Source organism: Chlamydotis macqueenii, chromosome 4 (genome assembly GCF_036417535.1).
Source record: "Chlamydotis macqueenii isolate bChlMac1 chromosome 4, bChlMac1.mat, whole genome shotgun sequence".
Classification (NCBI taxonomy): domain Eukaryota; kingdom Metazoa; phylum Chordata; class Aves; order Otidiformes; family Otididae; genus Chlamydotis; species Chlamydotis macqueenii.
In genome coordinates, this window is record NC_141559.1 from 75,619,707 (window position 1) to 75,908,064 (window position 288,358).

Here is a 288,358-nt window from a genome sequence, read left to right on the forward strand (position 1 = left end):
TCACATCATTTTGACTTCCAGTGGCACAGAGAGGACTGACTGAAGCAGCACCACTGGCAGATGTACCTGGCACAGCTGTACCTGGGAGGAGGCAAGAAGCAGCTCAGGAGGTGGCTGGTGACAAACTCTTCCACCCATGCAGCCCTGCAGAGCATGCTGGGGACTGAAGGAGGGCAGCGCTGATGAATCCATCAAGCATCTTGCACTAGCACAGAGCAGCTTGAATGCAGTTCCCCAAATAAAACAGGGGCAATACCCCACTACCTGGAAAGCCTATAGCTACAGTCGGACTTTTACCAGCAGAGCTGCCCAAGTCCTGACTCTAACTGGGCTTTTAAACTGTTATACTAGCCAGACTCTCTCACAGTAGCCAATAACAGATACTTACGGAAGGTATAAGAATAAGCCTCTAGCAATGTTCTTCTAGCCTGCCAAGGGACTGGAGGATATCCTGAGTCTGGCTAGTGTTTCTACATATGATAAGCCCTCCATAATTCTTCTCACATTAATTTGCCCCATTGCTTCCTGAATCCACGTAAACTTTTGGCATCCACAGCATCCCATGGCAATGAGTTCCACAGCTCAGCTCTTCAGTGAGTGAACAAAATGCTATTCCTGTCTGCTCTGAAGTTAACATCTCCTGCTTTCATTTCCTGCCTCTAAGTTTTGCAGTGGAAGAGACAGTTATTAAATATTCACCATCTTTGTCCCACTTATGACTTTGCTGCTCTCCATCACTCCCTGCCTCAGTGTCTCCTTTCCAGACTGAAGAGCTGCTCTGGTAAGCTGGCCTATCTAGCCAGACTTAATCTCTCTTCATGCTCACAATATTTTGAGTAGGATGCCCATGGACATTTCCCCAATGAAGGGATGTCTAAGGGTCTGTTTTCACAAAAGTTTTAAACAAATCTAAATATGTGCTGTTGCCAATAGGAGCAATCCCACCTTGCTTTCTGTCTTTAGTTATGTGTTCCCACACCTTCGCTTGCTCACAGCAGGCATGACTACACAGTTGCTTGGTCAGATGGATCGCTATTTTTTTTTTCTCCACATCAGATCCTGAATGCCCAAGTTCTGAGGCCAGAACAAGAAACAGGGCAAGGACAGGAGGCCAGGTTATGCGGAGGATAAGGACAGAGGCAGCACAGGCTTACATCAGCTTAAAGCAATCATGAAACCAAACCTTAAGTCACATCATAGCAAAGCACGGCAGAGGGCTATTAATTCCTTGCTGACAGCTGGGAACAGACTATCATTCATAGGGAGACTTAACAGGTTTCTGGATTAACATAATGAGAATTATCAAGAGTCTGCTATAATTCTTTAAATGGGTCCTGTCAGCACGAAGACTGTATGTGTCTTTGTGTGTTTGGGGAGAAGTGGGGGAGGAGAGCTTAAAATATGTTCCTTGGCTTCTTCTTGGTGAAAAACTGGATCTGAAAGCACTGTGGAAGTCTGATTTACTTTCCCTCACAAGCACATGCCATTTATTCTTTGTATTTCATGCACCTTGGCTAATGAAAACAGACTGACCAGCTTCTGTTCTTCAGATTCCACATTGCAGCTTTCACAGTGGGTGATATGGGCTACAAATGCAATGAATTTGGGAAATTACTTAACTTTTTTTAGTGGATTGCACTGAACTTTAAAGAAAATAATCTGCAAACATTAGTAACACCATTTCATACTTGAACAGTTTTTTTGCATATTCAAAGTTCTGTGTATAAAGTGTATAAAGTATAAGAACATGATTAATTGCTACTAATTAGATTATTCACAAAAAGGTGGGCCTGGCTTTCTGGCTGGCAGAAAGTATGCCAAGTGGAGAGCAGATGATGGTACCCCAAGCCAGATATCGAGGCCACACGCAGGGCAGGATCTGTCTGCAACGCTAAGAACTCTGACTCACTCTCATGCTTCTCTCCTGTGACTCCTGCACCTCCCACACTTGCACAAGAACTTTGCTGCCCCTCTCTGATGCTGTGGGAGGGATGCAGTTCCCCCACCAAGTGGGAGAGAAAGGCTGTAGTGCTCTCTGGTCCGTGAGGGATTTTTCCTGCTAAAGGCATGTTCCCAGTCCCATGTTGCACACCTGGGAACAGAGAAAAGCATTGAGCATCACACTGGTCTGCCCTGCAGAAGGACACTTAGTATGGTCCATGTACATCATATATCCCTGTCAAGAACATGTACTAGAGCCCACTTTTTTTTGCCAGGTCATCCAGGATCACACAGCCACCATTTTATCTGAGCTGAAAGTATGGACTTGAGCATCAGGGAAGGTGTGCACACATACTGCAGTAGCGCTGCCCACCAAAAGGGGTCAGTGCCCAGGAGGATCAACGCCTTGATGAGAAATACTCAGTAAAGCTGAAAGCGAGCACGAAAATATCCAGGAATGTCTGTACTAGATCACATCAAAGGTCTGCCCAGCCCAGTGTTCTGTCTCCCATGAGCCACATCTCTTGTAGTACATTAAATGTGTCTAGGAGCATTCCCAAGGTTTGAGAGCAGCTGGCATGGGATAGCTCATCTCTAGAACAGTAAACTCTGTCTTCCAGATAGCAAACGGCTGCCTGTCATGGACAAAAGTGTGCCAGGGACCATCCTAGCAGGTTACCAGTACAGTCATGTCCCCATGCCAGGGAATATCCGTGGGCACTGCTTACAGATGTGACCTTCACAGCCAACAATGGATGCCCATGAAAGAGCAGAAGAACAGGACAAGTATGGAGAGATGTGTCCCCAAAGACCCTCCCAGGCCTCAGGAATATGCTGAGGCAGCTCCTGAGCCAGAAGAACTGCTGCTGTATTTAACAGCCTTTTCTAAGATTTTTTCCCTTGAATTTACCCAATCACTTCTGCAATACCATGCAAACTTTTAGCACACACAGTGTCCTAAGGGAGGAGTTCCACAGGTTAACTATCAGGAAGAGCCATGATGGGCAAAGGAAAGTACCTGGAGCACTTAGCAGCTATGCAGCACTCTCAACAACTCTCTGATTAGGAGCATCCCAAGTTCCTTGTTGCTTTAAAACCCTGCCTCTGCAGCAGCACAAAACCATTTACAATTCATGATCAGCTGAGAGTCTTCCTCCTGGCCTGGCCTCAGACATAAATACTGTTATGCGTTCGTAGCAATGCTACCAGCTTCCATTACTCAGGAGAGAGAAGCATGTCTCTGTAGAAACACTGCCCACAGAAACACACTGACCTGCCCTTCGTTCCTCACTCTCACAGGCAAGAGTAAGACAAGACAAGGAATCTTCCTCAAGGGCTCTTCAGGGGACTCAGTAGCCTGGCCATAGGATATCAGAACCGTGAGATAACTCCCTGAGACTGGGGTCAGAGACCCTGGCCAAGAGTTTTGTTCTGCAGACAAAATGGGATTTTCCATTACACAAGCAGAACAAGAAATCACCATACAGTTTTTCCCAAAAATGTGTTGACTTGCCTCTGCAAACACAGACAAATAAAGGGCACATATAATTTATTTTTCAGGCATGATTTTCTCCTTGAGGACACAAAATGGGCTACTAGCCACAAAACTTAGTGAATTTAATGAATGCATGCCTAGAAAACAGACACAAAATAGAGATGAGGTCTGTTTCAAATCAGACCAAACCTAGCACTAACAAAAAAATAAGAGAATGGAACAAGAGGGGAGTTCAGCATTTAAGTCCTGTAGAGACAAATACACATAGGTGTATTTGAAAAACATAATGGAATTAGAGGAGGATAAAATACAGCAATTAAATCAGGTCTTGGTAGTCATGTAAAAAAATAGCTGTGATTCAAAGTAAGCATGACTAAGGAGTAGACATTGGTTTGTATGCAATTACTTTCCTTTTTTTTTTCTCTCAGAGGATATTTTAAGTTTCTAATGAGTGGCTACTTCCCACTTGCTGTCACCAAAACACCCTGAGAACATTGAGTCCATCCCCTCACATCTTTGAACTATTGCTTCATTTTGGAGCTGAGGAAGTTTAACTGGAGACTTGCTCAAAATGACAGAGGAAGCTAACAGAGAGCTGCGATCCAAATTCAAGAGCTCCCAGCTCCACAGTGTGCTCAAGCCAGTTTGACATATTTATTTATTTTTTAGGTTCGCAGAATAGCAGCAGGATTTCAGAAATCTACATATGCCTTACAAATACACTGTCTGGGTCAACTTTTCCCATGTCAATGTATAGTAGTTACATGAAAGTTGAACTTGAGCTATTGTTCCAACCTAATACTAAAATAAGCAAAATCTAATGCCCCAGCAGAAATAAACACAAATTTCCTTCTGACAGTATCCAGACCAGCAAGGACTTCACATGTATTGTGGCAAATCTGGAAATGAAACTCTCGAGAAGCTGATCTAAAAGACCGACATCCAAAGAGCTTTGGAACAAGCTCCAATTAAAATTATAGTATTCAGTTAGTACTTTTTTCCTAAATAACTACTAATCCTTTGCTTGCTTGCTTTTTTTATGAGCATCGTTTTCATGTGCTTTGCTGACACATTACAAATTCATCGTTAGCCCCTCGCTAATTGGGCAATGCAGTGTTCCCCCGGAGCTTAAGATCCGTGTGGCTGCTGTGGGTTAAGTGGAGGAAAGCAAGCAGGACGCGGGGCAGCGGGAGGGCATAAGTGGGCACGGCAGGTACGTACTTTCTGCAGGAATGACACTCCCAGAGTCCTGGCTGGCCCCCACAAGCCTCACGCTTAGCAGGCCAACCACCGAGATGAAGGGGATCGCCACACGCATCACGCTCCAGACAGACGGCAACGCCATTACTCTCATTAATAATTCAAGCTTCCTTCCCTGCCTGAAACGAGGAGAAATAGTGAAAATCAGCAGTTTGGTCCCAGCACGCTCCCCACAAAGGAGTGGACGAGACGTGATAAGCACAGACCCACATGTACACGCAAACCCACATGCACACATCACTGCAGCGACACGCCACGGGCTTGCAATGCACCCCAAGGACCAGTTTGCCGAGTACCTGATCTTTCTCTTCGCCTGTGAGCCAGACTCTTGGAGCAGCTGTAGCGAGCAGGCGAGGCTCCAGCAGCCACTCTGAGCATGCGTCCCCCCCTGCATCCCCCCTTCCCTGATTAGGGTCATTGCCATGGAGATTTGCTATAGCAACACTGAAAAATTGGAGCTGCCAAGTAGAGAAGAAGATTTAAAGGGACCACGATGTGGTGGATGGTTGCTGCTGTACTCCTCCTCTGCCTCCATTCCTCAAAGGCCATGTCCTCTCCTTCGTAAACACTGGCTGCTGCCACTGGCATGAGAGAGGCAATTTTTGTGTTTGTTACTTTTATTCCCAAAGGGATTGTGCTGAAATACACAAGTCTCATCCCTTGCCTTAGCTGTAACTCACTTAAAGTGATATTTGTAATGGGAGATTTCAAATTAGATGAAAACTCAGAAGTTTGCTTGGAAAAAATAAAGAACCAGGGCCTGCTGATGGCATCCTGGGCTCTGGGGAAGGCTCTCTTACAGGCTTCAACTGCACTGAAAATGAAGCCTTGTGGGCAACAGCAACGTTGGCACATGAACCAACCAGGAATATGCATCCTGCACAGCATCACACCAGGTAACCTTGATAACAGCCCAGCCAAAACCTACACACCGCAAAATTTTAAGAACGCTCGCTTCAAACTCAACTCTTGATCTGGGATTTTGCTAATAGGCTATGTCCTGACAAAGCTCAAGCATGAGCTCTCCTGGATTGGGCATCTCCCTACATACCTGGCTGAAATCTCGCATTCAGAAAGTGGAGATGATACCTTTTGGAAAAGAGAGAGAAATGCTCTCAGTACCTGCTTGCTCTCGAGTGTGGTTAAAGACTCATCTCGCAACATATCTGTTCAACGCATGGCTTTGTCCTTCTCTATGGGGGAGGACATTCTACCTCCTGTCACTGGGGAACAGGCTCCAGCCTTCCTGGTCTGTACAGAATAACTAACCTGCCAGGCTGTGGTGGTATCAGCCTTCCCGGGCTGAGACACAATTTATCCCTTTCTTCAGCCCTAGCACCAGCAATGTACTCTGCTTCTATTTTACTTGTCCCTGTGGCTTCCTCAGAGTCGCCTCTCACATCCCATGTTTCAATGCTTATGCTTTTGGACCAAGTTAGTTTAAAAGTCATCTCAAAGTACTCCAGGCTCTTTAGCATTTTTTGGCAAAGTGGAATTGCCTTGTGCATGCAAGGGGGGCCGCCCAGAGTTGTGGACACAGTTCCTACAAGAATGACACATTGAGCAAACTTTTAGCCCAGAGTGCAACTGAACTCAACTTCCCTTGCATGAAAGGTCCAAATGAAGGTCTCAGTCAATGGGGTCTTCATAAGGTGAGTCAGGGCGCACATGTGCATAAAATGGCTTCATTGACTTTATGAGAAGCTGAGACTCCTAATCTGAGCTCTGAAGTTGGATACCTGAAGTGAGGTTGTGTGAAATGGCCCAGTTTAACATTATCTCTTCGCAGGCCTCAGATGGCTGTTAAAGGAGCAGCTCTGTAAGAGCCAGGATACAGTGGAACAACATTGTACAGTTTGACTATACACTGTTCTAGGGCTCGTCACATAGTCTAGCCCTAATCTGCAGTTTTAAATAACACCAAATGGAAAATCTGGCACAACATCTAAACCTTACACTTCCACTCACCCTGGCATATGTGTTTCTTGTGCATACCCTCATTATGGTCCCACGGCCATATCGTACTTTTCATACATGAGCTTCAGGAAGAGGACACAAAGGAATTGCCTACAGATGCAATAACTTTTGATAAGGTGGAAAGTACTGTTTGTTCTAATATTTTTACAGGGTATCAATATAGTCTTTTCTAAAATAGTAACTATTTTGTAAACTCTGTTTCATAATTGCTTGGTCTTTTCAGTAGGTATGTAGAACCAGCAGCATCATCCACAATGAGGTAAGGAAAGGAATTTGGCATCTTAAGGAGGAAGAGCAACAATAGAATTAAGCTGAGCTGTTATCCATCTCAAACAACTGCAGAAAGTATAAGAGGGGATCAGAGCTTGGGAAAATGTGGTATAAAGATAAACAAAAAGTCCTGAGATTTGTTATTCCCAGGATGCCAAGACCCCAAGGATGCATACATAAGGTTTGGTGATATCTTGTTATTAGAGTCATGGAATCATAGAATAGTTTGAGTTGGAATGGACCCTTAAAGGTCACCTAGTCCAACCCCCTGCAAGGAGCAGGGACATCTCCAACCAGATCAGGTTGCTCAGAACCTCATCCAACCTGGCCTTGAATGTTTCCAGGGATGGGGCATCCACCACCTCTCAGGGCAACCTGTTCCAGTGTTCCACCACCCTCATGGTAAAAAAATTCTTCCTTATACCTAGCCTAAATGTACACCCTTTTAGTTTAAAATCATTACCCCTCACCCTATAACAACAGGCCCTGCTAAAGGGTTTTTCCCCATCTTTCTTATAGGCCCCCTTTAGGTACTGGAAGGCTGCTAGAAGGTCTCCCTGGAGCCTTCTGGTCTCCAGGCTGAACAACGCCAACTCTCTTAGCCTGTCCTCATAGGAGAGGTGTCACAGCAAAGTCTTGCATAGTTGTATATGCATCCAATAAACTTCTCTGTGAGAGGATGGACTGTCTTTGTCCTGGTTTCTGACTGCTCAGCCACCCACCATCCAGACTTAGCACTGTGATTGCACCACAGAAGGAGTCCTTGCTGAACTGGACTACTGCCGTCCAGACATTACACCATTGAATCTGCTCCCACTTGTGACAGTGAGGAAGATTTGCAGTAGGGCCCTCTCTGTCCACCATCTAATGAGGTGGAAGGTGTTATTTCTGTGTTACAGCACACTACTAAGCTCAAAATAATGTCCTTTTAAAAAATTGTTTGGTGCCAAAGTAAAACAATCAGACATTGCACTTGCAGAGTCAGGCCAGTTTTTGTGTCAAATGCCATAGTCCTTAAGAAGCACGAAAAAAGTTCCCAGCTCCTCTTGCTAATGGAACTGTGTGGTCCAAGGTACAGTTCTCCGTTCACAGGGAACAGGAGCCCATCTGCTTGGAAAACTTCCAGAAATCTGTGTTGTCCTATCACCTCCAGCAAAGCTGGAGAAGAGAGAAGCACAAAAGCACTTGCATGACTTGCTTTGCTATTACATTCAGTATTGCCTACCACTATTACTAAGGGATACCAGTACTAAATTTACTTTGAAGGATGAGAAAATTCCAAGAGATTCATAGGAGTCCATTTGCTCTCTGAAGAATGTCATCACAAATCCTAGAAAGCTTTCTGAAATATTTATACTTCATTTTCTTTGCTAACAAAAGAAAAGTTTCCTCCAAAATAATCAGAAACATCCAGACATTTATCAGGAAGATGATTAGTGAGGATAGACATCTGGTAGCTCCCTCAGAAAATCTCTTATTGATGCTTAAGTGTTACAGGTATTTAATGTTATGTTTTTACAGTGGAGTAAGAAAATCTATATACCTAGTTAAAATCACTAATATTAAAGGCCTGAACTAAATATATGTGCATAAAAGGAAGGTGCAGGCAGAGGTTCTAATTTTAGAACTCCATTATTATAGTCATGGGTACACATGGCAAAGACGGGGGTGGTTAATCCCAGTCTAATACGAAGTGCTAAATCATTGTCTGCTAACATGGCCATAAGCCCTTTGTTGAACTCAGACAGAAGAAGAAAGCACAGAGACAGAAGAATCTGTGTCTGGTTACTCTTACTTGAATAATGGAGTGGCAAGAGAATACAGGCACAACCCCAGAAAGGCCAAGAAGCAAAACCAGATGGAAATAGTGAGAAACATGAAGAATAGCAAGGAAGCATTATTTAAACACATGGGGAGTAAGGAAGACAAAAACCAAGCAAAGAGTTCATTCTCTGTTCAGGAGAAGGGGAAAGTTAGTCAAGTTGATGCCTAGAAAATGACACAGGGCTTAGCATCTCTTTTATCTATCGACCAAAATAAGGTGAACTAGTGAGCAGGAGGCTAACACAACTAATACCAGTGAAGAGGTTTTAGGTAAGAACACTTAGCAGAAATTTGTGTTGGTTACATATGCCTGTAAGTTTGTGCCAGGTCACTTTTCTGGGTTTCTATATACTCAGGGCTGTCACTAGACCTACTTCAGGACATTTAAAGAAGAAACCAAAGCAATCACCATCAGCAATTCTTGCAGAGAGCTCAGGGAAGATGTGAGTTATACCAGCCATGGAAAAGGACAAATGCAGTGACTATCTTTAAAAGGGGGAACAGAAACTGGAAAATGACACACAAACCAGTTTCCCATCGATCCCTGAGAATGTTTTAGAAGCCATAATCCCACTGACTGTAAGCGTTCGGAAAACAAGAAGCAGAGTTGCAAATAAGAGGTATTTCTCAAGAATCAAGTCAAACCAGTTTAGTTTCCTTCTGTTACATGGTAACAGGCCTTGCAGGTAGGGAAAAGCCAATTTAATCCACTTCAGGAAGATTTCCGATGCTATGTCACACAGCATTGCCAGAAGCAAACTGAGGAAACGGCTCCGAGGACAGCAAAACTGGCTGGGTCACTGCTGAGAGTTAGCAATGGGTCACTGTCACCATAGGAAAATACATCACACGGGGTCTGCAGAGACTCACTTAGGTCAAGGGGTTTTCGGCATTTCATTAGTCAGCTGGATAACGAATAAGCAAAGTGGTTATTTAAGATGTAACATCAGCCTGAGAGCCTTCAAGCAATGCTGGGGGAGAGGACTGGAATTCCAAATCATACAAGCAAGCTGAAAAAAAAAGGTCTAAAACCAGAATAAAATTTGATAAGGATGAGAACAAGGTGCTACACTTCATCTGGAATAATCGACAGCTCGTATTTAGAATGGGGAACAGCAGGTCAAGTGGCACTTCTACACCAGAGTTAGGGAGTCACAAGCTGAAATCAGCCTACAATGTTCAGTCATTGCCAAAAAAAATGCAATTATATTGGAATATAAAAAAAGAAAATGCAAGAGCTTAGACTGCCTTCAGCAGAAGTTCTGAGCTGTAGTAGTGCACTTTGTTTGGTCACTACAATACTAGGAACTGACAGAGACACCGGCAGCAGAAATAACCAGAGATTTAAATTGCATCAAGGAGGAACAACCAAAGCCCTTGGAAAACTTTTTCATGACAGGGAGGGCACTGGGATGGACTGCCTGTGAAAGACAGGGAGATATTTAAGCCTACAGGTATAAATTGGACGTTATTGGGAATGGCACTGGGATAGTTGGCCCTGCATAAAGACAAGGGATGGACTGGGTGATTTCTTATGGATATACCTTTCCCTTCCTGTTTTTCGTGATTCTATGATTATGAGAATAATTTTGCTTCCCAGGCAGCCACTTCCCAGCATTCTGTGTTGTAATTCCAGCATAAACACAGACACTCCTGGGAGAAATGTATTGCTCTTGTGCAGCATCTGAAATTCAGACTAACTATTTCTCCTTCCGCAGTTATGAGGGCAAAGGCAATGTTTTTCTGCTCTAAACAAGTAAGGTGGCTAGAGAACATTCCCATTTTGGGATGTGTCACTGATAGGGGGACTCAGAGACATTTGGATGCAGGGCAGCTGCCACGACCCACAGCTTCTTAATCCTTTAAATAATTATTTCACCATCTTGCAGATGAATTGAGAGGTGAGAGGCTGGTGCACTGTAGATGTTTCAAGCTGTAAACAGAATAAATCATATTGTCTTTTTTTTCTGACAGTCATGTCAGGCCCTAAGAAGGACTGAAAATTATAGCACCCTATACTTATCTTGTCCTTCATGCCATGAGATAATGACTCACCTTTGCTTGATGGCTCAGTATCTTCTTTAAACACTAAGTCAGAGGTTTGGTGAGGAAAAAAGTCTCCCTTGTGAAATTATAAATTTGTTCTTCGCATCATCGCTTGACAAGTTCCCCATCTTAGAGCTTCCTGGAAAACTCTTCAAGAATCCAATCAGAAACTGAACTTGGTCAGATTAGGAGGATTCGAGACACTGCAGCTGCTCCAACAAAGTCCATGCGATACTGCAAATAGGGATGCGCCTGCAAGCAGGGAGTATGAGAGAAACTCAGCACCAAGATATCCTCTGATGCAGGAACTAGTCATCTCCAAGAAGCCTCTTTCACAAGTGTAAGATGTGGGAAGGCATTCAGGCTTGATCAGTTCTCCAAAGATCAACTAAAGCCAAGCGTGACAAGCATCTTTAAACACCTTCTGAAGTACAGACTGCTTTCTGCTACACAGGAGCGGCTGCTGTCAAGCTATTGTGAAATGAAGGTCAGTTCAGGATTTTGGTTCCAAGAACAAATAAGAACCACTGGAAAAATACCAGTTTTCCTAGTTTATAGTTGAGGTTTGCATTGGAGTGCTGGAAATCTGGCAACTGGTCACTGTGCTGGACATGGGGCAAATTTACAGTATAGGCAAGGGTTCTGTACTGTCTGTGCACACCTGGTCTGAGTGCCAGGGACAGTGAGGCTGAGCTATTTGCCCTGCTACTGCCAGTCTTATTCCTGTCTAGGAATTCCTGTCTATTCCTTCCTCTAGGAAGATGTAATTTTTTACTTGCTAGAGATAGTATGTAAAAATCCCTTCTGAATTCATGTGTTCTGAGAGCAGTTAATGTTCAGGAAGACCCTGTTGATTTTTTTTTTAAGTGCTGGGGTTTGGGCACATTATTCTGTGGCTACCCAAACCAGAGTTACCAAAGTAACCTTTTGGCACAGGCAGTTCTCTTCGCACAGCCTGTATGTGCATACAAAAAGGGGAGGGGGAGAGATCTCATTTTATTTTAGAAATGGTATTGACTTCTAGGACACGGTTCAACCTTCCATGGGTAAAATACAATTTGATTTTACATTGTATATAAAACAAACTGTACTTTAAATGTGCAATATATCAGCTGTCAAAAAGCATTTAAATGTCGTTCAGTTCCCACTTCAATGCAAGACTGAATTGTGCATTAGTTCTATTCAGTGCTGTCGGCTGAAAACAGATAGTTTTCACAAGCTGGATGCTTTATTACAGCATAGATCTGGTCCAGGACGAGTACAAGAGCTGCTCAGGCAAGAAACCATGTGTATCAAATTTACTGCATGGATGAAGTTCTGCCCTTTAAATGGGGAACAGAAATAACCCACAATGCCCAGAGCTTTGAAAGTCAACCTATAGCACCAAAGATGGCCTCCAATGAAAGCCTTGACTATAAGCATTCACAAATGCTGGTAACTTTGATTTTGGCCCCAAGTTTGTGTCTCTCCTAACCACTACATTAAACTGAAAAGTTTCAGAGTGAAATCATGCTTATCTTTTGGGGCTGTGGTTGAGAACTGAACAGATATAATCTCATTAAACCTGATATCACTGGGAACTTTAAAGTCTGTTGGGATTTATGCAAAGGAAAATGCTAAGTCCAAGCTCAGTGCAGAAGCCACATAAAATGACAGATTTTGTCAATATAGTTTGCCTAAATTAATACCGGTTTGCTCAAAATTTAGTCCAGATTTGACATTAAAATGTACATTATCTTAGCAGATCTTTCCATTAATTTGGACTAGACACGATTCTGTTATACAGAAAAGCTCCTAATACATATAAAAAAAAAAGGAAAATAGAATCAATGCTTAGAAAACATCTAACAATTATATGTAGCTCAGGGCTGAGGTTGCCATTCTGTTTGCCTGAGCATCAACATTAAGTGTTAAGTGCAGCTATTAATCCACACACACAGAATATTCGGATCCTCCCACCTCAAAATAAGAACTTGAACACTGGCCTCCCTTGAAACCTGCATCCTGCTTACCCTACAAAATGGCCTATCTTGCATCACCAGTCAGCAGTCTTTCCAGTTGATCTGGAGTCTCAAAGAGCAGTGAGGCTATATAAAGAATAATGAGAGAGTTGCCAGTCCTGTTCCACTTTCAGACTCTATTGACAAAGAGAACAAACTACAGTTTTGTCACTTAAATGACCAGAAAAGTGCAGTATCACTTCCTTTGATTTAAACAGCAAAAGGTTTTCAAGGCTAATGAAGACAAGCTGATATGTTAGCAGGTTTTGAGCAAGTGCATGGTTCAAAGCAGAAATCAAATGATGACAGCCTTGACTATCAGGAAATAAAAGTATAGGCAGACCAGTGCAAGAAATAGAATATATGCAGATTTTTGCCTTTCCTTTTTCATAGTATGCAAGTCTGGAACTCTTTTTCTTATATTTTAAACCACTTTTTAAAATTCAAGAGCTTAGAGGCCTTGAAAATATCTTTGCCACTCTCCCCCTCTACAAATTTACAGTCAGAACAGCAAGCTGGAGTTAGAAGGTTAAGGAATCTCTACATGGAGATTAAACTGCAAACTGAGGCATAAAAAAACCCCAAATAATAGGCTTGAAACTAGAGCAACAGGCCAGCATATTTTACATTGTGATTTTTATTTAGTAAGTTCACAACATCTGAAGGTGCGATGGCCACCTTCCAGTGCTATGGACATGACACCTTCTCTGCTCCAGACAACCTTCAGTGCAGTCACACAGCAAGAGACAACTACATAATGTACAGGGAATAAAACAGGACAAGGTGATGGTGAGAAGGATGCATGCGTGTGCTGATGGCCCTATTAAATACATAGGAGACAATAGTTTGGATTTAACCTTTGGATTTTGAGGAGAAAAAAATGCACTTCTGGTAGGAGGCACAGCAGCAGTTTTAAGTATGATGGGAAGAGAAAGCCTGTTTGTACCAACTTTTTCCATTTTTCCTGTTAAAAATGTCAGGCTTTCAGAGAGCAGAGAAAACACTGTGTGTGTAGATGAAGAGGGACAAGAGGCAAAGACATAGGACCATAAGTCTGGAAGAGATGTCCCAGCTCAGCAGCATGACCACAGCAAAATACAATCACTTGCAGACATTTTTCCCATGCACAAGTGTTTGCTGCTCATGAGTGCATTGCTGCAAGATTTCTTTACGGAACAGGAGAGATGATCTGCATATCCAACGGTCAGCACAAAGGGCAACTAGGACAGTGGCTTGAGAGAAAAGCTGAGACAGAAGCAGAGGAAAAGCCATTGGGCAAGGAGTGAAAGCTAGACAGGACTGGGCTTGTAGATTATGTAAAAGACCCTAATACCTGAGTAGTTATATAGCTCCTTTCTGGGAGCAGGAAAATGTTTTGCAGTACCATTTCTTTCCCTTCAAAAAGGAGCCTTTACTTAACGGTGCCCTGTCCTCGGGCAATGGGGACCCAGAACTTTGTAAAAATGTTTGTTTCTAAGGGATAAAAAGGAGTGGCTCTGTGTAGCACAGGGAAGTTTGCTTCATGAGTTTGGGAAGAGGCTCATTTCTACACATTAGAACAACTGTACCAGGTCACACCAAAGATCCTTCTGAGGCTGGTGTCTCATCCTTGGCACTGAGCAATAAGAAATGTGTAGGGAAAAATATAAAACCGGGTCAACCACAATGCCTTCCTACAACACTGCTAACCTGCAACAACTTGTGGTTCAGGGACCTCCTGAATCAAAATTGGTGTCTTTATATTTAACAGTTCGCAATAGGATTTCCAGACATGAGTCTGGACAGCTGAATTTTAACATCAGCAACATCCTGCAATGGGGACTTCCACAACTGAAACATGCAGTAAGTCAAGAGCATCATCCTCCTGACCCTGCCTTCAGCTGCTTGCATTCAGTGTGCCTCATTTATTGTTTGGAAAAGGACAGCAACAGTTATTCTCTGGTCCCTCATGGTTTTACAAACATCTATCCTCTTTTTCTTCAGTCATCTCTTGTCTAGACTGAAGACTCCTCGTCCGTACATTACTTCAGATTATCCTAGCTGCTTTTGTCAGCAGTCTGTCTGGTTCTGCTGTATTCTTTCACTTTATAAAAAACGTCTTGACTCTTGTCACTGTCATATTAAACCTGAGTTTACATATTCAAATCCTTCAAAAGTTTCTGTTCACCTGCCCAGAACAGATATTCTAGTTGCTGGGTGCAATTCCCAGACCTCCCTGCCAATCCTTTTTTAGAACTGGTGGCAGAGCTGTCTCCTGCTTTCCTGCTATTTCAGTGGTCTTGGACAAGAGGTAATACAGAACAGTCACTCAACTAAAGGAAAATAGGTAAGGTGGGCTTTAAAGGAGCCCCCAGCAATATCCCCTAGGAAATTCCTGGCTCTAATCGATCTTCTGCAGACTGAAAGGAATCTTTATTTTTTTCAAATTCTGAGGAAGAGAATGAGAAAGGTTTTGCCCTTTCCCCATCTATCCACCTCTTGGCTGCTTTATTTTGGGACAACAGCTATCATGTCCTGTGTTTCACTACCCCAGTTCTGGCAACGTGAATGAGAAGGCAGAGGTGTAGCAAAATGGCTGAAGGAAAATATTTCCACACGGCCAGATTTTCTTTTGTTCAAGCTGCTGTCCGTGCAGACACTAAGGGAAAAATTCTTCAAGATCTACAGGTGTTTCCAGTTGTGCCAGAACATCTTATTACTCAACACCTGGGAAAAACAGCGACTGACCACAGCTGGGTTCCTGTCCACACCTACAACAAGCTGGTGAGCTTACAGCATCCTGGTGGACAGTCCACGGATTAACACAGCTTTGGGAGCACCTGAACTGTTTTGGGACTTCTTCCAAGTTCTGCAATGGGAGTGTTGGCTTCCCAGTTAAAAAGAGGCCCTTCCAAACAATGTCTACCCTGGGCAGGGAATGACATACCAGTGTTGCTCCATGTTCACTCACTTCATGGTAAACAAGTGCCACTCGTTGCTCTCAGTTGGATCTAAACGGACTGCTGACCTGAGGAGTACCAGCTCCACCTCCCACACTTGCAGTGACTACACACAGACTACGTACAGAGTCATCAGGATGGGGGACAGGGGTTCACCGAGAAATCCCTGGGCCCAGAGAGAGGGCAATGCCAGACTGGAAGGGGGAATAGAGGTTGCACTGGAGAGCCAAGGCAGGTCCAGAGCAAAGCGGAGGAACAAAGACATGCTAGACTAAGATAAGGATGACACAAGTGCAGCAAAAGCCAAGAAGCTAGTCTGCTACAGCCAAGATCAGCGGAAGTCCTCCAAAGGAGGCTTTGCTCCAAGAAGTCCACAAAATGCTCTGCCATCCATGAGTAAGGACTGCTGCCCCTTCCCACTCTCTGGGAGTGGAGCTGCAAACGGGCTTCCAAACACTTTTATTTTGCCCAGCAGCCAGATATGAGCAGTGCCAGTGCTCCATGCTGTGTGAATGGGCTTAGTGAAAAGCATACAGTACAGGTGTTCCTTAAGAGAATTTGGAGAAATAACATCAGAATCCCCTCTCCAGTTCACACTGAACTTCTGTGCTGGTCTATGTCCTGGTCCCACGCAGAAGGGGATTCCGCACTTCTCAGTGTATAGGAATCTGTTTTCCCAGCCCTGGACAGGCTTGGCAAGCCACTGAGGCTGTCTGTCACGTTCCCCTACTCTCCAGCTGTTTGTTACCATACGTACAGCTGCACTGGCACAGCAGGAGTTGTGTTTCCTCTCTCATCCACTTCCAGAAAAATTCCACCAGTTTAGTTAGAGAAGTAAGGCTGCAGGCAGGCACATCCTTCCAAATTCAGCTGAAGAGATTTTGGCCTTCATATGCCCACAGCCCATCCACTCCCCAAGCCAGGTTAGCACCCCACAGCCCCACTGTTGGAGTGGTTTGAGACAGCTCGAAACCATGTCAGACAGACTCAGAGCATCTACTCAACCTGCTCAGCCTAATTCAGACTTGTGAGTGGACACAGCATCTCAGAATAAAGTGGTAGAGTTGAGGATAAAAATCTCAGCTTTCAGGTACACAGATTTTTCTTGATGCCTGAAACAAAAAGAGCAACTCTAAAAGGCAACAACAAGGAAAGACCAAAACGTTCAGAGTTCAGTCCATCACAGAATGGACCAAATATATGTGACCACTAACCACTGTGTTTCACCTGAAGTGAAATAAGGAGCACTCTCACAGAGAAACTTCTTGGCACTACATGGAGCTTTCCTTCAATGTGACACTGAGCAATTGCTGCTCGTGGCATTTGGTACAGCTGGAACTGGCAGGGCTGCCTAGTCATACCCTTATTCTCTTTTTTCTGTTCTACCCGTTTGACTTGCCAAGATAAAGCTATTTAGAGATAAGTGGCTTAAGAATGGAGTGTCCAGAGAAGCAGGGGAAGAAACTAAAGGTTTTAATTAAAGAAGGCATACGATACCAGAAAACTCAGCATTAAGACAGAAACTGCTTTGGTCCAAGTACAGCACACATATGCCTCCTCATGACACATACCTCATCACAGCTGCCAGAACTGCAACATGCCTGAATGTGGTCACAGAGCAGACAACAATCAGAAAGGACTTCCATCATCTTTAATACACAGGCAAAGCCTACAGAGACCACAGTTCCCTGTCTCAAAATAACTGGGTAGCTTGCCAGAGAGATATGTTCATATTAGAGACAAAAAAAACAGCTGCAAGTGTCTCTAGAGATAGATACTGCTGGCCGTATTTATCTTGTGGGTTACACTTGGCCAACTCTGATTTAAAAATAAAAGTAGGCAAATTTTTTCCTCATTCTAATGCCAAGTAAGAGATTTAGTGAATTGAGCCCTTACTGGCAAGCCAGTGGATGTGAAAAGAGGGTACTCTTAAAAAAAAAACAGAACAGACAAACACATAAGACATAGCCCCCCAGTTTCCTCAGTACATTGGGGCATACATGCTTGCAACACGAACTCCATAGAGCTGTATTTTATACAGCTGCATTTTAAAAACCGCTGAACAGGTGATACTCCTTAGCTGGCCTCGAGGATTCAGTTCAGCAGATTTGCAGTTACACAGTCACACAGATTTCTCTTTTCCACCTGAAGAAGCAGAGTTTCTGTCTGTAAGAGGGGGGAACAAAAGCAACATCAAAAAACAAGTGTCAGTGCTGCAAAAATAATTAGATCCCGAAGAAAATTCCATTTTAGTTTTGTTCTAATACTTAGAATCGGTTGTATGAGATGAGACTTGAGGTAAAAATCAGAGTTATTGCTTACTGCTCTGCAAAATAATTTAGCTTTTGTATGATTAATTGGCATACCAAGATGGCAATACTTCAATAATTCAGTCCGGTACACATTCATGTTTTTCACATTAGTACATTCCGTATGTGCCTGGGTGCTGTTATTTTTGTTTAGTTATTTGTCTTTCTTACAAACTTATTTCAACTGCACAAACTGGAGAATAAGCTCTCAAGTTCATGAGAGGCTTAAAAAAAACCCCAAAACCTGTCAGAAATTTTCCTTATACTTAAAAACAGACTCAAAAAATTAAATCTAGAGTATTACAGCCTGTTGAGAAGTTGAAAGTTATGCAGAAAAAGTAAGGCACAATTTAATCACAGAATCAGAGAATCATATAATATTTCAAGTTGGAAAGGACCCATAAGGATCATCAAGTCCAACTCCTTGCTCCTTGCAGGACCACCCAAAACTAAACCGTATGACTAACAGCATCGTCCAGACGCTCCTTGAACTCTGACAGGCTTGACCATGACCATTTCCCTGGGGAGCCTGTTCCAGTCACTGATCACCCTCTCAGTGAAGAAATTTACTTCTGTTTTAACTTCTGCTTCACTGTTGTTATTGGTAATGTGCTGTTGGAGCCTAAAATAGACAACAGGTGCTGAGCTGGCATAAAGCCATCACAGTTCAAATATGTGATGAGATTGCCGGCTTCTTCAAGGTAAGAGGTCCCAAACTGGTGAAAGTAGACGTCCCCCAGTTGAATTGGGGTTCATCAATATCAGGAGATCATTGCTGCCCAGAGGGATGTTCTGGTGCGACATGGATGCATTGGGAACTTTCCAGAGCTGCAGCTGGGTATCATCAGGTCTGCATCCTCTCAGCCTACGTGAGCAAGAAGGAGCTGAGAACCAGGGAAGCGACAGCATGCTGCATAAGGGTAATTTGGGAATCCTTCCTCTCTAGCATACACATATTTTGGTTTTCCTGGCTGTTTGGAGCACTTGTGGCTTCAGTAGATGCATGATAGACCACAGAGCTTCTTGAAGTCAACATCATATCTTCATGTCAGTTTGTCTATCATGAGCTGGAGCTGTATCTGAGAATCAGTCTGATCCAAGAGAGAACTACTGCCTTATTGTCATGGGACACACTACCTGTGGGAAGTCCACTCACCAAACTAATCTCCGCTGATGTAACCAGCTACACAAAAAAAAAAAAAAAGGCATTATGAAGACTACTAGCTCTAAAGCCAGTGAAATCCATCCTTAATCTGCCTGTCTTGTGAGTTTTGTATGGGATGGAACTGCCAGGTGATTAAAGGCTGTGTTTGAAAACCTGTGTTATCCATTGACCCACATCAGCTAAAGGCACTCCGAGCAGAGCTGGGCTGAAGCACCCCTCTTACCACCTGCCTTCTCAGTACATGAAAAATTATCTACTGGTCAGTTTTTTTTCCCAGATGGTAAATCACAAGACACAGCCCTGTGGTTCTATATTATATCAAGTATCGCTTTGATTGTTTCACCTATCCTGCAAAACTGGAAAGATCTGATCAGACTTTGCTCATCACCTAAAAGACACTCAGTCATCACCGTCTAACCATCTCCTTGACATCATTTGCAATGGGTTCAATAAAGGAGGTTGACAGCATGAAGTTAAGCCCCAAGGCTGCTTATAATCTTTAATAACATTTCCAAGCCTTTGTTTTTCCTTTCATGGGTACATCTAACTTAATGTGCTTTGAACGTTCTAAATAACCACTGACAGTTTAGAAAGGAATAAAGAGCAAAATGAACGGCACTAAATACAGCTTTGCTGACTGTTCTGTGAGCATCACAAAACCATCTGCACAGAGATTTGTTATTATCCCTTGGTGGGTTAAAGCAAGCTTTAAAAAAAAAGAAAAAAAAAGCAAGGCAGGGTCCACATACTGAACCCACAAAAAAGCTGATACGTTCCAGCTAAAAGTGCAGTTCCTGAGCTCTTAAAATTTGTAATGCAATGTCTGCTAGTTAACTCTGAAAAATGCATTGGAATGTTGAAAACAAGCGTCTATAGTGCAGACTTACAGTGAACTGCATAGCCCCTGTTTTACAGGATTTGTTTTTTACGGCCTGGTCCCTGCTGGCCTCTGTCTTGAGCAGCTTTTAGATGCAGCAGGGAGCTGGCTGGGAGCTGGCTGAACGGTTTTGGTGGCAGAAGCTCCCTTCCAGCAGTACAAGAACCCTCTCCTAGCTCATGATCAGAGCTTCACCTGCCACACACCGCTCTTTGGCTACCTGAGCTGTGAATCACAGCTATCCCCAGAAAAGACTACACAGAGTTGGCTACTGCTGTCAAAACAACTAATCCAACCTGCAGCCTGCTCCAAGGGGCCAGCAGTGACGAAAGGATGGAAAACAGTATCCAGGGGACAAACATGGTATGTGCACAGGTAGCAGCCAGCCTCTCAGAAGTGGTCTGTGACCCTTCTCTTACCGCATGAGTAAAATGCAGCCAGCCTGTCAATCAGTAAGTGATCCTCACATCAGTGTAGGTTACAAGCACGTCTAGTCTTGTAAAAGGCAGGGGATACAGCCTATGGCCCCCGTAAAATGTTACGTGACCTATGCTAGAGTCAGTTTGCTTTGTGAGACACTGTGCAGATCGACACAGGGCCAAATTAAGTGTGAAAACTCTGAGCTGGGCAATAAAACTATATGGTTTCCTCTGTACAGAATCACAGGGTGAGATTTGCAGGAGGAATTAAATGGGAATTTCCTCTCTAAGCTTTTGGGAATCCTTCCTCCTCCACATCATTAGGATCTGCTTAGTCATCATCTAAAAATCCTGCCTGCAATCTAAAGAGAGTTTTTCAATGAAATTAGTGTCTCCAGTGGGAATATTAACAGAGGGAATTGTATTTTCGGAGACAGAAACATTCGCCCCACTAAAGAGCAAAACAGACTAAAATAGTCAAATGTAAAATATATGTGTGGTGGAAAGCAATCGTCTTAAAACTCCCAGTTTGCATCAAATTGAGCCATAGCTGAGTAATAAAACTACGAATTGAAACAGTGTAGAAGACTGTTCCACAAAGTCAACTATTCAATATTTCCACGCCTTTTGAAGATGCAAGCAGAATTCCCAGCTTAATGACTGGAATAGACATCTCCTAGTCCAGAGGCACTGGAAAATCTCAATATGGATTCAATTATTTAATTTTTGAAGTGATAAGAAAGCATATATTGTGAGAATATATCACGGAGCCACATTTTCAGGCTTGCTGTCAAATCTAGAGCTGTACAAGTCAGTATTAAGGCATTCCTCTCAAATGAACCTTTTTTGTATCCTCATTTCCTCTCCTTGGCTGTCTTTTATTTTTATTTTTAAAAAAATATTAAAGTACAGTTGCTACCTTTGGGGCTTTCATTGCTACCTTCCTGCTTTAGATATCCATACTTCATAAAGCTTCTCCCTTGGTCTGCAAGCTGTAGGTTCCATAAAGGTCACTGCCATAGCCAGACAACCAGAGAAGATTTCAGTAGTAGAGATAATTTTGAATCAAGATTTAGAAATTCTGGGGAAAAGTTCAAAAGTTTGTAAAAGAAGGAAAAGGTGTGCTAGAACCACTTTACAGCACAAGCTGAACATCTTGTTTGGGCTATACACAGTGCTCAGCAGATGTATTCATGAACCAGATTTCTTCAGGAAGGAGCCCAAAATATATTTGACCTGTAATTATTGAACAGATTTTGTTTAACTGTAAATGGGCTACATACCAATCCGGTTCTGCTGGAATGTTTGTTTGGGGTTTTTTTTGTAGTATGTCACAATTCAAGGTATCTTCATTCCTGCACCTGCCTGTTCACCTAAACATGATGGACCCCGCTCAGAGTTACCTCAAACCGTTCTTCAAAGATGCCATACTTTGAACTGTGAATGACCTTGACCTCAGATTAGAATAGCAAAAAAGTTTGAGTGCTGTCTGTTGAAAAATCTGTGCAAGAGTGTAGATATAACACTTCAGCTAAAGGGTACAGAGGAGGTGGAGAAAAAGCCACCCTCGTGAGACACCGCTATCTGACAGCAGCTGGGATACAGCTAGGCACAGATTGCAGGTTGTGGTAGCAAGAGACAGATTCCACTTCCCTCACAGAAGGAAGATACCAACCTTGGCAAATTTTCCACACTGACTGCAAGCCAAACGAGTTCCGTTCCCTATGCTGTTCTACTTTGTGGCACTTTTTGCCATTACGGAACCAGAGCAATGTAAAAAGTATCTATGAGACCATGTTTCCTCCCTTAGCCTCTCCCCAGGGGTAAAAGCATGTGCAGAGGAATATTTTATTTTAGTAGGCTTTTTGTTTGGGCTGGCTCTCTCCTTTTGGGTAATAAATACAAATGATGCTCTCACCTTACTCCCCCTAACATAAAAACAAAGCTGTGCGCTCAGCTTTTGGAATGAGAATAGCAGCACTAATGGCTCTAGCTTGGGCAAGAGAAAGATACAGAGATGAAGACTGTCAGTTCACTCTTTCCTAAGCTTCCTAGAATCCCTAATACACCAAGTCAGAAGAATTCCACAGATTATTGCCTAGAGAGGTAAAATTTAATTACCCAGCATCACCTTAGAAGATAGGACAGTTGACTCTCTTGTGCAAAATCCATCCACCTTATCTACTTGTATCCACAGTATTTTCTCAAATATTAAAAAAAAAAAAAACAAATTAAGAAATTTAATGTTTCCTTACCCGCGTGTCTAGATTATATGCTGTCTTCTTTAAATCCTGCAGAGCTCTCTGCATGAATTCGAACGCATGGCAATCAACACAGGGACGGCCTAGGAGAGCATTTAGTAGAGAATTGTGACTATAGGGCATGAAGTATTAAGTAGAAGGAATAAACAGTGATTTTAAGCATAAGGAAGAGCTACAGAAAAAAAGTCCACAACATGACTACTGAGGTTTGTACTCTTGAACAATCCAGATTAATGTAATTGGTCCACCAAGTGTCTAAATGACAGAAGAATGACTTCAATAAATTTGCATTAAAATTTTTCTTCCTTCTTTATTGCTGTTCCCCTCATCCTCCTTTATGTCTTCTCCTCCTTTCCACTATTTCTCTTCTCTTGTCACAGTTCATAGTGTGGAAACATTAAACCCATAACTTGAGTCTTTCATTTTGCTCCACCAACCCTAGGCACATTTTCAATCTCATCTTCAAATTTTTCAGAAATTACCTCTGAAATCATGAACCTGTTCCCTGAAAAATCTTGTCTCCTAATCTCATAAACTTGAGCTGTAAATAGAAAGCTGATGGAATAAAATTGAATGCATTATCACAAAGATCACTTGGACTTTAACTTTGAATATGATACAGCTTTGTCCAAAGCTAGTGAGGCAAGCAGCAGATAAACACAATGCCCTGTCACTAGCGGGCATCGCTGATAAGCAGAACTGCTGCATGCTGGACTAATTGCAGTGTTTAAGATAGTATTGCCGTATCTAGATATCCAAACTGAAGGTCACAAGGCTTGCTTTGCCTTGATCATCATGTAATACAAAGCTGTGCCCTAACAGACAGCAGTGCTGAGACAGAACAAATATAGACATGATGAAACGGCTTCGAATCATCAGGCTCTACATATGCTCTTATTTGCTTCTCAGTGCCTGTGCCTCTCTGACAACTTCACAGGAAACATTGCGCAAGTGAGGAATTCTGAGCACAGGTTTAGTTTGCTCTTTGAAATCTGGTAAGGAAGAAAAGATGAAGCCTAGAGTCATGTTGGAAAATCCTGCAGTGTCTGTCAGCCTATTTTGCAAACGCTTGATATTTGACTGATTACTACATGCCTCTGATAAGCTGGAGTATGAGCTTCCAGCTCATGATCTGTGTGCTAACCAGCAGACAGGAATCCTGCTTGCTGGAGAAAAGGAGTCTGCCAAATTCTTAACCTGTCTAGGAAAAAAAAAGGTAAAAAAATAAACATGGAACAGTATTAAAGACCTCCTCTTTCATTGTTGTACCATCACCCAACCTTTGTGTTATTATATATGCACCAGACATAAGGAAAGTACAGTATTTTCCACATCAACAACTTGATGCAAGGACCTGCCATTATGTTTATGATGTAAATTAAACTCAACACAGATTGGCAAAGGAGAATTAGGTGGTTGAAGTCTGTTGGACTAAGTGTTGACAAAGTGTGTTTTCTTGGCATCTTTATTGTGATTTTTTTTAAATAAAAACTACTGACTTTAATATAGTAGACATTACCAATAATGAAAGATGTAACGAACAGTCATGTCAGCTGAAAAAAAAGCACGTCTCAAGAATGTCTCTGAGAAGCAAACAGGGTGATTCCTGGCATAGAAAGGGCTAACACAATGAGAGGGCTGTACAAAAGAAAAGTGTACAAAAGGCTGTACAGAACAGTGGCACATTTCAGGTACAAGCAAGACAGCAATAGGCAGGAGATAAGGATAAGAGAGTGGAGAGCTTTGGATGCAGAGAAAAACAGCAGTGGTATGCTATCAAGTTGTGATTTTAAAACAACATAAGCAAGACATGTCCAAAATAGTTTGAATTATTTGGACAAACTTCAGTGATATGAAGTCCTGCAACATTAAAACTACAGTACAAGCTGTATGAGAGGACTGTAGGGCAGTACGTACTTTCAGCTGGTATGGCTGTTCCTGCTTCTTGATCAGATCTAGCAGGCTCCGTGAGAAGCAATGCAACCACAAAAACTAAAGGAACTGTAAGGATCACTCTTCTCAGAAGGCAGGGTGCCAGCATCTTGGGAATTGGTGCTTCTCTGTTTATCAAGAGACACAAACAAGTCAGTGAGGAACACGACAGTTACAAGGGTTTTGTTACAAAGAACTTAATGATCCTGACAGCTAAAGCATTGGCAGTCTTCCTTTGAAAGAAAAAAAAAAAAAAAGGTATCAGAAGACCTAGAGCATGGACAGAAGTTCTCTGTATTTTTCCAGCAGTGCACATAAAACCCAACTGGGAGAGAATGTCCCTAGACATGAAGGAGAAGATCAGAACTCCCTAGACAGTTTTTTTGTTTCATTTGCAAGCCAGTATGCCAGCAACTTTGCCTGCTCTGTGACTCCAATCTTTTTTCGAACTACACAGACCTAGACCAGCACATGAATCTAGACAGCTCATTCAACTGTTAGAGGGATTATAGAGCTGGCTGAAACAGACCTGAACCAGGAAATGAAGTTTTTACCCACTCACAAGTATAATAACTAAAGCTAACTGTTACTAACTATGCATAACACAGATCATAAGCTCCTTTATGAGAGCAGCTGAAGGAAGACTTTTGTGAAACCACCACAAATTCATAGGTAGAATTTTTAATGGTAAAGGCATCAAAACTCTTTGGCCTTCTGCTTCCCCTCCTAATCTGGGCTTCAGACCTTTATTTGCAGCCATCCATTTGTTCCTGAACATCACAGCCAGGCCACACCATGTCCTGAAGACAGGTACAGTCTGGTCCAGCAACACCTCCCCTTCACACAGAGGTAAAATTTTTGATAAGCACACTGGTTTCAAGTGAAGTATTTTCTTGATTCAATGGGTAAACTGTTCAGATCAAGAGGGAACACAGGAAACTTGGGCTAGCTCAAGCTGCAACTGTCTATTACAGATTTCAATCTAAGCCTCTTAAGGCTAGCAAACTGCTGGGGTTCAGACAAGTTTGCCTTCCATTCCTGTATGTTCAAATGGAAGAAAGAAAGAATCAAATAAGGCTACGTTGTAGCAACCCAATAAAAGCCACATGAAAATTCTTTTTATCTGAACCCAGGAAAGGAGGACAACATTCTGTCTCTTCCTGATCCTGAAGTCAGTGCATACAAAGCAAAAGATGTTGCATAAGAACATCAGATCTGCATGTGCTGAATGCAAGAGTATAGCTCTCCCCAAACCAGCTTGTATTTCACATTCGGAAGGGCAACAGAGAGAGGCAGGAAAGAAAAGGTTTTCCCCCATCTTGTCACAAACACAGAACGGAACAAGCTTGCTCTTTGATACATGCAATCCACTGTTTCAGACACAGTTCATCTGAAACTGCAAATTCTGCATGAACACTTGCAGCACGTGCAAACCAGCAATTCATCCAGGAAAGGAGCAGCATTATACACATCCCCTTCCTGTGCACCACAACCCAAACGAAAGGGTAGGGGATGCTTCAGAAGCAAGACACGCACACGTACACATAGACTCACAGATCTATTTGGGCCCACACCAAAAAGCAGATCTGGCAACGTAATTCCCACAACCTCAGAACTGGGCTTCCTATCCCTCCCACTATTTATTTAAGTGATCTGATGTGTTCCTTTTTCTTATTTCTGCAATCCTTAAAATAAAGGGATTAAAATCATAACAAATGGCTAGGGCTTTCTGTTTTAATTAATGATGATCTGCAATCAAAGTAAGTACAATCAAAGATACCAGGCTTTGCAACAGGATGCAGCGGAGTGTCTCCCAGTAACAGTAAATTAGGACGATACCAGCCTCCTCTGAAAGTACCTAATGCAGAAGCCTCCTGGTCAGTGTAGCAGGGGCTGTTCTCATGGCTGATTACGAGTGCTAGAAAGGTTCAACTAAACAAAGCAGATATGCTGTTAAACTTTTTCAGGGTACCTTACTCATCACCATTCCCAGCATCAGCTCAGCTTCGTATGTGAGCCCCGCAGCAAAACAATTGCTCCCCGAGTGCAGCAATCACCTTAGGCCACATCTAACTACTGCCCCTTAGTTATTCTGTGGGAATTTGCTATCCGCAAGGGATAATCACTACAGGCTTCAAGGGTGGTCTCCATCTGCAGGGCAACTGGGAACGGAGGCAGATCCGTGCACGGACTTCTGTGAAAGAGAAAAGTCACCCCCTCCAACAAAGGAAAAAAAAAAATATCAGTACCTGATCTCTCTCTCGTCTTTGTGATGGTCTCTTTGAAATGGCCGCTGCAAACTGCTAACAGAACAAGTGCAGCATTTCTGAGCATGTGCATTGCCTCTTTTTAACCTTCTCTGAAAGAGGTTATTACTATGGGGAGATTTCTGCCATGGCAACAATACAGAGCACTGCAGCACACAGCACAGATTTAAAGAGGAACAGGCTGTGTCTCCCAGGTCTGGGGAAGGATGCTTCTGCTTTGACCAGCTCCCGCAGGGACTTACCTGCTCTGGGTAAGGTTTTTAAAGCCGGGCCGGGATTCATCTCCCTTCAAGTCTGCTGAATGGTTTTCCCGAAGTGTGCTCAGCTGGATGTGGTGCCTGATTCAAGCAACTTGCTTCCCTAGTGCCTGAAAATAACCATGAGAAACTACACCTGCTTTGTGGCAAAGCAGGAATAACCACGGGATCGCACTCAGAAACCACAGGACGTGTCGCAGGTGAGACTTTGGTGAAGGCCAGGGATTGTTCAGTGCACCACCTGCCATCTGAATGGCTCAGGGGTCATAACCACTCCTGCCTGCTTTCCTGGGCGTTTCCGTGATCTCGGCCTCAGGGCTGCCAGGAACAGCTGCAGGACCTCAGGCACTTAAACTCTGAGTGGGAACTTGAGTCTGAACTCAGAGTAAACTTCACCCCCCTTTTCCAGCCTGCACCTCTGTTCCCCTTCCAACGCCGCACAAGCTGTAATCCAGAGCAACACTGACGGCACTGGCGCAGAACGCAATACAACAATGGAGCACAGATCATAAAAGCGCTTTTGTCAAAGCAAAGCGAAGCTCAGGGGTCACATCTCCCCCCAAAACACATTTCCCATCACAACGTAGACACTAGCCGTTCTTGTTCCAGAGAGAATAAACACAGCTGAGGGCAGGTGCAGCACTGAGAAGCATGCACAGAACTTCAAAGGGACCATGCTCTGTGTTTGCTTTTTGCCAGTTCAATGGGGACTCAATCATAAATGCTGTCACAGTGAAAGCTGGAGGGACTCAGTGTCCAGCAAGGCCAGGCACACAACGTTTTTTTTTATATAAGCAGAAACTCCTTCTCAGAATTATGACTAAATTGCTGGCTAGCATTTTTATTTTCAATGTGCTCTATAACCTGTGTCTCCCGTGCAGCCCTAGAGGAATGGTTTGCTCCCATTAATTCAACTTCTTAAGTAAGATGCTAAAATTTCAGGTTGTTCAGCATGTAACTATGATGCTATATGAAGTTACAGCATCCACAAGCAGAGTCAAGACAGGATTACGTATACTACTGCCATCCTTATACATCACAAAAACAGAAAGAAGGGGAAAATAACTTTTAGAGACTGTTCTTTTGAGCAAACAAAAAATAGCATTTCTGGCAGAGATAACGATATAGGATTTGGTCTGATAAAGTAACTGCCTGTACACAAATGTCAAATGTAGAACATTATTCATGATCGTTCTCAGCTTCTAATCTCACACCTGGGCCTCTCTTTCTGATAAATAACATAGATATTTACACAAACACATATCATATATATGCCTTTTCTTAACCTGTGGTCTTGTTCATTCCCAGTAAATCTTACCCTGTTTTCCCAAATCCTGTCCTCTCTCTGTCACAACAGTAACATCAAGCAGCCAGCACTGGTAGCTTGGGTGTTATAATTGATTTATTCTTCTAGACCCAGGTAATGGGCTTCTGACTCCATTAAATGCAATTTTTTACATCTGTTTCTGCCATTCTCAGGTGACAAATTCCTTGCTCTAAGCACCTCATGCCAGCTATTGTGACATCCCTTCTTTAGCCTTGTCCTAAATCTACTTGTCCTGCAACGAACCACTTCCTTTTTAGCATTTTAACCACATATCCTTTTTATCCACTTCTCCCACCCTTTACTGTGTTAAGCACCAGCTCTTCTCTTCACTGAAGCTAACATTTTCTCAACTGGAAAATATCAGTTCACCAAGGACGAGACTTTCCACAGAGGGGTTAGAGACACCATTTTAGGATATTTTTATTTTAAAACTATTTTGAAAAAAAAATATTTTGACAATTTTCAAATTGATAATTTCTGTCTTTCTGCTTCAGAAATATTTCCTTTTTAAACCCAAGCTTAACAAAGTAAAAATATACTGCATGCTCAGTCCATGGCATTGCAGAGCAGAAGCAGCTCTTATCTTAAGGGTATTGGGGTGCACCTCCACCAGACCATTACAATCCCAACAAAATCTTTCCTACTCTTATTTCCCTTATGCACAAAGTGTGGGTGGTACAGATGCTAGCCCTAGGGCACCCCGAAACTGGAAGTACAGACCAGAACTGGGCCTACACAGCATCTGCACAGCAGCCCATAGTAGCGATTTCACTGGTGTGCCCAAAGTTGCAGTGGTGGCCACACAGCGCCTCGGGCTGAGTATGAAAAGTGACATTTAAGTGAAAGCTGGAATGTCCTGACTCCCCAGCTGCCCAGTGCAATCATTCATGAGGAAAGCAGAGAGAATTTATAGTTTATTTTCATGATAAAGTCAAACACAACAGATTTTTTTTTAGATACCCACCAGCTAAAAAAAAAAAGCATCAAAACACTGTTTCTGGGATTTCCATTGTTCATCTTGATAGCACATGTTTTGATACTATAAATATTTCTATGAGATCGGGAGAAAAGCTCAAGCCTTTATCTCTAAGCATCTTCACTGCTTGGTCTCTCCTTGTCTCTTAAATCTAATACTCTGTCACAGTAGAAAACTTTCTTCCCTCACTAAAGATAACAGATTCTGTCACTTCTCCTGCAGACACTTTTATGCTTTCTCACAGCCTGCCCTGTAAATCATGGTAAAAATCTCCCCACAGGTACCATCTCGTCTTCCATCAAATCCTCATCTAAGCTTTACCTCTGCCATGAATCCTACAAAGCGCTGCTGCCTGGCAGAACCCAGGGAGGAAGCTGGCTGTGACTTGCTGATGGTATGCAAATGTGCTCGTTATACCAATACCTCACTGCCTCACACCTCTTGGTGGGTCCCCCTGACTTGTCATCCCGCCACAATCCCAGGATGCAGCAGCTGGAGGGCAAGGGCTGCGTCTGCACTTGTTGGCGCAGCACCACAAGGCTGGAGCGTTGATTGAGGCCTTCAGGCAGATGTGGTGAATAATAATGTCAAACCACCTAAAGCTGATCGCATTGTCCCACGCTCTGATATATGAACTATTCATAGAGCAAGCCTCTTATTCTTTTCCTTCCAATTTAAAGCTCTTGGGAAGTGTCAGAGTGACCAGATTAAGAAACGAAGCCTTCCTTTGTTCCCTAAACAGGTCTTGCATATCTTGGTAGCAGCAAATAACTGAAATTGTTCCTTCTTCCTTTTTCCCCACCAGTAATTTTAGGAATTTCCTTGTCAGTAACTCCAATTCCTGCAGTTTCTGCCTGTCAGAGTATGGCTTATCTAAAATCATTCTAGACCCCAAAAGTCTTTAGTTTCAGTGCAACACTGAGGCTGGGCTCGCGTCCAAGTCTGAAGTTTCCATGCAGCACTCAGGGAGACCTGTGCTGTCAGAACCACTTACTACTTTTTGGATGAGAGGCTAAACTGAGGTCAAATCTTTCAGCATCTCTCTGGGAGTTGGAAAGCATTTAAAAATCCCATTGCAATATGCAGGAAGGGTTAGCGTTAGCTGAGCTATCCTTGGCTTGCACTGTCCCTACCCACCCTCCTGCTCACACATCTTTGGGGAAATAAGCCCTGTTCCAAGCTGAGCTTGAGCTATTTCTAGGTACATAATAGTTGCAACTTTAACTAGTTTGCCAAGTCCACCGGAATGTCTTGAGTACTTGCAGCAACTATACAAATATGCACGCAGATGAATGGGCTTTGAACCGGAGGGGAACAAGCCGCTTTATTTCCCACTCTAGAACCAGAGTCCAGGGGCCTCTTCTAACATGGGTGGCCTAGAAAGGTAAAGAGAAGATCTCTTAGCTGAGAAGCTGTGCACCATTAGCCAGTTTCCTTGCAAAGGCTGCCTTGAAAAATAGCAACTGGGGAAACTATAGGAAATGAGACTGCTAAAATTGGAAGCTTATCAATGACCCTTTTTTCCCCAAAAAATGTTTATTGTCCGAAGTCTGCACAAGGACTCTTGTCCTGGTTCTGGCCAGGACAGAGTTAATATTTACCTGAGCTGGGTGGAGAACTGAAGCTGGTAGCCCCTATGGCTGGGATAGTTAACTAATTAGCTAACAGCTGGGGTTAATTTACCCAAATTAGCCAAAGGGCTATTCCATCCCATCTGACATCATGCTCAGTATATAAGTGAGGAGGGTGCCAAAGGGAGGCCCCCTGCTACTTGGAAGAGACTGGATGTGGAGATCTGTTGTGAGCTATTGTACTGTATTTGTGTTCCATCACTGTCTTGCTTTCTTCTGTCATTACTGTTAAATTTACTTTTTGTTCAATCTCAACCCATGTGTTTGGGGTTTTTTTTCTGGTTTTCTTTTGTTTGTCAAATCTCCTCCTATTCTCTTGGAGAGTGGGGGGAGTGAGAGAGAGACTGCGTAGTCTGGTCCCTGTTGGGGCTGAACTACGACAACTCTCAAGCTTCAGAATCCAGAAGATCCACAGTCAGGGGGCTCCAGATCCATTCCCTGCTCTAGGAACCACCTGCTTTGCAGTCAGTTACCTGAGACTGATCCAGGCTTACTTTTATGACAGCAATACCCGAATCTTACTAATAATCAATAATTGTGACATCAATATCTCTATGGTTTAATGGCCTGAAGATGGATGTACCTTCAGACACCTATGTTGGAGAACAGCATCTTTCACCTGAGTTCATGTCTACAAGATATTTGCAAGCTGACAGATGTGGCTTCTCCTTTTTACTTTTTTTTTTCTTCTTTCTACAATGATAGTGCTACAAATTGCAAGCTGGTTAGTGCAGTACTACCCTGATGTTGCACTAACTGGGACTTCACAGTTTCCAGCTAGGAGGTTACTTGTGTCTGCCTTCAAATGCTCTGTGAATTAATTCCCCATTTGTGATTCAGTGATGTTTTTAGACACTAATCTGTGACAAATGAGCAATTAATGTTCCTTAAGTATCATTATAGTGGTCACAATCTTGGCTGAGATGCTAGAAAGCAGACCAGAACCACCCCTGCTAAAAGCATGGCTAGGGACAGCACAAGCAACTGAGTCAAGAATCAGTGATCAGAGCCGGGACAGATTCCTATCTTCAGGAGGTCTAGAACTTGATCAAGGCAGGGATCAAGTTCTACCACAGACTCATTAACAGATTACACTCCCCAAGTCCTCAAGTTCACCGAGTTATCATTCTAGAAGGGAGACACAGTGACCACCCAGGCAGAATGGGTTTTTTATTCCTTGGAGAACTTTTTCTAACTGTTGGCAAAAAAAAAAATGTGGGTCTACAACCCTCAAAACAACAGATAGGGTTGATCTTCTGAAAGCATGAAGAATCCTGTGTTAGCCTTCTCATTTACTAAGTTACAGTTAGTACTAGCAAGTAATGTAAATTTATGTTAGCCCTCCCAGTGCTGCCCAAATGCACAGTAGGGCACGTCCCACACTGGAGGTGATTGCCCTTCTGTGCTCTGACATTAAGTCTCTAAGCAATGTATACTTTCATTTCTAGCACCCTGGGAAATATCTTTTCTTTCTTCCGCTCTCGTCCCCCTGGTTATGTTATCGGCTTTCACTGCACACTGCTGTAAATCACACAAATGTATGCAGAAAGACAGCATCTAGGCTCTGGCTAGTACAAGACCCTCATCCAGTTTTAGGCAGACATGCACAGCAGCTCTACTTTAAGACTGCTCATTTGCTGTCCACTTCCAACACCTAATTAACTAATAGCAACTACCAACTAGAATACGCAAGGCATCCCCCAGCAAGATCAAACTCATCCTATGAAACAACAGCAGTTCTGCTGCTCTGAGACTATGCAGAATGCACTTTAAGAGAGCTGAGAACAAATCAATCTTGTTGAGGGCATTTGTCTGCGCAAGCAGCTTCAGAAGAAATACGGTGAATCCAGAGTCTGATCAGAATTAGAAAATGCTGCAAAATCTTAATCTCAATAAAAGTCTTTCAATAACCAGCAACCTCCCAGGAGGCTGAAATGCTGAAATGTTGCACAGAAATGCTTCTTTTTCTCCTGAACTTTTTCTAATCTTCACACTCTCTGAAAAAGCAATAAAAATCACTACCACAGGCAAAAAAAAAAGTGTGTCTAAGGGCATGAGGATGTAGAAGGGAAACAAATATGCATGACAATAGGTGTATTAAAAAACTCTATAATACATGGATACATATTATTTTAAGGTCATGCTGGATGGGGTTTTGAGCAACTCGATCTAGAGAGAGATGTCCCTGCCCACAGCAGAGGGGTTGGACTAGGTGGCCTTTAAATGGCCCTTCCAACCCAAACCATCCTATGATTCTATGATTAACAGATGGCAGAAAATCTTAGAAAACTGAAAAGCCAGGCAAAGGAATATTTTCCTTTTAGGGACAAAAAGTAATGGGCTGTCCATCCATACAAACAAAACTCTTTGTACCCCACTCTCTCTCCATGGAAGGGCAAAGATTCATCTATAACTCATTTACTGATATGAGAAGAGATAATGACAAATATAATTTTGTCAAGTAGGCTGAAGGACATATGAGGACCAGCCCTACATAAGGTCAGATTGAAGGGAAATTTATTTTTGAGGAGAAGAGAGAAAGCACAGTCATGCAGGATGCAGACAAAAGCGGGGAACTGAAGTTAACATAGCTGCAAAGAAAAAGTGGTATGAGATAAGAAAGTAGGTTGGGTAAGGGAGAGGAAAAGAAGGGCTAGTTTAGCTGGAAAAGTGGAGGAAAGATTTTCTTAAACATCTCAAGTCCTCAGATGAGATTGGTGTAATTGTGATGGTCAAGAATGGTTTATATTTGGGGGTGAACAACAAATATTTTTTTCCTAAACCCTCTCAAAAATGTCAACAGGGATATACAGCACTCTGAGGAAAAACAGATATCCTAACTTTGAAGGTCTAAAACTGATCCATGAACTACAAAGTGTTGCTCAAGGGATGTAGGCATTAGGGTGACACATCATTTGGAATGGGATGCCATCATGCAACTCTTAGAATGACTCTCTAGATATGTCCCATTACCATGACTTCTATGGATTACTGTTTTTAGAAATTTAAACCTCAGCAAATCAAGAAAAACAGAATTTTCACTGTTATGCTGGAACCCAGAACTGTCAGAAAGCCATAAGCATATCTGTCTGATAGGTGAATATGCCTGCCAGATCAGCTGAACACTTCTTCCAAAACTCAGCACTGCCTGAGTGGGAATTGGACAGGTGCTTATACAATTTTAATAGCTTGAAACAGTGCTTATGTTTAAAAGTAAGAGCAAGTTATTTACAGTGCAGCCAAATTTTCAAGGTGAGGAGGAAGAGAAATCATAGAAGATATTTTACTGGGTGCTTAGAGATTTGCAAGGGACAGTTTGGCAGCTGAGAGAAAAGGAAAAGAGGTGTCTGTCAGCTAAGCTCTTCCCTTTCTTACTTTGCCTCTGCTCTTTTCAGATATTCCTCTTGTCTCTTATACAACTTCTGCTGTAATTATTAATTCTCTCTATCTCTGTCTCCTAGTTCTTTGTCCCCCATTTGACATCCTTTTTTTTCTCAGCCCCTGATACCCTCCTGCAATCTGATGCTCAGCTGCAGTGTGTAAACGCTGACCCCTGGTTTGGGCCCTCAGCTGCCTGACTGCAGTTTAGCAACCCTCCAAAAAAAGAGTTGCTTGTGCACCTCTCCACTGCCTTATCCCTCTGCCAAAATGCTACTGTTCTCTAGAAAAATGGCTGGAGCAAGAACATTGGCTTCTCATCCCCTTGGAGTTGATAGTCTGGCATAGTATGACAGAACAGATCATAGAGCGCTTTGTAAAGGGCAACATGGAGTGGCACTGAATTACTACACGCTTGTCCCATCTGCCAGAATTAGCATCAGCTCAGCTGGCTTTCTGCTCCTAACACAGCTAGCTCCAAGCAGTGCAACCCGTAAACAAAGATGCAGATGAATATAAAACAAAGACAGACTCCTGTTTTTAAAAGTCATGTAACCACCCTGAGAATTTGAAACATGAGTGGAAGTCTCTCAAAATATTGTGGAGATAGTCAGTGGCACAGGTTCCCTGAGATCAGTCAATAGATCAATGTAGGTTCAGGGACTGTGCTGAATCAGTGTGTATCAGATATTTGGGAACAGTAAGACATAAACATACACTTTTTAAAAAAGGAATGTTATAGGCAGGGCAGGGCTGGGAGAAAAATCTGCCCAATCTATTTCCCAAGCTGGCTCCAAGTTGAACCCTCAGCCATGAGCAGGAGGCCATAGGAGTGCTGAAAAGGCCCTCACAAGAGGTTCCCCATCTTTTCCACACTAAGGCCCATCTTGCCCTTTCTAGAACTTTCTAGTTATTTTTAGGGATATGGGAAAGACAAGGCAGTAACCACCTGGTTATTTTTCTTCATTGCATCTGGATGAGGACTCTGCAACAGGGAGGACTGTCCTCTCCCCAGGAATGTGGGCAGCCCACAGTGCCATCCTCCATTATTTTGAGTGCTATGTTTGAATCTGTGATAATGCACAAACTACTTCTCATCTCCACATCTCAAAAAAAGGAAAGAAAAGAACAAGGCAGAGCTCTCATTTGCATAAATATTTTTCCCTTGCCAAGGAATCTTCTCTGGGCAAGCATCCTGCATTTTTATCCAGAGAGCAGCAGCACCTCCTCAGAAAGCCGGTATCTTTAACTTAGTTTCCCACTACATTCTGGAAATTGCATCAAGAGGGAGAAAGAAGACATTATGTGAGGATTAAAAGATCCAGTTTTTCAAAGCATGAATTCCTGCAACGTCTATGCTAACGGTGCACTTGTGATATGCTAATTTTACTAACATGAGCAGCCACCTCTCAGGAGTTACTGCCTGATCTAATCTGACCCTGAATCACTATGGGGCAATGGGTTCACATCTAGGACATGTGGTTGTCATATGGGGATTTATGTCAACTTTACAGTAAAGGTTTTCAGGTAACATTAGTTGAAGTATCCTTTTCACAAAGAGGTGTCAGGGCTCTCTACAGCGTTTGAAAAGGCGTGCACTACACATGGCAGATAAAGGTAGCTACAGCATAGTGGGTTGTTAAAGCCGAATTACAATTTTTATTGTGATCCTCACTTGACCACTCCAATTGCTAACTTTTTCATACACTGTCCTGGAATAGAAGTTAATTTAGGGAAAGCACTTTAAACAGAATTGATACACTGGTGTGAGAATAAAACAAGCCTGCCATTCCTCATAGATTTCAGTGGGGTTTTTGAGCCTGAAACACTCCTACTTGGCTCAGCTGGTTTTATATTTAAACTTCAATAGTTTAAAAGACTTTTTTAAGACTTCTTTAAAACAAAGAACATCTGTTTGGCAATTTTAAAGCTAGAAGTATTTTACATTTTTCCCTTGATGTGCACAATTTGATTCACTGCCCCGTTGTATTGATGTTACTGGAGGGACCCTGTGCATGATTTAGAAGACCAGCAATGCAGGACACACAAGATGGCAAGTGAGCAGACAGCATGCTGTTGGGCTGGTGCAGGGCCAGGAGCCACAGCTTCTTTAGAGAAGCATTTGTGAGAGGCAGTAGGTGTCAGCTCCTGGTTCAAACTGAGTTCTGAGCCCAGCAAGAGCTGCTGCCTTCTAGAGAGACAAAGTACCTCCCATTAGCCACCCAGCTGCAGGACCTTGTTTCCTTGAGAGGCAGGGTCACCTGGTTCCAGCCAGGTTTCTGCACTTCCAGACCAGCAGTGTAGCCCTCTTTATCCTGAACCTCAGGAGTGCTGCTCCTCATTATCATCACTTTGATCTGCAAAGCTGCTTTTCTGCTCCAGGCTTGCTGGGGAAAAAAAAAAAGCATACTCATATGTTGAAATTTTAAAAGCCTGAAAGAGAGGAAAATATTTGCTGTTCTACTATCAATTATTTTATTAGCTGGACTGTTTCTACTTAGTCAACTACTTTATTTATTGGAGAAAGTGTCAGATGTATTTTTTTTTAAAGACTGTAATTAAGCACAGTCAGGAGTCATTAGATTATTCAAAAAGCCTGCTGCTTCCAATTAACTAATAGCAACTACCAAAACAAGGGTTTTTTTTTTCATGTACTAGGCATAGCTCTAAGTCTAAAACTATCTTGGAGGGCAAAGGCATGTGCTATACGTAGAGATCCCGTCTTCATGCTATACAATGCTGTACTTGGCAATTAGTCTCTTACAAGCTGCAGTCAAAAATTGCCTCTTTCCAAATACTGAAATTAACAGAGGATTAAATGGTCACCTTTTGGATAAAAATGGGCTTTGAAGATTGATTACGCCATGAGTCACCTTTTATCTTGAGATCAGCCATTTAAATCTGATGGTTGCATTGTTTCCAATTTTTTTCACAAAGAAACTGAAAAAAATTGAAAAGGTTGTGCTTTGCCCCAAGCATAAACACAGGCTGGGCAGAGAGCAGCCCTGAGGAGAAGGACTTGGGGGTGATGGTGGATGAGAAGCTCAACATGAGCCGGTAACGTGTGCTGGCAGCCCAGAAAGCCAACTGCATCCTGGGCTGCATCAAAAGGAGCATGGCCAGCAGGTTGAGGGAGGTGATTGCTGCAGTACTGCATCCAGCTCTGGAGCCCCCAACATAACAAGGATGTGGACTTGTTGGAGTGAGCCCAGAGGAGGCCATGAAGATGATCAGAGGGCTGGAGCACCTCTCCTACGAGGACAGGCTGAGAGAGTTGGGGCTGTTCAGCCTGGAGAAGAGAAGGCTCCGGGGAGACGTTATAACAGCCCTCCAGTACCTAAAGGGGGCCTACAGGAAAGAGAGGGAGGGACTTTTGACAAGGGCATGTAGTGATAGGACAAAGGATAATGGCTTTAAACTCAAAGAAGGTAGATTTAGATTAGATATAAGAAAGAAATTCTTCCCTGTGAGGGTGGTGAGACACTGGAGCAGGTTGCCCAGAGCAGCTGTGACTGCCCCATCCCTGGAAACATTCAATGCCCCAGGCTGGATGGGGCTTTAAGCAACATGGTCTGGTGGAAGGTGTCCCTGCCCATGGCAGGGGGGGTGGAACTAGATGATCTTTAAGGTCCCCTCCAACACAAACCATTTTATGATTCTATGATTTTTTGCTAGCACTTTTATCTAAGTGGGAAAGAGTCTGGATATTGTGGTGTGAGATGTTTCTGAATCAGCAAATTCTGGCTTTTCTATCTTTTAACCAGTGTTAAATTGCAAATGTCATTGAAGAAAAAGAGGAGGGTATAAAGGTAGCACAAATGGTAACTCTCAGAATAAAGAAAATACAGTCTTAAGACGGCATCTTCATTTGAGACAGACAAATGTTAAAAAATACCTTTGTTGCACCAGCAAAAAAAAAGCCATAAGAAAACGTTTGGGCGCTGTTCATGTCACACCATACTATGTTGGCATTTCCATTTGACATGCAGACTTGTCAGTTTTGAGCATAACTGTGAACTGCAGATGCTTTTAAAATAAGAGACGGAGGAAAATAGATTTCCATTGAAAACAGAACCTGTGCTGAATCTCTATTCCAGGTCTAAAAAGATCTGAGATTTACTAGTCATACAGATAATTTTCCAGCTGCACTAATACTGAGGGAGGGGGAGAACATACTGAGGTGCTCTCTGTCCTTTATCTTTCAAGCTGGTTTCGAAATCTCTGAATAGAAATATTTCCTCTGTTTCTAGAGACCAGCTGTTCAACATGAGGTGGGAAACAGAGGGAGTAACAGACAAGCAGCTTTGAAATCTGCTCATATTGGCATGGCTGAATTGTATTAACTCATCCCTTGGCTGACAGCATGTAAAATATAAGACAATTCACAGGGGATTTTCCTACCTTTGTGCATTTGTAAGTATATAGAAGAAAATTACAGTCCCTTTTTGCTGTCCCTCCAATGCTAGACATTAAACCACATGTGACTGGAGAGGCGCATCCTTCATCCTGCGTAATAGACTTCCAGTGGCTGAGGGTCACCATTTGTGTTATCATCTCCTTCAGGAGCCAACACTGACATTGCAGAAAGGTGACTGAACTGAGGACAGACTAAATAGGGAGGCAAGTTACAGGCACTGACAGGCCAGGAGCAGCCACTCACACAACAGGGAGCAATAGAAATGCTGCACAGCGAACCACCCACCTGGTGCTGTGCTGCTGAGGTGCATCTTGATACAGCCACCACATCAAAATCCTCCAGCCTCCCTCAGAGGCATCGCTACTTATCACAGATCCAAACTAAAGCCCGGAAAACCTCCTCCATATGTATTTTTCCATGGCCTCATTGCTATGTGTATTTTAGTACTTTGTATTCATGTGCTGGGCTAACATGACATATAATTTTCATATAAGCATTGTTGTTCCTCTTCTACGCTTACGAGGCAGAATGTGATGCTTGGGGAGCTTTTTTTAGTTAAGTGTATGATGCTTCCGTGTGAAAGGCAGCAGGCCAAAAACTTGCTCTTCTGTTTGGAGGGATGAGTAATAATTTAAGATGATCCTTAATGTCTAGAAGAGTTGTCTTCGGTCTGTGAGCCGCTTGCCAAAAATGCATCTACACTGGTAGTTATGACTGAGACGAAGGATCACACATGCTCTCAGTCACCTAAGCAACCTTCATTGCATCTGCATCTTGCTTGTAGCACCAGCTTCCACATCATTCTCCTTAATCCTCCATCCAGCCCTTGTCTTTCTCCATCAAGTCTGATCTCTAGTTACGGACAACAAAGACAGGAGGCATAGTGCCATGTGGGACTGCTGCTTGCCACTACCCATACTTGCAAGCTGCAGCAGCCAGATGAACTAAGTATACCATATAATTTCAGAAAAGCTTCTGGACTCAGACTGGATGGCTGCTGAGGCTTGTACTTGGGGCATTTCTTTATAGGCATCTACCGAGTTGGGGCTTGAAAGTGACCCTGAAGTCAGACATATTCTTTTCCTCTCTGTGCATGTATTCTCCAGCTGGCAAATGGAGCTACTTGAAGTTCTCTAAAGCAGAGAGGCTTTATTTACCCTTGTGGTTAAAAGCTTCATAGTGCCTCAGGAACAGTACTGCTCACTCCAGCCAACATCCCAGAGCAGTGTCATTTACAGATCCCAGGCCAGGCCAGAGCAGCTGGGAAATCATGACTGAGACCCTGAGTTTGAGTGTGGGAAGCCAGTGTAGAGAGCAGGACTCAGCTGGATATGCACGTGGGTGTTTGGAGTCATTAAGGACACACACTGCAGTGTTCTGGAGCAGTTGTGCTTCCTGAGGACTTGTGGCATCATGCCAAGTATACAGTACCCCTGCAGATCTGAGAGCAGGTTATGTTTCAGAATGCTTTCCTCCGCCTCCAGATCTCTTTACCAGCCAAAATGGGAAATGGGTGTCTCTGGGATTCTTTCCAGAAGCCTCTGAACTGATGCACTCATGCAGCAAAACTCAACTGGTACATTCATGTCCTTTTCACCTTGGTATTTGCACTGCATAGAGTATTTGCCCTACCTTTGCCACTCCTTTGGATGCCCACTGGCCTTTTGTCTACTTACCAAAGCAAGACGTACCTAAGTAGGAACACAACTGAGTTAAAGTCTGATAGATCAATAGTATCAGCCAGAAAGCATTGGCTCGAGCTTCTTAACAATCATTACTGTTAATAAAAGTGTTAAGCCTTATATGTAGGTGTCCCTTCTAAAGTTACACCACTGAGCTGAAATTTAACCCTTCTTCACGTTTCCAAAAGTCAATCAGGCTGTCATTGAAACAACGGAATAAAATCATCAGTCCTTGTCTATTCCTGTTTCTATTTAAAGGTGATAAACAGTTGACTTCACATAAGATCTCATCAGCGTTTCTTAGTCAGCATGATTGTTCTGGACTTCCTGGCATTCCGACAAACTGAGCAAGTGAGGTTATTTATGAGCTTAGAGCTAGGACAGATGGAAGGCAAAAGCAGACAATATGCTGCCACCTTTTGGTTACAGAAATGAAAACAGGTATTATCTGGAAAGATCTATCCAGTGGAAATTAAGACATCTACGCTTGTTTTCTGTAATAAACCAACCTGAAACTCCATATAGTGTGAGACGCATCCCTTCATGTTCTAAACTGTTGCTATGAGCTTAGTTCATATTTCACATTTGTTCAGTCTTGTTTGGGCTAATTAGTAATTACCAAACAATAATTAATAATTTCTCTCATTTAAAACATACAAGGTTGAGTTCACTCACCTAAAACTAATGGGGTTTTTTTGCACAACTAAAGTTATTTGAGGAATATAGCTGCAGAAACAGAAGGTACAAGATCGCATTAATTAGTAGCTTTGTAAGCACAAATTACTGCATGTCATAACTCCTGTTTGGCTGTTTATACAGACACAGACAGGTACGGCAGCCTGGCACTTTCATCACTAGGTTTGTTATCAGCACGTTACCCCTTTTAACCCCAACTGTTCCAGTGAGATTTTCTGTGCTGGCTGACCGCTGAGGACCTGAAGGGTATTTTGTTTGCTTATTTATTAAAATGTTGGTTCAGCTGTCTATGAGAATAAAGATGGAAGAATGTCCATCTTAATAAAAGAAATGCAAGATTCCTCTGTCAAAAAGTTTGTGCACCTTCTAGCTTAATGCAGAGCCTTGAAATTCAACAGAGGAGCTATCTGTATCAGGGATGTGCTTCTTACTGCTCCTATGAGTCACTGCACAAATTTGGGCAAAGCGATAAGCCTTTGAGAATCTCAGTTCAAACATGTTATGTAAAGACTTACGGGAACTTGTGAGCTTAAGTCCATGAATGTTCTGTTACTCTCAGCTCCCATGTGCCAGAGGATCTTTACATCTGTGCATACAGATTCACTGAGCGTGCCCCACCCTGGGGCACAAAAAGCCATCAAACACTCGATCTTCTGTTGCTCAGTGCTGGCACTCAGTTTCTTCTCCTGGCACATGGGTAATGTAAATGTCTGCCTGTACTGCAAAAGGGACAGGAATTCTCCAAGCACCATCGAAGCAGTGTTGGTAGGTCTGCACTGCCCTGTGCCAGGGACGCATTGGTCCTTGAGACCTGAAGCCCTTGATAGTCTGCAAGATCTTGCTCTGGGAATACCTGACAGCATGCTCTAAGGGTCCCTTGAATGGAACACCAAGACAATATATCCAAAGGGTGTCTGGCCGTGAGATCACCTTACAGGACGTTGCTCATGCAACCCACACAAACTGCACTTTGCGCATCTCCCACCTGGAGCAGCCCCAATCACTCAACCATGAGCAAAGCCGTGCAGCAGACCTGAACTAGGCCCTTATGCTACATCATACCGTTGTTACACTTCACACATGAGTGCTTATGCAAAACGTCCCTGTCTCAGGAAAGACTTGCAGACCTTTAATATACTAATGGTGCACACTGTCTGCTGTACCACACTCCAAAAGCTAGGAGTTAAGAGAGCACCCTTGTACCTTGAAGAGTTCTAGGCTCTCCTGCCATTTGGAAGAGTATCCAGAGGACCACAGACATGAGAAAGCCACTAGGAATTATCTTGTTTATGCACTGATCACTCATTGACAGTCCAAGCAGAGGCACTCAACAGTTTAACAGACGCTGTCCTATAAAGATCAAGAAGCTGAAGGAGACGTACAAGGCGGCTGTTGGTAGAAATTTTGAGGCACAACAACCCCCAGCTATGTGTTATCATTTCTGCAGGGGGTTTAGCTTTATCATCCATCAAGAAAAGGAAGAGAGGTGCTGATTTTATCTCGTTATTTTTAAGGAGGGAAGTGGTGCATTGATTTACAGTGCAGCGCTGGGCTTGACCTCTCAGGGTTGAGGGCATCCTGTTATCTTTCACACCATTAGCAATCTGAGTCAGTGGGGGGAAAGAGCAAAACACATCCTTCCAGAGGTAAAGGAGGCCTCCTGTTCCTACCAGTAAATCCCCCTAAACCTCTTGGCAACCAGGATTCCTTCTCCCCCTTTACTCTACACGCTCAGCACCAGCACAGACACATGGTTGCCCAAAGCAGTCACTGAAGCCACATCAGGTTAGAGAGGCAGGGAAATACCCAGACCACCAGGTCTGCTAGAAAGACTCGCATGGATAGGTTTTGGGTTTTTTTTTCTTTTTCCTTTTTCTCCCTCTGCAACTTTTCTGTCATTTTCAGGGAAGCATATCCAGCCTCTTGGTATAGAGCTGTATGTAGCTACTCAGGGTGCAGAGCAGACTGTGGTATGGAGATGAGTCAGGATTCTGCAATGAATCAGATCTTGTCCAGAGGATCCTCGCTGTTTTGTTGCAGAAAGGGAACATAATGATTGCAGGAAGAAAAAAAGTGGTTGCTGGCTAAGGCATTTGTATGCTGCTCAGAAGGACTAGATTCTATTTTTGTCTTTCACACAGACTATAAATTAGTCACTTAAAACCCCATTTTTCATGGGTGGCCATGAAATGGGTGCAGGGTTTTGCTGAAAGCCTAAATTCTGATTTTGTGCTTTTATGGCTAAAAATGTAGTTGTGATGTAATGTAATTAGCTGTAATGCTATATTTTCTTTACTTCATGAAGATGTTATCAAAATACATTGAATTCTGTTTGTGAAACTCTCAGCTCCTACATTGTTGTATACCACTGAAAATTCTATAACAAAATTACTCTGTCTTCAGGGCAGGATTTGAACAGTAAGTAGTAAGGCATAGAGTCAGTTCCACATCAAGAATCAAAGAGAGAACAAAATATTGAATAGCTGCTCATTATATGACTACCATCCTTTCCATGCACTGAATGGGCTCGTGTCATTAATGACTACCCTGCAATCAAACACAAGGGGAGGCAAATCAAAGTTCTGCAAAGAACATGAATTCTGGCATTTTCTAACTTCAAATGCTTGACTTTGCAGCCTTAAAAGCTTTAATATGATTTTTGTGTGGAATTTAAAGATACATTATGTAAAACAAAGTATTAAGAACCATAAAAGTAATACCTGTAGATTAGAAGTGCATTAAGACTGACATTTCTGAGACTTTAATCCTGATTATTGTGGATTAGTTTAAACCTACACATTTATCAGAGCAAGCTTTATCATAATATTAGATTGTAAAAGGGCCCACAGAGTTTTGAACGGGTTGAACTAAGTTACTGTCGAACAGTAATAAGGCAATGCAACTCTATGCATAAACAGACTTGAGATAATAATATGAGACATTTAAAGAGATAGGGAAAGTGTAAATTAATATAGAGTATTTTGCTATTTTAGCTCAGTATTCCCTTTGGAACACTACAGTGATGAAATTATGCCTGTAGCTAACATATTTGAGCATCTGTGTCCCATGCTTTAGCGCATGAAGTTGACACACTTGGTCCTGGGTCTGTAGCACTGCAGCAGGATGGTCTTACAGCTCCTTCTCTGTATTCATCAGGATATGGGCTGTTTGAGCTGTTAGTAACAGATCCTGCCTCTTAAATTCAAGCTGTAGGAGGTAAAACACAATCCCAACGCATCAGCCAAGAGGACAGGATCACACTTGTAAATCAGCTATTAGAACACTAAGGATTTTCATGTTTATGGTTTTACACAGACGACCTCTCTCTATACCCATTTTAATCTGTCCTTGTACCTCACATAGCTGCCAGAAATATGTTTTCCAAACCCCTTTAACTGAATTTACTCAAAGGTGCAACCATCTTGTCATAGAATCACAGAATGGTTTGGGTCAGAAGGGACCTTTAAAGGTCATCTAGTCCAACCCCCCCTTGCAGTGAGCAGGGACATCTCCAACCAGATCAGATAATCTCTGCACGTGTGACTGAACTGCCCTCCTCTGAGCTTCCTCCCAGCACTCCTGCAAGCTCTTCTGAAAAGCTGGTTCTGGAATCAATTTTGTAAAGGTTTGTATGTGAATCATTAGGACCTTTAGCATTTCATCTGTGAACATTTTAACAGTGAAAAAGCAAATAGTAAATGACAGTAAAACAACAACAAAAAACCTTAAATCCACCATTGTTTTCATGTTCATCACCACATCAAGCTTGGCTGGGATCAGCTTTCCCTTTGCGTGCTCATTCCCTGTTCTGCATTTTCCTGCCATGTTGTCAAATATGCAAAGAACTGGTTTATCCCTGCCCCACCAGCATCAGCATTTTACCACGTTATTCCCCCAGTTACTGTGGAAAGGTCTGTGTAGCCTGCGGGTTAGGACTGTGATATTTCTATTTCAGTTTCAAGGCTTGCATTTTAAGTGCTAGGATTAAACTGAGATTTTCACAAGGTATCTGGCAGCTTTGCATTCTGCAGTTTGCAAAGGTGGGTACCTAGTTCAATGGTGGAGTTACTTCCTTGTTCTGTATGGCTTGATATGTAATTAAGATACAATTGCACTACCGGGCTTTCTGCATGTCAGTGTACAATCTATTCCATCTAGTCACAGTAAATTACATGCTCCTCATTATCCTATGAACAGCATCATACCAGTGAGTCAATTATACCTGACTGTCAGATTGCTCTGTGTTTAGTTTTCCCATTATGCCTGATCTTCTTGCCATTAAACTCAATGATGGTCTCCTATTGATTTGAAGAAATGTTAAGAAATAATATGAAAATTGCTATAATTAACTTTTTTCAAAACATTTATAGAAATAAAAAATAATTTTTGTAATTACTGGGGTTTTAAAATTTCCTCCTTGTTCTTCTATTCCCTCTTTTGCTCTTCTCACTCCCTTCCTCCATCAGTTTGAAAACCTAAGTCTCTAATGTTGCCTTTGAAAAGGGCTTTGAGAGCTATAGATCAAAAACTCTTCTATGCAAGTGTCAATACAATCAATTTCAAAACATCTTCCTTCAAGCTAATTTACATCACTTAACAGTAAAAAAGGGATTAACAGATTAAGCTGGATTTAAACATCCCCCTCATTAATACAACTGAAACTTGGAAAGAGTACAACATTATTTTTAACTCACGCTTTCTCCTCCTTGGTTTAGCCCAGTTAAATTGCAGAAGAGGAAAAATGTAAATGAGATGCTAAAGAATGAGTTAAAGACTTGCCTCATCTAGTTCTCTTACCTGGCCTTAAGCATGTAATTCCATCTATCCCAGTCCTTAGCTGCCTCTTTGTTAAACAGGGTAACGCGTACGAATCTCATAAAACTGTGAGAATCCTTTTTGTCAGGGACTGAGTTAGTAAAATCCAATGGTAATTAGAACCATACCAACAGATACAAACAGTACAGGTAAATCAAATTTATGCCCTCGGAAGCTCCCTGTAAATGTCTCCATCAGGCCATCACCTCAGTTACTAGAGTACAACAAAAATCTTGCTAAAGTTGTAATCATGATTTTTTTTAAAGCAAGAAAATTCTCAGCAGGTCAGAGTGAAACAAATAATACTAATCCAAAATCCATGAAAATTTAAAATTGTTTAAAAAAGTAATTTACTGGGTCTATAATGGACATGAATTATCAGTTTGTACTGAGAGTAGCAATGTCTCAATGATTCATAAACAATCACATACTAAATGCTGTAAGTTTGCCTGCAAAAACTGCACCCTTGTAAGTTATTTGAACAGTTCTGGAGGAAATCCAGACATGCTGAGAAAATCTGTGCTGAAAATGAAAGTTTGCAAGGAGAGGTAATAAGTTTTAGTAGATTAAATCAGACGAAATATAAGAACTGTAAGCTTGAAAGCTTGTTTATTTTTCCAATTATATATGATAAAAGGTAATGATGTCTTCCTACAAGCCTAACCTTTCTTACAGGCTACAAAAGTATTACTTTAAAAGTAAAGCATTCACAAAAAACACTTTATTATGGTTGATAATTACTAACAAACAAATGGGCATATGAAATCACACACTAAAACATGTTAATTCAGAACCCTTCTTTTGCCAATAAAGCCCAAGATAACTCATAACTGAAAAACATTAGAAGATTCATAATCATTTTCACTGTTGTCTACATAGATCTAAAGCTGTGTAAAGCTAGTAATTTTCCCCTGTTTATTTGGGTTTTTCTCATAGCAATGAAAAGAACAAAAATAAAAACTTTAAAGAGTCATTGTGAAAACATAAAACTGGGTGGAGAAAATTCACTGGCATGAAAACACCTGAAAAGCTTTCAGTTCATTTCATCTTTAAGTTCCTATAGTTCAAGTTTACAGTTTCCCTTATACTATGAGAAATGTTTTGATTTCAGCCAGACTCTTCAGTTATGTACATCTTGTCATGCTCTTTGGAGGTCTCTCTATTTTTCCCACTATAATCTGTGTTTTTCAAAAAGACTCCTGTTCTCAAAGCAGTATCTGAACTTCATTGCCGGGCACTAACTGACATTCACTGTTTACTTAGACAGCTGGAAAACATCTATCTATCTGAAATGTATTGTGGGTGAATTTGTGTAATTTTATGATTAATGCTTTGCATCAACTAATATTTTTTTGTGTGTGTGAATTCTCTGGATTTATATACACTACTATTAGAACTTCTTTGGAAAAAGTATTACTGAAACAATGCCCATTAGCCCAGGCATGTCTTACTGAAACACTATCCTGAAGCCATCGTTCTGCAACTGCTAAGTGGTTCCACTGATTAAAAAAAAACAAAAAACAACTATGATTTTGCTGGTTAGCAGAAGTATCCTTTCTATCACACTTACTGATTGCCTGTACAGCCTGAACAGCTCATGTTCCAGCTTCTGACACAGTCCCGTACCAGCAGATCTGTCTGTACAGCCAAGCCTGGAGTGTCAGTGTGGTCTGGTACTCAGCTCCTGATTTCATTGTCCTTGGAAAAGGAGTACATGCCGTGCCACTGGAATTCTGCCCAACAAACTGCACAAATACAGAAGTAAATATCAACAAATGAAGGAAACAACTGGAACATAACCAAATACTGCCATAAGGAATCTCTCATTTAATTTCAAGACTAATCAATACATCAGCAGTAATTCTGGAAAGCTCACCAGGTCAGCAGCTACTATTAAATGCAGGAATTTTTTTTTCATGGGAGTTATCAATTTCTAAATTCAAGTACTTCTATCTTGTGTTGCTACTGATCAGGATCAAGAGCAAGCAGAGATGGACTCTGAAATCCAGGTTCTCCGTTGACTCATAAACATGGAAAGCATTTCAGGCCCAGGTACCTGCATCTCCTAAATCACACCTAGAACATCCAGCTGTACCACACATGGAGTCTCTCCAACAGTGGAATAAAGTACGTACAATACAATATGACTTCTATACCATAATTCCTGCCTGGATATTTTAGTGTGTCCTTCCTCTGCCTTCTGGGCTTTTAAATCTTCTCCAAGTGCTCACTGTGGATCTATGCAAAAAAAATTTACAAATTTTCTATTCTCTTCTACTTTTATATATACTGTGACACAAAAATGGTCTTTTTTGACAAAGCATGGGCTGGGCCACATGTCTGTCAGATGGTTTGAAAATTGGCTGGACAGTCAGGCTCAGCTGGTAAAAACAAATGGTTGACATGTGAAGCTAGTGAAGAACAGAATGTTCAGCATCTTGATCAGAGGTCCAGATGTTGACACAGAATGCACCATGAGCAAACTTATGGACACCAAATTAAGGAGTGTCTGACATGAGGACTGGCAGAACTTAATCCAGAGTGATGTTGATAAATTTGAGGATTAGCCACCTCAGGCTTAATAGAGAATAACCCCAAGCATCAGGACAGGCAAGACACTGGCTAGGCATCAGCCCGGGAAAAGGACGGGGGGATCACGGTGATGTCAGGCTGAACACGAGCCCATTCAAGCCAACAGTGCACTCCCACTGCAAATAAAGCAAACTGCACCCTGGACTCCATCGGGAGAGGTGTGGCAGGGAAGGTATCATCCCAGTCACTAAAACAGAGAAATCGGGAACAAAAGTTTTCACAGAGGCTGACAAATTTTACTTTAACTAAATGTTTACCCAGTATGCATAGAAAGAAAAAGAGCACCTTTTTATAATAATGGGCATAATCTAGACAGGAAATGAGAAGATAGCAATCCTCACCAGAGCAGCGAGTTTCTGGAATAGTTTTCTGCCTTCGCTAGCAGGCTAAACAATCAAGCTAGTTGCAAAATGGAGTTTAATGGCTTATAAAACGACCCACGTAATAATGTTACACGTGGTGATGTAGGAGGTCTCATCCAATCCTGCATTCCTGAACTCTGCATGCATAAAGAGTGATAAAAAATGAAGGGAGATAAAGAATAGTTTCTGAAACAAAATAAGGAGGGAGAGAAAAGGAGAGAGAAACATATGGATGTTTGCAAACAAAGTTCCCAAAGGTATGATGAGGGAAGCAATCTTACTTGAAAACCTGGTGACTTTCTTGTCAGAGATCATAACGTTGTCTCAATGTGGGCTGATGCCACTGCCTTTAATACCCCTCATTTCGCAGTGCAATTTCATTGTGATGGCTGCTAGAAGCATTACTGCTTCTAGAAAACCAGCAATATCATGTTTTATACAGCATATGGCATGCGATGTCAAGTAACAGATGATCCTGAATGATTCTCTGCAATCCCTTATCTACAAAGCAAGGCCTTTCTACCGTTTGGTTGTATCATCATAAGCAGAGAAGATTTGAGGCATCACACGTGCACAAATATGGCTTTGAAAGAACAAGTTTATTTATGTGCAGCACTTTGCGTTTCAGGTCCTAGAGGCTTTTCAAAACCCCTAATGGTGTTTAATTTTGCACATTGTTATGTCTGATTAATGATATTTGTACTGTTTACTGTAATTGTGTTCATGCTTATTAAAAAGTAATTGAGAAGGTAATTGAGCTCTGCATTCATAGTTTTATGTTTTAAGTAACTATTTAAATGCTTCTTTTTGTTACAATAATACATTTAAAAACTTACTAAAATCAAGAGTGAAAGAAAGGCATCTTAAGAGATGGCAAAGGCAAGTGCTGCTATGGCAGCAGAAGCAGCAGCAGTGGCTGTAGGCAGAGATGTCCAGAAGAAGCTAAATACTCTTCAGCCAAGCTCACCAGCCTTGAGAACAAACACCCTTTTGATGACCTCTGAGGTCAAACATGGGAAGCAAATAAGACTCTAGCAAAATGTGAAAGCCCCATTAATCATCCCACATGCTGTGCTTGCTAGGAGGGCAGCACCTTCTCCAAAGCAGTGCACAACTAATGGAGTCAGGGCAACCGCAAGGATGATGCCCTACTGCCACACTGATGAGCTGCTGATGAGTGACCCATGGAGATGGGGGAAAGTAGAAGGGGACTGTACAAACAGATGGCTGTTTCCTCAAGGATGGGAACTGTCACATAGGTATGCCGCTCTGTAGAGACTTAAAGGAAATTGTTTCATCACTGCTGATAACCTTCAACCTTCAGACCCCATTAACCAATACTAGATGTCAGAGCCCAAGAGTGGCACTGTATCAAATGAAACCACTCCAGAGCAAGACAGAAAGGAAATGACTGTTTAGAGTTCTACCTCTCACTCTTCATGGGCCTTTATCATCTTCGGTCTCAGGTCACAACACAATTTTGAAGTTTATTTGGGGGAAAAAAATAATCACAGAATCATATGGCTGAAGTCATAAGCGGGTATGATGGCAACATCAGCATAATCCTGGACACAGGTAGCCAGACAGAGCAATCCCATTGCAATAATTACTGCCCATCATACCATGCCAATTCACAAGAGAAGATGTATCCAGGACACTTTTCATAGCTTTTATCTTTATTTCTGACAGAATTGTTACATCGGTTTCAAGAGACTCTGCCTGCCAGGGAAGGTAGCTGGCTGTGTCACAGGTGACACAAGAGGCTACCACAAGCATGTTTCCCATCTGACTTGAGCAAGACAAACAACCTGGTTCTGTTTGAGTAAATTCTCAGACAGTGTTTCCTTTCAGATCCCATTGTTACAGCAAAGTTTTAAGATGGGTCAAATAAACTCCCACACAAAATGATACACCCATACAAAATGAAAATGCATAAACTCATAATAAGCAGCATTTTATGAACTGAATCAGTGTAAAAATATATTGACAGGTATTAAAACTGGCAGTAAATATAATTTTATAAAATCAACTACTGCTTAACAATAATTTAGTTGCATATGTAAAGGTAGTGAAATGGATTTTCCTTAAAATTATATGTGCCTTAGACACACTGACAAACCTCTGTTGCCAGTTAACACAGAGGATATTAGCCTGTTACTACTACCAGTTACTCCATGAGTGCCCCTGACAGCTGTAAAGGTTTAACCATGCAGACAACTTATGTGTCAACTTGATACCACTGGATAAAATTTGTGCTCTTATGCTTTGAAAACCTCGGAAACTGCACTTCAAAAACATACTGAAACCTTGAATGTACTAAAAAGTTGAAGTGTTTATAACTCCAGTTACAAACATGAAAGTAAAAATAAAACTGAAAAAAAAGCTGGTATTCAATCTTAATGGGAATGTTGGGGAGGCAGTAGGGTGTATTATATGACAATAGACAATCTCCTGCTTTGTCTGCCTTCTTGGGCTGGCCCCTGTTGTCGTGGCATGAATCACAGCCTAAAGCTTTGTTGGCTCAGAAGCCGCCATACTTGCCATTGCAGGATGAGATGCCACTGGGAACTCAGTGCCACTGGTAATGCTAATGTTGTGTTTATTGCACATGCCTCAGTGCTTCCCAAAATGCAGTAAAAGCAGCTTCTTGTTCACTGAGAGCTCAGCTCCAACACCAGTCTGAAATCCCTGCCTATCGGTGTACCACTCCTTGGCTTGGGTGCCCAGCTGAGATGCAGTGCTGCTTCCCGCCAAACCAGGAAAACTCCAGGCTCTACCCCTGCAATGTCCTTCCAGATATATGCAATTATTGTGAGTCTGATAGGTAACACAGCACCCTGCCCTCAGTAGCGCAGCACTAATTCACCCTGGCAAATATATGTTTTCAACAGGTAATGAGACAAACTGCAGGGTGGGAAATTCCTGGAGCACTGGTTCGGGTGTGAGATGAAGTTGTATCTCTCTTAAAACAATTATGAAGTGGATTCAAAGAGAGGAATCCTTGCCTATGTCTGGTTTTTATTTGAATACTGTCACAACTGGGCAAGTGACTCTAGGGTGTCTCCCTCCAGTTTATCTTGCAGCATGCTCCAACTCGGCTCAACGATTTGATATTCAACATCACCAGCTTTGAAAAAGGGACTCACAGCTTAGAGGAGCAGAGGAGCAAACATCTGCAGACAGTTAACTGGGTAATGCAACGTCACGTGGGATATAAAGCACGTCCAGAGAAATCAAGTATACCCTTTCTAGCTCCAGGAATCCCTGAGGAATGAGCACATTTATATTTGCCATATTACTCTGAAAATCACTACTCAAGCTGAACAAAATTTAGGGGAAAAAAAAAAAAGCTTTATTATACTAAAACAGAAGGTTAAGGTATTCGTAACTAGACAGGACAAAAGCAGGCTCTTACCAGCTAGCTGGCACTTTGTCTTAATCTCCACAGCATCTGCATGCCCATTCAGTTAACAGCTGATAGGGACAAATTTGCAGGTGATAGGAGTGGAGCCAAATGGACTACGCAAAACCTTATATTCCAGATACATATCACACAATAGGCTTCCTTTTCAAGTCACACTTCAGATAAGAACATACAAGTTACTACAGCAGCTCAGACTAGACTGCCATGCAGCTCAGTGCTTTAACACTTGACAGCATCCAAAAATAGATGCCTCAAGGAAAGCACAGGAACAAAGGAAGTATGTAATAACACTGCCTTAGCTTCCATCGGCGTACAGTTTGGCATTGCCTGAGAAAGCCAGTACCTAATCCCACACAAAGTTTACTGGAACAAAGTTACCCCTTCCGAAAACGTTCAGTCCGTGTGAACTGGTCGAGCAAGGCTGTACAACTGCACACCTTGCACTAGGGAGTTGTAGAGCATTTATCAGGTCTGATGCTTAAAAACTACTTGTGCCATCTCAGGTTAACTCTCTGTGCTAGCTACTGCTTGAAGACAACCAGCTGCACAAACCATTGTGTGTTCTCTGATTTACTCCCTTCAACCCGTCTTTAAAAGGAGTTGGTTACTTTTCTCACAGAATCACAGAATGGCTTGGGTTGGAAGGACCTTAAAGATCATCTAGTCCAACCTTCCTGCCACGGGCAGGGATATTTTCCACTAGACCAGGTTGCTCAAAGCCGCATCCAACCTGACCTTGAACACTTCCAGATATGGGGCATCCACAACTTCTCTGGGCAATCTGTTCCAGTGCCTCACCACTCTCACAGTAAAGAATTTCTTCCTTGTATCTAATGTAAGTCTACTCACTTTCACTTTAAAGCCATTATGCCTTGTCCTATCACTACATTCCCTTGTCAAAAGCCCCTCTCCAGTTTTTGTGTAGGCCCCCTTGCATTTGAAGGTGAGAACATCACTAGCTTTCCTTGTTTAACTAGATTTTTTTTTGTAATTACGCTATCATCTCATGGATTATACATTTTCAAAAGCAGCTGACAGCAGAAAGCAGAGTTAAGGGTCAGATACTAAGCTATGTCTCACCAACAGGTTTGGTGAATTTTGTCACAATTGTGCCACTTTGCACTTTATTATTTTCAGAACAGTTTCTCACAGCAGAGTCCATACCCTTAAGTAAAATCAGACCTAAATCTATGACAGGCTATGTAAAGATACAAGAACACATGCTCTGTATTCCAGGTAACCTGCAATCCAAAGCTCACTCCCCTGCCATGAAACAAACTGTTCCAATGACCTCGATGTGATTTTGCGTTACAGTTAAGTATCTACCCAAGTCTTACCAATCATAGAATCATAGAATGGTTTGGGTTGGAAGAGACCTTCAAAGGTCATCTAGTCCAGTCCCCTGCAAGGAGGAGGGATATGCCCGACCAGATCAGGTTGCTCAGAGCCTCATCCAGCCTGGCCTTGAATGTTTCCAGGGATGGGGCATCAACCACCCCTCTGGGTAACCTATTCCAGTGTTCTACCACCCTCACTGTAAAAAATTTTTCCCTAATATCCAATCTAAACCTACCTCCCTCTATTTTAAAACCATTACCCCTCGTCCTACCACAACAGGCCCTACTGACTGCCTGTAATGAATGGAGAGTAAAGATCATTACTGATAGTGACATGTTAATTACATTCTAAACTATTACCATTAATTTACAGCTGTTTTTTAAACATTTTGCTTTAATTAATTTCTTATTCTGTTTTCAATTTAATAATTTATCCCAGTCTCTTATTTACAATTTTTTTTTCTCTACTAACTAACAGATAAATAGCTACTCAACAGAAAAATAGCTACTCATTCTCGCACAGCTATGTACTGAACTAACATACTGAGACAGAGGTCACCTGAAATTCCGGACAGAACAATTTATGTGCTAGACAAACTGTCTCAACTTTGATTTTGCTGTTCTAAAATGTTAGCTGACTGTACAGAAAAGTTTTTTCTTAAATCACATATTGTTTTGAGTATACATTGATAGGACCAACAAAATGCATGTGTGTGCATTTGCATTTTAAACTATTAGCTGTGGAAAAAAAATTCCAATGTATTAATATATAATATATTCACATAGAAACTCTTTGCTCTAAAACACTTCCACACTGATAAAAGTCAGTGTTTCATACCACCCAAGAGCTGCAGATGCTCAGCATTTTGGATATTAGTAAAACTTGGTGTCGTGGTTTTGTTAGTGGGGGGGGGGGGCCTAAGGTGGTAGCTTCTGTAGGAAACTGCTAGAAGTCGCTCCCCTTTGTTCAGTGGACTCGGCCAGGCCTAGGGCAGACCTGCTGCTGGCCAAGGCCGAGCCGATTGGTAGCAGAATGTCCCGTGATAACGCCTCTGCGATAACGTATTTAAGAATGGGAAAACAGAAAAAAAAAAAAGAGAAGAGAAGATGTGAAGAAGCTGAGCGGGGGCAGAGGCGCAGAGGGGGAGGCGCAGGCCTCATGGGCCTTGCAGGCCTCACCCTCTGGCCTCTCGCCAGGCAGCCGACTGGGCGCGACTCAGTCCAGCCCAGCTGCAAGAAGTGGAGAGGAGATGAGAAGTGAATAAGATGTAAAAAAAGATCCTGAGAGACATCTACCACAACATAGCCTGTTGTGAGGAATGGCTGCAGACACCAAGGTCAATGAAGAAGGAGGGGGAGGAGTAATGCGGCTCCTGGCCAAGATTCCTCTGCAACTCGTGGTGACGACCATGGTGGAGCAGGTTGTCCCCCTGCAGCCCATGGAGGTCCACGGAGGAGCAGAGATCCACTTGGAGCCCGTGAAGGACCCCGTACCGGGGGAGGTGGATGCCTGAAGGCAGCTGTGGCCCGTGGAGGGCCCGCTGGGACAGCTGTTCTGAAGGGACTGCACCCCGTGGAAGAGATGACCCACACCAGAGCAGTTCCACGAAGGACTGTGGCGTAGGGATGGGACCCCACAACGGAGCAGGGGAGGAATGCGAGGAGTTCTTCCCCCAACCATGAAGCAGTGGCGTGAAACAACATGTGATGAACTGACCACAACCCCCATTCCCTCTTCCCCCCTGTGCCGCTCAGGAGGGGAAGGTAGTAGAGATAATGTTAAGTTCGGGAAGAGGGAGGGGTGGGGGGAGGTTATCTTGTTCTCTGTTTCATTATCCTGCTGTTTGTAGTAATAAATGAATAGTTTTCCCCAAGTCGAGTCTGTTTTGCCCGGGACGGTAACTTTAAGGATTTCTCCCTGTCCTTATCTCAAACCTCGAGCTGTTTTTCTTATATTTTCTCTCCCTGTTCTCTCGGAGGGTGGGGGGAGTGAGAGAGAGACTGCGTAGTCTGGTCCGATCGGGGCTGAACTACAACACTTGGGAATAAGAATAAAGTCTAACACTCCACACCACCAAACTGAGGAAATATAACGCACCTCAGCAACAACTGCTCTGCTCTCCTAGAGAAATCAGGTTGTAAACAACCTCTTTTAAAGGAAATATGTTGTAAAGAAAACACTGTCTTTTAAATAACTTAAGAGAGAAGGTGAATTTGCTATGCACTCCTAAAACTCCCATGTTTTAATTTCAATTAGTAAGACATTAAAATGAACCATTTATGTCACACTTGAAAAACGCTGAGTCTTTTGGGATTTAGGCAATTGATTAATTTTTCATATTTAAATAACAATGAGCTGAATCACAAGGGAATATAAATTTATGCACACCAACCCCCAATTTCTGAGTGCCTACTGCTAAGTGTTGCAGACACTGAGGTAACCTCCTACACATCGGAAGCACCCAGCACAAAAATCTCTGGGGAAAACGATGAAAAAGACGCTCAACTCTTGTCAAATTGTAGCACCTCCGGGGGTTGGGTTCACCATCTAGCACCGCGCCGGCAAGCTGGCCTAACTGGTGCGGGCAAGGAGAAAGCCAAGGGCTGACAGGACCCGAGGAAAACACGGCGGTGGGTGCGCTTTAAGGTGTTATTAGCTCTAATAAGCTCGCCATGGTGCTGGGTGGGGATAAACGATCCGTCTTTGCAGCGCGGGCCGAGTAGATTGAGAGGAAAAGCTGTGCTGGCAGGGGCCTGCTCTGCCTGCGCGGGCGCGGGTTACTCGCCCCCGCAGGGAGATGGGGGCTGCAAGGAAACGAGACGTGGCGCTCAGCCAAACGCTGGGTGGGGACTGCCGGCCCCTGGGGAGGAAAGGCGGACTGGCAGCGGGGCCCTCAGCCCTTCTCCCGCCTCCAGCGGCAGCCGCTGGGCGCGCCGAGCCAGTGAGGCAGCTCCCGGGCAGGAAGGGGAACGCGGGAGCCGCCGGCTGGGGGAGGCCAGCGGCCTCGGAGGGGAGGGGCAGGCTCCGGCCTGCCTCCGAGCTGTGTTGCCCGGCCTCGCGGTGGCTCGGCACCCCGCTACCGGTTCTCGGCCCTTTTTTGCCCAGAAGAGCCCCGGAGAAGTTATGGCGGACTGTGAGGGACAACGAGTCGGGGCTAATAGAGAAGCTTCTCCGGGTGAGGCGGCGCCATCTTGCAGTACGGAAGAAAAGCCGTGGCAGGCGCCATTTTGCTCCTGAACGAGAGATGGGAAGAGCCTCGCTATTTTTTGCGGCCTGGGCGCCGCCATTTTAGGTTACGGCAGAATCTCCGCCTTCCCTAGCGCAACCTCATAGGGCGCCGCCATTTTGGCTTACGAAGAAGACGGCGACCCGCAGGGGTCCTCACCCCCTCCCTTCCTCCCGTTAGGTGTCTTCATAAAATGCCCGTGGAGAATCCGCTCTTTTTTCGCCCCGCTCCCAAGATGGCGTCGATGCGGGAGAGCGACACTGGCCTGTGGCTGCACAACAAACTGGGCTCCACAGACGAGCTGTGGGCGCCGCCGAGCATTGCCTCGCTGCTCACGGCTTCGGTGATCGACAACATCCGCCTCTGTTTCCACGGCCTCTCGTCGGCCGTCAAGCTCAAGCTACTCCTGGGGATGCTACACCTGCCCCGCCGGGCAGTGGATGAGGTGAGCGCTGGGCAGGAGCTTGCGCGGGAAGCTTAACCGAATCAGGGTGCGTGTGTGCGGGGGAGCCGTCGGTCGGAGATGGCGGCAGGGGAAAAAAGTGGGGGCAGCGCCCGCACCACCTCCCCCGCCCGCCCTTTTCTTTTCACAAGGAGCCTGTGGGGTGGGGAGAGCTCGGGGCGCGGCACGGGGCCGCTTGGCGCTGCCCCCCTCCTGCGGCAGCGCTGGGCGGGGGGAAGCCGAGCAGCGGCCGCTTCTCAAGGGCGGGAGCCCGCCCGCGCTCGGCGCGGGGTGTGCAGTGAGGCTGGACCTCACAGACATCCCCGCATCTCCCTTGCGTCCGTTCTTGGACGGGAAGGGGGGAGGAGGACGGGCTGGCAGAGCTGTTTAGTCCTCTGAGCTGGGCCTTAGTCCTTCGGTGCGAGGAAGAGGGCTCAAATTCCCCGTGATAAGGGACTGGAGTGGAAGCGTTGCTGCTGCTCCTCCTGCTCGTTGGGGAATGTCAAGTTGGCACTAATCTTTTGAAAGCAGTTTTGGCCTGAAACCCACCTTATGTCTCCACACGGACTTGTAGGGCTATGTTTTGGATGCCTTTGGGAAAGAGGGCTTTTCTGAGGTAGGGGTTGTTCTAGAACTGCGACAGAGAGGCAGGATTGTTAGGAACAGTCGTATGTGTTAGGCTTCCTTCACTCTCCTTCCTTAATACTGGCAGCTGTGTAGGTGTCCCAGGTCGAATATCTCAGCTTTAGGAAGGACAGCAGCAAGTGCTGAAACTTTGGGAATGGAAGATCTGGGGTTTGCACTGAGCAGTACTTTTCCCCACCTTCTTGCAGTCAGGTCTTGCTTGAGGAAAATTACCATGCTTTGTTTTTTGTTTGTTTCTCTTTGCCTTTCTGGGAACAGCTGGTGCTTTCCTCTGCTGTCCTAACCTAGCTAATAAGCTGGCTGGCTCAAGCCTGAGCTGGCTCTGCAAGCTTATTCACTTGACCCTGGACTGTACGTCAGCTGCAGCTGGCTTATTCTTGCCAGTAGGCAGCTACTGATGTTTGGGGCAATAGTTGGAGAATGATTGGGAAACATTTAAGTTTTTTCATCCAGGTTTGAGGAATTCTTCTCTTACTTCCTCCATGTGTGGTATTGGTTCCTGGTAACAATCATGGAGGTGATGCGTAGTTAATCCTCACCTTCTTGTGTGGAGTAGGCTCAGCTGTGCTTGCACCAGTCTCTTTCTTGGCTAGGGCACAGTTGCTGCTTAGGCTTAGTATACGTATATTCTAGGCAGGGTGTGGGAAGATGGTGTGTAGCTTGGTTTATTATATGCTCAGCTTTTCTGTACTTCTAAGCTGAAAATATACAACCATCACACTTAAGGAATAGTTGTGTGTGTGTTGGTGTCTGTCTTGCCACATGCATCTGTATGATTGTTCACTGTGTTACATGTAATTGGTGTCACTTAAAAAAAAAATCTTGTTCAGCATGTTTACTCGAATTTTTAAAACATGATATTCATGTTTAGTCCCTGTCCAGTGCACAGGCTGTCTTTCTTGTGTGTGACAAATGCAGTTGTGTTTTGGACAAATAAAATAACCAAGGCCAGAAAGGGGGATGGGGAGCTATGCACAAGCTTGTATGAACTCTGAGTATGCAAAATTCTTCTGAAGTAGTGTGAAAATCCAAATATGCTGAAAGAAATGAATACTGCAATTTTTAGAAAAAGGCTAACAAACTAGTGATGCTTTTAGATTTAAGAGAAAAGAGCTTAAAAAAGCTTAGGGACCTCCATAAATAACCCTCATGCCAAGTCTTTGAGGAAGCATCATTCAAGCAAAATGAAACAGTTTGTTGAAATAGTGCAAGAATGTTCACTGGATGGGATAAAATAATTTTTTAAACCGATTCTGAGGAAGATGGTAGGCGTTAACTTTACTTGATCTCTGCTTTTGTTAGCCATGGATATAAAGTGTATATAAAGAGCAGCAAGTCAGTTGCTGTGCCTTTTAGTGTATTGTTTTAAAAGTGATCAGTTGTGTTCCAAGTACAAAGCTCTTATTACTGCTGTAACAAAAGATATTGTGGGAGTTTTTACTTCTTTGGCAGAGTTTGTGAATTCAACCATAAACTTAGTCTTTCATTGTAAACAGAGCATCTTGATTTAGAATATTTTCAGTCCTTAGCGAAGTACCTGTAACATCTTGATTATTTCAGGGACATGTGATTCATTTTGTTTCTGAAGGGCTTAAATGGTTAAAAATAAAAAATTCAGGCAGAAACCATTAACATTGTTAGTAGGTCTGCTATTATAATTATAGACTTCCTTCTATAAATGATAAAAATAGCTGGTGTAACCAAACTGCTGACATAAAGGGATGTTATCTTATCAGATAGCAGTAATTTGTGTTGAGTTTGCTAAAATAGGTTGTATTTGTGAACATTTGTTGCGTAACTTACTGTCAAGATTTTGGATATTTTAACTGGCATTGGGTGTCTTACATGGGATACCCAGAATATATGTCTGTGTGTACTGTGCTGGGTGCTTCTCTACAGTATTCTGTGCTCAGTGTAGGACGCCTGTAGCTGCCTGGAAGTAAAATTCATCATTTGGAAATCACTCCCATATCTGAAAACGATTAAACTTAACTGTGAGAGTACTTCATTAGTCTCTTTGGAAAGTCATATATGTGTTTTCCATGCCATGTGCCAGTCTTTATTGATCCTGTGTAAGAACCACTGAGCTGGCATTTGGAAACATAGCAGTATTGGAAAATACACTGCATCAGCTTTGTAAAGCTTTGGGAGTCTTGATAGTGGATGCAGGATATGTTCATTGGTTTGCTACGTAGCATGTTAAATGATATTCCCCTCTCTAGGTAACAGAGACACTTCTTTATTTTCTCTTAAAAGTATTTTTTTTTCCCTTGTTTTCTGTATAACAGCATTTTCACTTAGGCATAGGATGACATGGAAACCATTTGGGAGCAGATATGTTGAGTAAAAAGTTATGTGGGAATCGAGAAAACTATGGTATTTGGTTTAGAAGGGATTTAATTGGCTGCTGGTCCTTTCTAAATCTCTGTGAAAGCTTCAGTCTAGACAAGTGAATCTTCAGTGAGCTCTCTTGGAAAGCTCGGTCCTTTGCTTAAGTGTGGTTTTTTTCCTCAAATTTAATATCTTTCAATTTTCATAATGTTTTAATTCAACATTCCAAATGTATAGATATAAGTGACTTAATCCTCATAATACTCCTGTGGGATAGGTAATAAATGTAGTTTTCTTTTTTATCATGCTGTGAACCTCTTTACTGCTTGTTTGTTCCCACTGACTAATAAGAATAATTGGCTCCTATTTTCGTTTTAGGTTAAGTGTGTTTTGTTGGCAGTTATCAAAAATCTTTCCTGCTGTAATTATCTGGGCAGAACTTGTGAACTCTTGGATCTCCCTGCCCCCTTCAGCTTTTCATCTGCTATTTTTTTTTTCTAGATAATCGTGCTTATTTGAAATGATGCCTAAAGCTGTGTAGTGCTGACCAGGGTGTCAGTTGTGAATTTGGCAGAACAGTTACTTCTGTTTATTTTGTATATTATATTCTTGTTAACCTGATTCACAATGGCAAATGCAAGTTTTCTTTTTGTGCCAACGTTTATTTTATTTGTTCAGGGTTAGACTGTGGTGTTACAACCAGGTCTGGAATGAGGACTGTGTGTTTCTGTGGTGTTACAGCCAGATCTGGAATGAGGACTGTGTGTTTCTGTGTTCTCTGATTTATCTTGAGAGGAAGATGCTGCCTTATCCTAGCAGGGGCTTGCCGTCTTATTACAGTAGCTGCAAGGGAGCAAAAGTCAGTCCTGTTTCTTCTTCCTTACTTATGTGAATCAGGAGTTGTCTATTCATGCAACTGGGAATTGTGGAGTGCTTGTGCAAAGGAATAAGAGGGCACATGACGCTTGTCTTTCCCTCTGTGCTCAGAACAGGGAGGCTGCTATGCATCTTTCTGGCCTGCGTTTAGTGTTCTTAATTTTTCTGTGATGTAATGTGGTATATTTTCATCTAATATTGCTCTTGGCCACTTCTACTCTTTTTCATTATTAAAATACAAAACATATACAGTAGTGATACTTGATCCATCCTAGTTTTGTATCACATAAATATTAATACTTTTCAATCCAGTGCTTTTAGCTTAATGAAAATGCTCTGTGATAATACAGATACCTGTTAAATATCACCACCTCTGTGGCCCTTGAAAGGTTAAAGCTTGATTGGGTGTATTGGCCAACTGTTGATGCATTTTTCTGAAGGTAGTCATATGTATTAATTTAGGCATAATATAAAGCAAATTAATGGTAATTCTTTGCAAGAAGTCATCTTGGAGCTATCACTTTGTGTGTTTCTAGTAGCATTTTCTTTTTTTTTTTTTTACTCTTTCCCATGGTACTGTTTGTGTATTCTTTGTGTACAGCCATTATTAATCTCCCTTTGTCTCTGTTCCCAGACTTTTTCCATCCTGCTTGATCCTTTCTTGTTAGGTGTTTCCCAGCAGGCTGGGAAAAATACTTAAGATCCTTGAGTTTTAGATGAGAGAAGTGCCAGAACACGTTGCATCAGATCTTGACATTCATGCTTAACAAGATGCTGGTTAGAGCTGATGGGACTCCTACTGACCCAGTGTTGCAATCTTAGACAATTAAGAGCTTGTGATTATAGTTATGCTTGGTAAAGTAACAGAAAAACTGTATGTAGGATTCTCTGTTATTTTGAGTTGCATTTTATGCATTCTGAAACCACAGATTAAACTTTTTTCAGCTGCCAGTTCAACAGCGAACTGGGAACATATATTTAAATTGCCATTTGAAGACAAACCTGAGTCAAAACTCAAATCCAGGCTTGTTAAATGCAAACCCATATTCCTGCAAACCAGGCAAGGTCTCTGGTTAGCACACAGTAAATGTTAGTGTGCTTTGTTTCCTTGTGAGTGACAGCAACTGTTCTTTCACCATGTTATTTCTGCCATGAGGCCTTGTGATAATGTTATTTGCCCAGTGCTAGGCAAACAAGTTGTTTCTGGGCTCCTTTCTTAAAAGAACCAAAGTCATGTGAAGCGATGGATAGTGGCATACGTAGGTTGCCTGGACTTTAGCTGCCCTAAGAGCAGTGTGGATATAACATGCCCAGACAACAGCTCCATAGGAGCATAGATACTATAGACATGTAGCTCTGAATTTTTCGTACAAATAGGAGTTTTGTGGAGCAGATACAAAGAGTAAGTTTGGAGGATATGGAAGGCATCTTTCCTCCAACTGTTTCCTGAGTTTCCTTCAGTGGAGGAAATTACATTCTGTACACTGCATCAGTGGTGTCCAGATAAAAGCCTGTAAGAGAACTATAAATAAACCATAGATTCTTCAGCTCTCATGGTATTTTTTTAGATTTTCAGGTGTTTTGCATAGGTTTAGTACTGAAGTTCCTGTAGGATAAATAGGAGAATAAAGCACTTTGTTTTGATAATATTCACACTCCTCCTCATCTACTGTAGCAGAAGTGACTTCTGATGAGCAATTTAGGATTAGAGTAGAGAGATTAAGTCTGTGTGGATCTAGGTGAGGTGGGGTTTTTTATGTTTATTGAGAAAGAAATGAGCAATGGAGTACAAAAAAAGACTAGAACCTTAGAAATTTATTCTCTCCATTGGGTAAGTGTTGGTTAAATTTGACACCACCTTAAGCAATGCGTGATAATGGTTATGAGGTCATTTTAATCCAAAGCAAGTGGATAGTGCTCCTGAAGATGGTAACTGACTGTTGTAGCGTCTGCTTTCTGCTCTGCTCTTTTCATGTTTGTAGTGTTTGTGTGACTGTAGCCAGCCACACCAAGGGGCTGACCAAGCTTAAAGCTGTAGAGAGGTGCTAGTTTTTGGGCAGATGAGCTGATCTGGTTCATTTCACAAGCACGTTGCTATGAGCACTAAAATGTGCAAGGGGTAAAGGACAAACCAGCCCTATACTGCACTTGTAAACCTTTCTGAAGTGAGAAGGCAATAACACTTTGTGGGTGAAAGGAATTGAGAGGTGTCAATGTTTGCCTCTGAGCTTTAAAAGTGCTTAGGGGGAAAAATGAAGAGCAGAATTTTAACTTACTTCTTACAATTGCATGAGTACAGTAAGCTTATTTTATTGAACTTTTCATATAAGACTGATTCTAAATAAAGGGAAAGACATACAACATAAAGGTGAAGATGAATCTGTGTTCAGAAAGATGTAGACTGAGACTAAGCTATATGTGCCACAGTAGGTTGTGAAAAATCAAAATTCAAGTATTTCCTTATACTTGCTTGTACATTTTTCAATATTAATACCATACAGATAGAGTATGTCTGAATACTTTACGTAATTTTACTGGTATGTTTTGTGACTTGATAAACACACAGTAGAATCACAGAACGGTTTGGGTTGGAAGGGACCTTTAAAGCCCATCCAGTCCAACCCCCTGCAAGGAGCAGGGACATCTCCAGCCAGATCAGGTTGCTCGGAGCCCCGTCCAACCTGGCCTTGTACCTAGCCAGTACATCTCAGACTTCTGGTTCTGTGAAGCTAATGCTTTAATGCTTACATGAAAGTTTACTTAAAAAAAAAAAAGCCACTATTCTTTATTTGTGGGTATTTAAGCTTACCTGTGAATGAAGTAAAACAACTAATGTAAGAGATTCACTGTGTAAACCCTTAAATGTAGTCACCTTGATTTTTATTTCACTTCATAGTGCCAACAGACGTGTTAATCAGTAATTAAAAAAAAACCTGTGACAATGAATTTTTAATTGATCTTACACATTATTTCCCTTTTTTCAAGATTGATGCTTAAAGAAAAATAACTTTTCAGACTACAAAAAATTAGATGGAAAAATCTTGTTATTTGTTGCATATTAGAGGGCTTGGTCTACTGCTGTAATACATAGATTTTTTGTCAAACAATAAAGTTTTGATTAGCTTGAAATAGATTATTTTATCTTAAACTTAAGTAAAATTTTGAGGACTTAGTTTATGTTTATGTTCATATGGTGCAGGTATGGTCTATCTGCTTAATTATTCTATAGCTCAAAGGGACACATCTTCATTTAGATGCCTGTTCTAAATAACTTGTATTCCAGTTGCATATTCTTATCACTGAGTATAAGGTGTGGGTACACTAAGTATAAGTGTAGAACATAAGAAGACAGCAATGTAAGAATCTGGCCTGTTGCTTTTAGTAAAAATGTTCTGTGGGAAACAAAGCTTCAAGCTGCCAAAAGCTCAAAATAAACTTGGGTTAGCTTGACTAAAAGCATTATTAAAAAAAAAAATTATCTTGATTCATTCTTTACTTAGTTCTAGAGTTAATGTATAACTGTGTTGAAGCAGTCTCCCTCTTCCCTAGTAGTAAAACATTGTGCATGTTTGTACTGGTGTCTTTTTAAAATAAAAAAAAAAATCCAACTATAACTTGTTTAAAACTGTTTCCAATTGGTTGATTTTCTTTTTCTTTTTTTGTTAGATGAAAGGGGCACTGACTGAAATTATCCAGCTCGCTACCTTGGATTCAGACCCCTGGGTCTTAATGGTAGCTGATATTTTAAAATCCTTTCCAGATACTGGCTCCCTTAACCTTGATCTTGAAGAACAGAATCCCAATGTTCAAGATATTTTAGGAGAGCTTAGAGAAAAAGGTAAGCCTTTTCTGTCAGTGAAAATTGCGGAAATATGATACCTTTTTTTTTCAGAAATAACCTGTTATTTCACAGGCAGTCTTGCTATCTTAACAGTATTACTGTCAGGACAAGCAGTATGTCTTGTGTCTTAACTGCCACAGTTCATGACCTGGCATGTTTCTTAACTGGGAATTGTGATATTTGAGGAATGATAACTTCTTAAATTACCTTTTCACACATACTCAGAACTTGCATGTTAGGTATTACCCTGAGCATTTGTGAAGGGCAACATGCAAGTTAATGTGGGTTCGTTAGTATCGTAGACAGGCTATATGTGCATTGATAGGTAGTAACTGAACTGCAGCTTAGTAAATTGAGCTTTTTTATACATTGCTCTGTCTCCTGTGTTGTAGTAGCAAACACAACAGTAAGGCTCTGTTTCTGCAGTGCTTGTGTGGACAGCCTCGGGTGTGTGGAAGCACTGCCATTGTATTGGGCGGTGGTGCATCTCTGCTGAAAGTCCTTTAGCCAGCAAATGATGGGTGCTGTGGGGGAGACTGATCACAAGAAGAGTTACACTACTGATGTCTTGACTAGCTGCAGATTGCCTAGCAGCTGAAAATACTGGCTTAGGCACTTGCACAGTTGCTGCTTCAAGCAATGTAGTAAATGGTAATGCAAAGCTGCTCTTACTTCGGTGGTTTTGATTTAGCACGTTGCCTAGAAAAAGCCTTCCAGCATTGACAGACAAACATGCTCTTGGAGTTATGACTGCAGCAGACCCATAACGAAATGATTTGGAGGTGGAAGCATTTTGTTTTCTTACTATAAACAAATGATCATTTGTCTGTTCACACTTTTGCTTTGGACTTTTATTTAGTAGTTTCCTTTTTATGTGTAATTTTTAAGGAATCTGAGAATTCAGTCATTTTTTATCTTTTTATTCTCTGACAGTAGTAGCATATTGAAGATTCCTGTAATTTGACTTAAGTATGATTAACATGGAAGCTCTTATTAAGCTAATGTGAAAACCAGCCATCCTAATAACTGGTTATATACTGTGTAATAGTTAGAACTAAGTTTCTCCTGCTGTTTAAACAAATAATTTGAATTTTAAAAACACCTGTGTGGTCTGGTTGTAAAATGTTTTGTAATTAGCTATCAAAAAGGTGCTAATACCTATGTGTACTGTGTTAACTCTTTATGCAGTAAGTGAATGTGAAACTTCAGCTATGTTGCCGTTGGAATGCCAATACTTAAACAAAAATGCCTTGACAACACTAGCTGGGCCACTTACTCCCCCAGTGAAACACTTTCAGCTGAAAAGGAAACCTAAAAGTGCCACTCTCAGAGCTGAACTCTTGCAGAAGTGTAAGTAGTATTACAGCTAGTTGATAAGATTGAATAACAAATTAAATGGTAAACCAAAAGTTTATAGTCAGTCTTACTCCCCAGTATGAGGGTATATATTAACACTTTCTGTTATAAGAGCTTTGTTGGCTGAATTTCTTTCTTTGGTAGAATGGTATGTGGAAGAGCAGGTGCAAGTCATTCCAGCCATGATTATGTTAAAGTGCTGGTCTTGATTTAAATGTTGTTCAGATTTTAAGGCATAGAAAAAGCTGTAGCTCTTAAAGCACAGATATATTGTCTCATAGGTATATTCAAGAGTTGTTAAGACTTGTGAGGGACAGCTTTTGTTAAAGCTCGTGAAACAAACCTGAAATGAGAACCTAGTTTTATTTTGCCTTATGTTTTTACAACAGGAAGCAAGAGCTGCTAATTAATGCTTTCTTTTGCTCAGTACAGCTGTATAGGGTGTGAAAGCCAAGAGGGTTTTCACTAATGAAAGGCAGCATGTGTATGTAGATGTATTGGTAACTGCTTGAGTTAAGCAATCTTAAAATAGTTTTTGATACCTGTTTTTCTGTTGCAGCAGTTTCTTTCTTGCATGTGACTTGAGTAGTTGGTCTGGTTAAAATTAAGATTTGTAACTTTTTATGATGTTATATAGAACTTTCTTTAATTGTTTCAGTCTCTACAGAGTAAATTGTCCACTCTGATAATTTCTTTTAGCTTAGACCATATTGTCAGTTGCATAGCCATATTGATTTTGTGGGGTTTTTTTCCAAGTACTTTGTTTATCTCACATAAATGACCTGGGTTTTAATTAAAATATAATTATTTCTTTGTTGCTATTCCCATTTTTTTATGTATTAGTTAATAACTTTATATAAGAACCAATGTATTGTATTTTTTCAGCACAGATTCTGTAATAACTAAAGCCTGTTTTCTTTTCAGCAACAGAAACTGCACAACAGCTCAAGAAGACTGCAGGAGTGCCTTTCCATGCCAAAGGCAGAGGACTAGTCAAAAAGATAGATACAACAAGTATGGCTCACTTTCATCACTTCCCAGAAAAAACATCTGATAAAACAGCCTTGATGAAGAAAAAAATTACCATCTAGTTTTTTTACAAAAACTTAATTCTTTTTGAAGCAAAGGATTTATCCCTTTCTGCCTCCCTCTCTCCTGATATTTAAGTATTTCTGACATGTCTTGTCAGAAAGAACAAGAATGTGGGGTTTTTCTTAAATGGCAAGTATATTTGCCATGCTTCGAAAATGTACACAGCTAGATCATGCCTGTAGACTTTGAGAATATAATTTGCATCACTCCAGGAATAACTCCTGACTAAGACATGTTGCTCCAAAAGGGAGCAGAGTGGATCACAGTAATCTGCGGTGCTCTTTGAAATGCTGTGAAGTAGACTGAAATTATCTTGTATAGTTCTGCAGAGAGAAAGAAGAGGGGACAGTATGGTCTCTGCAGCCAAGGCTGTGCAGTGGCTTCTGTTTAATGGATGTGACAAAGATGTATAATCATTTTTCAGCTTTTCATTAATAGATTTCAACTGTTTGAAGTTCCTGAACTGCTTGAGTTTTTCAAATAAGTGTTTTTTACTAGGAGCCAAAGGAGGGTTCAAAATTAGCTACATAACTTTAAATCACTGCACAGGTTTAACTCTTCTGACCACCAATATGACCCTGAGGTGTAAAACTGGAGTGGTTTCTTGATGTAGTGGCTGGAAGCTCTGAAGTGCTTTGTGTTCATGTTATTTAAGATATGGTTTTGAGCACCAGAGTTTGGCCACATGGAAAAAGTGTAGCTGTAATTTGAACTAAAAATTGTCCCAGTGTAGAATTGGCCATTAGGTCTTTTTGGCATTATTTTTAACTGTTGAACTAATAAAGCTAGTTTTTAGGCTTGGCCTTTAGAGCCAAGTGGTCCCTAGAAATAGGAGTTATGTGACCCACTGGGGTTTACTCTGCTGAAACTTACATTGGTCAGAGATGATTGTCTTATGGTGAAAGAATCTTTGATTACAGTTTTGCCAAGTAACTAGATCGTAAAATTCAAAGAGCAACTTTGGCAGTAACTGAATTCAGAACATTCATGCCCAATACCTTTTTATGTGTTCAAAGTTTATTTGTTATAAGTAAGGAAAGCATCCATGTATGTAGGAAAAGTGTATTTTGATAGCAGTGCACCTGTTTGATTACTTCATGTAGAATGGAGTTGCAAGCATTAGCCTAGAGATTGGCTCTTACTCCTTGTTTAAAGGGTAAAACCTAATCTGCCCTTTGAGGGACATGTGTATTACAGACAGTTCCACATTATTAACATTTGAAGTTACAGGGGAAGGCGGTGTGTGTGTGTTAAGGGGAAAAGCCAAAGAATTCCTTATTACTGTTTTTCGTAACTAATTAAGCGTATATTACAATTGTTGGCTTTTTTGATCTTCCCTAAGCACCACTCAAAGGAATACCAAAACAAGCTCCATTCAGGAGTACTTCAGCACCTAGTGTATTTAGTCCTTCTGGAAACAGAACTCCTATTCCTCCTTCAAGGACACCTTTGCGCAAAGAAAGAGGAGTAAAGGTAGGTGCACTCTTTCTTAGTCTCTTGCATTCCTGATCAGTTCTCCTTGATCTAAAGTGGATTTCTGATGCTGTTTTGAATCAAGTATCAATATATTAAAGAAAAAATTAAGGACAATATTTAGTGATGAACTACATAAATTTAACAGTGGTTATTAAGTGCTGTATGCTCTTTCTTCTTAGCTTCTAGATATCTCTGAGCTGGATATGGTAGGTGCTGGCCGTGAAGCAAAGAGAAGAAGAAAGACATTAGGTTGGTATAGCATGCTACTTACAGAGGCTATTAATATACCTGCAAATAGGGTCTAGAGTTGTAGTACCATTTTGTTCTTCACTTGTTAAAACTTGTCTTCATCTAAACTTTAAAAAAGAAGGGGGAAAAAAAGACAAACAAATGCTTCAAGGGCGAATGTTCACTTTTTTAGTGCTCCTAGTCATATTGCAATGTGCCTAAGTAATAACTTGGCTCAGTTGCATGAAATGATTGAACTAGTTAGTTGTGCTTTGGGTAGCACATAGATGTGTGAGTGGCCTGAATACTGGAATTGTTCTGAGATATTTTGGTTTGCTTATTTCTACTGGCTATGTGGCCAAGTAAATTAATTCAAAGTAGTGTTGAAGAAATGTATAGTGCTTTCCAAAATTGGAAAGCTGAGAGATCTTAACAAGTGAATAATTTCTGTTATACTGCTCTTAACTCCAGTGACAGCGCAGTGCTGCTCTTAACCGTATCAAGACACAGTAGGCAGCATATTTGCCCCAAAACAACTTTTTTTGTATTTGTCACCCAAAAAAAATGAGTGCCATCTCAGAACAAAATCATAATTGCAATTAATTTTTTTGCTTGGATTTTAATGCTTTCTAATATCACAAAATTCACCAGTTCTGCCTAATTACTCAATTGCTACATCTTGATGGATATACATTGTGGTTCAGCTCATACTGGAGTTGTAAAATTGCGTACAAAGATTACTGTATCTACCAACCTTTCTGCATCTACCTCTTGAAGCCAGTCTTATCAGACTTTGAGAAATACATGTTTGTCTTTGTTTTAAAAAAGTACTTCTGATTCAGTATTTCAAAAAAATTTATTGAACTGACTTCTAATTTTTATGCAATAGATACAGAAGTTGTGGAAAAGCAAGCCAAAGAAGAAACAGTAGTGGAAAATGCTACTCCAGATTATGCTGCTGGACTTGTGTCTACACAGGTAAAACCAAACAAAAACCTGACAAAAAAAAAAAGAAGAAACTGTGATGCATGTTATTCTAAAACACTTAAACACAGCAATGATATTTTACTAACTTGTAAAAGTTAGTAAAATATCATTGCAGTTAGTATTTTGAGATAATTATGTAAAGACTTTTCCAGTATATTTTCACCAAACTAGATTAAAAAATTCAAAGCAGGATGAAGGTAACACTTTTGTTTTCTTGTTGCTATTTTAAGTTTCTGATGAAGAATGGCATTTCTGTAACTGAGGGTTGTAGTCTCCTGTCAAAGATGACGGGGATAGTAGGGCTTTCTGGCCCTGGAGAGGTAGAATCATTTTCAGGAGTTCCTGCAGGTTTCACTCTGTGCTTGTGCTCCTTTGACTCTAGTGGAATAGTGTCCACAGAATGCAGAACAGAAGTGAGGAGCCTTGTTGTCATTGGCCTGTGCCCAGGAGGGGTAGAGGAACGTAAGCAACCAAGTAAAAAAGAAGTCTTTACAACTCATCTATCTTCCGACTTCAGAAAAGAACCTACATGCTAATGCCCTTCTGTGGTTATTTTATCAATTTTTAGCTTATGATCTTTGAGAATTGATGTTTAATCAGGGCACCTTTTTCTGAGGTCTCCAAACCTGTCTGTAGCTAGGCATAGCCAGTGCATTACTACTGAAAGGGAAGGAGAAATATAGTGGAATTGGTCTCCATCCAAATTACCCATGGCTTACAAATTTTTTTTCTTCTTAAAACTCGTAAAGTTCAGTGGTGACCACTCCTCCTCTTAACAGTGTGTTTTGGGGTTTTTGGTTGTTTTTTTTTTTAATACAAAAGTTGCTTAGGATCTGCTGAGAAAGCTAATTTGTTGCTAGAGGTAGATTCAGGGGTTGAGGGGAGGAGTTATGTGCAGGGTTTTTTCTGATCCTTTCACATACCGTGCATTGGAAAAACTGTGGTGCAGCTTTGTTTTCTTAGCCATGATGTAGCTTTTACGACAATGTTAGAACCTCTCCTCACTTCTGAGTTAGAAATTGTTCTAGTCCCGCAAGCCTTGGCCTGAAATTAATTTGGACAACTTGTTTCTTTAGATACTAATAGATAATTTGAGGCTACTGCACCCAGTGTTTGCAAGCGTCTTGGGATGATATAAATCCATCTTAAATCTTAAGTGTCTTCTCTTGTTCCAAACTTAAAGTGGTCATGATTACCTTTGCCTCTTTAAGTCTGTGTATTGACATGCAACACTTGCCTTTGGAGAGCACTCTGTTTAAAAGACCTATGGTTTTGTTGATGAGCCAGGGATTTTTTCTCCTCTGGAGCCTAATGGTAAGCACACACAACACTGGTCCCATGGTTGTAAGGGTAGCAACCTATGGCACATGTGCCAAAACCAGCATACAGGCAGATACTGGTAAGCCTGTGTCAGGAGTGAAAGTCATTGCTTGTCTTTCTGCAGAATGCTTAAAGTATCTTTTTTGGCAAGTTCCACACTTTACAGAATATTCATCTTACTTTTATCTAGTATAACTTGTCTGCTAGACTTATTCCCCTCCATTAACCCTTTATGTTTGTAAGGCTGGGTTGGACTACAGTGAAGCTCTTCATAGAGATACCATGCTATTCCATTTATTCTGTGTGTGCAGTATCATGTGTAATTAAGTACAAAATGTGTCATTTTCTTTGGCTTGATCCTAGACTACAACCTTCATGTTTGTGTTAACGGCCTCTTTCAGTGGAAACAGGATTTTACCTGTGCTTTTACTGCTATTCTGCTTGCTTATGTCCCAGAGGCCTTTGCATTCTCCCGTGTGATATTTTAGTAGGTCTTTTGCCCGTGCATGAACACAGGTTTCTACTTGCTAATAGCAAAGAGCATGCTTGCTCAGGCAGAAGATCACTTATTTCTAAAGTGTAATTCTTCAGAGTACCATCTGCACAAATTTTATCATCTGGTCTCCACTCTACTGAGGAATTGGGGCAAAGGAACAACAGCCTGACTCTCTTTGCCGAAGTACGTTCTTTGTGATAGGTTGTTTTGGGTTTTTTTTTCTGGCTCAGATTGTGCCTTCAGAAGCAACTTAGATCTGAATTAAAGGAAATAACAGCTGCTTTTTCTCTGCTAGAGTGATTCTAATGTCTGAAGTTTGTGTAGGGAGTTAGGGTTGAAAGGGCAAGCTTGCCCTAACAGAGGAGTCCATAATTAAGTTCCCAAAAGGAATATCATAGCAGAAGTAGTGCTGAAATTGTATTTAAAAATGCAGAAACAGCACATGAATATATGCAGTGTGACTATTAACACTTTTTCTGTTTCACAGAAACTTGGCTCATTGAACAATGAGCCTGCACTACCTTCTACAAGTTATTTACCTGCTACCCCCAGTGTGGTACCATCTTCTTCGTATATCCCAAGCTCTGAAACACAGCCAGGTAAAAGATGCTTTTTTCCTTTTGGGACCCAATACCTCCAACTCTATACAGTGTTACTGTCTAGCTCTTTTATTTACAAGCCTACTATCCCTCAACTCTAGTGAAATTTCACCTTAGCAGTCTAAAAATCCATTGCAGGAACCCAGCCTTTGGGTTTTGGGTAACCAGACATGTCATTTAACCTAAATAAAGAAGAGGCTTGTTGTTTTTAAGTCTTAAAATGACTGCTAATTAAGTCGAGCAAACAAAGCAATTTACTGTTTGTTTGGGTTTGTTTTTTTTTTTCTTACTCTGTAATATAAAATGCAGTGATTTTTTTTTTTTTTTAATCCCTAAAAAGACACCAGTAATATACATAAGTCTGGAGTATACACATATGCGTGCGCTTAGAAAATAGTTGCTTTCAAGAGTCAGATGTTTCTAGAGGCAAATACATACTAGCTTTCACACAGGCTGGGATCAAGCCATCCATTTTTCTTGTATGTTTTTGTAATAGTCTCATAGATGATAGCTGAGACCCTGCGTATTTTGAAAAGTGCTACATTATTTTAGATTCTAGAAAACTACCTATAGTAAAAAACAGTGTTCTTACAAATCCTTTATTTCTACACCTTTTATTTTAATACACTTGGTTTTACTTTTTCTGCTGCACGCAAAGTTTTAAAGGAATATATCAGTTCGCATTAACAGGTGTGCATGACTGGGATTTATTGAAACCTAGCAGTTAACAAAACCAATGTTTTGGTTTAATGCATTATTTTTACTCTTGCTTGTTGCAATTTGGTACTGTAATGTTTGTCTTTGTGTGAGCTGTGTCATGTTGGTCACTATAAAAAAAAAAAGCGTATGCAAAGCCTGATCACTTGGCTCTGAAACGGTTCAGAATCTCTTTGAAGGTCCATGCAAATCTTTATCTGTCAGAAAATTGGCATCTCCAGAAAGAATGCAGCTAAGAGTACATCAGTGTTGTCACAGCTAGTATTATTTTACACAGCCTTGGCATTGTATTCAACAGCAGCAAAAGCCTAGTTTAAAATTCTCTATTGTCTTTGTTCTGTTTTTTCTAACTCATTTTTTCCTATTGGAGTAAGGAGTATCTAGCTTTTCTTATGTTCAAGGATTATAAAACTGTTTCCTTGACATAAGATGCATGCAGAAGATCCACAGATTTGGTCTCATATAATCTGTATTTTGTGTATTTTTGTAATCTGTGTATTTTTTACTGAGACTTAATTACCGTTTCCTTTGGAAGCTGTTGCTGCGTTATGTAAAAACAGATGAAATATTTTTATGGTTTTGGCTTCTGCGTAACAGTACAGCAATAATCCTGGTAGGGTCAGAGTACAGTTGTTATAGCCATATAAGCTGAAACATAAATAAAGCAATTTCAATTTAATAAATCTGATATGTATTAAATATAAAATTTGATGCTAAATAGTGTAATCCATATTGGACAGCTATTCACTCAGTTCTCTAATTATTGCTCAAGATAATTGAGTGGAAAGAGCATTAGCTCTTGAATTTTTCATATAGATATAAGATGGCATATTGAATCATGGTGCTAAAATGGAATAATCAAATTTTTTAGTTTTATTTAAAAGCCATTGGTGATGTTAATCTCTGTGGATTATAAGGTTTTTAATTATCCTAATTGGTTTTTGCAGCTGGCTCTGCACGAGAGGCCTTGCAGACTAACAGACAGACTGAAGAGCCTGCGGCTCCAAATGCTACTACAACTCTTCCTGCACAATTCAAACAGAGAACACCAATGTACAATAGTAACTCTAACCCACCTGCAGCTACACCTACCTCACCCCTGACACCTACGACACCTCCTGCCATTTCCCCTGCAGCACAGGCACCACAAGTGGCCCCCCAAACTCAGCAACAGCCACCACCGAAAAAAAGCCTCTCTCTCACAGTGAGTAAAACTAGGTTCTTTTTTCACTGTGGTGCTTTTGATGTAGATTAGAAAATACAATTTTTTTATCATTGATCTCACTTAGTATGCTGGCAGTTCCTGGCCTTTGGATCATGGAGTAGCTGAGACTGCCTTTTTTTATAACCAAAGATGAAAATGTTTTGTGGCTTTGTTAGCATTGCTGTCTTGATGTTAGTCACAACATTTTTAGTTGTGCAGTGTTAATGTCACAGTAAGGTGTCTTTATTTACTGCTATTTGTTATGGAAAATAATGTTGTATTGTACTCATAAGGAATTTTGGGAGAAGGGGATATTTCCAGCAGAGCTGTTGCTCAGCCAGTTGCATATAATGTAGGCTGCTAAAAAGGATCCTGTCAGTGCTGTGGTAGGATAAAAGATATCAGTAGATTATTCTAAGGTGAAAGTCTTTATTTCTTGATCCTCCCACCCCCCCTATCTCTTAAAGCCTGAGAGTAGGGAGGAAACTAAATTCGAAAGCCACTATGTATGTCCTGAAGCTTTGTGTTGCTGGTATGTTGGTATGTATTATGTACATGCTTGAAGTTAAGCAGATAACTAATTAAAGATGCAACTGATTGGAAGACTTTCCTAAGCACATCTGTAAGCTTGGCTTGCAAGATCTGAACTTTAAGAAGCTGAGTGACTTTCTCTTTTGAGTACCTATATTCTATTTAAGAAAAAAAATTCCTCTGAAATTGTTGCAAACCTGCATTTGTTGAACTGTGGAGAAAGCATTGAGTGTTTTATCCTTTTTTCCTAAAGTCATAAAGAACACAAAATTGATAATATAAACATTAAATCTCTTAGCACGTGTTTCTGTAATTGTTCAAACATGCAGGTTTTTTCTCCAGTTTCAGTTGTCACTACCGTGTTAGGTGTAAGCATTAAAGAGGGAAAGCCTTGAGGTTAATGCTTTTTTGTTTACTTTTTGAAGGTCTACAAACTTCCACCTTACTCTTCTATGCTTGTCTGTGGGTATTAATATGGTATCTGTTGGCAGTGTTTTCTCCACTGGAATTCATATTTGCTGTATCTGTTGCAGAGGGAGCAAATGTATGCTGCACAGGAAATGTTCAAGACTGCAAACAAAGTCACAAGGCCAGAAAAGGCTCTTATACTTGGATTCATGGCAGGATCCAGAGGCATGTATTGAGACTAACTCTGCTTGCTTTTGAATTACCCAAATATGAAATACAGCCTAGCATTTCTAAATGTGGATATATGAGTACAAGACTGTTGCTTTAGCTTTGCTCTGTATGTACAGGACTCCACTTTATTCTGGACTGTATGTAGTTTTATGGATTACAGTTTTAAATATTTTAGTTCTAACTACCTGGTAATGGGTCTTCAGAATCTATTTCCAATGAGTCAAACAGTCTGTCAGAGCAGCTGCTAAACACAATGTATATAACTGAACACATGTAATATCATGGCTTAGGAGTTGAGGAGAAACGAGGCAGCCAGTCAGACCAGTGAACAGACTGGTTAGGTCCTCGTAGTCTGTCTAAAAGACCAGTGAATCTGAGTTCTTTTGTAGCAAGACGAGGTGCAAGTTGGGTAGTATAGAGCCTCTTTGCTAATTCCTTAGCATTAGAAATGTCACTGTTGTCACAGAGGCTTTAGGTAACCACAGGTGCTGTGAATCACAGGGAGGTAAGCTGTTTCATTGCTAGATCTGTCATATATTGGCCTTGATAGGCCAGGACTGTTTTACCCAGAAGATTATCAGATGTAAGACGAGAAGGGACTTAAGAGTCCTTAAATGAACTCTATCATCTGCACTAGCTCTGGTTTCTAATTTGGTATTTGAGGGCTCTTATCATTGAAGTGCTGGAGCTTTTATATGTGGCTCATGCATTTGGATTAATGCGATACATTACGATACATGCGATACTCTACCACTGGGGTAGAGTTACTGTGATGATCCCTGAGCTTTGAGAAAGTTTTGTGTATCTTGCATTAATGATGGTGCTCTTGGTACTAGATGCTACTTCAAAATGCAGTTGGAGGGTGTACTTTGCTATCTACATGGACAGTTTTTTGTAATGCAAGGTAAAATATTATTTTGGAAGTGTGCACATGTGCTTATGTATGTTCACATATGCGTACATGGGTAAGTATATACAATATTAATTTCTTCAATAATAACGTCAGCAGATTCTGAAGATTGGGTAAATAACTGCCAACTGTGATATTCTTGAGCTTGTTGAGTGGTAATTCCAGTACATTGAAATGTAACATTTAATACTTCTACTGGCATGGAACTGAGTCTTGGATGAATGATTTCAGTTAAGCTGTTTGGGCTTCCACAACAGCTGAAAACAGGCTTTTAACTACAATATGTATCTCAAATAAAGTAACTCTGGTAGTTCAAGCTTACCAACTCCTGTTTAAATAAAAGCTTCTCTTATAACTCTTCAGGCAGACAGAAATGTCAGTGGTATGCTTTACTCCCCCTTTTGTTGTTGTTCCAGTTCCTTTAGCCTTGAGGTTCATCTTTTGGGGGCTGGTTTTATCTTAAAATTTTATCTGTGATGTAAGGAGAGATCTTTGTGTGGCTATGTGTATCAGGGACATTACTTGCTCTGTTTAGGGTTTGTTTGGGTTTTGGGTTTTTTAGCATAAGACTATTCGTCAAGTGCTTTTTACCTTTTCTAATACAATATAGAAATATATAATTTGTTCCTATTCTTGTTTTCACAGAGAATCCTTGCCAAGAGCAAGGTGACATCATCCAAATTAAACTTAGTGAGCATACAGAAGACTTACCAAAGGCAGATGGCACTGGCAGCACCACTATGTTGGTTGATACGGTCTTTGAAATGAACTATGCTACTGGTGAATGGACCAGATTCAAGAAGTACAAACCTATAACTAATGTTTCCTAAGAGAAGCAGCAACAGCAGACTGGACCAAATCAAGCTTAGAGTCAACCAGCTCATAGAGTATGTCAACTGTACAAAATGGCATTCATGTGTACATTTACTGTTACCCTCCAGAGTAAAAGTTGTGGCCCTTCAACCTAACTGGGCTCAGTGAACACAGAAGATGGTGTCAAACTTACTTTTTTTTTTTTGTCTTCTAATCTTGGGGGAGGGAAAGGTGATCTTAGGGAGGAAAGTAGTTGGTGTGTTTTTTGTTTTCCTACCGTTCAAGATATTGAAAAGGAGATCACAACTGAAAGGTTACATATGGGAGCAATTTACTTCTGAGTACCGGAAAAGATGACTACTGCGCAGTCATTCGCGGTTTACCATTAAACGAGGGCACAGATCTTTATTGTAAAAATATTTTCTTTAGCTACGTGAATTCTATTGTAAGAATGGACATTTAAAGCACCACCAATTGATTATTTTGTAATTCAGCTGCAGTATAACTAAATATTGCAGGTGGTAGGTGTCCAGTGTCTAACGGTACCCACTGTATGTTTAGCTTATTTATGCTTGGGTCATAGGATGAGATTGAGCAGCTTTGTTAACTCGCTATATTGTCAATGTCTATGCCCAGCATGAGTTAATCTGTATTTGGCATTATTTGAGATCAAGAGAAAATGAGTATCGTAACTTTCTGAAGGAAAAAACATCAAAATTAAGAAAAAAACAAAGTAATGGTGGCTTGTTCTTGCCTGGAAGTGATAGCTTTTTGCCATGTAAGTCTTCAGGTGGAAGTTGGTGTATGGCTTTTGCATAGCAAACCCGTTGAACAGCATAACTTGGGAGGAAGTGAAACCACTACACCTCAAGACCAGTTGTAGCTTAATTTCAAAATGGCCCTAGAAATGGTTGAGTGACACATACCTTAATATAGAAGGCTGGGAACACTTGTTGTCTTGAGGCAGTGTTAATTTGTGTTGGTTGAGCAGTCGTAATGTGTTTGATTGCTAAGCCTTGATCCAAAAAGCTTTGAATGACTGTAGCTGTGGCTCTTACCAGTGTAGTTATATCATATAAGCGCTAACGTGGCCACAATTATACTGGCATACAAATGTGCCTTATACTTGTCCCCTTCTAGTAGAAGCACATTTTTATCTTTATAACTGTGTTCACACCACTGGTATCATCTGGCTTTTATAGTACAAATAAAAAGCTTGCGTTTATTGAGATGGCTTATGTCTGTAGTTCAGGATTCATCTTTTGGAGAATTGGCTTCATCATCTGAAGGAGACTTGAATTGAACATCTGGTTTCTGCCAGTACTTGTATGTGGAGCTGTGCTTGGTTGGGTTCAGCGCTTAGAAGGAAGAAATACAACGATGAGAAGCACAATGGTTGTGTGGTGCTGAGGGAGGTACCTTGGGCTGACTAGAGGTTCATGTTAAACTGGAACTCTTAGGACAAAATGAGGCTTTTTTCTTTTTTCTTTTTTTTTCTCTGAAAACAAAGCAGACCAAATCCCATAAGTACACTTATATACTAACAAAGACATTTAGATGATTGATTAGAGTTTTTGTATTAGGGAATTTTTATTGTGTTTTATTTTTAGCTTTTCAAACAAATTATGCAACAGGACAGGACAAGTATAAATAATAAGAAAATCTATATTCTTCAGTGTCTTAAGATGTGACCAAAAGTATAGATTGATTAATTGTATTTAAGCAAATACACAGAAAGTTCTGGCACCTGTAGAGAGCAAGTTATTTGATGGTACCTGGCTACCATTACGGAGTGTTGTGCATGTATTAGCGTGAAAGTTACTTGCATATAACTGTCACACTGGGGGCTTTCCTCCACATAATTACCCCATTTCAGAAGCAGTGTAGACTGTGATTCTGATTACAATTTTTCTTTAAACAGCTAGAAGCCAGCCTGACAAGTGAGGATGAGTAGTGGATTTTAGTTTTTAGGAGTTCAATAGAATGTGTTTTCATGGTTCTAATTTATTTGATTAGTGTGTTACACAGTAAGGGCTAGCAATAGAGTATGAAAGTATTCATCTTTTAAAAGAAAGGCTTAAAGAAAAGTGTCATTCCTTTTCTTGTCTGCATTCAGATTTTTAAAGTTTTCTTGTGATTACCAGTTTTGTGTAAACATGTATGATACTTCTGTCTTAACTGTTCCTGCTTGCTAGAGAAGCTGCAAGTACCAAATACAATTTTTAAGGAAGAATTTTTAGAAAATTGGCTGACTTGAGGGGCGTGTACTGTCACTGTAAATTGTTGATGCAAGACTCTTTGCAGTTCAGTAGAGATCAGGAGCTGCTGTGTGATGGCTCTTTTGACTTGAAATTAATGGAGTTTCCTCACTGAACTTTTAGTCCGCAGAAGTCTGCATTTCAGACCTGTGCTGTCAGCATGGAGGCAGCTGTTCCTCTCCTCTTCAAGAAGCCCTTCTAGAATGCAGTGGAGTCATCTGAGTGCAGTAGTGTGTAGGAAGCTTAACCATGCTGCTACTTATTTGTATTTGCTGCATAACAAAGTTGGTCTCCAGGCCTGTTTGTCTAAAGTCAGTCATGCAATAAATGGAAATTTTAAATAGAAGTGTATATATTTTTAATTCCGTTAAGTCATTAGGATGAGACAATTTAACAATGCAAAAATAATTTATTTTTTAAAATTATGTTATGACCCTCAACACCAGAGCATTACTTCAACTTGATCTGTGAATCTAGAAAGTTTTTTTAAATGCCTAAAGAAAGGGAAGCTTTTTGCAACACTGTTAAAATGATGGAGTAAGAAGTAAAACTTCTTGGAGCTCTACTGGTCAGAGAATTGAATCATTGAACCAGTGGCCTGAAAGTAGGGATAATGCCAGACAATTCAGAAGGGGCAACATCAACATTTAAATTCCAGTATAATGGAATTGTTGCATACAGAACAAAATCTGGCCCTGGAACTTAATATTTTTTTTTGTCTTGAATATTCTCAGTCACTTGGATCTTAGCTGGATTCTATTCAGTGAAGCTCAGTGTGTGCTGTAAGATTAACCAAAAACCCTTGTTGACTCTAGAATGACTTGCAGATGTACTGACGAATTGACCAGAGTAGTAGTTCAGAATTTTCTTAAAGCTTCTTTTGTGTCCTTTCCTCTTTCCCTTTATCCAAGCATGAAGGTTTAGGAATAGCAAGCCCAAGCTTCTGAAGTGCATTACTGCACCTCAGCAAGGCAGGATGTCCATACTTCTCTTGCCCTTGCTTGTAAAGAAGCACCTGTCTGTGCGAGCCTGGGCATGACATGAATTACCTTGTTTGGTTTTAGAGTATGGAATACTGGAGAAAGAAGCTGTGGAAGTGGCTTGGGTGTTTTCCCTGTCCTGTCCAAACCCTTTATTCTTAGGGGAGAAAGAACACATGCATGCATACCCGGGCTTCTTTAACAACTTACCCTACAGCGAAGTGTGCTGGGTTTCTTTAGGCTCCATATTCTTTCATGAGTGCCATGAGGACCAGAAAGAGCGAAATGAGTGTAATGAAGAAGGTGTGTCCAGAGAGAATGCTGAGCAAGAGTTCTGATCATAGATGCCATCTTGCTTTTTGACAGAACATTTTTTCCCTACTCTAGTGCTCTGTAGTTGTCTCCGTACAAAACAGTTTAGACTTAGTATGGTTAACACGCTAATGCTGGGCCAGTATTCTGTGGGTTAACTTGATTTTTCACTGATAGCTTTGCCATTTAATTTTTGAGTTAAATACCAGAGGATCCTGGATGCAATGGGGAGGAGCCTTTGGTATTCGCTTGATGCCTCCATGTGAAACTGGTCACTTCTCTCACTAAGTTGTGTCAAAGTGCAGACCACTTGTCTATATGGAAGAAGCTTGAAACATTATAGAGTTTAAAGAGTGAATCACATTTTCATTGTAAGATCTGACTGGAAAAAAAAAAGACTAAAAAATGTTAAGCCAGAGCCCTCTGGGAATCTGGTGCCTTTAACAAGAACTGTCATTTTGTAAGATGTTACATCTATAGCATAGCCCATATGTTTTCTATTGGGTTTTTTTGTACAGTTGTAAATTCAAAATATTCTGTCTTTGGGTACGTATTTTCAGTGTAATACAGTATGTATAATAAAAATTTAGATTTTCTAAAGAAATTGGCTGATCCTTTTTTAATAATCAAGTTCCGTATTGTACTAACAGCTGAATTGTTGATGAGTACCTCCAGCCTGAGGCCGAACAGCCAAATGGCATGGTACTGTGTATCCATTTTAGACTTATGTCACGTTCCTTCTGTAGATGCATGTCAAAGTTGACATACACTGATTTTGCTGGTTAGGATATTTGTGAGTGGGAAGTTTACCAAAATCCCTGCTCTTGCTTTTTGGGTGGATTCACTGAAAGCTGGTTAACCTTGGGTGATGTCTCCGCAGTGTGTGGGTGTCCGTATGCCAAAGCACTTGAGCCACAGCCTAGACCTGATGGTATGAGGAGGGTATGCCATGCAGGGGCTCTGTGGATGGCCCACATGGTATGTATGACAGTATGGAATACACCCTGTTGGTATTTTTTTAATGTCACCTTTGGCTGAATTACAGCAACGGCTTCTCTGAATTTGAGTGCTGCGGAAGGTGGATGGCTTCAGGTTTTTTTTTTTTTTTTTTTTTTGTTTGGGTTGTGGGGTTTTGTTTGTTTTTTTTTTGTTTTTTTTTCCAGAAACTGTATTCATGCTTAGAGATAATATTTCTGTGGTCTAATTTATCCTGTGATAAAAATGAAAGCTTATCTTAAAATGTAAAGTTATATGGATGTGTGTGGCTGGCTTCATTGCAATTTTCTTATGCACAGGCGTGGGACATGGCTCTGTTACTCTTGCCTGTGCTGGTGCGGTGCCAGACATAGGTTTTGCTTTTCTGTTTCAGATCGACCTTATCGAATAACCGGGAAGGGAGTTCTGTTTCAGGACAACTGCTCTGGTAGAATGCTTGGGACAAAGCTTTGAGAATATGTTGAGATGCACATTTTATTTCGTAGGGTACCAGCTCTGTCAAAGAGATTTCCTGGTGCCCAAAAGAGTGGCTCACTGATTCATTTTATAAGAATAGGTACATGCCAGTTTGCCTGTTTTCTGAGAATGGCCTGTGCAGAATCACACCCATCTATTTTTAGCCATATTTGTGTCACTAGACACTTTGGACAGGCTTAGCTGGTACAAGCATATAGGTTTTTTTTAGTGTTTAGGGTGCTGCTCTAGTTCTAACTCTTATGACTGATGATTGACCAAACATTGACCTCTCTAAGACAAACTGCATCAGATGCTGTCCTGTATTCCTAATGCCTTTAGACAGAGCCTAAAACATCTCATATTTCACTCTCCTCCCTGCCCCACGCATGCAGGTGTGCATGTACAGGCTCTCTTGTGAGTAGGAAAGGAAAAATAAGGCAAGAAGCAAAAAAGTGATTGTTCTGAAGTAGATGAGGTGATGTTATTTTCAGAACCTGCTGTGTCTCAAGGCACTTGCATGGTACCAGACCTTCTCCTGAGGAACTTGGGGCAATTCTTCACCTGGCTCTCAGAACACAGTTCCCGCGTAGTATTTAGTATTAAAATATACTTGCTTCTTCCTGCTAGGAATTCCATGAACAACACAAAACAATCCACTTCTCTAAGAGTTGTTGATTCAAACCCTCAGTAGCATGGAAGTTTAGTTCTAGTGTCTGATCCATCATTTGGTGTCATTAAGTCCGTAGTCTCTCTTCTTTTTCCTCTTCATCTTTCAATAAAAAAATATTTTTTTAATTGGCTGTCTTTTCATATAGGAGAGCTGGGGAGACAAGCTCTCACGACTGATCTTGCTTGTGCTAAAATTTGTGGTCATACTCTGCATTGATCTGGAGCTGTTGGCTAGATGGTACCCAAGCCCTACCAAAATGGAAGGTCCACTCTGTTTCCTCCCTCCCTCCCCCGAATGCTACAGGTGCTGACAGCAGAAGCCTGCACTGGATTTTAAATGTCTTTCTCTTTTGGGTAGAACACAGCTCTATTGGAAAACATTTGTCTGTTGGGAAAACATTTTGGTCTCTTCTGTGAAGACCTTGGTGATGTCCATTAAAAGCTGTCCCACTGAGTTACAAACAGATTCTGTTTTGTCTTCTGTGATAACAGTGCCTGTGCAATCCAGTCCCTTAAGTGTTTTGGTTTACTCTTACAGAATGCCAGCTACCCTTTCAGCATTCCTAAAGTTTGAGGCCGGGGAGCTAATAATTGGAGTTACGGACATGCTAGGTCCATCATACCTGCGCTGTCCGGGTAAGAAGCATTGCCAAGAGCACGCCTGGGTTTTTGGTTTAGGTTTTTTTTGGATGTCTCAAAGCTGCCTACAGAATGGATGTGTATATACGAGCAACGCCTTGAAGGAAAACGCAGAGCACCTTACCTTGAGATTCTTTGAGCTATGTGTTGACAAATGCATCTCCCTTTCTACAGAGTCCTTTGTTCTGGATCATGGTTTGAATCCAAGAGCTGGAGCACTACAGGAAGGCCCCGTCCTTTTATACATGCTGGTTTGTCCATGAAGAAGGCAGGTTGTGGGTGTTCGCTGGGAGTTGCTGCTAGAAAACCCATCATCTTCAGCTTGGATGTTCAGGGGTTTAAATCCCCACAGGACCTACAGCAATGTGGCGATATGTTAGAGTCTCCGGTTGCTGATGAATGACCTTCCTGACTGGGTAATGCTCTTAGTGTCTCAGCTGTGTCTGGTCCTAGAGAGTTACATTTTGGATAACCACACTTACTCTGTTTTATTTCATTAAATCGGGCTTTTCTGTGTATTCTGCTCTAAGGCAGCCGGCCAATTTATCCTTTTTCTTTTTTGCCTAGAGCACTAGTTGGGTTCGACCTGCATGCTTAACACTGACTACACCCAAGACACACTGGTCTGTTATGGTCTTCCTCACATTTTAAGACCCTCTTTTTAACTGATAGGCGCTAATTAAGAATTAAATGTTCAGTACTGCTTGGGATGAAACTTCTGCACTCGGTTCACATATTATCATGCCTTTGGTTGGATAAACCATCAGATCTCTGCTGCAGTGCCACACCTTTCCTTTGTTTCTCTCTACTTCATTACTATTTCTTCTAAATCCAAGCCCAGAAAAACACATTTTAAAAAGAGCTTTGAGTTATTAGTTTCAAAGTGACCGTAATAAGTCTTTCTATTACTGAAATTCCTTCAACTCTCATTTATAGGTTTTGTTATTCCATCTACAGAACACTGATGATGGAGGCTTCTGCGGGTGCAGTTTGAGAAGAGCAACGCTGCTTTTTTGCTTAAGAGGGTTTTAGTCTTTGAAGTGCAGCGATGTGTCCTCGCTTCCCAAAGCTGTGGTGCCATCATGTGGCCATTTGGTCAGGTACAGGTTGCGGGGTCTAGAGCACAAAAATGTGTGCATTCCTTCAGGAGCGCTGATGGCTTTGGCTGGCTTTTCTCCTTCTCACCTGTATGGAAGTGTCTTGGCCTTCGTCTTGGGCACAGAGCTGGTTTCAGTATTGTTCGTGAGCAGCACACTATGGCAGAACTTCTCTCCTTACCTGAAATGAAGGAAACTCCTGCTGGCCTCCTTCCTGCTCACTGAGTTCAAGACCTACCTAGAACTGTTGAGGAATCTGGTCACAGTTCTGTAGCAAAGGTCCTCCTCGCTGGGAGGCCCATCCACTGCATGTGCTCATGAGGGTTTTGCAGGAAAGCTACTGAAGAACCCTCAGAGGATAAGCTGAGTTTACATTGCTGACTTGCAGACTGTTGACTGGTGGCTGACCTGTGTTCCTAAGTTCTGAGTTCCTGCACTTTTTTTATGAGTCAATTTGTACACTAGGGACTTGGAAGGACCTTGCTTCTGAAAAGGGGGTTCTGGATTCCCAGTTGCTTCCCAGCCAGCCCATGGTGTAGTGCATCCCATAGGTCTCAAGAACGCTTCAGTACTTTTTCATCTGTGAAGGAGGACCAGTCAGAAGCCAGCTTGCAGTTTCTCTGAATATCTTACTCCTTCTCACACAGTAGAGGCAGCTGAGCTGAGCGCAGCCCTCCCAGGTGCTAGCTTAGCAATGGGGTACAAATCAGGAATGTGCTGCCAAATGACTGTAGTCCTGTCGAGTAGCTGGATGCAGTACACCAAGGACCCCCAGCGTAGTGAGAAAAAGAGTTTTGCAGTAGCTTCCTTAGCTTGGAGCTGGAACAATTGTCTGCTAAGCCCAGTACCCCAGCAGTGACAGCGGAATGGTGGATAGTTACGGGAATAGCCAAAGGATACAGGAATTAGGCGATCTTTCTGCTCTCATCTACTGGTCGTTAATAGGGGTTTTTACGTTAGAGGTTCACCCAGTGACTGATACCATTTTCAGGCTGATGTCCATCCACTCAGCTCATGCATTCCTCTCCTTTTCAACATCCTTGCTGTAGGTGGGACCTCACCTGGAGATTTTCACCCCCACAGCACTTACTGTCACATCCCAGTTAACAAAAGCTGGGGTGGTGGCAGCTTATGCTTGATAATGCCAAGAGGGCTGGTGTTTGAGAAGCTCTTCCTGCTCAGTGTTTCTTATTTAATAAGTAGCTCTCCTTGTAAACAGGCAGGGGCCTTGGATATCTAACACCCAGGTGACCTGTAGCCAGCTGATGCACGGTCCTGGGCTGGCCCTCAGGTTTGTGATGCCTAGGTAGCTCAGAAACCCAAGCCTTCCCTCAGCAGATGAAATCGCTGAGGGCACTTCCTTTACCTGCCCAGCTTGCATGAGGTGTGGTTCCAGGCAGCCTTGAACAGTGGCTGTGCTCCCTGCGGCAGGCATCGGGTGAGAGTGGATACAAACCGCCGGCGTGTTTGAGCGGGATGCCGTGTTCTTGGGAGAAATGTTGCTGCTGCTCTCTCTGCCCTATAAGGAGCCAGCCAAGTTTGGAGAGCCCCCAGGGCGGAGGGCAGTGTCTAGTTTATTTGGGGACACAAGGTTCACCACCCGTGGAAGAGCAACCAAACTGACAAGACGAGGGCCCTGTGCCAGTCGAGGACATTGCTTTTGATCAGCCATGACACTTTTTTATTCGCTGTGAAACAGCTAGCAAAAGCGTTTAATCTCAACAGAGACGCGCCGGGGAGGTCAGGAGTTTATAAATTAACCTATTTGTATTTCTCTGCCCTGAAGTGGCATCAGACTTTGCCTGTCAGAAGAGTATTTCCAACTTGCCCAGTTGCTAAAACAATTGAGAGGAAAGAAACCTGCCTCACCTCCCAGCTGGGCTCTGGTAGCTCACTTGAGAAGGGGACTTTGAGGGCACAGAAAGGGGTTCAAGATGCAATTTCCCTTTCTCTTCCACGTGTCGGGCTGAGACTCGCAAGTGAACGCGTTGTCACCGTGGTGAGTGTCCATGTCTACTTCTTAAGTGCTTTACCTGTGTGTGTGTGCACGTGTGCTGCAGCTGCTCAGGAAATGGGTAACTTGCTCCCGGGGCTTGGGGGTGTAGGGAAGGCTCCCCACAAACAAGGGATGCAGTTCATGGTACAGAGCGGACTGATCTGCCGTTAGCTCCTCCAGTGGAATAAACCTCACTGGATAGCTGCTGGCTGTCCTACCAGCCCACAGGGCAGCTTCATCCTGCAATGACGCAGAAGATGCGCACCGCCATGGATCCTCAGCCCGCCGGCTGGGCTGCCGAATGGATGGCCCCACACAGGTCTGGGTGGACCAGGTCACTGTGTTATTTGCACAGACTGAGACAGAAAGAGGTCAAACATCCTAGGCGGAGGCTTGTAACACCTATGAAGCCAAGGTGAGAAACGTCACATAGAGAGCTTGCTGTTCTGCAGGGAAGGGGCAGGCTTCCGCCGCTGCCTTGCCCTGAGCAGTTGGGCAGCGTCGCTTCAAGGGGCTGCGGGGGCTGAGCGCTGGGCCCGGGGCTGTGTCCTTGAGCCTGTCCTTTGCTTGCTAGCAGTGAGCAATTCAGGTGAGGGCTGTATTTGACAGCGGGAAGCCAGCTGGCCACTGACTGACCTGTACCCACCCAAACTGATGATACCAGAGTCAAAGAGGTGACCCTGTGTCTCTGCAGCTCCCTGTGAGGCATGTTAGCTCTGCCAGGGCATCAACAGTCTCCTGCTGATGGAGACAGGGGGACAAGTGAGTGTACACACAGCTCTGCTCTGTACCCACAGAGAAGGTCCCTGGGCAGGGACTGGTGGGTGCTTGTCTCCTGTTGCAGAGGCTGTGCCTCCCTGCAGCTCACGCAGGAAGTGCTGCTGGGCGGTGCAGACAAGGGATTGTGTGAGAAAACTTCCCCTTGCACAACTTCCCGGCCTACGGTGGCTTTGCAATGTGGGCAAGCAACCCCACAAAGTGGGGGAGAAACCACACGTACAGCACAGTGCTGCCAGGGCACTATGTGTGACGCCAACCTGACCCTACCTAGACCAGCGTGAGGAAAGCTTGGGGGTTAGAGTTACAGCATGCTAACTGTTGGCTCACCATGTCGAGCCCTGTGGAGGATTTTGGGGTGCAAAAGTCATGGGCAGCACATGACAGTGCCTGATCTGATCATGGAGCATGTGGCTGGGGAGGCTCTGCACATTGAGTGTTTGCAATCCTATGTGAGTAGCCAGCTGTTACTTGAATTTGGGGGAAGATGTGACATGAGATGCGATATCCAGCCGTATGCAAAAGGAAATTCTCTGTCACAGTGGAGGCTCAGCAGTGCTGATTACTGACCGATGGGGGCAGAGGGAAATGGCAGGGGAATCTTTCAGATTGAGGCTGCAAGGTGAAGAAACCATGGGGACATCTGTGCCCTTGGGTAGCATGGGCACAGGCAGGGGGACCTAGCCTCAGGGCACGAACAGCAAGCAGGGTAGCCACTGGATAACGTGGAAAATGCTAAACTTAACGCCCTCACCTCAAAATCATCATCAGGCTTGTTTGATCCTGATCACAACTTGATGCATCAAGTTTGACACCTTGGGGGCAACAAGGCTGGGATTAAATGCTGACTGGGAAAGCTCTACGCTTACCAGAGGGTGAATTTTGGCTGGTCTAAGTTAAAATGGGAGCTGCTTTGAACTATGGGGTTGTTTTTATTCTTGTTTTTCTTCTTGCAGTAAATCCTGGGTGTCTAAAAAATGAAATCCTTTCACTTGAGGAGGTCACGGGGGACTGGCCAGCAGCCAGGCATAGGGCTCTGCCCGTTCCTCTCTACGAGCCCGTCGCTTCCTCCGGGACGCTTCTCTTGCACGTATTTCTGCACGCTGCGAGGAGAGGCTCGGATTTGTGCTGCTCGATATTTAGTTTGCGCTCTGCTTTGAGGCCAGTAACATCTTAAGGCCTGCTGCAGTCTCTGAATATAAAAACTCCCTTTGTTGGGGGGCGGTTGACTTGACTGAGCCGCATGATCAGAGTCAGGTGACAACATTGGGCACAAAACTGGAGGAGAACAAACACTTGGGTGCGGGAGATTAGCTGCTGATCTTGCCTTTTGACAAGCTGTGTTACTGCTCAGGGAAAAATGAGCACCTGGCCCTCTCCTCTGCTTTGGAGTTTAACCACAGCGTGTTTAACAGGTAAGTCCTCCTAAAGCGGCGTTTCTCTTCGCTGGCTGGGCGTGGAGGTGGGTAAAGCTGTGATGGGCTTGTGGAAGCGCTGGGCTTCACTGACGCGGGGTGCTGCAGAAGAGCAGGGCAAGAGGCAGGGAAGGAAATAAGTGTTGAAAGACAGGCGGTGTTGGCAGTGGACTGAATATGGTAAATATAAAAACTTGCTTTTACAAAAAAAAAAAAAAAGGAAAAATAGATCCAAGCTCATCTTAGCTGCATGCATTCATGTACGCCTGAGCACATAACAAGGTACAGGCCGTAGTCTGGCACTCTCATGAAATTAAATAATTTGGGGAAACTCTCCATTTTGGGAGCCAATTATTCACCAAAGATGAAGAGAATCTTCACCTAGATCTGTAACGTTGACTTGGTTCTGGTTTGTTTGCCTTGAAGGATTAGTTTTTCAGAACGACAGACTGTGCAGTTGTGCAAGACGGAGAGAAGAAAAAAAAAAAATCAAGGGGTGTCCACCCTATTTCTGCATTTTGTGAGTTCCCAGACAGTGTCTGTGTGCCTCGCAAGTCGGCAGGGCTGCCTGCCTCGTCGGTCAGGACGGACGAGCTCTGCAGTTCCTGAACTCCTCCTGTTCTGTAACCTGTGACATCCTCAAGGCTCTCGGAGTGCGACGTCGTGCCAGGGCATCACACAAAATGACCCATCCTTGAAGTGTCCCCAGAGATACTCTTGTTGATTCACAGTGCCCCTAAAAAAAAAAAAGCCTCTAGAAAGCACAAGTCACTGCTCCCTGGTGTAGAGAGTGTAAGTGTAGGAAAGAAAATGGTTTGATTAAGATAAGGTAGTTTGAGTATTGTTTTTTCTCACCTGTGATACTATAATTGGTAAAACAAAACATTGTCCATTTTTACTACTTGGTCAAAACTATTTTTTTTCAGCTTCACTTTTTTCTTTCTCCGGAATTTGTTAAATGAATTTATAAAATACTGGCTACTGAAGTTTTGTGAGCAACTCTTTAATGGCTCTTTTAGTAACATGTTACAGAAACGTATTTTCAATTAAAAAAAAAAAAAATCCATCTTAACAATACCAGCATTTAACTAGAACCAACCATAGAAAGCCTATGAAGATGCAAGATTCAATTGAAAAAAATCTTAAAAAAACCCAAAACCAACCGAACAACACAATCCAGCCAGCTGTGTGCAGCCCAGGCTGTTTAAACCCACTGCGGTGTCTCTGGCTGGCAGAGCTGAGCAAATGCTGGGGACAGGCTGCTCTGGGAGATCAGACTTTGATCCCAGTGGTCCTTCCGAGAGCTTTTCCCAGGAGAACCCGATGGTGCCCTTGACTTACTGCTAGAGTTTACTTTGAGATTGATTTGACAAAACCCAGGACCAACTGGACTCGTTGCCAGACTGGAGGAAAGAGAAGTAGATTGACTTCAGCCCTTGGGGCAGATGAATCAGACGAGGGGAATCGTGCGTCTCAGTCCCCGAGGGAGGCACGGCCAAGGTGGCCACAGGTGTCCTCTGTGGGTACTGCAGAGCTGCTCTCCCTGCCGAGGATCAATGCTGGCGTCTCCAGGTCACTTGGATTTGTGTCTGGGGCAAACAAATATGCCACAAGACGATCACTGTTAAATTCAGTGTCCCTGTTTTGGGAGCTACAGCAAGAAAATGTGGGCAGTGGCCAAGACGGCTGGGTGCTCATCGCCTGCTTTACGCAATGGTTACAGAAAGACGGGCGTTCGCCCGCTGTGGAGTACAAAGCAGGCAGTACGCAACAGGAGGGATGCTCCTGACGGGTGGTCTCCATGTGATCACAACTTTGTAAGGAGTCTTTTATTCAGTGTCCTGATCTTGCTGTAGAACTTTAACTAGAGTTATTTGCCAGCTCAGTCTGCATGTTGTTCATACCATGGCGGTGCTAAGCACTGGTACCTATCGTGCCCAGCATCGCGTGGTGTGGCCTAAACTGAGAGAGAAATCAAAGGCTGGGGGAGAACCAGGCTTAGGACCAAGCCTGCAGGGACCCGTGGGTCTGCTGCCACCTGGAACTTGTGCTGTCTCCTCTCAAAGGTGTGCCCTCCGAGGCTCCAGCTTCTCGTCCTGCTCCTGTCCTTCCTTGTCCACATCTCGCTGTCAGGTGTCAGCTGTGTTTTTTGGGCTCCCTGAAGCCTGTAAATAAATTTATCAAAGTAGCCCTTTTCTTTTCTGTATGCAGTTGGACGTGTTCAGCAGCTGCAGTTATTTTACAGTAAATCCCTGCCCTGGGTTGCCGACCCAAGCTGATGTGACGTTTGCTGTGGCAGGAGCTGGCTATTTTGTCTTTGCTTTGCCTTTATTAGTACCACACACTGCTAAATTAAAAGCGACGCTGCTTTTCATGTTTAGTTTTATGGGTCTGTCCTCCGTTTGGAGACTGGAAGGCATCCCCTGTGGTTGTGTGCTGAGATGGCTTTCACCGGCAGATAGCATTTCAGTCTGCTACGGATCGCAGCAAACCACCCTGAGCTGCAGGAATGCCCCTTTTCTCTGAAGATTACAGCTGTCCCCGCTCTGACAGGGGGACGGCAGAATCAAAGCAAGTCTTGGCCTGCGGGTTCCCTTCTGGTTACTGGATGTATCTCCAGAACAGCTTTAAAAAAAAAAAAAAAATCCTAAACCCATGACTTTTCTTTGCTGATCCCTTTAACAGAGATGGGATGAAACAGCCAGCTACTTGACAAGCATATTAAATCAGATTCTCGTGGGATCCCAGGGTAAGCTGTCTTGAGCTGCCGATAATAAAATCAAGTGTTTCAGGAAATTCTCACAACCTTTTATGTAGGAGAGTCAGACCTGCTGGACATCGGCATCTACTGAGTTCTGGCCTCATGGACCCTGTAATTTATTTCCTTGCTAAAAGTCTCTCGTGTGCCAGGGATGCTCAGATGCTGCCAACGCTGTTTGCCTCCATGCTTCTGTACTGCTCTGTAGTAGACCATAGCAGAAGGGAGTTTCTGGACTTTGAGCAAGGATGCACGGGTTAAGCAGTTGGTAAAGACCTAATGGGGAGCCTCATTAAAGGGAGAACAATAATTTGGCCACTAATTATGTTTTTTTCTTCTCTTAGGTATTGCTTTAGGCCAGGCAACCACCAACCAGGTCCCCATTGCATCAACCCCAGTGCCTCCCAGTGCAACTGCCGCCCAGGTCCCTAATGCATCAACCCCAGTGCCTCCCAGTGCAACCACCACCCAGGTCCCCAATGCATCAACCCCAGCGCCTCCCAGTGCAACCACCACCCAGGTCCCCAATGCATCAACCCCAGCGCCTCCCAATGCAACCACTACCGCAGCCTCTGCGCCCCCAACTGCTTCTGCAACGCTCTCGGCTGGAGCAGCATCAACCACTGCAAACCTTGTCGCGTCCACAGCAGCACCGTCTGCTGATCCAAGCACAAAAAATCCTGATCAGACTCTGCCTGCCACCATGGATGTGACCCTCCTCACCGCTGGCAGCACGGCCACTTCTCAAGTGTCTGTAGGACCAACAGCTGAATCCACCAGTGCCCTGGTGTCCCCTCCAGGCGTGACCATGTCTCCTGGGGTCCCATCAGCAGCTCCATTCCTCACCACCACCAAGCCCTCCAACTGCAGTGGAGTAAACGTGACGGCCTGTGCCCTCTGCTCCCCAGGGACATTTCCCAATGAAGGTAAGAGCTCGTGCTCGCCCCAGCTCTCGTGTTAGGTGGGTGGAAAAGTGACTTTTCAAGGGAAGTGAAACTGGAACATGTTCTCGTGTCGGAGGCTTCGACAGGCAGCAGGAGTGGGAGTTAATCTGTTGCACCTTTCTGAAGTTAAAAATTTGGCCTTTGCTGGCCGCGTGCCGTTCCTTGGTCTTCCCGAATCTTCCCTAGCAGGATGAAGAAGCTGTAGGGTTGTGGCTGCAAAGTGTAACTCAACTGCAACCTGACTTATTGGCAGGAGGATGTTTTGAGGTACAGTGCCAAATATGAGGACAGCTTCCAACTGTTGGTCTTGAATGTTTGGAAGAGAATCTCTGCTAAGAAATGGCCTTTTCACTTGGGCTTAAGAAACCACGCAGTAAACCTCTGTTGAGATCAGGAATGTATAATATTACCTTTTTCAGAGGTTATTTATATTGTAACATGGTTGTATTGTTGGTTTTTTAAACACCACCATCTCCCCCAAAAAAATCCCAAACTAAAAAAGAGATCCCTAAAGTACAAGCCATGCACTTCTTGCTTACTTCTCCCACTGCAGGACACGTTTAAAGAAAGGAATTAGCAGCTCACATGCTTTAGGGTAAATCTGCAGAGGACAGGAGGCAATTCCCACCACGCTTGTGTGCAGGATCTTCATCCATGGGATCTTCTCCTCTTGCCCGAGCCTGGTTTCTGCGGCACCAAGGACTGGTTCGTGCAGGCAGTGGGATGGCAGATCTGACGTGTGCGGCTGCAGCAGATCGCACATCATAACTCTGTGCAGCTCGGATTTGTTCTGTGGAGCCCAGAGGTTGTGTCTGGTGGGTCTGCCCTGGTACCTGTTGCTGCTTAAGGTGGATCCTCCACTCTGGGGTTTTGCTCTTCAGTTCTGCTTCCTACAAGCCTAAATTATCAGAAAACCAAAAGAGTATGGGGTTTTTTTTTTTGTTGTTATTTGTGTGTGATGGGGAAACAAGGAAAATCCTCAAATTAAAAGAGGAAAAAGCAGCCATCTTAAATTACCAGAAATTCATGTTGGTAGACTTGAGACTCTATATGATGTTACGGCTGTTCTTCAGCTTGCTACCAATGCACAGCAGCGTTATTAGCATTAATATTACAGTTTTCTCTCCCCTAGGACTGTCTTGCTGGAGGGGCTGCATCCCAACACTTCTCCATTCATGGCAGTGACTTGTCCTGACAAGCAAAGCGGTTTAAGCCAACTCTCCCAGTCCTGATCCTGACCTTTTTGTTCCAATTTAGGCACGTTGGACTGCTCGTGCTGTGTGGGGGGCTCGTGCACGGACCCCGGTGCCTGCACCTCCTGCCCACTGGGCCACTACCAGCCCAAAAGTGGGCAACCGTCGTGTCTGCCTTGTCCTCGGGGGCGTTACGCCAAGTAAGTGACTGAGCCCCGGGGCATGGGGTGGTGAATATTCTCCCTCAAAACACTTCCCAGATGGCAAAATCCTCTCCCTTGGGCTAAGGGAAAAGTGCTGCCGGGGTGGTTTCTCAGTGGGAAGCATGGGTTTTTGCTTCCCCAAGAGAAAGTGGAGCTCAGGGCTCGCTGCCCCAGCACCCACCCATGGTGCGAAATACCCGGGGGCAGCAGCGACAGACTGTGTGCTCCCCAGCTTCTTACGGGGCTCTGCAGCAAACTGGGTCAGGGAGCTCAGTTTGCTGTAAAGCTGAAATAGCGATGTGCCTGTTAAACTGACCCTACGGACAACGCAGACCCTGGAGAAAGCCCCTGGCTGCCTTTGGGCTGCGCTTTAAATGAGGTCCCACGGGGCAGGTGGAGTTGTGAAGGGGAGCTGCTCCTCAGAGCTGCTAAACTCTTCTCACCGCGACGCTCTGGTGCGGGGGAGCCTGTGCCGAGGGCTTCCCAGCAGCCGGCTCCAGCTCTCCGCAGGCTGCCCTTTTCTTTTTCCATGGCCTTTTTTTTATACATTAGAAGACAATATTTTTTTTTTTTTCCGTAATGTAGGGGCGCTTGGGAGTGAAGTGTGGGTTAACCTCCTCCGCTTTCCTTTGGGATACCTCTGGCCAACCGGCTTCATCTCTGCTCTTAGCCCGATTACTTTCTCAATCTCTATTTTGTCGCCTCCAAAGGATCTCATTACATTTAAGACGCTGGTAACTACAGCAACATCCTTAGGTGATACAGTGTGGAAAAGCTAACGACATCCCAGCCAGAAGCCCAGCCCTGCAATTTCACCAGGCTGCCTCGGCCCGGGAACGCTGTGCAAGCGTCCTGCGGCTGCAGGGACACGCGCTTGTGCTCCTCTCGCCATTTCCCATTGGGTTTTCCCTTGCTGAATCCGATGTCTTCTGCAAGCAACTGGTGGGATTTGTCCCTCCGGTGGCTGCAAGGACAGGAAGGGTGATGAGAGCTCTGTGTCCCCCGCAGAGCATCTCCATTCAGACCAGCCCTGGGGAGAGGGAACAAAGCTCGGCCATGGGGAAGGGCAACCTGACCATGCGGTTTGTTTGCAGCAGCCCCTGAGTGTGAAGCCCCCAGCTCCCTCCTTTGTGCTCCCCCGTGCTGTTTGTGCCGTGAGGACCTGCCTCACCTTATTTTCCCCCTCCAGTCGCTTTACAAAACCCATCGGGATCAGTCCCAAGGGCACCGCACAAGCGCTGCTGTCGGGATGTCGGTGAGGGCAACGCAGCGCTGGGGACCAGAAAGGAAGGGGGGGCAGCAAACAGCGGCTGGGTTTAGCCGTGCCGGAGGAGCGGGTACCAGAAGAAGGGGGGATTCGGGGAAGCGGAGGGGAGGATGTGGATGCAGCGTGTGCATGCCCATCTCCATGGCAGCTGCCCGGGGCTCAGGGCTCTGATGGGATTGTTTAACATTTTTGTGGTATTTGGAGAATCCAGGCTCCCTTGAGCTTTGAGCGGGTCTGGCTGGTGAAGGCCCTGTATTGGTTTGTTTTAAGCAAAGCATTTGCTACATTTCCAATTGATTTTTGTTTTTTTCCACGAATCTTGCTCAGCCCTGGGGTTTCCGAAGGAATTAAAAGCGTGTCCTTGTTTTCCTCCAAAGCATCCCTGAGTATGGTAACAAATTCTTATGCCCATATGCTTCTTGTTGGGGATTTGGCTCTGTTGGTGATGAATGCGGTAGCTTTCTTCTTTCTCTGCCTTTCCCTCTTTTCCTCCCCCTCCTCCCGGAGGTCTAACATATTACATCCCGTTTCCCACATTCCCTGTTATTTAAGGTCAAGACTCTCACACATCACTGCCTCTGGTTTAGCTCCTTTTTTTTTTTTGACTCCTAAGTGACCATCCTTTCAACAATGGAGCTGTTCCTTTTAAAACTGCTGATGGATGCTGAATGTTGAACACCTTTCCAATTCAATTCAATTTCCAAGTGTGGATTTAAAAGCCTGACTTTAAACCAAAGTTTTTAAACCTGGCTGCAACACATTTTTCAAAACTTAGATTTTGGACACAGAAACTCGTCCCTTTTCATATAGCACACAGGCTCAGGATGTCTTTAGTATCATTTAGGTTGGAAAAGACCTTTAAGATCGAGTTCAACCATAAACCTAACTGCCACATCCACCAGAGTTCTGTAATAGTACAGAAATTCTGTAATAATATGGAAAACTTTATTTTTTCACTGGACCTTTGATGTTCAGGCAAGTTCAAGTTGTTGTTTTTCTGCCTGAACTCCTTCACTGTAATTACCCTATTTCTAGGCTTGTTAGTGAAACAGAGTTCTGCTCCGCTCTCTCCTCTTAAAGCCCATAGAGGCTCGGGAAACCCAAAACAGCTCTCACCTCTGCTCCCTTCTCTCCCAGCTTCACAAGGAGCACTGCCTGCCTTCCCTGCCCGCCTGGCCATTACGCTAACGAGTCCGGGGCCGCAGCCTGCACAGCGTGTGAGAAAGGTAGGCTTTCATTTCTGTTCAACCCAGATCCTTTTTCATCAGGACATGTGATGCTTTTTCTCCACAGCCAGATGCAATTACCAGGTAACTTAAAAGCTCCAAAGAATAAACAGGTTATTTTGTTCAGGCTAAAAATAGAATAGCACGCCTCTTCCCATTCTGTTATTGACATTTTTATTAAAATGGAAAGAACAGATCTCAGAGTCATGCTTCTGTTTGCGACATCCTAATGGTAACACTTCCATGAAAGCCTTGTCCAGAAATTCAGGAAAGGAGGCTTACGAAACTCAGTTACAGCAGAAGGGGGAGGAGGGTGTCAGGAAAACAAAATATTCCCCGATTTTTAATGGCAAAAATTAGTCTAAACCATCTCTGTTTTCAGTTGGGCAGTTGTCTGTAGTCTGAATATTAAGTGTAATCCTCTCCTTATTCCCCAGACACTAAAAACTGGCTTTTCAGCACGGTGCTGTGCACCTGGCTGATGTGATGGAGCCCGGTACAATGTGTTCGCAGACAGCGTAACAACATGCTCAAAACAGACTAGCATTTACTTACGCAAAAACCTAATTAGCACATGCAATGCGGCAGCCATTCTGTACACAAATTACGTGCTCCTCATACAGGCGCAACTGTTCTTTTGAACATCCACCCAGCAAACAGCTTGCCTGGTACCTACATCTCGGCTATCACTTGCTAATTTTGGAAGGGAAAAAAGTCTGATCCAGGTGACAGTGCCGCGGTATGTCACTGCCTTTGCTTGGCAATTTAACAGGGTGTTGGGCCACAGAGGAGTCCGTGGGAGTGCACCCTAAATCACGCAGTTATCAATTTTAAAAGTTCCTTTTTACTTGCAGGGAGGGGGAGGTTGCTTTGTTTTCACCCTGCTCTGCTGCAGCCTCTGCTGTTTGTCGCACATCTGGGCTGGTTCGAAGGGCGTAAGGCAGATCTTGTCCACATCGCTTCCAGCTGCTCTCTGAACGCCCCAATTCTGACCCAGGTTGGCCCATGGCAGTGACCAGGGTAGAGCTTCATCAAGCACCCGCCCAAAAACACCTGAACACCCACATGTTGCTCTCCTGCCTTTAGAGGTTCCCATTGACATGGCAGGGACTCACAAGCTGGGTCCTACCTGGCTGTGTGATGGGCATTTTGGGGCATTTCGCTCCTGGTTGTGCTTCGGGGAAGTGCCTGTATGTGTCCTCCTGCCCTTCGTGGTCCTGGTGGTGCAGGGAGGGAGAGCAGATTGCTGCACAGAGCAGGGCCATCCTGGTTGCTGAGTCTTGCATCCTTTGAGGGGAAGGAGGTGCACCCCAGGATGGAGTGTAGGAGACTTCCAGGGACAGGGGAAGCCCTGGAGGGGCTGAGGTGACCAGAGGGGGTTTCCCCTGGCCAGAGACCTGCTCCAGCTGAATAACGCAGGAGTCGGCCCTGGGATCACCATTGTTCCAGTTCAGCCTGTGCTGGGAAGGCTGATAGGTCTCTGTCTCCCTGGCGTGGTTTCAGATGTGAGTGATACCAGGGAAATCTGCCTGAGCCCCCCCATGCAGCCCTCAGCATGGCAGAGGTTGGAGGAAACTTTTTTTGCTCTTTCAGGGCTTTTGACAAACAAAACCGCAGACATCCTGAATTAGCCTGTGAAACGCCACCCGAAGCGTGTTGTGGGGAACTGATTTGGTTGCCTGTAAGATGGAGATGAGCAAATATCCAGCGATGAGGGGCAGGGATGGTGGAGGAAAGATCCTGAAGCCTTACTCTTCTCTTTTGCAGGCTATTTTAGCTCCCAGCAAAATGCAGCTTTTTGTTTGCCTTGCCTGCCTGGATCATTTTGCAAGTAAGAAGTCCATGCATGACCTTGGCCATCGAGGGGATTGGGGCAGGGGAGTGTATTTCTGGTAGCCACCGCTGGGCTAAAAGACCCAATGTAGTGACCAAAGGCAAGTCACCTGCCATTTCAGCTGTAGGAGCACTGGTGCTGAGCCCTGGGCATCTTGAGAGGGGTGGTACGATGGAGGGGAGGATCCTGGCATGAGATGGTAGAGCATCAGCTTGCAGCCCACCTCTGCCATCCCCTCTTGCCGATGTCATTGTGTTGCGTGAGCGTTGCACACCACTGATAAACAGGTACTGGCACAGGGACTGGGCTGAGCATCGCTCTGAGTTTTGCAGATTTAAGTGGAGCTGATGGTTTGTTTATCCTGAGTTGGATGGACAGGAGGCAGCAGCTAAACTACCCTGGCTGTGCTGTCACCTTCAGGATGGGAGAGGTACTGGTGGGGCACCTCGCGATGGGCTCCACACCCTGCTGTGTAGGGATGCCTGCACAGAGGTTGCAGGGTTTATATCCCGCAGGTGAAGGGCATGTGAATACTTACCTTCCCTCTGGCCTCGCTTGTCCATGTGACGCAGCAGATCTCTGCTGAAGTTTGATTAAATTGCCACAAGACCAGATCCAGGGCTTACTGGCTGTGTCTCCAGTCTCCCTTCAGTACCCTTGACCAGTTCCAGCCAAGTTTGCTAAGGAATAGTGACTTCTAGGGTAGCGAGTTCCTACAAGTTTCGTGCAAATAAGAAACCAAAGAGAGGACAGAAGTGCTGTCATGTGCCCAGCCCTAATTAGACACGGGAGAAACCACACTGGGGAGAGACACTGAATGCCCACAAAATGGTAAAAGCTTAGTTCCTGGTAGACCCTGGAGGCTTCAGTCTGGCTTTGGTGGGCTGGGCTGATCTGGGAAGCGCTTGTCCTACGGCGTTGTCTGTCTCCTCTCCCATCCCAGCACCACCAGCTGCACGGGGTGTCTGCCTTGTCCCGGTGGGCAGGAGGCTCTTCGGGAGGCATCGGAGGAGTGCACGCCCTGCCTGCCAGGTACCTTCTGCGGCAGAGGGTGGGAGGCTGCCATAGCCCGGCTGGGAACGCACAGCTCCAGCACCAGAAGGAACAATTTCTTCCCAAGACTTCTGACCCAGCAGATCCTGGGGATGGGGGGTTGCCAGAAGCTGGGAAGCAGCAGTGGCAAAGGGGACAGGCAATGAGGGGTAGTGAGGAAATTACTCTGCTCATTCCATCGCTGAATTAAATCACATCAAACCGCACGGGTGGGTTGGGGGGGGTGGGGAGGGCAGAGCGCTCCAGCAGCCCCCACAACCACCGATAGCGAGCCTCCTCTCCGGAGACAGCACCAAGGACTTTGTGTAGCCAAGTAGTGTTTTAAACATTCACAAAACCATTCACCGCTTTGAGACCCGGGACTTCTGTGACCCGTCATTTCCACAAAGCTTAGGAAACTGAGCCGTGCTTTAAACTGAGCTCAGCAAGTTTCAAAGAGCTGGAAAAGGCGTTTGAATCCAGAATTAGAGAGGATGAAACACTGCTGACCTCCAACTCCAACCTTCCCTCTGCTTTAAAGCCAGAGCTCACTACTAAACCCATCTCCCACGTACTCCTACTCAAACTTACTCCGTTTGCCAGACCTAACCCCAGATATCCTTTAGCCCCTCTCTCCCTGTTCTCTTTCCAGCAAGGTCTAAAGTCCAGGCTCAGCTTTTGTTATGCACATGAGGTATTTAATGGTTTTTCTCCTCATGGCACTGGAAGCTGAATCATCCATATGCAATTGCAAAGGCCCTGGGGTCTCCTCTCAGATCTTAATTTTGTGCTTATTTGCTATTTTAGGTATGTTCAAAGGTCCCAGCGACAACAAATGCAAGCTCTGCAGGACAGGAGAGTACCAATTACAGTGGGGCAAGGAGAGCTGCGACCTGTGCCCGGAAAATCACTACTGCCCTGTGAGTCTCCAGCAGCTGGTTTGACAGCCTGGATGAACAAACGTAGCTGTCCCATGACAAGCTAAATACGCTTCCGTTTTTATTTGAGCCTCTCTCCTCTTCTTGAACATAGAGCCCTGCTAGAGGGAGATGGTTAAAGTTATGACAGCGGGAGACAGAGCTGCCCGCTCTCACTAGGCCGTCGGGGAAGTCGGAGGATGGTGTCTCCATTAACGAGGGGGTTTGTTGTGTGGAGGTGTTGCACCTCCACACCTTCCGCTCTTCACCCTACTCTGAGTAACACCATGGGGGCAGAGGGGCTGAATTTAACGATGGTAGGTTCATTTCTTGGTTATTCTTCTGTTTTTTTCAATGCTGAAGTGTCACCTCCCTCCACACTAGTTGCGTTCTGCAGTTTTTCCCTGTTTGCTGGTGCTGATTTGCCTTTTCTCTTGGGCAGAGCCCAGATGTGAACCCCGTCAAGTGCCCTCCCGACGCTTTCTGCCCTGCGGGCAGCGCTGAGCCGGCGTACTGCATGGAGGTCTTTCTCTACAAGGCAGGGGACTCCTGCCAGCTGACTCCCCTGACTGTTATTCTCCTGGCCATCATCTCAGCAGGTGAGTGCCGGCCTTCTCTGTCCTTTGGTGAGACTAGAAACCCATCTGCTGCTGGGTGCCTTCGTTATGCCAACAGTGTTCTCTGGGTGGTGTATTTTATGTTTCTGGAAACCTGGATTTCTACTAAAGGGCTTTCTGGCTGCTTTCAATGCAGACGATCATTGTGTCCCCATTTGTAAGTAGGGACGTCGCTCTGAAGGAAGGCTAGTATAATGCTGAATGTCTGTTGTTTGTCCCTGGGAAGCAGGTGTGTGTGTATGGACCCCCAAAACAGGAATTTCGTGGCTGCCCCAAAAGTAAGAAAAAGGACAATTTCCTTTTGGTAGGGGACTTGAAGTTTCCTAAAAGCATTCCCCCTTGTAGCTCTTGCCAGAGCATCCAGCAGGATGGGGTGCTGTCAGCTTGTGCGGTGTTAGTTGTATCGATGCTGTAGGGCATCTTGTTCGGAGCAGAATGAAAGACAACCAGCACCTACCGGCTATGTGGAGCATCCCTCAGCCCAGGTGCCACCTGCTGTAATTAGCTCACCAGGGCTAATGGATGAGCTCTTCCACCTGGAAGCTACACCATGAGTACTCATTGCAAAACAATGAATACGCATTTGTAGTCTTAGCAAAGGGAAAAATGAGACTTCTGTAGTTTTTTTTTTTTTAATCAAAGTTTGGGTGAGGTTTAATCAGAGATAACAGTTATGATGCAAATGAGCAGCTCTTACTGCTATGGATCGCAAAAAGGGCAGAAGAGCGAGCTGGGAAGAGGGATTAATCTCCTGTGCGCAGGCAGCTGAACAGAAACCTCACGGTGAGTGCTGCTTACGCTACCAGCTCTCTTGACACAAGATTTTAATCTCTTAAGTCATAGAGATGACCAAGTCATCAGGGGATAAGGAATTATAGTCTCATATCCATGAGTTTCTGTGTTGTAAGCACAGCGCTTACGTGCCTCCTGAAGACCCACTCTCCAGTCCAGCTTGCTGCTGTTAAAAGGCAGAGGGGAGATAAAATAGATGTGTTCTTCCCGACAATGCACAAGAGAGCACAAAGTTGCTTCTCCAACAACAAAGCAGGGCTGGTTGTTCTCATCAAAGTCCTCTCTTGGCACCAGAGGAGAGGACTCCATAGACACACAGGAGGAGGAAGGGACAGCGGGGGCTCGAGGGGTTATCGCTGTAGCAGCACTGGTTGACTGCTCATCTCCAGAGGGCTGAAATGTCCTGGTGGGAGTGGGCAAGAGTTGTTCTCACAAGCTGTGGCTTGGAGCCATGTGAAAGCTTCTCCACTGGCCCATATGCCCTTGTGCCAGGCTATAGTCCAAAAATCTGCCAAAACAGATGCCATCTGAAGCGAGTGTTAATTAGAAAAAGTAGATTAAAATGAAGCCTACGAAAAGCCTGTCCACATAGGTACAACAGCCCATTAGGCAGCATTTCTGATAAACAAGTCTGAGGGTCACAGAACAACGTTCCTCAGTGAAGTCCTGCCTGTCACAGAGCTTGCTCAGAAGAGGGGGAAAAGCAGCAGCCCACACAGGAACCTGCGAGTGTTTCACGGATGGTCTAACAGATCAACTGTTCACCATGAGACTGTCTGCTCACGCAACCTAAATTTGGGCGTATTTGTCTGGCCATATTGCATCACAGCGACAGATTTGTGCTCTTCTGTTAAGATCAATTTTCCCTGATTATGCTTCTGCTAGAAACAAACAAACAGAATGCCACCGTGCTTGATATTTGCCAATTATTTCCATGTCTATGCCCAACCTAAAAGTAATCTTTCTTGACAGTCCTGATCTCAGTCTAGACTCAAAGTTAATGTAGGTCAGTTACTTCCTGTGCTTCAGTGTAAGCACTGCGCAGAGCAAACTCATTTCCCAAGGAAAACTTTCAGTGGGGTGACCTGCAATGGGTAAGATCCTAAGTGGAAAATTGTAGTTCCCCAGAGCAGGGAGTAAATGGGAGTAGGAAAACAAGTTACTGAATTATTTCAGTAAAACCTGCTGTTATTCTCCACAGCTCCCAGAGTAAAGCTGACATGCTGAAGTGGAGTATTTATAATTACAGTTAGCCAAACCTTTTTTCTTTTGTGCAGAGTATGTAGGAGAAAAAAAAAAGCCTTATTTTACCAGAAGAGAATACTTAAGTTGGGAAGCCCTAGAGGAAACATCACATGACATTTTACCTTCCCATCTGAAAATAACTACTCTTCCTTACCTTCCAGGTGGAATCTTTGCTGTCTTCCTAATAATTTTGAGAAGGCAAGGATATAGCAAGAAATCATCGAAGTCTCTATTGCTACCCAGAGGCTCAGGACGACACATGAGTTACGGGGGCACTGAGCACACAGAACCAGTCTACGCTGGCTGGTAGGGCAGGGCACGCTAGCAGGGAGCACTCGCTTCTCTTTTGCCTGCGGCAGTCCAGATGTGTGTGTATGGGCAAGACATTTAACCATGAGCACCCTGCTTCTGTATGGCTAAAAATAAGTGCTGAGAAATAAAACTCAACTGAGTCGTGGCTAATTGTGCTAACCAACCCAGCTGCCTGCTGTATTAAAGTGGACTGATAGAAAAAGTCTCCCCCCTTCAATTCCTGGCTTCATTCACAAGCAAATACTTTTCTCCTTTCCTCAGGGGGAAAGAAAAAAAACAAACCCAAAATCAAACAACAGATAGACAAACCAGCAAAAAATTATGTGTCTCTCTCTCTCTCAAATTCAAGAGTCAGCTCAACAAACAGAGTGAGGATTGACCGCTCCGGTTACTGAGGTTCCTGTGATCCATCACTTCCACCTGAGCTAGAACTAACATGAATGTGCTTCCTTTTAAGAATATGCTGCCTTTTTTTTTTTTTTCCCCATTGTCAATATGCTACTGTTACTTTAGCAAGGGTAAGTCAAGGAAATGGATGCCAAAGCTTTTCACTTCCTCTAACTGTGGGAAAACACATGCAGCTAAAATAACGGTGGATTCTTGGACAAATACGTGCCTTTTGTTTCCTGCTGTACAGTGGTGCTTCATATCAGAGCTACAAAAGCAACTCAAAACTTCCAGCAAACCTCCCAGGCATTGTTTCTTCCTCCACCAAGCTCACAGGTGATGCATGAAACTGGCAATCCTTTGGAGCCAAATGGAGCAGCATGCTGCAGCCACAGAAGATACCTCGCACGTTTTTGCACGCTGAGGAACTGTGCCTGTGCTATATTCACTGCTTAAATGCCCATGCGACACTTGATTCATCTCCCACCCATGAGAGCAGCAGCGTGATTTGTACCTGTTTGCCCCGTGGAGGGGGCAAAGCTTTCTCCAGTTTAACCATCTGGTTCAACTGATGCAATTTTTATTTTACAGGGATGATTTCAAGTAGTTTAGGTGTTTGTGTGGCTGGTTGCCTCTTCTCTTTTTAAACATGTTGTTTGCTATATTTTCTCTGTCTTTTCTCACGTGTACCTGCACCGTATCCTCATGGCCATTTGAGGTCTTGCCAGCATACCAGTCACTCAGAAATGCCCATTGACTGTCATGGAGCCAGCTTCAACTGCTCCATGAAATCAGTACCTGGGGTCTCTTAACCTTCTGGCGAAATTCATACACAGCACTGTGCTTCACCAGCTCTGAGTGCTAGTAAAAATACTATCTACTGTTAAAAGATCTACGCTTAAAAATGAATGTGCACTGAGGTGGAAGCAGGTGTTATTTCTCAGATTAGTCTTTCACTGGGCTAGCGCAGCAGTGGAGTCAACTGAAGTCACCCAGCTGGTGGGCAGTTAAGTGGTTTCTGCCCTCAGCTGCTCCTTCTTGTCTCTGTGTTTAAAAAAGAAAAAAATTTAAAAAATTTCATTTCTCTGATCTCTCTCAACTATGTCAGATGAATAAATGGATGGGAAGAGAGGTACATTGTCCTTTGTGGTCAGACAGGTTGCCCAGAGAAGCTGTGGGTGCCCCATCCCTGGAGATGTTCAAGGCCAGGTTGGATGAGGCTTTGAGCAACCTGGTCTGGCGGAAGGTGTCCCTGCCCCCAGGAGGTGGGGGTGGAACCAGGTGATTTTTAAGGTCCCTTCTAATCCAAACCATTCTGAATCCATAATCTGGATCAGTAGCAACATGGATTGTACCTCTAACTATATCCCAGACTCCACTGCACGGCATGGGCAGAGCTCCCTGCATCGCCCCCAACACTCTTGGCTCACTGTTGATTTAGTAGGCAGGCATTAACGTTTCTCAACTAGCAAAAAAATGTGGCTTTTCACAGGAGCAGCGAAGGGCCACAATCCTGATGCACAGCACCAGAGGATCTCAGAAGAGCAATCCATTATTATCAAAGCAATTTTCTGAAACGCTCTTAAAAAAGCAAAGGTAGCTGCTTCCACCCATGAAGTCAAACCAGACACAAAGGAAAACCCGGCTGGAAAAGCAAAATGCAGTCAAATTCAGACCTGACCAAGCAGGACCAGCACTAGTGACAGCTGAACGCTCCCAAGGGAACAGAACTGGTAGGACTGCATGACTCCAGCTCAACGTCATTAAAGCCTGTAAAAGTATGAGCAACAGAAAACAGCACTGTAACAGAAAAACCTGTGCTGCAAAAGATATCAACATTTTTGTGATAAGCAACGCTGGGAAAAGAAGCCAAAGCGCAATCGTTATCACCTCCATATAAGCTTACAACGTTATTTCCATGGAGTCTCTTAGGACACCTTGGCCTGGAAGTTTTCACTATGAAAGAACAGCCAGTGCTCTCCCTGCCAAACCACGCTTGCTTAGTATGCATTGTTTCACTTTTTTCTTTAAAAACAAACAAACAAACAAACAAAAGGTGCAAACCCAACTATATAGAGCTGTTTCACAAAAAAAAGAGTTAGCAACTTCTTAAATAACTAGGAATAAATTTTAATATTTAATAAGACACTGAAGTTTCTCAAGCAGACATGGAATAATGTGACTCAACAATGTGGAAAAATCCCAATAATATGTCTTTCAAGATATTTTGCTTTTCCAAGCAATTAAAATTAAAAAAAAAGCCCTAAAAACTGACCATGAAGACACAGCTATTGAACATAACAGACATTTAATTTGATTATTTTTCCTAGGTTGCATGAAAATACATCTAGTGTATTCAACTGAAAATTATTTCCATACTTGCTCATGTGATAAAAGAACAACAGATTCTGAATTTGGCCATCATGTGCCAGCTTTAAAGAGTTTGCTGGAAAAGGAAAGACATCTTTCTACCTCAATGGGCAAGACACTAAGTACGTAATCTAATACCACATAATATGCCACGCTTGCTTGCATGTTATTTAGATGAATTTGGAACAGAAAATCTTTTAAGCTGCTGAATGCTAAAAAGTATTGAGTTGCATCATGAGAAAGCTTAATTTTTCAAGATTGTTTTCCCTTTCCCATTGTATTTCAACAGCGGAAGAAGGAAACCAGTGAAACAACTTTTATTTTGTCTTCTTTTTTTAACAAAACTTCGGCCTATTTTCCCAGTGCTGCAGAGTGAGGTACAGAAGCCTTCATTAAAAGACATTTAAAAAACACCTTTCCTGATTCAGAAAACTAAAATTCTACCAGATCACCACCTGAGTGACTTAGCTGAGCGCATGGGGTTACACGGTCAGTAAGTATTAAGGGAGAACATGATCCACATTTATTTTAACAATCAATCTCCACAGCATGTGACCAGCAGAAGGAATGAATTCCTAGCAACTCAAAAGCAAACTCCCGGATTGCAGTCTCAGTGATGCAAGCCCTCATTGGCCCAAAGGTGAGTAGTAAAGGGCAGAGAAGAGGTAGAAGGAATCAGAAAGTCAAACAGCCACTTGCTACGATCTGTATGTGTAAATTTAATGTCATGAAAAGAGCGCTGAGAAGGATTGCGTTGAAGGCCAAAGTCTTTATTTACCCACAGACAGATACAGAATGGGTGGCTGTCCTGCATCCTGCCATACTAAATGTACTTGTGAGCCCACCGCAGAGGCAGGCAGGGAGTTGTAGGCTCCGCGACCGAACTTAAACCAGACGGCGTTACTGCAGCAGAGCCAGGCAGTAACTATCTGAGACGGCGGCTTCTGGAAACGGGTATCTGCCTCTTAGGACCTGGGGCATAACTGTTCCAGAGTGCCAGAGCTGTTACACCTATATATGAAGAGGAAAAAGCAACGAAACAACTAAAAAATTAACAAATTATAAAAGCAATGGAATGTAAAGGTAAAATTTTATAATAACTTATTTAAAGGTATTCTTACAAAGCCTTCTTACATGGTATAGTATTCAAAGATGGTCCCAATGACATCAAATTCCTTCATTTTGTTTAAAAGTGATGAGGAAAATCTTTCTGCTTTACTACCTGATTTCACTTTCCTCCCCTCAAAGACCAATATTACAGAAACATACATAATACCATTTTTTGGTTTTGATTTTAGGCACAGGCCCATGCTTCAGTCCTGGTATAACAAATACCTATAGCAGAGGGAAAGTTTCCCTCAAAATCAATTGAGAAATATTGATTTTTAGCTCAAGTGCAAGGCTTGGCATACCACTTTAAAAAATGCAAACATGTAACACTTCCCCCTATTTTGAACTGTGCTATTTTTTCAAAATTATTTGAAAAAATTAACCTTCCACAGTGTTTCTAAAAATTGATTAAAAGAACAGAGCAGTTAGGTCACAAAATAGAAACCAAAGAGTTCAGGATAGGACAGTGCTACATTTAAAACCTCTTTCAATTAATATCTTCTAATAAAATCACAGTTTTCATATGTTGGGAACAAATGGGCATTTTGAGAATTCCAAAACCTAAATCTGCAATCAAATCCTGAAGAAATACTTTGGAAAAAAACCATACACTTTCATGATATAGCAAGGCTTCATTTTCAAAAGGGCTACACAGAGTTTCTGCACTATTTAAGGCAAACTAAGCTAGAACATACACAAATTACTAAATGGACATGGAGGTGCACACGTTGTGTTTACATAGGCTAGGTAACAATGGCACAAGGCAAAACTTACTTGTAACACTGCCTACTCACACACCAATGACATGCACTGGGAAGAAAACAGGTAAAGACATTTTTCTTTACCGTTTTTTCCTAGTTCTAATCTTATTTTCATCAATACTAAATCTTGTATATTTATCTCACCGCAAACGTGAGAACCTAACGGGAGTCAAGGATTCAAACCAGCTTTGCTGACACAACGCAGTGGTGATAAAGATCGTCAAGAGCAGAGCTCCTGAAAAAGTATAAAGAATAATTTCAAACAGTCTGTCAAGTCAAGTAGCCAGTTTTACACAAACTTTATCACAAGGAACAGTCAGGCTAAATTTCACATTAAAATTGTTCCTTATGTGCTTCTTCAAAAATCTATTTCAATTTTAATTAGTTGTTTTGAATTTAGTTGTTGCACTTCAGTCAAGTTTCACCTTCTTTCATTCGTGGGTTTTTTTTTTTTTTTTGTTTCTTGTTGGGCATTTTTTTGCTTTATCACAAAGTTGTAATGCTTGGACTCCAAGCATTCCAAAGAAATGTTTGCCTCTGCGTTTTAATTGACATTAAAGAAAAAAAAAAAATCAAGTAATTTTTTTTCAAATAATAGGTTTTGTAAGATTTATTTTTATTAAGACACAAAAAATCCTAGAGTATTGGGCCTAGTTTGCAATACAATATCCCTTTAAATCCAGACCTGTACAGCTCTGCAACATCAAGTCACTTCTATTTCACTGGAATGAAATACAGGAAAAAACAGTATAGAAAAAAATCTCTTAAAATGTCAGATTTCCCCTCTCTGGTACAGGGTGTGCCTTTCCCACCACGCATTGTATTTCTTGGTGGAAGGATATTTAAAAACACGTTCGTTTAAGACTCGTTGGAGAGCTATTTTGTAATGGGTGTGGTTACAGCGAGAGACGCACCTGGATGGTGAGTGGCATTCAAGCACTTGCTCAAAAACACACAAGGCAAGCAAATCTCATTGGGACCACAGACCAAGCCATTTCTTACTTAAAAGGACTTGCGAGCTAATAACTTCTTTCAAGGATATACTATTTTTAACATCTGTTGGTTGACAAATACTAATCTCAAAAACCTATATTTACGCCTACCTGGTTTGATTTTAACCTACCTCCAACGCTGAAAGTATTCTGGAGGGAACCTTTTACATTCGTAACAATTCAAGTGTAACTGTAATGCTGAGTAACAAGTTTGGTTTGTCCTGAAATTGTCTGAACTATGCAGTTCGTTATCAGTGCAGAAGCAGCAGAAGACTGCTGTGGTTGGCTCAGTGGATTTATAAAAACAAAAACAAAACAAAAAAATCCCCCCCTCCCCTGTAACCTTTACAGAATATATGTAAAATTGTGTCCTTCCCTGGTCATATTCACAACTTATCTACAAGATAGTGTTGGCAGTAGAAACTGCAGTCCATGACTATTTGCATTCAGCTCTCATCCATCTGTTCCTTTGCTTTCTCCTGGGCTTCAACTTGTTCAGTTTTTTGCGGGGTTTCTCAGTCTTCTGAGTTTCAACAGAATCCACCCCGAGAACATGTTCAGAGCAGCATAACTGTCCATTCAACATAGAATTTAGTACTGTCCCGTCTTGATGTTCCTTGCAGAAAGAATTTGGGCAGAAGTGGCAGAAAGAAACAGAAGGTTTGCCACAAACATCACAGTGGTGCCAAGGACACTCCCACTTTCCTGTGATCAAAACCAAAGAGCCCATTAGCAGGGAGAAAAACCTGTCATCACCTTTTCAAGTTTCATGTTTTAGCAGCTGAACAACGCACGATTTCCCTGACAAAGCAAGACGAGATGGCAACTACTGTGGCTACTCTCAAAAAATCAAAATGCTACATCCTACCACTAAAGCTCAACTGATAGCAGTAAGCAGCAGACGTGACATCCTTTCATTTAAATACAGCAGTGACCTCCAGCTAGAAGAAATTATTCAGGCTTTACTCAATAGCATTTTACAGAACTTGCAGGCTGGTAGAGTATCCAAACATCCAGTCAACTGCTGTGTACCGTTAAAACACTCACGTGTTTTTTACAAGTTTTGCTCAGGGACAGTTGATGGGCTTTACCTACAGATGCTCTTTTGCCCCAGCATGTCCTGCAGTCATTGTTTTACTTGCTTCTTGGATAACAGGTTTTGCCTGCTTCACTTCTTCATATCCCACCTGCCACGGCCGCCTGTGGAACCAGGTAACTCCTGTGCTATCTGGAACAGCAACCGGATGTCTGCTGCCCTTAACGTTTTCCTACTTGCCTTATTCCACATGCTGCTACTATTCTTTTGGCTTGAACTCAACTGGCTTCATGCATTTCTTAGATAAAATTAACTTTCCTGTGACAGGGCCACAGTGCTCCTACCAAGTGATGTACTTAATTACTCCCACTTGTAAAACAAAAGGCTCATTTTGCCAGAGGCAGGAGGAAGGCCATGATTTTGTCTCCATACTCAAGAAAAGCTCCTACACGATGCACGAAGTTCTTACCATATGAAAATAATGTTTTCCAGAAGACACTCTTGACAAGGTTTCAGTGCAATAAATGAGGTACCTACACAAATTCTTTATTCACACAAGTTTAAGAGGCAAGCCAACTCACCAAAAGGACGTTTCACCAAGCCAAGGCAGGAGAGATGATACGCTTTAGTACAAGATTTCCTGTCGCACAATACCAGCTGGCCACCGTCACCACAACGGAAACAATCGTCTTCAGATTCTTTCTTCCCTTCATTTTTCGTTCTGCGTCTCCGAGTTCTCTTTTTGGTCTTTTTGCCTTTGTCTTCTGAGGCATTAGTGGAAGAATTCTAAAAAAGTAAAATGCAAATCTGTAAATGCCAGTTTTGCAAAAGAAAAATATTACACAACCTAGCCAAAAGTTTGGCATGCCTGGCAGACAGTGTACATAGGCAAAAATTTGACTTGTTGTAGACCTGCCCTCACCATACCTATCTGTGTTAAAAACAAACAAACAAACAAAAAAACCACACTGATCCTTGTGAAAAGTCTTCCTGAAATCAGATCTTATCCCTACAGTCCCTTCTTACTGGAAAGCTCTTCTACTTTCGTATCACTGAAAAAAAGTCTTCCAATTACCAGTCTAATCTACTTGCGACTAATTTACCCCCATTTTGTTCTTGCACCACCAATCACTTCACTTCAATATCCATTTTCTTCTTCCAGTTGTGTATACTCATGCTGGAGTTACTAAAACCAGTCTCTGCCTCTCTTGAAGAACAGACAGCAGGAACTGTAGCTGTGCCCATAATGCTAGAAAGAATATACCAAACCTTATCCTTATTTCAGTCTGACATTCTACTGCTTGCACTTCAACTCTTCTTCACCAAATCATATAAAATTCACTCTGGGCGTTTTTTCAACATCCCTACCACCATTCCCTCCCCCTCACCCCAGTAATCATTACTTACTGTCTTTACAATTGGTGCATTCTATCTACCAATGCAGACAGCCCTATAAAACTGAACGGTAACATTTTATTTCTTCATGGCTGTCTGCACAAATTGATCACAAGCTTATGTGAAACCACGCTTACACCTCTCCCTTAACAAAAACCAGCTATGTGAATTCTGGAGATTTTAAGTCCACCCTCTGAAGTGCCTGCCACTGAGTGAAGGACATGAAGGTGCAGCCTTTCTACAGCCACAGCTGAGATTTTTTTTCTCTTGGGAACGTACTTGCGCCTTCCCTCGCACTCTTATGCCAGCCCTTTAGGAAGTGCCATCAGCTTCTGCTGGATTACAGGTTTTAAATTATCTGACATGAATCACACAGGCCAACTGGTATAACTTTTTCCTCATTCAAAACTCACATTTTTTTATTCTTCAGTTCAACTGAAAAATTTTTAAAAATCTTAACAAAATAATCATATTTTAAGGTTTAGATGGGGGTAATAAAAACTGCAATGTCAGAATAATCTCACTGACTATAGTTAGGCTTGGTCTTAATCAGCTCCTAGCTCCTACAGCCCTTTGCCTCCCCACACTTCAAATGGGACTGGGAAGGTTATTCCTTCTGCAACACCTTTTTTTAATATGCTTTTTATTCCAGAAGCTAGTGCCAGTAGCTAGCAACACTTCTTATTCAGGACTCAAAGTAATTAATTTATCATAGGAGAAAGTGGGAGAAAAAAATTTAGGATGTTGCCAAAAGCTGTATCACCTGCTGTACTATTACAGTGTAAAAATGTATTCTTTAGCACCAAGGTTATGTCTGGCAAAAGAATGTTTCCATCGTTCCAGCAAGGGAAACAGTAAGCTTTTTCCTCAGAGGAGAGCTAGCATCTGTTCAAGCTGTGTTAGCCCTTATCATAACACAAAACCGGTCCACCAACGCATACCCCAAAAGGAAAAACAAAGCTGGTAGACAAGACATGGTCAAAATCTCTTGATATATTACTTGCCTTTGGTCTGTCCCCAAGAAATCCACTGCAGTTTGGGGCACCACATTTGCAGACTGTTTTTTCATTGCCCAGACAATCAAGGTTGTAATTAAAAGTCAGCTCTGTCCCTGAGTGAGATAAGACGTAGCCTTTCATTATGAAGGACAAGGTAACAAAGTCAATCAACATTATTACAAACAAGTACAGATTTCATTATCTGTCTTCTGGTTTTGTACTTGCTTGCTGGTCTACTGTCATAGCTTTAGATATATATAGATATACGTGTGTGCGTGTGCACACAAACCAGAACATATATATTATTATTATCAACACTTGAAGAAAAGATGTTGTTTGAGATCTCTACAGAAATATTTGCACTGATTCAGTTAAACCGTGACTGTCCCACTCATAACTGCGCAAAAGGTTTTACTTAGGGAACAAAACCAAAACCAACATGAGCTGATATACCTGCAGGAATGTCGCACACAGCAAACAGGCCGACGCGAGTGTCTCCATTTACTGTCCATTTTAGAGTTTCACAATTTGGTTGGCAGCTGTGATTCATAAACCGAGAATAGTTTCCTTTGGGGCCAGCATCGATAATACGGTCCTGGAGATCAAACCAGCAACAGAATGAATGTTTTTTTCTCCCCTCCTCACAAAAAAAAAAAAAAAAAAAAAAAAATTTCCGTAAATTATTTCAGTAGTTCCATTCAAACCAGACACGGTGCTGCTACCCAGAAGCACACAAGCAAACTGATGGCACGTGTTGTATTGAAAACTGTAGTGTCTCATGTGGCCTCGAATGGGACACTCCCAAAGCAATACTCGTGCTCTAGCTCACGTTTTCCCAGAACCCATCGCAGCCACGTGGCAGGATAAGTGTTCTTGTGAGCACTGTGGTGGTCATGTTAGAGAACCCCCTCCCTCCAGAAAGCCTCAAAACTCAAACTCGGTCCATTTACCTTTTACTTTGCATTCACAAAGCTGTGACGCATTTACAAATACTGCGCTTTATGGTATTTACCAAGTCACTGCATGATTACTTGCAGAGATTGCCAGTTTCTCACCAGCTTTCTTTCCCCAAATCAGCCTAGTTTAAACAAAAACAAGTTCTTGGTAAACTAAAAAAAATCCCATCCTTACACACAATTGCCTTTTAATTTCTATCTCCACCAAACATACCAGACATTAACAAAACAAAAGTCTTGAATTAGCCACAACTGTGTTTCTTTGCAGAGCTGCTTAAGAAAGCTTTGTTTATTTATGATATATTATTATAGCTTCCTTCTAACTCATTTTTATAATGCCCATGTATGATTTCATGACTATGTGCACATACATCCAGCCACTCTAATGCCATGAGCATTTTTGTTAGAGCCACAATGATCATTTATTAACTACGGCAGGAGCCAAATACATGTTCAGTTCAGATATTTAATGCACTGGCGTTGTATGTCAGTTTAGTAGAGGGGTGAGAAATTTAAGTGTTCAGAGAAACATGGTTTCATCATTCTTGTAAGGTGGTAACTCCTGTGCAGGAACTTCTCAGTTACAGGAGTAGCAAAAATAGTAGCTGTGGAAATACAGAGCAGGACCATCTCAGGCAAAAGAAAGGTGACAAGGCCTGAAAAAATATGCAGGACTGAGAGCCAGCTCCTGTTTTTCTCCTAAGTAGCTGCCTGGGAAGCAGTATCATATATATAATCAATACTCCCTACTGTCCAGGTTCTCCACTTTCTTCCCCTTCTCATGAACAAAATACTCAGAGGAGTGCAGAGAACCACAGATGCCAGATTCATTAGCTGCCTTAATTAATCTGCCAGATTAATTTGCTGCAGAATCAATTTGTGGAGTGCTGGCTGGCAGCTAACGCAAATAGCGATTTCAGAAAAGTTTCTACAAAAGCACAAGCCTAGTTTTCCTATAAATGAAGAAAGGGTCAGATAGTTGCAAAAAAGATTAAATGCTCAATATAGGAAATTGCCTCACAACTACACTCCACACTACTCTTAAGTGAGATTTTTTTTTTTATTGCTGTTGAAATTTTAGTAAAAGGATTGCCAGCAGTAATTCTTTCAACTGTATCATTACTATTTCCTGAAGCTTCATACTTTCTTTTAATACTAGGCAGATAAATACTTTTGCTGTACTTGATTGCAAGCCACAAAGCACAAAAATTTGTAGACCTTGATATATAACTTTATTATCTTACACAGTTAGAAGTAATGAGATGCATTATGTACACAGAATGGAGCAAGCACAGAAGAGACAACATTGTGAATATGTGAAACTGTGGGATAGCAAAGGTAGGAGAGTGCCCTACCAAGCTGATCAACAGAAGGAAAAGAGATCAAAGTAATAGTATAATTAAATGTAAAATACTCTACCTTATCAATAGTAAGCATATAGAAGTGGGTAATGTCATTTTCATGTGCATACTTGATTCTTGCCATACATTCCTCTTCATCAATCAGCTCACCGACATACTCATTTACAAACTCTCCCTGAAAGACACCAGCATCACTAGTAAAGCATATACCAAACCCACAAACAGCATCACAAGTCACCAATTCTCTGCCAGGCAAGAACGATTCCTACCTTTTTAATGTCCCTCTTGGCGACCAGACCCCACCCTTTCCCATCGGTTTTGATGATCTTTGTCTCGGGGTACTGACGTTTCGTAAAGCACTGGTTTTGGCACCGTTCTCCCGCAGGACAAACTTGTGGATGGCATTCGTACATCAGCATCCGATTCAGGCACTCGGAATCAGAGCCACAAGGGTTTTCATCTGTGGGTTTGCAGTTGCACTTGGGAATCTCAGAAATGTCAGCAGTATATATCTGCACTTTACCACAAGGCTTATTCACCTGAATAATACATTAAAATAGTTCAAACATCACTTAAAAACACTTGAATTTGTTGTAAGAGTTATTACCATGGTTACTAATTTGGTTTTGCAACACTAGATGTTCAATGGAAGCAAAGTTTCATCATCTCATGACTCTAGAAGCACAATTACCAGCACATCATTACAACCTCTCCTCCCCATGTCACCATTCAGCTCTTCCTCTCCACGGTGGCTCAGACCTTTGAGTATCCTGTGTAGCTTCCTCACACTTTACCTTAATATGCTTGTATGGTGGAGGTTTACGTTCACTTTCTTGGGTTTCTTTGGCTTCTCGCTGTAGCTTTATTTCTCGAAATCGAGCTTCAGCTTCTTGCAAAGCTAAAAAAGATTGTTGTATTAACAGAAACGCTAGAAAGAGGATTACTCCCCCCAAGCTGACTTGCTCATTGCCATGTTTGTTAAACAAAGAATCATCTTCTACTTCCTAGTCCCATCCAATTTTCTTGCAAACAAAGATTTCTGGAGTGTTAATGCTCTTAACAGATGTATCAATTCTGCTCTCTCTTTCCTAGTTACACTCATGATTTCCCTTCCAGAAAGCAAAATCAGTCAGAAATAATTCCAATTTGATGTTAGTCTTCTACAAGCCATGAAAACAATACTTTCATTCAAAGTTAGTAATGGTGACTTCTGCCCAAAACACCAAACCAATTTTTTAAATTGAATATTGTAAAACAAATGTACAAAACCAGTCCCAAGGCTATGTCTGAAGAAAGTCAAGCATGCATATCACAAGACTATTTTTGTTTACTTCTAGCCATGTACCATTTTTGAAGACTTTTCCAATTCCTTTGATTCCCTGATATCTACTCCCTCTGTCTCCCTCCATATAAGGGAACACTCGCGCTTGGTGCGTCCAATAGTAATCCTTAGAACCAAAGAAAAACACAGGAAATTCTCCGATTTCGTGCTTCATTTTCTGGATATTTGGGGGAACATTTTTCGGATGGCAAACTTCTGCAGGCCACCATCTAGCACAGAAGTACAAATAAAAAAATACAGCATTTTAGTCAAGCTCTTTCTGAAAGACGCAGTGTAACAAAATCACCCCAAGCAGCTGTAACTGATTATTATTTCCAAGAGCCAAGTGGATTTAAATTCCTTTCCTCCCCCCAATCACTTGGCAATGCGAGAGGACAGGACTAGAAAAGGAAAGTCTGACGCTCAAATCTGTGGGACTTTTATGCCTGCAAGATAAGCATATACTTAAAGCTCCTCACATCTGGTTAGCAAAAACATCATCTTTAACACGGTCTGCAATCACCGTAATTGTCCAAGATCAAGAGACAGCTGATAATAGCTATTAATGCTTTCTGGGATAAACCCCACCCACCTCCATCTCACTCAAATCTCAACACTGACAACCCGAGTGATTTATCTCCCAGCCTGCAAGGCAGTAATTTAGCCAATTACAACTTATACCAGCTTAATTATTTGAAGAGATCTCTGAAACAAAAGGGGGTGAAGGCTCATACACTGAAGCAGATGTCAGAAGACTACAAGGAGCCCAGTATGGGTAACGCCTTGGCTGAGAGCGGCAGTGAAGCTACAAGTCTTCAAAATTGACGCTTGCAAGGGGATGGGGTCCCTAATTCACAGAGGAATGAGAAATCTGCATGCAGCAAGGCTGGCCTACAGAAGCAACCAATTGTATGATCCTTAATTAAACATGCCAGTACTGTAAAACAAAATATATCCGCTCATCAGACCTGTAATTTCCCAGTTTAACCCAAATAATATCCTGGAAATGGAGCTTCTTCCCCGCCCTGCAGTCATTGCAGTACCAGCTCCCATCTGGCATCTCAATGTTTAGGCAGTCTGGGTGAAACGCCGCAGGACACGACTCACAGCACAACAAGCTTCCTCCTTCAGAGAAGAGGACAACAACAACAACAAAAAAAAAAGTTGAAAATCATCAAGGTACAAAAAAAAGCTTTGCATTCCAGCCAGGTTCAAAGCAATGCAATACACAAATACACACGTGGTAGGTTCAGTTCGAAAATAAATGGTTAAAACACGCTGGCCTGCAAAAATGCTTATCATTTAGTTGTGTTCAGAAACCAAAAGGTCCTTACTAATTTGAATGCCTGGCAGGCTTGGGTCAGTAATACATACAGAATAACAAGGAAGCTGCTGACAAAAAAGCCAGAATAATGCACCACAAATTACAATTACTTTGTTTTACTTTAATGACTACAATATAGTTAACATAATTTAAATATATAAATATTTCACTGTATGCAAAATTTTAACAATAGATTTCTATCTTTTTTTTTTTCCCCTGGAGGGAGAGGGAATGAGGTTGTTAGTTTGTTCCGCGAATTATCAAGTGGAAAGTTAGCTGCAACCTAACAAGCTGCTATGCTGCATGTTAATTTGTTAACAAATCAGGTAAACTTTCACTGCCACAGTTTAATCAGCACTATGCATTTTGTGGTTCTCAAGAAGAAATACATCTATTATACAAAATAAAACAAAACACCCTTAATTAGTGGCACTCCCAGCAACAACTAATACTGATTCAATTTGCTGTTTGCTGCTAAACTGAAAGCAACTCTTAAAATATTTATGTTTTAATATCATGTATTAGCAATAAAGAAACACAAAAAGCTTCAGCACATTGAACACAGGGGGAAGAATAGAGAAATACTTCTCATTACACGTCTCTGGCAAATAATTAAATCAGGCTTCTGGTTGCTGGATGAAGTCCAAGTAAAAACATTCTTTCAACAAATCGTATCTGCAAAAAACGATCCTCAAAAACCTGCAGCAGCACAAGACAACCTGAAGAGAACCTAACAGAGCCTAACTTAATATGCCACATTTCTCATAATTTTCTATACACAGAGTTGTAAAATTAAATTTAAATAAAAGAACAAAACGTTTCGATGCTGCATTATGGAAGAGTTTTACATCCGTTTACCTTTTGAACACACAAAGCACCAGCTCACATTGACATGCGCGTGATGACTTTTCCCTTTCATGGCAGTGAAATGATTCGTACAAACAATGCTGTTGGAAGCGATGACTGCACATCCCGCAGCAATGCAAACGTCTCCAGCATGGTATGCGACAGGACAGCGAACACAACGCATCATCTTTCCTAGCAAAGCAGAATACTGCCATATTATTTTGGAACAAAACTTTTATTATTAGAGCTAAAAAAACAGAGTACTGCCTGAGGCAGCCTATATACACAAAAATAAATAGATCAATTATGTTTTCAAAGTCTGCGTATTTGCATTTAGCAACAACACTGAGTTAAAAAAATCTTTAAAGAACCCTACACTGAGTTTAAAACAGTAAAATATATAAATGTGAAGGCTTTAACTATACACACCAGGGTAGATAAGCTTGCCTCGGTCATGCAATTTTGTCTACAGATGTTGCCCAAAGCTAAAAATGTGCAAAGAATCAAATGTCTCCACACTTGGCAAGCCTCGCTGCAGTATTTGGGCATTCACTGCCCTGCCCTCACGCTGCTCAGCCTGTCTCTCATCATCATACGTGCACTCTAGATTTCATTCTCCCTTAAGAAGAAAACATGGTTAACTATAGATAATTGAAAGCTAGTTAAAAAAAAAAACAAAAAAAAAACAACACAAATAAGGTAAATACTAACGTTGACTAAAAATGATTCAATTATTACTTTTAAAAATATTCTGAATCAATCAATAGTCCACGCATGCCTTAAAAATTGCAGCTAGCAGCTTTTAATTGGACAGATTCCTTACCTTAACATACCATAAACAGATTTATTCATCAGTCATAAAAACGTAAAATGAAACTACCTTTTGAAATTCGTGGATGTGAGGGGTTACTAACATGACAACTTAGGCAGCTGTGGAGAGGACATCGAAACCCCCTGTTCTCAAACACAGTAAGATGAAATTTTTTCACACAAGCTTCATGGTAGAATTTTCCACAGTGGGATACGACACAGCGTTTCACATCTGCCTTTCTCTCTTTACACACAAAGCAGGTATGCACACCTAGTGGCAAAAGTAATACAAATAATGTAACTCATTTTTCATCCAAACATGTGAATTTAAAATGTGTCTGTTGTGAGCTTTTGTTATGCATGGGGGAGTTGTTTTTTTGGCTGTTTTTTTTAAAACAAACTCATATAAAATTCTATTATTTGATGCAGCAATCTATTTACTTTAATGCTTTAGTGCTAAATACTAATTACTCAGATACAGTTAAAATAAAGTTACGATGCAAACCCATTGCAGTTAAAGTGTACACAGCAACACCCAAAGCCTTCCCGATCTGCTTCTCCGTTCTTATTTATAAGCTTCAGTACGCCAGGACAAACTGAATTTTTTGGTTTCTTTTTTTAAAGCAATGAACTAGGATGATGGGTTGTCTGTGAGCCTGCGAAATTAGAAGTAGGTCCACAAACCAAAGACAAGCATCCTCAGATCTCCTTCCTGGACTGCTTGGAACAGCTTTATTTTGAAGCAGCCTTGTTCCAACAAGGTTTACCACGCGTACTGAACCAAGCTTATGAGCAAGAACGCAAGTCTTTTACACAAAGTTTTAAGTTTAAGAACTTCCAAGCAGTTATTAAGGGATTAAAAGCAAATTAAATTATTAGCAATAAGGTAGGCTTTTAATAGGAAAAGCAAAAGGTTGATACAGACACACAAAGGACTGAAAAAGGACTGAAAACGTTTCACTTGCTGCTTTTTTTTCTAGGATTTCTTAAGTCTGTTGTGACAGACTTTAAATCTAATCTGTAATTGTAATCAGAGAGCAAATACTCTGCAATTATTAAGCCAATGGAATTTAGATGAATCAGCCAAGTTGCAAGAGAGTTCTCACTGAACAGTGAGCTTTCTAAAACACAGCACCCATAACGGTACTGTATGAACTCCCACCCTGTCAGGCGCCAAAGGATAAATATGGTTTCACCAGCCAGCCACACTCTGTCCAGGAAGGTTTCCTAGAACAACATATGGGAAAACTACAACTTTTTTTTTTTAATTAATAGAAAGGGACAAACTTGCCTGATGTACATTCACTACAAATGAATTTTCCTGCTGGTCTTCCAGAGAGGCCAAGACAGCTTACATGAAAAGCTCGATAGCAAAGTCCTTCACACAGGAGGAGATCACCTGTTTTTTCACACAGCTTTTACAACACAAAGGCATTGAATGTTAAAGAAAAGTTCATATGTGGAAAAAACTGTTTTCTTTATTCCTTTTCGTATACTGATCCTCAAACTCCCTTTTCCCGTTGTTGGAATAAAATTTAACAAGTGAAAGATAATTTTACAAGCATCATCACATGCCCTGGCTTCCAGTTGAAACAACAGAGCCATTCAACTGCTGGAAATATCACTCACAGAACCACGGTTCACGAGTAAATACAAACTGACCAAAAAAAAAGGAAGAGCAAAAAAGCTTCGAGAAATTTTCCCTGAGCACACTGATGCATCCAAGTAGGGTTAAAAAACATCCTTATTTTCCTTTTCCTTGGCAAAAGGAAATTAATCTAGGTGGCACAATGATACTTCTATGTCTGAGTGGTTAGCAATGACACATGCAGAACTAAAAATGAACAGAACAATAATGCTGGCAGAATTTAAGGGATTAGCCAACATTTAAAAATAGATATAACCTCATCATCACTATGTACAAGAAATGGAAACGGAACTGCTTGCTCAGTCTCGTGAAAACAAATTTGATCTGTTTGTATTTTGTTTATCATTTCATAATCTAAGACCTCTGCCAGAATAGTGTGAGAAAGCTTTTTGCTTTCAATTAGCACGCCACACACACGCTGCTACCAATGCATCACTGCAATTGCTGCTGCGCGCAGAAGCACAAAACGCGGTAGGTTTTACTTCCTCCTCTTTATTAACAGACAAGCCAGCAGCTCTCCTCAATCCTTTAACTGGTTACCTTGCAACACTCATGCACTTATTCTGAGGTACAAATTACGCTTATCTTAGAGATCTGGAAACTCAAGCAGAAAGGCTAAGTCACTTATTGGAGGTTAAGGAAAAAAAAAAAAAAAAAACCAAACAACTAGGCATGAAGGGTTCCATTTGTTGGCACGACACCCTCATCACTAACAGACATCTCAGACACGTAATAAATCTGTTTCTGTCCTAATATTCTCATTTTCATATTTAAAAAGACCTCTTCTAGGAAACTTCAGAAAACACGGCTCACTGCCCCAGCTACCATCTCTCACCTGACACACATATTCTTTTTTTGTTCCTGTTCCTCGCTCAGATTTTTTGGATGATATAGACACTTCAGTCTGAGTTTCATCAGCACTTTCATAGGGAGACTCTGACCGCTCATCTCCTTGGCCATCGGAGATCTGAAGATTAAACATACATGTTAGAGAAAGCAGTCATGTACCGTCAATTCTGTACAGAATATCAACTGAAGGAAGCAAACAGACCGCGATTCAGACTAGCAGATTTAGGCACACTCTTTCGGTTTTGTTTCTCCCACCTTTAAAAAAAGCTTGATTAAAACCAGAGTATGGATTTGTGGAAGTCTCACCAAAAGGACTAGATAACAATCATCCTCACAAACTCAACAGCAGCCAAAACAAACCGCCAAAACTCTGCGATATGGCATTTTATTTATACTCAGTTCTGTAATACAGTTAGCTAGAAGTGCCTAGCCAGTAACACAGGGATAGCTTCAAATCCCTTGATTAAAGTTTGAATACGTATTTTATGGGAGAGTAACAGTTCATCTTAGAAAGAAACTTGCTAAACTTCAAGCTGCAGATGAAAGTCTCTGACCCAAATATTCTCCAAGAAAGTGGGAACAGTATATAGAAGGGAGGAAGAAAGAAGTGGCTCTCTGAATGCGTTTAAGGAACATCATAGCTAACAATGAATTCAAAATACTACAAAATATAGCCCTGTTATGGATAAATCTCATATAACAGAGATAGATGTATTAAAGATTGAGGATTTAAAAAATATTCATAATTTACTAAAAAAAAAAAATCCAACCCAAGGAACATATTTAAAAGAAACTATAGGGCAGTTTTCAGTTCAATAGAATTTAGGGGGGAGGGAATGGACAACTGAGTCATTTGTCTTATCTCACGTTACACCAGAACATGCAGAATTTCACACTGTTGCTCCTAGATGGTACTCAATGAGTTGTGCTTCATTAAGTACGTTCTCCAGGAGAGCATCATAATTTGGAATTGCAAAAGAAAAAAAAAAAAAAAAACAAACAAAACAAAAACCAACAAGCCAACAAACCCAAACCAACCCAAAAACCTGTCCCTTCACTTCGAGTTTGTTCTAATGGATGGTCACACAGACCATCAAAAATACTGCCTCATGTCCCTTTTGAGTTGTCTAACTGCAACTCACAGTGGATGATGCTTTCTCCAGGTATTTATTAAAAGTCCTTTGGAAGCAGACATTTTCCTCCTGAGGAAGCATGCTGCAATTAAGCCCATTTCAACCCATTGTTGGCAAGCCAGAATGCCCTCTAATTTTCTTCCTAAGGAACTTTCTCCAGCGAAAAGAGAATTTTGGTGGGTTTTCTCTAAACCTTATCTGTACTTTAGAAAGGTTGTTGAAAAGTCAGGCATGAGAAACAGAGGCAATGGCCCATTACAAGTCTCCTACGCACAATAACAAACCAAATCAACATCTACTTTTCTTCACCACCTCTGTTCTGCTGTGTAAGGATCTCCCTGAGTCTTTTTAATGCAGCACTGAAACTCACTGTGAATTGCCGTAGTACCTCAGAGATCAGTTTGCCAACAGCTGTTTGTCAGGATACAGACATCCTTTATATGAAGAATCTGCTTTCTGTTTTTAGACATACGATCTCATATTTATCTATAGTAAAACACATTTTATTAGAAATTGCCCAGCTTACTTAGTAATGGAGACAACTATATGCAATCTCCCTATCAGCCCATCTCCATGTAATGTGCAAATTTATTGGAAGTGATTTATTTTGAAATCAGAGAGAAAAATGTAAAGCCAAACCCGGCCTAGCATTAGTCTTCATAAAATCGTTTTAGAACCACTGGTTTCGAGTGATTACTTCTCACTGTTGCTGCCAACTAACTCGCATTCCTCCATTTAACATTTGCTTTCCTTGACCGTATCTGAAAATATTTTGTAAATTGGATCAGACTGACGGTTGTTGGTTGGTTGGGTTTTTTCCCAGATTACTTGCAAAGGTTTAAATGCATTTCCTCTGTGAAAACGCAGGCTATCAGCGTGATCCGTATCTACACTTCACTGATCAGTACTTCAACTGGAGTGATGTGGAGATTCTGCTCAACCCTTTAAGAAGTGGTTAAAAGAAACTGCATGTAAAATCATTGCTTTGGTCAGGCATCAGGAGATCTCTGTCCCCCAGAAGGAGCCGTGAGACAGAAAACTGCAAATGCAAACTGAGTGCGTGGCCAGGAGCAGCCACTTCTTGCTGGGAAGGGGCAGATAAAGAAAGGTAGCGTGGGAGTTCGGCCACAAAAACATTTTCCCTTATGGTTTAAGTAAACATACACACATGCTTATTGCTGTTTAAACTATTCCCACAGAAACATTAATTAGTATAAGCAGTGCGCTACTCTAACATTTTTAGTACCTCATTATGTTCCTGTTTCAACTAGCCAGAATTAGTCATGTTTAGAAAAGAAAGAAAGAAAAAATAAGCTGGAAGGTCTTAGATCTGTATTTCTTTTCTACCCAAAAAAAACCCAAAAAACAACCAAACAAGCGGTCTTATGTTAACTTGACACTATGGTGGTCCCCCATCTTTTCCCCACACCACCAAGGACACCTAAAACCCTGAGAAAAACCATTTGTGCCGCATTAAGAGTTAAGATAATCTTTCCAGCAGCAAAAGCTTGAGAAAAACACTCCTTCCTCTAGCTCACTACTTCTGAAGTCAGAGCAGAGAAACAGAACACATCCACTGACAAATGAGTTTGGTAACAAGAGAATAATGTTTGCTTCAAAGCAATGGTTTCCTAGCTTTTCTTTGGTTTATTTACCTGCAAAATGTTCAAACAAAGGATGCAGACCCCTATATGGAAAGGTAACCCTATCAGCAGATGACAGTTTTTCAGAAACCTCCTAGATGTAGGTCACAAAATCCCAGCTATTTGCGAACCGTAGCTTGACAGCCATTTTCTTACACAACTGAGATTTTGCTGCCTCAGGATTAATGCACCAGCCCTTTGTTTAAATTAAATGGTTACTGAGCCAAAAAGGAGCAGGGCTGGCAAGAATCAAACTCTACATCACAAATCCAGCCACAAACCCCAAATTCTCTCAGCCAGTTCAAGATAAAACTTGGCAATTTACACCCGCCTAGAGATTAACACCGGATTTCAAGCACGAATACCACCGCACACGGCACGAACAAAATACCTGTAGTGCATCAACCGTACGGCTACCAGACAGAGTATCTTTCAAGATCTCCCCTTTACAGCTGTCAGGAGCCTCACACACTCCACAAATCACATGCTCTATTAACCACCAGTTCTGCACTACGCAGACGAGCCTGGATACCTGCTCATGGCTGTTGCAGTTTCTAAGAATCAGTATGTTTGTAAGAAGCTCGGCGACGTAATTCTACCGCCTGACGCAGGCTGCTGCTGCAGAACGCATCTCTTGATGCCTGTGACCATGACCAAAGGTTGAGCCACCACATCCAACAGCCACGCGACGTTTAACTCGTGCACAGCTTGCATCCGCTCCACCATCATCTGAGAGCTTTCATACCAGCTAATTTTAGGGAACGAATAAACGGGGAGGCTAGCAGATTCCCCGTTATAACAGACAGAATCAGTTCTTCAGGATAATTCAGCGTTTGACCCTAATCTCATCTTATTTTTATCTTGCAGCAGGCAGGCCAGTCTCTACCAGCCATCTCCCTTTGCAGATAACCCCTGCTCTATACAACCATCTTTTGGGAAAGCTCCCTCTGTGAAGAGAGCCAGAATTCAACAACTCCGCTCCTGAAGTTATCCCAGAAAAGCTAATGGAAATATCAGGGAAGTAAAACGAGCATCTGTCCCTTCAGGCCTGTGCAGAAGCGCCTGAGATAACCTTCATCTAATGTTTCCCAGAGAGGACTTACGAGCTTATAACAGGTAAAGCACGGGATGGCTGGGTAAACTGTGTGTGTACCCCAAGCAGGCTGCTGTGGCACTATCAGGTTCTGATTCACCAAAGGGATAGTTCAGTTTTGCAATAAAAAGAACTTTAGGTTTAAGAGTCACTAACTGAAGAGGATTTTACAAGACAATTGCTGGAAATCAGTTCCCGCTGACGTGAAACACAGTCATCTCTAAAATTAAACGCAGCGCTTTTGTGGTTTGTTAACACAGCTTTCCATCACGGAAGATGTAGTAGTCCACATGCAAGTGCTCAAATCACAGCATTCCATAAAAAGCAGTGGTTTTCTGCGTGTTTTTTTTTTTTCCTTTTTAATTGTTAAGTTACAGACGTAAATCTCTCCCTGGTGATCATGCCACAGCTTGTCTTGTCCTTACTTTTGTAATATAATCTCCTTAGGAAAGTAAATGGCATGTAATTAACTCTCCTAATATTCAGGCCAAGGTTCAAAGTAATCAACATTTAGATTAGTGGCAAAGCCTGTTAATTAGCAATTTGTAGCAACTGCCGGTTTGCTATTTTATTCTGGTTTACATGTTGAGTAATTTCTTATTCCTCACAAAGGCAAAGTACTATTTTTAAGAGTACAAATTTAGGGGAAAAAAAGACAAAGCTGTTCACTTCAGGTTTATAGGAAGTGACAAGTTCTTGCAATGAAATCCTACCTGAACTCTGTAATCACCCCCACTTTTCATCAGTAATAACGATGCTGCAACATGGAAGATACCCTTCCTCTGCTGAAGTTAGTATCATTGCAAGCACCATCAAACTTTGCATTTTGCACATCAGGTAGGCTTTCCTTCCCATTTCCTTCAATTATCAAATGTCAACATGATTTTGTGAGGACTTGCTGGTAGACGCTTTCACACCGCACCACGTGAACCCTGAGCAACCAGGTGGCATTTCAGAAATCAAACCCAGCTCTTCCTACCGGAAACTGCACATCTGCGTACACAAGTGAGAGAAAGGGAAAAAAACTGGCCTAAAAACCAAATCACGAGGAGCTTGGCTCTTCATTTGGGCTGGACCGGAGCTCACTTCAGGGATTAATGAGGTTCAGAATACAGTTGCTCACCGTCAGGCTCCCAGGGCAATCGTTCCTTTCCCATGTGTATCAGCTATTATTCACTACTCAGGCACGTAAGACTCAAAGGGAACATGTAAGGACACATTACAGCAGTTTTCCAAGTTCTCTACAGCTCTGTTACTGGAAAAATACTTGTTACTGAGTCAATCTGGGACAAAATTTCGGCATCTCTAAATTCTTTGAGTTTAGTATTATATTTCTACTGGTGAAAAGATAGAAATTGTGGCAATGTGTCATTAGTTTAAGAATTGAGTCTACTCATCTCAAGGTATTTGGATCATACAGCTTATACTACTACAACTTCTCTTTGGCAGTAGTTACTCAGACCCACAACGGTACAGGAATCAGCACATCAAGAGCTTGTATCCCTGAAGTATTTTTAATTTTCTCCTAAACTATATGCTAAAATTGCCTGTTCACAATAAATAAGCTTTCATTGGATTCTTTCCGACAAACATCAACCTATTTTTAGAAAGATTATATAAGAATGCTTATAAAAGCAATCTTTCACATCAGTTCTTAACTGAATGAACATGCTTGGCATACTGCAATATTTGATGTATAAAGCCAGATTACACCAGCAACCGCCACTCAATACTGGGCAATTGTTTAATTGCTAAATATAAGGATGAGATTTTTTTTTTTTTTTTTTTTACTGCTTCCTGAACTACTACTTCTCATTTTGTGCAAAAGAGATATACAATGTGCATACACATGCAAGGACTGTGGAATAATGGCATTTCCTTCTCACAATTATGTTGTAAATAAGAATTTGTTTTTGATGGAGGCTGCTGGACAAGCTAAGAAAAGAGGATAAAATGTGTGCAACTCTACACTTAAAATAAGACTTAAGACACTAGGGTATTAAAAGGAATTAAACTGAGTCAGCTATGCACGTTTTGTGAGCTTATATTCTTGTATTTTGATTGAAGCTCTCTAAAAAGATTTGGGGGTAGGGGGGAGGGGAAAGAAGATGATTTGACAGCAGCATTGTGTACAAAATCACTTCTCAAATGTTTTCTCTATTGCAAGACTTTCCTCAGCCGCAACACTGAGTTTCAGTTAACTGCATAGCTCACTGCACTGTCAATCAAAGCTTTCAAAGCACTAACATAGGGGAAACATTTCTCACACCATTCAGTACATCTAAACACTGAGTTCAAGTCTACAATAAATTGTAAGCATTTTTGCAACCAGGTACCTGATTCCAGTCTCAGCCACACACCTCAGCAGAAATGCGAGCCAATTCTTCATTCCCTCTGGCTTTTTTATAGAAAGAAAAAAAAGAAAAAAAAAAAGTTGGATGCAAGCTGGTATGTACACTCAGCTTGCATATTTCCTGAATCACGTGGGTGAACTTTGCAAATGGTATCCTTAGTTCCACATCTGGACAGTTGAAATTTCACTTGTTTAAAAAAAAGAGGCACATACTCTGAGTTGGCATCCAATCATACTGACACAGTACACGAAAGGATAGCCTGAAATTTAGAAATTCAGATGATGCTGTGTTTCAAAGAAGCAGGTGAGAATGAATTGAAATACTTATGTGCTGCATCTACTCACTCACTTGAAGAAAAAAAAAATTTTTTCTCACATTTAAAATTTTCTATTTCCTTTTAGATCGCTCCAAAATCAAACAGTAAATACCAGTGCCAGCAAAACCACTACACTGTAATTCCAAGGAAAAAGAGGTTCAGAAATTCTAGGTGTGAAAATAAATGGCTGTACTCATCCAATCTGCAGCCCAAGAATTTTAAAAGTTACCATAGTAAGAATCATAGAATAGTTTGGGTTGGAAAGGACCTCTAAAAGGTCAAAGAACATAAAACGCAAGTGGTTCTGCTTGTCAAAACTGGCCCTCAATCAGCTATTGACCTGGTTATTAAACATGCTTTTTGTTTTAGGCTTAGGTCTTCATTTTTAAAAGATGATCTATCAAAGCATATTTGCTGGCTCAATGTTACCCAAAGGGCAAGGAGGGGGTGGTGTCTGTTTTCCTTCCCTGTAAGCACCTCCTGGCTGAAGATGTCCTAAAGGACTAAAGCATCAGCATTCGTTAAGGCAAAAACTCATGCCCCACAGAGCAGAAGCAAGTTTGAAATACTATTTTCTCTGTGTTAGCAACTGCTAGCAACTGCAAAATGAACAACATTCACACTTCTGTGCTTATCAGATTCACTAGGACTTCTCCGCTCCTAAATCCAATTCAGACAAAGCTTTCCCTGCCCAGTGTTTGAAGGTTCAAAATGAATTTGGAAATTTTGAATGAAAAGGTTGCTAACATTTACACATTTATGGTGCCCACACTGGAATGGGCTCCAACAGGTACTACTCCACCAGTTGCACACCTTTTCAGGTTTTTCTAGCTACCGAAGTGCAATTTTGATAAAAAAAAAAATTCTTCCTCAGAAAACTCACTTTATTAACTCATTCTGTCTTATAAAAACACTTTATATATTACTCATACATGCTTGCTTAACAGCGCTTCTTAAGCATGAAGAATACAAGCTTTGGTCTTAGTCATATTCAAGACAACGTTGCTCTTCCGCCACGTTGTGCTAAAGCAGTTGTAAAAGCAACTAAAGGGCAAATTTTTCCAAAGCCAAAAAAATTACCCCTCCCGCTTCGCCCAGTTTTACTCATGTATCTCTTGTTTTATAATCCGTTATGTATACTTATTTTATAGCTAAGGGGATATAAAATTAAAACAAAACACAATGTAAAAATATTTCCTTCTGCTTTTTCGTTTGGTAGGCAAGTCACCTCCAGAGCAGGATCAGCAGGATCCACAACAGAAAGGGCCCACAAAGAGTGACCTACCACTCCTCCAGAGTTGTCTTAAGACCCTCAGCTGGTTTAAGTGGCATCCTCTCTCAGGTCCTCTGCTCTCTTTAACAGGTACATTGCATCTTTTAAGAAGCATTTTGGAAGCATGTTTCCATGACTTCTGAATGCTGTTGGCTACTAAGCTCCACTTTGCTTAAAACTAAGGAGACTGCTACAAGCTCAGAGCTCCTGATGTGACTTTAGAGTCAGTGACTGCTATACCAGTCACTCAGGAGGAAGTGCTCTGGTCTGGCTAGGAGCTTTCTCTAGAAAGCTTGGAGTATGCTTGTTCCAATAAGCAAACTCTTTAGTCTTTCCACAGAGAAACACCAACTGCATTTTTTTTTCTTATTAACAAGATCTCAATGGCTAGAGGGTTGGGTTTTTTTTTAATCTAAGTGCAACTTATATAAGAGTAAGTCAATAAACAACATACAATAACAAATCAGACTGTATTCAAAAGACAATCTATCGTGCACCCACACGGAGACAGAAAAACTGACAGAGCCAATTGAGTTACAGTTAACATTTCCTTTATTTCAGTATAAGAATTCCTGAACTGAATGAAGAATGGTATTTTGGCCCATACTGCTAGACTAGATAAATTCTTTAAGTATGCGGTGCCACAAGTGTACACAGTACTATAATAGCAAAAAAAGACGGCCTGGGACAAGTTTCATTTTTATTATTAGCAGAAGTTAGACGATTCAGATAAGGATATTATGCATTTCTGAATTTGCCTGGAAAGTTAATTAAAACTCTGAGAACATTTTAAAACATTATAAAATTGCCTACAGATACTCATGATATTTTGGTAGGGGATGTGGAATAAAAACCTACATCATGTAAACATTCAGTAAACAGATTCTCTGCACTCTGAAGCCTAATTAATACACAAGATGAGAATAAGTACATAAGAAAATTAATTTTCTACACAGAACGTGCTGCCAAAGAACAAGAGTCAAGCCTAGAACTTTTATCCATGTTAAAGGAGAAGCATCGTAACAAAACTGTATGATCTGGTAGTCTATGCAGGTCAATTCAACTGTTAGAGGCTTTAGCAGAGTCTTAGTAAGAAACAAGTCCAATTACTCGCAGTGTTCACAGAAATGTACCCCTGACTGCTTAGTGGTGCTTTGAAAGAAGGGGGGGGAATCTATATGCATATAGAAAACAAACACAGGAAACAACTGTCTGTTAAGTCAGAGGATTTAAAGTGACATTGTATATTAAATTATCCTTAAGTATTCTTCTGAAGAGAAAATTATCTTGGAAGGAAGGCAGAATGAAACACTAGAAGCACACTGATTTTCTTTAACAACTTGCAAGTTTAGCTTCAAGTATTTTTTCTTTAGGGCAGTAGTTTGTTTTAAATAACGTTAATTCCTTTACTCCTTCCTGTTCCTAGGATCTCAAAGACAGTTATTTTTACATTCAGAAAGCATGCCTAGAATATTTTTAGTTGTATACTGTAGTACAACTAGACTCCAGGATCAATAAATGGAGCTGATGTACTTTTCTAGTTGCGAGTTGTACACACCTCATGACTACCTTCTCAATTAAATATCTTACCTTTAAGAACTGTATGTGTGTTTTCTCCATTGTGTATACATGGTAACACCCATTTAAAAATGCAGATAAAACCAATCTGCCTCAAATCAGTAATGAGAAAAAAAAACTATTTACTATGCAGAAAAAGAGCAAAACTTAAGGCTTGCATTATTATAACTTGTACTATTAGGCCTTGGAAACGCAAGAAGTTGTAGCTATAACCAGCAACTGAGCTTGTTTTGACACTGGATGTTACAGAAAGAAGAAAGAATTCCCTCTAGGGAAGATATAAGGAACTTAGAATAAAAGCAACATCTTCAAGATCTTTCACAGGCTTCTTTAAACTGCCATCTGCTGGTCAGCTCCTGCTTCATGAGGATATGATGAATAAGAGACTAGCTAAGAATTTAGAGTATTACATGTTCTTTATTTTGTCCTCTCTTAGAAAAAAAAAATTGCAATGTCTTTGACAAAGTTCAGAAGTAGTATCTAGATCCTGCAGGGTACTATTACACTTAGCTGCTGTCAACAAATCTGTCCAATTTAATGAAGCTAGCCAATAACCACAAAAATCGATTGAAAAGGTCAAGTAGTTATGTTTCATGCAAACACACAAAGTGTGTCAATAATCTGGCAGTACTGGTAATGTAAAGCCTTTTTTATTTCTTAAAAAAATACTAGTTACACTCTACTGGCATCTACTACATTATCAGGGGGTGGAGGGCCAAGGTAAAAAAAAGTAATGAGAATACACCACTGTATATCTTCTCACAAACATCATGAGCTTTTGGATGGTTACACCAAGTCTTACATAGGCAGTAAAAAAACACTCCAAGCTTTTGCAGACTCCGAAATGTTGAGTATCTTTCTCACATCTGGCCCTACTAGTTGATCATTAAGAATTAGATTTTAAACAAAATCGTATTTCACATGAAGTACTGGAGGAAATGATCACTAATGTCAAGTGCCTAGAAGTAAAATTAAGTATTTTGTTTCAAGATTAAATGGTGGTATGAAATTTATTCATTCATGTGTAAACACCTTACTGCTTCTATCCATCCTTAAAACAACTTTAGTGCCCAATTTTTTGAAGGGAGCGAAAGCCTACCTTTTAATCTGACGTCAGGTCTATAAACATTTGTTTATTCTTAAGGTAGAAGTCTAAACCCCCACCTCAGTCTCTCCCCTGTAAATTACACACCGAAAAGTAAATTATGAATTGGAAATTTGGCTTCAACTAATTTCATATTGTTTCAAGTAAACCCCATTAAAAAATACCCTCAATAACAACAAAAAGCATCCAAAATATATTCAAAAAAATTTCAAATAAGATGCGTCTTTCAAACAAAAAAAAACCTGAACACGCCCTTCCTATTGAACACACCTTTCCTAGAATTTAGATGCAATGGACTGACATTACAGAGGTGTGCATCTAGCAACAGTCCTTAACAAATAACAGTCATATCCAGGGTCCATTCTGGAACCAGCTGTCCAGAAATAGTGTGGGGAGGAAAGAAAGGAAGAAAAAAAAGAAAAAAAAAGCTCAGAATCCACTTAGTATTGCTTGTGGAGGTGTATGTGCTTATGGAATACGCAGATTTTTTTCTATCTGTGTTAAGAGAGCATCTAAGTCAACATTTAGAAGTATTATAGTGAACACAGAAATATAAAAGTTAATCAGTACATGTATTTAATGTCGAGAATAATTACATCCTATTCAATCAGCTGCGCAAGGCTTTCATCACTGCATGATTGTGTCTGTTTTTTAAACTCTTTCCCTTAACACTCTGGAGAAGGTTTCTCTCTGGATGAACGCTCTCAGGACACACACAAACTTAGCCATTCAGACAAGTGCTAAATAACAATACAAAAGGGAACAAAGTTTTTAAAGCCACTCACACAATCCAAAATTTGTATCTTTCCTTGTTCAGTAGAATAGATCAGTATTAAGTTCAGAAACACATGCCTGTAATTTTTGTTTTATTTAAAGGCAAAATATATCCAATATCACAGGAAACATACTAGGTTCAATCCTTAGTTGGTACAAGTTCAGGTCAGCGTAGCTTTAAACCATCTAAGGATCTAGCCCACTAATCTACTCTCCCCTGCACCCAGCCCCGCAAAATCTCTGTTATTTGACAGAGTGTATTTTCTATTACCTTGATTGGAATGGTTCTGGTATTTTAAAATGTTTTTAAAACCTTGAAAACAAACAATAAATTCCTTCTAGTTTGTGTATCTGTGTTCTGTGAGCAGTGTATGATGCTAATTTTTCTCACATCTTTTGCTGTTTAGCAGTAGCTGAGTAAATTAAGGGCTAAGTTTTAAAATTTCCACCTCAGCCTATAGAACCATATCTTTTTTTACGTGTGAACCATTAAGTCAAAACCCAAAATCCTACAAAAACAAACCCTTTGTCGAGAAAGATTTCTGGAGATTTTATTATATAAGCACAATATCTAGAAATAGAAGAATCTTTCTCCTGAGATGACAATACTTAGAGATGCATATTTAGAGTCAAAAAGACAGTGTGTTCCTGAACTGGTCTGGCTGAATAGATGGTCCCAAACACAGCCAGCCATTACAGAGCCAGTCTCTCCATTAAAGCCAAACCAGCAGAAGCTGGTAAGTCGATAGATGGGACTCTCTCAGTTGGGAGAATAAAAGGAGAACAAGTATTACATTACTTGACTGCTGCTATGGACGTTGTTTGCTGTGGGACTTCCTTTTCTTATTTTATTGGGGTATAGGAGGGAGAATCTGTTGGGTTTTTTTTTGTTAAAATATTTGTCCAGTTACAGTAAGATATACAGCCATTAACATGCAATCTTTTTTCCCCGCCCAAAGGTAAACCATCTACTGAACATTGTCTAGATATTTTAACCACATTCATTATAGTGTCTCAGCACCTCATGCGTTTGTTAGGGGAGATGAACGCCTCTAGGATAGCAGGAAGCCCTACTCCCTTGTTAGCAAGCAAGTATTTTCTCTACAGCTTTTGTAATACAAACTGCTCAAAGCTGTTTGTCTATGGATATTTTACTAAACCGTACCAACCACATTTCTGAATCCACCTGCAAAACAGCATGCATACTTCACCCTCATGCTGCCACTCTTTGGCCGACTGGTTTTAACAGATGATTTGGGGAATGGTTTAATGGATTATATGAATACACTTGTAGAACATACATCTCATGTATTGCATTGTCAATTGAGAAGAATTACAGTTCCAAATATGTAGAGCTAAGACTATGATTACTAAGTATCAAAAAGATACATCCTTCACTGCCTGTTTAACTCCACTGGGGGTGAAGCTATTTGCATCAGAGAAATAGCGTTGAAACAGCCTTGAAAACTAATTTGAGCTTAAAGGGACTCTGCTCAGAAAAATGTCCAGTTCTAGATCAAATGGAGGATTAGGAAATTTGCTTCAATATAAAAGCTATGGCAACATGACAATATTGAGTTACATAATGTAACTAATGTAGTACGGACACTTACATAAAGTCTGTAGAAGAAAATACAGAACACACTGGCATTTTACTTTGCCTCTAATAGAAGGTTACAATTCTAAAACTTTGTTGGTAAATACATTAAAAACCACAATAATATCTTGACGTCCCCAAATCAGACGTTCGTATTACAATAAATGAATTTGCAATGCACACATTAACAGGTTTCACAGAGGCCAAAACTGTAACTTGTCTAGAGCACCAATGTTAGAGAATTCGCCTTTGATTTTTGTTTTTAAACAAGATTCACACCTGAAAATTTGTGTAATTAAATGGCTGTGTGCAAACACCACTTTTTTTTTACCTCATTCTCAGTTAAGGAAGCTGAAGGAGATGAACTCTTGCTAAAAGCAAGAGTTGAAGATTCTGCTGCTGAAGCCCGATTTCGCTTCTTCAGAGGTTTACATGCATCAGACAGATTTTTCGTTGCTGTAAAATAATTTTGGTTTACAAAGTGAAGTTTGGAACTTTAAAACGTTATCTCCCTGAAGCCATTTAAAATACTCCTTCAGATAAAGGAAGGAATGATTTAGGTAGGTATGATTTAGGTAGGTCTTCTGGGCACCTATGTAGGGCTGAGAGAACAGGAAGTAAGTTTCTGAAATAATGTGTTTTGGCTTGATTTTAAAAATAAAGAGCTTTCTATTGATCAAATATGTACTACAAATGGCTAAGAAATGTTTTCTCATTTTTTTTCAGCTCATTTGTATTAAAATCAAAATATCTTGTGACTTACAACCTCTTTAAAGCAGAGGTAACAGTTATCTCCTCAGACAAACATTAATCAGAAGGTCTACACGATCTCATCACAATCTGAGTACCACTAACAGTTTGTTAAGACAAAGGTTATACACAGGAGCCAGGTACCAGACATTATCTATGGCACGTCACCACTTCTACATCGTGCAGAACTTGCTGAAGCTTACTTGTCTTTGGCAAATCATTGTAATACCTAAATAGACAGCCTCTTACAGAAGTTACCTTAAACTTGAGCACCATTAATAACTCTGACTTCTAGATTGTGGCCCAAGGTTATTTAGAATTCCCTCTCGTACTCCACACTGCCTCCCATCAAGCATCATTTAAAAGGACTAAAATCACATATTAACTGATCACATTGATGGTCACTGCGCTGGTTTTATCGTGCTAATGCACAATGACGAATTGGAGCAGTAGGATTTGCGTTACTGCTCGCCAAGATCACAGGGCAAAAGCTTTAATTTGGTGCCATCAAATGGTGAACTTGTGAACTGCTGCTCTAAATCAGCAATACACAATTTCAGTCAAGTATAATGTTGCAAAATGGTGGTAGTGAAGGAAGAGGGTATGCTCCCCCCCCATCTGTGGCACAGTGGCTGTAACTGGTTATTGCGTCAGCAAAATTTAGCCGGCTGCCTCAGAAAAACCTGTTTATTTTAAAATTATTTAATTTTAAAAAGTTACATTAAAACTTATTCTGACCACATTACCTGACTGGTTCTTTTGTGAAGAGGAGGTTTCTGTGACCTTAGAAGAGTTTGTTTTTGCTGTTTTGTCATTGCTTGTCTCCCTCTGTCACAAAAAAAAATATGAAAAAATAAAAAAACTCCTAATTTATGAGTGGTTGGATAAAACTGGCAATTACTTCTGGATTTATGTTATTAAAAAGAAAGTGTCTTTACAAATATTTGAATGGTAATGTAGTTAAGGTAGCCCCATTTAAGTGATTCTTTTTCAAAACTCATTTACAGCACAGGGTACAAACTTGTAAACAAATGAGAAAAATTAAAGAACACAGTATTCCAGCATCCCACTTATCCATCCCAAACTCCGCAAATCAAAAAGGGGAGCTCTAAACGAACAAGAAACAAGTAAATTATCCTTACTATTCTTTGTCTAAAGTGGTCAAATTAAAACCTTTGGTTATTAAAGGTAAAATGCAGAACTAATATAGAAATTTGAGAACAAACCCTGTGCAGCCTCCCAGAGAGGCTCGCTTTCAACTCCACAACTTATAGCAGTGCCATTTTTAAAATTACTATGGTTAAGATTGTTTCAGCATTTCCAAACTAAAAACACTATTTTCAAGGGAGCATAAACAACATATACATTTGCTCCAGACTGAGAATTTATGATAAAAAGTATAGGCCATAAACCAGGGAAGTTTTTGTCAAAGCTTTGTCAAAATCAGACACGGTTCCTTACATATGCCACTATTTTTTTAACTTTTTGTATATTACAAATTCATTCAAGTAAAAAATCACTAAAACTGTAGCCAAGAATGCTTAACCCTGATAAATGCTCACCCAATCAATAAGAATAATTCTACCGAATAAAAAGTTTTACATACTTTTTCATATTCTTCATCTGACATGCAGGTTTGCAAGACATGTCCAGATGAACACCTCAAAGGCCTGAGAACTGATTTCCTTTGTAAAAATAAATATGAATGGATACTGGACTACAGATGTGCCACACTGGGTTTTTTACTGACTTCTAAGTAGTCTAAGACACCCTACCACTAGTGCAACCAGAAGCTCCCAGTATCAGTTTTGCAGGTTTACTGTTACACTTCTGTGTAAAAATGAAATAAAATGTATAGTATAGTTCACTCTTCAGTTTAAAGCATGCTTTACAGAACTGCCATTTTGTTAACATGCATTTTATATACATCATGAACAAAATAGTTTTTCAAAAAATCCATATGGGTACTTTTGACTTAGTTACTTTGTTCAAAAACATTCAGATTTCAAAAATAAGAATTAGGACAAAAAGGAGAGAATAATGCACAACTCTCATGTCATAAGTAAAACGTCATGAAAAAAAAAAGTCATTAAAGCTCCTCCTATCCAAAACGATTGTAACAAAAGCCTGCAGGTCAACTGGGAATAATAGAAGGAAGGTGTATGGTTAGTGTTTACTTTTTTTAAGCATTACATGGACACTTCCACTGTCATTCACTAGATGTTTTGCTATGCAGAAGCACATATGGCTAGAAGTACCCTGGGCTGGTGAAGGCAGGAAAAGGACTAAGAGATAATTCACAAAAGAAACCGCAAATCAACCATTCTACAATATCTGACCCTTCTGTGGCCAGAACCACAAACACTGCTCTATGCATTTAGTTTCCAGATTGCCTAATATTTACACACACAAGACTCCTTGCAACTATTTCTGATAAATGGATCAGATAGAGGACAAGACTTTTTAAATGCACATTACTAAGTCCGTGTTAATCTTATGGGAATCATTCATTTATTTATTTTCCTGTTAATATTCACATCTGCATCACAGCATCAAAGAAACCAGAACCTCCTCTACAGGAACTATACTGCGACCACCTTTCATCCTACCTGTGATAATGCAGGCTAACTGTAGTGTATGAATGCTGGTGGGACAGTCAAGAAGTAGCTTTAGGGACAGTCAAAACAAGGACTACATAGCAGGAATTAATTACAATTAGTAAACTTAACGATTCCATTGATCTAGTCTATTATAGTGAATTCAAATCAATTAGACAAGTTTTAAAAGGGTCCAAAAACTTCTCGTACAATATGAGATGAATATTCAATGACTAATCCATTAGAACAAGAGATGCAAACCAGGTTTGGCCCTTCTTTCTGCAAAAGAAACAACACTTCTCTAAGAATTATCTTTATCCCTTCCTAGTAAGCTCATTAAGCCTATCATAAATTCTATTTATTTTTTTAATGTTGAACTCTTAACAAGTTGCCTGAATATCCACAATATCAACACAGGTATTAAAATAACCAGTCTACCAAACAAACTGACATCTACAAATGTGACCTCCACAATTCATTTAAAAAACAAACCCACAATATTTCCTTATATGAGGTTGTTTCATTTAATTGCTGTAGCGCTGAAGTCTTGAGGTGAGGTCTGTGATACTCACATCACAGCATAATACTGTAATAACATATCTGAAAACACTTGTGAGCTAAGCTTTCCACACAAGTAAAACTCATAAAGTTCACTGGTCTATAAAAATAAACCTATGCTTAAGTTTCTACAAGATTTGGGCTGTATCCATATACACAGTTTTAGTGACCTACGTAAGGAAACTTCTCATTCTCACAAGCAAGCTAAACTGAAAAGGAGCCTGTGATCTGTGCGACAAATATACTGTAATATTTACTGCAGTTTCCTAACTTAAGAAATGGGTCAGCATGCCACTGTAAAATGTCCTATAGTCTTCCAGTTCTTCAAAAATAGTTTTTCTGCTTTGCTTTACTTACTTCCCTGTCTCCCTCCATTTTTGTCTAAATTAAGTATTGACTAAAGATTTTTTTTTTTTCCCCTCACATTCTTGTATACTTCTCTGACCTCCAATTTAGGAGGAAAGAAAAAGAACTACAAAGCATGACAACACAGAAGAGTCATGCCTCTGCACACTCCTTCAGGAAACAGATTCTTGCAGCATACATTTTCAATACAGTTTAAGTAGCAAGTGCAACTCGTCATACCTCCACCCTCAAAACCAAAGAAAAAAAATCCCCACAGCCATAAGCTCACATGTATCTCTGAATATGTACAACAGTTTTGTTTGATCTACAGACATTACTTTTTAAATCCTGAAAACGGAAATGCTGACAAACTTAACTACAGCAATGTGATTGGTGCTGCTATAAATCAACCCAAACAAACCAACGACATAATTACCTTCCGATTATTCTGTTTATCCATCCTGAGTCTTTTCCTAGGTGCTTCCTGAACTTCAAAATCTTCTGTAGGTTCCTTTGTCCTCTTTTTTTGGTTTCTTTTATTTCCATGTAAGTTACCTTGGGATGGGGGATGGGGGAAACTTACATGAAAAATAATCTAAAACCCACTTTCAAATTATTTTGAACTGATCTAGTTATTTAAGTTACTTTTCTTTCAGTCATTATTTCTAAAACATGGTTAAACATTAACACAGTTAATGACCTTTTAATACTTAAGGTCTGGTTTCTGGTGCTGAAGACTAACTCTAGAACACATTCAAATCAACTGCTTCATCCTCGAGTTATTTTAGAAAGATGAGTCTACCTGTGTAAGCACTAGTTTAAGATCTGAATATTACTGCCCAACATTTGTTTCATATCATCAGACCGCACATGATTGATCTATACAGCTTTTAACTCTCCTGCCACTTTGTAACACTCTCTTATCATTGAAGTGAATTTTTAAGTCTCCTTTAAGTTCTCCAAGTGATACAAATCAAGATACTGGTGACATCTATTAAGGGGCCTCTGGAAAAGGCAAGATATCACCAACCGTACAGATTAATTCTCGCTTTCTGGTATGGCAGTTCCAGACTCTAACAACCTTACTTATATTTTACAGGAGACTTTAAGATCCCCTTCCTCTGTGAACCAAAATCCTAAGAACAGAATCACGTTGGTCATTTTAAACCAACAGACTTATTCATGTATTTAGATGATTGTTCACTGCGGAGCTCAAGCAGCTGCTAAAGGACAAAAGGTCAGGGACTAACCTACATACTCCTTCCACACGTTCAGCTACTGTTTGTACTCGCTCTACCTCAAAAAGACAGATGGAGGTTTAGGAAGTGGTCTGTTTCATCAGGATGAAATGACAACATTATACACTCTCCAGTACTCCCTAGTTTATGAAGCTACAGAGTATGATTAGTACGAAGATTGCAAGCTCCAGGGGCACTAACACGTTAACTGAAAATCGCCCTACAGCTACAAGCATTCTATTCCAGTGGGAACAAATAGCTGTAAATATTAAAAATATAGCAACTTGAAAATATGAATACTTTTCAAATTAATGTTCTTATCTAAACAATCTAGGACATATTCTATTATTAGACTCTGAATCCACAAAGCAGACTGAAATGGCTCCAGGAGAACCTGCTACTTACAAAAAGCCAGCAAAAGAAATCCCACAATATTCTTCCAAGTTTAAGAGAAGAGGATTTGGGTAGGGCAACAATTGAGCTGACATGTTTTCATCTGTAGATAACTATAAATGTACACAATATATGTACTAGAAACACCTGGTACAGGTACAATTTCAATTACATTTCTTGCAATATGACACTGAGGAAGGTGAACAAAATTCAGCACTACAGTGTTTAGATATTTAATTTGGGATCCATTAAAATTCTAACGTCAAGGAAGACAACATCTGAGATAAAGTAAAGAGATTATGATACGTGGGTGATTACATAAAAAAATACACTCAATAGCTACTTATAATGATGAACTATTTGCACACAACACAAATTTCAATTACTTCTGGATCTTGATCTCCTTTTAGGTGAGTCTTGAAACACTTTACGTTTGGCCTCTCCAATATTCTTCAATGATGAACCTTGAGAGATACAGAATGTGTTTTTTTTTTAAACTGATATCCAAATATTTGACACTTAAAATTTAAAGTTAAAAACTTTTCAATTTTTCACAAAATGATGTTATTTCACACACACACACAGATAGTTAACAAAACTGACTGCCATTTTTATACAAGTTTTTCCAAGTCTCACAAACTTTCAAACACTCCCTCTCATTCTTGTCATTGCCCAAAGCAGCACCTGTTGGCTTCTCACACTTTCATAATAAGTCTTCTTACAGTGCTGTAAAGCTATTTAAATTTGAGAAGTGGTAGCTAGTTAAATTTTATGAAGTTCATGCAAACGCCAAACTATCTTCCTCCTCCTTTCTCAAGCAAGTGACCCCAAAATCCCTCAAATATTTTGCAAAATAATTGAGACTGTTTATCAAAACCAAACACTAGACAACAGCAACAAAAAAAAATAAAAGGAGAAAAAAAAAGTATTTGGAATCTTGTACAATGTCCTAAAACCTTTGAGTAGCACAATAAAATGCCAAATGGATGAAAGTTTCAGAATAAAGTTTGGAATACTTCTTCCTGAGTTGATGATGATATGAGGTAACATACTTTAGGTATATATGAAGAAATGTGTAGCACTGATTAAACTTCTTAAACCATTTCCTAACTATTTTATAAAAAAAACAACCCAAATTTTACTAGTAGTAACATTTCATCTTCCCTTCCCACCATCCACTCGTAACAGGCAGTGGATGCAATGGCAGCTGCTTATGGGCAGAAGAAGAATGAGAAATCAGCAATCTCTAAACAGTAGAAGGTTTACATATAACAACTTTTCAGAACAATGAGCAAGAAATGTAGACTTCATGGGTTGCGTTTATTGTAACCATTGGCATTCCTTTGCTATTGGCACAAACACCAAGAATTAAAACTGGAAAACAGTGAAAGCTGTTTTCCCTACAGGTCTCAAACATGTGCTTAGTTTAACACCACTATGTATAGCAAATTTAGTTAGAGTACACTAGCACAGTTTTACGTTTACCAGAGTCTTCTTCAGATTTGGGAGAGGTCACTATGGCAAACTTTGTGTTATAGCGAGCTTTCTGTTTTTCACTAAGCATGTTCCACTGCGATTCGAGCAATTCTTCAATCTCCTCACTTGAAGCATCCGGATGTTCAGCAACCACCTATACATGCAGAAATAGGGTTGTATTAAAAAAAAGGTGACCATTGAAAAGGATGGCATACATACTTCTATTGCTTTGTAAAACTGGATACAAACAAGTTGCCTAATCTAGTTCCATCTACAGCAGAAATGTTAAGACCTTCTGTATCTAGGTTTTCTTTGAATAATCTCTGTCACTCTAATAAAAAAACCTATTAGCATATTCAGAAGTATTACAAATCATTTTGGAAATATCTATTTGCCTTTTCACATTAAAAAAAAATGGAGTAAGTGTAAATCTTGTCTTGTGGTAATTAAAAAAAAAAAAAAAGTATTATTTCTTGATGAAGCTTAAATCTATACCACAAAAGACAGACAAGCAGTATGCATTTTCTGCTTACAAAGACATCCATCAACTCACAGGAGAATTCATTAAACATAGAACTCATTACACCTATCATAGCAGAGAGATTTACACAAGTTAGCATCTGATGCAACATTTTCCTGTATTAATTCATCATTTTATACTATGTGTACATGAATATTAGGAACTTAAAAAGCTGTGCATCTTTTTTTAGTAATACGAGCATGACACATCATAGCCATCAAATGGAATTTAAGAGTTTCCAGAAGTTTATTCAACACATACAGAAAATTTGGTATTAAAACAAAGAAAAAACCCTCCCAAACTCCTTCAGTATTGCCATACTTCTACTAAAGGGAAACCAAATTTGATTAATCATACAAGTCAGAAAGCTCTAAGATTGTACCATCTACAGAAATGAAACAGTGGTTTTAAAAACAACCCCGCTCACCTCATTACCCAGCATTCTCCAAAATCCTATTACTGGAGAGTTGCAACCAATACCCCAAAATCATAGAGCAAAACCAAAACTAGGCCAACAAAGCCAAGTGTTCAAACAGTAATGCCATTCAACAGAACAGAAATACAATTTTTCCTGTGGTAATTGGAAATGATTAAACCTAATTTCTTAGAACTCAGTGTCTTTAAAATTGCATTTCCCATTGTCAAGCAAGATTCAACTGTGACTGAAGCTTCTCCAGGGATTAGAATACTTGTGGCACCCTCCTTCCATTGGGATTATTCAGCTTCTAGTAGGGAAATTCATGCTGTAATTCCTTCCCCCAGTAGAGTACTAAGAGTTCTCTTGCTTCTATCTGGCATAACCCATCTGCATTGAGCTTGGAGAATACAATTACCTTTGGAGGCCTCTACTCAAAGTTTGATTAAAATCCAACAATGCCAAAAAAGTTACTGAGAGGGGAGAACGTAGACAGACCCACAAGACATCCCTCTCACAAATCTTACTTCTTTAGGAAAAGAAACTAGCATCAGTTTTGACCATTGCTATTAAGTGTATAGTTCATTGTGCTCAACCAGGGCATAGAGTTATTTAATTCTCTAAGAAATAACTAGGTTTGTTTGCACAAATGAGATATAGTTTAGCATCACCTCCAGTCCCACAAAAATACAAACGAAAACAACTTTCAACTGACTAGGAGCACTGTGAAACACTCATGGTTATTAACAGTTAAGGGATTCTTGCAAAGAAGGCCTCCAAGGCAAATGCCCAGCAATCTTCTCCAAATTCTTCATACTGGAATACTCAGCCCAAGTGTAAATACTGGAAATGATGTATCAGGTAGTTTGACGGACATGAAAATCATGCACTTCTCCCAGGTACTTATCCTATGTCTACCTATGCTATAGAACACAAGATCTTTTCTTGGATTTGGGAATTAATATCACTATAGGTGTGGGAAATACGGTAACAGGACCAGGCACATTCTAGCTCATCCAAGCATACTTCTATCTCAAGACAGATATTCTCTTCTAATTATCACTATAGTTATATTTCACAGAGGAAGTGCTGAAGAATGCCAATAGTACAAAATATATCTTTACTTCTTTGGTAACAACACAAAACACTTAATGCGTCACTATGTGAAAATGCTCCAAGCTTTCAACACCTCCGTTAGGGAAGCATGCCAATTAAATCATTAAAAACATTTTCCAACAGTTCATCTGGTCTTCCAGCAGCTGTCATTAATTTCTAAAAATTTCAATTATTCCTCACCCTCCTATTCCCAAAAGAAGTAACACAAAAAGTAGAAATTAATAAAACCAAACCGATATATGAATCCTACTACTGCACAAAGCCAGACTCCAAGCAGGAACGGCTCTACTTTTAAGAGAACTTGTGATTATTAGAGGCCCCAAAAGAGAAGTCTTCACTCATTCCTTTTCATTCACTTCCATCTCTTCCCAAATCTGGAGGTCAGGGAGCCTCTTCTGGATTCATAGTTTTCCTTTCTTCTAAGTTTCTACATGCAAATACTAAAGTAGCCATGCACTAAACTCTGAGATGCCACCAATACAAGTAGCTCAAAAACTGGTATGTTCTTTAGCCAACGTCATCACTGCTTCTAAAGCATAAGAACATCTACAACAGCAACAAAACAAACTCTTGGATGGAAAGCGAGCCATGCAAGTTGAACCAGATAAGCCTAATGGAAGGGGAAACTGAATACTAGTTTGGGTAAAATCTCCACTTTCCACCGAAGGCAGAAAACTGCAGTTTTAAAAGCAACATGACAGGCTGGAAGTGTTAACTAAACTCGGGTAATCTAGGTTCTTTGCAAGAAGCATGAATATCTGAAATGGTATTTTCCCCACTTTGCTAAGTTAACTTTGAACCAAGAGAAAGGAATATTAGCTTAAATTGCAATGATACAAAAAGATCCTAAGTTGAACAACAACTAACTGACTTCCACACAACAGAATCTGGTTTTCAATTTTTCTTTATAAAGTTCATCTCTATTAATGTTTTCTAACACAAATATCCTACAATAAAGTCAACCATTCAGTAGCTAGAGCATGACAAAGTCACTACTAACTTTCTGGTCCTTCTGTGGTTATTATGGAATAGTACAACTACATGAAAATACGAGAACTCATGCTTTTTTCAGCGGAATTGTACTGCAAATGGACAGCAGAGGGTTGCAAGGAAGAAAAATGATGGTCGTAATTTTAAAGTAATAAACTAAAACAGCAGAACTGCTTTTATACTTCTAACAATCTTCCTCAGAAATGTTCATATTACAGTATTTATTTATTCTACCTTGTCTTGGAATGTAATCCTCTTAAGAGGACCTAGTTTCTGTCTCAGTAGATTGCACACTGACAGTGACTTTCGCAAGCTTTGGTAACTAGCTGCTTTTGAAGCTCAGCAAAACTTTCTAGGTAGGTAAATGGAATTTTTCAAGAGTTCAAAGACAAGGGGACACACCAAAGGAACTGTGCCACATCTTCAGCAAGAATGTACAACCTACCTACAACTAGATTGCCACAAACAGCATAACCTTCGATATATTTGCCTGAGCGCGTGTATGTATATCTACCACACTTTACATGCATTAAGTGTATATATATAATATAAATAACTATTAGATTATGTAGGAAGATACTAACACAACTTACACTCAAAGTACAATGGCATTATCACTACCTTGTTTATATTGCTTGTCTCCACTCCTTTCTTTTTCTGTTCCTGTCTAGACTAAGATTTGATGCAGGCATACCTTGTCAAGCCCAGAGCATTATGGATTCTTCAGTAACAACTGGTTTTTGTCAACTAAAGTAAAGAAGTTTCTTTAAGTACAGAAATAAGAAGGGCAATCAACAATAATAACAGCTAAAAGAGACTAACCTCATCTCTGTGCTTCTGACAAAAGACCAAAAACTGAGATACTGCATCGCCCTTTCTGCTTCGCGGAGTAGATGTTGGCGTTTTCTTTCTATTGAGAGGGGAGCCTATCCCTCTTTTGGATTCTGCCTGTTCGGATGACTTTTGAGGAGTAATATTCTTAGTCTCCGACTGACTGCTTTCTTGCATGTCATCAGTGGTAGACAATTTTGATGTCCTTCTCCTCCTCTTGTTAGGAATCCCAGACTCCTTCATCAATTTCAGATTTTGAGTGGTTTCTTCGTTTGAGTAAGACGACTCATCTATTTCCTCTAAGGGTTCCACAGCAATGCCGACTTCTTTTGCCACTCGAGGATTAAGATGAGGTCTGTCCCTAACATAGATGAAGGTGTACTTGGCCTTCCGTTCTTCCACTGTCATGCCTACTGCTTCACTTGCTTGCTTTACACCCATCTCCCACTGTGGCCGCAGCTTCCCTGGAACAGGCTTTAACATCTGCAAGGTAAGACGACCGTGTGAGAAATCTGCCCACTTTTTATTTCAAAATGTCAACATTAACACAAAACAATTCCAAAAGACTAAGTGTTATGAATAATTTTAATTTGGACATTCAAATGGAATTGTATTTGACAGTACTGGTACCATGCCTGAATCAGTAACAAAGCAGAAGAGCATTGATTTTTAGTAAGTAACATACATTGTAAATCCTCTCCCATTCTTTCCATCTACAAGTAAAGTACAAGACCATGAGCCTGTGTAAAACAAGCTGTCTTAAAAACTTTCTAGAATATCTATTTATATCTGTACATACCTGTAATGGTAAAATAAAAAGCTGCAAATCTTATTTGACTTTTAGCCTCTTACCTTTATTTTGTCTGCTTTAGTGAGGGCTTGTTTTGCACTTTCCTGGCATAATTGTTCAAACTGGTCTTTTTCTTTGAAGGGCACAAGGCTCTTCTCAAATATCCAGGCTCGCTCTGGGGCATCTCCAAAAAACTGAACATGATACTGACGAAAACTCTTTTTCTGTCCTGAAAATTAAAACCAAATGTATTTAAGATACAATGTAGGTTGTTCTCTGCACTTTCAGACTTGAAATCTTCTGTAAGCTGCTATAGTTACCATGACAAAGGCACAGTACAACTAGCTAACTTTTCAAAAACCTACTTAACTATCTTAAAAGTCTCTCAGCTATAACAGATGAAGTTTGACACAAAATCCCAATGGTTTAATTCCAAATAAGAATATGCTTTGCTGAATTAACTTAAGGTTATAATGATCTGTCAGCACTTTCCACGTACAGTAACTTACATGTAGAGGCCTGGATGTTTCTGAAAATGCTACATTTGCAAAAGTTTCCAAGGCTTGGATAACCTGTGCACTCAGCCTCATTTCTGACTCACCTAAACTTTATCTTTTAATATTCTTGAATAGAAACACATACTTCAGCTAGTTTTAACACTTGCAATCACAACTTCATCTTAACCAAGCTTTTAAGGAATCAAAGCAAGAAATCAAAAGGATTTGGGTGGTGGAAGGGAGAGAAGGGAGAGCGGGAAGATAAAAGAACAATTCTGAAATCTAGACAAGAGTCATTCTTCTGAGGCTGTAAAGAGGAGTATTGGCTCACTGTAGTAAGATACAGTCACACAAAATTTACCTTCTAAAGATCTCAGCTATTTTACAGCAAAGGGTGAAGACAACACCTTCAAAATTCACCCAAAAGAGTTCACAGTTAACAACAAACTTCTAAAAGGCAGAGGTAAGAGAATCAGACTTAAGCCATCCTCTAGCGTCTCCTCCATTAAAACTCGCAGATTTGTTTTCTAAGTGTTCATATCAGGGTCTCATTTAAAAACAGAAAAGGTTTTAACTGTGATGACCTACACTTTGCGTTTGTAAATTCAGTCCTGCTAGAAAAGGACGAGTTCCTGCCCCCAACGGTTATCTATGATTCTTCAAGGTGTCACCACATTAGTATGTCTAACATGTGGTCTCAAGCCTAGCCAGCTGGAGTGATGAAATAAAGTATTAGCATCCAAAAAAAAATGCAGATTGTTTATAAATACTGTTGATCGTAATCCTAAAACTGATAAATACAGAGACCTAGTTGAGTATTTCTACAACTTCCACGTAAAAGAACTCTTCTGTTTGGAACAGGAGACTTTTGACGCTGCCTCAACAGTAAACAGTAGGTGGAAGGTAATACAAGACTGCAAATACGTACCGATGGGAACACGTACATCAGGGTGTATTTATCAGTTAAACTTCCTGACGGAAAAGGCATGCCCCAAGCCAACTCCAGAGCAAATCTCAGAAATGACCCTCACCCATATTACTTCAAAGAGATGGATGGAAGTTAACATCTCTAAGTACATGGGCCCTCCTTTCTGTTAGCACTCCACAGGTGGTATTCAAACATGTAACACGGGTTTTTCCTAGATCTATTTCTGTAGTTCCTTATAAAAAGCTACCATAAAGATTCTTGGTAATGAAGCATAAACCTTGCTCATTTCAAGGAGCAGAGTAATTAAGTTAGGAACAAAAAACCAGCTTTATTTCTCTCAAAATCCATCTCATAATAAACCTAATAATCCAAAGACTAAAATCACAAGGATTCCTGATCAAAACTCTGAAAGACTAGTATAAGGAAAATTTGTCTGAGAAGTCTATAATAAACATTGCAGCAATTGTACGAATGCTTGAAAGGGTTCTCAAGAAGCCCTTTAGTTTGCTACCAGCATGGAGTCTAGCTATAATCCCAGAGATCCTCAGTCAATTAATTCTCAAAAACCTCCTATGAATGAGATCACATCATTTCTCCAGGCAATCCAACCCCAATGCTTCACTGTATTTATCCCTTACAAGTTCTCTTAATATGTAGTCTAAATATTCATTGCTGCTAAGCTCTCTTCTCTCCTGAACAAGTTTATCCCTTTTCTTCTTTGCATGTCACTTATTTAGGGCCAGCTACCGGGTTCTCCTTCAGCTCCTCCTTGTCAGATTAAACAGCCCCAGTTCCTTCAGTCTGCCCATGCATGCAGACTCCTAGATTTCTTCGCACGCTGTCCTCACAACCTTCTCCGTTTGGTCCACGTTTCTTAAAATGAGACAGCCCAAATGAGATAAAATGAACAAAGTACTCCTGCCATCCTACCAGTGGAAAAGCAAAGGATCTACTTCATGCCTTTTATAAGCAGCACTATCAATTTATATCAGTGTGACTTTGGTCCTTCAGTGGGTTAATTATGACTCTCAGGTTTCTTTCTGTTCAAATGTGGCTTTCACTCATCTCCCAGCTTGATCATCTACCACTGTAAAAACACAACACATACTCCTACTGAAAAGCATTTATTTTTTTTCAGACCACATCTCCAAAGCGTCAAGATTATTCTGATTTAATTCCCAATCCTGCATGTTTACAGTGGAAATCTGTAATTCCAGCGCAAATTTTAGATGTATACTCCAGTCTATTTTCCAGATTCTCAATGTAACCCCCTGAACATCACACAAAAACAAAACCACAAGAACACTGCCTCCTCAGACTTGGAAATAAATAATTTAAAGTTACTGAAATCTCTATATAAGTAAATACCCTACTAATAAGTAAATACCCTACTAATAAGTAAATACCCTACTCTGTTCATAACAATAAAAGCCAATACTTTTGCTTGATCTAATAAAAAAACAGGAAAGTATTTAGAACCATAAAAATCAAAAGAAAGTTACACGCTCCTACTTTCAGGTTTGCTATTCCTATTAACTTATTGCTTTTCTACTTAATTCGCAAGTTTTCTGGATTCCATTTTCACGTTTCCCAAACTTTCAAGACAGTTTGGCATAAACATAGTGAAAAATACTTTGCAGTGCTCAGCTGGAGCTAAAACTTGTGAGGGATGCGGTGCGCAGCAAGATGATGACAGTAGCAAAAGGAAGGCTAAGGAACGCTCACTGGGGCAGGAGACTGTGTGAGAAAGAACACGAAAAAGGCAGCAGTACTCTACGCCTTCTCTGTCTCAGGGTTTTGTTTGTCTGGTTTTTAAACTGTAACATCTACCCCAAGCCTCCAGGTTTGTTAGTCTAGTGATAAAGGCTGCATGACTGAGGCACTACTCACAGCATATTAAGAAAAATTCAGGGAACACTTAAACAAATTGAACATCTATGAGATGGGATGTCTCAGAAGGAGCTGAAGGTGTTGGCCAATGTGATTGCAAGGGTGATCTCAATAATTTTTGAAAGCTCACAGCCATATCAGGGGAGATACTCAATGACTGGAAAAAGGCAAATATTGCAAACATTGCACCCATCTTCAAGAAAAACAAGAACAATTTGGGGAACTAACAAGATAGGCTGACTAGCTTACTGTCAATGCCTAGAAGATTATGGGGCAAATTCTCCTAAAAGACATGTACAAGCACACGGAAGACAAGAAGGTGTCCAGGAATAGCCAGCACAGACTCACCAAGGGTAAACTGTGCCTAATCAATCCCATTCACACAGTGCTAACACAAAAGGCAATGGACACAGGTTGAAACAGGAAATTTCAGCTAAAGGGAAATGTCTTCTTGCCATATTGGCTGCCAGTCACTGGAACAAGTTGCCAAGAAAGGCTGTAAAGTCTCCATCCTTGAAGACACTAAATATTTGACTGCATAAGGCTCTGAGCAACCTGCTCTAACCTGGAGACCATACGACTTGCAGAAGTCCTTTCCAACCTATATTACTTTATCATTCTACAACCAGGACAGATAAGCCTCAAAAGTTTCAAGTATCAGGAAAGAGAACAAAGCTGCAAATGAGATTTAGAAATCGTACAGATCCCTACTTAAAGATTTTATTAACACTTGGTAGTCTCTGCATTTAAAATCAGCTAATGTTGTCTGTAGATAACAGCATTGATTCTATGAATCCCAGAAAATGTAGCTGCCTGAATTATGGCTTGCTTTTCTGTAATCATCAGGAGTATTTAATTCCCATTATCTTTCAATAATATTTTTAGCCCATATCACTTCTCCAAGCATCCCCACAAAAACAACGGAAAGTACCATCAGATAATTTTTTTAGTAAGACTCCACACAGTTTTGTAGATCACAATTTGGATATCTTTCAGGGAACGTTCAGAGTCAAAAAGACAGTGGGGGAAAACAAGCTTCATCTGCTAATGCTCAAGAATAGTGTTTACATGATTTTAACATTCCTCTTCACAACAAGGAGCTGATTCAGTTACTGATACAACTGAATAGAAAAATGAAGACCTGAATTTTCCCCAAATAATGGTTATTTATACCTGAAGAAATCTGGACGTTTGCAGCACCACTGACATACCTTTTAGTTTAGTGTAGGAATGGAGAACAGGATCAGCAGAAACCATACATGGCCACCATGGAAAACCAGACACTTTTGACCACACTAAATCTCCTATATTATACTTCAACAGATGGACTTTTTCTTCTTTGGTGGTACTTTGAGTTGAATCTCTCTTAGCGGGAGCCTTAAAAGATAACAAAAAAGAAGAAAAAAAACCATCACCACATTTCTCCAGATATGCACTAGGATTACTAAATAGCACAAAAAAAATAAACAACAAATTATGGTTGGTATTCTGTTAAAACATTCTCAATATATGTAAAAACACAAAGTGGTAATTGGAAGGAGGGAAATAAGAAACAGTTCACCAGAATAAGGAGCTATCATGTTTGCTAACAAACAATAATTATATTTCGTATGTAATAAAAACTTTGTCATAATTTCTGTTCTCTCTCAGCAAAAAGATTCTAAGTTCCATTTCTGGTTTTGGTTTTTGTTAGCAATACTGGCAAGTAAACTGTGGTTTGCCTTTATCTTTTCAAGTAACTGCTGACAGACCATCAGGAAGGCTTACTTCAATTTCAAACACATTAACTGAGCACTGGATGTCAATGTGGAAGAGCCAACGTACCCCTTTGAATATTTAATTGAATATTATTAATCAAGTTGAGCACTATACACACAAGTGTGTTCTTAGATTCTAAAACAATAAAAATAAAAAAATCCCAAACTAAACTGGATGGAAATACTGTCTTTAGAAGCTACATAAATAACCAGCTAAAAAACCCTCAAACTCTGCCTCTTTCAGCCATCTTTTTACACACTGAGAATTTCTGACATGAACCCTTCCCCACACCCTTTTTCCAGTTTTTTCTTCCGTTCCAGTTGTAGCAGTAAAAGTTTGCGAGTGCTCAGCTGGTGCTCTAAAGCTCTTTTAGCTATTGGAAAACAATTACAGAACTATTTCCACTTCAAGGCATAGATTTAACTACTACAAAGGAGTTTTGTGTTCCCCTACCATAGATATTTATTCACCCATTAAAACAATTTTATGAGGTTAGTTACTTTTTGGCTTCATCTGTCCTATCTGATACAAATAATGAACGCCTTTATCTATGTAAGCACTAACTCTGGAAGTAAGAAAGCAGAGAACCTGTTTTGTTACAGGTATCAGTAAAAAAAAAAACAAACAACCCCTCACGTATTTTTAATTTGCTTTTTTGCTTTTCTAGTAATAAATTTATGTGCAACATAAATTATTGCTACATATTATTTATCTTGTGTCGTGCCGGCTCACCATACAGAAAGCGGATCAGAGTTTCAGGCTTTCAATGCATTTAATGTTAATGCTGGAGCAAATTCTGTTTTAATTAAATAAAAGTGGCAAGAGGAAAGAAAGAACACTGTTAAGAAATTGCAAATCTAGAACGTGGAAACAAGTATTTGGAGCGTTATGTGGAACCAGAATAGAACAGATTACCTTGTACAGATTTTTAAATTCAGAGAATACTACCATAACTAAGTCCACACTATTTTCCAAACACAAAACAACAAAAATCTTTGACACCCTGCAATAGCATAGAGATTTTTTTCCAACTCAAACATAGAGTTAGATTCAATTAGAAAACCTAAAGCTTAATGTACTGAGAAACTGCTTTTAAAGCTATGCCTGGTAAACACATATGATGCTATGTCATCTGATTGTTAGGGACAGTTACTCATCCAGTGATTCAGCTTTTCTGATGAATTCAGACTTGGTTCACGTGCCTCCAGCTACAGCCATGTTCCCATGTCTCAAGCAAGGTTTTTGGCTCTCTAAGGATTCTGTAAGACTGTCAAAAAACTCCTCCCGCTGAGCTTGCCTCAAGTCCAGCACTCTCAATAGACCTAAAAGATTCCAAGCAGATGTGAAAAATCAAATGCTCCTTCTAGCAGTTAAACATGACATGAAAAGTTATGCTTAAAAGCTAAAAATTAAGAAATACATATGCCCAGAAAAACATTAATCCTAGCACACACAAACTGACTTCAGCATTTAAACTAAGTAGGTGGCATGAAAATACTTTTTCATGAGTTAACTTTTCAGAAATTTAAAAGTTACTCAGGATTCTGAATCTCATTTTTAAATTATAAATATTTTTCAGAAAGCGTAACTAAGCTGCAAAGATTTACAACTACATTCTGAGAGGAAGCTGGCTGGAATAATGAAAAGGCTCTAGCACTGCTTCTTATTGCAGCACTAATCTAAAAGAGGTGGCAGTACTGGAGTGAATATTGCATTTCAATACATCTAAAAGCACTTCACAAATTTAAAAAATATCCAGAATTCTTTTACTATACTGGATCATGATAAAAAACTTGAGAATGACAGGCTCTGATAAAACCTGCAAGGTTTATCTATACAATGCTTACTGTATTTATGTTTTCTTTTATTGATAAGATGTCAGTACCTTCAAAGAATGGCAAAATTTGCCACCCAGTCCCCTGATGGCACCTGTGTTCTCATATAATGAGAGCTGGAGCCTCTTTATGAGACACTCGTACTCTGCAATTTTTAAGAATAGGAAATCACCATTCAAGTAACAAAGCATAGAAAAAAGTATTTTGGCTTGTAGGTTTTTTTTTCCTACAGAAGAAAACAGAAATTGTTTTTTAGACAAATTTTGATTCCTTACAATATGCAGTAAGACAGAACAGAGCATCTGACTGGGCACCTGTGGAAGATGGAGAGGCAGGACTGGAAGTGCACTTTTGGTGGTTCAGATACTTCAGCAAACAAATTAAGAAGGGAGACTCCTGGTTTAGAGCACAACTGTAAAGCAAGGTCACACAAAATCACACTATTTTAAAATACCTTCCCCTCAATTTTGGGTCTTTGTGTCTTTTTTGGTGTCTTTATTTCTTGAAAATGTTCTCATTTCTAATTAGATCTCCTACCCATAAACACCAACAAAGTCAAGTCTTTTGGGCTTTCTGTGCTGCAGAGGAACACAGAAGAACCTTTGCTTGCTGTCATTGTGAAGTAAGTCTGGACAGCTCTGTGTATGCCCCATCCTGTTACCTTTTACTTCAGTTTTGGCACACATAAACATTTAGTCACAGAATTTCCCCTCCTTCTCCTTCCTTAATGACAGGCAAGCTCTGCAGCCTTTGAGATAACTAACACCTTAGCCTCAAATTTTAAATCAGTTATGCTAAACATAAGAAGGAAACAGCTTGCAATCATATTTCTTTTCTACCTTGGGAAGGAATTCGAGGGTTTTTTTTCCCTTTTAAACACTAGACTGCAGAGAAGTTACACAAGTGTGCAATGAAAGCCTGGGTGAGCGTATGATGACTCTCACACAAACTAGTCCTAACATTGAATACACAGGCCATTTGACAGGCTCTGCACTACTCAGTATGGCAGATATGGAAATTCCTGACTTTCTGGATCTGTATCCTAATGAAAGACTTGCTCTGAAAGGCAGCTAGACAAATTTTAAGTTTATTTTGTCCAGGGAGGCATGGAGTCTGGAATGGATTTCCCTTACTGCAAACAAGTTTCCTGTGAGAAAATATGCCTTGATGAGTATCAGCAACCTTAAAAATTCACCTGGGCCAGCAGCTGCAATAAGCTGAGAAGGATCAAAACCCAAAAGATTTAACATGCCTTTCCTCTTCCCTTAACATTTCACAGATTTGTTTGTAATTTCTCTCAGCACCTTCATAAGTGATGAGTGATAGGCAGCTTGACAATAATTTATGACACTGCCGTCAGCATTCTACCAGCCCAAAGTGGCTTGGCCATCGAAAACACTGGTATTTAATTAACTCTGCCTACATCTGATCAAAAGAATCCAATAGTTTCCATTTAGTTCTGGTCTGACTCATTAATATGACAAGAAAAGAACATATGATGAATGATGGGCAATTTCAAAGTTTAAAACAATCTTAAAATGACCAAAGAAAAATGCACTTAAGGGCAGCACCTTTACTGTACTGAGAGCTTTACATTTGTTTGTAGACTCTGTTATGAAACACCATGACGAGTGTTTAGTCAACAAGGGACAAAGGTAATTTTAAAAAACAAAATAAACACCTAGAAGTCTTCCTAGGTAGCGTCAGACTGACATAACTTTTTCCCTTTTAAAATAATCAGTGGTAGAGATACTAATATTATCATTATCTACTTTGCGTATATATGCACGTGTGCATTCGTGTGCAAGAAATTATAACTCCTCAAAATTACTGCAAATTACCCGAGCCATCAAAATGCTAGTACTTCACTATACAAACCTGGAAAGCTATAGAAATCATTACAAAAAACTTCATCTCACTGTAAATTATCAAAACGGCATTAAACAAAGAACAATGTTGAGAATTGGTGAAGAATACATCACCAGAACTTAATACTGGACAAGAAAAAAAGAGAACAATGAAGACGAGTGAAGACAGTAAATGCTCTCCTCTGCGTAACGTAACAGGGAATTGCATATTAAACAACTTGCAGATAGCCAGTATCTCCCTTTCTGTTTTAATTTTCAATTCAGCTCCAATCTGTATCAAAGAACTTCCACTGGACCGCACTGTAATAGAAGGCCATGATACAAACACAGACTGCTTGCACTCCAGAATAAAACCAAAACCCTTAGCGTTACAAAAGAACTAAAACAAAATAATGAAGGTCCCTAAGCAGAATATAGGTGATTAAAATATACTTTGAATCAAAGTTAGAACACACAAACTTCAGACAGTCAAATGTGTTTCTTTTCCATAGTAAAGATAACATTGCTTGCTGACGAAGATCACGTATTTTTCTGGTCCTGCTATCGACTTCTGCTGTGTTTCATTCACTAATATTCCTATTTTCTATCATGGACTTGTGTAATAAAAATAAAACAAAAATGTTTTGTCTTCTCTTGCCTCTCTATCAGGAAAGATAGTGAACTAAGGAAGCGGCTGTAGAACAAACTATTCCTTTCAGAGGTTCCGGATAGGTGGTAGCTTGTCTGGAGAAAAAGGGAGCAAAAGAACAGAAAAGACTGTTTTTGTAATGCTGTTCTGTCACTTCTTCCAGGCAGAAGACTAAAGAGTAAACCAGATCCTCGCAAGAAGATTAAGAGAAAATGCTGAATTATTACTACAAAATGGAGAAGGATGAGGAAACATGAAGAAAAAAGCAATGAGTTGGCAAAGTTTTGTGTTTCATCTTCAGTAGAACAGAAAGGGACACTTCAGTAGAGCGTCCAAAGACTGCAGCCCTCAAAGGCCATTGCATCAACCTCTGCACAATTAGATCTGTGAAATCCTCATAAAACATGCATTGTATTTTGCAGTGAGGTGAAGACTGAGGGAGAACAGGACATGAAAAAGACAGATCAAAACAAAAAGTGAACAAACTATACTGGGGGTTGGTTTGTTAGTTTTTCAGATTTCTAATTGTTTTATACCAAGCCAGAGATTTAACCAAAACCTTCCAAATTCTGTTTTGAGAGCAATTACATTAAATGTGTTTCTTCAAGTTATCTTTTCTTCTCTTCTATTACTAACTACTTACTTCTTTTCTTCTATTACTAAAAGGGGGTCTAGTTTGGCAGTGTGAAGAACTACATCTGCAGAAGACACGAAGTTTGCATCTTCCTGTCACAACCAGGATTTATTTATTTTTCTTCACTGTGCTTAGATGGTAAAGCTATAAAACAAGAGGACAAAAAAGGATGAAGAAAATCAGTACTCTACTTGCAGACTCCCTGAAAACTTTTCTGTGCTGGCTGAGGATCTTCAAATGTAAATATAAGTTTTGTGACAATAAGTTTGTTTCCTCCATTTCTTTCCACAAATTCATCTACAGCAGTTTGTGGACAGCATGTTGGATATCACCACGCAGGACCCTCCCCTCCAAGAAGGAAAGTAAGCAGAAGACAATAAAAGTTCATTTAAGTTCAGACAGGGATTCATAATGAAGATTATGGATTTAAATCAAGGTAACAGCTCGAACTTGTATTTCAAATCAACCACGAGACTCCTGGTTACATTTCAGTACTATTTTTCTGGCTTTGGTTCCCTCATTAGCAAGTTTCCAGCAGATGAGAATTTTTTTTAAGATGCTTTTACATTTAAAAACAAATCTGTCTATCCAAATCAGCAATCTTCCTTTACACAAACACTCTATGAGCAAGTATTTTAGATATAAACTTAACATGGTATTTTAGCAACTAGGATACAACCCTTTTATCAGAATAAAGAGTTGAAGAGAAACAGATTCAACCATTCACATATAGATTCAGTAAGATGCAAGTTCTGGAACACTTCCCAACCCTCAATCTTTCTTAAAAATGTGGAGAGCAGTTTCTTTTGCTGCTTTACTGAATTTCTGCATTTACATTTAGATGACCTCTTAAATTGTAAGTTATTGGCTTATTATTGAAAGGTTCCATGTTTCAGAAATTTAAATTAGATAAGGCTTGATCAGAATGAACAAAGCCTTCTTTTATACTGAGTATTAGAAAAAGATTTCTGCCTACATCCAACTTCCCTAACCTTCATCGACCCTCAAAAGATTAAACTTTTAATGTGTTATCTGGGTATATAAGACAGTGTCGATATGAGATGCAACAGAAGTCTGAAAAAGTGTAACTGCATAGCCTTGAGGAAGTTTGGCACAGGAAGCAGTTATTTCTGAATAATTTCCATATGAATTTCACATAGAATAGCAGAATGAAAGCTAAATCATCTCAGAGTACCTACAGATTTTCAGAATGCCATATCCATATGTATTTTGTTATCCGCATGTACAATGGTTTGACATACTTTCAAGATCAGAATCTCTACCAGGGCCTTACCCTTAGCACTCTCCTACACACTTACAGAGCTCAGTAAAAGAAGAGTTTTCCCAAAACACTTTCTTAATAGATATCCTCGTCTTGGTAGCTCACAGAACACCCAGGGTAGCACAGGTCAATGTTCTGGATCCTAGTATTCTTGGTAGAAAACAGAAAAACCCAAGCCCAGATAATACTGTCAACAGGCAACTAGATTTACAGAACACACTTCTCTGGTGAAGGCAGATACTTCTCTCTATACTTTTTTCCAACAAGAACACTTCTGAAAGAAGCTGTCTAGGCTTAAATAGAACAAATGCTGATTTGGCATAAAGGGGCTCTGTTAGTTGAACTAATAATTTTACATAGTCCAAGTACTACTCTGCCTTTGAGATTAGATCTTTAAAACGATTCCCCACACCTAAAAGCAGGCACAAGAGGTTTCCATCCAGGTTGTGTTGTTACGTATACCTAGCAGGTCGTCCTCTTCTAGAGATTAAATGCAAGAAACAGTATCAGTGGTTAATCAGCCAAGGGGCAAGTGGGGGGACAGAACAGAAAATCTATACCAGATAGACACTGCCTTGATTTGGCAGTGCTGAAGTACATTTCTGAAACATTCCTTATTTTCAGCAATAAGGATGTACAGAAACCTGGGAAACCCCAACTCAAAATGCCCCAACCCCATATGAATATTAAAATAGGCAGTTGTTGCAGTAAAACATCATGAAGCACATGATCAAAGTGCTATAAATTCCACAAGAACTAAGATCCTACATTATTTTACTTCATCACAAGCATCCTCAACATACATTTGAATTTACATTTATTTAGCAAAACAATAAAGAAACAGAGCCAAGCTTTTCTAGCATTAGTTGCTGCTATTCATAGCCACAGATTCACTTCCCTTCTCCACACCAGTGCAGCAGGGCTTGTTTAACAATGGTCTGTGCAAGATCCAGTTTTCCCTCTTGACTGGGCTTCCAAAATAAGGCATTTTTATAAACTGTCCTCCTGGGAATGATTAATTCCTTACTATTGACAACCTACAGTTTTAGCTGCTGCCCATGTTATGATGCACAAGAGCACAACTCCTGTACATACTTCACATATTCGCAAGACGCAGAAATACAAATGTCAGCCTAGTTGGACCTCTTTATTTATAACAGGAGGATAATGAAACATGGCAATAGACAAATGTAAAATCAATGCCTGTGGACAAAGACCTCTTGGAGATCCTCAAGTTCATGCACCCTCCATAAAAGTCACTCCACAACAAGGAAACTTGTAAAGGAGGCTGGTATCACTGTTCCAAGACAGATCAAAATATTTTGCTTTCACTACTTTGCCTAAGGGTTACTACAAAGCATCTTTCTTTCTTGACAAAAGGGGGCTTTAAGGGCCAGAAATGACATCTGGTACAGATCACTAAAGTTTCCCAAAAATCTGCCCGTAAATTCATCCAACTAACATAGCCCTGAACTGAAGATCTAACACTTAGCTAAACAGCAAAGTCAGACATGCATTAGTTAGGTTAAGTGGAACACTGAGCAGAGCAACAGAAAGGTTCCACCATATCTTGTACAGAAAAGCAGTGAAAACAAGCAAATTCCTTGCCACATCAACTGCTAATAGTCAATAAAACGTGAAGAGGAGATGCTGAGATGACAGTATTAATTTAAATTATGACAGTATCCGTGCAATGACTAAGAATAAGACTGATCAACTTAAAAAAAAAAAAAAAACCAAAAAAGGTGTCATTAACCTCTCAACTGTGTCGTGGCACACAACCTGCTGCTGAGACGTAAAGGGAAGTTAGTTCTTCCAGAAGATGGGCTGCCCACCACTTTATTTGATCTGTCACGTCCACCATAGTGTCACAAAGATCAAAATAAAATTTTAAGAAGTCCAGGAATGCACAAACGAAAGATGAATATGAAACAATGCAACAGTTGCTGACATTCTTCGAATATGAGTTAGGTTACATCTGGTCAGCTCTTTTCCACAGAAAACTGACTCAGTGTTCAGACGCAGTCAAGAATCAATCAAATGCTAAGTACTATTTACAAAGAAAAATAATGAAATTGAGAACAATACAGAAAATCATTAACATGTCACTTTATGCATCCACAAGACATCTGTATCTTGAATGTCCTGTACTGTTCTGGTCCCTCCTTCTCAAAAAAAAAAAAAAAAAAAAAAGAGACAGCAGAATCCAAAGGGCATCACAGTTCAGAAAAAGGATGATAACAAGAAGTAACATTCTGGAATGGCTCCTCTATGTGGAATAATGCACTAGGACTCTTCAAGGTACAATTAAAAATTGAGCAGATTTGTGAGAAACCTATAAAACTATCAGTAATAAAGAAGTTTGTTCATGATCTCTACTTCTAGTATTATGAGAGAATCAAGTTAAACAAGTAGGTGGCAAATTGAAAAGGAAAAAGAGCTGCTCTTTTTACTTAATGTCATTACAAAGGCTTCACACTGGCTCAAAAAGAAACTGAGGTAGTCTTCCATGAATTTAGCTATGTACAGCTATTAAATACAAAGTCACCAGCTCTAGAAATCTCTGAGTCACAAACTGCTGGAGGCTGAACGTATTCAAAGAGAGCACCACTCCACGATTTGCCATGTCTATATTCTCCATTATGCATCCTACACTGAACCTCACCCACAAGCTGAGGTGCCGAATTAAACAGTTCCTTGATCCACCTCGGTAGAGCTATTCTTATATAGCATTTTTGTCATCACTTCAAGATACTATTTCGTATTTGATTTGGATTCTTTCACCAGTGTGTTTATGAAGAGAGAAAAAATCCTGTATTTACATATTACATACTGAGACGACAGTTTTACGCAGAAAGTGTACTTAATTCAGCCACTTTTACATACAAGAACAGGAAGTCTGGTATGAAGAGTCTTGAACAAATACTTAAGCTTTCTGTAATTAATTTTGTAGCCACTCTGAGAATACTCATAGCTTTTAATCTCCTCCCAAACCAGTATACTCTTGATGCTGTATGCTTTTTGGTCCTTCTTAACCTACAAGTAGTTCTCTAAGATACTTTTCCAATGAGGCGTTAAGAACAAACAATTTAAAGTTCCAAAGTAACAATTACTGCTGCACATTGTGAGCTGCTTAGCACAAACAGTTTTCAAGGCGTAGCTAAACATAATCCTTTACCAACGGCTAATGCAAAACAGTAGCTCAGGAACCCTTCCAAAAAGGGTAAGAAGTTATTTCTCATGTTCCTGAAGGGATCACTCATAAGAGATTTTTAGGGTCACTCCTACTCCTTTGGGATTCTGACTACATCAGCCAGACAGCCTGTGTTGTCACTCACCTGAAGACAGGATTTGATACTTCAAGAACAGCCTATTAAAAAAGAAAAAAGTAATTGAGTTAATTTTACCCTACAGCTACAGATCCTGACTCCCATGGTAGCTTAGCTGCACACTTTATGACAAGTTCAATAATTGTACTTGACCAGGAATCCCTAATAACTCATAATGAAGAAAAAAATCAAGCAAGTCCTCCTTCTGAAAAAGGCACATTTAGTTTACTCGATTTTTTTCTTTTTACTTTTCTTGAAATTAAAACAATACACCTCAGGACCTGGCTGTTAACAGGATAATCAAACACTTGATGAGCACACCTCTCCAATCTTACAGAGGGAACTTTTTGGTTTCTGCTCATCTGTACTGACTAAATGCAAGCATCAGAGCAACATCACCACCTTTGGTGGTCTCCATCTTCCTGTATTTAGTTAGCACTGAAGCATAAAAGCAGCACATAATCCTCAGACTGCTTCTCCTCCACCCTTACTGGGTTTCTAAATCTTTGCCATTCACTGGGAAAGGCACTAGAAAATCAGGCAGATATTGGATACAATGGAGTAGGCCAGAACAGTTTTCCTCTGTGAAGATGAAATGACAACATAAGTACGTGGCAAGGACTAGAATTTCCGCGGTAACTTGTAATTGCCCCCCACGTAGCTGCTGTAAAGTCATTACAGACGGTACCAAATAGAAAGAGTAACAAATTGCCAAGTTTCTGGCATAGTACTAAAAAGAGGGCTACAAGAAAATTGGATAGGAAGCTATGTGGAAGGTACAGCTTTTGGATCACGTACACCCTGCACAGCTGGAATCCCTAAACTAGCAAGTATAGCAGTGTGTGGACTTCCAGGTTTGCATGGGACACAGCGTCGCCGCTTTTCTGAGCTACTGCACCCGTGCTAGGAAGTCATGCCAGGAATCCGTGCCAAAAAGGCAAACTGCCACTTGTAGGCCCAAACCGGCTTACGCAGAACAAGCTCAAATGTGCCACAATCACATACCAAGCTGTTCTTGGGGTCAGAGAGCACAGACGTACCTTGGGATCACCACCATGGGAGTCAGAGATGTATGTACTCTCTCTCTTTCCCTTACGGAAACTCTGGATTGCTCTAGGGATCAGATTTGGAGTTACTCCGTATTAGCATATGAAGTAAACCTCTGCCATTCTCCTCCAAACAGGATTGTTTCACTTAAAGCACTGAGTGAGAAAAATCTAGGAAAGCCCTCATTCCTAAATGCTAGCATTGCAAGAACTGAAAAGAACAGTGAGTCAGAAAGCAGCCACCACAAAATCTAGTACTGAAGCATACTGTCACTCTCACAAGCAGCACTATCAAGCGGGCAGCTATTGGAGTCCATGGGTTTGGCGTTGATTCAAACACCTAACATGTGATACCACCAGTAACACGGCACATTTGGAGGTGATGTCAGACCACTATCAGTTTAGTGCTTTGGCATAAAAGTTGCTAAACCAGGCCTTATCAGAGAAGGTGTAGATTTTAAAGTAAACTCCTCAGGTGGAGGGATACTGAGTGTGGGGGGAAGAAGGGTGAAAGGCAGGAGGGGAGAGAGGAAAGAGGCATGGCTTGTCCCACTTCCTCTCCTTTACCTTGGGAAAGTGAAAGCAGTACAGCTGCTTCTCGGAGGCCTGGAAAAGGTGGTGGTACCAACAGAAATCTAACTCACGTCAGAGCTGAGCAGATCACATTTATTCCCAATTGAAAACTAGCTTGCAGAGAGTTTTAAATAGCCGTCCTTTATGTTAACAAAAAAATGCCCAAACAAGAAAACCCTACAACAGAGCACTGGAACATTTGTTAAATGATACGTCTCTCACCTCAGCAAGATAGTAATCTGCTATGTCCATCAAATAGAGATATAATTACATTACACAAAAGGCAGTATTTGAACCACAGTGATTTTTGCTAAATCAAGAGTAAGAGCTTGAACAAGAAATTGAAAGAGAAAACCAGCCCAGAAATAAAACCAGACAAACAGGTTCTACATTAACTTGTAACCTGCAACAAACTGGTATCTAAGTGCAAAATTAATCAGCTTTTACTCCAAGGACATTTCTCTAACTTCCACTTTGCAGCCACAATCAGCTACATAAAACCACAGTATGATGCACTAACATTAAGGCTTTGGATAGTGGTGATGAAGTAACAGCTAGAGCAGGGGCCTGAAGCCAAAGAACACCGATATGAAGATATTACAGTTAAGATCACAGAGAACACATGTATGTAACTAGTGTATATGTGGACAAACATTTGAAAAATCTCCTTCAGCATGTTCCCTTGTATTATGTTTTTCTTCCTTTATTTTAAACCTGCACTGCTACAAACCCTCCCTGTGAGAGAAAGAAAAGCCCCAGACTTTTTACAATCACGGAGTTATATCATATAACAACATCTTGTGACCTTAAAATGCTCTTCGTTTTTCCCTTTGTGCTTTAAAGTGCACTATGTCAGGAAAAAAAAAAAAAGCCAGAAGCACAATCCTCTGTTTCAAGTGCTCTGAAAAGAACAGGGTTATAATATTGTGAAGTCTGAGCTGAGGCAGGTGGTTGTCCTGAGTTGGTAGTTTGGTACCTTGTTGGTTTGGCACAAGAACAAATAAACCTATCACTCTCCAGCCATCAAGTCTAGAGCACACTGGGAAACGATGTTGACATGCTTTTTTCCTGACCATTTCTGGCCAAAAGACAACTCGGAGAAACCAGACCAACCTTTCTTTTAATCTTAAATTAACCACTCACCAGGAAAAATGAAAGGCCATCCTTTATCAACAACTGAGGTGCTGATGTGAAAGGCCTTAGAATAAACTGTGTAGATGGCCATTAAATATTGCCTCCTCTTCCAAAAAAAAAGCTAGAGTTGTTGATGCTAATAAATACATTACCTTTTAGTCCAATTTATCCTCATCAATAATGAGCAGGACAAAGAGTTACTCCAACGACTGACTATGCCCACACTTTTTACCTCTGAGTAGTGATTTGTAAAAACCAGAACCAATTACTGTCAAAATATTCTCCTTAACAAAATTAAAGAAAACAAACTCTCTAATAAAATTCCTGAAAACATCAGTATTGATCATTCTAGTATGAATAATATATTCAAATAATCAAAATACAAATATTTCTGATAGTTAGAAGAATCTTTACACAGTTCTGTAAACTAATTCATTAAGTAGTTTTAATGAAAATAAAGGTAAATAAAATCAGTAATCCAGCAACTCTATGTGTGGTTTTTCTCTACATGTGTGACCTTGGGAGAAAGTAAGAATACACGTTAACCAGTAAACCTGCAGTTGACAGAAAACTGTAACATACATTTCGCATTTAAGTTGTGTAAAACCAGGACCTGTTCACTAGCTAAAGCGTTTACCATTGTTATACAACACTATTCTGAATTACTCTTGAGAAACTTAATATACACACAAGTATCCCTGCTATGTAGGTTTCCTCTTCTGAGATAAAATGATTGCTAACCACATTCTTTTACATGGAGTCTACCAACAAAAACAGCATTCTTATTTACAACTTGGTAAAGCAAATTTTAAGAAGGGAAATTTCCATTTCTGCCTACATTTAAAAGAAACAAAAATCAGATGAGCTTGACCACAAAACTTAATGACATTTAAATACAAGTATCTAGACCTTTTTAACGAACAAAATTCTCTAGGTTACAGAAGGAAATACCAGTTATTTTTAATCTGAAAATAAGGGTAGAGATGACATTCCAGCTGCCAAAATCTGAAGGTAAAGAGCCCAGAACCAGAAATACAGAAATAGTTTTTTGTTTTTCTTGGGTTTTTTTTTTTTTTCCCCTCCTTATTAGGAAGCCAGAATACCTCATGCTCTAAAAGGTAAAGGCCATCTGTAAATTTAGAGGCCTCTCCACCAGCTCCCTTGCCCAGGCGCACATATCCTTGGCTTGGCTGCAAGTCTGCATTTAAGCTTCTTGTTCACACGTCCCATACTACCACATGCCCTGATTTGCTCTGGAGACTTATTTTACTTATGTGGAAACAGAATTTATAGGGTACTCCTAGTCTAGGCAAGAAACATGGACCAGAACTAGAGGGCATCCGTCCTTCACCGAGATACAGTATCATAGAAAGTGACCTGTTTGTGGGAAGCACCTACCGAAATACCTGAAATGAAGATTAGCGTATGAACAAATGAAATGTCAGTATGATTAACAAACTTAACAAAAGAAAGAAGGTAAAAAAAGGAACTACCTTCTTTTCAGGGGGGCTTGAAGTCTTTGATACTAATGCTGCTTCAACAAGACCCTGCTCAAGGAAGGAGTCATATTTTATGCTTCTTTTTCTGTTTCTCCTCTGCTTGTTTGGTGGCTTCTGTTCATTTTCCTCTGACTGAGACACATCTGCTCCATTGTCTCCACAAATGGAAGATTCAAAAAGAGGCTTTCCATTCATGTAGGTTTTAGTGATTTTCAGCTTAATTTCTGGAGAGCCATTCTTGATAGGAGTAGTGTTGGGTGGTGTTCCAACTCCCTTTATTTCTTGGGGTTCAAAGCGGAGCTTGGCATCTTGGGCCCCAGATTCGCCATTAAACACACGAGAAGTTAGATCTTTCAATTTTTCAGCTGGAATAAATGGAAGAGCCTCATGGCCATTATACTTTTGCATTACACCTTCTTGTAGAGTGGCAGAAAGTTGTGCTTTGCCCAAGTAGACAGAACACTCGCGATTTACTTCACAATTCTGAGTTTTTCCATTGGTATTTCCAAGGATCTCTGGTACCTGCTTCATTTTGATGTAGTTAATTTTTCGAGTTAACAGTTGAGAACTTCTTTTGATGCTAAAGTCCATTCAGCCCAGATGTTTCCAGTCTTACACTGCTATATTAAGACAAAAAGACAGAGAATATTTTTAGTAATACAGAAATGTTGAAAGCTACCAAGTAATCAGATAGATATGTCCCCACTAATATAACACTCAATGTACTTCATTCAAGTTTTACTAAAAAAAGTGTTGCTTACAGTCTTCATGACCAAAATACTTCAGTATCTGTTAATATGCATTACGAACAAGTCAAAGAAAAATGGATTGATGAATCATCAATTTTATTAAAACAAAAGCAGAAGGTAAAAATCACAGCTTTTATTTTAACAATCTGTTAAGAATCTACACCATGAGTCTTACCCACACTAATTACTCAAAGGTATTGCACGGTTTAAAACAAGTAAGAGTTAGATCTACGATAATCATCATTAATAACAACGTAAAATAGATGAGTTTATTTCTAAGAGGTCGTGCCAGCATAAAAACCCCACAGGCTGTGTTACTGTAGCACCTACACCATGGACAGCAGCAACACAAGCTTCTCCTCACTCTACAAACAGGCTCTCAATCTTCCATCACAGCATGCCTCCTGAGGAAACAACACAGCTCAGTCTTCAGACGTATCCCAAAGTTTTCTGACTACAAGAATGAATAAAAAGTGAGCAGTTTGTATAATGAACACCAGCCCACTGGGAAACAGCTGAACCTTCAGGCCAGTGGCCACACTGTGCAAAATTTAAATGGTCAAAGCAACTGCTGGCATTTCAGCTTTTTAATAACAACAATAACATCATCTAGCACCAATTTTTCAAACAGAAATTTGAAAATATCCAGCAAGCTCAAACTGCACTATTTTTTTTCCCTAGACAGGTTTTCCAAGGGTTCTAAAAGCTAATCCTGCCCATTTCACCTTTACACTATCATAGCAAAGAAATGAACCTGGCAGAATGACTCCTTTGTGCTCCTAGACCAGGCAAGATGATGGTCCAGTGCATATATGATATAGAGAAATACACCATCAGAAATATTCCGAAAGCTCAGCACAATAATCATCATATCCATGCTCAAGGTAACCAATTTCATATATGACTAAGTCCAAGAACTGTCATATTGAATAAAGAATTCATCAAATCTAGTCTCACATGCTTCCAAAAAAGTGCAGTAAAACCCATGATGAATAACTATCGAAATGCCAGTTGCTACGGAAGAAGTCTCTTCTGAATCTCACCACTTTGTTTATTATTGTACCAGATTCTCCTTCGCGAATGCTCCCATGTCTCTAACATGCTGCCCTAAGGTACCTAGAAGTAAAAGTGTATCTCTCCGTACAAGCTGAACAGACTCATTTGAAGGATGAAAACCATTCTCCAGGGACAAAGAGCAGCCTGAAAAGCTGGCATTAAACAAGCTAAGAAGTATACCTGAATTCCAAGTGAATCTGCGACAGGAAAGGTTCTAATCTCTCTTTTGCCAGATGAAGTCTGAGTTATCAATAAAATCTCTGATAAAATTAGTGGAAACTAGCCAACTGTACTAACCCTCTTGAAGAACAATCAGAGGCAAAAAGAAACTCAAAACTCCACCAGAACAGGACAAAGAACTCACTAAACTGGAAGAGAACTCACGTACTTTCACAAGATGTCCTCTGAAGACACGGACATGAGACATACTCTCAACCCAATTAATAATATGACAATGTTTCAAGCTGTGATTCAGCAGATTTAACTGAAACCATATTTATTTTAAGAAAGAACTGATGACAAATTCTATAAATCTCTAGGCAAAAGGCAAACTCATCACAGAACACGTGACGCTTATGTTTACGGAGATGACAGCAAAATGCCTTTAAAAAAACCCCAGCACACTGAACTGTTGCAAAATTTGTACTTCCTTCTCACAGATTCTTCACAGAATAAACCAGACTGCAAAACAGAGATTTGATTTGAGTGTCTAAATTCCCTCAATCTAAAAAAAAAAAAAAACCTACAAGTGAGCAGCTTTTCTGTGACTGCAGACGCCCTCCAGTGGTTGCCTGAACCACCCAGAGCAGCAAACCCCACCACTCCCCACTTCCCCGCCTGACAAGACTGCTGCTCATCACAGCTTCTCACAAGAGGACCAGCACCAAAAATGCCTTATGTTACTTCCTCCTGTCCATCAACTACACAGTTAAGTAAAAAAAAAAAAAAAAAAAAAAAAAAAAAGGCTCCATTAGCTACTTACTAGGGTCTGGATTTCTGGATCGAGACATCTGCATTTCGTAACTCTATTTTCATTCATAATTCTACTAGTATTTCTTTGTTCTGCTTAATAATTCTTACTCTCATCACATATTTCTTTAAGCTAGAAAGCCATTAAGCTTGAGGCAGACTAAAATTGAGGCAGACCAGGACAACTCAAAAAAAGCAAGAGATAATCACATTAGACTATGTTACTGATGTACTCAGTCTCAAGACACTGGATGCACTAAAAAGCGATAGCTTAAGAGTTTCAAAACATGATCATCATCATCATAAAATCACAGAATAATTTAGGCTGGAAGGGACTTGCTCAGATCATCTATTTCAACACCCTGCTTAAATCAGGTCCAACGCACATCAAGCTGCTCAGGGCCCCGTCTGGACAATGACCAGCAAATAACTAAATGAAAAGACATGGCTTAAAGAAATCTTTCTAGCTAATAAACCCAAGGGTTGTAATTTCATATTATAAAAATCAAAGACCAACAAGACCATGTGGTGAAAGACTCTGAACTTTTAGGGGTTACCTAGATTTGCCTAATTTGTCTGAAGATACACAGCACACAGATTTTAGAACTTCAGTGAGTGAAAGTTCAGTGAATGATTCTCACTAATTCAGGTCACTACAAACAGATAAAAGCACTGAAAAAGGCCTCTTAAATTGCTGGAGCCTACAACAATTGTTGGAGAGACAACAAATCCAGGATTATAACTGGTAAAAGGAAGCCAATGTATCCAGGCCAATATTAAATGGGAAGATGAAGACAAAGACAGTAATTTGAGACAGTAAGACTATCAGAACTGGTAGATACAGATTACAGAATACGGAAAATAGAACATGTTTGTACAAAGATTTAATGGAGCCAAATGAGAAGAGGCTTAAAGTAAGAGGCAGAATAATGGGCAAAGAGAACAGATCTGAGTACCTATAAGCAAATATAGTTCCACTGGGGAGATGAGTCTTGCTAGAGTTAGTCACCATCTCTGGGACAACCAGTGGAGGGAAATTGTCAACATGCATCTCAGTCCCCCTTGTAAAAAAATAAGCTACGCGGTGGGGTTTGATTAAATGGAAGAAGCTAGTAAACCTACACACAGGAATTATAAAGGGTTTCAAGAAAGAAAGGCAAAATTGAAGCTAGTTAAATTCTGCACAACCTTTACTATCTAAAATCCATGGCTCTTTGTGAGAGGAGGACAATAACGCAGAAAAGAAGAAAAGGAGCAAGGAAAGAAAATTATCAGCAACAGATAACCAAGCAGTACTGTGAGCTTAGAATTAATGCAAGGAGATCTAGAAGACAGGACATGAAAGAATGAAGTGAGACAGATCATAGATGAGATCTGGCTGATTAGAGTTATAAGAGTAAGGTCCTGAAGCAGCTGAGCATACAATTAGATTTGGTAGTTAAATTAAGTGCACTCACACCGGACTACGGTATCACACAGAAGCAAAAGCAATCCCTTATCTTTTTCTAGATTACTCTGTATCTACAGAAGAGGAAACTGAGGGGAGGGCAGGGAAAGGAAGTGGACAAAAGCACCACGCACTAGGAGCAGCTAATGAGCTTAAGCTAGTATTGTCCCACATTCACTGTCTGGTGACCCAACAAGCACCATTTTCACTAACAAAGAGGAAAAAACATGATAGCCAAGGAGTCTGCTGAATAAACATGGTATTTTGGCTTGTGAACAAATAGCTTTCAGTAAGCAAAAGATTCAACTTATCAGAGAAAGGTTTCTAGATATTTTAATTGGACAATGACAATTGGACAATCCTTGTAATGGCTTTGTACGTATTTTCATACTAAAAACCCAGGTTCTACATAAGGTGAACTATTTTACAGACATTTTAAATAATGTTATTAATTACTTGAAAGTCCATCATCTGACAGAAGTCATGAGCCAAATACAGTTAGACTGCATCTCAGATTCCTCCTTCACTGTCCAGGCCACTATCATTTATGTGATATGTATTATTCATTTCTTCCACATCTGCTGCAATTTCAGAGATGCTTTTCTTGTGTGTCAGAAATAATGGAGTAGTCCATTCCTTCCAATTCTGCCAAAGGGAGTGAACAGAGGAAGTAATCAACAACAAGCGTCACTATTAAATACCACTTCTGTTTTGTCTAAGGGTTTTCTTAAAGCCATTTCTCAGGTGAATTACTCAGGGGAGGAAGAGGGGGAAGATGACACACCTAAATAAAAATTCACAGTTACAGAACTTTATCCATAAAAGCTGTTTTTATTACCTACAAATCAGGCTTTCAGCTGGCACTGAAAACGCTAATAGATGGCTGCTGCCTTTTCTGTAAAGACAGCTTTCTGTTAAGTCTTCTCCATTCTCTCCTCAATTTTAAGACCAAAGGTTATTCCTATTTTCAGATCAGAATGAGATTAGTAAAGTTACAACATATTCTTGCTAATACATTTGAAAACTTGAGTATGCTTATTCATATTACCTTGTATAAAAAACCTAAAATATCAATCGGAGTACAGACATATTCACTATCATGCAGAACAGTGACTATTCTTCACTGTATTAAAATAATGAAAGATTACTACAGGATCAAAACGGAACTTACTTTCAGAAGACAACGTGTAACTGAAAATTGCACTGTGGGTTTGCTAAAGATGTTAAACCCCACCTCTATCCAGCAGATTCAAAAGCATTACCTCTCATGAAGAAAACCATACTGTAGTAGCTGATAGAGAACTGAAAATCATACCAAAACTTTCTAACAATTTACCACTAGGTCTTAGAAAGATTTAGGAAATAATAATAAATAATAATTAAAAAAAAAATATATATATAAAATAATTTTAGTCCAAAGGAGCCAATTTTAAGTTTGGAAGCATCTGAAGTAAAGATTTCACTACTCTTGCAGTAGAAATACAGTGATTTCAGTTAACCAGTCAACATGAAAATTTCCTTACACTTGTAGCACATGTTTATATAGAGACATAATATACATTTGCACAAAGAGATCAAGTGTATTTTTCAAACTGTGTCAAAAAGGTTAGTGCACTTACAGTTGCACTTACATTCACTTGTCACCAAATATTTTGAAAAAAATAATAGTATTGATCTTTTCTAATTTCAGTTTCCTTTTTTTATTTTCCCTAATGGATACAATTTCAGAATTTAATTGTTACAGTCTTTTTTTTCATCAACCAAAACAAGTATTTATTGCCTTCTCATGAAGGCAATAGGCAACACTAGTTTGTGCAGTTAACGACTGTAGAATGGCAAGCAAAGAATTTCTTCACTTTAAATGCTACTTGCTACTGCAGAAAGCAAGCTTACAAAACTGATGGACCTGACTCTTTGTTCCTCCTCACGAAAAGCGTTTTCAACCAACCCTTGCTGCTGAGAATAAGGGTAGAAGATTCTGTGACAGGACTCCTCCCCATTAATTAATTTTCTTCAAAATCACAAGAAATATTCTTTTTCCACTGCTGCAGAAATTGAACTTTGTCAGTTTCACTCCTGCTGCTGAAGGTGGGAGGAGAAGGAAGGAGATAGAGTTGAATAAAATAAAATTCTTCTAAAATGCTGTATTTCTGTCTGAAGAGAGAATACAGATACTACCGTGATGAGATCACAAATTAAATAGAAAAGAATTGCTTCTCCTCTGCAGATAAGCAGAGAAGAACACTGGTGCCTAAAATGCTAGGAACTACTACAGTATTTAACAAACACTGAAAGGTAGCCCTCAACAGTTGCTTTAACAAATGGCTAAAAGTAAAAATAAGTTACATTTTCAAATGCAAACTTGAGACTTTTCTGTCTCCTGGAGAGTTCCAAATGGTTCAGCGGAAGGGAATGGTCCCTCTCTAGCAAAACAGGACTCGATAATTCCCATACAGCCAGAATACTCATTCAGTCTAGGTCTTTACTCACCAATGAAAGTCTGTGTCTCTCAGGTGGGCCAGAGTTCTGCATCTGGGTTCTACTTCGTATGAGACTAAGGAATCAAATGCAATCTCAAACAGCTCCACACTTAGGCGTAGAGTTCCTTCCTCATTTACACTTCTTTCCCAGTCAGTCCAAGCCTACTTTAATTTCCCACGCCTTCTTTAATCCCACTGCTTTTTCTTTTCAGCATGCTACCTCTGCTCCTTGCACCATACCTTCAGGACCGAGATCCTCTGCTTCTATATAATACTCACTGCAGTAGATAAATGCGCTATAATCTGTTTCCTCTTCACTGTGGCCAATGATTCTGCCCTTATTCACACATGTAGTCATGACAGCATAGCAAATGCCTGCAGCTTCACTGTTAGTATCACAAAAATCATGCAAATTCTGAGAAGGGAAGATGAAATCTGGGATGACACCACAAAACAAGTTATCAACATAAGTAACGAATACAATTGTCATATTAACAAAATGTTATCCGCTACACCTCTACAGAAATAAACAACGTTGCCCAGATCAGACTAGACAGCAACTAATTTTGATGCAGAGGATACAATCTTTTTGCCTAGACCCTTAAAACTCTGCTGTCTTTATCTATCACAGCATTAAAACCTGTTCACCCAAATGAGGGGACTTAGATGCCAGAAGCACACTTGGTACACTGGAACAATTCTAAAAAGCAGTGTTGTGACACTGGTGATATACGAGGCCTTGTCAATAGTACGAAAGCCTAGCTATATGTGAACATAGGAGAGTATCATAATCTTTATGATAGAGCAGTATTTGACTATGTCTTCTGTAGTTTATAAAAACAGCAACACATTACACCTCTCTAAGGTGGAGAGGTAACATCTAAAAATACATTATTTCCTTCATCTAGTACATTCAGCTTCACATCCCATAACACGACGTAAAGAACTGGAAGATAAAGTTCAGAGGTAGTTCATACTGACTCAACAGCACCATGGAATTTTACTTCAGACATACACCTTTCACAAAGAACTGTATATATCCACATCTGATCAATGTAACTACGCCTATAATGTAATCTTGGCAATACCGTGCTAATTCTGGTCTATTTTACACATAGACTGTAACTATACACATGCAATTATGTTAATTATTCTATCAATGTATTACCTCAAGGCAAAAAACATACAACTGGCAGATGTATGCCAGGAACACTCAAACAAGGCCTGAGCTCACAAGAGACTAGGAACACTAGATCCTCTCCAAACAAATCCAAATACTTGCTAATAAGTGGCCTTTCTGGTTTGGACATTATTTGAAGTATCTGCCTGTTGTGGGCTGTGCTTTTAACATGCTCTTGTCAAAATGCATTACTACCATTCAGTGTTCTAAATTACCCTGCTATTCCTTTCACTACATCTACATCATTAATCTCTCCAGAAGAGAGATCATAATGACTGTTAAACATAAAAGGTCTGGAATTTGAGGTAAGTTTTACATTTCTGCAGATACAGCGTAGCTTACCTGTTTAACTTGCAGACAGAGATAAAACACTTTACTGTTCAACAAACCAAGTTCTTCTTGTCCACTTCCCAAAACTTTTGTGTTGAGAGGTTTGCAATGGTTTGTCATTTTTGCTGTCCTTTCTCTCAGCATAGTGTTAGTTCTGTGGATTACTTCACTGTCTTATCAAATTTAGTTATTAAGACAAATTCTGTTGTACCTACTTCTTATGGGAAAATCTAAAAAGTTTTGACTCTAGAAATAAGTCACGTTAAGTAAATTGTAGTTGCTATCCTTACTTGCACAGCTTCTGAAGACTCAACTATCAAGTCCAGCATTCACCTGATGAATAGACATCATATATGCACTTTCTACTGCACATTCTAAGCCCACTACTTGTTTTTTGCACTACTGATGAATTTCAGTTGTGTTCCACATTTAATCACAGCATTTGTTTCTGGTTTGTTCAAGAGTGCTACTAAAAACCAGCTTCTGACGGTCTATATTTGCATTCACAGAAAAATTGCAACATTAATTTCATTCTGAAGTATCTCATTGAAAGCTCCCGGCAACTGCGTCATATAGTGACATGATCCATATTCATTTCTTTCATCCTACACTGCTCTCCAAGGTTCATATTTTGGCTTAAATCCCTCTGGCTTTGTTATCGGACTAGAATCTGGGCATTCTTTACTACAGAGATAACTCCCGAATTTAGATGTTTCTGAGTGCCATTGTAGTCAGGTTCTTTGCTCCAATGGCATCCCACCGAGGCTGGCAAGTTCCACAACTGATACATCCGATATATGATCTTGGGAACCTCATCTCCACAGACCAATCCATGCCACAGCAGGAACATTCACATTTCAACTTATTATAATGAATAAATGAAATGCGTCTCAAACATTATGATAGGAGGCTGTATTACTGCATGTCCTTGCTTCTTTTATCAGCAGCTTTTCAAAATATTTCAAAAGCTGTTTAGATCACATTTCTAACAAAATCTTCCCTAATCTCAGCCTTCTTTCTTGAAAATATTTAATCTTCTGCTCCTTCGTGTATCTCTTATTTAGTAAGGCAGAACTCAGAGAACAGGAGAACATTCACGCTCTATTATGTTTTTGACCATGGCAGAGGAAAACGTGGCATTCTGATATTAGCCCTCAAGGCCAAATATGTTTAAAGATTATTATTATTATTTTAAAATACAAATGTTCTAATTTGTTATGTGTGTTTTAGCACAGACAGATGTCATTATTTTAGTATTTTGATATGAGGCACAGGCCAGAAGAGGTTTCGCAAAGACAGTTAAATGGCCATCTCTGTCAGCCAACAGAACAAGACCACCCTGTGCCACTCCAAAGAGCCACAGAGAAAACTGACAGTATCCTTCAAAGCCTTCACAGACAGCAGAAGAAAAATGTCAAAGCTTCCATGAAAAACTGTTTCAATAGCACACATGCTATAGTTTTCCAGTCATTTGACATATATGTATCCTTAACCCAAATATGGATGAATATAAAATAGCTTCAATTTGTGCTGGAGAACTGAATACCAAAGTTCAAAACAAGATCAAACTGCTATCTTGTCCCATTTTTATCTTAGTGCAACTTATAAGGATGGGGCCCAAACTAGAAACTGAGCCATCACCCGTTGAGTAGCCCTTGCAATTTAACACATGCTTTAAGTCACTAATATATTTTAATAGTTTCAAATTACGTCAAATATCAGAACCTACATCAATGGTGCCCCAGGGCAAAGTAATTTTGCCGAACGTAAGAATACTAACAATACTCTGAAATACGTATGGACTAGCACTTCACTTTTCCATACTTAGGCAATTTAATTTGATTGCCATAAAATGTTCAAAAAGATTTTCAAACATCTACTTTCCACATGTAGCTCATGACAGTGTTGTACTATCAGAACAATTTCCATGTAATGTTGTTACTTCTTAATATTAACAAGGTTAGTAGAAACCTTGCTTTTGGTTCAACCACGATTAACAGCTATTTCTTTATTGTATACAAAATGCATTTTAAAAAAATTCAGTTTGTGTTATAATCTATTATATACTTTGGACAGAGGCAGCTTTTCAGATGTACCAGAGAGTCAATAGATTATCTGGGACTAAAGTTTACAGTTCTTGCGAGCAAAGTAACTATGATTAACCTATCACCATCATGCACAAGGTATTAGTATATATGATCTGTTCTCCAGGAATTTTGTGTATTTTTGTAGCTTGCTATTCACCAGAAGGGCAGCCGAATAGAGAATGGTTTAAGTTTCCCTTCTAACAGATTGCAAAAACTTCCCTTCCTAGTGGTGCTAGAAAATACAAAATAACTATGCTGGACACCATCAACTTGATAAAAACACTGAAAACAGCACTTTATATATTACTCTTGTAATTTCTGTCAGTGTAAACTGAAAGGAAAAAAGTAAATACAGTTATATTACACAGCTGTCTTATTATCTTCAATGACTGCAGGTCATAGAGAAGCTAATTTGAAGGTGCAGTCAAGGGTAAATTTAGATAGTTTCTCTCTTTTCCTTCAAGAATGTTCTCAGAACCAAAGCCTTCCAAGTAATTTTATAAAATAGCTGACCCACTCAACTGGCTACATGAACTTACAAGCTGCAGGGTGACTACTGGCATACCAACGAGGTTCACCTCGCCTACCTCCTCTCTCCCAAGTCCTCCACAATTATGCACCAAAGGAAATTCGGTCTCTCATACCGAGCTGACACGGGAAATTATTTTCACTCTCCACTTTACCACCTGACCACTTATCCTGGTGCCATATTCCATCTCCACCTTCTCATTTACACCACCAAGATTCTAGCATATCCTTGATGAAGATATTTCTCGAAGCAACCTCCTAATGGAAAAGTGATGCTTCCTTGAAACATGGATTTACTTATCCACTTAGATTCACTTCAGTATCTCCATTCTCCCCTTATCCAAAGGCTAGATTTGAGAATTATACCAGATCTACCACATTTAATCGACCATAAGGCCATTTCATTTGTCTTTGCAAAAAAGTTACGAAAGAGCTCAAACAGCCACAAACATAGTATTAAATTATGCAGTCATCATCATCTAGTGCACTACTATTAGCCGCACCCAGCATTTCTTTGTTGTTGGTTGATTACCGAATGTTAGGGTACCTGTTGTTTTCAGCAATACCGCTTAGTGGATGCTTCCCATTGTGCAGCACAGTGCTCTCGAGGAGAGGTGAAAATTTAAAACTAGGTGCTTTACCTTGTTCTACACAGAAAATACAGTGATTTTCATGCACTCAACCATCTTCTATGCTTAAAACCTAAGAGATATCTTGTAGTTACATAAGCAGGAATGATCAGAGGTGATTCAAAATGCTGCAAGAATTGTGCTTGTATCTTCTCCTCATCATAAACTACATGCTTGATCCAGTAATCTGACCAGAGCAGGCGAACCTTTATATACACATGGAATCCCAATGCAGTCAATAGGCTTTGATCGACCACAAGGAAAGACAGGCATTTATCAGTCCGTAGAAATAAGGCCTCGCTTGGGAAACATATTGACACCGGTGGAACAAAAAGCAGGCTCAGTGCAAAAGTGTGAGGTGAATGGACCACAAACAATAGGACACTGAAAACCAATCCCTTCTTTCCATTCCTTTGCTATTTTGTTAGCACAATGTTTTGGACACAAACTCATATACGTATATGTGTATGAGTATATATATATATATGTATCACATACGAATCAATTTCACCGCCCAAATACTAGAAAGCAACGCCCTCAACAATCATTTTTGCTTCCAGTCCAAAGCAAAGTGAGGTTGTTTTTCTTGTAATATACAGTCTACTGCATGCAGGCAGTCATTTAAATGCAATAATAGCCTCATCTGCAAAACAACCACTGGCTTCAGAAAAAGGATGTAGCCCTAGAGATATTAAAATACTTTTTTTTTTATTCTTACTAGACATTTGTCGAATTCATATCAAACTAAAAGGAAATACATTTTATATTTAATTTCCATTTTCTAAACTACTTTAAATCTACACTTTTAAAGTATAATGACCTAGTTTCTTGTGACATTTTCAAATACTATTTGAAAAATTAGTATGTTTTACTGCACTTTCAGTATCTTAATTTTTCAGAGTACGTATGAGGATGGATACTCCTCTAACCGTAACAAGAACTAGCCATATAATCTCCAGGAATATCCAGAGCTTTTTACATTCAAATACTGAAAAAAAATTGTCATATTTTCTGACGGCTGCATACTAGATTAAAATCTAACCATGCTTTAATATAGGGGATATAGATGCTTACGGAAACAAGCGAAAATCGCATATACTGTAAGTATTAAACCCTGAGTAGTCCTGCAAAATAGTGGTTTTATTCAATGATTACATCCAACAGTTAAATAATCCCACACTGTGAAATTGAGGAGTTTATTAAGGTTGGTATGCTGCATTTTCTGAGCAAAATTCCCACAGCAAAATAAGCAAATAACAGCTTCAGCGATAAATTTACAGAGATTCTACTAACATATGAACATTTTGGTGAAGAATCAGTTTTTTTCTTGTAGCTGAAGCCACACATTCCATGTTTAAGGAATTTTAGTAAGCATATATACGTCCACATAAACCACCAGCAAGGACTCTCTGTGAAATCTATTACAAACTTCATTGCCAGCCTACAGTGTTTACAGTTACCTTCCTTAGATGTCTGAAAAAGCTAAACGCCAAACATATCTTCCTTCTTTTTTTTTTTTTTTTAAAGTAGACCTTATTTAGCTTACTCAGCGTGGGCAGCACTAGCTCCTAAATTTAAGAATCATTATAAACCAATCTTAATGCAAATACCAATACGGAAACTATTCATGCACACAAAATACACAGGCAATGACTGATACCAGCCTCCTGCCTGTTTAATGCCTGTTAGCAAAAGGCCCGTTTTCTCTGAAATCTGTTTAAATACAGTGTTTACTGTCTCTGTACTTCTACTAGTGTTTACTCCTCCTTTCAGCCGACATATTTAAAAAAAAACAAAACCAAAAAGCAAGTATAAATATGTTCAAGAAGTGTGGCAAATTCCCTTCTCCACCCCCAGAGCGGTAAAGCCACAGCGGATGAGCTGTAACTGTGGCCTTGGGAATACAAGTTCCCCAGGCTCTTTTTACCACACAAATATCAATTCAAGTTACAAGAGCCCTATCCTCTTATACTTAATGAAGATTGAGCCAACGAGCCCACACGCCTTCGCAGGAATGTTTTCTTTCCGTTTTCCTAACAAGGCTCTCCTCCCATACAGGTCCAGGATGGACTGCAGAAGGGTGTAAGTAGAAGAATCATCACACCAGTGTTTAGTGGAGGAATAAATCAAACATGGCTTCCCCCTCCATACATTTCCAGAGTTACATTCACTCCTGCTGCCGTGCAATCCCAGTCCTACCCGGAGAGAACGGGCAGGAGCAGCCTCCACCTCCCCACACCCTCACCGCCACGGGGGGGGACACATTTGCAGCCACCCCACCCCTTAAGGAGGCGGTTTAAACCCTGGGGGAGGCTTTTTTTTTCCTTCCCATCGGTCGTGCCGCCCCCCCCCCCCCCAACCTCCGGTTTTCTTTCTGATTTGCACTGATTGATTCCCCCCCTCCGGTGGAGGGAGGTGGGACGAGTGGGCACCTCTCCCTTGCCCCTTTATGCTGCCCCCGACCTCCCGCAGCGCCGAAGAGGAGGAGGGCAGGGAGGGGGGAAAGGATGAAGCTGCAACAGCCGGGACTCCGGCTCGGCATCGCTCCTTTCCGCTCCTCCGCCACCCAAGAGTCAGGCCCAGCCAGCAGCGAAATCCTGCGGCAGCCTCCGGTGGGGGGGGCGGCGAGGGGGGCCATGGCCCCACAACGAGGGCCAGGTAGCGGGGCGGAGGGGGGGTTGGGGGGGAGAGGAGGAGGGGGCAGCGAACAAAAAAACCCTGCTTCGGGGGAGGGGGAAACGGGAGCTGCGGGCTGCCCGGGCACGGGCGGGCGATGGAGACGGCGGGGCGCCGGCGGTAAGTTTGAGGGGAACGGAGCCTCCAGGGGAAGGGTCGGAGCGGGGGGAGCGGATGCCCCGCGACGGGACCCCCGGCCCCCACGCCGCCACCACGGCGCTTTGCCGGGTAAGGCCCGCGGTCCCAGCCCGGGAGGGGGGGCTCCTGGCGAGGCGCGGGGCCGGTCGGCAGCATCCCCGCGGGCGAGGGAGCCTCGCCGCCGCCGCTCCCGCCTCCCGCCCGGGGCCTGCGGGAACGTGCCCCGGGTGCCTCCTCCCTTCCCCGGGGAAGGCGCGGGGGGAGAGCCAGCCGCGCTCCCGACCTACTGACCTGTGCCCTAGCGCATCCTTCTCCCCCGAGAGCCGGACGGAGGCAGCGGCGGTAGCTCGGTGCCGGGGAGCGGCAGCGGCGGCGGGAGCTGAGGCGACACGGCAACGACGGTGGCGGCTCCGGCGATCCTGCGCGGCGGCCCCGCCCCCTCCTCCGGCCAGAACCAGCGCGAAAAATCCGGGCCGCTGATTGGTCGGCTCCGCTGCGCTGCCCCTGGAGCGGCTGTTTCAAATCCCCCCGCACGGAGCCGCCCGCACGCGCGGCCCGGCGGCGGCCGGGAGCAGCGCCAGCCGCGGCGCCGGCCAGCGCGCGGGGACGGCGGGAGCGGGGCCGCCCGCTCGCCCTGACGGGGCCTCCGCCGGCGGCGGCGGGGAGGAAGAGGAGGGCGGGCCGGGTGCCAGGGGAGGGGAGGCCGCGGGGCGAGGTGGGGCCGAAGGCGGGAGCTGCCTGGGGCCCGGCCCGCTCGGGTGGGAGCCCTGGTCGGCCGCGGCGGCGTCCCCAGGTGGACGAAAGCGCGTCGAGGGCCCGCCGGCCCCGCGGAGGTCGGTGGCAAACACTTTTTTTTAAATTTTTTTTTTTTTTTTTGCGTGTATTATTATCTATCTCCCCCTCGGGCACAGGACCACTCGCCGTGGGCTGCACCGCTTGGTGAATGTGCCCTTCTCACCCGCTGGCCTCGGCAACCCTACACGTGCGCTCTCCGAAAATCCTGATTTAAGCCAAATGTTTTGACTCTCCATACAACTGCACACAATTTTGAGGTTGTCGGATAGTTGTAAGAACCCAAGTGCGCCTGGCTGCCAATTACCAGGCTGTCTCTTCTGGAAGTATGGCCTGGTTTATATTTCTTTTAAAGCTTGCATCAAAATAAGTACATGTGCTTGCTATTTGCCAACTGAAAGCACAGCTATTTTTTAGGCCAAATCGTTAAATATCTGTCATGTTACGACAGGAACAAATATTCTCATGAACCGTTGCAGTACATAACGTAAAGCAGGTAATGGTCAACTCTTTCAAGCTTTCGATCGCTTGGTAAAGGATTTGTGGAGCACTGAGAACCTGTGTTTTCCGTGCGAGGCCGAGAATACAGTTCTCTGGTGCTATGGATACTGTAATATTAACCTGGTAGCTAAGGGCCCAGCGCAACTCCTGAGAAAGGTAAACAGACGATAATGGAGAAGGGAAACACACCAGCATCATACTTTCTGGATAATGGTGAAATTATGCCATCTGTTACAGAAAGGCTTAGTTGTTTGTTTTTGTTTTTTTTTTTTTAATATAATCCTTAATTTACTTTTATATGTTAAAGTTTGTAGACATTTTTACATGTGTGTTTGGTGGGTGTACCCTTCTTAGCGCGATAGTTAACAGTTGAACAGTGCAAACTTAGTGTTAATTACTTAGTAATCGCCTGATCAAAACTTTAATCTCAAGGTGGCTGAAGTGTCTGTAGAGATAAAGGTACCTTAACTTGTTTTACAGCCTTTCTGTTTAAAAAAAAAAAAAAAAAACAAAAAAGAAACCCCAAACAAAACACTATCTTTAAGGTGTTAGACAAACAAGATTTAGCTTCCAAATGTCTGTATTTAAAGTGCCATCACATTTAAAAATAGCTAACTTAAATTAAAAGTCATGACAATTTTAACTTCCAGCTTCCGTTCTACAGTTGTTATAGGCACTTACAGAAAAAAAAATGTTTTCTGATTAAAAATAGAGGGACCATTGTCAATACAAATAAATAGAAGTACAAATATGTGAATCCTGTACTTTTGCTATATAAGGGCCTATACTGGTGTGCTTTTCTTCCAGAGTTGAACAATAATGCTAACATATTAAAAATACAAAGCATGACATGTTTGCAGGGGTGCTTCCAGTTTCTCCCCTGAAAAAAAACTTGTGTAAGAGACCAGGTTAGTTATCAATAATTGCCGTGCTACAAATGCGTTATCTGCTTTCTCTTGGGAATATTTCTATACTCAGACTCAATGATATAAATTCATCTCTATGTATGATTTATAAAAGAGAGACAGATTTTATTCTGTACTTATTACTAATGCATAAGATCCTCCAGATAATGCAGTTCTCATGTTTGCCTTCTGTGTCAGTTGTTTAAGATTTAAGTGGAAGGATTTTGCTATCGTGGTCAAGGTGACGACAAATCTTCCTCAGGCCTTTCAGCTCCTGTAGATCACTGGCCTTGTCTATGCTACTAAGATTTGCAGCCAGCTTAATTACCTCCTGATAGACCCGCCATGCAAATTTCCAGGAAAGCTTATGCTGGGAGTTAACACCTTTAACTGGAATAGCACCAGTTTATGCTGTACATAAACACTGGTGCAAGCTTCTCCAACGCCATGACCCTTTCAAAGAGAAACTGCTCATGCTGTTTTTTTTTTTTTTTAAATTAAAAACCAATTGTCTGTTTTCTTGAGCTTATATTGTGATAATAAAAATATCAGTTTTTCCACTGCTGTACACAAAGAGGCTGATTCTTTCAAAGTGTATACAGTTATATTACACTCTGAAAACTGAGTTCAAAAAAGTTTTATTTTCCAACGGAGTAAATGCACATGCAGTGCAGAATGAGCTTGTTCTGACAAATAACAGGCACACTGCATTATACTTGAGTGATGGCTTCAAAATAGTTGAAGTAAATGTCCTCTAATCTGTTTACAGTAGTTACAAATTTCCAGACCGAACCTCTTGGAGGTTTCATTCTCTTTCATTGCTTTCTGTTGTGATTTTGAATTAGCCAATATTTTTTAACAGTTTGATAATTCTCAGATAGCCAAATAAGTCATTGAAACCAAAAGATATACAACTAGAGCAGATAATAGTATTCATTTATTAATGACTCCTGTTTCATGTGGTATCTAAAATTTTATTGCTCCTTACTTTCAACTTTTATGCATACATTGTGTTAAGAAATAGTATCAAGATCAATATCCCTCTATTCAACTCAACAAAGGAATTTAAATAAATGTAGTGGTTGCATATTGTTCTAGAAACATTTAAACATTTTAGAGATTATCAATTAGTTACTAGCCCGAAAGATAATTTACAATTTAAACACTTTTTAAAGATCATTTATTTGGCAATAATGGTAGTCAGTGCCCCTGACCTTCGGCATATGTTAGGATATGCTGAAATTCTGAAGATGAAGGAAGATTTGTATTTCTTTTGTTTGTTTGTTTGTTTGTTTGTTGCCATCACAGGGACAGACAGTGCCAGAAAGGAGAAGGCCTACGTTGAAGTTGCTGTAGTTTCACTGCGTTAGGCAGAACTCAGAAACAAATTCTATGTGCATGGCACTACTCCATGCAACAGTGCAGAACTCCCTCCCCTGAGAGTTTGGTCAGCCCTGCTAACAAGGGGATGGGGCACATTTTGGGGTACTTCTTGCTATTAGAAGTAACGGAGATCAGCAGGCCCTGTTCCAAAGCGTTGCCTTCTCCTGGCAAAGGCCAATCGGTGCAGTTAGCAAGCATGTTTAATCTCACTGTAGATCTTTGTGGTAGGAACTTCATGTTTACAATTCTCTCCTGTACAGATGCTAAGGATTGACCGCTTTTGGAATTCCTTTCTTGTATCTCCTTTTATTTTTGTTTCAGAACTTTATATAATCATCTGTTTAGTAAATATTTTCCGGAATGCAGATCATCTTGGTGGCAAGGTAAACAAAACTACAAGTAGAGTTAGATTGAAGTTACGTGAGTGCAGTCGATGAGTTCGTCAGATATTCCCAAGTTAGTACAGCACCACAGCATATCCACAGCGTTTATTGTACTAGAGATGTTTAATGAGATAAGGACTGTACTGGGCCATATAGAATCTACAAATGTAGGCTCTTCTTGTTTCACAGACTATTCTACCTACTGGGGCTAAACACTGAAGACATTGTAGTTCTACTTCAAAATGTGAATACACAGGAAAAGTTAATGTTGCCTGTTGTCCTGCTGTGTTGTAGCAGTGATAACTTCCCAGTGTTGTCCCTCATATCACCATTTCTGCTCTCTCTTTCATGCTGTCAGCTGGCAACCCATCACCTGAGTGCTGACTTTGGCCAGCAGTCCATGTTTTCTCTTCGGATTAACAGTGAGTAATCGTTATTTCCAACCTGCCTGAATCCTGTCTGAACCTATCCTTAGCTATGTTAGGTATAGCTAGACAGAGCCACTGATCCTTCAGCGTGTCAGCCCGTATGTCATCACGACTGTTAAGAAAAATCTTTATCGGCATATACGCATTTATGTCTTTGGCAATGCGACGCCAAAAAATATGGAGACAGCAAGCTGCTGATGTAGAATTAATAAAGAATGGAGTAAAAAACTTAAATCAGCATTTCAAAATATTTTATATTAAATATAGCATAGTCATACTAAAATTATAGTACTGAATGTGTTCTTGAGAACCGACACATACATTTGCTAATTAATGTGAATGAAAGTTCATTGAAAATGGTTATTTAAAAAATACAGCATTGTGTGTTAGAATTGTTTGTCTTTTAAATTAATTTGAAAAGGAGAAGGTATAGGCTTTTCAGACTTTTCATATGTTTTGTGTAATCTCATATAAAAATGGAGTAACAGTATTTTATAATTGAAAGTTGATTCTTTGGGAAAAATAAAGTAATCTGCTTAGAGAATTTAAAGCAGAATTAGCCTCTGTCCAAACGAGAGACATCTTAAGTGCAACTATAGCTTATAGCTTAAAAACTGTTCAGAGTAAGAAATTAGAACCTTGATGAAAATATACAGTTAAATGTGAGTCTTCATACTATGAGTTATGCACCAGTCTGTTTAGCAGATATATTTTCAATTAGGAAAAGAATTGAGTAAATGTCACTTTTCTTGCAAATACCTAGTTCAGTTTGCATTGTCTGTGCTGAGTAGAAGGAAAGGAAGTGTCATTGAGGGAGGAAAGTTGAAGACATGAGGGAGTGGGATACATCTTCAGGGGAAGGCAGAGGCCAGGAGAAAGGAAAACTGAGGAGCATGTCCCTGCTGTTTTCCAGTGTTGGGATGATAAAAAACAGCTGTATACCCGTTCTAAGCAGCTAACATGCTCCAGCCTAGTATAAGTAACTTCAGTGCAGTAATAAATTTATCTATAGAAGTTGTATGTCTCTAATTATCTTCAGTATCAGTATGACTTAATTTAAACATTGCTGACATTCAGAATAAAATAAATCTGATCTATGTAGAAACACACAGCTTGAGGATTCAAAACACATTAACTCTTTTATGTATTGATAGCGTAGTACGTTACTGTGTTTATAAACACAAATTTAATCTCATTTAGAAGTATAAATATAGAAATACATTCATAATCAGAATTAATGTTTAGCACTACAGAGCAAAACTACAGCTTTTTTGCAATGTTTGGTATGCATTTCTAGATCTTAGCTTGGTAAGGTGAAAGCTTAACTCCATAACTCTTAACTTTTGAGGAGCTGTAATATAGGTTTGAATGTTAATTCTACTGCATTTCAAATTACTGACTTATGCTTAATCCTCATGTAATTATTGTTCAGTGATAAACACAACATGGTAACTTATATAGCAAAGTAAGTCTTAAAGTTTTGTGGCTTTTTCTTCCATTTTGGCAGAGGAGTGACTATTGATATTTCCACTCTATGCCAGTGCCAAAGAATAAAGTTTGTGAAGGGTTGAATAGGCCAGATAGATAATGCTACTTCTGTTTTCAGCAGACTCTAATGCAGTGTTTTATTTTGCACATATATTAATCTTTGCCTCTGTACAGAATGGTGAGGGTAACTATGCCGGTCCTAAAGGTTAATTTCATTCTTTTTTAAGGCATGCCATTATTCTGTTAACAGTAATTGCTCTTTTTTGAATGATTAATTTGATCATATGAACTGTTTCTAATTATGTTGGTGGCTGGTAATTTCCTGTACTGAGAAATTGTAGCTGTGATCGTATCCCATTTACTCAGAATATGTGCCTTGAGAAAAATGCTCATTGACAGACATTTTCAGAAATATCCACTAATTTTGAGAACTGTTTGTAGACTTTATGTAAGATGCCTAGCACTTGTTTTACATTGGTGTTGAGTACCTGCAAATGTACTTGACAAATGAGGGCTGAAACAACGGATTTGAGGGACAGGATGAGCAGGTTTCCAAATGCAGGTCTAACTGCTAAATTATCACCTGTGCTGTTTTTGCTGCTAAAACTGAAAGGAGTAGGATGTGTTTCTTGCACATTTTACCATGTTCTTACACTCTTCTTGAGCTTGAGATGCTCATTCCTCTAAGCTACATTTGTTCGCCTCAGTTATTGTTAATGAGCCAGAGCTTACACTTTGCAAATCAGTGCAGGCATTTTATGAGACACCCTTGCTTGGTGAACAAGCCCTAGCAGGGAATGAAAGGTGGCTGCTGAGCTGCCTGCAAGAGTTACACTGCGGTTCACTGTCAGCAGCTCAACCCTAAATGCAAGAGTGATCCCACTGTGGCAGTTCTGGCTCCAGTGCTGAATCTGCATCCAGTTTACATACAGCAGAAAAACATTGGACTATCTCAGTTGCATTTGCAGCAGCTGAACTAAACTGTCATTCAAATGAAGAATGTACTCAGCAGAGAAGAGGTGTTGGGCTTGGCTCGCGTGTAGGAGACAGCCCACATGAAGATACACACACTCTACAGTGTCTCACACTGAAGCTGGGCATGGTTGTAGTACCACTGAGCTAATAATAGCATCATTCCCATGGACACAAGCCATCATGTGTTGGACACTCCTCCTTTTGCAATTGCTACAGCAACAGGGCATGCAGTGTTTGCTGAAGGACTGAGGTGACGTGCATCTTCTGGATTTGAGCTGGGTTTTTTTTGGCAGGAATAAACTGTTGCACTGGTCCGGAGGAAGAGATAGGCACTTAAATGGAACTCAGAATTTGGGAGTCTAAGCTGTGATTCAAAGCTCCAACTTCTGTCTCACCCCAGAAGTCCTCTGTAGGGGCTAGAAGAGGCACTTTTGCTTTTGACTAAAAGTAATGGTCCCAGCACGCAGCTCACCTAAAATGCCAGGATTGTGAAACTGAGCATTCTCTCTGGTAATCTAACATAGAGGCCTTCAAAGTGTGACTAAGTGCTTTGCCACAGTATGCCATCTTAAATGCACATTTTACATGTGTTCCTTGTTTGATGTACACTTGTAAAACTGTTACATTTGAGTTATATTTGGAGTCAGTTTGGCAAATATACCTACTTAAGTATGTGAGTTGTCTCTTTGCAGCCCCAGTCCTATATGTTTTAATACAGCTGTAATCCCCAGTGCCCGCAGGGAGTCTGGTCTAGCCCACTCCTGACCTGCAGGAAGGAATAGCTGCATGCCTTTTTATGAGCTCCCTGATTTGCCTGTAACCTGTCCCCAAGGATTTTTACAGGCAGGCAGCAGACAGCCTGTAGGCCTGGTATTGACATGTCCCTCACGATACGTTAAAGAACTTTGTCAGACTTTCACTAATTAGTTAAAGTTGCACCTGTGATCCCCGCCTCCATACACACACGCTGTCTCTCCAGCCACGGACCGCCCTTCCCGACTGCTGTTGCCACCTCTGAGGCTGGGACGTACGATCTGTTTGTGAATCATCTCGGGCACTGCTGCAGTTCTCAGCCTGGCGTGCAAAGGTAAACTAACTCCATGAATGGATCGCAAGTTCCTGCTTCAGAGTCTTGGGCTGGGGAGCTTCTGCTGCCCAGCTACAATCCACTGCTGCATGGCTGGCTGCCTTCATCTGCCAGATGCCATCCTAAAAGTGTAATAAATTAGGAGGCATGCTCTCAGAATTTGCCAGTTTGCTGACTGTACGACCAGCAAATAGAAATCTGAAGGACACTTTGGAGATGCTTTCTACCATGCAATATAAACATAGCAACTGGGCCTCTTGAAAGGTCTATGGATATGCCCACACTGGGAGAGTTGCTGGGCCAAGCTGATTCAGGGAAGAGTATAAAGAAGTCATTGATTCAGTAGGAAACATTTACCCATGAGTAGTGTTTGAACAGCTCAGATCTCAGAACAGAATTCCAGTTTGATAGCAGTCAATATTAATTTTAAAATATTCTGTAGCTTGTGAGAATTAATTTCGAATTAATTAATTAGAAAATTCTAATTAATTAATCTTAGCTTAAATAATCAGTTATCCTGTTCTTCCATTTCCCTTTCATGGCACTGTAGGCAAATTAATTGTATGTTAAAGTCTTAAATAATTTTAAAGATTGATTTATGACCCACCTATACTTGCCTTTTAAAAACTATCAAAGGCAGAGAGAGTCGTCTCACATGTTTGTATGGCACCAGTAGGGAAGCCCTTGGCATGTAGGTGTCCTGTAAGAAATATTGAAATATAAATGTTAAATAATGGTGTCTTCTGAAGGTAAGAACCATGGTTTTTGCAAGCTCTTTGCACACTCATGAGTGTGGGCCAGGTAGACAAGCACTCTGGAATTTGAAAGATGAACCCCTTTTGAGCTATAAGCATCCCGTCTCACTATGATTCCTAGGGAGAAAACCTTCTCTTGTCCAAGCTTTTTGGATTTATGTAGGCCCCGTCGAGTTCACTGGTGGGTTTATTTGGCAGGTGGGCCTTATTAACCTGCCAGCAAGGGACTATTTGACCTGCTTAGGTCTGTACAGCTTGTAAATAAAGATTCTGTCAGGGAAGAGAGATTCTCTTGTGCTTCAGACTATTTATATCTCTTATAACTGTGGCTGTTAAAGCTTATAAAGAAACAGAAGGTCTGGGATGTGAGACAGAAGACCCTGAGGGAGTCTTACGTGTTGTACTTGGATTGCTGTGTTAATATCCTAAAATAAACACAGCATGTCAGAAAGTGGGGAATACTTTTATTGTAATGATTATTAACTCAGACCTAAATTATTGGTTATTGAATGGAGTATGGCTGAGCTTGGCTGCAGAGGACAATAAAATAACCTCTTAATTTACCACTAGCAGCTCTTTGCAATCAATGAGAGCCAGACATTTAATCAGCTTCATTTCCCTCCTTTTTCCTTTATCTTTTTTGTGCATTGTTCTCAAGTTTAATGATTACTAGTATTAATATTTTTACAGCTCAGGTTAATAATGAATGCAAATTTAAAATAAATTGTAATTATAATCAAACTGTGACTGATAGACTCTCCATCAATGGAATTACTTTAATCAGGCAGAAATATTATATTAAAAACCATGTTGTATTTCAGATTAAAAAATAAAATCCCTTCAAACAGTCTTTCCATCTGTCCAGTGCAGGTCTGATGACAGGGTCCTCTCTGACTCCGTAACATGTAATTTTTAGTAAATGTATCTGAATCAGAGAAAATACTCTATAATATTTTATTTATATTACTCACAATGTAAGAAAATGTTTTTCTCAGACTCAGAAGCCATCAGTTTGGATGAGCTGAACAAGAGCAATAATTTTTGAAAAAGGTTTCTTTCTGCTTCAGCTGACCTACTCAGACACCCAAGTGCTGCTGCAGATCAAATGACACTGGGTTCAGCATCTGCCAGAGTTGAGATTTTGGCTCTATATTCCTTGTTCATTCATTTGAAAATCAATTTTGCAGTATTTCTGCCTTTTGTCCTGAAAGGGCTTAATAAATGTTCTTTGACCTTAGCTAGCCAAGTTAGACTGATCTGCTACTGATGTATTGTAGTGATATTTTAAAATATTAACAGTGACTATTTTATAGAGAATCTGTTGAATTTACAGTTACAAACATACTGGCTGCAAAAGGACTTCACCTAAGAGTTGCTGCTGTGGCCCAGGAGACCTTGATGCTGGGGAAGGGGAAGTAGAGTATTACCACTGATGTGCACAGAGTGCAGAAAGGCTTCCAAATTCTACCAGGCACCAAAACTTTACCAGTGGAAGCCACTCAGATGCCAAGACAAGCAGTGCCCTTTCTTGTTTTGTTCCACCTCTTTTCCAAACGGACATCTCTTTTATGAGCTGGATCCCCTGGCTCCTAGCCCTGCTATGATGTGGGACTGGCAAAGTGCTGTGCACCTGTCCCAGAGGGATTAGCCACCGGTGACAGCCCATACCCAGAATTTCCTCCGCAGATGCTAGTACCCTTCAACAAGTGAGTCAGAACCATTTGACTTAGAGCTTTTTATAGTTGTTGTTGAGAGCAATGATAATCATGCTAATAAAGTCTAGTTCTTAATCCCTCATACTTAATGCTTTGCCATTGGTCAAAGAAGAAGATACCATGCTGCTCTTCACTCCCATCCCTATCTGCTTTACCAGTGTAGCAAAACACTGTTAAGCTTTTACGATCATCTGTCATTACGTTGGAAAGCAGGTGTTGTCTGGTGGATAAGATGCCAGGCTGAGTCCAGAATTGACTCTGCTAATGAATTCACCATTGGGAAATCTAAAATTATATTTCTTCCTCTGCTGTTTTGATTTTTCCTACTGATAAATACATTCATTTGAGAAGTCAATAAATAGCTCATGCTGAAAATCAAGCATGCCAGGTTTGGTTTACAAAACTGGGCTTTACATTAAGTTTTCTGGTCCAAAGAATCAAATATTGTCTGTATTGTATTCGTATATGCTGATATGCACCATATACAATTATGGTGCTAATTGATTATAAAAATAATATGTACTGTTTTTTTTTTTCTCTCTTGTCTACTGCTTACAGGCCTTTATGTCATTCTAGTAGAAAACAGGGGTTTTTTTTGTTATAAATAACTTATTTTATTACTCTTGAAAACTATGTCCATATAGCTGAGGGAATAAATGTCCTACATTTGATTCCACCCAACTTTGTTTTGTTTTGTTTTTTCTTTTCTTTTTCCTTTCTACGAACACATAAAAAGAATCAGGCACTTCCTGCTATGCCCTAAGCACAAATTTAGTTCCTGGTATATCCACTGCTAACGTGTTCAGGAAGGAAGAAATAATGTCTCTGAGGCTGTAGTGCTTTCACAGTGACTACAGTAACTGTAGCTCAGTCCGTAAGTGAAGAATACTGGACGAATTGTGTAATGTTTGATCTTTGGGAGTAATAAAGAACAGGCCCATTCATAGGTGAGAATAATATACTTGGACTAGCATTGTGCCATACAGTGAAGCAGACAAATGTTCCTGCAGAGGGGAGACCACCATCTGCTAGAATTAAACAAAGTATTCAGACTAGCCACAAAATGCACTGAATAATAATTTTTTTTTTTTCCTAAAATAAACCCCTCCATTTTCCAGCTAGGATAAAGTAAGATTGATTAGGTACCACTTATAGAAGGTGGATTTTGTGAGAGAGGAGGATGTTAAGTGCTCTAGAGAAGCAGGATTTGCAAGAGAAGGGTGATAAGATAAAGATTCGCCCAAAACAGGACTGGGAAGTGGCTAAGTAGGGACTGTAAGCTGAATGTGTGGGAGGGAAGGAGGCAAGCATTCATTTCACCCAACACTAAGAACAGAAAAAAATGCGGCTGAGGGACAGATTTCTGCTTCTTAGTCTGCTTAAAATTAATTGACCTGTTGTTTTCAATTCTGGAAGATATTAAAACTGTATTAATTGGGCTTTTAATGTGTATTTTTCAGCCAGTTTGTTGTGACTAGTTTGTATCTGTCCTTTTGTCTAATTGCCTCTCAAAAAAAAACCAACCAAGTAGTAACAACCAACCTGATTCACCTTTCAGTTCAATAAGATTCTACTTGATTTTCATCCAGCTACTTTGCTTTACAGAGATCAGCTATTATTTTTAAGCAGCACACTGTAGGGCTCCTGTAGCTTTCACCTGCTAGCAGGACAGGTCCAGCATACCTTCACACCACAGATAAGCTTTCCCCGGGCCTCCGTGACCAGCGGGGTGTTAGGGCAGAACAGCACAGAATAGGTTGTACTGCTGGTGCGGGAGGGAGACGGAGCCGCTTGGTGAAGCAGCCTTTTGTGTAGCGTATCAGGAATCAAGCTCTGGCCCTGTTTGGCATAAATTAGCTGTTTTAATAAACATTTCCTGCAACTTCTAGTATACAGATTGGTTCATGCTTTAACGTACTAACATGCTCTTATATTTGCTGAAAAAAATGTATGTAATCAAGAGAGATTTCTGAGTGATGGAGTGGATTTGTGAAAACATCCGCATAATGTTCTTCCACTTGCTTTCGGCCCCGTTCTTGGATTTGCTGGCTGAGACAATGTTTGGAGTAAAGTCACGTGATCAATCTGCATTTTCTTGCAGTCTTCCTGAGCTGTTGCACCACTTTTTCATGCTAGGTATTCTGTTGATCTCTAGATCTAAGCTCTTTCTTTTAAGGGTAATAAATCAAAATTATACAGAGTTTAGGATTTCAGTCAGAGAGATTATGTCAGAATTAGAACATTCCTGAGTGAAGGTCGTATAAATCAATCCTTCAGTTATTCCATTTTCAGTTTCATTGTAATGAACAGTACCCTGCTTGCAGTGAGGAAGCTTATGGTGCCAGAATACTGATAAGATGATATTGCATTCAGAGTACATTTTCTGCTATTGGATGAAATCTGCAATGCGATATATAACATACATGCGAGGGTCTGCATTGAAAAGCCTTGAAATTGTCAAATTATAACATTTTAGGGGTAGGTTGGTTTGCAAAATCATTGAATCATCTTTATTGCAGAAAGAATTTTAATGAACAAAGTAGTAACAAAGGTCTTGTAGTAGAAATGTAAAAGCAAAACATAACACTCTTTCAAAGCTCTCATATTAAACAAGTTAATAGTGTATTGCTGTGCATTCTCCACACTGGGGTGTAATTTTTACCTGGGTAGTAATGCCTAACAATTAACATCACTTTTCATGCTTACAGTACTTGACAAGTGATGTTGCTTATAGTAACATAATGTAGCTAAGTAGCCATTTTAATTGCTTATGAAATTGTAACACGGAGAAGTAACGAACTTGGGATTGGGATCAGACTGATGGGATTTGGTGTATGCTGCTGATTATTCAGGTTGTTGTCTAAATTCCTTGATCATTCACAGATACAACCTATAAATACTTCCTAATGTATATACTGAAACCTGTGCTCCCAGGACAGTATAAAGCAAATATTACTCTTTGAACACACTCCTACGCACTTCACCTTGGGGAAATAGCTAAAGCATGTGTACCTGTATTTATTTATTTACTATACACAGCCAATGACATGCCAATATACTAGGGCCTGTATATTCCAGCCTGTTTGCTTGCTTACCTCCCCTTCACTGACTTGGCTTCTTCCACCGGCTTCTCCCTGGGTTAGACATATTTGGTTACCACTCAACCCTGATTTGCATGTGGCTTACTCCAGTTTCTGTGCACCCCTGTCCTGTGCAGAGGCACAGCTGGAGGCCACAAGGAGGAGGAGCTCTCCAGGGTTCTGCTCGACCTGAGGTGCAAGAATTTGGGGAGAAATACCTCAAATCTGCCCTTCGATACAGCCAGCTTCAATCAGCTTGCGGAAATGAGGATATGCCCAAGGGCTGTAGAGGGCAGGTAAGGCATCAAACTGGTAAAGGCTCTCCATTACAAGGTTAAATGGAAACAGGAACTCTGGCAACTCCCCATCTACCAGCCTGCATCATTATCTTCTGAGCAGTGCCCTGAGTGTGGAGCTTGCAATCCTCCATGTCATGTTTCTAGAAGGACAGTAGACCAATGGAAGTGGGAACAATGGTTGCACTGAAGGAGACAGTTGAGGAGGAGGCAGCAGAATTTCAGGAGCAACAGTGGAGTTGTGAGCTCACCAGAAGCGGGCCTGCTGGATTCATTTTCTGAGGGTCCACTCAAGAGTGATCTCATGGTGCTGGGAATTGCAGGGTAGTCCTGAAGCAAGGTGGAGCATAGTTTTTAAACAACATTTTTAACAGGAATTTTTATGGAAGTGACTTACCCATTATCTTTCTTGGTTGTACTGGAAATCTAACAGCATCACCTTTTTATCAGCAGCTTCAGCTGGGACGTTTGAAAGAGTCAGCCTCTCCATGCTACCAGGTAGATTGACCTTGACTTGGGCTATGCAGTCGGGGAAAACATTTGCAGAGTTTTTACACTGCAGTGAGCCTGCTGTTCTGGAGTGTAAGAACTGAGGGATGACAAGCTTAAGACAAAGCACAAGGACCGCAAAGGCTGGTGATGATAACCATGTGAGAAACAGAGGAATCGGAAGGAATGGGGGAGAGATAAAGGGGCACAATAAGAAGTGCACCGGGATATTATGCAGCTCTTCAGGAAACAATCACAGATGTTAAGCAGCTCATTACGGAGGAACAAATCTCTCCTAACCATAATACCAGACCTGGCCAACTACAGCCTGAATGCGAGCGTGGGTACCTAAGCGTGGGTTGTGTGTGCCTCTGCAGTGCAGAGGCTTGAAGACAGGTTTGCCAAAAGCACACATGCACGTGAGCTGGGACACAGCAATATACAAGTAACCTTGGTGACAGAGGCAAGACTGAAACACACAGATTCACAGCTCCCAGCTCTGTGCTCAGACCGCTAGACTACCTTCTGTGTTTCTTTATCAGCAGTGATGAAATACAACAGTCACTGCTGCAGGCAGAGTAGGCTAATGACAGCAACACTCTAAGCTTGCCCTATTTCTCATACTCTTTCGCTAAGCACTCATTTCTGACTATGACCAGAGGTCGGATAAAGGGACTCACAGGCCTTTGGTTTAGCCCAGTGTAGTTGTTCCAGTTTCCGTAATGCCAAATGAAGCCCTCATCCAACCTAAATAAAGAACAGGATGTGGCACTGTAAGTTTCTTTATTTACAGTGTCTTAATAAATTCTAGATCAAATGTACTCAATTTGGAAGCAAAAGAGCATTTTCTTACTGTCAGCTCTACAAGCTGGTCTTGAAAGCTGATAGTCACTGGATTCTTTTTTTTCCTGTACATCAATGCAGGAAAAGCTCTGGAGACAAAATCCGTACATTTCTTCTGCAGTACCTTCTCCCTGCCTTCACATCCTGTTTCAGTGCCGTCTGCAATTCTTACCTTCAGCAAGTTTATGAAATGTCTCAGCTGAATAAAAATATGTTGTTACTGATATTGGAGAAGAACTGGAATTCATTTCATCTTTATTACAGTGAAATGAAGTTAGTTATGTTGACATCTCAGTTATAAAGGGAGCAAAAGCTACAATATTCTTTTACCCATGTAAGTAAAATTACTCTGTTGATAATCCTGATATGCTATATAGCAAAATTATTTTTGTATGATGCTGTTTCACAAAATAATGTAAATATATGGATTGCATAGGTGTTAGTAGGAGCAGAACTTGCTCAGAACAAGTAATCCATGATCTTACTTTGTTTCTGTTTAATTCCAGTTTATCTTAATTTCATTCATTCCCCTTGTGATACTTAAGTTTGCCATAATAAAGATTCTGTTGGGATTCTAATTCGTGACTTTTGAGGAACACCATTACACAGTGAATTGAGAAAAAGGTCAATGCCTTGAGGAATCTGGAAAATACTTTGACTGGAGCAAAATGTCTTTCCTGTTGGTTTATTTAGATAATTCAAAGTTTTAAAGAGAAAGATAGCAGATGATGATTAATACAAAGCCTACTATCACTTGAGAAATGTATATTATCAAAGCCTGACCTAAAAATTTCTTTCGACCAGATCTGTCATTTTTCATTTGGACAATATTGGATTGTTCGTCTTGTTTTTTGAAATGTACTTAACCAGACAAAAAAAAAAACAACAGAGCAGTCAGAGAAAGGAAACACCTTTGAGATTCATCCCTAATATATTTCCATTAATCTCAATGGAGTAACAGCAATAGTATCTAGCCTACATGCTCTACAGAGGAGAGAAATGCAGTTCTATAGACAAAAGGCATGATCTGGTTAAATCAATTTCTATAGCATCTTGTCTCGACGTATTTGAGAGCACTATCTTTCTCAATTAATGTCAGCTCTGCTCTGGGAATACTCTTTGGTAGTTAACTGTTGCTGTTAGAGAGCTAACTTTAGATATAACACAGGTGGCTTATGTATTTTGCTGTTAATACTTTTGGTAATGGAACAGCAAACACAAAGCGGACAAAGTACTAAGCAGAATGCAGATTTTCTACCCAAATAAATCAACTTTAAGGATAAGAAAACCCAACTGTGAATTTCTTTTGATTGACTCCAGATAGAAAAAAAATAAATTACAAACCTCAGGAACCCATTTAAGGTAGGTCCTAGGGTTTTCTTTTTTCCAGATTTCTAAGTCTCCAGTGCACTCGGGGTTGCACACGTGCCTCTCTGCAAACACCACCAATCTCTAGAATATTTCATTTAAAATTCATTCTTGGGCAGCTTCTTTACTTTCATTTCCACTTACATCAAAGTCAAATAGAAAACCCTCAAACAGCCCAGCTCCTCCCATAGCACAATGGAAGAAAAGCAGACGTGATGTTTAGAGGGTATCAAGAAAACACACATGGTATTTGAGAGAAAGATCATGGAGCAAAGAAGAAAGCAAACTGAAGAAATAAGATAGTGGAAAGTATGTGCAAGGCAAATTTTTAATACCCATCTCCTGGTGGCTTTCATGGGTAATTACCCACTAGAGGGAGATAGACTGTAACTTGTTGCCAGGGGGATTAGGGCAGAAATTGGAGTTCATAAAGTCAAAGATGAGACACTGTGGTAAGAAAGCCAGACTAGATGTGAGTTCCCTACCCTGGTAGAGTTCCGTGCTGCGAAGTTCTGTGTAAGTTACCAACTGGACTGAAATCCTTTCCCTTTTTTTCATTACACTTTCCTCCAAAAAATCCCCATCGCTATTAGCCTGTTTGTTCTTTCCTTGGTGACAGCAACACCTGGAGTTGTAAGGATGGCAGAAACAGTGTTGTGCTCATGTAGGACTAACTGACCTGCCATAGCTCCCCAGCATGGGGCAAGCCATGAATGCCTCAAGTCAAGTGGCTTGAGACCCACCAATAGTGACTCTTCAGCCCACCTCGGACACCTCCTTGGTTCCGATTTAGGACTCTCATCCTATCGTTTTCATTAGCTGCCCGTGGGGAATCATTTATGGTCCCTTATTCTCACCTCTATTTGCAGAATGGAGAAGGCTTTTAAAATTAAAAGCAGGCTCAGACATATCCTTTCCTCACAGGAAAACAAGACGGGAAGTAGTAGTGGATGCTTAGAGTTGGAAATAGTATAGGACAGGGAGCTCTTACCCACTTGTGTCATTCCTGCTTCTGAAAATCAGTAGTTTAGGGACTTCCTGACTTCTGAACCAGACATTGCATCTAGATGAGCATATGACAGAGAATTCCTTAAACCTAGCTCCCTTGAATTTGTCTATTTTCTTTTTGAACCTATTTATTTATAATTTTGGGTTTTAGAACATCCCGTGGCAATGAATTCATATGAAAATGTATTTCCTTCTGTTCTTTTTTAAACTCTGCTCTCTGATAAACTGATTGAATTAATATGGTATTATGTGCAGTGATAATAACCATTTTCTATTCACTTTCCTACCACTTCCATTATTTTCAAGACCTCTATGTATCCCCTTCCTGTGTAGTACAGATGCAAGCCCCAGTCTGGCTCCTGTTTATACTAGGATTTTTGAATGATATGAGGGCTTTTCAGAGTCAAGCTATTAGCAGTGACAACAGTCTCCTCTTAACTCTAGCCTTGCCTCTCTCCATAAGAACTGTTGGGTAAATAAGAACATAATGCAAACTTGGAAAAGATGCATAATTATTTCCACACAGGAAGTCTGCAGTTGATAGTTCGGTGTCACAGACAGAAATGACTAGTCTAACGTGCTGTGAACTAAGTCAGAGCCAAGGCAGTCATCTAATGCCTGTGAACCCTCAGGGTCAACTATACTCTCTGCTACCATGCTTAATGCCAGAAAAGTTCGCTAACAAACACCAGCCATCAAAAACACTTCTTCCTCCCAAACTCTGTGTGACTAGTTTTGAAAGTGGCCTGTGGTTATATCCTGCTCACCTTCAAATTCTCTCAAAAAAATAGTACAGAAATAGTGCAGGGGTTCTGGGCACTACTGGTTCAACAACCGTGGTTTAAGGATTACTGAAAACACGGCATAGCTCTGTTTGTCAGTACCCTGATATGATTCTTAACACAAACCAGGTTAAGGTTAAATGTAAAATAGTGTATTTGCAAAAATCCAAATATAAGCAACACATTTGCATTGCTTATCCAAAGCAATACACAGAAATGAAAAGAAATAGGGTGTACAAGGCATTTGCAGACCTGGAAGAGCAGCTGGCTGCGCTCTGTAAGAAAACTAGGCACAGGTGCTGGGATTGAGCCCAGGGCCCTGATTCCCAGCTGGCACGCTGAAAGAGGCTTCCTGCTCCGGGAGAGTTAGATGTCTGTTCCTTGGGAGGAGAGGCCTCGGAAGGGGGAGGAGGTTGTTCCCTTGGCACGACAGGAAAGCACTGCTGGCGGAGCCAAAGGCGAATGGAGTCTTTTTGCTGGTATCTGTTGGGTATATTTCCTCTTTCAGCTGTTTGATTAATGATTAAAAAAGAAAATGATCAATCTATGTTGTGTTGGAATGAGTGTGGGGCTTGTCATCCTGACTGATGAGCAGTCTGGGTGGTTTACTTTTACCTGTTCCTCAGATGAATCCCAACGAGTTCCTCTTGCTCTATCCAGCTGATGAACCGCTAGATATTTCCAACCCCCAACTAAGGCTGCAGTTTATACACAACTGTGTACAAAGCAACTCCTGAAGTTGCTTTCAGAGGAGAGTGCCTGGGTTGGAGGACTTTACTTCCCCTGGATATTGATCAAATCCAACAGTAAAGCCAAATTTGTATTTTCTTATACAGGCGTATAACTTGCCAGACACACTTTATACAAGCACATAACCAGGATTAAAGCATGTAATGCGTTACTGAGAAAATAACTAAGGCTTTAAGGTAACAGGACGTCTGGGGGTGAATGCCTCCTAAGTCTGTCTCTAGGGGATACTATAATAGCAATAAAGTGAACAGAGGCCTAAGACAGGGAGGAGAGAGGTTGCTGATTAAATGGGAAAGCCCAGACAAAGCGTCTTCTGTTTCTGATGCCTGAAATTCAGCCGCATAAGAAAAAGGCAGGATACTGGCAAAGTACCACTGGGATGTACTTGTGCTGATGCCTCTTTGTTATTTTTCTATAGCTTCCCATCACATTTACCAGGTATTTCCCCTCAAGGTTCTCTTATACCTACAAATCAGTCCAAACCAAGTGTTGTCAACAGAGCAGCTGCAGCACTTACCTTGGAGGTTGCCATTCTTTCTGTGCCACAAGAACAAAGATAAAAATGTTATTTTTTAGCCCTTTCCAACACTTTTATGATATTATCTGGCAGGCACCAGGATTTGATTTTACAAATACATAACTGCGCTTGTTCCTTTACCGCTCTGTGTCTGTGAACGTTACTGATAGCAAAGGGACATGGCATACATATGCATGTGTAGGATTGGGGCCCAACAGCTTAGGTCCTGCTGAGGTCAAGGCACAGACATCCAGACAAACACTGATTTAGAAAATTTACAGTATAGCGGACGGTTGTAGAAAGGGAAAGCACACTGACCATTCCAAAGGAACCAACTCCTTTTTTAAATCTCTTAATCTGCTTTTCATTATCTCTGTGGGGAGGCCTCTTGAGAAAAGCAGCTCTTTGACTGGAATAAAGGAGGGGCTGTGGGCTTGCATGCTGGAATGGGGAGGTCATTGTACGGCAGCACGGAAGATGGGAGCGTTAGTCAGGTCAAGGAGAACAGGATAAAAAAGTGTGAGATCTGTGTTACAGGGTTGGTCTGGATTATGTAAGGTAGAAATTTTAAATCTGAAAGGTAAAACGAGAGAGCAATTCAAAGGCTGGAAAGATGCATTCTGGTAGGGTCACTCAGGCTGATTGTTAGGGAAAAAATATGGGGCAGGACTGATAAGATCATCAGCAAAAACAGCAAGAAAGAGGTAACAACAACTGAGGCCCCAGTGGGATAAATTCTGCACAGAAATTTTAAGCATCAGGCTTCAGCAAATCAACCTACCCATCTTCAATATCTCTCTTATTTGTTATTTTAACAGATATGCTTAGTTCTGCTTCCCTCCTTAGAGGTAGACAAAGCCCAAATATGCCTGGGGGACAACGGGACTACATAGCATTTTGCCTGCTACCAAGTCATACAGCTATGTGCACGTGCTGGCTGTAATCCTCTCCCCTCTAAACCAGTGCTTATCACAAGCAGCCTCAGCCTTGGCAAATTACTAAAGAAAGTTATGTTATTGCCACTAAACTGGCCCTTGGAAGTAGCCTATCTTTCTCCTTTTTAGAATACAAAGGTAAAAATTCTACAGAAATGGTGTGCTGACCTTTTGCTATTTCTTTAATGGACGCAAACTGAAAGGTATCTCTGGTTTGCAGGGACATCTTATTTTTCCAGCACTCCTATAATACTGGCTAGCTTCACCAGGAATTTGGAGATATATAAGGAGTGCAGGATCAGGTCTACAAAATCCGGGATGGGGTGGGGGGAGGGCTTCCCTGTTCCCATGCGCTTCTTGTCCTCTGGATAGGTTTATGAAAGCAAAGGTGGCAGATTTAGGGCTTTTATTGACAGTAACACAACATTTGGTGTTTTCGTAAAGACCTAACTCTAAGAGGCAGACGATGGCATAAGATTGTCGGCTTTCTGTTTCTAATTGCAGACAGGAATGTGCAAACCTTACAGACTCGAAAAAAACCTGGAGGCAAATATGAACTCTAAATATGTATTTTTAAAGCCCGTCACTGATAAAATCAGTTTGACTCATCTGGAGGCATAACAGGTCATCTTAAATACAGGATTGGTAATTTTGCAGCAAAATCTCAGACCTTGTCATATCAGCTGGATCTAACAGGTGCATTTTTAACACTAGAGACTCCTTTTGTCCTTTTTTTTTTTCTCCCCTTCAGATTTCTCAAGGTCTAAATAAATTTAGTCATTACAGCTATGTTTTTCCCCTTTTGCTATGTTTATAGCCTGAACACTGCCTGCCCTCCCTCCTCTGCTTGATCCTGCTTTGGCCAGAACCTTCTAGCTTTTTCCCCACATCCTCCTCCACTCCTGTAGACAGCAGCGCCCCAAAACACTGCTTTGCGCGATGATTATGCAGCTTTTTTGCTTGTTTGTTTCACGTAAGCTCCATCTGCTGGTTCAAACTAGAATCTGTGTGATTTTCACTATGAACTGCAAATGCTATCTTTTTCTTCAGTTTGAAAAGATTTTCAAAATTATCTGTTTGTGCTCTGCCAGCTTTGTTCTCCTTGTCCGCGTGCATGTCAAATTTAATTAATGACAACTTAATACGTTATTTTGTATTGCTAATTTGGGGCAAGCCTCTGCAGTCTTTTAAAATACCACTTTTTGACTAGAATTTGAGCAGGTAATTATCCTTGGATCCGGAATGACTGTTTACAGCACGTTATTACTGTCAAGGAAATCGCCGAGTAGCTTTTTACCGCATTGTTTGAAAAGGCAGGCAAGGCAGATTGTTTCTGTGCAGTTGCTAATGTGTAGCCTCTGCCGCTTGGCTTTGGCACATTACAGACAGGAGTGAACTTGTGACCTGGACGTACACACAGAGCACGTCTGTAATCCAGCGACCACTTGAACTTTTACCTTTGGGCTCTAACATTTACAGAGCAGCAGGCTTCAGTATCCTGGGAGTCTCTCCTAAAAATATGTAATGATGAATGGGAGTATTTTTAAAATAATTACTAATAATCTGTTGGTTTTCTCCCTCGAGTGGAAACTTAATGCAACTTGCTACACAGTAATGTCTTCTTTTTTTCCCTTTCTTCAGATTTACGCTGAACAGTGGTGAATAAAGATGAGGTTAATCCCATATTGTTAAATCTATTCAAAGAGACAACCAGGGTATTGCCATGGAAACAGATTCTACAGACTAAAAGCGTAATCCTGCTTTTAAATACTGTACCACTACGTAGCTTATAGAATCACACTGTGTACACAAACATGATGTTGCAGCAGAGAAATGGCAAACCTGTCTCATCAAATGCTAATTATGCTTCCACCTTCTCCCTCATATAGCCCAGAGCATCAGGCATTGCACCTCCACCCACTGAATCTTATGTCCCCAGTCCCTTGCTGCCTTTGTGGCCAGCTGGGTTTGTCACCTGGGTGTAACGGGGAATCGAGGCCGTGCCTGTGTACTGAACACACTGGTTCTCGCAGGAGTGTCACAGGTTTGGCATTGCTGCACAGCCACTGTCACAAACTATAAAACAACTGACCATGTGTCTGAAGTTGAGGCTGGGAGTCCTGTTATCCATCCTCCAAAAAAATCAACAGGATCTAGGGAAGTGCTTCCTGGGACATGTCCTCAGGGGAGGGGTGGCAGCTGTGGTGAGCATGGAGGGTTCTCCCTCCAACTGTGCAGGTATTTTTGGCAAGCCACAAAGGAATCCTGTTGCCCATATGCATCTGCCTACCATCCACCAGAGCTCGTTAGATGGTGAAGAGGGATGGAGCAAGGGACAACAGCAGAAAAGAATTTCATATAAATGATTACTATGGGAAGTCTGTTGCGCTGTGAAGTAGAGATTTTCTGGAAGAGAATACTGCATCTATAGCTAGTTATGTTACAGTTTTGCTCCCTGTTCATATTGATATTTGCCCCACAATTTCTAGACAGATCTCTAAACTTCCTCAATGAGAATTATAGGTTCATCTGCTCCTTTTTCATGTCTATACAAGTAATACATAAACATAGGCATATTCTGTGCTTGTATAGGTCTTAACGCACGTACCTTTTTTAGATAAGTAAAGCATTCTTGCTTTTTTCCTATCACCGGGCTGTGCTCATGTATCAATAAAATACATGTTTTGCTATTCCCACAGCCTATAACAGGCATCACAATTTCCTGTTATTTGGAGTTTGTTTTGTAATTGTTTAGACAACTCTCACCTTGCTTTTGCTTCTATTTAAGATTCAGGGAGAAAAAGTGATGTTTAATACAATTAAATGTATTTAATTAAATTAAATTATTAAATTTATTTTAATCTTCCTCAGATCATTATTAAATCCATCTAGAAGAAAGGGGTTGTATTTTTTTCCTTTTAGTCTCTCACTCTATTCCTGCTAGAAAGCACGTAATTTTCAACAAGATGGCTGACACCTTTTCCAAAGAACATGGTTGCTTTAAGAACCAGGTCTAAAATGGCCATAGCAGCTTAAGTGTTTTAAAAATAAAACCCTAGTAACTATGTGTGTTGTGTTTTATTCTGGGGATGAGTGTTTTCTTTGTGAACACACAGGCTGCTGGTCTGGATGGAGTGAAAGGTGTTTTTCTTTAAAACAAAAACTGACTTGCGTGGAAGGCCCATGTATCACCTACAGTCACTAGGCCTTTTCATGTGGGAGCAATTTGTACAAATACTTGAAAATTATTAATACTTAATCTTTTCTTAAGCGTTATTTCACAATGCTTGGTAAATGCACGAAATCAAATACTATTTTGAAACTGTATCTGTTTAGGAAATTTTCACAGAGCATGTTATCATTCCTTTTTATATATGGTAGAAAACCATGTAACTTCCATGTATAAACAAATCAGGAACAAAAGACTGTACAAAAACATAACGGATTCAAGCTCTGAAAAGGCTCATGCGTGTACATTGTCTGCTACTCTGAATACTAATGAATTTAATGAAACTATTGAAAGTCTGGTTACTTGTCTGCATAAATGTACGGAGACCTCTGTAATCATCTGTTTGCTGTCTGAAATCTCTTGTCAATAGTTTAATGACTTCAGAGCATATTATTCTTCTTGTATAGGCTTCATATAATGTTTCTACATAATTAAGCAGCTTTGTTAGAGGAACTGCCATTAGTTGCCCCATTTCATTTGGTTTTGTTATCAGCCAACCAGAAAGAAAAAAAGAATAACAAGAGAAGGCTACAAACCCAGTCTATTGAGAAAAATGTGTAGATTGAGAAGATTTTTTTTTAATTGGGTTTTTTTTTTTTTAAGATTGCCATATTAACATAAAGCACTATTGTTAAGTTGCACATTTTAAACAATTTTAACCATTTAAGTGTACTGCATATTTAAATATTTATAAAGCAAACAGAGCTGACTAAAAATCTTGCAATACATTTGGGAGCATAACACTTTAAAAGCAGCTCTAATAAAAAGTACATAATAATACAAAATACACTTTAATAGTCACTAAATTTAAACAGCACTAGTGTTTCTGTAGGCAGCACAGTCAAAAGACGTGAGAAAAGTGTGTCTTGATTTTTTTTTAAGATTTTATATCAATTGAATATTCCATCTTCACATATTCTTTTGAATTAAAACTATAAGTAGTTTAAATTCAAGCTACACTTTTCATACTTTGCAGAAACCCTTAGCATTTTCTTTAAATACCTAAAAGAACTTTAAAATATTACATATTAATTTCCTGCATTTGCCAAGTCTCAAGCATGAAAGGATGACTGCAGACACATTTGCTTTTTCCTGCTATATGAGACACTGTTTCAGTCATGTTTTGGGTCAAACCTAAGATTCCGCTACCATTTATGTATGAAGTTAAATAGCACCTGTTTTCTTTGGGGCTTACGTGGTTGTATAGGTGAAGAAATGCCTGACATTATAAATAACCTGTGAAATCTGGAGGTCTGAAAGCACCCTATCCTTGTCACTGTTCAGCCCTGTCCTTGAGGCAGCCATCTTGTTGACAGGGGGTGGCAGCCATCTTGTTGAAAAACAGTTCCAGCAGCTTTTCCCCTCAGTTTTTAGAATAAGGAAGGTATTAACACCCAAACCTCACATACATAGTTTTAAATATTTCACTATTCTCTGGTGAAATTATAATTTCTGTGGTTTGATTCTGGTTACCCCCTGCATCTGTCTATACAATTAAAAATGAAGCAAAATTAATGGTACTATTTAATACCGTATTAACTGAATACAGAAATAATTGATAAAAGATCCTACTGCTGGTCAGTAGACTGATATTTGAAGAATAATGTGCTACCTGCAGCCAAACTATTAACCAGCAGTAGCGAAACACATCTGTCAATTGACTGATTTATGTACTATTTTACTTCAGAAATATCTTAGCTCCACAAGAAAGGTATTTTTTTTCTGTCATGTCCTGAGATGCACAAGCAATGGATGTGCATGCAGTGAAACACCTGCTGCTAAGCAGTACTTAATGCCAGCATCAATGCAGATTTTGGCCCCAAACGTGAGGGAATGTCGTTGCACAGACGGGCTGGTGTACCAGCTTAGGGCTACGGCTATGTGCTCGTTGGCGACGCCGACTCAAGCCGCTCAGGGCGGCCTCATGCGGTCCCTCAGCGCACACGGCCTGCGGAGGATCAGCGGGCTGCCAGCCGCGGCCCCCCCGGGTAAACAACCTCCGCGCTGCCACACGGCCTTCGACACCCCCCGCCACTGCTAGGTCCCTGCGAACCCGCCCTCTACTCCCCTCCACCGGCTGTCGGGGCGATGTGCCGGAGGGAGGACTACATCTCCCAGCATGCACCGCGTCTCACCGCCCCGCTTCCTTCTTGCCGGGCTCCTCGGCTAACATCATACCGCCCACCCCTAAGGACTACAGATCCCGGCGTGCCTCGCGCTCCGCGCCCGCGGGCGGCTTACCGTGCGCCCCCGAAGGACTACCTTTCCCGGCGTGCTCAGCTCCGCGGGGCGGTGCTATGCAAACGCAGGCCGGCGGTTCGCGACTTGGCGCTCCTGGGCGTGTGAGGGGGAATCGCAGCGCGGGGCCCGGGCGGCGGGGCATGAGCAGGCCGGTAGCCCGCCGCTAGCCCGCCGCCGCCACCGCCCAGCCGCGCGCGAGCGCCAAGATGGCGTCCATGCTGCTACAGACCTGCGGTCGGCGGGCCTGCCGTCTGCCCCGAGCGCTGCGCTGCCAGCCCCAGCTGGGTGAGGCTTCCCCGCGGGCCGTCAGGCGGCTCTGGTCGGCGGGAAGGGAAGCGCAGCCGCCCCGCGGCTCGGCCTGGTCCGGCCCGGCCCGGTCCGGCCCGGCCCTGGGGTGCGGTGCGGTGCGGCCGCGCTGCCGCCCGGCCCGGGAGGCCTGTGCTGCCGGCGGCGCTGAAGGCCCTGGTGGGGGAGGGGGAAGGGAGAGAGGGCGGAGGCGGCGACGGCGACGTCTTGGGGGCTCCCGGTGTGGGCGGAGAGGTCGTTGCGGGAGGGAAGGGCGGCGGCGGGGCCCTGGCTGAGCTCCTTGTTGTCCCGTTCTCTGGCCGGCGTCAGAGAGCTGGGCACGGCGCTTCCCCCCTGCCGCCCTCGGCCGCCTCCCGCTGCCGGCGCGGAGCTGCTGTGCGGGACCCTCGCTCCCCGGCTGCTGTGGCCAGGGGTGGGCAGCTTGTCTCTTCGCCTTTGCGTCCCTAGCAGGGTGGTTTGAGGGGATGCTTTCCCCTAATGGCAGTTAGGACACATGCATCTCTTAAATGCCAGCTGGCTGAGGAAGGAAAACCCGTATATTTTTTATTAAGGTACAGGAGTACGTTACTACGTTTCGGTCCTGCCTGCCGTGTTCTCAGTATAGCTCGGCTGCAAAGTCACTTTCACACTAGTTACATGCTTTCCAATACCCTTTAAGAAAGTACATGAGGTTATTTTCTTAGTCTGTATTAGGAAGGAAATGTGAATTTGGCTTTTTCCAAGTGGCTTTGGAAGCCCGGGGAAATAAATAGGAAACACAGTACATGATACTGTTTCCATTAATAATCAAGATAATTTGGCAGTTTAAATATCTTTGGGTGGTGAAGTTTAATGACATGAAACAGCTGATAACTTTTGACGTACATGAGGCCTGTGGCTGCTTTTTACGTCTGTGAGCTGGAATGGCAGGGGTTTAGTGAGGAATGAGTGAAAGCTTAACAGCAGTGGTTTGTCACTGACATTGAGCCCTGACTTGTCACTGGAGTGCTCTCACTGAGAACAGGGTATCTGCACAGAGTCTGGTAAACCTGACCATATGGATACTTGTTCGTTTTGATAAACAAGCTATCTTCTTGGCTACCAGTAATCACTCAAGCGTGGTAGCTTGAGTGCCAGTTGAACATCTAGTTGATGTTCTTTAGCTGCTGTTGTAAAGACATTTATTTAGGTTGAGCTTGTACAGTGACCTGAACAAAAACCCGGAGTATCTTAGCCATCCAGTTTTTTTGAAACAGGGGAAAAAACACATCCATGTACCTTCAGATTCAATGGGAGCTTTGCTTCTTCTTCTGGCATAACATAAGAAGAAATGCTGATGATAGCTACAGGGTTTTTGTTTCTGTGTTACAGATCATTTCCCATGTGAAAATTCTCATTTGCTGAAATACCGTGGTAGAAGCAAAACATCTGTGTGCTGTGATGCACTATGCTTATGATACAATCAATGTTTTTATTTGGAGTGTTAATCTGTTATTAACACATTATGGTATGGTGTGATTTTTTGTATAGTGTTTTGCTTTACTTAGCTCATCTTCTTTGCTTTACGTGTAAGTAGTCTAAGATTAAGTTAAAGCTAAGTGCTTCTAAGAATCCTAAATGTTCTTCACGTGAAGATCAGGCTGTTAAGTACTGCAAGCTTATACTTCTGCAGGGGCTTACTTCATGTTGGCCTTTTCTGTTTAAAAACTCTGAACATAGTAACAGTACATGGCTATTCTACATTTAAAACTTTGGTTTTGATGTTTCATTACATTTAAAAATAAAGTTTGTCATTATTTCTTTTCCGAGAGGAATATGTTAACATACAGCTTTTCTGGTGCTATCACCTTTGTTACTTCCAAACCAGGTAATTCTAGTGCAGGTTCCTTAAATGCTCAACACTTTAAGTGAAGTGTGGAGTATGGTAAGCTGCGTTGACCTTATCCAGACACTTTTGTATGTCTGTATTATCTTAGAAGCAAGGAGTATGGACTTTGCTCCCTTCTGAAGAGAGTATGTATTTTATTTCAGGGCTAGCTTGTAGTTAGGTACATGGTTAGAACAGAACGCTGCTAAACATAAAGGGCTCTTGTGGTCAGAACTGGCAAAGTTGTAATTAGCAGTTATTTTACAGGGGTTTTTTTTGTGAAATGATATTTCTGTGTGCCCATTCACACTCTGAGTGGCTGTATGATGAGAAGTGTTTGAGTCAGCACATTTTCTTATGGTAACCTTGGAATTTTGTTCTTTGGCCCCTTTCTTAGCATTAATGAGTCTGGTTGGAAAAAAAAAAGATAAGCGAAGTGAAAGTGTCATGCTGTTACGGAGTTTTATCTAAGAAACTCTAAGCCAGTTTTGATCTCCAGATCATCCCTCTGTTCTAGGGGCACCTGTCAATAGCAGGTAATGTCCTCTGCTTGTAGGACTCGTTTTTGGCACACAGGATTTGTATACTTCCTGGCACTCAGGTGAGAGAAACAGATTACCATGCTGTGACTTATCCCTCAAGACTTTGAATACTCTTCTGCTTTGCTCAGCTGTTCCTTAAAGTCAGGGACATCCTTCTGAGATGGCTAGCCTCTTGGGTCAAGAAATTCAGCTACTGATCTTTCTGTAAATATTGGACAGTATCACCAGAATGCCAATCATCACAGGTTCTCAGGACTTGATTTTTGAGCCAGAGACAGTTTTTCCCCTGGCTGTACTTGCCGTGGCAGTTAGTACCTTCTTAGAGTTTTGTATAACTTGAGATGGGTAAATCCTTTTCTGTTGACTTAACAATGCCATGACTTTTGCTGTAATCACATCAAAGTCCCCTTAGCATGGGACATCCCTTGATTATTGAGATTTTTCTTTGATAAAAGTTAACTTATCTCTACCCCACCAACCTTCCATACCTTCTGATTTCCCCACCTGATTTTGGCGGTATCTCTTTTCCTACGATAATTAAGATATTGTGTTGGGAAAGGCTTTTGGTGATCAGCATTGAGTTTTTTCTCAATTAGAACTGTCTACTTCAGTTTCTGTCATAGGCTGTACCTTTGCTTTGATAGTGGAAAAGTTGACCACTAACCTCTAAAATGACCTTTCTATCCTGCTGTCTCTTAGGATCGACCAGAATTAGTATATTCCAGATGGGAGACAGAAACCACAGTGTGTGTACTCCATCCAGCCTTCCTTTTTTGTTTTGGTTACAGTGAATTCTGAAAATATTGTCGAAGAAGAGTCAAGACATTTGGAGTCTTGCTTATGTCATCTTCCTTTGTTCTGTCCAGGAGTCATTTTCCACTTGGTATTGGCTAGCTATTGAGTTATTGCAGCTAGGTATCGATGTTATTGTAGACTGAATACAGCCACTAGGTGCCACTTTCTGTAGCTGATAGTGCTTCCATGGTATTGGATTGTCGGAAGGCTTTCGAGCATGGTCCTTTACTGAAGCATGTGAACTGATCTAGATAATTTATCATTTGATTTTCTCGTCAATTTATTACCAGAGTGGATGCCACTTGTCTCTACCTGGATAGAGGATGCCCGTACATAGGTGTAAGTCCTCCTTGTGGACTCATTAGCTATTATTAGGACTGGTTTTGGGTTAGCATTTCAAATAAAATTCATTTTGAGGAACGTGGTGTTTGCTAGAAAGCTAACCTTTCCTGTTTTTGCTCTTCAAGACAGTTCATATCCTCTGCAGAGACATCAAGGGGTAGAGCTATTTTTACCAGGTCCTAATCAAAATGGACAGCAACATATTGAAACGGTGTTGTGGTTCCACCCCTTTAGTGAAGTGTATTTAGGTTCCTACTTGTGTTTTATTTGTCGTCCTGCTTAAAACAAAACAAAAAAAACCCCCAACATTTTCATCCTAGACATTTGGCCAGTGATCCATTTGAATTACCTAATATGTCATTGTCATAGAGCCATTCAAAAAATACATTTGCTTTCAGTGAAGTTTTTCTGCAATGTAGTTGCTTGTCTGAGGGACTTGGAAACCTGTCTTCAGGCAATTGAACAAGTGCAGGCAGTACGTCCCACATCCACAGGGTTCAGCTGCATGTTTGGACAGTTTGCTTGAACGCTTGTGGAGATGTCAGCCGCGTTACGGAATTACTTCCTGTCTGTTTTGTCTCTTCTCTCCTATAAATTTGGATTGCAAATCGAGATAAATAAAGAGAACGAGGCATGTGCTTTGACTTGTGTTGGAATAGGATGAAGTATTTGGGCTTCAGAACTTCATGTGGTTATTGTCAAAGTAAAGAACTGTTGAGTATTGGCTGTTTGTGATGCACAGTCATCCAAAATGTGCATGTGCCTACAAACAGTACACCATAAGTCCAGTTGCCGTTAAACAGTGTCGGTTTTGTACTTTCAGGAGTAGCTGTTCTTAAGTAAAGGTCCATCTTTTAAATCACATATTTGTGTACAATTCACTATATGGGTAAATGTCTTCCTGAATTTCATAAGTAATGCTAATTACTGGTGTTTTTCTAGGTAACTTGGGAGATCGGGCATGTCTTAGCTGTACATCCCTGAGGCTGGCAAACAAAATGTGAGTAAATATGCACTTTTTTTTCCAAACTCAAACCCCATCAGCTAGTATACTATCATAAAATAAAGGTTTAAATCTTCTAGACAAAGTATGAAAATACTAGCTTCAGCTTGTGTTACTAACAGATTAAAGCAAGTCTGAGTATTATTCTCTTCACTTGCTTGGTTGTGTGTGGGAGAAGGGAAGTCACGTCTTCCTTTTTTCACCCACTGCCTTACTTCTTGTTTCACTTACGATGTGAAAGCAGTAGAATATTAATCTTGTCCTTGAGTGATTCCAGGTGACATCATGGGCTATCATGGGCTTCTTACGTGCTTTGTCTGTGGAGTTCCATAGAGTAAACATTCAGTCACAGCTAGTTTGAAAAACATAGTTGACCAATTAGGAATGTAGATCATTTGAGTTACATCCTTGTTAAACCAAAGTAGTTTACTGTATGTCACAACCTTGGGTGAGGCTCTCCTAGGGGACGATGTCCTCTTCTGAAAATTAATCCAGCCACTGTGTGCTCTTATGAAATTTAAGGAGTTGGGTGTTGGCAGAATCCATTCTCTGTTCCTGACTTAGCTCACAAAGCATGCTCGTGGATATGAATTTCCAAACGCCTTTTCTTGGAATGTTAAAATATGTATTCTGTAGCAGTCTTAACTGCTCAGGAAACAGTGGCTCTTGTTCAATTTCTTAAGTTTCCATTTTAACATCAGGATGTGTCTCTAGACATAACCCTCTGATACAAATCAAAGTAATGCCTTTCTTTTATAGTCATGTTAGTTCTATATCACTTACTGTATAATTAGTTATGAGGGTTTTTTAATACATTTTTAGTAGATTATTATATGGGGCCTCTCTCTTGGAAAATTGGAAACATACAGTTTTAACTCTATTATATGAGCAGCAGAATACTGGGAGAAATTATTATTGTTCTTTTGAGAATTTTGTTGGTTTTTGTTTTTGTTTTTACCAAAAGCTGCTGTTACTGTAATGTTACTGCTTAAAATAAAGCAAACTAGTGCCCACACCCCACATGACCCAGACCCAAAAGCAAGGGACTCTAATGATACAAGTACTGAGGCCAGCTTGGCATAGAAGTTCTGTGGCTGACATCCTTCTAGTGAAAGTGTGTTCAGAGAGGCACACTTTTTACCCTGTGGACTCAGAACTAGTTCTGCTGGCAAAGGTCCCTTTGCGTACAGAAGAATGTAGATCTATGTAGGTGGAACTTGATCTGTAGGCCTGGAGCTCTGCTTTTGGGAAATGACTTAGGATGGGTTGATTTATGCAAGTGTTTTAATCTGTTTTTGAATATGTGCTTTATTTTCTTAAAGGAACTGTAATTCTCATTAGTTAGTAGTGTGTAGTTTCCTAGCTAATCAAGAAAATGTTTTGTGTAGCTGTGTGTATTGATTGACCATTGAATGGTCAGATGTTTAAAATTTTGGTTTAAGCTAGAAAATAATAATGTCTTTAAAAAAGTAATAATTTAATTTTTTTTTGTACAAAGCTCTATTTGAATAACATTAAATAGATAAAACCGTTAAAATAATTTAAAATTCATTGGATACATGTGATAATTAAGTTTAAAAAGTACTTCTGGCTGAAAATTGAGTGAGTGAGGCTAATACTTACAAGTATTATTATTATTTTTTTTCCTTAAAGTGTTACTTAGAGCTGTAGAGCCACTTGTGCCTGTTTTCTGTTCGTTGACTGAAGACAAATACACATTCTGGTTTTGTTTTGGTAGTACAAGGTTTCGGTGAAGAAACACCCCAGTCATTTCTGTCCTGTAGACAACTTCATGCTGGCACTTCAGTTTGAGGGACACCTAGTAGAACTCATTTATATAAAATATTTTATCTGCTATTTTAAGTTTGTCATATCCTTTTATAAAAGTGTGTATTATCCTACTCACATATAATGAGTAGTTCTTCTGTGTGTATAGTGAGTCTTTGGGGTGTTTGAGCAATGTTCTCCTTCTAACTTCAGTTTACATTTAACTAAAGAAAAGAGCTCTGAATAAGGTAGAAGAGTGTTGGTTCTGTGTGCCCCAGCTCAATACCATGATGGAGTTGTGCAAAAGTTTTTGCTGAAAAAGAAAAACTAGGTGCATGTGAGATAGTAAAATTTCTCTGATACTAATTCCCTTCCTGTAACTCAGCACCTATCCCAAGTCTACAACTTCTATTTTTTTTTTTCTTGAGTGTTTTGTTCATACAGAAGATGGGCTTTATGTTGCTCATGGATTTACAGATTTATTTTCAAATGTAGCTTTTGAAATAGAAAGCACTTCTGGTTGCTACTTTTTATTTAATTGGCATAAAATTAGCTATCTTTTCAAAGTTATTGAATGGAAAATTCCCTGCAGGTTACTTTTGTCATGAAGTAAATCCAGGCATTCTTTTCGGGTATAGACGTTGATTTTGAGAGTCACTGGTTTGTTGTTTGTTTTTTTTTTTTAAAATATGCAGTAGATATTTCTCAAATTATGCATTTCATAAATACATAAATGTATATAACTATACAAATAAATTATATGAAAAATATATAAATACCTCATGCTTTGTTGCTAATTCTCAAATACTTTTTTCTTCTGAAGGACTGTACACTTTAAGTATTGCACTAGTGTCCCTCCTGTTTACGCATACTCCAGAAAAGATCGCTACTGTTGTTGGACTAAAGGATCAGAACAAATACACTTTGCTCTTATGAGCTCTTCTAGCTCATGGACACCACTAGCAACCATGGGTATTTTAGGTCCTCAGTATCTTCCAGTTAGATGGTGGCATTCTTCACGTCCCCTTCAAGATGACTCCATAGTTGAAAAGTCACTGAAGTCCTTAAAGGACAAAAATAAGAAGCTGGAAGAAGGAGGTCCTGTATATAGTCCAACAGAAGTGGAAGTTGTGAAAAAATCTATTGGACAGAGAATTGTGGATGAACTGAAGCACTATTACCATGGTTTTCGATTACTGTGGATTGACACAAAAATAGCTGCAAGGATGCTCTGGCGAATACTTCATGGAAACACTTTGTCTCGTCGAGAACGGAGACAGGTACTGAGTAAATACCAATTTTGTTTTAGTATCCTTAGCAATTGCCTCATTTTATTTGAACTGAGTTGATTCTTTCTGTCATCTTCTGTTCCTAGAAAAATTGCTAGGTGCATTCCATCCTTCTCTCTAGGTGGACACTAAAAATTTTAAGTTTGACTCCAAACCATTTTAAGTATTTTTTCCCATTATTATTCTATGAACTTGTCATTAAAATAATAAAGTATTCTTTTTAGAAATGTGGCTTTTTGGTTGTAAATTACACATGATCATGCATATTTCCTTGCTTTCTAGTAAACTTTTTGAAATTGAAGATAAATTTGGTATTTTCTAGCTGGAAAAAAGTTACGAAAGAATGCATTAGTATTTAGCTTCACCAGTTCATTAGCAATATATCAAACCTACTGATTTAATTGTTCTCTTTTTAGTGGTGTTTTAATATAAGATGTTTAAGTAGTTCATATAGATAAGATAATCAAATCTGTCTTCCTGCCTTGAAAAAAAAAAAAAAAGCCTGAAAAAATTTTCTGGAATATTGGATAGTGAAAAGTGTATGTACTCTGGCAGCAGGAATGAGTAGTGCTACTTCCAGTCACAGTCTGGTTCTCTGCGGTTTGTACACTGTACACACAGTGTTTTAGGTTCACGTCTATGTCTTAAAAAAATTTGTTAAATGATCAAAAATACAAATATTTGCTTGTATTAATGATTTCCTGCTACAATTAGGTACACAGCAGAACGTTTTCATGTGTAAAAACATCACATCTTAATGCCGTATGCAGAAAAGGTTTTTTCCAATATTTACAAGGTTAGACCAATAACAAAAATTGTTACATGCACATGCGGCACTTTTCATCTGTGATTATATCTGGTCGCTTTCGACAGCAGCACTGGTTGATGGTATATGCTCTCAACATCTTTGTGCCACTTATTTTTGTCCTCTTCTTTATGCTGGTACAAGAGTATGTTTGGCAGCTGATCCAGCTGAAACGTTGCTCAGCAATAAATATAACAGTCTGTGCCTGACGTAAGAGAGGGGATTATGTAGTGCCAAGAAAGGGTAGTTGAGGATAAGGGGGCATGAGGACTGCAGCACTTCTGGAAGTAGCAGTTCTGGCTCATGCTGGCTTATTGAGAGCTTTAGGAAACTTGGAAAACTAAGTGAGACAAATTAATTCATGTTTTAAAACAGTCAGAAATCCTCCAGAGGGTAAAACTGGAACTGTTGGTTTTCCTGCCTGTTTCATGTTCACTGAGCCATACTTCTGAGAAATTATATAAACAACAGTAAAATCTGGATATCGTGGAAATATTTCTGCTGACAGATCACAACTGTATTATAGAAGGCATGAATCTTTAGAAGTAATATGTTATCTTTGGACACACATGCATTATTCCATCAATAGATGGGTTTATTCATTTGGTTGCCCTTTAGTTTCATCATCTAGTGATGATGGAGCTGTCTTTCTCATTTACGTAGTGGTCTGGCATTTGGCCTTCCTGATTTTATTTTCTTGGTGCAGATGTGTGATTTCAGTATAAATTCCCTTATTTTAGGTAAAACAGAAATTTAATGTGCAGGTATAAATTAGTGTTTACATCGATGTAGCCTGTCTCTTATCTAAGGAAATGTATGTGTGTGTCTGTATGCCTGCAATCCAGTGTAGAAGAGGTAGAGAAAATAGCTTTAAAAACTACAGGAATGTTTTGGGTTTTTTTTTGTTTTTTGGTTTTTTTTTTTTCAATCCAGGTTTTGTTTTCTTTATGTGGAGGTATGGGACTTCCTGTCTCTTGAACGGAGTCATAGTAGACTTAGAACCCAGGGTCAGTGAAAAGCAAACCAGCCTACAGCTAAACAAAACCCTTTACTTGCGTTTTTTTTTTTTTTAACCTTATTTTAAGTATATTTCAAAACACTTATTTTTTTGCCAGTTCAGCCTGGAATTGTAGTACAGTGACTGATTTAAAGAAGTCTTAAAACTTTGATGCCAATTTGGCTACAACTTTGCAAAAGTTGCTCCTGAACTTCACAAAATAAAGATATTTGAAGTATGCACTGCTTTGAACATATTAAACTGCATATGAACTGACGGTCCTAGAGAAATCTTATCTTCACGCAGACTGACAAATGAGTTATTTCTGCCTGCCCTTTCCTTCCTCTCTGGAGGCAATAGTGGAAAGATATCCAAGTAATCTAACCACATTAACAAGCAATTGCAGCATGGCTAATGCAAGAGAGCTATTGCTTATGTAAACCGAAAGTCGGTTCCAAAATTCTGCTTGTACAATTGCTGGTAGGGTTTGGATTCAAGAGGATCACATGTCTACGCTTAAGAGAGAAGGCAGGAAGAAGTAAAACATGAAAAATATGATATTGGCTATTAGAAACTAATTGCTCTAGTGCTGCTTTCTACAGCACGATGGCTCAGGACGTGGAAATGAGATGGCAACTCAACTATGGAGTTTGTGGCAAGTGTATCAGCTTTACAAACTCTTCAGCCCTGCAGAGGAGGGAAGAGTGGAATCCAGGAACTGTAGCAGCAGATACAGAGTAGTCACAAGTTTTTCATGCTGCGCTGCCAAATAACGTGTGTAATCATGCACCATTGTATTAGGTTCCTGTGTAAAGTTGTTTTCCTTGAGGTAGCGGACGGTGCAGTTTAATGATTTATGTAAGCTGACTCAGGACAGCGCTGCTGCGAAAAGGGCCAGTCCTGCTTGGTGCTCAAATCAAGTTTTCCAACACCTTCCCCCCCCCCAACCCTTTTGGTTTGTACTGATCCTTTTCTGCTTGTCTGTGTATGTATTTATGGGTTAGACGTAGCTGGATCAGAGGTGTACCTGCACACTGTGACTGCTAGTGGGCGTTCATGACTTGTTATGCATTGTCTCAGGTTAGCGTTAGGACAGCTTAATCCAGTTGTAAAACTGCTTCCTTGGATATGGATTTTGCTTTGTACAAGTACTTGTGTGCTCTGTCTAAAAATAGATAGTGGGTAGAAATAAGAACTCGGTATTGCACTCTCTAGAAATTTTTTACCTTTTTTTAGGGAAAATGTTCTTGTTTTTCTGACTTAAAATTTTCTTCCAAACTTTCTTATATTTTTTTGAACTTTCTGGTAGTCATTTATCTTTTATTGATGTTTTCATTCATTACAACTTTGAGTCTGTAAACAATGGACCAAAGCATCCCTTCTGGGAAGCTGTTTTCTGTTTTCTGGTTTTGGTTTTTGTTGGGTTTTTTTTTTGTTTTGTTTTGGTTTTTTTTAATAAAAATGTTGAACTTTGGATCTGTGGAATTTGTGCATTCCTCAAACTGTATTCAAGGTTTTGGCTGGTTTTATGCTGAGAAAATTATGGTTAAAGTTTTACTGGTTCTATATTTTAGCAAAGCAGTCCTAGCAACACGCGATGTATACCGGTCATTGCTGTTTGTTCCCTGGATTGGCATGAGCTGTGGGGAGGGGGAGGCATGCGTTTACTTGTGTAATAGCATTCATGTTTCCAGTTTTTGCCAATCGTAGCTGCGTTTAGCAAATCATGATGCTGAACAACAGTGCTGTGGCAGTAGTGTACTGTAGCGTATGTCTGACCTTCAGTCTCTGATTTGGGAACTGACATTGTTCCCAGTAGCTGGTTATTTGCTTTGTAAAATGAGGTAGAGTCAAGCAAGACCTGCACTCTCCAACATAAACCAAGTTATTAAGCTTCGAACGATTACGGAAAGACTTGATTATAGACTGTGCAGCCTAATATATACATTTGTGAATGTACAGAAATCAGAAGGATGATATTTATTTTATGCAGTTCAAGATTTGGTAACTAATGCATGGGCCTGCTTCAGAGGATTACTGCTCTAGAAAAGCAGTGATTTTAAAAAAAAAAAAAAAAAAAAAAAAGAATCTGCCAAGCTGGGTTCATTACCCTGGATTTAAATGTACATTACAATTGTTATAAGGCAGAGGGGGAGGGATCTTTCATTTTATTCTTGATTACTTAGTCCATAGTAGCTCATGCATGTAAGAAGTAGTGGAGCACAAATAAAGATGAATAAAAGAAGTTAAGCAGCTTTAACGACAACAAATGACCACCTCCTGTTTTCAGGTGCTTTTAAGAGGTTTAAATGAGATACTTGTTCAATAATCCTATTGAGACACAGTGAGACTTCTGAAATACTTTCTATAGTGTTGAAAACTGGTGAAACTTCTGGCACTCTGTAGTATATAGCAACTTGAAGAAAAAGATACTAACAACTGACTGTCACATCTTTTTTTATGTATTATTGTAATTTTCTTTGTAGCAAATATATGTATGTGAGCTTAAGTGATAATGTGGATGATCATATCAAGTATTTTAAAAATAAATATTGAACATTTTGTTTATCAATACTTTTTTTTTTTTTTTCTCTTCCAGTTTCTTCGAATATGTGCTGATCTCTTCCGCTTGGTCCCTTTCCTAGTTTTTCTTGTTGTCCCATTTATGGAATTTTTGCTTCCAGTAGCTCTTAAGTTGTTCCCTAATATGCTTCCCTCTACATTTGAGACAAAGTCTAAAAAGGTAAGCAGGTCTGAATTTATAATCCAGTAGTATGTTTTGAAAAAATCAGAACTTTTCTCAGTAAAGAAATAAATGAGAAAAATTCTATAATTTTTTTTTTTTTTGTATTAGGGGAATGCTTTTGTCATCTTTATGTTGTTTTGATGACCTTGCTGTTAACATAAAACAAATGAACTGGTGCCATCCTGGTTTACCTTTTTATATGTGCAGGCGTTCAGCTATTAGGACTGTAAGCTTCTCTTGTCTTTTTTTGCTGTCCTCATTTCTATTATCTTTAACTCTCAGAATGCAGAAATGAAAGCTATGAAACTATATTTCTAGTTTGCAATAAAATAGGCAGACTTTAACACTTGTAGTCCTTATTCTTGTTTTTTGTATGTATACGTAATATTTAAAATAGTTTCATATGCATTGTTTTGTTTAAACTGTATTTCTTTTAGTTAAGTTTTCTTGTCATTGTTTAGAGCTTTGTAAAAACACCACAAAAAGCCCTGCAAGTTCTCACTTTAAGAGCACAAAAGACTTACATGAGGTTCATACCTAGTGAGCTCCCAGTCAGCCACAGATAGAATCAATCATGATTGTCTACTTGGATCTAAATAACCATTGATTTCTAATGCTGTGATAAATACCTCTTTGTTTGAATGAGATGTAGTTTAGGATTTCTGTGCTGGATACAAGAGTTGGGAATTACCCAAATGAAAGTCGGTTAGGTTCTGGTTTTTTGTTACTAATACAGAGGGTGCATATTAGTTTTAACAGGTGAAGCCATTCATGCTGCATTTCACTGTGTTGGCATTACATCTCATGCTTCGTGGAGCTTTGAGCTGATCAACCTGTTTTTCAGTGTGATTTGGGGATCTTTGGTAAGAGTGAATGTCCTCCTGTGATGTCTGTGTTACAGCAGAAGTTCAGAAGTACTCCAGATAAATTGTCTGAGGGCAGAAGACATGGTATTTAGGGCACATATTTCTGGAAAGAACTTTTAAAACCGAATAATTTTTAACAGGAGGAAAGATTGAAGAAAGAATTGAGAGTAAAGCTTGAACTGGCTAAATTCCTTCAAGACACAATTGAGGAGATGGCCTTAAAAAATAAAGCAGCCAAAGGAAATGTCACAAAAGATTTTTCAACGTTCTTTCAAAAGGTAAAAATTTAAAAAAATATATTTTCTCTTCCTACCAAAAAAATAGCTTAATGTTTTGTTTAGTCTGTGGTAATCATCAGATACCTTTATTCCGTTCGATTCGAAGGAGCAGGATGTAGTAGGTTTTTTAGGATGCATTTCTCTTCTGCAAGTAGTACTTCCACATGCTGAAGTTTTAGTGTTCTTAGCTTTAGTATTCTAACTGGTACTTTCACTCTCTGTTTAATTCTAGAAGCAGTAGATTTCTGCTCATTTGCATCTTATTTTCTTATTTTGCTAGTACATTAATGATTCACTCAGTGATTATTCATGTAATTTTTGACCTCTTTCTTTGAACATTGAGTGTAAAAAGTAGATAAAGGAGTTATTTCCTAAATAACCAATTAGAACTTAGTGAGCTAAAGTAAATTTTTTTTCAAATGACATTCTTAAAAAAAGCAGTTTTTAAATGCACAGTTGCTATACTACTGAAATCCTTTTGGATACTGACTAGAATATGGTACAATCTGGGGTTTTGCTAGAGTGTGAGTGCTGTGTTTGGTACAAAATTATTCTATCCACAGGCAGTTGCTGACACAGATACTAAATGTCAGATATCTGCCTCCTACATTGATGGCCTTTAGGTTTGACAGTGTTTCCTTCACCAAGCCAGGGTAAGGTATTCCCTAGAGAGTTGAAAAGTACCTTCTTAAAGCTTCTCAGGATAGGATTTGTCTCAGTCCGCTCACACTTCTGATTTCTCTTAATTGTGGGGCTGTTGAATAAGGGATAGAGCCAACAACCATCACCAGATGCTTTGTTGGAAGTAAGAGTTTAGTTCCCTCCTTTGGGGCGAGTATGTATTTGCAAAAGGCACATAAGCCTTGGAATTTCAGACCTGAACTTAGTAAGTCCTAAGTCAGCTAGCTTCAGCTTTTCCTGCTTGTCAGTGCTGAGAATAAAATTTTACAGGATGGGGTAATAAGATCATGTTTGATAGTGTTTTCATGTTGATAGGTTACCTCAGATGATGATACTGGCAAGTTTTGCCAGTTGGTATCTGCTTGCGAAGTCCATGTACTTTGAAGCTTTTATGCAATCATCTGTTTCTATTCTTTTTTCATCTGCAGAAAATTTTAAGTGGTTAGTTATAGCAGTTAGTAGCTGAAGCTCTGACGCTTCAGACTCTGGGAGCATGCCACTACTTCATGTTTGGAACATTCAGTTTTCTTCTGAAAGAACTACTACTGAGAATTTATATTTGGCGGTTAATTTCTGTGGAAATAAATGACGTGTCACTCTACATTTGCTGGAGGAAGTCCCAAGTTCCTCTGACTAAAAAGACACTTCAAGGTCTGCATTTCTTGTGTGTGGGTGTGCTTTTTACAGCTATATATTCTCATTTGTGTCATGGAGACAAACTTTATTGATCTCATTTTATTGTGCTAGATAATTAATGTCAGAGCAAGAAGCAGTTTAAATGTTTCCCACCTTTTCACTATTTTTTTTTATAGCTGCTTCTGCAGTGAAGTATTTGTGCTGCAAGAACCACTGATTACAGGCTTAAATTCTAGAATTCTGCAGCAAACACGTTATCTGTGTTGCTTTGTAGCTAGTGATGTACTAGAAAGTTTCATTATGTACTCTCAAGAAACGTATGCTTGGCTCTTCCAAAATTCAGCTTTTTAAAAATACAGAAAGTATTTTCTTCCTTGTTTAAGTTCCATTTTTGGATCCTGTAGTGAAGGAGCTGGTGAAGTAGACCAATGAGGCCTTTGACCTTTCTTTCTCAAAGTTGGTTTCTCTGCTACGCCAGTATCCTCGACGTTACTAGACTTGAGGCCATCTTGTCTTCAAAATTTTTATCTTGTCCTGTACACAGTAGCGGTTCACAAATTTGAGTTGGCAAGTAAACCAGGTAGGCATAATGGATCAGGCTATATAGGTAGTGTTAGGTTTCCAGATTGTACTAGATGTCACTTAGCTTATGTTTTCTTTACAGGGCTTAAACAAGGGTAGAGGGATTGGGAAAAGTGTTTTTTGGATATCTGCATACTTACTGTTTAGACTGAAGGTGTTAAGTGACTGGGAGTACTTAATTGTTAAGTTCTGTCAATTTTGGATTCAGTAATATCAGTAATAAGCACTTGATTGTATACTTAAAATAGAAAAATCAACATTTATACAGGTGATAATGTTTTACTATGACCTGATGAGACTAGGGAATGATTTTTTTTATTATTTTTTTTTTTCCTATTTCTTTCAACTGTTATTTCTGCTTCCAGTATTTGGATTTAATTACTGTCAAGTGCCATTTGGCAACACATAACTTAAAAGCCTTAAAAGCTTAACTTCGCATTTCTATAGGCAGTTATAGAACCTTCCATCCAGAAGGATGCAGAGTCCTTTCCCAAATAGTGGTTTATAGTTTGGAATAACTTCAATTACAAGGGCATTTGCATTGAGGTGCCGCAGAACAGCTAGGAACTGGAAGCAAAGCAGTATTGAAACAAGTGTGGTTGTGGAGATAATGTAGGTAGGTAAGTGTCCAAGTCTGTGTTTCATAGGGACAGCAACACTGCAAAATTTTTGCCATTGGACAAAATCTTCACAAGGTGATGCTTTTAATGTGCTTTTATGTTTAGTAAGTATGGTACCGGAAAGAATACTTGCTAGCGTGACTTCTGTAGCAACTGTTTGTTTGCTCAGATATGTTTATTGTTTTTGACCTGTCTGATGGCAGTGCTAACTCAGATAGAGCTACTGATTAGTATACAGATGCATCTAACTTTTATTTTTGTTAGTTTTATCTTAAATATATTATGCAGTGTTGTTGGAAACTATCAACACCATAAATTCTTTTGCCTTTCATAGTAAATAATTAAAAAAAATTTCATATCTGCCTTGTATCCCATTTCCTATTGTCAAAATTGATGCAAAGTACTTGGAAAATGAGGAGAATATTTTTATTGTTCAAAATAATGCCCAACAGTAACATTACTTTGAAAATATTTCTGTGTGATTTTGTTTGTTTACAGATCAGGGAAACTGGTGAAAGACCCAGTAATGAGGAGATCTTAAGGTTCTCTAAACTGTTTGAAGATGAGTTGACTCTGGACAATCTAACTAGGCCTCAGTTGGTGGCACTCTGTAAACTGTTGGAACTTCAGTCAATTGGGACAAATAACTTTCTCCGCTTCCAGCTGACTATGAGGTTGAGAACCATAAAAGCAGATGACAAAGTAAGTGATTCTGAATAGGCACTGGTTAATAATTTTGACATGCAAGAGTAATGAGTGTGTGTATGTGTATTTAGTCTTTATAGGCATTTTCCTTTTTTGTCTTAATTGTCTTATTTTTGAGCTAACGTAGATCAAAAAAGCTTGAAGAGCTTAAAATCAGAAGTGTCTTTATTTATAAAGAAAAAGCTGACCTTTTTTTAATCTACCATTAATTGCACTGAAAGTAATTATGTTACAAAGAAGAGCATTCTATGGAATTATAGTTTGTAAGGGAGCTGACAGAACTGTTAACTTAGAGATTGACATTACCATTATGGAGCTGTTAACGCCACAGTAGAGTGTTCCCCGTTTAAAAAGTGGAGGCTGTTTTGTGTTATCACAGCAGCCTCTAGTGGCCATTGTACAAATACGGACTTCTGGGTGTGCATTGGTGGTGGTTCTTCGGTTTTGAGGTGTTACATGTTGAAGTTTATTTTACGCTTTGTGCAGCTCATTGCTGAAGAAGGAGTTGATAGCCTGACTGTTAAAGAACTGCAGGCAGCTTGTCGTGCCCGAGGTATGAGAGCTCTTGGTGTGACGGAGGAGCGTCTTAAGGAACAGCTCAAACAGGTATGTTTTTGCACGCTGAATACACAGACCTAACTTCAATTGCTAGCTCTGCTTTTTCTTTATGATTCTGATAAGTCATTTTGCTTTTGTTCTCATTAAACAGTCTTTCTCCTTAATAAGCTTTTGTAATGTACTGTGTGAGTAGGTACTAGCAGTGGGTTTCTGGCTTTTGACTGGGCCATGATGTTGTGATGGTGGAAACAGATACTTAAACTTAAACATATCCAAAATATGTTTGCAATTTTGGCAGTTTGTTAATTATTTGTGTTACTCTGTAAGGAACTTTTCTCCAAGTAGATCAGTTCCTTGTCTTTTGATGTTGTCTGGTTTAGAGGAAGATGCATGTGAAACAAAACACTTTTTGAAATATTAATTAATTTTTTATTGGAATACTTCTTCAAAAAAAATACTACTTTATATATTTCAATGCAATTGCTGTAATTCTTAGCTGCTTATAGCTTGTAGTTTCTGTGTACAATATTGACTGATAAGTAATGGCTTGATCTGTAAGAAAGAAAAAAAAAATCCAGAAGTTAAAGATTTGTTTTATATATTGCATTTATAGTGGTTAGATCTGCACCTGAACCAGGAAATCCCTACTTCGCTGCTTATTTTATCCAGAGCCATGTATCTTCCAGATACCCTTTCTCCTGCTGATCAGCTCAAAACAACGCTTCAGACACTACCAGAGAGTGTTGTAAGTGTCGATGTATATAGTGTGTAACTAACTGTCAGTGTCATCACTGAAGATCTCTTTAGAGAAGGAAGTGTCTTTCTTGGTTTGTTTCTTTTCCTTGAAAAGCTAAACCATGGATTGGTTTATTTGAGTGACCTTCAAACACAGAAGCTGGCTTATATCTGGAGGCGTCTGAGAATAAAGCAAATAAGACATTATTTACTTGCGTGACGGCAGACAGTAAGAAGATTTAGAATACAGTTTTTTCCTTCTATAAAAACCAGTCTATGCTCCGGGCAGTATAAAGACATTAATATATGGAAATGTTGATGATGTTTTGTAGAGAGAGAAATGATCTGAATAGGTTATTGGTAGTCTTGAGAGAAAGAGAAGGAAGAACATGTACAATTTCAGGGTGGAAAGTTCTTGTTTTCAAAGAAAGAGGATCGTCTTTTTCTGAGAAATGCAAAAATAGGGTAACATTTGGGGGTTTTGACTGTATTCATTAGCATACCTGTACTACCTATCTCAATAAGGATATATAAATGTCTTACGTTATATAGACATATACACACATATAGAATTTAATAGACTTCTTACATTATTTTTAGGCCAAAGAGGCTCAAGTCAAAGTGGCAGAAGTTGAAGGTGAAAAAGTAGATAACAAAGCACGTCTGGAAGCAACGCTTCAGGAAGAGGAAGCCATCAGGAAAGAAAATGAAGAAAAAGAGTTGGAAAGAATGTCTGAAGCTGCAGAGAAAGCCAAAGAAACCCTTCAAGTTGCAGCCATGGTAAGTTCTGCTCTCAACTATTGAAAAATTAGTGTCAGTGATGTGAAAACTAGCATGTTATGAGTTACTGCCTTTGCTCTGGGTGTTGCCTGCAAGAAACTGGACTTTGGATCCACGTATGAAAGGTGGGGGAAAATATTAACACGGACTGTGCAACACAGAAGGGTGCACTGTGAAACAGAAAAGATTGTCTCAGTCTTACATATCTTTGATTTCTCTTTCTTCTTAATTAGAGTAGTAAGAAAAGCCTTTTATTCCTCTAGCAAAGGTGGTGATTTTGTTTGGTTTTTTGATCCCCACGCCATACTTTAAATATCATTGTTCTTATCCTTAACTCTTTCTATTTGTCATTAACTGATAATGTCATTGTATAATACTTGACTATAAAAACTGCTAGCTTGCTTTACTGGTGAGTTAAGCCTCAGGTGCTCACAGGCACAGATCATTAAGTGCAATTGGGTATTTTTATGTGAAACCACTCAATATGTTGCAGTTTTTTTAACATTGTCATCTCATAAAAATGTCTGCATCTACTTTGGCAACTCTTTGTCTATTTGAGAAGCTATTCTTTACTGATTATAATACAGATAATGTTACTTTTGTTTTAATTAAAATTTCATGGGTCTTTCAAATTTAGAAAGAGGTGGAATCAGCAGTAGATCTTGAAGCAGCTGCTCTGCAAGTTAAAAAAAGTCAGATGGCTATGGATACTGAACAAGAACTGGCAAGGGCAGATACTGCAGTGCACTCAGAGATACTGAAAGATACAGCACCAGTGTTGGAAGGTATTAAGGTAATCTGGATAACTGAACGTTTTAATATTTTTCAATGTAAAGATTCAAAATATCCATGTATAAGCCATGATAAGTTGCCTGACTGTCCTTCAGTTTTAACCCTCTCAACACATTCTGTCCATTAAAAACAGCTAATTAGTAGATTGCAAATTCTTAGCCACCAATGCAGAAATTAACATTGACGCCAAAAATTGCTTGAGTATCTCCTTTCTCTGTCTGTGTTATTGATGCTAATATACCTGTGTCTTGGGGCACTTGCACTGGCTGTAGACATAATGGATCTGTGCATGCTTAATCTGTGTAAAGTTAACACATGAGGAGGGGGAGGGCAAGGGTAGGTAAAGAGGAGTGTTCCCTTCTTTTGAAGCGTGTAGCTAAGACTGAAGGATTAAGTAAGGAGCTAGGTTTGATCTAGACTGTACTAGGTTTGTATTGACTTCCTCTTCTAAATGGATAAGGGCAGTGTATATACACTATAAAAACTTTCTTGTGTACTTTTTAACTGTTTCTTTAGTATGATGTTGAGCATAATTTTTGCCACTGTTAAAGTAACAGGTTAATTTCTAGGATTAGCATGCTTTGTTGTGATCAGAGCACTTGGTTACAGTCAGAGCATGCAGGTTTTAACCATTTGCTACCTAGCTGGCTTGTAGCTCCTCAGATTTCTCCTCCTTGCCCTTACTGACAATAGGAGAGACATCTGCTGTTTTCCAGTTCTCAGGAATCTTCCCTTAGGATTATGTCCTTTCAAAGATAACTGAGAGTGGCCTGTCAATGACGTCAAACAACTCCCTCAGCACTTGTGGTTGTATCCTATTAAGTCTCATGGACTTGTGTGTGGTCAGTTTGTTTAAATGTTCTATAACCTGATCCTCCTCCACTGACAGTAGATCTTCATTGCTTCAGACTTCCCCACTGGTGTCAGAGACCTGGGATTCCTGAAGGCCAGTCTTACCAGTAAAAACTGAAGATGACTACCTCTGCCTTTTCTATGTCCTTTTGTACCAGGTTCCTTGTCCCATTCAGCAGCAGGCCCACGTTTTCTCTTGTCTTCCTTTTGCTTCTGATGTACTTCTTGTTGAACTAGCCCTTCTTGTTGCCCTCCACCAGATTTAACTCCAAGTGGGCTTTTGCTTTCCTGAACCCATACCTGCAGGCTCAGACAGTGTCTCTGTATTCCTCCTGGGTGACCTGTCCCTGCTTCAACCTCTTTTATGCCTTTTTTTTTTTTTTTTTTTTCATGTTTCAGTTGTACCTTGAGTTTTACTTGTATCTGAGCACTTTATTCTTGTCCATAAGCTTTGGTGTCAGGATTTTTCTAAGTCTTAGTGTTACTTTGCAGAAAAACAACATTGATTTAAAATGGATGGTTTTGGTAGAAAAATATTTTCAATTTTCCTGGACAGCATCATTACCTACCTGCTATTATTATAACATTGTTTCTTTAAAGCCTTCTTGCCAGCATTCTAAAGTAATGATAATAACAAAATGGAACTAATCTATTTTGAAAAAATGCATTTTTATGTGATGAGTCAGCTGACTCCTGACTGTACATCTCAGTGCGTGATAGTGAAGCTATGAGGAATGCTGTGGGAGGGAAGCAGGGATCATCTTGTTTGGAAACAGCAAGGATGTGTGATGTCACAGCTAGCTTACACTGCCACATCTGGCGTAGTGTTCGCATTGCTGCCTGCCGTGCAACCAACACTGTGAAAATGTGTGACACTGGGCCGCAAGAAGGACTTCCTCAAGAGCCCTATCTGAATAGAGAAAACAAAAAGTAAAGTTACAATGGCATATCTTAACTGAGGTTACCCTGTGACCTGTCTCTTAGAGATGCTTCCAAAGATTTTAAACACTTTGGAATACATTCTTGCCTCTTAGGGGAAAAATGTAAGACTGCTAGCTTCTTGAAGATCACTGATTTTATTTGAAGCAGAGAAGTTTGTTTCAACCTGAGTTGTTTTCTTTTTTTTTCTTGCTAAGGTGAATTATAGATACTGTATTAAAATCAGAAGTGAAGTTGATGCCTTGATATTAATAGTACAGTCAAACTCTTTCCGAGCTGACAGCGGTGCTGGATGCCTAGCTTGTGAGCTGTTCCATAGTTGTTTCCTGGAAGCACAGCATCACCTGCTCTGTGTTTCTGGCATCCTTGTTTGCAAATGTCTTCCTGTACTCATGTGGCTGTTCAGAGTTTAGCCATTCAAAAACAAAAGCTGGTGTGTGGATAAGATTAATATGCTAACTGCAGCTGGTATTATGGGATTTTAGCATTTTTAATGAATCATCTTAAAGTCTTATTTTTCAAATATTCAGTTAGGGATTAGATTTTTATTCTCAGCTTCTCAAGAGACAAGTATACCTCACAAACTATGGATGTTTATTCTCATTCTTACAAAAGTTGTTGAAGATAACTTTGCTCCAGTTCAACTTCCTGAACTTCGCTCTGCGAAGTTTTTTGAGTTATCTGTCCTTCCTAAACATATTGAATCGTTTCTCAGTTGTTTGGATTTTTCACCCAGCAAAGAAGGAAGTAAATCATTCTTAAATGAGACAATTAGGTACAGAATTTCAAATAGCCAGAACCCACGTAATCAATCACATTAGCTGAACTTACTACTGGTGCCCTTAAAAAAATATATACATAGCAAACTTTAATTGCCTTAGCATTTAGGATCTTGGCATTAGCTTCAAAATGCCTGTCTGTATGAAATTGACTCCAAACATGGAGAAAGAATCTTGAGTCTGTCTCTTCTGGTAAGAGACCCAGAATCTTTGAGGAAAATCACAAATGTGTCCTTCACTAATTTGTATATATTTTCTGTTACAGGGTGAGGAGATCACTAAGGAGGAGATTGACATGCTGAGTGATGCTTGCACCAAGTTGCAGGAACAGAAGAAATCATTAACAAAGGAAAAGGAGGAGCTTGAGGAATTGAAGGGTGATATCCAGGAGTATAATGAGGTGAAGAATGGGGCATGGAAGTTCATAGTTCATTTCCCCATCCACCCCCGTCCCGGTCCCCGTTTGTTTAGTTTTAGCATAAATCCTCCTTGAAGGTGAAGATTACCTTACTTGGATGTCTGTTAGGCTGTGTTTGGTAGCTCAGTGAATGACCTTTATACTGTTTTATACAGAGCCTAATTTGTATAGCATGTTTAAAGCCCAGGTAGTTTCCACCAGATGAGAATCCTGTTCCTGCTCCTATTCCTAGAGTGACAAGACTAACAGGTGCGAACTGCCGCGTGCTGCAGTTCTTTCTTATCAAGCATAGATGTCAGTATTACAGATACTTCAAATTAAGTAAAATGAATCTTATCCAATGTTATGAAAGATATGGAAAATAACATTTAGAGAGTGCATGAAAATGGCAGCAGTGTTAGAATTTATTGTTCTAATTCAAGTTTGGCTTTATATGTCTACACATTTGCATTTCATTTACAAATAGCTCCTGTCTTGAAATGCTAGTCCAAGTCAGTAGTGTCTGTTGAAAATTCACACCAACAAAAGCTTTTCTCTCTTGACCGTTTCTTTTAGGATTTGCAAGAGATAAAAGAGCTCTCTAAAACTGGCCAGGAAGAGGTAGTAGAAGAGTCAAAGGCAAGCAAGCGATTGACCAAGAGGGTGAACCGAATGATTGGTCAGATAGACAAAATTATTAATGAATTAGAGACAAGTCAAAAGACGGTGGATGTAAAGCTGGATGGTGGTGACAGTCCTCCTGCTGGGTAAGTGACATGAGAGCACTGAATTTTCTCTGTTCACCTTCAGTGTCACTTTTGCCTGATATGAAAAGAAGTAGCAAATAAGTTGTTTAGAATGTTAATATAATTCATTTTTAAAACGAACAAAGTGGTGCTGTAGATTTTCTCTCTTCTAAGGTATGTTAAATATGGTTGAAATGAGGAAGGAAAGAAGCAGGTGTAATTCCCCAGATGCTGGTCTTGAGAGGGTTCCGAAAGTTAAAGCATCGATTAGTATCTTACCATCGTGTTCATGGCTGTAGTACTAACAGTGATGCAGGTGAAACTGTACCTTTAGTCATGCTTCTCACACAGTAGGTTTGCCCTGTGTCATTAATTGAAAAGGTGCGCAGCAGTATGGTTCATCAACGCTTCTCCAGGTTGGAATGTTACTGGAGAGTCTTTCAGGCAATCGTATGTCAAATGGTCATATGTTGCATATTCCAAGCACTGAAATACCTAAAAACTGTGACTGTAATTCTCACAATTTTGTGATTATGAATGCTCTATTAATCTAGTTTATGCTTGCACAATTTTGTGTGATTCATTAACAGAGCCTCCCAGCTCCCATAGAGCATAACCTAGAGAGAAATAAGTATTCTGCTTTTGTTGCTTCCAGACTTCGGTTTTTTTCCAGTCCCCAGGGTAAACGGTCATTTGTTTCAATTTTTTTTTTTGTAATAAGATTAAGGCAGCCATATGGATGGTGTTATGGAGAAGTTGTTAATCAAAACCATCCAAATTTGTAAATTAAAAGTACGATATAGAATCTGCTTGTACTGAATGTAGTTGTACTTTATGTAATGGATGGTTTTGTGGATAGCTTTGTAGATGATTGTGGATGACTGAAAATAATTAGTTTAAGTATTTCTTAATTGTCAAAGGCTTGTTTTTTAACCTTCAAGTTGGTGCAGTCATTACCAACCCATCAAGAGTCATAGAAATGACACAACTCCAGGACATTCAGTGGCAGCTTGAGAAATGCTCCTTGAATAAAAGTCAGTCTGTGCTCAGAGGTTACGGCCAGATATGGAGCTGGGACTGTACTGATAAAGCCCTTCTGTTTTAATATTTATTGGGTTCACTGTCTCCTGCATTTCAGCTTGACTTGTGCTGTAAGATAGTTCTTCAAACTAACAAAACTACACAGGCAAGCAGAGGCTTTAGGTTGCAGAAGACACACAACTTCAGCTTCATGAGCTCAGTAAGCAGACAGTGGAAACGTCTGAAACATGCTAGTCACAATGTCAAGTTTAGTTCTTTCTTCTGCAAAGTCTATTCCTTGATAAGAGCAAATGCAGCCTATTTTAATGAAACAGCGAAATTGCTAAAGCAATTGGTTCTCAGCTTTTGTTTTCCTGTGAGTTTCATTAACTTTATGTAGGCCAGCCTCTCTAAATCTGAAAGGATGAGAGGTGCTTGGCACCGCATCTTTGGTAAATGCGGTGGGGATGGCAAAGGGCATTAGATACACAATCTGTGACAGAAACTATGCTAAACTTGTTTCAAGTGCTACTGGATACCTGTATACCTGTGCAATAAAGCACACGGAAAACAAAAGCGTGAGATTCAGTGGTAAGATAAAGATTCATTTGAAGTCTGCTTGCTGATCAGTAACTAATTTTTGCTTTTTTGCATTCTGTTCAGGATTGTAAATAAATAATCGGTGTTTTTACAAATGACCTGCAGTATACTGAATTTAGTACTGCCTTTTGTCAACTTTACTCCTTTGGAGTAACTGCTTGCCATATACAGATTGTGCTTCCTCTTCAGGGAGAATCTCATCAGTATTGCTGAGCTAATTAATGCAATGAAACAAATTCAGAAGATTCCAGAGGAGAAGCTAACTAGGATCGCAGAGGCACTAGATGAAAACAAGGATGGCAAAATTGATATAGACAATGTTGTTAAGGTAGGTCTGTGGACTACTTAGAGAAAATTAGGCTAGCCATCCTTCAAACATTGTACCTGTTTTGGCTTAAATTCATATTGCTGTCTTTTGCAAGAGTTTTTTTACTTGATGCCAAGTGAGGTTTTTGGTAATGGTAAAATGGATCTTATGATACATATTAGCATCTTCATAACTTATATGGCTATTTTGGGGAGGGAGGGAAAGTCTTTATCTGTCTGTGTCTGTTGCCAACGTTACCTTTAAAGCTGTAGGTTTTCCTGTATGGATATGTCAAATTCTGTAAAATATGATAATTTTGTTGGGCTACTTAGGAATGGGAGGGAGGCTGGGAAGGAGCTTTAGAAGAACTACTTTAGGAACAGCAATATTAGCCAGAGTCCTAACATAATGTATATAGATATACTTTATGTCAATGCAAGGTAATAGCTTCTCTTGCCTGCTTGTATACCTTAGATATTTCATTCAGACCTGTATTTCCTGTGCTTGAAAGACCTCGGACCATCAGTTGTCCTTTAGGTCCACTGTAAATGACTTGTATTCTTTGCTTGATTTGTCCTGTTTTCTCACTTTGCAGAACATTCTCAGGTTTTCCCTGCATTTCTCCTTGATTTTCTTGTTTCTTTCTTACTTGGTAAATTTAGAGATGTCCTGAAACTTACTTCCTTGCAAGTAATTTTCCTACTCAACACAGAAATTGCCTTAAATACTGTTTCAGCAGATACTGAATCTGAGCTTTCTACTGGAACAGATATAATAAACGGGTCTGTTTTACTAACGCTTCTAAATGCATCTCTGTGTGCTGAGGACAAAAGTTCCACATAATTTGCTTTAAATTTGACATTTTTTTAATACTACTGATATGTTTGAGGCACTGGTTGTAGTTTGAATTTGTGTTTTCATGTAGGAAAAAATACTGTTCTTGAACATGAGACAACTGATTACTTTTTTATTTTAATAAATTTTATGATACAAAAATGCCTCAATTGTGTAAATATGACATGCTCTCTCAATTTCATTTTGTGTTCATGTAGGTAGTAGAATTGATTGACAAAGAAGATATTGATATTGGCACCAGTCAGGTTGCTGAGATTATGGCGCTGCTTCAAAAAGAGGAAAAAGTGGAAGAAAAAGTGAAAGCAAAGGAAAAGCATGATAAAGAAGCTGCAGAAGCAAAGAATTAAGCTTCAGAATCTGAAGCTAATCCTGGTTGTAACAAAAACCTTGTATAACTTTCTGTGTCTAATGGCTACATATTACTTGAGCTTTTGTGATTATGGGAAGTGTTTTGAGTTGATTGTAGTAATAAATAGTAGATATGTTTTCTGACATGGAATGAAAATTCCGTTCATCAAATAAGTGATTTACTGTCATTCCATAGAGGTGAAAACAAAAGACACTTCTTTAGCAGTGCTTCTGCCCACAAAATCATGTATTTGCACTCATTGATGTGGTACAGTGATCCATTAAACTCGCAAGCTTGCTGTATAAATCAAATGTATCTATCATGGAAAATGTTTCTCATTTATTTCTTTCCATCATTACTTGGGGCCCAACCCTTTTCAGAATTTAATACAAACTTTCCCTTCTGTCACAATATTACATTTTTTGTAACCTACTAGTGAATATTCTGTGGCTTCAATAGTGGCACTTTAGACTGAGGTTTATTTAAGTCAAATATCACTAAGCTGTTGCCTCACTGACAGAGAATGTGACATTCTACTCACTTTTATGAATACATGATTTTTTTTTTTTCTGTTGAAGGGAAAATCAGATTTATTTTTCCCTAGAATGGAAACTTCCAAGGAACTTCGCTTCTTATGGGTGCCTTACATTTCTTAAGACTAGGGAGTAGAAGATGGCGCTTCTACTCAAAATTCCATGAATTACAATTACTAAAGCATTGGAGTCACAGGAGCCTTGAAAATAGTTTCAGAACACAATCTGTCACACAGTAAAGTGAGTTAGTGTTTGTCTGTATAGCAAAACAAAAACAGTCATAAGGGGGAAATGTCAGTTGTGATCCTTCTGCATATATTTTTTGGAAATGCAGTTATCTTTACATTTTTTTTTCATCTGATAATTATTTACACCATAACTAGTTCTCTTACCTCTCAATTTTCATCTCAGGTATAAAATCACTAACCAGGTATAGTCAAAGTACCTAAATACTTTCATCTCATGGCCTTGCTTACTGTGCAGTCAACAAGTCATGTCTGCTATTGCCAGTGCTTTGATTACATCATTGGCTTTCCAATTAATTGATTACAGTTACTGTCTTTAACTGTGTGATTAAATACTGACAGTAGGTCAAGGTTTATTCATTAATGTCCGTCCTTAGTAGTAAATATTTAAGTTTAAAAACTAAAATACCAACACTGGGATGTTCGATTATTCCCGGTAGCCAAATTTTCCACTCATTCTTCATATCTGTTACGAAATACACATAGTACAACTTGAACCAGCAGGGTTGTGGTTTGTTCTTCTAAATTTTATTTTTATTTTGCACCCAGTGTTATAAAATGTATGAACATCCTTGATTTTGTGTACACTGTAGCACATCGTAGAATGGCGCTGTACACGGTGATATTGAGGTGGGCAGTTAGTACTTAATGCTTTTAGTCATAGTTACATATTTTTGTAGAAAATATTGACTCCCAAGCTTATTTCAGCATAATTCCATGTTCAGTATTTATCTAGATTGGCTAAATTATTTGTAAAAACTTATTCGAAGTTAGTGGAACAAAATAAGTTCTGACAGTCTCATGGCTTGCATGATGGACCATTGTATTTAGTTGCTTCCAAAGCAAGGTGTACAGTAAGATGTACAGTACAGTTAATTCTAGAAAAAGGGTCAGTGTTTAGTTCAAGTATTGAGTTCATATTCTGAACAGTTTGCAAAGAAAGCTACTTTGCAGTAAGATCCTCCTGAGAATTATTGTAATTGTATCTGGAGTGTAAAATTGCCGTGACAAAGTTGAAATTTCAAATCAGCATGATCTTTGCAGTTAATGTGCCTCTAACAAAGAGGGCTATTCTCTTCCTTGTAAATTGAGATTAACTTGGAGATTCAGCATGAAAGTCAGTTTGTAGATCTTGAAGATAAGACTTCACTAGGTGCTTTTTTTAGGCCAAAACTTATCTTGGATGAAAATGCAAGAGTAAAACTAATTTCACAAAAATGCAATTTAAAAACTAATCTTACATTGTACAATCTGCAATTAGAAATAATGAGCTTTGAAGTGTGCTAAACTTTGCAGTTGCATATCTTCAATTTTTAAACAATGTATAACAATCTTACTTGACATTCCTGAAACATCGTAAGGATACCCTAAAATTGTCTGCTACCTCTGATGGAATATCAAAAACCTAAGAATTGTATGCACTTGAATGCGTGCAAGTTTAAAACAGGGAAGTAGCAGAAAAAAGCTGTTTTCAAAGATCTGTCGATTAAAGTTTTGCAGAGCTTTAACTGTCCTTAAATTACCTGATTGTACTATTTGTGAGTTTAAGACACTTGGCTCTTCTTTTTCTGTGTTTACTGTTCACTTACATTTTCTCTGGATTAAATAAGAGAGCCAAAACCAGCTAATTTTTTTTTTTATAAAGAATGTCCTGATTAAAATATTTGCAATATATTTATTGAACATTTTTAGCTTTTGGACTTGTTTGAAATTTGGCATAGTGTGAAATTTTAACAGGTTACATAAATTTCAATGTCAATCACAAATGTCCGTTTTCCCCTGTTACGTAAAGCGCTTAAAGGAAGTACACATCAGCCATAGCAACGCATTTTTGTTGGAAATATTTTCCTTCTGATGTTGAAAGTAGGCAAACCCATGATAGCTGGACCTGAACAACACATGTTCTGCAAACTTAAAAAGCTGAGGAAGCCCTCGGTGATTCCCGTTTACGCGGATTTGAACCTTTCGAAGCAGCTCTACCCAGGCGATAGAGACAATTCCAGCAAATCGGTGGCTTGAGAGCTAGCTTCAGATAATGTGCTTTGTTTTCTTTCACATTGACCAAAAAAACAGTACTTTCAGAGAAAGGATGACTTCTGAGTGTACAGTAACAGGTTAGAACTTATTCCTGAATGAATATTTAATCAGGAGATGTAAATATTTGTTTAAATAATTAAAGGATGTGTGAGGTTTTGGTGACCTTGTGACTTACGCAGGCAATGCCTCTAAGCTCAGAGCTAGGAAATCGGTAAAACCATTATTGGGGTTGTTTCATATTCAAATAAGATCAGATTTTGATTATAAACTATTCAGAGGGAAAAATGTAAAACATCCAAAAAGGTTTTTAAAAAATCCATTTAGCAACAGGTAAGAGAAGTAGAATAGGATGTCATTGCTTTTTCCCCTGTCAAAACAAGCAGGTTGTAGAACCTGTTTTGTCGAAAAATTTGTTTCCATTTTGTTTCAGCTTAGAAGATGGTTTTTACTGAGATTTTCATCTCACAGTGCATACCACTAGAGTAGATCTGCCTGCAAGTACCAGAAAGCTAGTTCAATAGGTGGTTTGTCAGCAGGACTGCATGCAGGTAGAGAATATTCTTTTGACGGGATGGTACCTTACACTTACATAGGCTTTGTCTGGGGAAAAGTCTTTTATAAAACTCAAAAATACTCCTTGTAACTTTATATCTACATACCTTGCTAATAATTTAAACTTTAGCTACTTCAGCATGTATTTAAATACTTTAAAATGTTTATATCAAATTATTTGGTATATATAATGAAAAGAATAATCCCATATTCTGTTCTTTGTATGTATTCCAAGTTTTGCTTTTCAGTTGAAGAACTTCAGCCCCTGTTATAAATTTAAGTTTAAAATCATTTGTCTGTGGTCTGAGCATACTGGTCCTGTGTTTGCCATAAAGCAGTATAAATTTTTTAAGTTAATTGGAGCTTGTGTCCTTTGTTTAGTTATAATAAATGTATCATTTTTGAAACTTAAATCTCCCCATTGTTTTTCTGTTGCTTTTGGTTGTTTAGTGTTAATTTGTTGCTGTTCAGATGAGATGCTGGTCACAGAGATGGACAGTGGTGAGCTGAGTATTATAACCAAAACGTTGGGGGTAGAGGAGGGCAAGAGTAGGAAAAATCTTTAAGCCAGGAGGGTGGTGCCTTGTGTGGGACTTGGGGTGATGTTAATTGTTGCAGAAATTCTCTTGACACATGTGAGACTGCTTGCCTGGTGCAGTGACTTGTGCTAAACTATTATTTCTAACTTATGTTATAGGTGAAAGCGGGTAGCAGTGTACTCTTCACCGTAAGGAACTAATGGAAAGGTTGAGGTCTATTCCAGATGGAAATGAGTCTCCTTAGGAAGGATCTGCATTTGGTCTTTGTCCAAGTTAGGGGAGAAAACACAACTGAAATGGTTCCAGGGAGGGATTATTTTATGCCATGCTGTGCCCCTCACCCCTGATTTTGCAAAATTACATGTATTCCTCTGTAATCCTAATATTGCTTGCAAAGTTCATTTCGGTGTACAGCAGACTCTTAAGTTTTTGGCATATCCAACAATATTCTTTTTCATTTAAAAGCTGTTAATGATTTATTGTTCCTTCTCTTTCTGAAGCTTTGGCAGGCTGAGTGGGAAGGCAGAGAGAGCCCGAGCCAGCACGGTGTCCTGTGCATGTCTGGTCCTTTGGAAGTAATGGAGCTATCTCAAACATGATTTGTATTGCTGCTGTTCCAGAAGCTTCAGCACTCGTCTTGGCCCCACTGCACTTGTCTCTTACAGAAACGCATAGCAAAGACGACCCAAAAGATGCAGAGGTCCGGTTGCGCAAGCCTGTGCTGACACAAGTAATCTCCTGCCTGCTTTAAAATAGGATTTGGGAACATGCAAACATTGAATCTACTTTGTAGCGTCAAAAGTATTTCAACAGATGTCTGAAAACAACCTCCTGCCTTGAGATGCTTTTAAAATAATAGATAAGGTAGGTTGTGTTGCAGCTTTTTCTTTTTCCTTTTTTTTTTTCCTGAAAGCCAAATATAAAACAAATTACTTAGAAAGTAGCAAAACTTGTTCCTTTTAAGCTTTTGCTTTAAAAAATGTCCTTTAAAGATAGACTCATTTAGGGTGAATAGGACTGTTGTGCAGCAATGTGGTAAAACAAACTAACAGAAAAATTGTGGCGCTGAGTTTGTAAAATTAAATGGCAGCTGCACTTGATCATGGTTACCTGTGTCCTGAATGCCCAAGGAAGGGACTGACTACTGGATCCAGTGTTGAATTTGCGGAGACGTATTGGCTATATCGAAGAAATGATGCTCTTTTCTAAATCATTATTACACATTTAGAACAATTTTGGCTACTTCTTGTTACACTCTAAAGAAAAAATGGGATTTATTTTGACTCTCTTGCCTTGATGTAGGAGGGGAAAAAAACAGTGGTACCCATGAACAAGCTGAGTGCCTGGCCAGTCTGGTTCGTGTGTGGGTGGTAGGCACAGGCCAAATTCAAGTCTAAGAACCTCCAGAAGTTGTGTAGTCCAGCCCCCTGCTCCGAGCCAGTTTCCCAGCCATGCCCTGTCAGGGTTTGAGTATCTCCGAGGATGGAGACTCCACCACGTCTCTGCATCCTCTCTGGATGCATCTCTCCGTGACCTGTGCTAGTGTTTGATCACTCTCAAGAATAAAATAAGTTTTCCTTGTGTTTCCCTGTGACAGATGAGGATGATCTATTGTTACAGATGATAATTTATGCATTGTCCGCAAATATACACAGAGGGAATGCGAACTGACTTCACTAATTAGAAATAACAGATGATGGAGATACTGCTGTAACTTTAGTGGATGGAATCTTCTTTTACATCAGGCTGGTAATGCAGGTGTGCAGAAAGCTCGTTGGAAAAGCCTTTGACTTCATGAAATCGGAGTTCTAAAAGTATTAATATGGAAAGTTTTGTTGCAAACTCGGTGAAATGTCATTTAAAGGGTGATTACGTAGGTACAGCGGTAGGGGGACAGATGGGTAGGCTTGTGGTTGTTTCATTGACCTGAGGCCTTGGAAATCTGTGTTCCATTAGTGCCTCTTCTTTCAGTAATGCTTGGCTCTTGTGCCACTGTAACATAAAACCTCCTTGACAGATGACAAGTTCTCCAGAGCAGAGTCTCTCCATGCAAGGACGTATTACAGTATTCTGGAGTGATAAGGCTTTTAAAGACTGACTGCAGACAGTGACAGAGCACACCATAGTTACCCTGGCTGAGTCGTCTTACTTTTCTCACTGCCTATATACTGAAAAGCATTTCTGGTATTTTCTTGAATTATTCCTCGACTCTGATGTGAGCAGAAGGATGTTTGTAGTGTGTTTCTAATTCCCCATACTCTGTGCTCACTTCCATTTTTGTGTAGTGTTGGATATAAATCTTTCTCAGTAGTTAAATATCCTTCACAAGTCAAAATTCTTTGGGGGCTCATTAGCATGTAAAATTTTACCCTTGCCAAACCTTCTGTGGTTTTCAAACATCAGTTTCTCTCATCTAACTGGCGTAAAGGATTTCTGCTATGCAAGAGATGGATCTAATTCAGATTTGCCTCTTTCCGTCTAGTATTTCTCTTTATGTATGTTGGCAGAGCAGACACCTTCATGAATGGCCTGATTTATGTCTCCGTGAATGCTGCAGCCAGCAGTTGAAGATGCCGGGTCTCCCGTGTGTGTTGGGAGCGGCTGTGGATTCTCCCTCCCCCTCCTTTTGTCTTAGCTCCAGCCCGAGAGCCATCCAAGTTCATTCCGAATGTTTTCTAACCATGTTTTCACATCTTTGGTTAAGTGAGATCTTCAGACTCCATCCGAAGGACAGCTTGCTGAAGGGCAACTGGGAGATGAGTAACCAAAAAAAAAAAAAAAATTAAAATTAAAGTTCTTAGAGTCTTCCTAGATAAAGATGGAAATTAACAACCTATTACGGAGAAAACCCAGGGATCTCTGCAGCCTACTCCAGACTTGTAAATGTAAGATTTCTTTTTTTCCTCAGATTTAATCAGGTAACATATATCCCAAAGAGGTAAGCAAATCTGCAATTTTTTCTTCTCCATCCTTCCTATCTCCCAACCTTTCCCTTTTCTCTATCCCTTACTTAATATGCAGGACTAAGTAGGAAAGAGTTACGGAGTCCTTGTTGCACTTCAGTTTTTGAGTACCTTGCTTTGCTCTGGTGGAAGCAGAGTTGAAATACAGCAACCATTAATCTTTGCAACGAACATCTCCTCACTAGATGGCTCCAAGTGCTCGGTTTACGTAAACTCAGTCATTAGTTGACTTTATCAAGCTCCGTTGTCGCCTTCCTCTACCATAATTACACCAGCTCCACCGTGGTCCCTGTGCAGTCTCTGCATGCAATGCTCATAAGAGCCGGAGGCTTTTACCCTTCCCTTTGGGTGCTGTGTGCTCTTAGCACAGGGAACTGCATATGCCCTTCCATAAGGCACAACATTTTGGGGGAAAATATGCTTTTAGGATGAGTCTTCAAAATCAACGGACATTGAGAGAAGGTGCGCACATCCTTTCAGACCTATATTCTGCAACCAGAGTTACCTATCCAAATTCTGTGTTTAAACTAACACTGTGGTCCCTTAGTTGACTCAGTATGATTTAATTTGAGGTGTACTTAAACCACTTGGGTCATCTTCCCCAGAAAATCCTTTGAACCCACTCTGAAAAAGAGATCCTCTTGGATATCTAGGTTTTGGACTTGCAAACTCAAGAATTGACCAATGTCAACCCCAAAAACCTCTTCAAATAAATGATGAGGGAAGAAGCATTAACAGAAGAACCTTATTTGTACCTCCTGAAACCTTCCTGATCAAAAGAAATCTGGTGTGGAAAATAGTTGAACTACCCAGGCTCATACAGGATCTGTAGCAGTGAATGCAGATAGATGCCGGGGAGATCTGATGGCGTTAGCGTTTTGGTTCTGCTTTCTTCCCTGTCATTTGCCCTTCAGTGAGCAGGGTACTAGAGTAGTTATTTTAATTTTGTATGTATGAAGACATCCTCAGTCAAGAGAACCGTTGTACCACCAAGCTTGATACTTTTACTGAAGTCCTTGGTGAAACTCGGGCACTTCGAGGAAGTGGGGTAATGTCTTTAAAAACTTTATATATATATATATATATATATAAATCGATAATAAAGCAGCTGATAAAGCAGATATGTGTCACCTAGACTAGAGGGAGAGTGAATATGCCTATCCAAGCGCAGGGACCAGCGTCACCCCGGGGTTCCCAGCCCAGAAACCACATCCAGGCTGCAAACCAAGCCCTTTCCCCCCAAGCCCTCACTAGATGGCGCGCCCCGCCCGCCTGCCGGCGCCCAGGACGCTGCTTCCCCCTTTCCATCCTCTACCTCTTCCTGATTTCCCCCAGCTTGTCTCTATGACCAGTTGCCTCCTCTGCACTCAAGGCTCTGCTTCCCAGCTTTTTGTTTCTCAAATCTTCTTTCCTTCCGCTGAGGCTGCTGTTAATGCAAGGCAATATGCAGCTGTGCTGCCCTTTATCCCCCCGTATCCCCTCTTCCCGCGTTTCATCTCCTCTGTGGTTGTTACCAAGATAACCCTTGCTTGCAAACCAGAATAAACCTTTGCTGTCTGCTCAAACGACCTAGTATAATCAGCCACTGTGCTTCCCAAAATTAATCCCTCTATAAAACACAGGATCATTTCTAGGAAGTTCTCCGATCTCAGTTTAAAACTTGACAGCGAAAGAGAATCCACCACCGTCCTTTGGTGAGCTCTTGCACTTGTTTATCGCTGTCGCTCTGGGGTTTGTGGGGGTTTTCTTGCGGAGGAAGGGAGAGGATAAAAAAATCTTTAAAAACAGAAAAAGAACTTAACTCCCCATCCTTGGAAAATCAAACAGCAAAAAGCCAAACTGTCTCCAACAAATTTGTCTAATGCCAGTTTCTATTCATTTGGCTTCAGCTGGCTCTGTAGAAAAGCCCCAGACACCATTTTCTTTGTGGGGCTGCTTACAGGCTGCATTACCGTGGGGAACTCTGGAGCTGTGCAGCTCCTCCAAAAGTTTCCCGACTCCCTCGTTAGTGACCTGTGTCCTGCCCTACCCAGAGCCCTTCCCTCGGGCTGCTGACATGCTTAGCATTTCCTTATTAACTCTTCAGGATTGACACTGCGATCGAGGTGTTCAAATGTGCCTTGTGGGGTTTTTGCGTACCTTGGCTGCAGAGCAATCAATTTGACTCTACATACAGAGGTGACATCCAAACACCCCTGAAGATACGGTCCCTTCGTGATGCTTTAAATTGCCCGTCTGGCCTTGCATCTTCCCACAGAGCCCCAGCGCTTTCCCGTTACTATAAAAGCGGTGGCGGTGCCGGTGTGCTCTCTTGCGCAAACAAAGGCAGATTCGGCTCTTGTCTCAAGGGCTTAACAAACGTATTACTCAGGGCTATAAACAATCAGTTAACAAAAACTGAAAGTCCACTCTCATTTCTTTGGTATGAGGCATTTTGAGGATCAAATGCTAGGTCAGGTTAGAGTGGGTTACGCACATGTGATTCAGCGGCTTGGATGCGATGCTTCAAATGACTCAGGCATTTTTTTTTTTTTTTTAAGTGTAGCTTGGTGAAAAGGTATGAATCAGAGAATCAGAATAATTCAGACTGGAACAGACCCCTGGGGTCATCTGACCTTCTGCTCAGAGCAGGGCCAAATTTAGATCAGGTTGCTCCCAGCCTTGACCAGTCACGTTTTGCTTGTTTCCAGGGATGGAGATTACACAAATCGCTGGGCCCCATGTCTGACCACCTTCACGGTGATAGTTTTTTCCTAAAATCTGGTCCATATGTCCTATGTCACAATTAGTGTCTGCTGCCTCTGCTGCCTCTTGCCTTATTGCTGTGCACCCCCAGGAAGAATTTGGCTCCATCTTCTCCACACCTGCTCATTAGGCAGTGGCAGACTGCAACAAGGTCCCCCTGAAGCTTTGTCTTCTCCAGGCTAAGCAGCCCCACCTGGCTCAGCCTCTCCTCGTACTCCACGTGCTCCAGCCCCTGGCCATCCTGGTGGCCTCTGTTGGATCCACGGCAGTATGTTCATGTTTGTCTTGAGCTGAGGAGTCCAGAACTGGATGCAGGACTCAAGGTGTATCTCACCAGTGCTGAGCAGAGGTAAAAGACCATCTCCCTCCACTTGCAGGCAATGTCTTTCCTAATGCAGCTCAGGATGCTGGTGGTCTTCCTTGCTGTAAGGTCTCATTGCTGGCTCATGGTCAACTTCTCCACGAGGACCTTTTCTACAAAGATGCTTTCCAACTGGTCAATGGCCACACTGTACTGGCGCATGGGGTTATTCCTCCCAGAAGCAGGGCTTTGCATTTGCCTTTGTACCACTTCATGATCTTCCCTGCATGCAGGGAAGCTCCTCCGCATGCAGCCCTCCCCTCCAGCATGAAGATCACTCACTATGCACACAACACTGAACAAGAAGGGTTGAAATGGAAAAAAGGAGGTCACATGGTTAATGCACAATGTGGAATACTTGAGCCTCACTTGCCAAATCCAAGAGGTTATTCCGGGTAAAACCAGTTTAATGACAGGCATGGAATTGATGACAATTTACGCAATTATTATTAAGTGAGCAAACTACCATGTGGTGTTATAGAAAGCCTGAAAAAAAAAATATTAATAGACTGTTGGTTCAAATGTGAAAGTACTAAACTCATCGACTATGATGTGCTCTAAAAATAGAGACTTGAGCCTCTACACAAAAAAAAAATAATGCTTCCCTTAGGAAGACTTAACCAGGTCTAAACAGAAAGCTTTCTGGCTGATGTCCAACTATTTTTTTTTAAAGTCCTGCAATTAACTTTCTTTTCATTACTTTCTGGTGGGAAGTTTTCTTTTTTTCTTTTCCCCATTTCTGTTAAGCAGTGGTGTATGTTCAGTTGCTACGATGACGAGAATAATGGCATTCCAATCACCATGAAACGTTCTAAGTTGGAAAGTTTATGTGATTTTTGTACATACTGGTCTTAAAAGTTATAAATGACTGGTTCATTATTTACACCACATGGGGTAAAACCTTAAACAAAATGTTGGTTTTTAATTCACCTTTGACTTGCATGTTTTCTGTCCTACATGTTTTCTAGATGTGAACTATATTTTTTTTTTCAGCTTATTTAACAGTGCTGGTAGCTGCAGTTTAGAAGCTGCTGTGCAGCAGAGCTGGAACTCACCAGATCTTTGTCCACAGTCGATGGGTTACGGGATTTTTGTTCAATCTATAGATACCTACACTGTTTGCCCCAGGTCTCCCTGCCCCATAGCAGTGATTAAAATGCTGCCTCGATAGTTCAGAGCTACTGTGTGCTAAAAAGTGCTCCACAGCCATAGGAACTGTTGGGTTGTTTGTTCCCTACGGTATCTAAGGGTTATGCAAAACCAGATTAAAACCCCGGACTGTCAGTTTCTAAGTCCAGACAGAACCTGATTCCAGACAAGGATTCTGTCAGGATCAGTGTCACAAGGCAATCAGGTGACTGCAGATCACAGTGAGAGCAGTGGGTTAAAAAGTATTTTCAGACTGTAATGAAACAGAATATAAAATATAATTATATCAAGAAAAAATACAGTGATATCTTCCATCCTGAGCTCCACACTGTCTGGTTCCGAGCCCCAGAAGACTCGGTTTACGCAATGACTTTGCCTATAGCTGCTGTCTGTCTACCAAGGCTTTACATCACGCTGTAGCCTTGTCCGCGTGGAAACCTCCTGGGTATTGAGTGTGAGCTGAGAAGCAGTTAGCTGGAAGTTAACTATTGAAATAAACCGCAGGCCGTGGTGGAGCCTTGCTGCCTTCCAACCAAGGTCTAGCTGTCTTTCCTTACATAGGACACACAGCTCCTTGAAGGGGGGGAATTGCTTTTCAGAAGGAGTTAACCACAAACCTGCCACCAGCAAGACAAATTTCAGCAAAGATGTAGGCAAGAAGGTGCGATCCAGTGCAGAAATGCCTACAGAGGAGGCAACAGCTGGTGAGGCTGCAGTGTGACAGAGAAACATCTGGAAGCTATGGGAGACTCTAATCCAAGTGGGACAGCGTGACGCCGTTTGTCTGCCTCGTAAGAGCTTTCTGGGCCAGCTTCATAGGAAAGCTGTGTATGAGATAAGGGAGGTGGCCACACCGGGTGCTGACGAGGTCTGAAGTACAGTATATTGAATCCAGGTTTGGGTATTGCTCTTCACCACTAACACTGATGAACTGGAGCGGGGCCAGATTAACGAGAATAATGAGCGGTTGGCTGCTGTGAGGAACAGTTAATGACATTGCATGGCTTTAATCTAGAAAATACAGGACTGAAGGGAGGGAACACCCAAATTCGGAAGCGTTTGCTGCACGGGGCCCGGTGCCTTGTTCACCCTCTGCAGCTGCCAGGGTGAGACGAGAGCAATAAAGTTAATTTTCAGTGAAATCACCGGGACAGCGGGGTTTCTACAGACTCTCACTGGTGCAACTTGAGGCATTGCAGTTCCTGGTGTTGGCTGGAGGTTGCTAGGCCTGTAGCTACCAGTAAATGCCAATCTGTGACAGCTGCTGCAACTCAGCAGTTGATGTGTTAATTTAAACCAACACTACTCGTGCTTTAAGTTATTGCGCCAGACTATAGCATAGAAGAATTTGGGATAGGACTATGGGATGTTTCTCATCTGACACCCTGACAAATCAGGTCCCACCAAGACCAGGTTGTTCAGGGCTTTGTCCAGCTGAATTCAAGGATTTAGTCCCAGGACGGAGATGCCACAACCTTTCTGGACAACCTATTTGAGATACTTGACCACTTTCATAGGGAATTTTTTTCCCTTACGTTTAATGATAATTTCCTGTGTTGCAACTTGTGTCTGTTACATCTCGCCTGTCATGGTGCAATCAATCATGTTAAATATTACTTAATAAATCCCTCAATTAATAGTCTGTTTCTTGGTAACCACCTACTGGCCATTAATTGCATGATGCTGCAGACGTGGAGGACATGAACCATTCCCGCTTTGGCCAGGTTTGAGCATTGTAACAGGGCGACTGCACCGGCCGAGCCGCAGAGACGCTGTTCTCCCCTGGCGTCGGTGCCTCTCTCGCACAGCCCTGCCCGGCGCGGCCAGCTGCGGCCCTGGGAACAGCTGCCTTTTTGCAGGGCGATGAATTCATCCCCATCTGTAGCTGGTGCGCAGTGGTTGAAAGCACTCTGGGATCCTTGGGGATGAAAAGCTCTGTAAAGACTGGAGCTGTTTATTATAATGATTACTAAAATAAAACTTTAAAATGCCTTAATGTAAGGAGTTCATTGGAAGGTTTACAATTTGGGGTGTTTTATGAGGGGAGAAATTATTTCCAAGAATCAAGTTAGAGTAAGTCCCCCTTAGGACAATGCAAAAAGAGAGTTCCAGTGTATTACAAAATTAGCATGGCTATAGCTTCCTAAGCTTTTAAGATCCCTTAGTATCAGGGGGAAAGGGGAAAGGAGAGTCAGGCAGCCAGAACAGGAATCTGTCTCTATTGGGAAACCATTAGAAAGATGCAATGCGGTGGCTGGGACCCAGGCAGAATTTGAATGTCATCTCTTTTCTATAAATAATGTGGAAGCTTTGTCATATTTTTGAATGCAGAGCCCAGAGGGAGATAGCCTCTCTTGATTGACGTGGGGCATAACATTGTGGACTGGAATTCAGATGTTCCAAGTTCAGGGGTCCTGGGTGGTGTGTCCCAGCTGCTGGGTGCTCTCCTCTCCCGCTCGAGCATCTCGGGGGCAAAGGGATGAGGATGCTGCACCAGAAGCAGATCACAGGGATGCAGCCTCTTGCTTTGAGGGTTGTCCCAGACATACTGCAATACCCACCAGGAAAATTGGATGTTTACTGTGATTTCTTCACCTCTAGTCCAAGGCTGAAGTATTCACCACCTAGATCCAAAATCACAGGGTTGTATTTGTGTCAGCTTAGAGTGATGCAGCAAACAGACAAAGCACGAGCAAGGGCTTGACACCAAAATACAGGAGGGTTAAACAACTTGGCAAGTCAACAGATGTGCAAAGTGGCAAATGGGGTGTCCCCCGTCCCCACCAAGTGCCCTGGCTGGTAAGAGGCACTGCCTTGCTCACCTCCTACCTTGCTGCCTTTGAATTGCTCTACGTGCAATACATTCCTATGGGAACGGGATATTTACACAGCCTGCCCTCCCTGTCCCTGAATCAGAGAAGAAAACAGATGTAAAAGAAATGAAGTGGTTACTAATTAGCAATTAGTTCATTAATAGAAGACATCTGCTTCACATTAGGCAGGGAGAGATTAGGAAGACTGAATCTCACATTCCCGGTGACCGGCTGTTTATGGAGCCTGCATTAAACCAGATATCAGGCTTTTTTCAAGATTGCTTTTTCCCACCCTCAGGATGTCCGTGTAGTGAGGCTTGAGGGATGGTGAATATCAGTGATGAGAGAGGGCATCGCGCAGCACAGAGGACTCACCTGTGAAGGATGCCCATTCTGCTGGGTGCAGGGGGGACCCACCCTGCCTCGCACCCCGTTTCAATGTCAGCTCTGCCATGTCCAAATTCCTAACCTTGGTACGGGCAGAAACAGAAAGCAGGCTTCTGGATTTGGAAGGAGAAATTGCAATCACCCCTGCTGTGAATTCAATCAGGCTTGAGCCTGGGCTTTTAGATATTGATGAGAGCAGCCTCCTGTACCAGGTGCCCTAACCCACTCCTGGGACATGCAGCCTGCTCTGGGGAGGTGATGGAGCTGGGAGGCAGTTTGCTCTTGTGAGCTCTGGGTGCAAAATCCAAATTGCTGGAGGAACACCAACAGTTAATTGACCAAACCAGTTTTTAAAGCACTTGGAACAACTGGCTTGCCCAGCCACCCGAGTGCTTGGGAAAATGCCTGTCACTGCACTGGGTGAATATTTCAGAGCAGGAGCAAGAGATGGTACTGGTTCCTCCCGAGCAGCAGTGGTTTTCCCCTAGAAGACAGGGAGAAGGAGAATGAAGGGTTTCACATGGGCTGCTGTAAAACTGAAATGCCATGAAGCCCAAAGGTGAGCTCCTTGTACATGGCCTGGAGAGCACTGGGCAGGAGATGCTGGGGAAGCGCTTGCAGTTTTATCTTCTGCTGGAGAATTTAGAAACCATGCATGTGAGGAAGCAGGGCTGTCAAAGAAAACAATTATCAACGGTGTTTGGGAAAATGCAAGATGTGTTTCCCTGGCCATATTTCTTTAAATGTGCCGTCCTCCCCTAAATTTTCTCAAACTCTTCTCAGTTATCTTTCTGTCCAAACTTCCTTCCCTTCAAAAGCTGAAACACTTTAACTGTATTGAAACTAAATGGAAAAAGAAATCTCCAACTAAACCTGAAAGTGATTAAAAAATTTTAATATAAAAAGCCATTTTTTTTCCTTGAAAACCATTCAGCTGGCCATAATCAAATCCTCTCCTATAAAGGATCAAAATTCCCATAGATTTTAGGAGCCATGGGATGGGCACTCAGCAGATTTTGATGCCGACAAGGGCACCAGACTCCTCATTGCATCAGCTAAGAAACTCCTTTCCCCAGTCACCACATGGATTTTCTGCCTACAGATCAGGAGCATTTGGATTTGAGGGCTTGTCTACCAGGCAAAATTGACCAGAATAATCTATTTTGCAAGAGCTGCTCTGGAGCTGCTGCTCGTCTGAACCCTCTTGAGGGAGTATATTCCATACCAATTACTTTACTCCGGATGAGAGCATTAATTATCCCACCGTAAAATGACTCTTATTGTGGAAGACAGTGGTCTGAGCAGGGAGCTGTTCCAGAACGGTGATTGTGGAACAGCTTATTCTGCAATAGCTATTGTGGTCAAGTTCCCCATGCCGGCAAGCCCTGAATCCCCGCTGCAGCACGGGTGGGAACGCACCCAGCACACGCAGCCTCTGGCTTTATGGACGCCTGTGTGGCTGTGAGCTGATGAATCCAATAATGTAATTACCATGCTTGCCTTTGAGTGAGAAAGAAAGATCTCTATTAACACCACCATCTCCTGGATCTTTTACCTCCATCAGACCTTAGGCACTCATCTATCTCTGCACAGGTACGCAGGGTTGGTCGCCCCTTTTCCCATTCCCTTCCCACTGAAAAGCTGTCTTGTTTTATCAACGCTTCTTAACCCTCTCAGCCTTGTGGGTTTTATCTCTCTGCCCAAATTGACGCAACCCCCTTTTATTTTAACTGCATCTGTGACTTTTTGCCAGTACTCCTTAGATTCCCCTTTCTTCCCCCCAGACGGCCGATGCGGTTGAACTGCAGCAGGCAGCTCTCCGGCCCCGCGGTGCCCGCAGTGAGAGCATCGCCGGTTGTCATTACCCCGTGTTTACGGTCTTCTCAGGCAGCTTTCAATCGGCATGACAGTGTTTTCCTGCCCGAGCCAACTTGAATTAATTTGGAGCATAAGATTTCAGGAGACAGTATCAACTCCTTCAGTGAAATCCAAATAGATTGCAGCTGCTCTCACTCTATTTACCCCATCATTTTGTAATTTTGTCCAAAAAACTGGGGGGAAGGGCAAAGAAAGCTGGAGTCTGGCAGGATCTTGATTCCACAAAATCACATGCGAGTGGGAAGGAGTGCAAGAAGTGCTTTCCTGGAGCAGGGCAGCAGGTCCATGTGGCAGATTTCCTTCTCTACAACATGGACTTCCTTCTTTACCTCTGCATGCCCCTTTTATCCATAATTAATGATTGATGTGTTCCTCAAAGTGCAAGTATTTGTGTCTCTCATGGCTAGTATAAAATTTTCTGAAGCAGCTCATGATTTTGGCTGATGTTCTTAGCCTACCAGGTTCCAGGGGGACTTCTCATCCTTAGGGATGGGTCCTTGTCCTTGTCACAATATTCAGCATTTTCTGGTCACCACATGTAAGTGTGTCCCCATCGTTAAGTTCATGATGAGAAATCAAACCAGAAACAAACATCTTGATGGCATAAAGACTGGCCAGTTAATTCCCTTACTGGGAGAGAAGAGGAGCTGAGCAAGCTTATTTGTGTATGTTCACTTTTTCCAGTAAAGAAGAGATTTCTCCTCACAGCCCAAAGCGGGTATTTCCATGGACAATGTCTGTGGCTCAGGGGCAGTGAAGATATAACTAAAGCCAGGAGCCTTCTTAGGCTCCTGTAGGAAATGAAATGTTTGCCATTGCTTCTGCTGAGCAAGACCCCGGGTCGTGGTTACACGCTTCGGCATCAGCACAAGCTGCTTTGCTGATCTCGGGGTTTTCTCAATATAGTTTGTATCAGAGTATGGAGGGAAAGAGATTAAAGATAAAACCTTGGGAGATTATTTCTGGGAAGATGTTGCATTCATTTCTCTTTCCTCCCAACCACAACATCTCACCAAAATGTCACATAGGAGCACTGAGGCATCTTTGCCACCTGCTGTCATGAGATACCTGCAACGGCCAAATCCCTCTCTGCTACTCATTCTCTCTTCCTCTAAGAAAAAAAAAAGAAAAACACCTCAAAAAAGCAGATTTCCTCTTTATTTTCCCAGGTCCAATGCATAGTTTTAAAAGGAAAGTCTGCTTGTACTTTCCAAGAAAGTAGTTTCTGTTAGGACATTTCTTTATTAATACTTGTAATACATCTTAACACAGATTTCTTTTTCTCTTCAAAAAGAACAGCAGAAGTTCAGAAAGAAATTGTTCCTGTAGAAGTACTTCTGATATATTTGACTAGTAAAAAAAAGGAAATAAATACCCTATGCCAAAGTCAGAAAAGGAGGATCTGGGATGCCTTTGTGCTGTCTCTAGCTCTGGTACTAACTCTTCATGGGAACCTTGCTTGGATGAGACCCTGTACCAGGAAAGGGTGCCTCACCTCCCTGAAGCTCTTGGAAAACTCAAGCTTAACTTCTCTGTGTCTCATTTTTCCTGTCTCCAAAGCACAGGTTGTACCACAAACCCAGCTCAAATCCAGATGTTCAACTGGTGCCAACCAAAACAGCTCCAGCACAGTTGGTGTTGGCCATATACTCATCTGCTTGTATTGCTTATAGCTCTTACCCTTCCCTACCACGTCATGTCTCTCCCGGTGATTTATTTGTCCCTTCATGCTGTCACATCTTGATTTATGCCACTGCTGCTAATGGCAAGGCCCTGCCTGGATGCTCTGCGCCTGGCACGCTCTGCTCTCTGGCAAAGGTAATTACCAGTAGCAGAGAGCAAGAGGTTAATTCCAGCCTCTTTTCCCTGCCTGGACTGAGCATAAATTCTCACTAGAAACAACTGTGCAAGCAGCTGCCACTCAGGACAGAAATTAACAGTCCCAGTTTTAAGAAAGCCAAATTTTTGTGCAGTGCAAGGAGAGGTAATATTTAAGGCTATTTTAGTGGTCTTGGAATTAAACCTTCTATGTAGATCATCATTATTATGTTTAATAGTAATACCCAGCATGCACAATGTGAAGTGAGCAAATATTTTTAAAAGAGTCTAGAACAATAAGTCTGATTTTCAGACTGATGAAGAAACATTAAATATGTGTTTTCCTCATTCGTTACCCTTGTTTTAATTACTATTATGCTTCTCGTAGGGAATTTTATAATATCTCCCTGTTTGGCACTCTGTTTCCTTAAGGAAACTGCTTGCTGTTAAATCAAACTTAGTTAGATCCTTCTGCGATTTAAACATTTTACCCGTAGCACATGAAACAGATGGATGACTGGTACCATCAGGAGGAGACAAACTTTGTACAATGAAGGGAGGTATTTCCTTATACCCATGATGGTTTCAGTCCATCAGCAGGACACTGCGCACAGGCTCAGGTTAGTTTGTACACAGGTATAAGTGGCATGGAGAACCCTGCACAAGGTGCAAGAGCTGCATTTCTGTCCCACTGGCTCAAAGCCCAGCAGTCAAAGAGCACAGGGGCCAGCACAGACCCTGCAAGGGAAAGATACAGATAAACTCCTTATATATATATATATAAAATAAATTTTAAGAAGATCCAACTGATGCTGCAGAATCACTGTTTACGGTGCAGTTATTCTGTCTGTCTCAGCTGGCAGCCACCTTTTGCGGTAGGTATGTTACTCATCAATGTCATAGGTTAGCCCCACTCAGGATCAAGCTATGCAGTTTTTCACTCACTCCCCCCACTCTCTGAGGGAATGGGGGAGAGATAATATAAGAAAAAAAGCTTGAAGTTTGAGATAAGGACAGGGAGAGATCATTCCTGTTACCATTATGAGCAAATTAGATGCAATTTGGGGAAAACTATTTCAATTTATTAAAAATAAAACTGAAGTAGGATAAGGAGAGGGAACAAAACTTCTTCCCACCTCTCCCTCTTCCCAGGCTTAACCTCATTTCAATTATCTCTATCTCCTTCCCCGTCCCTGAGCGGCACAGGTGGGAGCGGGGAATGGGCGTTATGGTCAGTTCATTACATGTCATTTTCCACCGCTCCTTCCTCCTCAGGGGAAGGACTCCTCACGTTCCTCCTTTGCTCCATTGTGGGGTCCCTCCCACGAGCCACAGTCCTTCATGAACTGCTCCAGCGTGGGTCATCTCTTCCACGGGGTGCAGTCCCTCCAGAATGGCTGCCCCAGCGGGCCCTCCACGGGCCACAGCCTCCTTCAGGCACCCACCTCCCCCAGCGTGGGGTCCTCCACGAGCTGCAGGTGGATCTCTGCTCCTCCGTGGACCTCCATGGGCTGCAGGGGGACAACCTGCTCCACCATGGTCGTCACCACAGGCTGCAGGGGAATCTTGGCCAGGAGCAGCATTACTTCTCCCCCTCCTTCTTCACTGACATTGGCGTCTGCAGCCGTTCCTCTCCCAAGAGAAATTCTTCACAAAAGGCTGGCAGATGCCTCTCAGGATCTCTTCACATCTCATCTCCTCTCCACTTCTTGCAGCCAGGCTGGGCCAAGTTGGGCCCAGTCGGCTGCCTGGCAAGAGGCCAGAGGGTGAGGCCTGCAGGGCCCATAAGGCTCACACCTCCCCCTCTCTACCCCTGCTTCAGCTTCTTCTCTTTTTTTTTTTTTTTTTCTAATGTTCTCTTTTTTTTTTAAATACATTGTCAGAGAGGCATTATCACTGTTGACAATTAGCTCAGTCCTGGGCAGCAGTGGGTCCACCCTATACCTGGTTGGGTCCACCAGACAATGGGGAAGCTGCCATTGTAGCCCCTCTCACCCCTGCTACACAAAACCAGCACAATCAATTAGTAAGAATTTTGCATAATTTGGTGCAGCTAGTTATTTTTTAGACATCCTGAAGGGAACAAGGACCTGGGCTGTACAGTCCATGGGTTACAACTGATGGTCCAGAGCCAAGGTTAGGGTGCAAATGCAACCCCAGTTGTCTGATTCCTGCTTCGGGGCCGGAGCAAAGTCCAGAGCAACAGCCACAAGTCTCAGGTAGCGTTCAACAGGGTTACAGCTCTCAGCAGCACAGAGGCTGGGTGACTGCCCAGCTGAAATGTCTTATTCATCCAGTAGTTGCAACTGGGCTCACCTGGAGAAAGCTCTGCTCCAAACCCCAGAGCCCTGAGGGGTGTAGTCAGGACAGTTTGCTTCTGCGGTGCAGCCCTTAATTGGAAAGGCTCTAAAGCAGCTGAAAATGTGGATCAAAAGCTTGTGGGAGATTGAACTAGCATTGGGCAGCCGGCCAGGCAGAGCGTGGGCTGGCACTGCCAGGTTCCTGTAAGTACAGGAGCTGTGACAGTGATGTGGGAAATTTAAGATGTGAACGACGGATTTGGTAGCAGACCTGGGGAGCGGATCAGAAGCAGCTGCTGGGGATGCAGCAGGAGATACGAGAAAGTGTCTGATAGAAGAGGCTTTGCAAAAGGAGCTGCTCGAGGAACACATCTTTTATAAATTGTTTCTCTAATGATCTCAGCATGAAAAGCTGCAGTTTGCTGGTGGGAATTCCTCCTGTGCATTTCCAACTGCTGTGCCTGCTTGTTGTTTGGTCTGTGACTTGCAGTTGTTAGCGAGCAGCCTCAGGTGGGGGCTTCATCTCAGCTGTAGAGGGAACAGGACATGGCTGTACAAAATGGGGGAGATATATGCCCTCGGCTGAGGGCAAGAAGCTGTTTCTTGAGCTACAGCAAACGCTGTACCAGGCAGGTCATCTTGGAGATAACATGAAGATCTCCTTTTCCCAATTTCTAGGTTAATGGGAGGGTCTCAGGTGAACAAGCTTATAATTAACAAAATGTTAACTTCATGTTTATGCTTATTTGTCCTTTGGGCTAGAAGGAAAAAGCAGTGAGATGTGTAGGTAAAAAGTTTAGCATCTTTGGCTGAAACTTCAGGTTTGGGACTAATGCAGAGGTGGCAGGAGGGGTTTGGGTGAGGAGGAGCAATAATGTAAAGGCTGATGGACAAAAGTAACTTATTCAGAAAGGATTTTGAGAGCTGAGGAGGCACCAGGTAAAGAATCAACAGGAGGACGCCTAAAAAGTTATTTTTCTAATCAGCTCTATTCTGTGCATGTCTGCCCAGGCAGCTCACATTGATTTGATGCTGAACAATTTTTCTCATTTTTTTAAAAACTGCAACAATTTGCAGGCATAAGTGGTTACCTTTAAACACTCATGTAGCTGCATGTCTGATTATAATTATACTCCTCTGAAAATTTTTGGTGGACCCAAGGACTTAATCCCACAAACCTCACTGATCACATCGCTGTACGTGTGAATTTATGCTTGCAGGATTAAACCCTGCCTTCAGCTATGAAGCAATTAATTGTTGTAAGCAGAAAACTTGCAGGGGTGGGGGAAGAAAGGCCAGGTTAAAATATTTAGACTTTAAATGAAAGAAGATCTTTCATTACTGGTAGGTATGTATTTCTGTCACTAAGGCTTTTTGCTGGGGAAGCCGCTGTCCCAGGCTCCTTGCTTACGAGGCAAATGATGATTTACTCTGTGTGACATAGAGAGGGAAATGAAACCTGATTTTAATTCCAGTTGCATAAGCGTGCGTGTGCCAGAAATTCTTTCCCCAGAGAGTCCATACAGTTCATCACTCTGGTTTTCAGATTCCCTGATAGCCACTGAGCTGCTGGAGCCGTGCACACTACAGGCAAGCAGCTCGCATGGCTGCAGGCATGGTAGCAAACTGCCGCTGTGCTGGGAGGTGACCACCCATCTGAGATTGCCTTGGATCAAACCAGTGGGAATGCTGTATGAATGTGCGAGCAGAAAGCAGAGGAAGGGAGGACTCCAAGTCAAGAACTGAGAGAGAAGGAAAAAAAAATTGTTTCAAACACCCAGCTCTGAGTACTGCTCCATGGGAGGTGTTTCTGCTGAGGCTACATTGGAAGAGCACTGTGGTGTGTGAGTACTTAGAAAAGGGACTACATCACCAGAAAGAAATTTCCCACTTACCTTCAATGACCTTCACCAGCTCAGCTGCAGACTTTAACTGGCTTTCCACTTGTTTGGGGCTGTGCTCAGAGCCCTGCTCCTGTGGAAAGGATCTTTCTTTCTGTAGAAAGGATCTTTGCTTGGTTCTTCTCCTGAAAGCCTTCCAGGATGCTTCACCCAATCCCCTCAGCACACGCAGCCATATAAAGATGAGGTTTTGCAGAGGACCATACCTTCTCCTGTTACTCTGATATAAATGTGAGGTTCATGAGTAAAACACACTGAAGTCATCTGGTTATTGAGGACACCTCATCCACACCCTGATGGTTCACCTGCTGATTGTGAATCTAATCTCTTTCTAGTGTAATTCAAGACAAACATTAGTTCACCTGTTAGTGGCATTGTAGAATCATAGAATGGTTTGAGTTGGAAGAGACCTTAAAGATCCTCTAGTTCCAAGACCCACTCAATTATCCCCTATTGTAAGTAATCACTATCATATTGAAGTCAACTGAAGATCTAGACCGAACTGTTTATCTCTTTCTCCTTCCTCCCTCAACAGTGAGTGGATAAACTGGGATTTCCAAGAGGTAAGAGAAGCAGCTTGGACCTGGCCCACAGCCCTCTGCTCAGCAGAAGGTGATCCTTTGCCTTCAATAGGTTTTAGAGTAGTGAAAAGGTTTGGTATTGGCATGGCAAATGCATGGAGCAGCATTAAGCTGCTGCAGCCATGATGGTCTAAGGGTACACATACAATAAAGTTGGATCTTTCCTCATTCATGTCATCTAAATAGTTGGGGTGGGGAGAAACAAGAAACTATTGGATACCTGGGCTTTTCTTCCCGTCTGTATCTATCTGTGTCTTCAGAAATGGTCTGTGAGCCCTTCTAGAGGGAGGGATGGAGCTGGAGCAACCACAATTCCTGGGACATGAGGATGGGCATCTCTGACACATTCTGTAGCACATAGCTCTGAAAAAATCTTACCTGTTTTCAGTTTCTCTGCCATTGCTGTCTTAGAGCTGAAGCAGGCAAGCTGGCCTGTAAGGGTAGCAGGAGGCAGCTGCTGTCATGTGGTCTTGTGTGACCACTGACCTGCCTGGGGTGTCTCCGCTAAGAAATTAATCACCTGTATTTGAACGAGTAGATCAGACATTCAGGATGTTCTGCCAGAAGCCCCAATGGCTTGGCAGATTTCCTGAAGCTCATGCCCCTTCTTGCTTTCATTGATGTCCGTCTTAATTATTTTATATATACCGTTCCTTGCTGCATGAAAGAGTGTTTCCACAGTTCTGAATGTGTGAGAAGAAGGCTTTGTTGTCTGTTATTACTCATGTAATTAGGCTGTACTGGTAACTTTATGTAAAGGAATATGAAAATAATTAGATTGCTTTCAGCCAAGCTCATTGCAAACATCAGAAGCCCCAGAATTCAGATTAATTTCATGTTTTTCTAGAGTTGCTTTGGTCTTTAGATGAATTTAACTAGGTTGATGGCACAGCCAGTCTCTTTAGGGCTTTCTGTCCCTTTGTTGTTATATATCAACCTCTTAAATCATGAATTAATCCGCTACCATTAAGAATGGCTGGGAAACATTCTCCTAGTTAAAACTAAAGTAGCCCACACGCTTTAACAATCTGCAGTGAAAACACTTGTCACCAGCTCGGCTAACGGTGGAGCGTGCAAGTCTTAGACAGAAATGCCTCTGTAGGACTAAAGAAACACGTGGAAGGCTCACTGGCTTATTAGCTCAACAAACTACATTTCACTCCTGTCTCTGTTTCCCTTTCTGCAGAGCAATTCTCTATTTCCCTTTCTGCAGAGCAATATATGCCCTGTTTCCAAAATGCTCATGTAAACAATGGGGAGGAAAGCCTTTTGTGTGGCTTTTGCTGAGATTGCACGTTGTGTGGGCAATACAACTCGACAGAATTGCAATGAGATTTGCAAGCCTGTATGCTTATGCACAGGGAAATATTTCATAACTCATATTCTCTCTTAATTGACTTACTTTTTTGCACACAATAATTTATATGAAGGTGAAAAGGGAAAGCACGTTGACAAAACAGTCAAGATTGTCTTTGAAGAACCCAAGGAAATTTTGTCTGGGTAGATTTATTCATTCTGTAATTAAAACACTTTGATCAAACATGGCATGCTCCAAAATTTGTAAACCACTGCTCTGCTTGGTGCTCTGAAGGTCTCTTCTCTTTCTGTTAGTCGATGTTCTGCTCGGAGTTATACACTGTGCATTGTTTTGGGAACTACTGGAATGATTTTTAATTTTTTTTTAGATTTTTGATGTTGCCTTCACAGTTTGGCTCCAGATGTTACTGAAGAAGTTCAACCTCCTGTTGCCTGTACTGTATGCTCATTCATTCTCGATATCTCTGCAGCCATCACTTTATTATGACAGTGAAAAGGGACTTAGGTACTGCTTGCAGTGTCCAGATTGATGTGTGTAATAAGCAATTCAAACCCCTACTTTACATTGTGCAATGAATAATTTAGACTCCATGTGTGTGTTGAAAGTCTAGCGGCCCTGGACAGTAAGGTCTGAACTTAAGCAAAGTAGTGGGGTTACACCGAGTTTATGCTGTGTGCTCCAGCAGCTCGTGAATGTGACTTTCCATCTCCTTGTTCACAGACAGCTCTTTGCAGGGCTGAACACTTGCACATTTTTGGTTTGGCTTTGTTTTAACTCATCTCCCCCAGCAGTGCGGTGTCTGGGGTTTTTTACATACAGCAGTATGTGGCAGCTTCAGAAAAATGCTGACACATTTGATGCTGAACAATTTTTCTGATTTTAAAATCAGAAACACACACACACACAAAAAAAACCCAAACAAAAGCACTCTGGCTATCTCCTACAAGGTGTGACCTTTATGTGTTTATGTCAAGAAGTTTCAACACTATATGAGATTGAGATGGAGGATAGGTAAAATCTTTCCCTCCCAACTTTTTGCATCTCTAGAGTTTTGAAGGAGCCAGTGGATTTCCTATAAGAAAGGGGTAAGACTGTTGTCTTGGCTCCTCTCTACCTTTACCTAGAGAGGCAAAGACATGAAGCGACAATCTTCATCTTGACTATAAGACCATGGGAGCAAGGTGTATGGTAGAAGGCAGAGGCCAAGCGGTACCGTGTGTGTCAAAGCTGACACATGAAGGTCAGGTAGACAGACTTGGGAAATGAGAAGCAAAACTATCTCAGCCACAACCTATTGGGGAGACAAAAGTAAGCTTTTGTCTGAAAAAGAAGCTAAGTTGCATGGGTGTGGTTAATGGGCTGCATTGAAGTGTGGGCTCATGCCCACAACCAAGCTCCAGCAACCAAGGCAGAGTGCCTGCTGCCTGACCTCTTGCAGCATGGAAGAATCCTTGCATAGCAGTGATGTCCAGGCCAGAAAGCATCTGTATTTGGTGTATGAAAGTCTGTCTTACACACAAATTGGAATGTGTTCTGTTAAATTTTGGAGCTTTACCATGTCTCGAGCTCCTACTGGTACTAAGTAAAGAGCCTGTTGAAGTATACAGGATGGAAGAAAGTTATTAGGAGAATGAGGTTGTAATACAATCAAACATCTACCAAGGGCAACTGTATTCTTCCTGGACTGGCTAGATCCTACTGCCTTGCATTTGTTTATGAATATCCCTTTGTGCTACCATGCAATTGTAGCACCAGAACCTGGTAAACCACCAGAACCTCCTCTCTGGAGGGCCCATGTGGTTAAGCTGGACAAGCCTGATCCTTGGGAGTGGTGGATTTACATATGTTGGAGTAGGTGGTTATGGTCAGAATGAGCAGGTGTATCTCAGAGGACTGAGGTCCTAAGAGAGGTGATGGTGGTGACGTGGAAAATGCAGACCCTTGGGAATGGCACTCAGTCTATGATGGCCAGTGAAATGGCTATCCTGGATCTCGAGGGGCTTTGTTCTAACTTCAACTACATCTACTTAACTGATGTGCTAATAGTGGCTTCATGGGACTTGTTCCGGGACTGAGGGCCATGTTTATTCTTCGACAGCCCTTTGAAATAGGCAACAACCATCACTAACATTTCTAGTTCACCAGTGTGAAGAACAGGGCAACAGAGCTTGGATCTGAGAACCTCGGGGAGTTTCCTACAGGGGAACACCAAGCCTGGAGTGGGGAACTCCCTTTTCTTGTGAAGATACTTAGGAGCGATAGGAAAGATAGGCCCTGAGAATCTGGATATTGAGATTGCTCTCTTTTCTGTGCTTTCTTGCAGAAGGTGCTTCACTCTCTCTCCACAGTCTCAAATATGAACTTTCTTAAAGACCATTAGCCAAAATTTTTCTGGTGTAGAGTGTGGAACCCCCTACTTTTGTACTCAAAAGGAAGACTTGGAGAAGCTCCAGCAAGCAGAAGGGTTACTGCCCCAGGAAACCCCACCAGCAGTAACGGAGGCATCTCTGGTGGCATTGGCACCAGCAGGGCCTTTTGTTTTGCTCTTGGCAGATGTCAGTGGTGCCAGTCTCCTGGGTGAGAAGGTGCAAAGAGGAGCTGTGAAAAGTGGGATGTGGGGCTGGGGTCCCCATGATCCCAGAACGACTCCCACGGCAGAGCTCCCCACCGGGGAAAGCCTGTGCTGAACCTTGTTCCCATCTGCACTACTGCAGTCACTGCTTCAGAGCATCAGGCGAAAATACCGCTTTCAATCTCGTAATGTGCTGCCCAAGCAAATGTGAAATATTTAATCTAGCATTGCCAAAGGGGTGCTTTATGACTTATGCCAAATTACATTATATAAACATAATTATAGGGTTAGCTTTGTTTGAATCTGTCATTCTAAGCAATAAAGATGTCAGATAATTTAATGTTACATTTTGATACTCACCCTATTAAGCTAATAAGTGTTTGTGTGCACAAATATGCATACGCGAGCAGTGTTTGTGGAGTTAGGTTTTTTTAAATGGTGTCCGAGCCTGAAGATGTTGCTGATGGAGTCCAGCCACATTGTCTGCTGCAAAACTGGCTTTGAGGCTGGATGCTTGTGGTTCCCAAAACTGCTTGGGAAGGTTGAGAGGGGCAGAGGTCCCACTCCATGCGTCCATGGCAGTGAGGGTCTGGGGAGGGGAGCAGGGAGGTGCTGGCATCACTGCTGGGGCAGAGCTGGGCTTGTGCTGGGGCAGCTGTTTGCATTAAAGGTGGGATGTGACTCCTGCAGACCAAAAATTGTCCAGCCATGATAGGTAAGGATTTAACAACGTGAAACATTAAAACTGCGTGATGCTTCTCATGGGGAAAAAAGGATTTTTAACGAGTCATCTCTTCTGCCTTGTAGACCCTTCATGCCTGATACATTTCATTTTGCCTAGTAGCAGGTAACATCCACTTATCTAGTGTGCTTCATCGAAGGTCCACTTTAGCTAAGCATTGTCCTTGTTTTTGAGGCAGGGGAAAACAGGTGTGGTTAACTGGCTTATTGAAGACTGGGGAGGATTTGACTGTGTACCTGCTTGTTCTGTGGCTACCAGCCATGAGCAGTCCTGATGTGCTGTGGGATGGAGCAGAGCAGTTGCCAGAGCCCATCTGCCCTTCACTGGTGAGGAACTGGGGCAGTTTCAGCTTGTGACAGTGCTGTGTGTGCTGCTGCACCGGGGCTGGTGCAGGCTGACATGCTGGGTTCACACTGGACTTCTGGAGAAAAAAAAACACCCTCCCTCCCCCAGGTACGCTATTTTGAGATCTGTGTTACAACCACTAAATCAATGGAAAAACAAACCCAAACCCTGTCAAGTGCTAGGACAAATATTTTCAAGGTTATTTTAAGGTTTATAAAAAAACATTAAACTAGAGAGTAAAAGACACTTTACATGATTAAACTACCTTAATTTTGCAGTCACACATATAGACTCTTTACTAGGAGTAAGATGTCTCTGAATCCAAGACTTGCATTATCAGTGTCTGAGAGTACGTGAATTAGTAGATGCAATTATCCTCTTGAAATCTGTTGTCAAGATAGAGTTTGTTTAAACTTTGCTTTCCTTTTGTTTGCTGTTGAGTAAATGGACTGAGCCATAACATGCATCTTGTTCACCTCTCCAGAACAGTGGGTGCACACAGAGCTGAGCTTGTCGTTTGTTCACCACTCATATAGCATAAAGCCTCCTATTTAATACGGAGAAGTTGCTGTTGGATGCTGAACAGCCTGGGCATACTAGAGGATTAAAAAAAAAAATAGTTCGATTAAAGACCAGGGCAAAAATAGATTCACGGGTATTCTGTTTCAAATTAAACTCTTAAAAGCCTCTTTCCCAAATTTCTTCCATTCGAGTTTTGGATCCACTCCTAAATGCTGGGTCTGAAACCCCAAATTACACCACAGTTTGTGCCCACATCAGTGACAGGCTGGATCCAAATAGCAGAGATAACCACACTGAAGCCCGGGGAAGCTTTGTGTCTCCTGCCCAGGTTCAGCAGAGCCCCTTCGCCTTGTGGGCCCTCACTGTTGCACCGGACCCCCGTCTGTTCCCCCACAGCCTGTCCACCCACCTGGGGCCAGGCCGGGTAATTTATTATATAAATGTAATAGGATCTATGTTAGCTGTGAGCACTGGTAGGGGTTAAGTCATTTATAAGTTCAATTAATAAATTAAACTCGGTGGGAGACCTGCAACGTTTCCCAGTTGTTTTCCAAGTATCACAACAAACCTCCTCGTTTTGGGAATGGTATCTAGGGGGGTATCTGGCTTTCTAATCCGGGGTTTGGTTTGGGCTCATCTTTACCCAAAATATTATTTTAACCACTCTTTGTATTTCGTTTCCATACTTTTCCTTCAGTATGATTTGAGAAAAGATTCTGCCAAAGACAGAAATGCTTTGAGCCCTGGAAAACATTTTTCTGCTGTGTGTATGGAAGGCGGTGTTTTGCTTGGCTTGGCTTGTGAAATACATGGCACAACCTGCAAGAAATATTTGAGGCTATGAGGAGACATGAGCAATTCTTGAAGGGAAAAAAAAAAAAAAGAAAGAAAAAAAATTATTTTTCGTTCAATGGTCTCATTTGCTTATAGCCACACCCAGACAGGAGGTGTGGAGCAGAGCGAGGAAGAAGAGTTGATTTATGAACTTGTAAAATTAAAGTTGTTATAAAGTTAAAAAGAAACAAAACAACCCCCCTAAAAGCTCAGACTCATGGCAACATTTCTACATATATGAGCAGGAATTAAACCATTAGTGTTTGATAAAAATTCATGAGGCTTTCGAAGCACCAGGGATTGAGATGAAAGGTCTGCCTCACATGCCCACGTTGTGGGTAAAGGGGCTGCCAAGTGCCCCTGTCTTCACCTGGGTGGGCTTTTCCTGTGGAGGGTTACAGGATAGCATGGAAGGGTAATGGGGAGCTAATAGGGTCATAGGATAATTTAGGCTGGTAGGGACCTCTGGAGGTTTCCAGTCTGACCTCCAGCTCAAAGCAAGGTCAGTGATGCGTGGCTGCCTCCATGGGCTCCTCTTCTGTCCTTGGAGTGGCCAAGTGGCTACCAATAAAGGCATGGAGAAGAGATGGCAGAAGCAACTGTATCTGGCTTGACCCACTCTTTAACACTGAGTCCAAACTAGAGCAGCCCCTGGGTTGCCCAGTTTCAGGCTGGTGCTCCTTGAAGGTTCCAGTGTGATGCAGAGCTTGGGGGTAAAGCAGAGTTCTAGCCACTCAGCCTGCAGCCCATGCTTGTCCCTCCTTGGCGTAGTCCAAAAGGGTTGTTTGACCTTGTGTCTGAAATGTGCAACTTCAGTCTCCATCCATCGGTTCTGCCTGTGCTGGGATTTTTGCTACAAGAGGCTGTGATAATGAGTGCTGCTCCCAGGTGGTATGTTGTCACGCTGCCTACCAGCCACACGTTGGGTCAAGGCAAGGGGAATTGGCCGTCGTTTGTACCCTAGTACTGCCGGAGCCCTGTGATACTACACCAGAGCAAACAAAGACAATCATCCTACCTCTCAGATTTCCAAATCCAAGCCACAGCTCCATGGAGGAGTAAAATACGGGCAGAGGAAGGCGGAGCACTGGTACAGGAGTTGGGATTGCTGCAAGACGCAGCAGCCATGGGATGTTAGCTGGCTCCTTGGCACTTCTCCTGCCTCGAGCCAGTGGGCACTTTGTGCTCTAGTTTGCTTGTACTTCATTGCTTAACACCTTGCCTGGTGGTTTTCCTGACATGCCTCCACCTGCAAGCAAACATCTTCTGCAGCCCCTGGCAGAGCAGACCGTGCACCAGTTTGGAAAGTTTCTCAGCAAGATGCTGGAGGGCCTGGGAAAGAGAATCAGGGCTTGGAGGGGCCAGATTGTCGCTGGACCACCCCCCTCGCTCTACCCAGGCACCTTTCCACTTGTCAGGGGAGCTTTTATTTCCCCAGAGCAGATAAAATTATTAGGATGGCAATAAAAGCAGTAAGGCTGAGGCTCTGTGGGCACCTCGTGGGGTGCTGCTTGTTCACTTCTGAAAAGCATTGATTGTTTTTTTTTCTTAAATTGAGAAGTGTCCTTTGGAGGTGTTCCAGGGTGCTGCCAAGGGAGAGTGTGTGGATCTGGTAGCTGTGGGGCAGATGGGATCACCAGCCTGGTGAGTTGCTGGTTTTGGGAGGTTTGCACAGCCAGTGCTGGCATGGGACACCCCAATGCAGCGGCCGCCATGTCTGCAGCACAGAAGGGCTTCACACCAGCAGTTCAGTTGTCTCCCGTGTCTCTTCAATGCCTCTTCATTTTGCTGGTTGCTTGCAAGGATCTGATAGGTAAAACTGGTGGTTTGGGTGTTTTGGAGGGAGAAGAGGAGACTCATAGATTTTTAAATTAAGAAAATGTTGCAATGAGTCTGACACTGGCCAAAGTGCCTTGACATCACCATTCCTGCCAGCAGCCCACGCTGTGCCTGGAGCTACAGCTTGTCCTTCACAGCATGCTGGTGTGTGGCACTTAGCATGTCCCTGTGTTATTTCTGGAAGCTTCCAGGACTTCATTTTCCTCTTCACAACCCCAATGCAAATCTAGTCAATAAACCAAAAAAGGCTAGAAACTGCACTTCTGATAGGCATGTTGGAGACCAGATGATGTCCACAGTTGTTCCTCTGGCTTCTCTTCTCAAAGTCTTCTTCTCCTGCAGCTGGAGCAAATCTTGGTAGAGGCACAGATGTTGCACTGGGATGAATGAGAACAAAACCACCAGGAAGACCCCAGAGCACAACTGGTTGCTGATACAGTCTGTCAGCACTGGTTCCTCCCAGGTTTCTCCCAGCAGAAGCAGCTCCTCTAATCTGACTGTCAACCCTTGAACATCCAGCCTGATCTCTGTAGCTCATCTCCAGCTTGAGCTTTTATCATAATTGATGGGAAAAAACTGCCTTTTGAGTGGAAGAGAGGTTCTCCCCGCTAGGCTCTGGAGGCAGAGCACGTGCACGGGGCCCTGGCACTTTTGCTGCAGGCATCGTTAAATCTGTTTAATTTGGCTGTATCGTATCAGTATGCCTGCTGCGTGGCAGGTGAGCAAGCACCGGCGCACCGACACTTCTGCACCCTCCTGCAGAAAGACCTGGGCTGCAGGAGGGAGGGGAAGGGAAATAGGAAACGGGAAAACCACTCTCAGGGAGTGATGGTTTGCCATCGCTTGATTAGGCTGATTTAAATAACCCATTAGGGAGCAGGCAGGAGGAAGGAGCATCGCCTGCCGTGCCCTGCCAGTGAGAGCGATTCATTGCTGTTATCTAGAGAGCAGCTGCTTTTTTTGGAGCCATGAACAGAAGCTGCGGGGCCCACAGGAGGATGGGCTGGGGGGGGGTTGAAAAGGATATTTTTGCTTACGAGAGGGGGGAGTGTTGAGCAGCTGAGACAAGTGCGGCTGGTCTCAATCAGCTGAACCGTGAGGGAAGGGAGAGGAAGCCAACCTGCTCCCCAGGTTTGGGGAAGAAGAGCCTTCAGGGGGGCAATAAAACTCTTTGAGACCGGGGGAAGGTTGCACAGCACAGCATGGAAAGACTATGTGTGATGCTTAGATGTCCCCAGGTTTTGGATGGGATTTGGTAGAAGCAGGGCTAGAAATGGAGTGTCTGGGGATGAGTGATGGAGCTGCTGAGCACGTGTCCTAAAACACTGACCACTCAGAGGAGTATTTCCATCTTCCTTATCCTCACCATGGTGCAGTGTCATTGAAAATTCTCTTGTTTTAGGGCTTGGCCTAGACATAACTTGGAAAAATTAAAAATTGGACAAAAAATCCCATCCAGGCGCTTCGGCGTAGTAAGCATGAGTCCCAAATGGGCGCTCTTTTTAGCCAGACAGGTTCTGTCGTCTGCACTCGGTTTGATCTTCCAAAATAACAGGGTGTGAACTTTGATATTTCCATGTTTTATGGCAAGAAATAACGTGTCTGTAACAGTTTTAATCCTGGATATTACCTTTTCTCCTAACTTCAGAGATATACTGATATACACACCCTGCCTTCCCACATGCGGGTGGATAATTAGGAAGGAAAAATCCTGTTGTCTGTGTGTTGGTACATGTCCTTCTGAGCAGTCCCATTTTTCCGTAGGGATCACGTGCAGCTGAAGTGCAGTCATTATTGGGTATCCTGTGTACTTTGCAGTGCGTTGTGCTCATAAACACAAAGTGAGACAAATTTCAGTGTCTAATCATTTTACACAAGAGAAAGAAATGGGAGCTTCAGAGCCCTGTGCCAGAACAGGAATGAATAACATGTCTGACTTCTTAGGGGAAATTTCAGGAGAGTGTAAATTGAATATATTGGATCGAATGATTGTGTGGACTGTTACCTTTGATTATTTAAAGATTTTTTTAACGATAAAGGTAAAACCAACAAGTTAAATCCTCTAATTAAAATTCTCTTGGCTGGGGATATGAATATTATGTAAATGTTTCTGTTTGCTAGCTACACTTCCAAGATGGGGATACAGAAATTCATAGCCTACACCTCCAAAAGGTAATATTTCTTCCACCATCCTGACATCAGCTTGGTTGAGTTGTCTGCATCTCCCCACATCATGCTGCCACGAGTTAGGAAAAAAACCCTTAAATCTAAGGCAGTTCTAGAAAATCTTACTTCTTGTTATTTTTTTTTTAATGAACTCATGAATGCTGCTTATAAAAAAAAAATCTTGCACCTTCCTCCAGGTGAATACCAACTATTAACTGAGACAAGACTGTGGCAATGCCTCTGTTTATGCCTTAAATCCTAACACAACTGAGTTTTTCTGACATTGAGTCATTAAGAGTGCTGGACATGGGGTGAAATCTGAGTGCATGACAGGAATCTGTACAGTGGTTAAGGAGATCAGGGGAAAATTCTACTTGGAGTTATAATGAAATAATTCCAAAGTATCTTCACTGAAATTAATGGGTTTATTTTGGATTCATTCTCTTGTAAGTAGGAGGTTGGCAGCAGCAGGGATAAGAAAGTGGCTTTCTCTGAAATACAAGAGAAAGAAAGGAAAGAGTACAAGCTGGGAAATGACGCAGAATTGGTTTCTTAAGGAAAAACCTTTATTTCTATAATTTTTTTTTGTCTGATTTGATATTTGGGGGGAAAACTAATTGTAAAAATTAAGTGGAGTGGTAGAGAGGTGTGTGTGAGGGAGATGGGACTGGTTTGGTTTAAAATTTGAGGTATTCACAGGATCTTCTCTGGTTGCTTCAAATTTTAAAAAAGGAAAAAAAAAAACAGGTGAAGAGGGAGAGGACACCAGCCCTGTCTCTGCCCATCCTCAGCAACATGAATCTTTCTCATGGGGTCAGGCAGCCCCTCGGGTCCTGTCCCCTTCCTCGTGCCACGTGGCAGTGGGTTGTGTACAAATTAAAGACTAACAAGCAGTGCCGTTCCCAGGTTGGGCTTGGGGTCAGGTTCAAACCTTGGTGCACAGCAAATCCTCTGCTATTATGGGGAATCGTAGCAAGTGCAGCCCAATTGCTCGTGTGAATAAATCAGGGCAAATTCCCAGGATTGCTGTGATTGCAATGTTCGTCTCATGCTGCATCCTGGGTGCAGGGTGCAATGGTCCCTGCACACATGCAGCTGTGCCCTGCTGAAGTCCCAGAGGTCTGAGGATCCTGGAGACCATGATGCCTTTGGGATGAGGCACCGCTTTTTGCGCCCCTTGACACTGGGAGACAGGATGAAATGTGGATCACCGTGGCTGGAGATGCTGGATGGGGGACTGGGCTGACCTCTGCTCTGTGCTGCCAACTTCCACAATTCCTATAAAATGCTGGTTTGCCAGTCCACAAATACAAGGTACAGACCAACTTGGCAGTTTTGGGGATACTGCTTCTCATGTTGCTAGTGAAGTATTTGTTGACCCAGCCATTCCTGCAACCAATTTGCAATTTCCACCCATTTCCGCCGTTGCACAGGAGATTTACAGAAACAATTGAGTCATCAGGTCGATTGGATTATCTCATTGCTGCTTTGAATAACTGCTAGGAAGGCTGGCGTGCCTTATGAGACCATCTGCAACCTGTCCTCTGTCTTCAGAATCTTAAATATAGAAATCCAGTCCTGCAAAGAGACTCTGTGGGCACAGCACATGCTCCATTATAATGGGAATTGTAATGTTCTCGGGCATGGCTATTTGTGAGACGATGGTATAATAGATAGCATAGGTGCTAGAATTTTTGTTCAAGTGCATCCAAATGGCTTTAAAGAAGAAAAGAAAACACCCCAACATATATCAGCCCTGATTTGGTCAGGCAGTTAGACTAGATGATTGTTTTAAGTCACTTCCAACTGAAAATATTCTCTTCTGTTCTATTCTTTTCAGAATATCTAAGTTTTAATATTTTGTCATTCAATCTCAGAAACACAGAGATATGTTTGTGCTTATCTCAAGAGTGGAGTGAAAAAATTTAGATCACTTTTAAGTCTTCATTCCTTGCTTTTAAGGTCTGTGGAGTCCCAAACGCTGCCATTAATGTGGCGTTATCTCAGGTGACAGTGTCACTTGGCAGTCCTAGGTAGGTTGTTGAAATGAGGGTAAATAGAACAACCCAGCTCTTCCCCTGGCATTAGGCGCTGAATTCTAAGTGGAGAAAACTTCATTTAAAGGTCTTTGACAGGTATCTGTGTACTCAGGGGGTTTAATTAGAGAGAGACGTGGCGCTAGTGAGCAATAGCTGGCTGCCATTTTGGCAGCAGGATTGTACAGGAGTAACCACTAGCAAGGGTAATCAGATGGATAACGAGCCAGTTTGCACCCAGCGCTCATGCAAAGCAGGGAAAAAGGGTTATGATTCAGCTGAAGGGAAAAGGGGAGCCGCTGGAAGGGGTATTCAGCATATGGAGTGCGAGAGGTGTTGACTGGAGCGATGCTGGGGGCACGTGGGCTGGATTTTGCACACATGGGTTTGCGAACAGATGGGGTCAGGCACCGCTGGTAACTCACCAGCTGAGCAGCTGCGCATAGGCAATTGCTCACTTGTGTTCAACAGGCAGGGAAAAAAGAGTGGAAAACACGTTAAATTGCTCACAAAGAATCAACCCACCATTTAAGTAATGCCGAACGGTTATTTTAAAGGCCAGCAAGGGATGTCCTTAGAGCAGGGACTGGATTATGAGGTAGAGTGAAATCTTGATAAATACAAAGTCCTGGAAAGGAAAGGATCTACTTTCAAAGTGAGCATGTACAGCTGCTCGCACTTGTTCATGAACCCTTCCAAAACGTGTCCCGTGGGCATTCCCACACCGCATCAAGTGAATCGCTGATTCAGGAGGAAGCCACGTTGCTGAACGGCAGGTGTTCAAGTTACCACTCGCTCTCTGCCCCCTCAGATGGTGAGGCTGCCAGGGCCTTGCTCCAAATCTGCCCTTCCCTCCCCCTCTTGCACTCCCCTCACCCAACCCATGCTCCATACGGACACTGATTCATTTTTCATAAATGCAACCGCATGCACATTAATGTGCACGGTGAGAAAAGACGTCACTTAGAAATACTGGTGGATGCTGCTGGGGTAGAAACACCCTCAAGAAGGTGAACCTGGAGCATCTTTGCACCCGTTGTATACCAGATGATGGGCACAGAGCTGAGAGAGGTACTGGGGGCTGTGCGCCACTGTTACACCCTCCACCTGGAGCAAATGATATTTCCTTCAATTTAGAGGTGTAAGTGCTCCTGCTAGTGCCAGCAAAGGGAGGGATAGAGGGTGGGACAGGAGCCCTCCAGGCATGTGCCCACCTGGGAGGGTGGCAAGGGAAGAGGAGCCCGGCAGATGTGTGTGGGAAAAGTCCCTTGGGAAGGGCAGCACAGAGAAGCCTTTGGGATGGCACTGGTGGGGATGTGATGAGCCAGGGTTTGCTTTTCTCCATGAACGTGGCAATTCAACCTGCTCCTGTCCCCCTAATTGAAAATCTTGTAATGAGATTGAGCTATTAAATTGTTCATACAACATATATAGTTAGTCTGCAGCACGCTGTATGTGTCTGACCTGTGCAATATTTCCTTTCTGTATGCGCGCTCTCATACAGTGCCTCGGTGTGCCTGCGCATTTATTCAAGGCTCATGGATTCAGGGAAAGACAATTTTTGTGATGGCTCTTGCCCTTCTGAAACACAGGACAGAAAGAGGAGTTGGAGACACGGGGTTACAAAATTGAACCAAAATTCACAGTATCTCTTTTGCATAATATTTTAATATAAGGGACCACATGATCCTCCTGTCCTAGGGAAAGATTGATAAGAGACTGGAGTTTGGCATTATACTAGGCCTAAGGGAATAGTAGCTGTAAATTAGCATAACAAAGATAAAGTTGCATTATGGTTTCCATTCTAATTCACTTTCAGTTAATAATTTGTTACCATTTTTGGGGCTGAAATTTTCTGGGCTTGTTTTCCACCTGGAAAAAAAGCGTATATGTGTGTGTATACTTACTTAAGCTGAGTATTACTAAGTCATCTCTGCATCTGAGGAGAGACAGGAAACTTTTCTCCCATTATTACTTCTTGTAAGTCCTTCAATGAATGTTGATAGAGCAGACACAGCTGGTTTTACACATGGAAACATGGTCTGGGAATGGTCCTTGCAAAGCAGTGGCTTTGTTTGTTAGAAGAGTGCCATAAATCGTGACAACATCGTAAGTTTGCAGCGCAGTAAAGTTACTGTCAGGGAGCTGAACTGCAAATGACTTCTGGAGCACAACTCTTTACTTAAACGTGTCCACTAAAAGCGCCTGAACAGAGCAAAAGTAATAAATAACTTGATTTGTGCTGAGCCTGTGAAGGCTTCAGCTAAGGAAGGCTCAGTATTGATGCCTAATTAAAAGCATAATCATAAATATCATTGCTATATATCGCTTAGAAACATCTGAGGTGGAGGGAAGAGGTTCCTGCAAGGAGCTGAAAAGCTGAGGGTAGCTTGGGGCTGTAACAACATCCTTTCATGAGCCTTTGCATCGGGCACCTTCCACGGTCTGCAAGATAAGGAGGAGCATTATCTCACCTCCCAAAAGTGTCTCACGAAGGTCATTCTCTGCTGCATGAGGTAACCCATGTGCAGGGTGAACACTGCAATAGCATGGCCAAGCACGTCCTGTGCACGGGTCCTGATTTCATTTGAGCTATTGCTGTTCTTCTTGGTTTCAGGATTTTTTTAAGGTTTTCTTTTATTATTATTTTTTTTTCAGATCTGCAAAGCTAGCAAGTTCCATCAGCCAAGAGTCTGGTTTCAGAGTTGCATCAATTGCTCAGGAAGTTTGCTTTGGTTTTTTTTAATTATTTATATTCGAAAGAGTAACCCCAGGAAATTCTGCCCCAAATCTCCTGTGCCTCTGCTCCTCCTTCTTGGATGCATCTCAGACAGGAGCTGGTCTGTGCCGCTCTGGACAGGGCAGTCGGCTTAAGTCTGGCAGCCATATGGCACTGGGCTGGTAATGTTCATTTCTGTCAGTGCAACCCAAAATTTTGTTTTACAACCACCAGCAGCATGTCAGCAAGGATGAAGAGACCTAGAACTGAACTTATTAGTGGGGTTGGTGAATTTAGATCACATGGTGTGAGAAACACCACACACATTTGAACCCCAAAACGTGTCTCTCCTGGCTGCAGATCCACTGGCACACATCAGATGACTGGAGAGGTGCAGGATAGGAACACTGACAAAGCGTCCAGTTCTCATGTATCGTAGTTAAAAACCCTTTTGCTGGTACAAGTGTTCACCAAAACCCCCGTACAATGCGTATAGGGGCCATGAGCAGAGCATGTCTGATCTGGGAGGTTTTCCTCCAAAGTCTGGAGCTTTCTTAGTGTGCACAGTGCAGCACGTGTTTCTGTCCAGAAAATTTCAGAAAAAAAATAAGTTATTCTGGAAGCTGGAGAGGTCATCAGGCAGCTGCTAAATTTCCTTCAGCTGCCTTGCAGTGCTTGTGCAGAGCCGCAGCCTGGATGGGGACACACCGCTGGCATCTGTCCATGCAAAGAAACGCAAAACTCATTTGAATAGCTGCAAACTTCGGGGAGGTTTTCAAAGTGGAAGGACACGTAGTGCTGATGACCCCAACAACAGAGGATTTTGCAGGGATGCTCCTACGGCTGGAGCATCCCCATCGGCTGGGCTCTGCAGCAGCCCATCACACACCAGCTCCACGTGCTCTCCCTGTGCTGCACCCACAGCCAAGGCTTGCTAATAATGACCCACTCATTTTGCATTTTATTTTAAGCATTGTATTTTATAAAAAGCACTTGTGTGAGTTAATCTCCCCTCTGACTCTATGGGGACCCACCTTCCCATCCCAGCTGAGCAGTTAGACTGCATCTCTGCTTACCTGTGTCCCTGGGTGCAGCTGAACCAGCATTACCCATCGTCTCCTGCTCAGCAAGGCACTGAGGGTGTGTGGTGCGTTAATATAAAGTTAATGTCATCATACTGCTATAATAAAATAGATTTATGTCTGCACTAGGTATACTTTCTAGTATGTCAAAGCCAGCCAGAATTAATGTCGTGGTTTTATTCTACTCTTAGTGTCATAGTTTTAAACTCTGTATAAGATGTTCAAATGGCCATGGTAAAACCAGAGAAAGCTGGTTTGAAAATCAGCCTCTTATTGCTTAAATTGCATTTAAATGAGGATCCTGACATTTGAGCTGGTGGAATTTTCCAGTGATAAGTAAAATTAGATCTTTGTATTTGTTTTTATTTGCTATCTGCCATTCATTCTGTTTGCCTTGGTTAAGGTTCCAATTTTCCTTTTATACAGTTCCTCATACTGATTAAACAGACTTGATGGGAACATTCTTGCTCGGTGCCTGGTTTGTAGGAAGATGCTTTGCTAAGCTGGACCTGCACAGATCCCAGGCAAAGAGACTGTAAATAGCCACCCTCACTGGGAACTTGGGATATTTTTTCCCTCTTGAAATCAGGTTCACTAGCAAATATCACAGCCTAGCTATCACAGCAGATAGAGCCAGGCTGATAGCACAAATGCTTTATTTAATGGCTAAAGTAGAAAAACGCAGAGCTAGAAACTGTAGTCTTGCCTCTGTCAGTGATGGTTTCAGGAGTTTCATCACATCATGTATCCCCCCCATGCTCATCTAGACTAACAGTGATTTGCCTCTGCATGCTGTTGGGTACCTCATGCAGCTCAGCTTTGCAAAACTTAAAATCCTCAGACGACTCAAAAAGCTGCTTCAGCAGAGATCATTCTCCTAAACTACTGTTTCGATCTTCAGTACTTCATTAGCTATTGCTGAGGGCACCTTTTCTCATAAGCAGAAACTTTTTGTCGGCTCAAAGGTTTTGCTCGTAGCTCAAGAAATAGATTCTTAACTCCCACCGTAATCTCTTAGCAAAGCCACAGGTACTGCAGGTGCAACCCTGCTCCGGAGCTCAAAAGCTCTGTTGGCAGAAGAAAATGAGCTTTGAGGAACAAAATATTTGCTTCAGTTGCAATTGTCTTGTGTTCAAAGCCCAGAACTGTTGCAGGAGTTTGTGTGATTGATCTTTATAGATCAGATGAAGCTGATTATAAGGTAACTATTCTATGATTCTGTGATCTTTGTTCCAATAAATATCTCCACTGTGGTGACTGGCTAGCAAGGCACATCTTGAATATCAAGGATACCCCCAAGTGCTTGTATGTTCCAGTGACTTTCCATTTCATTTGAGAGTGCTTAGCTGGCTTGTGCTTGCTTAGAAACTTGTCACCTTCCCACTCTGAAACTTAATATTGATACGGTTTAAGGTTTTATACAGGTTGTGCCATTCCTTAATAAAATGCATACATTTATTTAATAGAAAGCTGTCATGCCATTCTGGAAGGTTACAACTATCCTAATGCTTTAGAAGACAGAAGCTGTTTTCATGAACAATTAAAAGCAAACAAGCATTTTCCTCGGTAAGGCAGGCAACCCTCTGCTCAAGGCAAATCTGTTTCATGACGGAAGAAGAATGTCTCCCCCAAAACAGCCCTGAATACATCGCAATGATCTACGATTTCATTCTTAGAGGAGGCCAGATAACCAAGTAAACCACTTGTCTGCTTTAGCAGTGTCCAGTGTTAGGGGATCTTGGCTGTGCAGGGCAGCAGGGCACTTGCCCAGGTTGGACACGGTGCCTGCTCCCCGCTGAGAGACCGGTGCTTTCCACAGAGCACAGGTTTTAAGTCAGAAATTGGCAGGCTTTGGGCGGGGAGCACGCACTGTCTGTAGAAAACAGCTCCTGGCTCCCGCTGAGCAGAGGCAGTGCTAACACATCTGCACTCAGCGATCAGCGTGCAGCAGGAGTTTTGCTTTTCACAGCTGGCTCGCCTTTCCCCTGCCAGCCGTGGGAGCTATCTGGGGTGAATAAATAGCTGGAAGCAAGAATGGGAGGGAGGGAGGGAATTAGGTCAACTGATGGAGAGGTGCAAGTTTTCATGGTAAGAGACATCAGAAGTAACTTCCTTGCAGGCAGCAGTGCTGAGACGTGCCTGACACAAGTATTCCCAAGGGATTTGTGGTTGAGAATCCTGGTTTCCCAACTCTGCTTCAGCCAGTTACCCCAATGGGCGCCTTGTGACTGCAACCTGGGGCACAGCGTGGAGACACGGCAACAAAGCCGAAGGGGAGCACAAAGTAGATGCTTTTGGGGTTGGCTTCTTGCAGTTGTTTGTAGAAGGATGGTGTTATTTTTAGATGTAGTCAAGAGTGTGCTAGGGAGGTCATCTCACTATGACAACGGAGTGACTGTCACATCCTTGTGGTAGGACTCTTCTTGTGCAGTATAAAGTATATTTTAGTTTTGGTTTGATGTTAGGGAATTGCCCTTGTGAACCTTAAACATGTATTGAACTTGCTGAAGGGACAGGGGAGTGATGGTTATATGGCTTCAATATTTAGAGGTTTTGAATCATACATTTCGTAGGAGGTGTCCGTAGAATATAATGATTCTGGGGTCAAGAGATTTGTTCAGAACAGGACATTAGGTCTGTGGAAGGAAGATACATCTGGGGCATCTCTCCACCTGGTGGCCTTTTGGACCACTGGAATAAAATTGATCCCCCAAAAAGCTCCTGGGCTGCTGGAAGTTCCCAAAGGAGCTGAATGAGATGCCAACAGCAATGAGGCTACGTGGGCTCTTCATCATGCCACCCCAGGCGAGCCAAGTGTAGCCCAAATTGCACTGCAGTGTGAAAAGACCGTAAGGATGGTTAGGGAATGAATGAACCAGTCAGCCATGTCTCCATACATGCAAAGGGATGAAACAACAATTGAAAAAGTGACTAAAGCCACAGGAATGAAGAAGCTGAATATGATGACATGAGAAGATCTGGTTAGTGCAAGTTGTGAAAAGGCTTTTCAGTGAGTTGGTTGCACCAGGAAAGTGTTGTAGGCGAGGAAAAGCTTTGCTCTGTGTCTTTCATCAGTTGAGAAAACAAATAGAGGTGAGGGAAAGGAATGAAGTGGAGACTAAACAGGGAGAATATTGTATTGCATGCCACGATGAGTGGCACGGCCTCATATAGCACACAGCCCCTGGTGCTGGCCACCACACCTTGGAGAGGGGGCTGAGGTGAGTTACCCTGGTAAGAAGATGAAGGAAAGGGAGTGTTGTGGTCATGAGAGAGCTTTTGGTTTTCCTTTCAGTGCAGGCAAAGAGAAGTAAGGAAAGACTCAGTAAAATGAAATAGTGAGGAATTCAAAACCAACAGAAAGGTGGATGCTTTCATGCAGGATAAGCCTGGTGGGTCACAAATACATACACCTGCCCCTCAGCATGGCCCGGCGAGTGTGGGATAAACCAAATCAGGAGCTGGACTGAGCGCACTTTACTTGCTCACATTTGCTGGTATTAATTCACCTATTTGTTCATCAGCTACCTGAAGGTTTTGCTAGAGTTAAATCCTGGAAGGGCTACACAAGCAAAGCCAACATGCAAAGCACTTCCTCGAAGGGCTGTGTAGCAGGCGAGCCCTAGGGAACACCAAGAGGAATGCAGCAATTTAGGGCATAACTCTTTCTGTTAGTAACTTTTTTGCCTCTGTCTCGTGGAGAGTTTATTTTGGCAACTGTGGTGTGTGAAGAGAAAATGAATGTTCCAGTTGTAACTATCACATATCTTTCCTGATCTGAAGAACAGTGCCTGGATGGGATAGGAGAGGGTCATTTGCTGAGAGCAATGTATGGAGTCCTTAGACAGAAGGATGAGACTTTCCTGCTAAAACCAAGGAAGAACTTTCTTGGATGCCCAGTCTAGCTTGACAGCAGAGAGAAACTTGCAGACCAGTATTTGTTAGTGGAATTAATCCTGTTGAAAAATTTGGGTAGAGCGTGACAGTGAATGTGGATCTGTATTCAGTTCCAGAAAGGAGGGAGTTATTTCTGCAGCATAGTAACTTATGCGTGTCAGAAATATTGCTCTAAGATCCTTTGGGAGACAAGGCACAGCTGTGTTTTTTTGCAAGGCAGCAAGGTAAGGCAATTGTGGGTTGGGTGATGCCTGACAACAGCTGTCTACTCTCCTACCCAGCAGGTGGGAAAACCTGCAGAAGCTGGTACCGCTCAAAGGGGGCAAACATCACGTTCAAAGAGAAGTGTAGCATCAAAATAATCCTTGTCTTGCCACTCTCTATTGATGTGCAAAGAATGACCATCTTATAGAGGTCTTTTGAAGAGCCAATCAAAATAGTTACTTAGAGCATTTTGTTGCAAAAGCTTGTGGGAGCTCTGTATAAGCAGAATTATCTGTTCTTCTGTTTTTGTGTCCCTTTATGTAGCAAAGGAGTTGAGTGTGAGTCTGCTTGTATCAACCTCTCTTGCTTGCACCACAGTAGCAAAGGTGATGTAGCAGGAAGCATCTGACAGCCCCATGGATATCCTCAAGACACTTGTAGCTTGTGAGCAGGCAGGACAGGCCATACCCTCCTTTGGTGCAGGGACCAAATTATGAGCAAAGCCTAGGTTGTTTCTTCATCTGTGTATGCACCTCCATATGGCAGCTACAGGACCCGCATGTCTGCAAACATGTGCTCCTGCTCTACAGTGGCAGATTAACTTACATTTTCTAGTTATTTGAGTGGCAGGTACAACTGAGGTTCTTGAGGCCACTTAACCTCAACCAAGGAGTAAAAGGTGGTAGATGGTACAGCACACTGTGGCCAGTCTGTCCATGCTATAAGTGGAAGTTTTGCGCCTCAAAGCTTGTCTTGAATCTGAGAGTGAACTGGAGCCTGTGCAATGGTGAGCTTGGTTTTGTGTGGATTTCAGCCTGTGCTTGGTACCCAGCTGAAATAAGATGTAGGACCTGACTGAAGGGACAGTGAAGCTAATGAAAATGTAGATATCATTGATACTAGTGTCCCCAGGAAAGGCCCATGGGATAGGCCCTCAAATGAGAAGTTGGTTTAAGCAAATGTCTCCTCATTCATCTTGCATCAAACTCCACCAGTCTGGGCCTAAGGTCAGAGGCTGAAATTCATCAAACCTACTAGATACCCTATGGCAGTTAGAGACATTACTTTACCTTAAGCTTTAGTCAGTGCAGAGAGCAGTTTCCATGGTCATCTTGTTGGCTTAACTGTCACAAGTGCTCTGGCTCACGTTACCCCGTAGCCCTGTGAACCCTCAGTTTTGTAAGGCACGTTGTCTATAAACAAGGAATCAACAATCTCTGCGGGCCAAACCCTTTAAGCCAAACGTGAATAACCGGTTAGTTACAGTCCTTTATTTAATTGAGATATTTTCTTCTACAGATGATCAGAACATTTGTCCCCTTAGAAGAGATTTTGGCTGAGCTCATGAGTAATTTTACTTCTCATGACTGTGGAATAATCTTTTGTTTTGGCAGCTGCAGTATCCAGCCTTGTTAATTTATTTCTTTCTGAGCTCTGAAGAGCTTGGATTAAGCTGATGACCATAGCAAGCATGAGAGAAGAGCAAATCTCTTGCTTTTCTCTCCTGTCTCTCCAAGTCTGGGTGCTGCACCAGGGTTTGGTGCTGCAGAAACACCTCTTGCCTCCATGCAGACATTCAAGCAATAAACATTTCCTATCTCTTGTCCATGCAGCATCTGAGGATGGATGGAGATCTCACATAGGGTCAAACCTACCTGCTGGCCATGCAGGCTTCTTACTGATTTTGGAAGGTTGTGGTAGGAGGAATAGTACAAGCACACAACAGAGGAACAGGCTACAAGAAGAATATGAAATACAAGAGTTTTGGTGGGCTTGTTCTCTTTGTCTTTCTATGAACATCTGTTTCTTTTCAGCGGTGGTGTCAGGCTAGATGTTGCTTTGATCCATTATAGCAATTCCTATTTGTATTATTGTAAGGGCTAACTGTTGGTGGCAACATCTCTCCTGATTGCTGTACAAATTGTTCCTCTCTGGCACTGACCCAAGCAGCAAAACCATTGTCCGTAGTTCACAAAGCGGCTCTGAAAGCTGCTGTCCCCTAGGAATGCCCGCGTTCTTGAATTTATGAGGCTGCCCTGAGTAAAGCCCTGAAATATCTACTGTTGAGGAGAAAGTCTTAGTGCTGCTACATGTGTTTTGTGTCCTGGGCCTTTTTTTTTTTTTTCCAACAGGACAAATTCTGCACGACTCTCCCTATAATTTCTTTCCACAGTGACTATGTTTTTGGTAGAAACTTTCGTTTTTCTTTTTCTTAGCAACATTATCATGATACCAATGTCATAAGCAAATACTTTGGTTAAGAGTTGTGAGGAGCACTGACATTATTCCAGCAGTGGACAGAGAATGGTTAAATAGACTTAATTTGCTTGTATGTTTTATATCTGAATAACATGTTAACTGCCAAATAACTAATGCTCCATGGACTACTACAATTGCACACAAAAGCTATAAGAATGCCTCTGATAAGCTTTATCTTGGTCAATGTTTATGCAAAGAAAGCCACTTCAAATTAATTATTGCAAGTTTCCTTCTTCCCTAAGTAAATTACTACATTCATTGTAAATCACGTCCCCGTGAATTCTGAATTATTTGTGTTCCCGTGAAAAGGTTTTTCCTCTGTACACTCTGTGCACTTCCTATTATTCCATTTCCAGAGAATTTCTTTCCAGTGACTGGGCTCACTCCAAACGTATCTGTGGCCTGTGCCGAAAACTGATCATAGTAAATACTCAGATTGTTTCAGCTGGGTCTCTGTGTGTGTATTTATCCTGAGCTTGGCTGAACATTAATACAGATGAAATGAGGAGGGTTTGTTTTCCCATGACTGCATCCGTTCCATGGATACTTCCATGTCTTGTAGATTTTACTCCAGTTGAGTATTTTATTGGAGTAAGGACTGATGAATGTGCTTTTTTAAAAAGAATCTGACAAAATAATAGATCGTTGCATACACCCACATATGAAATAAAACCTGTGTTGTAAATAGCCCCCGTGATTATCAGAAACAAAAAAATTTTATAAATGTAATTAATTTGTTGCTATTTAATGCTGTCAGAATCATAATTTCTATTCCTGATTTTTGCTGATTATTGTGAACACCACAATATTTTGGCTTTGTACAGTATAAGGAAATAGTAAAATGGAAAGCTGTACAGTTTCTAAAAGCTGTCATGAAAATACTTCCATTAGTGGGTGGCCAAATAAAAAGATATTTAGTAAACACGAAAACAGGCGTATAAGGGCATGCCGGCATGGATGGATGCAAACAGATGTGAGCTCCTCTCTTGGTCTCCAAGGCAACTGGGCACAAGCCAGCTTCATCCAGAAGCCATAAAGCCACATTCATGAAGCCAAGTGCTGGGTTTAAATATTGCACCCTGTCTGTTAGGAGCGTGTTTTAGTTCCCCTCAAGTAGCCAGATAGCTCATGCGAGCACAGTGTGATGCTGAAGCCAGCTTGAGTCAAGCTGGCTTGGAAGGCAAACAGAAGAGCCTGCATGTGTCTGCGCCCATCTGTGTAGACATGCCCTAAGCCAGGCTGGGTGAAATGTGGAACCTCAATTAAAAGCTAGCTTAATTAATTCAATAGGCCAAAATTTTACCTGCTGTCAGCATGAATCTGTATTGGACAAGAAGAATGTTTTTCCACTTCTTCAGCAGACAAAATAATAGAGCTTATATCTTTGAAGTTGGAGATGACAAAATTGCCTTAGATTACTTCTGTTTGAAAACACCTTTCTTTGTGTTTTCATCTCAGGTCGAGTGCTCTTCTGCTTCCCATCCCCACAGCACCTGGTCACGCTGTGGTCTTTGATGTACAACTCTAACAACACCCCTGAGAGAAGGGAGCGTGCTGTTTTTCCCATTAGATGGGGTCAGTAGATGGGGAGCAGAGGCCCAGAGACAAAAGGGAGCTTTCCCAAGGCTACGTTCTTCCTCATGCAGTGGCATCCTGAACCAGCTCCTCCAAGGACTCATTGTCTCAAGACTTTCAGAATTTCCCTTTGGGTCTTTTTTCACACACACACACAAAAAATCAGTGCCTTTGCTTTTCTAAATTCTGTCTCTAACAAGGCATTCACTGACCTGGCAGCATGAGGTCGATATGGGCAGGTCCTTCTGCTCCGTGGCCACTAGTAGACATGCATGGCCAACATGTGGTCTTGTGCCCTCGCCTGTGACCATCCACACAGTTTCAGTGTTAGCAAATGCCTTGTCACAGATGTAGCCTGTGTTCACTCACACTCTCCAAGGTGGTGTCCTGGCACCATCCAAGGGAACACATGAACACGGGGCTGTTCCCAAAACTCATCCTCTTGGGATGAAGAAAACATGCACTCAGCCAGACTCTCCTGTGTGCCCAGGGCTGGGGGATGGCCCCTCCCTCTGTTTTACTTGGCCTTTTAGGCATCATATCACTTCGTTTGCAAAATGCCCTTGTGGACTTCCCAGGGAAATGGGGATGCTGCTCGGCCTCATGCTTGGGTGGGACAGGAAGGCGGGGAGGAATGTTGCACTGTGGGAAACCTTCTGAATTATGAGCCCCTTTGGGGGTAAGTGATTTCATACTGATGACCTGCACGCAGCAAAGCAGGCTGAATTAGTGCAATGAAGTATTGATTAAGGAGATTGCCATAATGTTACAAAAATATTTCTATGCTGTTTTTCCACCACTGCTGTCAGGGAAGCTGAACTGTCAAGCCATGCGTCCCAGACAGGATTATGCCTTTACTCACTTGACTGTGGATGTTTGACTCAGGTAAAGCCTCTGGGCTGGCACAGCTTTTGTGGCAGTACACAGTGGGAAGAGCTGGGATGTGATGCGAAATAGTAGGAACTCAGATGTTTGAGGACCACGCAGTTGGTAAGTAGGGCACGGGCGTTCATCTTGTCTCAGGCAACGCAAAAGGGTTGCCAGCGCTTTGCAGGTGCAGAGGGGAGGTGTGATTTTAGGATGCTGCTTGATTCCCAAGGTAGGCAGATGCGCTTTGAAGCAGCTGAGGTTTCTGAGCTGTTCTCATGGCTCCTTCGCTTGCCTAAGGACAGGGAATGTGGCTGGGCTTCAAACGATGAGTTGAATCCTGCCCTCTTTGAAGTCATTGGCAGAAATTCCTGGTACCAGCTATGAGGTCTATGTGTCTGAAGGAGCTACACCGGAGCAAACCACCTTGTCTCCAGCTGGCCAGTTTAACTGGAGAGCCTGGGTCTGCTTGGTCCAAGGGGAACCTGCAGGGCACACAGGCTAAGTTGGTCAGGCTGAGGTGCAGAATGCTTCATAGACCTGTGCCCAAAGGCCTTATTAAAGCACCCTGTTAATATTACTTACCACCCATCCCTACTTCCTTCCTCCCCGCACAGCCCATACTTGACAGCTGTGAACAGCCCCGAGTCCCGGGGTGTATGGACACAGTTTAACAGGCTCCAGGCAGGGTTTGCAGTGTTGAAAATTAGAAAAATAAAATATTTCAGAGAAAGAGTCAATTGGATCTTGAAGCTGTGGAAGAGAGAGAAAATGTTATCAGCCTCTTGGTATGGGGATGTTTGTATGCTTGTTTGCTTGGCTGTGATTCTGATAGAAGCTTCTACATATGGTACCTGGCACAGCCAGAGTGGTGAGATGCAACAGTCAGAAGAGCTCATGTGACTGATGGTGGTTAGCCTCATCTTTTACGGCCCTGAATTCTCCACCTGCTCCTTTAGGCTTGTCCCATGCTCCAGTTTCCATGACCTGGCACAAAACTATAGGTGTAAGTACACACTTACCAGTGGGCTGCAGGCACGCAAGAGATGGGGCTGTGGAGCATCACAGCTCTGACTGTGTTGCACTGGCCCAAACATATAAAAATGGTTGTAAAATTGATTTTATTGTGTAGTCATTGATGATACTGGGCAAGCACCCCAGATATTGAGCTTCTCCTCTGGTTGTCCCCAAGCTCTCTAATGTCGACAACCACAGAGTTCAGAAACACAGAACTGGGTGACGCCAAGTTTGCCTTCATTCCTCATGGCTGCAATGGCACAAGCTGCCCAGCATCTGCTCCAACAGCAGCTGCCCAAGGAGCATCTCTGCTTTGTCAGCTGGATGGATGGTTCCAGCTGGGTCGAAAGGCAACACCATGGCTCCACAACATGTCCACTTCTTTTTTAAATTTGTTTCCTATTATGCAAAATATCAGGCATGTCTGATGCCATCTTACATTTAGACCACTAGATGTTTGTGGGACTGCAAAACCTCTGAGGCTGAGCAGCCAGCAGTTTGCCCTCTGCTTATTTGACTGCTGTTGCTCTCTGCAGTCGGTTCCTCCCCCCGCCAAGACAGATTTGCTGCTATCGAAGTCCTGCAGCTGACATATTTCTAATCATCCCTTCATTGCAGCCTATCTTCTGTAAACAATTAGTGAACTCTCTTTGGGATTTGGAGTTATTGTGCTAACTTCCTAATTACTTCGCTTTTTTTGGCTCTTTTATTGCTTGGCAAGGAAGATTTAGTGGCCAGAAGACATTAATATGCTTACTCTCCAAGTTCCTGGGCTTTGGTTAATCACTCCAGCTGAAACCTGTTGATATTGGATGATTTCTGGAACTTTATTGTGTGAGTCTTTATAGTACATTTAACAAAGGAGCAATAAATGAGCTAGGTGGCAGGCATATTTCTGTGGCAGAAATTGCTTTTCCCTTTGGGCCAGGATCCAAAGACCACTGGAGTGAGTGAGATTCTTTCCACCAACTCAGTGGGTGTTTTCTCTGGTCGCTGTTGGAGGGTGCCAGGAGGACTGTCACCCAATCACCCATGGCTGGGACTCCTTTGCTCTCATTGCGCCCCGAGCTACCCTCGGTCACATGATGGTCCTGGACAAGAGTTTTTGGTCAAAACCCTGTGTTACTGAGCCTAGGTCTCCTCTTGGGGATTTAAAGGTACCTAATCAATGCGAGCCGTGCTTAGTAATTTTGCTTAAGAAAGCCTTTTCCCTGAGGAACCTCAGAATTCATATTGGTGTTCTAGACTAACTTGTACAAAGCAAAATGATTTTTAATGTATTTTTCTTCCTGATGCAATGGTGATAATGAATTTCAACTCACACAAAACCAGAGCACAGCCATTAGCTAGGTTTGCTGCCTAAGATTACTCAAGGAGTCTCAAAGTCATCTTTGGTTGAGCTCAGATACATCCACCATAACAAACTGACTCAGACTAGCCTGTTTTGACTGTGAACGTTGGCCCTCTCCTTTTATCTCCTCGGGTTGTGCCATCATTAGATCTACATGCTAAAAGCTTTCTTAGTTAAACTGGTGAAAACCAGTTACTCATCAGACTTGGAAGGAGTCTGCTGTCCTGTCCTGGCAGGCTGCCGCTCCCATCTAGTCCAGGGCACCATGTTCTTCTGAACTCTGAGGAAAAGGGATTCCGCCCACCATTTTTTCAGGCATTTCAATGTCAGCATTACATAATTCACGTACTGTTCAAGCCATGTTAGCATTGCTCTTTTTCTTGATTACTCCATATTATAGTGCTACATCAGCATATCAGTTTGTTTTCTTGCCCGTTAACTTCCAAGAGCTTGGCTCAGCCCTTTACATATGTTAGTGCTCTCATCCAGCCAAAGTTAAGGTCACCATGTGAATAATCTTTATGCAGGGAAACTGAGCATTCGTGCAGTGCAGCAGGCACTGGACAAGATGCAGTTAATGAATTTCAGGAGGGGAAAGGCTGAGGAAACACCAAGGTTTGGTGCCCAGACTGCCCACGGCAGGGGAGTCTTTAAGGTCCCTTGCAACCCAAACCATTCTGTGATTCATCCCACCTTGTTTCAGCACCAGAGAAGGTTCCATACCTTAAGACTCTTGTGGCCAGGGATCCCTCATCCTTCACTGGGAAGAGACAGATCCCTCTAGATGGAAATTTGCATCTCATCTTCAGTGGTTGTGTTTCCCTTCCTGAGAAGCCCATCTCTGGCCACTGATCACAGACAAAGCTTAATCGGGCCCTTATCACCCTCACCACCTCAGAGAAGTGTCTGCCTTTGGGTGTTACTTCTGCATGGACTAGAGGTGCCTGTTATGTCTGTAGGCCCAAAGCTTGGACTTGATCTGGTGCCCAGGAAGGGTTAATCACTTCTGTCAGTTGAAGAACTGGAGAAAGTAGGAATGCTGTGCTTTCCCCTCTCCTCCCAGTGCCCAGGTCAATAATTAAAGTATTCATCTGGGATATGGGAGACTCCCATGAGTGATTTTCCTCTGCTTGATGGGACTTGAAGTTGCTTTCCCCAAAGAAGTGTCCAAACGCAGCTCTCAAAGCCTCTCCCAGGCTCTAAAACTTTTAAAGATGTTCCCATTTGTATAAAACAATTACATTGCCACTGGAACACTCCAGGTCTCTCCCCTTCCCAGCTGAAGGCCCTAATAACAGGGTATAATGATTCAGGAAACCTGCCCACACAATTTGTGGCTTCTGTTTGAAGGTCTGAGATCTCAAAGCCTACCTTCGTCAAGAAACCCTCTCTGGTTGGGTTACCAACCCGCACCAGGGTCTTTCCATCAAACAACAGGGTGTGTTACGTGAAGATGGTTCTTTCTTCAACTGCAAGCATCACGGGCAGTATGTAAGGTCCTATGGAAAAGAACTTTATTTAGGGAAGTCGGCTTGCCTGTGGGGACACCAGGCAGCTCTCCACAGTGGATGGCATCCATTTGAGGTTAAAGCTTTAAAAAAAGGGCTGGTGTGGAGGGCAGGCTTTTCTCCAGCTTAGGCTCAGAGAAAACTGCCTGGCTTAGGAGGCTCACAAGGGCAAAAGGAGCCCACCAGGAGGGTAAACTTTATGCACTCCAGTTCTCTTTTGATTTTCAAGCTTGCATTCAGCAAGGCCACGAGTTTTCCAGACCCTCTGTACCATAGATTCGCTGCTGAGGACAGCTTGGTGGGCCATAAAGACTTAGGCCCCTTCTATAGCAAGTATAATATTTCACTCCAAATGAGATTTTCCTATTAGCAGTGATATAAATAAACAGTAAAAATTTTTTTGTGCAGTCAGTAAGAAGCACTGTATTTCATCGGCATTTGAACAGGGATTCATTAATGTTCTAGTTTTATTCTAACACTTTTTTCAAAGCATTAAAAAAATCCATTCACTTCACAGTAAAATATTTTATTTTCTGGTTGGGGGTTCTATTTTAAACACACACATTGTGTGTGAGTTTATATATTTTTATATACATATGTATGTGTATATACATAAAATATGTGTAAGTGTGTGTGTGTATTTTATATAACATAGGCCTGTGTGTGTCTATATTATATTTGGCCTCCATCCACTCTGGCCTGACTGCCCGGAGCTTAGAAACTAAACAGTTGCAGGCTTGGCTGGTGCTGGGACGGGAGGACCACCTGGGAACCTGGGTGCTGCGGGGACCGGCCAAGGAGTCGCGGTTAAACACGTGGTGAATTTTAGACCGCAAAAATTGCCTGAGTGGAAAGACTTCATTTGGCACCATTGTTGCTGTTGAGCTGATGGATGAGAGTTTTTTTGGGGTTTTTTTTTTTTTTTTTTAATTTTATATATATATAAATCCCTCCTCCTCACAGCTGGGTGTGGTGCCTTAGATGTCTGAACAGCAGAGCCTCCCTACCCTCCGGAGCTTACACTCCAAGGCCTTGAACCTGAAAAAACAAAAACAAATACGCTTAATATTATGCATGTGAGAACTTGCATAACTGTTTGCAGGTCTGGAGCCCCGGAGGGAGCTCTGCGTAGGGAGCTGGAGCAAAGCTTGTGCTGGGGATCAAGGGAGGCTTTGGAGCGGAGTGGTGTCACTGTGGGCTGTCCCCCCGTCACGTTGAGCATGTCGAGGATGTCACCAGTGCTGGCAGTGCAGATGAAAGACGTGCCCTTGGAGCTCCTTTTCTTTTAAGGACTGAAGCTGGTTTTGTTTTTTTATATTTATGTGCATATATGAGTGCATCTAAAGAGCAGGGTGCCCATGTTTCCTGCCATCTCATCCCCTCACAGGCACCAGGGCAGGAGCACACGGAAGGGGTGAGAGCATCATCCCAGGAGGTTTGTTGGAGGTTCGAGGGGAGGGTTTTGCTGTGATTTACATGACTCCTGGAACCACTTTTTCTTGGCCTTCCCTACAGATAGGAGTGGGGGTGCACTTAAAGAAGCCCAGGGGACCACAGTACGTGGCTGTGGGACAGCCTGTGAAGATGCTTGTCCTGACCGGACTTTGGGATGCTATGCATCACCGCATCACCTCTGCGGTCAGTGGGGTGTGTTCTTGGGGATGCTTTGCAGAGCTGGGATGCATCTGCTGTATCTTTGTGAAACCGTTTGCACAACCTGCCACCAATGCTCTGACAAGGATGATTTCATACGATATAACTCGCAGCTAGTTATTTATAGCTATATATAGCAGGGGCCGGCCCTGGTGCTGCGTCTGGTGGGTTTCACCCCCAGTGCATTGCCTACAAAGGCCCCCGGACAAAGGCAGAGATATGAATAAGGGCCAAGGATCATTACCTTGGGCAACAAAAGCCGTCCGGGAGAACAAAAATAGCACAGAAAGAGCCCACAAAAGGCAGAAAATCCTTCCTTCCTGCCAGCTCCTCTCCAGGCCTTGCCTCCGGTGCAAAGGAGTGCAAGGGCAGGCGATACCCTCGGCGAAGGAGCCGCAACAAAGAGCGCATCAGCACGTCCCCGGCCCCGGGCTACCTCTGCAGCCCCGCCATGCCCTGCCCTGAATGCCGCCCCATTGTGCAGGGACACAATGGCGGAGAACCCCACGGTGACACTGAATGACTTACAATGCCAACATCTGTGTGACAGTTTCTTTGCCGGGTGATGGAGAAGAGGCAATAAATTCCTGATAGGCTGACTTGGGAGAGCAGTCACCCATGGCAGGGCCGGGGCACGCGGGGATGGAGTCGCCTATTTAACGCTGCCGCATGTGTCCCCAGCTCCCTGCCCGCGCCTGGAAACGGGGGGTCAAATGCTGCAGCTCCCCTCTGACAAGGCGCTGGCGAAAGTCAACAGAGAATTAGGGACAGGCAGCGGCCACCGGGCCGTTTAGCTCATCTTCTTGTTGCCGTCTGCTCTTTGTTCAGCTTAATGTGAATTGACCCAGTGATTGTTGGACTGTCTAATTCTTCAAGCGGGAGCCTAGATGCCTGCTTTTTGGTGTGGGGGTTTTTTTTTGTGGTTTTTTTTTTTTGTGGTTTTATTTTAATGAAATGACTTTCTCCAGCTGCCTCATCTCTAAAGGGGCGAAGCAGCCTGCAGGGGCGATAGGAAGTAACGACAGCTTGACTTTTGAGGAATGTGGGTTGAAATAAAATGGAATACAACTTATGACTGGTCAGTGCAGATATTTCAGCTCCCCTCTGCTTGCTCACTTGGATATGGGGCAACAGGGAATGGATATTTTCCGTGTAAAAACCAGCTATTCATGACCTTAGAACTGGCTATTTCTCCTCTTTATAGAGCCTTGCTCTTTATCTGGCGCAGGCTGTGTAGTATCACTCCTGCAGCAGGGCCATCCCACCTGGCTGAGATACAGCAGCTCTTTAATACCAATGTAAAATTTCAACTTTGGGCTGAGATTGTATATTCTTTTCCTGCCAAGCGTCCATCTATTCATTATCGAAGATGAGTTGTCTACTAGAAATAAGCCCTGGCATTTACATTTACCAGTTTCCTGCGGATTTCTTAAGAACATAGAAGTGCTGATTAACAATCCTGTCGCTGATTAATTATCAGAGTTTTAAGAGGCCATGTCTATCTGCACGGCAGCACAATCTCATGTATGTTTAAACATTCTTCCTGCCGTATTATACATCATCCTCCTGGGACTACTCCCCATCTGACTTGGGAAGCGTTACAACATTCAGCTCGTGTTTTTTTGCAAAGACCAACCTCCCTTTTAATGGTTGAACCTGTATAAACTTGCGGGTGAGCTGAAGCAAGTTTCCCTTCTGAATTCAAACGTCAGTATTTAGTGATGTACAAAATTGTTTTTGGCAGAGTTCCTTACCAGTCAACGTGCTATCTCAAGTTAATTATTATAATTTGACCTAAAACTGTTACATGTTCTGGAAACTCTCTGAGACTGAAGGGAAATCCTTTGAGTTCTTAATCCCTTAGCGTGCCATCTAAAACCAACTAAAAGCTGATGCATTGATTTGTCTTTTGATCTTTTCTCTCTGAGACTATAATAAAACTGCTGATCCATGATACCCTCAATTTGTCAGCAAAAACACTGCATATTTATTTATTTGTTGTTAGATCTTTAATTCAACTTGGTCTCCCTAAACCTCTTATCTCTTGGTAAAGATACAAAAAGAATTGTGTAGGATCCAAAAATAAAAATAACTTCTAAAAAGTCATTCATTGATGGAGTTACAGCCAGTAGGACCAGAAAGGACCATTAGATCATCTAGTCTCATCCCCTATAAAATACAGAGGTCACAGAACTTCACCCATTTACTTTTGTATTAAGCTCAATACTTTGTGTTTCGCTGAATTGTACCTTTCAGAGAAGTATGCAGTCTTAATGTTAACATGTTAAGAGAGAGATAATCCCCCTGGGTAAAAGGCTGAGCATGCACAGAAACCAGAGGTGAAAAAAAATAACCTCTCCACTCCCTTCTATTAACGTAAGATTTTCTCTAAAATACATTTTTTCTTCTTTTGTCCAACGTCCATAAAATCTTCTGAAATGTGATTTCTTTAATTTCCTTTGACAAATTAATCCATTATTAAAGGAACTCTGGAAACAGCAACTGATACTCAACCCAAATGTACTGTAATTCATTCAGTTTCCTTAAAATGGCCATACCTGTTGTCATTCTCATTTTATTGCACAAGTGCTTGTATTTGCCAGTCAGGAAGTGGGGTCCCCTGTACTGTACAATGCAAAGGGAAAAGAAGATCCTTGCTTTAAACAACTCCTGCTCCGTCATTTCTCTCATTCAACCCCCTTAAGTTTCCCTTGCCTTATTGGTGACGAGATCCTCAATGTTTTGGCTCCATCATGTAGAGACTGGAGAGGATCAAGCCAAACGCAGCCCACAATGTCTGAAGGGTTTGTTCAGTTATACCCTAG

General features: G+C 41.4%; 6 protein-coding genes and 1 non-coding gene across 14 annotated transcripts in view; 3 read left to right on the top strand and 4 right to left on the bottom strand.

Moving 5' to 3' along the window:
* NICOL1 (NELL2 interacting cell ontogeny regulator 1) overlaps positions 1–5,120 on the bottom strand; it is a 13,437-nt gene extending 8,317 nt beyond the window's left edge. The window contains exons 1-2 of one of the 2 annotated variants that reach the window (XM_010120527.2): positions 4,993–5,120; positions 4,658–4,815 (exon numbers count right to left, since the gene is read on the bottom strand). In XM_010120527.2, coding sequence (XP_010118829.2) covers positions 4,658–4,815; positions 4,993–5,120 — 286 coding nt within the window. The other variant, XM_086746899.1, reaches the window with a different exon arrangement.
* A 12,268-nt stretch (positions 5,121–17,388) lies between these two features.
* On the bottom strand, positions 17,389–27,049 carry LOC104479789 (NELL2-interacting cell ontogeny regulator 1). 2 transcript variants are annotated; one of them, XM_086747709.1, is made up of 5 exons: positions 26,965–27,049; positions 26,688–26,691; positions 24,701–24,843; positions 22,778–22,866; positions 17,389–17,918 (listed from the first exon to the last, which is right to left on the bottom strand). In XM_086747709.1, exons 1-5 carry the CDS (start codon positions 27,047–27,049, stop codon positions 17,847–17,849), a joined length of 393 nt encoding a protein of 130 aa, XP_086603835.1. In that variant the 3' UTR covers positions 17,389–17,846. The 2 variants fall into 2 exon arrangements, with proteins under 2 accessions (XP_086603835.1, XP_010118831.2); XM_010120529.2 differs by lacking the exon at positions 26,688–26,691 and having other exon boundaries at positions 26,965–27,037.
* Positions 27,050–56,855: 29,806 nt separating this feature from the next.
* NELFA (negative elongation factor complex member A) lies at positions 56,856–84,382 on the top strand. 2 transcript variants are annotated; one of them, XR_015258453.1, is made up of 12 exons: positions 56,856–57,548; positions 65,064–65,235; positions 66,427–66,588; positions 67,519–67,608; positions 69,029–69,159; positions 69,342–69,411; positions 70,280–70,368; positions 72,681–72,792; positions 74,457–74,713; positions 75,778–75,877; positions 77,439–77,680; positions 84,091–84,382. XR_015258453.1 is itself a non-coding variant. In XM_086747032.1 (11 exons), the coding sequence occupies exons 1-11, from the start codon at positions 57,297–57,299 to the stop codon at positions 77,621–77,623; spliced, it is 1,620 nt and encodes a 539-aa protein (XP_086603158.1). In that variant the 5' UTR covers positions 56,856–57,296; the 3' UTR covers positions 77,624–77,877. The 2 variants fall into 2 exon arrangements, 1 of the variants encoding a protein (XP_086603158.1); XM_086747032.1 differs by lacking the exon at positions 84,091–84,382 and having other exon boundaries at positions 77,439–77,877.
* Positions 84,383–84,863: 481 nt separating this feature from the next.
* On the top strand, positions 84,864–103,803 carry LOC147601030 (uncharacterized). 3 transcript variants are annotated; one of them, XM_086747446.1, is made up of 11 exons: positions 87,095–87,424; positions 88,743–89,201; positions 92,304–92,335; positions 92,384–92,885; positions 94,161–94,296; positions 96,704–96,792; positions 98,560–98,623; positions 99,570–99,658; positions 100,466–100,578; positions 101,018–101,174; positions 103,391–103,803. In XM_086747446.1, exons 2-11 carry the CDS (start codon positions 89,147–89,149, stop codon positions 103,537–103,539), a joined length of 1,386 nt encoding a protein of 461 aa, XP_086603572.1. In that variant the 5' UTR covers positions 87,095–87,424; positions 88,743–89,146; the 3' UTR covers positions 103,540–103,803. The 3 variants fall into 3 exon arrangements, with proteins under 3 accessions (XP_086603571.1, XP_086603572.1, XP_086603570.1); XM_086747444.1 differs by having other exon boundaries at positions 92,304–92,885; XM_086747445.1 differs by lacking the exons at positions 87,095–87,424; positions 88,743–89,201 and adding an exon at positions 84,864–85,016 and having other exon boundaries at positions 92,304–92,885.
* A 3,244-nt stretch (positions 103,804–107,047) lies between these two features.
* On the bottom strand, positions 107,048–180,162 carry NSD2 (nuclear receptor binding SET domain protein 2). The gene is made up of 23 exons (XM_086747546.1): positions 180,052–180,162; positions 165,486–166,111; positions 151,117–151,282; positions 146,653–146,819; positions 145,792–146,283; positions 141,938–142,082; positions 140,839–140,916; positions 139,258–139,376; positions 136,068–136,149; positions 134,903–135,027; positions 121,692–121,823; positions 120,500–120,623; positions 119,279–119,479; positions 118,411–118,590; positions 117,197–117,353; positions 116,253–116,458; positions 115,702–115,805; positions 115,177–115,446; positions 114,966–115,082; positions 113,044–113,185; positions 112,597–112,703; positions 110,779–110,983; positions 107,048–109,866 (listed from the first exon to the last, which is right to left on the bottom strand). Exons 2-23 carry the CDS (start codon positions 166,080–166,082, stop codon positions 109,598–109,600), a joined length of 4,185 nt encoding a protein of 1,394 aa, XP_086603672.1. The 5' UTR covers positions 166,083–166,111; positions 180,052–180,162; the 3' UTR covers positions 107,048–109,597.
* On the bottom strand, positions 113,343–113,473 carry LOC147601031 (small Cajal body-specific RNA 23). The gene has a single exon (XR_015258587.1).
* Positions 180,163–205,743: 25,581 nt separating the features above from the next.
* LETM1 (leucine zipper and EF-hand containing transmembrane protein 1) lies at positions 205,744–236,005 on the top strand. 3 transcript variants are annotated; one of them, XM_086747543.1, is made up of 14 exons: positions 205,745–205,995; positions 210,484–210,541; positions 213,135–213,591; positions 218,002–218,145; positions 219,155–219,292; positions 222,310–222,513; positions 223,003–223,122; positions 223,688–223,819; positions 224,410–224,589; positions 225,227–225,382; positions 228,217–228,351; positions 228,925–229,115; positions 230,886–231,042; positions 232,074–236,005. In XM_086747543.1, the coding sequence occupies exons 1-14, from the start codon at positions 205,917–205,919 to the stop codon at positions 232,221–232,223; spliced, it is 2,301 nt and encodes a 766-aa protein (XP_086603669.1). In that variant the 5' UTR covers positions 205,745–205,916; the 3' UTR covers positions 232,224–236,005. The 3 variants fall into 3 exon arrangements, with proteins under 3 accessions (XP_086603671.1, XP_086603669.1, XP_086603670.1); XM_086747544.1 differs by having other exon boundaries at positions 205,747–205,995; positions 230,904–231,042; XM_086747545.1 differs by lacking the exons at positions 230,886–231,042; positions 232,074–236,005 and adding an exon at positions 230,778–230,879 and having other exon boundaries at positions 205,744–205,995.
* Positions 236,006–288,358: the final 52,353 nt, after the last annotated feature.

What these genes read in the sequence shown, in the direction of transcription:
- LOC104479789 (XM_086747709.1), bottom strand. Translation starts at nt 27,049, where the DNA reads ATGCTCAGAAATGCTGCACTTGTTCTGTTAGCAGTTTGCAGCGGCCAT. An exon ending in AACAGCCATACCAGCTGAAA is followed by an intron (nt 22,867 to 24,700) that starts GTACGTACTGCC and finishes ATGCTCTCCTAG; the next exon opens with GCCGTCCCTGTGTTGATTGC. An exon ending in CATATAATCTAGACACGCGG is followed by an intron (nt 17,919 to 22,777) that starts GTAAGGAAACAT and finishes CCCCTCTTACAG; the next exon opens with ACAGAAACTCTGCTTCTTCA.
- NELFA (XM_086747032.1), top strand. Translation starts at nt 57,297, where the DNA reads ATGCCCGTGGAGAATCCGCTCTTTTTTCGCCCCGCTCCCAAGATGGCG. An exon ending in AGCTGAACTCTTGCAGAAGT is followed by an intron (nt 66,589 to 67,518) that starts GTAAGTAGTATT and finishes TTTTCTTTTCAG; the next exon opens with CAACAGAAACTGCACAACAG. An exon ending in GAGAAGAAGAAAGACATTAG is followed by an intron (nt 69,412 to 70,279) that starts GTTGGTATAGCA and finishes TTTATGCAATAG; the next exon opens with ATACAGAAGTTGTGGAAAAG.
- LOC147601030 (XM_086747444.1), top strand. Translation starts at nt 89,147, where the DNA reads ATGAGCACCTGGCCCTCTCCTCTGCTTTGGAGTTTAACCACAGCGTGT. An exon ending in CTGCACAGCGTGTGAGAAAG is followed by an intron (nt 96,793 to 98,559) that starts GTAGGCTTTCAT and finishes TCTCTTTTGCAG; the next exon opens with GCTATTTTAGCTCCCAGCAA. An exon ending in CCTGGCCATCATCTCAGCAG is followed by an intron (nt 101,175 to 103,390) that starts GTGAGTGCCGGC and finishes CTTACCTTCCAG; the next exon opens with GTGGAATCTTTGCTGTCTTC.
- NSD2 (XM_086747546.1), bottom strand. Translation starts at nt 166,082, where the DNA reads ATGGACTTTAGCATCAAAAGAAGTTCTCAACTGTTAACTCGAAAAATT. An exon ending in ATAAACAGAATAATCGGAAG is followed by an intron (nt 136,150 to 139,257) that starts GTAATTATGTCG and finishes TTTTTGTGACAG; the next exon opens with AGGGAGACAAGCAATGACAA. An exon ending in ACATCCACGAATTTCAAAAG is followed by an intron (nt 118,591 to 119,278) that starts GTAGTTTCATTT and finishes CTGCTTTGCTAG; the next exon opens with GAAAGATGATGCGTTGTGTT.
- LETM1 (XM_086747543.1), top strand. Translation starts at nt 205,917, where the DNA reads ATGGCGTCCATGCTGCTACAGACCTGCGGTCGGCGGGCCTGCCGTCTG. An exon ending in CTGAGGCTGGCAAACAAAAT is followed by an intron (nt 210,542 to 213,134) that starts GTGAGTAAATAT and finishes TTTCTTCTGAAG; the next exon opens with GACTGTACACTTTAAGTATT. An exon ending in CAGTGTTGGAAGGTATTAAG is followed by an intron (nt 225,383 to 228,216) that starts GTAATCTGGATA and finishes TTTCTGTTACAG; the next exon opens with GGTGAGGAGATCACTAAGGA.